This window comes from Centroberyx gerrardi, chromosome 4 (genome assembly GCF_048128805.1).
Source record: "Centroberyx gerrardi isolate f3 chromosome 4, fCenGer3.hap1.cur.20231027, whole genome shotgun sequence".
In the NCBI taxonomy this organism is placed as follows: Eukaryota; Metazoa; Chordata; class Actinopteri; order Beryciformes; family Berycidae; genus Centroberyx; species Centroberyx gerrardi.
This window is the reverse complement of record NC_136000.1, coordinates 7301127-7589484: the sequence shown is the minus strand read 5'-3', so window position 1 is coordinate 7589484 and position 288358 is coordinate 7301127. Positions and strand designations below refer to the sequence as shown.

General features: G+C 41.3%; 5 protein-coding genes across 9 annotated transcripts; 3 read left to right on the top strand and 2 right to left on the bottom strand.

Annotated features, from left to right (window-relative positions):
• The first annotated feature begins 95446 nt into the window (after nucleotides 1-95446).
• Nucleotides 95447-98626, top strand: plex9.2 (PML-like exon 9.2). Its single transcript, XM_071922328.2, has 2 exons — nucleotides 95447-95519; nucleotides 97941-98626. The coding sequence occupies exons 1-2, from the start codon at nucleotides 95447-95449 to the stop codon at nucleotides 98624-98626; spliced, it is 759 nt and encodes a 252-aa protein (XP_071778429.2).
• Nucleotides 98627-102287: 3661 nt separating this feature from the next.
• Nucleotides 102288-114003, bottom strand: mpi (mannose phosphate isomerase). The gene is made up of 8 exons (XM_071922327.2): nucleotides 113979-114003; nucleotides 113354-113481; nucleotides 110366-110566; nucleotides 109511-109652; nucleotides 107316-107495; nucleotides 106268-106441; nucleotides 104893-105101; nucleotides 102288-103019 (listed from the first exon to the last, which is right to left on the bottom strand). The coding sequence occupies exons 1-8, from the start codon at nucleotides 113992-113994 to the stop codon at nucleotides 102801-102803; spliced, it is 1269 nt and encodes a 422-aa protein (XP_071778428.1). The 5' UTR covers nucleotides 113995-114003; the 3' UTR covers nucleotides 102288-102800.
• A 946-nt stretch (nucleotides 114004-114949) lies between these two features.
• Nucleotides 114950-132687, top strand: scamp2 (secretory carrier membrane protein 2). The gene is made up of 9 exons (XM_071922295.2): nucleotides 114950-115090; nucleotides 121273-121350; nucleotides 122075-122161; nucleotides 123829-123940; nucleotides 125490-125618; nucleotides 126727-126886; nucleotides 127638-127739; nucleotides 131163-131280; nucleotides 132252-132687. Exons 1-9 carry the CDS (start codon nucleotides 115034-115036, stop codon nucleotides 132399-132401), a joined length of 993 nt encoding a protein of 330 aa, XP_071778396.1. The 5' UTR covers nucleotides 114950-115033; the 3' UTR covers nucleotides 132402-132687.
• A 10780-nt stretch (nucleotides 132688-143467) lies between these two features.
• LOC139929456 (uncharacterized) lies at nucleotides 143468-211611 on the top strand. The gene is made up of 9 exons (XM_078283038.1): nucleotides 143468-143537; nucleotides 150888-150989; nucleotides 195395-195477; nucleotides 195910-196047; nucleotides 197333-199393; nucleotides 199541-203852; nucleotides 208155-209651; nucleotides 209888-210120; nucleotides 211456-211611. Exons 1-9 carry the CDS (start codon nucleotides 143468-143470, stop codon nucleotides 211609-211611), a joined length of 8652 nt encoding a protein of 2883 aa, XP_078139164.1.
• Nucleotides 211612-227479: 15868 nt separating this feature from the next.
• Nucleotides 227480-286929, bottom strand: ppip5k1b (diphosphoinositol pentakisphosphate kinase 1b). 5 transcript variants are annotated; one of them, XM_078282835.1, is made up of 29 exons: nucleotides 286827-286929; nucleotides 276939-277572; nucleotides 273599-273794; nucleotides 271692-271782; nucleotides 271477-271562; nucleotides 270441-270595; nucleotides 270037-270138; nucleotides 269679-269840; nucleotides 267899-268020; nucleotides 266251-266352; nucleotides 265671-265757; nucleotides 264787-264862; nucleotides 263958-264067; nucleotides 261035-261120; nucleotides 260439-260564; nucleotides 256997-257118; nucleotides 255704-255886; nucleotides 254847-254988; nucleotides 253476-253699; nucleotides 251294-251421; nucleotides 251054-251168; nucleotides 250065-250172; nucleotides 249744-249860; nucleotides 248238-248378; nucleotides 247432-247558; nucleotides 244125-244274; nucleotides 233363-233500; nucleotides 232506-232619; nucleotides 227480-229160 (listed from the first exon to the last, which is right to left on the bottom strand). In XM_078282835.1, exons 2-29 carry the CDS (start codon nucleotides 277125-277127, stop codon nucleotides 229069-229071), a joined length of 3591 nt encoding a protein of 1196 aa, XP_078138961.1. In that variant the 5' UTR covers nucleotides 277128-277572; nucleotides 286827-286929; the 3' UTR covers nucleotides 227480-229068. The 5 variants fall into 5 exon arrangements, with proteins under 5 accessions (XP_078138961.1, XP_078138962.1, XP_078138963.1 ...); XM_078282836.1 differs by having other exon boundaries at nucleotides 244134-244274; XM_078282837.1 differs by having other exon boundaries at nucleotides 247450-247558.
• Between the last annotated feature and the right edge of the window lie 1429 nt (nucleotides 286930-288358).

The following is a 288358-nucleotide window of genomic DNA, read 5'->3' as shown; positions in this document are numbered from 1 at the left end:
GCAGAATAATACAAACAGTTACTATGCCTGAGATTTAGATGGAGTTGTATCGGGTTTAGATGTACTTTGTCAAACTTAGATGGCGCTCGTCTGCAATGGAGGGCAGTCCCTTCGGTGTGCTGCAACCGGACTGAAAGGAACCAGTTTCAGGTAAAAACAAAAGCATTTTTAATAAACTGTACAGCGATTCTGATAAATCTGATTCATATTTGGATCTTCCAGCTATCTGCCACAAGCATCACAGCCTTATCTTGATAATGTGGTATGATTCTTTTTGGAAAAAAAAGTTGTTGTTATTGTTGATTTAACCGGATGGCAGATGGCTACTGCTCTGTCATATTGTCTAAGGTTAGCGGTTACCTTTAACTAGTACAGATTATTCCTGGCTAAATTAGTAAAGTAAGCAACTATAGAATGATCGTCAGTAATTTCCCTATATAATTAAGCAATATCACATGAGGGAGTGCTGTTGTACTGTATATCAGCACGGCTGTGATTCGGTCGTAGGCACGAGGCTGCAGGCCGAGTGCCAAAGATAAATACTTTCGAGTTGAATACTTTTCAATATATTAAATATAATATATTTATCAAGCCTCTTAGAATAGGAGTAGGCTAATCAGGGATCATGACCAGGTCCCCCTGTGACAGCTGCCCTGATACCGATTTCCCCAGTCAGCCTGTCTCTGTTTGACACTGGTGAAAATAAAATGACAACGTGATTATGTAGGCATCTACATATATAGCAATCATTAATCAGAAACTTGCTGGGTGAGACTCTCTTAACAACAGTGTTAGGTAGTGAGCTAGCTAGATAACTAGCGGGCTAGCTAGCAGACAGCTACCCTCATAGTCACAGATGTATGAAGAAGCATACAGCTTAAACCCTTTATCCAGTTTTGGAGTCTTGGAGGTCAAACTGCATATACGATGTACATTGGAAATGCTCATCTCTGGCAGCTCCCGAAGACGCCGTGAATAAAACAACGCCATATCCACATGTAGCTGCTACAACAACAAGCTTTCGGTAACACTGAACCGGAAACTAGTAAATCTGTTTTAACAGAATGCGGAAGTAAGTTGGGCATAACGCCTATTGATTCACCACTCCAAACCTTACGACTCCATCTGCTTTCATTAAATTTAAGTAGTGCATTATCATCCAGAGTGGACAATTATAATAACATCAAAATGTACTTTTATTCCCAAATTATGAACCCAGCTTACATTTTATGAGCACCTCAGGAACATCCAGGCTCTTTTTGACTTCTCCAATGATGCCGTAACTGCCACATTGTGTGGGGATCTGAAGCTGAAAAGGACATTGGCATGGAAATAAATTATCTGGGGATGCCCCTCATGTACAATAAAAATGTACAAGAACCAGCTTCTTGACTTCCTGTAATATTTCATACCTCTCGGATGGATTAAAACGCCTTTGATTTTCCTCTGAATTATGGAGGCGCCTCACCATGTCCTGTAACATTCAACATATGATTAAATTATAAAATCATAAGTCATAGCTATTCTATACACTGTTGTATAAAAACAAATTTACACTTGAGGCCATGTGGTCAGTGGTCAAATCATAGCCATGAGGTTACAATAGCAGTCTCTACCTTCTCAATTCAATTCAATAAGCTTTATTGGCATGACAGTTGTGTAACAATATTGCCAAAGCAAATGTGCACTGATAGTGCTCATCCATAAAAATGAAAGAAAGGTAAAACATACATTTGTCTCACAAAACAGACATTACACAAATCCATCATGTTAGGCTTGACCCGATTAGCGGCTGGATTCACAGCAAAAGAGGCGGTGATACGGTGCAACCAAAGGTGTTTATTCACCCACAAAAATGACATGACAAGACAAAACAAAGCTAGTTTGCAAAAAGGAGAGCATGGCTGTGAGCAGCTCTCCAGGGTCCTACCAATAACAGAGTCAGATGAACACTGGCAGCCTTTTATACCCTGCTTCAGGTAATCAACCTGGATGCTACCAACTATAGGGGTCACTTGAACAATAGCATTCAACAATACAATATACTGCCCCCTTTAACCTACCATTCTACATATCTATCAGATACATACAGTTAAATAGATGTTGCTCTCAAACAATAAATACTGCAACATATAAACAATATACATTTGAGTTCAAACACCCACACACAACACCCCCTCTGCTATCCCATCACATGGTCCCTCCCGGAACTATATATAGGTGCTCGGACACCCCGGGGAACTCTTTTGCCCGAACACCCTGGAACACAGACAAGACAGCACAGGTAAGTGATTGCATGAACCAACAATTAAAACCCTTACATTGCACCACTGTAGTATTACACTTAGAAATATATATTGCACTTAAGGTATTGCACTTAGAAATATTGCACTTGCCCATACCAAATCATGACATTCAACCAACAATGAAAACCCATTTCATGTCAGGTTAAGTACTGAACATTTGTTTGTTTCCTTCAGGTGGAGCTTCAATCCTTGCCCATGCTGAGTAACTGCTCCAGCAGGACAAGATAAAATACCTCACACAAACAAACTTAAAATGTTTAGTAAAATATATATTCAATAAAATACTTTAAATCATGACTCTGTTTGCAATTATTAATGCTGTGCAAATATTACTGTGCAAACTATGCTGTGCAAACCATTTAATAAATCAAGTGTACAATACAAATGTGCAAATAGTGCAAAGGATTAGTAACGAAGTGTGCCTTCGTTACACATCATAACATGAAATAACAGATGAACAACAATAGAAGTACTGTATATGGACAGTCTTAAGAGAACTGTCTGTCTGTATATCTGTCTGTCTGTCTGAACATCAGTAGAACTATATGGACAGGGTCTTCAGAGGACAGTCAGCTGCTGTCCCTCAGGCTGTGGCAACTCAACACATATTTTGCTGCTGTTTTTGCAGTCTTTCCATCACCTAGAACTAATTGTAACTGACGATTTTCAGGTAGTTGATCAAATTCAGAAACAGCATTTTTAAATAGGTCAAAATATGTCCTCCTTATATCTTCATATTTTGTACAGTGAAGAAGAAAGTGCAGCTCTGTCTCGACCTCACCTGTCCTGCAGTGACCACAGAGTCTTTCTTCTTTTGGGAGCCAGGTTTTCTTGTGCCTTCCCCTCTCTACAGCCAGACTGTGGTCACTGAATCTGTACCTGGTCAGGATCTGTCTCTGCTTTTTATCTCTGACAGTCAAGAGATATTCCTCCAATTCATATTCACTTTTTAGGGTCCGATAACATTCTAATTTACTTTGAGTTTTAGTTTCAGTGTCCCAATGTTTCAAATAATTGTTCTTGCAATCTTTGATTATTTGATAGACTTTTATGTTTTTAAGAGCAGTGCTGGTCTGAGGACAGTTTGTGTTGGTATTTGTTAGTGTGTTAGTCTCAGTACCAGCTGACTTAGAGGACTCTTTTCAGGGTTCAGTTCTTGGGTTTTGAGAGTTTTGAAATGAAGTGACTCTCCGGGACTTGATTTTAAATGCATCCAGAATTTTAGGGATCTTTTTTGGACGTGAATTATGAGTGGGTATCTGCCTAATTCTGCCCTACATGCATTAGTTGGTGTTTTCCTTTGAATTTTCAGGATTAATCGACAGAATTCAGCATGTAAGGTTTCAGTCGGATGCTTGTCCCATCTAGTGTAGCTATGGTGACTGAGTGGACCCCATACCTCACTTCCATACAGCGCAATGGGCTGAATTACACTATCAAAAATTTTACACCAAATTGGAATTGATATATCATTATTGTAAAATTTCTTATGTATTGCATATAGAGCTCTGCGAGTTTTGTCCTTTAATGCATTCACTGCCATGTTGAAATTACCCGATGCAGTAATGATTAGACCGAGGTAAGTATACTGCATGGTGTGCTCTAACGCGGTGCTGCCTAGACTGAACTGGTATCTGTGTTCCTGACATCTGGGCTTCTTTTGAAAAACCATGATGTTGGTCTTTTTCAGGTTTACTGCCAGGGCCCAGGTCTGGCAGTAGTTCTCCAGCAGGTCCAGGTGCTGCTGTAGGCCCTGTGCAGTGGGTGACAGCAGCACCAGGTCGTCTGCATAGAGCAGGAATTTGATTTCCTTATCTTGTAGACTGAGTCCGGGAGCTACAGATTGTTCCAACTGCACCGCTAATTCATTAATATAAATGTTAAATAATGTTGGACTCATGCCGCAACCCTGCCGAACTCCTCTTCTTTGGGTGAAGAACTCTGTACGTTTTTCGCCAATTTTTATCGCGCATTTGTTTTTCGAATACATTGATTTTATTACATCATATACTTTACCCCCTACAGCACTTTGTAAAAGTTTGTAATATAATCCCTCATGCCAAATAGAATCAAATGCTTTTTTGAAGTCAATAAAGCATGCAAAATTTTTTCCATTTTTGGTTTGGTTTACATGTGTATTGATTAGGGTGTGCAGGGTGTAAATATGGTCCGTAGTACGGTGATTTGGGAGAATCCAATTGGACCTTTGCTCAGGACATTGTGTTCGTTAAGGAAGGTTAGGATTCGATTGTTTAAAATGCTACTAAATAACTTCCCCAGATTACTGCTCACACAAATGCCTCTGAAATTATTAGGATCCAATTTGTCACCACTCTTGTATATCGGGGTAATAAACCCTTGGCTCCAGATGTCAGGAAAACAGCCAGAATTCAGGACAAGGTTGAATAATTTGAGCACTGCTCTCTGCAGCTCAGGTGTGCTGTTTTTAAGCATTTCACTTCTGATGCTGTCAGGACCACAAGCCTTTTTGGATTTCTGAGTTTTTAGTTTTTCAGCCAATTCCTCTTGAGTAATAGGGAAATCAAGTGGATTTTGGTTGTCTTTAATAGTGCATTCTAGTAATTGTAGTTTTTGTTTGATCAGATTATAATTAGAATTTAGTTCCCTGGGTAGGATTTCACTGTAAAGGTTTTCAAAATGCTTTTTCCAGATTTCACCATTTTGAATAGGTAGGTCTTGTGGTTTTGTTTTGTTCAAGTTATTCCACATTTTCCAGAACTGATTCTGTTTAATTGAGCCTTCAATTTTTTGAAGGGTTTCATTGGTATGGTTTCGTTTTTTCTTCAGCAGAGTGTCTTTATATTTTTTTAGAATTATACAGTAATCTTTTCTGAAGTTTAAGTTCTCTGGCTGGCGATGTTTTAGGTTGGACATTTTGCGTAGTTCTTTTCTTATTGATTTACATTCATCGTCAAACCATTTTTCAGTTTTCGTATGTTTCTTTCGCTTTTTGTTACTTTGTAACAGGTCAGCCATAATTGCTGCCGTTTCAAAAATATTGCTAATTTCTTTGACAACCAGATTGACTCCAGATGGATTGTTTTCATAAGGTTTGTCAGTAAAGTTAATCATTTTGTTTGTTAGCTGTTCTGATTTTAGGGCATTTATAAACTCTTTTGGACTTTCTGTATTCCATCTGTATGTTTTAGGGAGTTTGTACAACTTACAGGGTTCTTTTCTGTGTTGCCTAATAGTTTTTATATAGGTATTAATTTGATTGTGGTCTGAAAGAGGAGTTTGTCTCCTGACAGTGAATGCATTGAAAGAGGTGGGGTCCATGTCAGTAATTGCATAGTCAACTACACTAGCTCCAAGTGCTGAACAACATGTAAATCTCCCTAAAGAATCCCCTCTGATCCGACCATTAAGCATGTACAGACCTAAGGCTCGACAAAGGTGCACTAGCTCTTTACCACTCTTATTGACAGTGTTATCCAGACTGTTTCTCTTTGGGAGAGTTGGTGTAAGGTATAGGGAGTTTTGACCAAACACATGATTATTGCCTTGTGAATCAATTTGGTCAGATTCAGATCCAGTTCGAGCATTGAAATCACCACATAGCAGCACATTTCCCTGGGCCTGGAAATGGCTTATTTGTGAGTGGAAGTCATTAATGTATTCCTCTTCATAGTAAGGAGATTCTACTGGAGGGATATATACTGCACAGAGGTAAATGTCATTTTCTGTTATGCCAATTTTTTTGTTTAGTTTTAGCCAGCAGTGTGATTTGCCTATATTAATTATAGAAATGTGGTCGGCAAGATCCTCTCTATACCACACCAAAATTCCTCCGGAGTCTCGACCACGATGGGTTGTGCTTAGTTTTTGTGAGGGTACAATGATTTCATAGAAGCCTGAGGGACAGGATGTAGGTGTGTCTTTGCGGCACCAAGTCTCCGTTAGGATAATGATGTCAGCATTGTGAATGCTCCTGAGAAATTCAGGGTTTGTGCTTTTCAGGCCAAAGGCTGAAGAGTTCAGACCCTGGATATTCCAACAACTCAAACAGAATGAACGCATTTAGAATCATTAAAATGGATATCCTTAATGGAACAGACTAAAAGAAAAGATCATTTGACATTAATTAATTTATATAGTAATATATCTATATTGGTTATTTATTCTTATTAGTAGTAGGTTTATTGTTATTATTAGATCCTTGTATCAATTCAAATAATTCTATAAGTTTAACATCAGAGACTATAATGTGGTAAAGTAACTTGACTTGTTTTTTTGTTTTTTTTGGTCTCTTATCGGCCCAACAGTAGCCTGGTGCACAGCGTGTGCAGCATCTCTTTTATTTCCCCTAGTTCACTGGATGCTGGGGGGCCGGGTGTGGGTGTGGCAGTAGAAGCGGGTCGGGCCACAGCTGCAGCGTAGCTCTCAGGCTTTTGTTGTGTGGGGCGTTTTGTGACTGGAGGTTTACCTTGCCTATGATTTGGTGCTGGGAAGTGTGAAGCTGTGTTTGGACGGGGAGTTGCAGGTAGATGAGTAGTAGGTGGGATTGCAGGTAAGAATGGGGGGGCGCGGCGGCACGGAAATGAAGGGGCCTCGGCATCGTCGTTGGGTCTTCCAGGTGGGAAAGGGGTGTACCTGGGGGTGTATGGGTGTGGCGGGCGGTGATTTCCTGCAGATGGTAGGTAGCTGGGTGTGTAGGGGTTGCGGCCCAGGGCAGCATCTTTAAGGGTCTTCGCAAGAGTCCGCACACCCATATCATGCAGGTGGATTCCATCATACATGTCATGCAGGCTGATCCCAGGATGATGTGCAAGGTGTACATTAGGTAAGGAAGCACATCCTCGGCGGATATCACTATTAATCCCATTGATGACGTGGAGGAATGTCGTGCCGCGGCAAGAGTGTGGAAATCACAATACGAGAGTCGGGGAACTCCTTGTTGGCCTTCTCAGCCACTTTCCGCACAGCCTCAGCAGTGCCGCTGTGAAGGGAGTGGATGTCATTGGTGCCGGTGTGGACGATGATGCACTGTGGATTTCCCAGGATTTCCTTCCTCAGGAGCTGCTGTGCGTGGCCGGTTGTACTGCAGCGCTTTGCTGTTACCAGATGTCCAGGGAAGAGCTTCTGGGGATCGAGGAATCTGCGGTTGGAGTCCATCAGGAGGGCCACATGTAGAGTCTGCTCAGCTGGTCTGCTTGGAGGGGGCTGTGTCTCAGGGACTGTGTGTGTGTCAGTGGGGGTCTTAGTTGGCTGACCTGAACAGTGAGAAAGGCTATGTGTGGGTGTGTTTGTAGTACCTGTCTGTGCATCAGTGGGTGTTTGGCTATATGTGTCTGTATCAGGGTGTGTGTGATTGTTAGTGTGTTTGTCTGTGTGGTTGGAGGTCCTGGCGATGTGGAGCTGTTCTCTCAGGTGCTGCAGTTCACTGGTGAGGGATTTTTCTCTTCTTTCAGCATCTTTGTTCATCTGAAACATCTGTGTATGCAGGTTCTTATTTTCCTCCTGCACCGCTCTCAGAGACTCTCTGAGCTCAGCTACGGTGGTCTGACACTCCGTCTTCAGCTGCTGGACCTCCTCTCTGAGCTGCTGGATGGGGCTGCTGGTGCTGGAGTCTGAGAGCCTGGCCTGGCTGAGCTCTTTAAAGACGAGATGAAATGAAAAATGCCTTTTTAACCCTTTTAGATCACATCCCCGGTCATACTGTGCACCTATTTAACAATATATGCCAAAAAAAATACCAAAAATCAATTTCATTGTATTCTTATATCAAAATTCAATCATGTTTTCTTCCTGTAAAACAAAATATGCCGTGTGCTTACGTAAGCATGCCTGTAACTAATTTCAACCAATAATATCATGACATCCACCCATCAATCAATCTTCAACTTTTAGCGCACAGAGCTAAGAGGCTAAGATTCATTAGTTAGCTAGCTAGCAACAGCACGGTACTTCGGTGTGTCTTCGGGTGTTATGACACACCCACTTTTCAACGTTCAAATCAAATTCCTCCCAACGTTATGTCCCGCCTGTCTTTCCTGTTTCACTCGGAAATACGTCACGATACGGAAGTTAGATACTCTCGAAATGCCGTTTCATCTCGACTTTAAACTCTGCCAGGTCCATCTCCAGCAGGGCCAGGCTCTCTCTCAGCTGTCTGTCACCGGCGGAAGGAGGGGGGGAGAGGGCCGCTGTCTCGGGGCTGTCCTCCTCAGAGTCTGAACAGGCTACAGGGGCACAGTCCGTCTCTTTCTCTACTTGTGCTTTGAGCGAGGGAAAAGTCTGTTCAAAAGATTTCAGGCTAGTCTCATTGCCCTGCAGCAGCACAGTTCCTCTGGTGTAATAGGTGACAGTTAACAGTGGGTTGTCTGTATCGAGGGCCTCGTCATTGCAGATTGTGATTCTTACGATGCCTTCTTTAATTGTGAATTTGTATTGGTTACAGATAGCAGATTTCCATGTAGAAATCTGTGCAGTGTGGAAGATCAAATTGTTTTTTATCTTCTTATTGTTGAGATAGATGAAGTCGGCAAAGAGTATATCAGGGTTGTCTTTTAGAAGTTTCTCCTTGTACTTCTTCTTGGCATGTGCACTCTTGCACTCTCTGGGAAACTTCACCTCTCTGCTCTGTGCAGGCATGGTTTCCATAGCAACCAGAATGTAACAATTTTTAACTGTCCTGTGCAGAGGCAGCGTGACTGTCAGCTAGCTTTAGCTTTAGCTTGGCTCAAAATAGCTGATTTCTGAGATTTTCAAAAAATATTTTGTTTTCTTCAAAGCCTACCTCTTTTGTAGGGTTCTTTAAAGATGCAGTTATTGTAGTTTTCTTGTCAATATTGCTCACTTTAGTCGAAATGAGTCCAGGTTTGCTAAGTTAGCTCTTCTTGGTTAGCTTTTGTAGTAGTCCAGTTTGGTATGGTAGTCTTCAACTTTGTTTTTCTTGTTTTCTTTAACACTCTTGAGTTAACTTTTTGAAGAAAAACAAAAAATAGTCTCTTAAGTTTTTAAAAGTCACTGTGTTTTGATTATTTAATAGTCTGTCCCACTTTGGAATCCAAAAATTTTCGTTTTTTCAGGAGCGTGTTAAGAGTGTCTGTCTCTGTCTCTCTCTCTAACGGCCCACGGTCAAATCACTATAATATGGCCAAATCATATTCCATAAACGCCGTCCGTGTTTTACAATTGTTAGTGTCACGTTTTACATACCAGAGTAGCTGTAGATGGCCGATGCAAAACATACCTTAGCTTTCCCTTTTTAAATAAGCTTTATCTGTTTAAATAATGCCATCAGAAACGGTTGCGGCTCGCCAGAGCAAACAGCTTCCTGCAAGCCAAACAGCACACAAGTTGTATAACGTTAGCGGAAAACTGTACGCTGAACTCCATTGAAACGGCTTGCTTTGTCGTTGTTAATAGTAGAAACAAATACATGGCCAATTCACAACTCGACCCGAAAGATTTGAAGAAAAGAACATATTCTATCAACTAATTAATTAATCTGCTTTAGTTGCTTATAAACAGATTGATATTACCGATAAATTGACAGATTTAAATTTGGCGCGTTAATTTACAACAGCATATCACGCCGCTATCAATGCATTATTACACATAAAAAGCTCCCTGGTCGACTTAAATCATTTAAACAAATCATTAAATCATTAAAAGAATATATATGGACAAGCAAGTTGGGGTTTAGTTCTTTATAAGCTTGACTGGCGCTACCGTTAAGCTAGCCTTTTAGTGGTAGGAGTTTGGCTAGCGCACCCAGCAACTAAATTAACGGATTTTTAAACAAATAAAGCTGATAAGGTAGCTGTACAAACAAGGTAACCTTGGCCTACTGACTTACCGGTGACTTGCCGCAACTTTCGGTGATCGATCGGGCAGCTTCAGTGGCCTTCTCGGATGTTCTGCCCCGTGCTGCCTCCCCAGCAGGTGCTCCCTTCAAAACAGTCCCACCGTCTGCGTTGCACTGCTTATCAGAATGGCGATGACGCGGTAAAAAGGCCAATAAATCGACATTTTCAGTGGTTGCTTTTTCTGTGTTCTAATAATTTTCTTCATCCAAAGATGAAGTATCGCGTTTTCAGGCTACATTAGTTATTAGATTTGCTGTGGATGCAGACTTCAGCTGTGATCTGATGGTCTGTTGGCGTCTGGACTCACAGCTATCTAGCTAGCTTACAGTCCTGAAGAACAGTCATATTAACACGATAGTTGGTAACCAACCAACATCTGTTACTGCCCCCTAATCAAAGCAGTCTAGAATCTGGCCAGCTCCCTGGTGCTGAAAGGGCTCACAGCGCTGTATGTGGACTTGTAGCGCAGCGGCTACTCCTCAGTACCAAACATAAGGATCTGATATTATTCGCAAACACTACATTAATATTCATTACTATTCAGATGACACCCAGTTGTATATGCCTATCAGCCCAGATAACACTGCCAATCTCTTAAACTTAGAGGCAAGTTTAGCTGAGGTTAAAACCTGGATGTCAGAGAACTTTTTGCAGGAAAAACCAAACTGTAACTTGTTGGACCAGCTTAACATAAGCATGAGTTTCAAAACCTCACAGTAAACCTTGATGGCTGTACTATATCGTAAAGTGAAACAGTAAAAAATCTGGGTGTAATTTTTGACTCCTCCTTCTCTTTTGAATCTCACATTAAGGCCATTGCTAAGTCAGCATTTTTTCATCTCCGAAACATCACCAAAATCTGACCAATTCTATCACTGGGGGAACTCGGTAACTTTAATTCACGCATTTGGCTTCATCATCAAGGCTTGATTATTGCAATTCTGTCTTCTCTGGCCTCCCAATTTCATCTCTTGAACCACTCCAATTGGTCCAAAATGCTGCAGCCAGAATTTTAACCGGAACTAAGAAATACAAGCAAATAGTAAACATGTTGTCCCCCACCAGTGATGTAGTTCCACCCTTGGGTCAGTCAGTGATTTCTGAGTGTACTTGAAATATGAGTGAAATTGTATAAGCATTTTGGTATGGGACAATGAAAGGACAGATTGACCATATATTTCTGTTGCCTACTCTCCTCAGAATTAGGCTTACAAGTTATATCTTGAAATGTAGTAACTGTAATTGTCCTGTTTTTACTCAATACAGTACAAAATATAAGAACTGCAATACGCAATAAATACAATCCATACATTACACAATGTACACTACAATACAATTTATAATACAATATACAATATAACATACAACACCAGGAGCGTGAGTGTTATGAATAATATAAATGCTAAATGATAAGTGATATATGGTATTGCACAGTAGGTAAGTGGTAATATGATATAAGTAGTCAACACTGACGGCACAGTGGTAGTGCAGTGATGAGTGCAATAACAGTCCAACAGTCCAACAACTGTACAATAACTACAGTGTCTTGTGGTTAGAGGTTTGCCCAAAAATTCTCCATTGACTCTCACTTCAACACATCAACCCAGTCTGATGTCTCCAAGTGTGTAGTGTGTGTAGACTATTATGTTACCTATGATTACTTTAACTGTATTGCTTTACCACTGAGTCCCCATTCATTGTCAATGCTGCCCCCTAGCGGCACAAAGTCAACGTTACAGTGTGACTAACTAACGAACGAACGAACGAACGAACGGACGGACGGAGACCGATCCATAGTCCCCCCTTTGGTGGGGGACAATGATCACATCACCCCCATATTGATCAGCCTACGTTGGCTCCCAGTACAGGCAGGAGCAGACTTAAGATCCTTCTCCTAACTTATAAAGCATGTAACGGTCTGGCACCATCCTACCTCTCAGAACTCGTTACAGCTTATACTCCACCTCGCCTCCTACGATCACAACATGCTGGCTATCTCTCAACCCCCGAGGGTGAATAAAAACTCAGTTGCAGAGCAGAGATTTCTCTTTTCGCGCCCCTTACCCGTGGAATGCTCTCCCCACCCCAATTAGAGAGGCAAGCTCCATTTCTGTTTTTAAAGCAAAAGTTAAAACATACTTATTCTCTAAATTCTATGGTGTAACCTAAATAGTCTAGCTGGTCCAATATCCAATATATCATGTAACATTCTTCTTCCTTATGTACCGTTTTATTTCTTTTGTATCGTTTCATCCTTGTTTTATACTATCTTATGTGACATTATATCATATTCTATGCGATATGAGCTGTTTTTACTGTTCTTTCTAAATTTCTTTTTCTCCCCTTGTTTTATACTATCTGTTATAATATTATATCATATTATTTGTGATATGAGCTATATGTTTTACTGTTCTTTTAAATTTAGCTTTTGTAAAGTGTGTTGGGACTTTGTGATAATGCACTTTAAATAAATTGAACTTGAACTCAAATTAAATAAGATACTGTACCACTGTAGTAACCCTACCACCCTGTGTGTATAAAAAGGAAAATAACTCTTCATCCATGTATAAAATAGCATGATTCTATAACATTCAAAATGTACAATTTACACATTCACGAAAACCCTGTATTCACTGGGATGCAGTGGAGTGCAGGATGAGACTTGGTATTATTACTTGTATTATTAATATCAAAAAGTGTTATTGCAAGTTTAGCCATTGTGAAATAAGTATCGCTTTATACTAGCCTATCTTTAGCCTTAAAGATGACCAGACAGTCAAATGGCCAATTCAAATTATTCCTTTATTTATTAATCATTTAAAGGCCAATTGCACACAGACAGATGTCTCAGTCTTTTCTTTTTAACCTGTAGAACTCTAAACGTCCAACTGAGAACAGCAGCCGCTGGTGTGCCTTCCTAGGTGAGGAAAAATCACTAGGTTTAGTCTTCTCCATGTCGTCCTCCATGTCGTCCTCCATGTCCTGTGGTTTGGTGCAGCAGGAGAAGCAACGCCTTATGGCTTTCAGCGCTCGGCTGCAGAAACCTCTTATTCCCTTCTTCTTCTTCTTCTTCTTGTTCAGTGGTTCCTCTTCGCTCCCTGATGAATAGATAGAGACAGATCAGTATTTTATCATCCATACATTTATCTAATTATCTATGGCTGTTGTCACGAGAAAACCCTACAACTCTAATTTTGGGTATTTTCATGTTTCAACTTCAACTGAAGGGTAACATGGTCCTCTATGGATTGAGAAAATTCTACAACCCTTGGGCTTTTGAAACCCTTTCAACCCTCATTGGATAACCTTTAAAATGCAGAATGTTTTTCTTTGTACCTGAAAAGTTCACATTTTGGAGGTACAAGGTTTTCACGCGACAGCAACACTAAGAGTCCATTCACAGTATGATGTCATTCACACTGTTGTCACTTTAAAATGCTTCATTACAACACAAGTTAATATGAATATTAATTAGCGCATCTGTAATACTTACAGTTATCACAGCCAACACTTATCCCGCTCATCCCGATCCGTCCGCTTCCTGTTGAGCTTGGTCTGTTGGCTGTCTGGAGGTTGATGGCTCTCAGCACATATTTAATCAGTCTGCTGCGGAACTTTGGCACCTTCTCCTGCGTGAGGTTCTTCATCTTGTCCACGGGGTATTTTTGAAGCAGCGACACCCGGACATACCGCAGCAGACTGATGATATCGTTCTCTTCCAAGCATGCATTGACTTGGCTCCAGTTTGTGGTGGTGTTTACCCACTGTACATTAGACAGTCTCTTGGTGACGTCATCCACCATTTTGTCTACATCCAGGATGGTATCTGAACAGGGCAAGTGTAACAGCAGCCTGTAAAAGATCTCCCAAAACGTGTCCTCATGAATTGTCACCGGCCTTCCCCGAAAGGTGGAGGACTCAGGCGACAAAGCCGACAATGTCTCTGCTCTTCTGGAGTCGGAGACAGATGAAGAGGAAGAGGAGTCCACAGAGGAAGCTGGGAAGTCAGCCAGGAGCCTCTCCACCTCCATGGACACGGCAGCCCTGATGGCAGAGGTGATCTCTTTCTTGCCATGGGGCAGGTTAACCCTGAGTTCCTTGTACACTGAGCTGAGGATCCGCCTCTTGGTGGTCTCAGTGAAGAACACACGGAGCTCCCTTGTGCGGTCCACGGCTGCTTCTATGTCGGACTCTCCAGAGACATCTTCCATTACGCACACCGACACTATTGCAGCATCGGTGAGACACAACGGCTCCCACGAGCTGCCGTTCTCAGGCATGCCCAACTCCGTTTCGATGTCCTTGAATAACTCCATGACGAGGTCCGTCACCACATTATAGATGCAGCTCGGGTTGGACATCTCCTTCATTGACTCGCTTGCCTCAAATTCAGCATCATTCATCTCTGCCTTGTTACTCAGAAATAGACTAGTACTGTCACTCAGAGATGAACAAGATGATGCGTGATTTGAGGTGCTGTCAGCAAAATCATCCCCTTCAAGATCAGGAGGGGAGGCAAAGAAAATGACATCATTGCCAGGGCTTCCTGATTCAGGGTATGCGGATTCCACGGCAATGCAGCGTGGCTGCCGATTGGACGGCGAGGAGGTGGATGGGGCAAAATCATCCCCCTCAAGATCAGGAGGGGAGGCAAAGAAAATGACATCATTGCCAGGGCTTCCTGATTCAGGGTATGCGGTTTCCACGGCAATGCAGCGTGGCTGCCGATTGGACGGCGAGGAGGTGGATGGGGCAAAATCATCCCCCTCAAGATCAGGAGGGGAGGCAAAGAAAATTTCATCATTGCCAGGGCTTCCTGATTCAGGGTATGCAGATTCCACGACAATGCAGCGTGGCTGCCGATTGGACGGCGAGGAGGTGGATGGGGCAGCGTTGATGTCTTTCTGCTGCTGGTCCTGGATCATGGAAACAGGAAAGATGCAAAGAAGACAGGAGAGGTTAATTGGAGTATTGCCAATAGCTAGGTTACTCTGCATGTAAATGTCACTGACTATGTTTGAAATACTCTGGTTAGGGTCTTATTCAGGTTAAGCTGTTTACATGAATCTTTGATACTCTGTGACTGGGTATCCCTGCTGTCATAAATATACCAATTAACAGAATATTACTGTCTACCTGGGGAGCCCCATCCACAGTTAAATCTAAAGTCTTCCAGCAAAAAAAAAGGATGAAAAGGTGTGGTGCTAGTTACCAAGTCCCTGTTTGACTGAGGTTACTTCTTATATAGGAGCAAGAATTGATGACTAGTAACTCTAGTGACTGGTAAAAACCAGATTAGCTACTAGTACTGCAGGGAATGAAAGCGGGAAAGGGAGGGACACATGTACACACACAAGCACGCACAGACAAAAACGCACAAGTGCACACACACATAGACCACTGCTTTTTTGCACTGAAAATGTGCATAATCTATCTAAAAAAACATAAAAAACAAAATTATCTATCTCCCCCTATTATCACAGATACAAAGCGACATTTTAACATGGAAGATCCTCACAATTTTTTTTAGGCAGAACATAGTTGAAATGAATATCCTATTCAGACCTATTTATTTAAAGAGCAGGAGGTTTGGGATTGCCAAATATTACTTTATTACTGGGCAACCCAGCCAAGAGCAATGGACAATGGTTGGTACAATCTCAGAATGCTTGGGTAAAAATGGAAAAGTCAAGAGGTGACCCCACACCAATTAAATCATATTCTCTATTTTGGAGTTTAAAAAGTATTACAAAAAATCCTATTATTCTTAACTCCCTGGAAATATGGGAAGTATCACATCAATTTGTGAAAGGGGCTTCCCCACTATCACCTTTTGCTTCTATTTGGAGGTACACGTCTTTGCCCAAAGGTATTATAGAAGTCCAATACATTTTTAATAAAGGTCTGTTACTTTCATTTAATAAATTGCAGACAAAGTATAATATCCCTTACTATGATTCCACTTACAAGTAAGGCATTTGATCCAAACTAAGCAACACAGTTTTGATGAACTCAAGCCCTCTGTAATTAATCTGATACCAAGAAACACTCTGGGATACAGCTTACTCTTTCTGTTCTAATTTGAGACATAAAACACTACAATTTAAACTTTTACACAGAGTTTAGGCTACTTTACACCAGCAAGACTACACAAAATGCACCCAAAGATGTCTTATGTTGGAGATGCAAGAAACAAAAGGCTTTATTTTACATAATGCTCTGGCCTTGTTCAGAACTAAAACAATGTTGGGACTCTACTAATTAACAGTAGGCTGCTAAACTTTACTGACTGCTGTTGACTGCTCATTTATCTACAGATCCATGTGGACTTTGTGCTTTTCCTTAGCAAAAATCAATAATATATATATACTGTACATATACTGTACCTAATGTAGGCCTAGTTCATGAAAAGTAATAGAAAAACGGACGAAATAGGCTACTCACCACCTCCGCTGGCTCCTCCAGCGCAATCATAAACAATTGCTGAATAGTAGACTCCTGTGTCTCTGGCTCCTTATGGTCACTCGTCTTGTCTTCTTGATATCCAAAGTAACATAGAGCCATTCCCGTCAGTGCTGGCCGTTAAATAGCCTACACACAACGGCACGTCATATTGAGCCCATTATGGTGTCAGAGCGCTTTGAAGACCACTGACTGGGAGACGCGGCCCAGTCAGGCAGCGCAGTTTCACAGTAAAAATAGCATTTTATCTTATAGCTCTTCTACGGAGCCCCTCTGGTGACATCTCATGTTAATAAAATAATGCGTGGCCACGACTTAGTAACGCGTGGGATCCTAATGCGTGGCCACGACTTAGTAATGCGTGGGAACGAGATAATTATGTTTGGTACTGAGGGTTTTTCTGGCACATGATGATGCTTGTTGTTTATGTCCAAACCAGGTTAAACGGGTGTGCATGCAATAAACATGGACATAAACACCAATCAGCATAACTGTACGAGAGGCTATATGAAATATGAGATGAGGGTGTGCGTAAAAGCGCATTCCAGGAATTCCATGCACTAAATTCACGCTGATTGAACAATCCTGCCATATTTATGAAATAGCTTATAGTTCGTTACTATTAATCATTTAATTGGAGTTCTTTTTGCCGGTTTGCTATACACTGGACGAAAAGTTACGTTTCCGTCCTGTACATCTCTGTACACGCGTATGGAAACGCACTGTATCCGGACATGTCTGGCGACGTGCCAGGAGATATTCGGGCCGCCACACGTCCGTAATACCCCGAGAACGCACAACTTTTGTGTACCGCAGATTTCTGTCACTGTACACGCCTCGTTAAATGTCAGCGCACTCCCGTATACTGTCGCAAATGACCAGATATCACTGTACACTCACCGGGAATCTCCGTGCACCTGCACACATGGTCCAAACACGTCCGGAAAAGGCCGATTATCTCCGCCCACATCAATGTATATTTGCCAGAAAAGTCCGTGGAACACAGGGCTTTCCTATGCCCCCCTCCCGTCCTCTCTTTTAATTATTGATTAATTATTAATTATTTTAAATACCCTTTACATGTTTTTAGCTAACAAGATACAACACTGGATAAATTCAAACAAGAAGATGTAAACATTAGATGATACAGATGGGGTTCCCATTTATTTGGGATTATTTGATAACCCCTGTCCTAAAAGCACACAAGAACCATGGTATACTTGGAAATACAGCTGTCCCTTTCTCAGAAATCTTGAAAACTATTTGGTTTTGAATATGCTACAACAGGAATTCACAATCAGCTGTTGAAAAGTACATTTAAAAGCAGTGAAATTATTCAATTTAATAATTGTACACAATCTTTTAATTATGTCCGTTTATTATAATTTCAGTGAATTTACATTCATTCCTTAATGCTTCAACAAAGTCAATGGCTTTTAAAATAAATGATTAGCTAGTCTACTACTTTGTGCCATTTTATAGACAACTGTTATTATCAATCCCTACTAAAAAACAAAAGGATCAACAGTAAAGAACATTATAGTATTTGTATAACTTCAAGTATTTATCATCTGAAGCCATCTACGCATTGCAGGAGAGCTGGTGGTATGGAAGGAAGGCATGGGTGTAATAGGACAAAAATAATGTCTAGGGCTGACTCTAGTTGTGTGAGTTGCCATGGTCACTCTCAAGGCAGAGCTGCAACTTCTGACAGTGCTGAGAGGTCCACGCCTCTAAACGTCGGTCTCCTCACTCGCCATGTCTTCCTTCCAGCTCCATCATGATCATCGTCCTCATCACTCATCAGGTCCTGGGTTACGCCTTCCCACAATTCTTTCTCCTCCTCCCTAAAGACAGCAGCCCAGGCCTCCAGGAGCTACAGAGACATAAAATTAAAAATGACAAAATGTTGAAAATAATTGCAGAAACTAGGCTTGGGTTATCTTTATAAGGTGTAAACCCTGTATTTTAATTGTAATTTTCAGTAATACAGTCAGAAATAGCCTCATAATTTTGCAACTCTTGATATTTGTAAACTACCGCTGCTGTCTTGACGAGATAGTGCAGGTCTTACACCACTAGAGGTCAGTCAAGTGTGGCATAGTACCAGCTAATGATCAATGAAAAGTATTTGATAACATTTTGGATTATGAGCCAGCCAATAAAGCTGTGTGTGCTGTTTTCCTACATTAGGTTTCAGGTGACGAGTGTAACCTGTAATTTAGCGTGCAGGCATATATTTAACCATTTGTAGCATCAAATCTTGCAGAATAATACAAACAGTTACTATGCCTGAGATTTAGATGGAGTTGTATCGGGTTTAGATGTACTTTGTCAAACTTAGATGGCGCTCGTCTGCAATGGAGGGCAGTCCCTTCGGTGTGCTGCAACCGGACTGAAAGGAACCAGTTTCAGGTAAAAACAAAAGCATTTTTAATAAACTGTACAGCGATTCTGATAAATCTGATTCATATTTGGATCTTCCAGCTATCTGCCACAAGCATCACAGCCTTATCTTGATAATGTGGTATGATTCTTTTTGGAAAAAAAAGTTGTTGTTATTGTTGATTTAACCGGATGGCAGATGGCTACTGCTCTGTCATATTGTCTAAGGTTAGCGGTTACCTTTAACTAGTACAGATTATTCCTGGCTAAATTAGTAAAGTAAGCAACTATAGAATGATCGTCAGTAATTTCCCTATATAATTAAGCAATATCACATGAGGGAGTGCTGTTGTACTGTATATCAGCACGGCTGTGATTCGGTCGTAGGCACGAGGCTGCAGGCCGAGTGCCAAAGATAAATACTTTCGAGTTGAATACTTTTCAATATATTAAATATAATATATTTATCAAGCCTCTTAGAATAGGAGTAGGCTAATCAGGGATCATGACCAGGTCCCCCTGTGACAGCTGCCCTGATACCGATTTCCCCAGTCAGCCTGTCTCTGTTTGACACTGGTGAAAATAAAATGACAACGTGATTATGTAGGCATCTACATATATAGCAATCATTAATCAGAAACTTGCTGGGTGAGACTCTCTTAACAACAGTGTTAGGTAGTGAGCTAGCTAGATAACTAGCGGGCTAGCTAGCAGACAGCTACCCTCATAGTCACAGATGTATGAAGAAGCATACAGCTTAAACCCTTTATCCAGTTTTGGAGTCTTGGAGGTCAAACTGCATATACGATGTACATTGGAAATGCTCATCTCTGGCAGCTCCCGAAGACGCCGTGAATAAAACAACGCCATATCCACATGTAGCTGCTACAACAACAAGCTTTCAGTAACACTGAACCGGAAACTAGTAAATCTGTTTTAACAGAATGCGGAAGTAAGTTGGGCATAACGCCTATTGATTCACCACTCCAAACCTTACGACTCCATCTGCTTTCATTAAATTTAAGTAGTGCATTATCATCCAGAGTGGACAATTATAATAACATCAAAATGTACTTTTATTCCCAAATTATGAACCCAGCTTACATTTTATGAGCACCTCAGGAACATCCAGGCTCTTTTTGACTTCTCCAATGATGCCGTAACTGCCACATTGTGTGGGGATCTGAAGCTGAAAAGGACATTGGCATGGAAATAAATTATCTGGGGATGCCCCTCATGTACAATAAAAATGTACAAGAACCAGCTTCTTGACTTCCTGTAATATTTCATACCTCTCGGATGGATTAAAACGCCTTTGATTTTCCTCTGAATTATGGAGGCGCCTCACCATGTCCTGTAACATTCAACATATGATTAAATTATAAAATCATAAGTCATAGCTATTCTATACACTGTTGTATAAAAACAAATTTACACTTGAGGCCATGTGGTCAGTGGTCAAATCATAGCCATGAGGTTACAATAGCAGTCTCTACCTTCTCAATTCAATTCAATAAGCTTTATTGGCATGACAGTTGTGTAACAATATTGCCAAAGCAAATGTGCACTGATAGTGCTCATCCATAAAAATGAAAGAAAGGTAAAACATACATTTGTCTCACAAAACAGACATTACACAAATCCATCATGTTAGGCTTGACCCGATTAGCGGCTGGATTCACAGCAAAAGAGGCGGTGATACGGTGCAACCAAAGGTGTTTATTCACCCACAAAAATGACATGACAAGACAAAACAAAGCTAGTTTGCAAAAAGGAGAGCATGGCTGTGAGCAGCTCTCCAGGGTCCTACCAATAACAGAGTCAGATGAACACTGGCAGCCTTTTATACCCTGCTTCAGGTAATCAACCTGGATGCTACCAACTATAGGGGTCACTTGAACAATAGCATTCAACAATACAATATACTGCCCCCTTTAACCTACCATTCTACATATCTATCAGATACATACAGTTAAATAGATGTTGCTCTCAAACAATAAATACTGCAACATATAAACAATATACATTTGAGTTCAAACACCCACACACAACACCCCCTCTGCTATCCCATCACATGGTCCCTCCCGGAACTATATATAGGTGCTCGGACACCCCGGGGAACTCTTTTGCCCGAACACCCTGGAACACAGACAAGACAGCACAGGTAAGTGATTGCATGAACCAACAATTAAAACCCTTACATTGCACCACTGTAGTATTACACTTAGAAATATATATTGCACTTAAGGTATTGCACTTAGAAATATTGCACTTGCCCATACCAAATCATGACATTCAACCAACAATGAAAACCCATTTCATGTCAAGTACTGAACATTTGTTTGTTTCCTTCAGGTGGAGCTTCAGTCCTTGCCCATGCTGAGTAACTGCTCCAGCAGGACAAGATAAAATACCTCACACAAACAAACTTAAAATGTTTAGTAAAATATATATTCAATAAAATACTTTAAATCATGACTCGGTTTGCAATTATTAATGCTGTGCAAATATTACTGTGCAAACTATGCTGTGCAAACCATTTAATAAATCAAGTGTACAGTACAAATGTGCAAATAGTGCAAAGGATTAGTAACGAAGTGTGCCTTTGTTACACATCATAACATGAAATAACAGATGAACAACAATAGAAGTACTGTATATGGACAGTCTTAAGAGAACTGTCTGTCTGTATATCCGTCTGTCTGTCTGTCTGAACATCAGTAGAACTATATGGACAGGGTCTTCAGAGGACAGTCAGCTGCTGTCCCTCAGGCTGTGGCAACTCAACACATATTTTGCTGCTGTTTTTGCAGTCTTTCCATCACCTAGAACTAATTGTAACTGATGATTTTCAGGTAGTTGATCAAATTCAGAAACAGCATTTTTAAATGGGTCAAAATATGTCCTCCTTATATCTTCATATTTTGTACAGTGAAGAAGAAAGTGCAGCTCGGTCTCAACCTCACCTGTCCTGCAGTGACCACAGAGTCTTTCTTCTTTTGGGAGCCAGGTTTTCTTGTGCCTTCCCCTCTCTACAGCCAGACTGTGGTCACTGAATCTGTACCTGGTCAGGATCTGTCTCTGCTTTTTATCTCTGACAGTCAAGAGATATTCCTCCAATTCACTTTTTAGGGTCCGATAACATTCTAATTTACTTTGAGTTTTAGTTTCAGTGTCCCAATGTTTCAAATAATTGTTCTTGCAGTCTTTGATTATTTGATAGACTTTTATGTTTTTAAGAGCAGTGCTGGTCTGAGGACAGTTTTTGTTGGTATTTGTTAGTGTGTTAGTTAGTCTCAGTACCAGCTGACTTAGAGGACTCTTTTCAGGGTTCAGTTCTTGGGTTTTGAGAGTTTTGAAATGAAGTGACTCTTTGGGACTTGATTTTAAATGCATCCAGAATTTTAGGGATCTTTTTTGGACGTGAATTATGAGTGGGTATCTGCCTAATTCTGCCCTACATGCATTAGTTGGTGTTTTCCTTTGAATTTTCAGGATTAATCGACAGAATTCAGCATGTAAGGTTTCAGTCGGATGCTTGTCCCATCTAGTGTAGCTATGGTGACTGAGTGGACCCCATACCTCACTTCCATACAGCGCAATGGGCTGAATTACACTATCAAAAATTTTACACCAAATTGGAATTGATATATCATTATTGTAAAATTTCTTATGTATTGCATATAGAGCTCTGCGAGTTTTGTCCTTTAATGCATTCACTGCCATGTTGAAATTACCCGATGCAGTAATGATTAGACCGAGGTAAGTATACTGCATGGTGTGCTCTAAGGCGGTGCTGCCTAGACTGAACTGGTATCTGTGTTCCTGACATCTGGGCTTCTTTTGAAAGACCATGATGTTGGTCTTTTTCAGGTTTACTGCCAGGGCCCAGGTCTGGCAGTAGTTCTCCAGCAGGTCCAGGTGCTGCTGTAGGCCCTGTGCAGTGGGTGACAGCAGCACCAGGTCGTCTGCATAGAGCAGGAATTTGATTTCCTTATCTTGTAGACTGAGTCCGGGAGCTACAGATTGTTCCAACTGCACCGCTAATTCATTAATATAAATGTTAAATAATGTTGGACTCATGCCGCAACCCTGCCGAACTCCTCTTCTTTGGGTGAAGAACTCTGTACGTTTTTCGCCAATTTTTATCGCGCATTTGTTTTTCGAATACATTGATTTTATTACATCATATACTTTACCCCCTACAGCACTTTGTAAAAGTTTGTAATATAATCCCTCATGCCAAATAGAATCAAATGCTTTTTTGAAGTCAATAAAGCATGCAAAATTTTTTCCATTTTTGGTTTGGTTTACATGTGTATTGATTAGGGTGTGCAGGGTGTAAATATGGTCCGTAGTACGGTGATTTGGGAGAAATCCAATTGGACCTTTGCTCAGGACATTGTGTTCGTTAAGGAAGGTTAGGATTCGATTGTTTAAAATGCTACTAAATAACTTCCCCAGATTACTGCTCACACAAATGCCTCTGAAATTATTAGGATCCAATTTGTCACCACTCTTGTATATCGGGGTAATAAACCCTTGGCTCCAGATGTCAGGAAAACAGCCAGAATTCAGGACAAGGTTGAATAATTTGAGCACTGCTCTCTGCAGCTCAGGTGTGCTGTTTTTAAGCATTTCACTTCTGATGCTGTCAGGACCACAAGCCTTTTTGGATTTCTGAGTTTTTAGTTTTTCAGCCAATTCCTCTTGAGTAATAGGGAAATCAAGTGGATTTTGGTTGTCTTTAATAGTGCATTCTAGTAATTGTAGTTTTTGTTTGATCAGATTATAATTAGAATATAGTTCCCTGGGTAGGATTTCACTGTAAAGGTTTTCAAAATGCTTTTTCCAGATTTCACCATTTTGAATAGGTAGGTCTTGTGGTTTTGTTTTGTTCAAGTTATTCCACATTTTCCAGAACTGATTCTGTTTAATTGAGCCTTCAATTTTTTGAAGGGTTTCATTGGTATGGTTTCGTTTTTTCTTCAGCAGAGTGTCTTTATATTTTTTTAGAATTATACAGTAATCTTTTCTGAAGTTTAAGTTCTCTGGCTGGCGATGTTTTAGGCTGGACATTTTGCGTAGTTCTTTTCTTATTGATTTACATTCATCGTCAAACCATTTTTCAGTTTTCGTATGTTTCTTTCGCTTTTTGTTACTTTGTAACAGGTCAGCCATAATTGCTGCCGTTTCAAAAATATTGCTAATTTCTTTGACAACCAGATTGACTCCAGATGGATTGTTTTCATAAGGTTTGTCAGTAAAGTTAATAATTTTGTTTGTTAGCTGTTCTGATTTTAGGGCATTTATAAACTCTTTTGGACTTTCTGTATTCCATCTGTATGTTTTAGGGAGTTTGTACAACTTACAGGGTTCTTTTCTGTGTTGCCTAATAGTTTTTATATAGGTATTAATTTGATTGTGGTCTGAAAGAGGAGTTTGTCTCCTGACAGTGAATGCATTGAAAGAGGTGGGATCCATGTCAGTAATTGCATAGTCAACTACACTAGCTCCAAGTGCTGAACAACATGTAAATCTCCCTAAAGAATCCCCTCTGATCCGACCATTAAGCATGTACAGACCTAAGGCTCGACAAAGGTGCACTAGCTCTTTACCACTCTTATTGACAGTGTTATCCAGACTGTTTCTCTTTGGGAGAGTTGGTGTAAGGTATAGGGAGTTTTGACCAAACACATGATTATTGCCTTGTGAATCAATTTGGTCAGATTCAGATCCAGTTCGACCATTGAAATCACCACATAGCAGCACATTTCCCTGGGCCTGGAAATGGCTTATTTGTGAGTGGAAGTCATTAATGTATTCCTCTTCATAGTAAGGAGATTCTACTGGAGGGATATATACTGCACAGAGGTAAATGTCATTTTCTGTTATGCCAATTTTTTTGTTTAGTTTTAGCCAGCAGTGTGATTTGCCTATATTAATTATAGAAATGTGGTCGGCAAGATCCTCTCTATACCACACCAAAATTCCTCCGGAGTCTCGACCACGATGGGTTGTGCTTAGTTTTTGTGAGGGTACAATGATTTCATAGAAGCCTGAGGGACAGGATGTAGGTGTGTCTTTGCGGCACCAAGTCTCCGTTAGGATAATGATGTCAGCATTGTGAATGCTCCTGAGAAATTCAGGGTTTGTGCTTTTCAGGCCAAAGGCTGAAGAGTTCAGACCCTGGATATTCCAACAACTCAAACAGAATGAACGCATTTAGAATCATTAAAATGGATATCCTTAATGGAACAGACTAAAAGAAAAGATCATTTGACATTAATTAATTTATATAGTAATATATCTATATTGGTTATTTATTCTTATTAGTAGTAGGTTTATTGTTATTATTAGATCCTTGTATCAATTCAAATAATTCTATAAGTTTAACATCAGAGACTATAATGTGGTAAAGTAACTTGACTTGTTTTTTTGTTTTTTTTGGTCTCTTATCGGCCCAACAGTAGCCTGGTGCACAGCGTGTGCAGCATCTCTTTTATTTCCCCTAGTTCACTGGATGCTGGGGGGCCGGGTGTGGGTGTGGCAGTAGAAGTGGGTCGGGCCACAGCTGCAGCGTAGCTCTCAGGCTTTTGTTGTGTGGGGCGTTTTGTGACTGGAGGTTTACCTTGCCTATGATTTGGTGCTGGGAAGTGTGAAGCTGTGTTTGGACGGGGAGTTGCAGGTAGATGAGTAGTAGGTGGGATTGCAGGTAAGAATGGGGGGGCGCGGCGGCACGGAAATGAAGGGGCTTCGGCATCGTCGTTGGGTCTTCCAGGTGGGAAAGGGGTGTACCTGGGGGTGTATGGGTGTGGCGGGCGGTGATTTCCTGCAGATGGTAGGTAGCTGGGTGTGTAGGGGTTGCGGCCCAGGGCAGCATCTTTAAGGGTCTTCGCAAGAGTCCGCACACCCATATCATGCAGGTGGATTCCATCATACATGTCATGCAGGCTGATCCCAGGATGATGTGCAAGGTGTACATTAGGTAAGGAAGCACATCCTCGGCGGATATCACTATTAATCCCATTGATGACGTGGAGGAATGTCGTGCCGCGGCAAGAGTGTGGAAATCACAATACGAGAGTCGGGGAACTCCTTGTTGGCCTTCTCAGCCACTTTCCGCACAGCCTCAGCAGTGCCGCTGTGAAGGGAGTGGATGTCATTGGTGCCGGTGTGGACGATGATGCACTGTGGATTTCCCAGGATTTCCTTCCTCAGGAGCTGCTGTGCGTGGCCGGTTGTACTGCAGCGCTTTGCTGTTACCAGATGTCCAGGGAAGAGCTTCTGGGGATCGAGGAATCTGCGGTTGGAGTCCATCAGGAGGGCCACATGTAGAGTCTGCTCAGCTGGTCTGCTTGGAGGGGGCTGTGTCTCAGGGACTGTGTGTGTGTCAGTGGGGGTCTTAGTTGGCTGACCTGAACAGTGAGAAAGGCTATGTGTGGGTGTGTTTGTAGTACCTGTCTGTGCATCAGTGGGTGTTTGGCTATATGTGTCTGTATCAGGGTGTGTGTGATTGTTAGTGTGTTTGTCTGTGTGGTTGGAGGTCCTGGCGATGTGGAGCTGTTCTCTCAGGTGCTGCAGTTCACTGGTGAGGGATTTTTCTCTTCTTTCAGCATCTTTGTTCATCTGAAACATCTGTGTATGCAGGTTCTTATTTTCCTCCTGCACCGCTCTCAGAGACTCTCTGAGCTCAGCTACGGTGGTCTGACACTCCGTCTTCAGCTGCTGGACCTCCTCTCTGAGCTGCTGGATGGGGCTGCTGGTGCTGGAGTCTGAGAGCCTGGCCTGGCTGAGCTCTTTAAAGACGAGATGAAATGAAAAATGCCTTTTTAACCCTTTTAGATCACATCCCCGGTCATACTGTGCACCTATTTAACAATATATGCCAAAAAAAATACCAAAAATCAATTTCATTGTATTCTTATATCAAAATTCAATCATGTTTTCTTCCTGTAAAACAAAATATGCCGTGTGCTTACGTAAGCATGCCTGTAACTAATTTCAACCAATAATATCATGACATCCACCCATCAATCAATCTTCAACTTTTAGCGCACAGAGCTAAGAGGCTAAGATTCATTAGTTAGCTAGCTAGCAACAGCACGGTACTTCGGTGTGTCTTCGGGTGTTATGACACACCCACTTTTCAACGTTCAAATCAAATTCCTCCCAACGTTATGTCCCGCCTGTCTTTCCTGTTTCACTCGGAAATACGTCACGATACGGAAGTTAGATACTCTCGAAATGCCGTTTCATCTCGACTTTAAACTCTGCCAGGTCCATCTCCAGCAGGGCCAGGCTCTCTCTCAGCTGTCTGTCACCGGCGGAAGGAGGGGGGGAGAGGGCCGCTGTCTCGGGGCTGTCCTCCTCAGAGTCTGAACAGGCTACAGGGGCACAGTCCGTCTCTTTCTCTACTTGTGCTTTGAGCGAGGGAAAAGTCTGTTCAAAAGATTTCAGGCTAGTCTCATTGCCCTGCAGCAGCACAGTTCCTCTGGTGTAATAGGTGACAGTTAACAGTGGGTTGTCTGTATCGAGGGCCTCGTCATTGCAGATTGTGATTCTTACGATGCCTTCTTTAATTGTGAATTTGTATTGGTTACAGATAGCAGATTTCCATGTAGAAATCTGTGCAGTGTGGAAGATCAAATTGTTTTTTATCTTCTTATTGTTGAGATAGATGAAGTCGGCAAAGAGTATATCAGGGTTGTCTTTTAGAAGTTTCTCCTTGTACTTCTTCTTGGCATGTGCACTCTTGCACTCTCTGGGAAACTTCACCTCTCTGCTCTGTGCAGGCATGGTTTCCATAGCAACCAGAATGTAACAATTTTTAACTGTCCTGTGCAGAGGCAGCGTGACTGTCAGCTAGCTTTAGCTTTAGCTTGGCTCAAAATAGCTGATTTCTGAGATTTTCAAAAAATATTTTGTTTTCTTCAAAGCCTACCTCTTTTGTAGGGTTCTTTAAAGATGCAGTTATTGTAGTTTTCTTGTCAATATTGCTCACTTTAGTCGAAATGAGTCCAGGTTTGCTAAGTTAGCTCTTCTTGGTTAGCTTTTGTAGTAGTCCAGTTTGGTATGGTAGTCTTCAACTTTGTTTTTCTTGTTTTCTTTAACACTCTTGAGTTAACTTTTTGAAGAAAAACAAAAAATAGTCTCTTAAGTTTTTAAAAGTCACTGTGTTTTGATTATTTAATAGTCTGTCCCACTTTGGAATCCAAAAATTTTCGTTTTTTCAGGAGCGTGTTAAGAGTGTCTGTCTCTGTCTCTCTCTCTAACGGCCCACGGTCAAATCACTATAATATGGCCAAATCATATTCCATAAACGCCGTCCGTGTTTTACAATTGTTAGTGTCACGTTTTACATACCAGAGTAGCTGTAGATGGCCGATGCAAAACATACCTTAGCTTTCCCTTTTTAAATAAGCTTTATCTGTTTAAATAACGCCATCAGAAACGGTTGCGGCTCGCCAGAGCAAACAGCTTCCTGCAAGCTAAATAGCACACAAGTTGTATAACGTTAGCGGAAAACTGTACGCTGAACTCCATTGAAACGGCTTGCTTTGTCGTTGTTAATAGTAGAAACAAATACATGGCCAATTCACAACTCGACCCGAAAGATTTGAAGAAAAGAACATATTCTATCAACTAATTAATTAATCTGCTTTAGTTGCTTATAAACAGATTGATATTACCGATAAATTGACAGATTTAAATTTGGCGCGTTAATTTACAACAGCATATCACGCCGCTATCAATGCATTATTACACATAAAAAGCTCCCTGGTCGACTTAAATCATTTAAACAAATCATTAAATCATTAAAAGAATATATATGGACAAGCAAGTTGGGGTTTAGTTCTTTATAAGCTTGACTGGCGCTACCGTTAAGCTAGCCTTTTAGTGGTAGGAGTTTGGCTAGCGCACCCAGCAACTAAATTAACGGATTTTTAAACAAATAAAGCTGATAAGGTAGCTGTACAAACAAGGTAACCTTGGCCTACTGACTTACCGGTGACTTGCCGCAACTTTCGGTGATCGATCGGGCAGCTTCAGTGGCCTTCTCGGATGTTCTGCCCCGTGCTGCCTCCCCAGCAGGTGCTCCCTTCAAAACAGTCCCACCGTCTGCGTTGCACTGCTTATCAGAATGGCGATGACGCGGTAAAAAGGCCAATAAATCGACATTTTCAGTGGTTGCTTTTTCTGTGTTCTAATAATTTTCTTCATCCAAAGATGAAGTATGGCGTTTTCAGGCTACATTAGTTATTAGATTTGCTGTGGATGCAGACTTCAGCTGTGATCTGATGGTCTGTTGGCGTCTGGACTCACAGCTATCTAGCTAGCTTACAGTCCTGAAGAACAGTCATATTAACACGATAGTTGGTAACCAACCAACATCTGTTACTGCCCCCTAATCAAAGCAGTCTAGAATCTGGCCAGCTCCCTGGTGCTGAAAGGGCTCACAGCGCTGTATGTGGACTTGTAGCGCAGCGGCTACTCCTCAGTACCAAACATAAGGATCTGATATTATTCGCAAACACTACATTAATATTCACTGCTATTCAGATGACACCCAGTTGTATATGCCTATCAGCCCAGATAACACTGCCAACCTCTTAAATTTAGAGGCAAGTTTAGCTGAGGTTAAAACCTGGATGTCAGAGAACTTTTTGCAGGAAAAACCAAACTGTAACTTGTTGGACCAGCTTAACATAAGCGTTTTGAAGAGTTTCAAAACCTCACAGTAAACCTTGATGGCTGTACTATATCGTAAAGTGAAACAGTAAAAAATCTGGGTGTAATTTTTGACTCCTCCTTCTCTTTTGAATCTCACATTAAGGCCATTGCTAAGTCAGCATTTTTTCATCTCCGAAACATCACCAAAATCTGACCAATTCTATCACTGGGGGAACTCGGTAACTTTAATTCACGCATTTGGCTTCATCATCAAGGCTTGATTATTGCAATTCTGTCTTCTCTGGCCTCCCAATTTCAGCTCTTGAACCACTCCAATTGGTCCAAAATGCTGCAGCCAGAATTTTAACCGGAACTAAGAAATACAAGCAAATAGTAAACATGTTGTCCCCCACCAGTGATGTAGTTCCACCCTTGGGTCAGTCAGTGATTGCTGAGTGTACTTGAAATATGAGTGAAATTGTATAAGCATTTTGGTATGGGACAATGAAAGGACAGATTGACCATATATTTCTGTTGCCTACTCTCCTCAGAATTAGGCTTACAAGTTATATCTTGAAATGTAGTAACTGTAATTGTCCTGTTTTTACTCAATACAGTACAAAATATAAGAACTGCAATACGCAATAAATACAATCCGTACATTACACAATGTACACTACAATACAATTTATAATACAATATACAATATAACATACAACACCAGGAGCGTGAGTGTTATGAATAATATAAATGCTAAATGATAAGTGATATATGGTATTGCACAGTAGGTAAGTGGTAATATGATATAAGTAGTCAACACTGACGGCACAGTGGTAGTGCAGTGATGAGTGCAATAACAGTACAACAGTCCAACAACTGTACAATAACTACAGTGTCTTGTGGTTAGAGGTTTGCCCAAAAATTCTCCATTGACTCTCACTTCAACACATCAACCCAGTCTGATGTCTCCAAGTGTGTAGTGTGTGTAGACTATTATGTTACCTATGATTACTTTAACTGTATTGCTTTACCACTGAGTCCCCATTCATTGTCAATGCCGCCCCCTAGCGGCACAAAGTCAACGTTACAGTGTGACTAACTAACGAACGAACGAACGGACGGACGGAGACCGATCCATAGTCCCCCCTTTGGTGGGGGACAATGATCACATCACCCCCATATTGATCAGCCTACGTTGGCTCCCAGTACAGGCAGGAGCAGACTTAAGATCCTTCTCCTAACTTATAAAGCATGTAACGGTCTGGCACCATCCTACCTCTCAGAACTCGTTACAGCTTATACTCCACCTCGCCTCCTACGATCACAACATGCTGGCTATCTCTCAACCCCCAAGGGTGAATAAAAACTCAGCTGCAGAGCAGAGATTTCTCTTTTCGCGCCCCTTACCCGTGGAATGCTCTCCCCACCCCAATTAGAGAGGCAAGCTCCATTTCTGTTTTTAAAGCAAAAGTTAAAACATACTTATTCTCTAAATTCTATGGTGTAACCTAAATAGTCTAGCTGGTCCAATATCCAATATATCATGTAACATTCTTCTTCCTTATGTACCGTTTTATTTCTTTTGTATCGTTTCATCCTTGTTTTATACTATCTTATGTGACATTATATCATATTCTATGCGATATGAGCTGTTTTTACTGTTCTTTCTAAATTTCTTTTTCTCCCCTTGTTTTATACTATCTGTTATAATATTATATCATATTATTTGTGATATGAGCTATATGTTTTACTGTTCTTTTAAATTTAGCTTTTGTAAAGTGTGTTGGGACTTTGTGATAATGCACTTTAAATAAATTGAAATTGATAATGTACCACTGTAGTAACCCTACCACCCTGTGTGTATAAAAGGAAAATAACTGTTCATCCATGTATAAAATAGCATGATTCTATAACATTAAAAATGTACAATTTACACATTCACGAAAACCCTGTATTCACTGGGATGCAGTGGAGTGCAGGATGAGACTTGGTATTATTACTTGTATTATTAATATCAAAAAGTGTTATTGCAAGTTTAGCCATTGTGAAATAAGTATCACTTTATACTAGCCTATCTTTAGCCTTAAAGATGACCAGACAGTCAAATGGCCAATTCAAATTATTCCTTTATTTATTAATCATTTAAAGGCCAATTGCACACAGACAGATGTCTCAGTCTTTTCTTTTTAACCTGTAGAACTCTAAACGTCCAACTGAGAACAGCAGCCGCTGGTGTGCCTTCCTAGGTGAGGAAAAATCACTAGGTTTAGTCTTCTCCATGTCATCCTCCATGTCGTCTTCCATGTCCTGTGGTTTGGTGCAGCAGGAGAAGCAACGCCTTATGGCTTTCAGCGCTCGGCTGCAGAAACCTCTTATTCCCTTCTTCTTCTTCTTCTTCTTCTTGTTCAGTGGTTCCTCTTCGCTCCCTGATGAATAGATAGAGACAGATCAGTATTTTATCATCCATACATTTATCTAATTATCTATGGCTGTTGTCACGAGAAAACCCTACAACTCTAATTTTGGGTATTTTCATGTTTCAACTTCAACTGAAGGGTAACATGGTCCTCTATGGATTGAGAAAATTCTACAACCCTTGGGGTTTTGAAACCCTTTCAACCCTCATTGGATAACCTTTAAAATGCAGAATGTTTTTCTTTGTACCTGAAAAGTTCACATTTTGGAGGTACAAGGTTTTCACGCGACAGCAACACTAAGAGTCCATTCACAGTATGATGTCATTCACACTGTTGTCACTTTAAAGTGCTTCATTACAACACAAGTTAATATGAATATTAATTAGCGCATCTGCAATACTTACAGTTATCACAGCCAACACTTATCCCGCTCATCCCGATCCGTCCGCTTCCTGTTGAGCTTGGTCTGTTGGCTGTCTGGAGGTTGATGGCTCTCAGCACATATTTAATCAGTCTGCTGCGGAACTTTGGCACCTTCTCCTGCGTGAGGTTCTTCATCTTGTCCACGGGGTATTTTTGAAGCAGCGACACCCGGACATACCGCAGCAGACTGATGATATCGTTCTCTTCCAAGCATGCATTGACTTGGCTCCAGTTTGTGGTGGTGGTTACCCACTGTACATTAGACAGTCTCTTGGTGACGTCATCCACCATTTTGTCTACATCCAGGATGGTATCTGAACAGGGCAAGTGTAACAGCAGCCTGTAAAAGATCTCCCAAAACGTGTCCTCATGAATTGTCACCGGCCTTCCCCGAAAGGTGGAGGACTCAGGCGACAAAGCCGACAATGTCTCTGCTCTTCTGGAGTCGGAGACAGATGAAGAGGAAGAGGAGTCCACAGAGGAAGCTGGAAAGTCAGCCAGGAGCCTCTCCACCTCCATGGACACGGCAGCCCTGATGGCAGAGGTGATCTCTTTCTTGCCATGGGGCAGGTTAACCCTGAGTTCCTTGTACACTGAGCTGAGGATCCGCCTCTTGGTGGTCTCAGTGAAGAACACACGGAGCTCCCTTGTGCGGTCCACGGCTGCTTCTATGTCGGACTCTCCAGAGACATCTTCCATTACGCACACCGACACTATTGCAGCATCGGTGAGACACAACGGCTCCCACGAGCTGCCGTTCTCAGGCATGCCCAACTCCGTTTCGATGTCCTTGAATAACTCCATGACGAGGTCCGTCACCACATTATAGATGCAGCTCGGGTTGGACATCTCCTTCATTGACTCGCTTGCCTCAAATTCAGCATCATTCATCTCTGCCTTGTTACTCAGAAATAGACTAGTACTGTCACTCAGAGATGAACAAGATGATGCGTGATTTGAGGTGCTGTCAGCAAAATCATCCCCTTCAAGATCAGGAGGGGAGGCAAAGAAAATGACATCATTGCCAGGGCTTCCTGATTCAGGGTATGCGGATTCCACGGCAATGCAGCGTGGCTGCCGATTGGACGGCGAGGAGGTGGATGGGGCAAAATCATCCCCCTCAAGATCAGGAGGGGAGGCAAAGAAAATGACATCATTGCCAGGGCTTCCTGATTCAGGGTATGCAGATTCCACGACAATGCAGCGTGGCTGCCGATTGGACGGCGAGGAGGTGGATGGGGCAGCGTTGATGTCTTTCTGCTGCTGGTCCTGGATCATGGAAACAGGAAAGATGCAAAGAAGACAGGAGAGGTTAATTGGAGTATTGCCAATAGCTAGGTTACTCTGCATGTAAATGTCACTGACTATGTTTGAAATACTCTGGTTAGGGTCTTATTCAGGTTAAGCTGTTTACATGAACCTTTGATACTCTGTGACTGGGTATCCCTGCTGTCATAAATATACCAATTAACAGAATATTACTGTCTACCTGGGGAGCCCCACCCACAGTTAAATCTAAAGTCTGCCAGCAAAAAAAAAGGATGAAAAGGTGTGGTGCTAGTTACCAAGTCCCTGTTTGACTGAGGTTACTTCTTATATAGGAGCAAGAATTGATGACTAGTAACTCTAGTGACTGGTAAAAACCAGATTAGCTACTAGAACTGCAGGGAATGAAAACGGGAAAGGGAGGGACACATGTACACACACAAGCACGCACAGACAAAAACGCACAAGTGCACACACACATAGACCACTGCTTTTTTGCACTGAAAATGTGCATAATCTATCTAAAAAAACATAAAAAATAAAATTATCTATCTCCCCCTATTATCACAGATACAAAGCGACATTTTAACATGGAAGATCCTCCCAATTTTTTTTAGGCAGAATATAGTTGAAATGAATATCCTATTCAGACCTATTTATTTAAAGAGCAGGAGGTTTGGGATTGCCAAATATTACTTTATTACTGGGCAACCCAGCCAAGAGCAATGGACAATGGTTGGTACAATCTCAGAATGCTTGGGTAAAAATGGAAAAGTCAACAGGTGACCCCACACCAATTAAATCATATTCTCTATTTTGGAGTTTAAAAATTATTACAAACAATCCTATTATTCTTAACTCCCGGGAAATATGGGAAGTATCACACCAATTTGTGAAAGGGGCTTCCCCACTATCACCTTTTGCTCCTATTTGGAGGTACACGTCTTTGCCCAATAAAGGTTTTAATAAAGGTCTGTTACTTTCATTTAATAAATTGCAGACAAAGTATAATATCCCTTGCTATGATTCCACTTACAAGTAAGGCATTTGATCCAAACTAAGCAACAGGGTTTTGATGAACTCAAGCCCTCTGTAATTAATCTGATACCAAGAAACACTCTGGGATACAGCTTACTCTTTCTGTTCTAATTTGAGACATAAAACACTACAATTTAAACTTTTACACAGAGTTTAGGCTACTTTACACCAGCAAGACTACACAAAATGCACCCAAAGATGTCTTATGTTGGAGATGCAAGAAACAAAAGGCTTTATTTTACATAATGCTCTGGCCTTGTTCAGAACTAAAACAATGTTGGGACTCTACTAATTAACAGTAGGCTGCTAAACTTTACTGACTGCTGTTGACTGCTCATTTATCTACAGATCCATGTGGACCTTGTGCTTTTCCTTAGCAAAAATCAATAATATATATATACTGTACATATACTGTACCTAATGTAGGCCTAGTTCATGAAAAGTAATAGAAAAACGGACGAAATAGGCTACTCACCACCTCCGCTGGCTCCTCCAGCGCAATCATAGACAATTGCTGAATAGTAGACTCTTGTGTCTCTGGCTCCTTATGGTCACTCGTCTTGTCTTCTTGATATCCAAAGTAACATAGAGCCATTCCCGTCAGTGCTGGCCGTTAAATAGCCTACACACAACGGCACGTCATATTGAGCCCATTATGGTGTCAGAGCGCTTTGAAGACCACTGACTGGGAGACGCGGCCCAGTCAGGCAGCGCAGTTTCACAGTAAAAATAGCATTTTATCTTATAGCTCTTCTACGGAGCCCCTCTGGTGACATCTCATGTTAATAAAATAATGCGTGGCCACGACTTAGTAGCGCGTGGGATCCTAATGCGTGGCCACGACTTAGTAATGCGTGGGAACGAGATAATTATGTTTGGTACTGAGGGTTTTTCTGGCACATGATGATGCTTGTTGTTTATGTCCAAACCAGGTTAAACGGGTGTGCATGCAATAAACATGGACATAAACACCAATCAGCATAACTGTAGGAGAGGCTATATGAAATATGAGATGAGGGTGTGCGTAAAAGCGCATTCCAGGAATTCCATGCACTAAATTCACGCTGATTGAACAATCCTGCCATGTTTATGAAATACCTTATAGTTCCTTACTTCCTGTTAATCATTTAATTGCAGTTCTTTTTGCCGGTTTGCTATACACTGGACGAAAAGTTACGTTTCCGTCCTGTACATCTCTGTACACGCGTATGGAAACGCACTGTATCCGGACATGTCTGGCGACGTGCCAGGAGATATTCGGGCCGCCACACGTCTGTAATACCCCGAGAACGAACAACTTTTGTGTACCGCAGATTTCTGTCACTGTACACGCCTCGTTAAATGTCAGCGCACTCCCGTATACTGTCACAAATGACCAGATATCACTGTACACTCACCGGGAATCTCCGTGCACCTGCACACATGGTCCAAACACGTCCGGAAAAGGCCGATTATCTCCGCCCACATCAATGTATATTTGCCAGAAAAGTCCGTGGAACACAGGGCTTTCCTATGCCCCCCTCCCCTCCCTCTCTTTTAATTATTGATTAATTATTAATTATTTTAAATACCTTTTACATGTTTTTAGCTAACAAGATACAACACTGGATAAATTCAAACAAGAAGATGTAAACATTAGATGATACAGATGGGGTTCCCATTTATTTGGGATTATTTGATAACCCCTGTCCTAAAAGCACACAAGAACCATGGTATACTTGGAAATACAGCTGTCCCTTTCTCAGAAATCTTGAAAACTATTTGGTTTTGAATATGCTACAACAGGAATTCACAATCAGCTGTTGAAAAGTACATTTAAAAGCAGTGAAATTATTCAATTTAATAATTGTACACAATCTTTTAATTATGTCCGTTTATTATAATTTCAGTGAATTTACATTCATTCCTTAATGCTTCAACAAAGTCAATGGCTTTTAAAATAAATGATTAGCTAGTCTACTACTTTGTGCCATTTTATAGACAACTGTTATTATCAATCCCTACTAAAAAACAAAAGGATCAACAGTTAAGAACATTATAGTATTTGTATAACTTCAAGTATTTATCATCTGAAGCCATCTACGCCTTGCAGGAGAGCTGGTGGTATGGAAGGAAGGCATGGGTGTAATAGGACAAAAATAATGTCTAGGGCTGACTCTAGTTGTGTGAGTTGCCATGGTCACTCTCAAGGCAGAGCTGCAACTTCTGACAGTGCTGAGAGGTCCACGCCTCTAAACGTCGGTCTCCTCACTCGCCATGTCTTCCTTCCAGCTCCATCATGATCATCGTCCTCATCACTCATCAGGTCCTGGGTTACGCCTTCCCACAATTCTTTCTCCTCCTCCCTAAAGACAGCAGCCCAGGCCTCCAGGAGCTACGGAGACATAAAATTAAAAATGACAAAATGTTGAAAATAATTGCAGAAACTAGGCTTGGGTTATCTTTATAAGGTGTAAACCCTGTATTTTAATTGTAATTTTCAGTAATACAGTCAGAAATAGCCTCGTAATTTTGCAACTCTTGATATTGGTAAACTACCGCTGCTGTCTTGACGAGATAGTGCAGGTCTTACACCACTAGAGGTCAGTCAAGTGTGGCATAGTACCAGCTAATGATCAATGAAAAATATTTGATAACATTTTGGATTATGAGCCAGCCAATAAAGCTGTGTGTGCTGTTTTCCTACATTAGGTTTCAGGTGACGAGTGTAACCTGTAATTTAGCGTGCAGGCATATATTTAACCATTTGTAGCTTCAAATCTTGCAGAATAATACAAACAGTTACTATGCCTGAGATTTAGATGGAGTTGTATCGGGTTTAGATGTACTTTGTCAAACTTAGATGGCGCTCGTCTGCAATGGAGGGCAGTCCCTTCGGTGTGCTGCAACCGGACTGAAAGGAACCAGTTTCAGGTAAAAACAAAAGCATTTTTAATAAACTGTACAGCGATTCTGATAAATCTGATTCATATTTGGATCTTCCAGCTATCTGCCACAAGCATCACAGCCTTATCTTGATAATGTGGTATGATTCTTTTTGGAAAAAAAAGTTGTTGTTATTGTTGATTTAACCGGATGGCAGATGGCTACTGCTCTGTCATATTGTCTAAGGTTAGCGGTTACCTTTAACTAGTACAGATTATTCCTGGCTAAATTAGTAAAGTAAGCAACTATAGAATGATCGTCAGTAATTTCCCTATATAATTAAGCAATATCACATGAGGGAGTGCTGTTGTACTGTATATCAGCACGGCTGTGATTCGGCCGAAGATAAATACTTTTGAGTTGAATACTTTTCAATATATTAAATATAATATATTTATCAAGCCTCTTAGAATAGGAGTAGGCTAATCAGGGATCATGACCAGGTCCCCCTGTGACAGCTGCCCTGATACCGATTTCCCCAGTCAGCCTGTCTCTGTTTGACACTGGTGAAAATAAAATGACAACGTGATTATGTAGGCATCTACATATATAGCAATCATTAATCAGAAACTTGCTGGGTGAGACTCTCTTAACAACAGTGTTAGGTAGTGAGCTAGCTAGATAACTAGCGGGCTAGCTAGCAGACAGCTACCCTCATAGTCACAGATGTATGAAGAAGCATACAGCTTAAACCCTTTATCCAGTTTTGGAGTCTTGGAGGTCAAACTGCATATATGATGTACATTGGAAATGCTCATCTCTGGCAGCTCCTGAAGACGCCGTGAATAAAACAACGCCATATCCACATGTAGCTGCTACAACAACAAGCTTTCAGTAACACTGAACCGGAAACTAGTAAATCTGTTTTAACAGAATGCGGAAGTAAGTTGGGCATAACGCCTATTGATTCACCACTCCAAACCTTACGACTCCATCTGCTTTCATTAAATTTAAGCAGTGCATTATCATCCAGAGTGGACAATTATAATAACATCAAAATATACTTTTATTCCCAAATTATGAACCCAGCTTACATTTTATGAGCACCTCAGGAACATCCAGGCTCTTTTTGACTTCTCCAATGATGCCGTAACTGCCACATTGTGTGGGGATCTGAAGCTGAAAAGGACATTGGCATGGAAATAAATTATCTGGGGATGCCCCTCATGTACAATAAAAATGTACAAGAACCAGCTTCTTGACTTCCTATAATATTTCATACCTCTCGGATGGATTAAAACGCCTTTGATTTTCCTCTGAATTATGGAGGCGCCTCACCATGTCTTGTAACATTCAAGATATGATTAAATTATAAAATCATAATTCATAGCTATTCTATACACTGTTGTATAATTTTTTTTTACACTTGAGGCCATGTGGTCAGTGGTCAAAGCATAGCCATGAGGTTACAATAGCAGTCTCTACCTTCTCTCTCTCTCTCTCTCTCTAACGGCCCACGGTCAAATCACTATAATATGGCCAAATCATATTCCATAAACGCCGTCCGTGTTTTACAATTGTTATTGTCACGTTTTACATACCAGAGTAGCTGTAGATGGCCGATGCAAAACATACCTTAGCTTTCCCTTTTTAAATAAGCTTTATCTGTTTAAATAATGCCATCAGAAACGGTTGCGGCTCGCCAGAGCAAACAGCTTCCTGCAAGCCAAACAGCACACAAGTTGTATAACGTTAGCGGAAAACTGTACGCTGAACTCCATTGAAACGGCTTGCTTTGTCGTTGTTAATAGTAGAAACAAATGCATGGCCAATTCACAACTCGACCCGAAAGATTTGAAGAAAAGAACATATTCTATCAACTAATTAATTAATCTGCTTTAGTTGCTTGTAAACAGATTGATATTACCGATAAATTGACAGATTTAAATTTGGCGCGTTAATTTACAACAGCATATCACGCCGCTATCAATGCATGTTAATGATGATGCAGGTCTTTGATAACCGTGAAAAGGTAACGACACATTATTTACACCGTATACATTTCACATTCAGAATACAGAAAAAGCAGCCACAGAAAATCTCGATGTTGTACCGCACATTGTGGGCGTGGCCTGTTTGAAACGTCACGGGGCCTGTTTCAAACACATTTTTGGGGGGCTTTGCCGTGGATCATCGGCTACATTCCATTCCAAATCCCGTCAATCTGCTGTACAAAGTGTGTGGACACTTCTGGTTCCTGAAATTCCCAGGTATCTAAACTGAGAGCTGGGGCACGGGAGTAAACTGACCTGGAAATGTCCGTATACCCACTGTTGAAAGTCTTCCATGTCTGTGATCACCCCTGTTGAGCTCTGGGAGGAGCAACAAGCACACACCTGCTGTCTGAGGTCATCCAGACACAGGTGTGCTCAATCTGCCTTTGAGCCTGAGCTCTCTGATAACTAGGAGGAGAAACCATTGTTCGGTTTGCTCTACCACCAACCAGACTGGCCTTCCCTTTGTGCTCGCTAAGTGCGTCTAAAGTGAGTGATATATGAAGTTGAATGCTTAATCTTTAGCTTATTGGGTTATTATTTCATTTCTTATCAGTTTGATTATATAATGTGTTGTATATTTCAATTTATGGCTAATTCCAGTGTTCAGCTGATGTATTGTTTGTGTATGTTTGGAAATCAGTCTAATTCCATTCACTGCCAACTGAGACTTTGAGTTTAATTATGTATTTGTGTTAAGTTGAGAAAATACGAAACTGTTTCTAAATGCCATATGGATTTCTCTGTTTATGTGCTCTATACAGAACCCACCACTTAATGACTTTAAAGGGAATGACCAAGCCACAATAAATCTCCTTTTTGTGGAATCTGCCGTCTCCTCTCCCTAATTCCAGTGCCTCATATCGAACACTGAATGTTCCTAGGCTCCAGCCCTCTCCAATTAGGTCACACCTAAAACACCCACAATGGAATAATCGGAAGTATCTGGGACCTGAAATCCCTGGGTATCTTTAGTAGACGGGCGTGTGCTGGGATATGCAGCTGTTGACACGCTGAAGTAGAATATTTCCGTTTACTTCCGTAAATTAGAAATTTCACGGCAATATACAGAATGTGATTTTTCCCAGAAATGTGTATTTCTACTCAAGCGCTTTGGGCGATGTGCCTGTAATATTTAATATAATAAAGTAATGATTACGCCTCCGTTTCCCCTGTATACAGTATATTGTGTTTTAGAAATAAATACACAGACACTGATTTGGTTGTGTTGTTTTTATTCCAAAGATGAAGTATGGCGTTTTCAGGCTACATTAGTTATTAGATTTGCTGTGGATGCAGACTTCAGCTGTGATCTGATGGTCTGTTGGCGTCTGGACTCACAGCTATAGTCCAGACAATAGCTGTGAGTGATTTAATCTCTCCATGGTCACCTTCTGAAAAACGGTGTCTTTTCTATATTTCTTTTGTTTCAATTATGAATATCCATCATGGACTGATGAGCAGCCAATGCACCAATTGGCTGAATTACCATAAAAGAATCGCTTGATCTGTGTGGGTGGGTTTAAAATTAAAGAAATTATGTATTAGTTACAATGGCTTTAGATAAAAACAAACAGTGCACATTATAGCGTACAGTCCTAAAGAACAGTCATATTAACACGATAGTTGGTAACCAACCAACATCTGTTACTGCCCCCTAATCAAAGCAGTCTAGAATCTGGCCAGCTCCCTGGTGCTGAAAGGGCTCACAGCGCTGTATGTGGACTTGTAGCGCAGCGGCTACTCCTCAGTACCAAACATAAGGATCTCGTTCCCACGCGTTACTAAGTCGTGTCCACGCATTAGCTCGGCCTTTGACCCAGTGGACCACATAATTCTGTTAGATCGCTTAAAAAATATTTTGGCATAAGGGTCAGCTCTCTCGTGGTTTCGCTCTTATATCTGACAGAACTCACTTTGTGGTTTTCGGTAATACAACTTCTGATCATTCCAGTCTTAAATATGGTATACCTTAAGGATCCGTTCTTGGGCCTTTATTATTTGTTTATACGTGCTCCCACTGGGTGATATTATTCACAAACACTACATTAATATTCATTACTATTCAGATGACACCCAGTTGTATATGCCTATCAGCCCAGATAACACTGCCAATCTCTTAAACTTAGAGGCAAGTTTAGCTGAGGTTAAAACCTGGATGCCAGAGAACTTTTTGCAGGAAAAACCAAACTGTAACTTGTTGGACCAGCTTAACATAAGCATGAGTTTCAAAACCTCACAGTAAACCTTGATGGCTGTACTATATCGCAAAGTGAAACAGTAAAAAATCTGGGTGTAATTTTTGACTCCTCCTTCTCTTTTGAATCTCACATTAAGGCCATTGCTAAGTCAGCATTTTTTCATCTCTGAAACATCACCAAAATCTGACCAATTCTATCACTGGAGGACTCGGTAACTTTAATTCACGCATTTGGCTTCATCATCAAGGCTTGATTATTGCAATTCTGTCTTCTCTGGCCTCCCAATTTCAGCTCTTGAACCACTCCAATTGGTCCAAAATGCTGCAGCCAGAATTTTAACCGGAACTAAGAAATACAAGCAAATAGTAAACATGTTGTCCCCCACCAGTGATGTAGTTCCACCCTTGGGTCAGTCAGTGATTGCTGAGTGTACTTGAAATATGAGTGAAATTGTATAAGCATTTTGGTATGGGACAATGAAAGGACAGATTGACCAGAGCCTGTATTGCTTTACCACTGAGTCCCCATTCATTGTCAATGCCGCCCCCTAGCGGCACAAAGTCAACGTTACAGTGTGACTAACTAACGAACGAACGAACGGACGGAGACCGATCCATAGTCCCCCCTTTGGTGGGGGACAATGATCACATCACCCCCATATTGATCAGCCTACGTTGGCTCCCAGTACAGGCAGGAGCAGACTTAAGATCCTTCTCCTAACTTATAAAGCATGTAACGGTCTGGCACCATCCTACCTCTCAGAACTCGTTACAGCTTATACTCCACCTCGCCTCCTACGATCACAACATGCTGGCTATCTCTCAACCCCCGAGGGTGAATAAAAACTCAGCTGCAGAGCAGAGATTTCTCTTTTCGCGCCCCTTACCTGTGGAATGCTCTCCCCACCCCAATTAGAGAGGCAAGCTCCATTTCTGTTTTTAAAGCAAAAGTTAAAACATACTTATTCTCTAAATTCTATGGTGTAACCTAAATAGTCTAGCTGGTCCAATATCCAATATATCATGTAACATTCTTCTTCCTTATGTACCGTTTTATTTCTTTTGTATCGTTTCATCCTTGTTTTATACTATCTTATGTGACATTATATCATATTCTATGCGATATGAGCTGTTTTTACTGTTCTTTCTAAATTTCTTTTTCTCCCCTTGTTTTATACTATCTGTTATAATATTATATCATATTATTTGTGATATGAGCTATATGTTTTACTGTTCTTTTAAATTTAGCTTTTGTAAAGTGTGTTGGGACTTTGTGATAATGCACTTTAAATAAATTGAACTTGAACTCAAATTAAATAAGATACTGTACCACTGTAGTAACCCTACCACCCTGTGTGTATAAAAAGGAAAATAACTCTTCATCCATGTATAAAATAGCATGATTCTATAACATTAAAAATGTACAATTTACACATTCACGAAAACCCTGTATTCACTGGGATGCAGTGGAGTGCAGGATGAGACTTGGTATTATTACTTGTATTATTAATATCAAAAAGTGTTATTGCAAGTTTAGCCATTGTGAAATAAGTATCGCTTTATACTAGCCTATCTTTAGCCTTAAAGATGACCAGACAGTCAAATGGCCAATTCAAATTATTCCTTTATTTATTAATCAATTAAAGGCCAATTGCACACAGACAGATGTCTCAGTCTTTTCTTTTTAACCTGTAGAACTCTAAACGTCCAACTGAGAACAGCAGCCGCTGGTGTGCCTTCCTAGGTGAGGAAAAATCACTAGGTTTAGTCTTCTCCATGTCATCCTCCATGTCGTCCTCCATGTCCTGTGGTTTGGTGCAGCAGGAGAAGCAACGCCTTATGGCTTTCAGCGCTCGGCTGCAGAAACCTCTTATTCCCTTCTTCTTCTTCTTCTTGTTCAGTGGTTCCTCTTCGCTCCCTGATGAATAGATAGAGACAGATCAGTATTTTATCATCCATACATTTATCTAATTATCTATGGCTGTTGTCACGAGAAAACCCTACAACTCTAATTTTGGGTATTTTCATGTTTCAACTTCAACTGAAGGGTAACATGGTCCTCTATGGATTGAGAAAATTCTACAACCCTTGGGCTTTTGAAACCCTTTCAACCCTCATTGGATAACCTTTAAAATGCAGAATATTTTTCTTTGTACCTGAAAAGTTCACATTTTGGAGGTACAAGGTTTTCACGCGACAGCAACACTAAGAGTCCATTCACAGTATGATGTCATTCACACTGCTGTCACTTTAAAATGCTTCATTACAACACAAGTTAATATGAATATTAATTAGCGCATCTGTAATACTTACAGTTATCACAGCCAACACTTATCCCGCTCATCCCGATCCGTCCGCTTCCTGTTGAGCTTGGTCTGTTGGCTGTCTGGAGGTTGATGGCTCTCAGCACATATTTAATCAGTCTGCTGCGGAACTTTGGCACCTTCTCCTGCGTGAGGTTCTTCATCTTGTCCACGGGGTATTTTTGAAGCAGCGACACCCGGACATACCGCAGCAGACTGATGATATCGTTCTCTTCCAAGCATGCATTGACTTGGCTCCAGTTTGTGGTGGTGTTTACCCACTGTACATTAGACAGTCTCTTGGTGACGTCATCCACCATTTTGTCTACATCCAGGATGGTATCTGAACAGGGCAAGTGTAACAGCAGCCTGTAAAAGATCTCCCAAAACGTGTCCTCATGAATTGTCACCGGCCTTCCCCGAAAGGTGGAGGACTCAGGCGACAAAGCCGACAATGTCTCTGCTCTTCTGGAGTCGGAGACAGATGAAGAGGAAGAGGAGTCCACAGAGGAAGCTGGAAAGTCAGCCAGGAGCCTCTCCACCTCCATGGACACGGCAGCCCTGATGGCAGAGGTGATCTCTTTCTTGCCATGGGGCAGGTTAACCCTGAGTTCCTTGTACACTGAGCTGAGGATCCGCCTCTTGGTGGTCTCAGTGAAGAACACACGGAGCTCCCTTGTGCGGTCCACGGCTGCTTCTATGTCGGACTCTCCAGAGACATCTTCCATTACGCACACCGACACTATTGCAGCATCGGTGAGACACAACGGCTCCCACGAGCTGCCGTTCTCAGGCATGCCCAACTCCGTTTCGATGTCCTTGAATAACTCCATGACGAGGTCTGTCACCACATTATAGATGCAGCTCGGGTTGGACATCTCCTTCATTGACTCGCTTGCCTCAAATTCAGCATCATTCATCTCTGCCTTGTTACTCAGAAATAGACTAGTACTGTCACTCAGAGATGAACAAGATGATGCGTGATTTGAGGTGCTGTCAGCAAAATCATCCCCTTCAAGATCAGGAGGGGAGGCAAAGAAAATGACATCATTGCCAGGGCTTCCTGATTCAGGGTATGCGGATTCCACGGCAATGCAGCGTGGCTGCCGATTGGACGGCGAGGAGGTGGATGGGGCAAAATCATCCCCCTCAAGATCAGGAGGGGAGGCAAAGAAAATGACATCATTGCCAGGGCTTCCTGATTCAGGGTATGCGGTTTCCACGGCAATGCAGCGTGGCTGCCGATTGGACGGCGAGGAGGTGGATGGGGCAAAATCATCCCCCTCAAGATCAGGAGGGGAGGCAAAGAAAATGACATCATTGCCAGGGCTTCCTGATTCAGGGTATGCGGATTCCACGACAATGCAGCGTGGCTGCCGATTGGACGGCGAGGAGGTGGATGGGGCAGCGTTGATGTCTTTCTGCTGCTGGTCCTGGATCATGGAAACAGGAAAGATGCAAAGAAGACAGGAGAGGTTAATTGGAGTATTGCCAATAGCTAGGTTACTCTGCATGTAAATGTCACTGACTATGTTTGAAATACTCTGGTTAGGGTCTTATTCAGGTTAAGCTGTTTACATGAACCTTTGATACTCTGTGACTGGGTATCCCTGCTGTCATAAATATACCAATTAACAGAATATTACTGTCTACCTGGGGAGCCCCATCCACAGTTAAATCTAAAGTCTTCCAGCAAAAAAAAAGGATGAAAAGGTGTGGTGCTAGTTACCAAGTCCCTGTTTGACTGAGGTTACTTCTTATATAGGAGCAAGAATTGATGACTAGTAACTCTAGTGACTGGTAAAAACCAGATTAGCTACTAGAACTGCAGGGAATGAAAGTGGGAAAGGGAGGGACACATGTACACACACAAGCACGCACAGACAAACACACAAGCGCACACACACATAGACCACTGCTTTTTTGCACTGAAAATGTACATAATCTATCTAAAAAAACATAAAAAACAAAATTATCTATCTCCCCCTATTATCACAGATACAAAGCGACATTTTAACATGGAAGATCCTCCCAATTTTTTTTAGGCAGAATATAGTTGAAATGAATATCCTATTCAGACCTATTTATTTAAAAAGCAGGAGGTTTGGGATTGCCAAATATTACTTTATTACTGGGCAACCCAGCCAAGAGCAATGGACAATGGTTGGTACAATCTCAGAATGCTTGGGTAAAAATGGAAAAGTCAACAGGTGACCCCACACCAATTAAATCATATTCTCTATTTTGGAGTTTAAAAATTATTACAAACAATCCTATTATTCTTAACTCCCTGGAAATATGGGAAGTATCACACCAATTTGTGAAAGGGGCTTCCCCACTATCACCTTTTGCTCCTATTTGGAGGTACACGTCTTTGCCCAATAAAGGTTTTAATAAAGGTCTGTTACTTTCATTTAATAAATTGCAGACAAAGTATAATATCCCTGACTATGATTCCACTTACAAGTAAGGCATTTGATCCAAACTAAGCAACACGGTTTTGATGAACTCAAGCCCTCTGTAATTAATCTGATACCAAGAAACACTCTGGGATACAGCTTACTCTTTCTGTTCTAATTTGAGACATAAAACACTACAATTTAAACTTTTACACAGAGTTTAGGCTACTTTACACCAGCAAGACTACACAAAATGCACCCAAAGATGTCTTATGTTGGAGATGCAAGAAACAAAAGGCTTTATTTTACATAATGCTCTGGCCTTGTTCAGAACTAAAACAATGTTGGGACTCAGTACTAATTAACAGTAGGCTGCTAAACTTTACTGACTGCTGTTGACTGCTTATTTATCTACAGATCCATGTGGACCTTGTGCTTTTCCTTAGCAAAAATCAATAATATATATATACTGTACATATACTGTACCTAATGTAGGCCTAGTTAATGAAAAGTAATAGCAAAACGGACGAAATAGGCTACTCACCACCTCCGCTGGCTCCTCCAGCGCAATCATAGACAATTGCTGAATAGTAGACTCCTGTGTCTCTGGCTCCTTATGGTCACTCGTCTTGTCTTCTTGATATCCAAAGTAACATAGAGCCATTCCCGTCAGTGCTGGCCGTTAAATAGCCTACACACAGCGGCACGTCATATTGAGCCCATTATGGTGTCAGAGCGCTTTGAAGACCACTGACTGGGAGACGCGGCCCAGTCAGGCAGCGCAGTTTCACAGTAAAAATAGCATTTTATCTTATAGCTCTTCTACGGAGCCCCTCTGGTGACATCTCATGTTAATAAAATAATGCGTGGCCACGACTTAGTAACGCGTGGGATCCTAATGCGTGGCCACGACTTAGTAATGCGTGGGAACGAGATAATTATGTTTGGTACTGAGGGTTTTTCTGGCACATGATGATGCTTGTTTTTTATGTCCAAACCAGGTTAAACGGGTGTGCATGCAATAAACATGGACATAAACACCAATCAGCATAACTGTACGAGAGGCTATATGAAATATGAGATGAGGGTGTGCGTAAAAGCGCATTCCAGGAATTCCATGCACTAAATTCACGCTGATTGAACAATCCTGCCATATTTATGAAATACCTTATAGTTCGTTACTATTAATCATTTAATTGGAGTTCTTTTTGCCGGTTTGCTATACACTGGACGAAAAGTTACGTTTCCGTCCTGTACATCGCTGTACACGCGTATGGAAACGCACTGTATCCGGACATGTCTGGCGACGTGCCAGGAGATATTCGGGCCGCCACACGTCTGTAATACCCCGAGAACGCACAACTTTTGTGTACCGCAGATTTCTGTCACTGTACACGCCTCGTTAAATGTCAGCGCACTCCCGTATACTGTCGCAAATGACCAGATATCACTGTACACTCACCGGGAATCTCCGTGCACCTGCACACATGGTCCAAACACGTCCAGAAAAGGCCGATTATCTCCGCCCACATCAATGTATATTTGCCAGAAAAGTCCGTGGAACACAGGGCTTTCCTATGCCCCCCTCCCCTCCCTCTCTTTTAATTATTGATTAATTATTAATTATTTTAAATACCTTTTACATGTTTTTAGCTAACAAGATACAACACTGGATAAATTCAAACAAGAAGATGTAAACATTAGATGATACAGATGGGGTTCCCATTTATTTGGGATTATTTGATAACCCCTGTCCTAAAAGCACACAAGAACCATGGTATACTTGGAAATACAGCTGTCCCTTTCTCAGAAATCTTGAAAACTATTTGGTTTTGAATATGCTACAACAGGAATTCACAATCAGCTGTTGAAAAGTACATTTAAAAGCAGTGAAATTATTCAATTTAATAATTGTACACAATCTTTTAATTATGTCCGTTTATTATAATTTCAGTGAATTTACATCCATTCCTTAATGCTTCAACAAAGTCAATGGCTTTTAAAATAAATGATTAGCTAGTCTACTACTTTGTGCCATTTTATAGACAACTGTTATTACCAATCCCTACTAAAAAACAAAAGGATCAACAGTAAAGAACATTATAGTATTTGTATAACTTCAAGTATTTATCATCTGAAGCCATCTACGCCTTGCAGGAGAGCTGGTGGTATGGAAGGAAGGCATGGGTGTAATAGGACAAAAATAATGTCTAGGACTGACTCTAGTTGTGTGAGTTGCCATGGTCACTCTCAAGGCAGAGCTGCAACTTCTGACAGTGCTGAGAGCTCCGCGCCTCTAAACGTTGGTCTCCTCACTCGCCATGTCTTCCTTCCAGCTCCATCATGATCATCGTCCTCATCACTCATCAGGTCCTGGGTTACGCCTTCCCACAATTCTTTCTCCTCCTCCCTAAAGACAGCAGCCCAGGCCTCCAGGAGCTACGGAGACATAAAATTAAAAATGACAAAATGTTGAAAATAATTGCATAAACTAGGCTTGGGTTATCTTTATAAGGTGTAAACCCTGTATTTTAATTGTAATTTTCAGTAATACAGTCAGAAATAGCCTCATAATTTTGCAACTCTTGATATTGGTAAACTACCGCTGCTGTCTTGACGAGATAGTGCAGGTCTTACACCACTAGAGGTCAGTCAAGTGTGGCATAGTACCAGCTAATGATCAATGAAAAATATTTGATAACATTTTGGATTATGAGCCAGCCAATAAAGCTGTGTGTGCTGTTTTCCTACATTAGGTTTCAGGTGACGAGTGTAACCTGTAATTTAGCGTGCAGGCATATATTTAACCATTTGTAGCATCAAATCTTGCAGAATAATACAAACAGTTACTATGCCTGAGATTTAGATGGAGTTGTATCGGGTTTAGATGTACTTTGTCAAACTTAGATGGCGCTCGTCTGCAATGGAGGGCAGTCCCTTCGGTGTGCTGCAACCGGACTGAAAGGAACCAGTTTCAGGTAAAAACAAAAGCATTTTTAATAAACTGTACAGCGATTCTGATAAATCTGATTCATATTTGGATCTTCCAGCTATCTGCCACAAGCATCACAGCCTTATCTTGATAATGTGGTATGATTCTTTTTGGAAAAAAAAGTTGTTGTTATTGTTGATTTAACCGGATGGCAGATGGCTACTGCTCTGTCATATTGTCTAAGGTTAGCGGTTACCTTTAACTAGTACAGATTATTCCTGGCTAAATTAGTAAAGTAAGCAACTATAGAATGATCGTCAGTAATTTCCCTATATAATTAAGCAATATCACATGAGGGAGTGCTGTTGTACTGTATATCAGCACGGCTGTGATTCGGTCGTAGGCACGAGGCTGCAGGCCGAGTGCCAAAGATAAATACTTTCGAGTTGAATACTTTTCAATATATTAAATATAATATATTTATCAAGCCTCTTAGAATAGGAGTAGGCTAATCAGGGATCATGACCAGGTCCCCCTGTGACAGCTGCCCTGATACCGATTTCCCCAGTCAGCCTGTCTCTGTTTGACACTGGTGAAAATAAAATGACAACGTGATTATGTAGGCATCTACATATAGAGCAATCATTAATCAGAAACTTGCTGGGTGAGACTCTCTTAACAACAGTGTTAGGTAGTGAGCTAGCTAGATAACTAGCGGGCTAGCTAGCAGACAGCTACCCTCATAGTCACAGATGTATGAAGAAGCATACAGCTTAAACCCTTTATCCAGTTTTGGAGTCTTGGAGGTCAAACTGCATATATGATGTACATCGGAAATGCTCATCTCTGGCAGCTCCTGAAGACGCCGTGAATAAAACAACGCCATATCCACATGTAGCTGCTACAACAAGCTTTCGGTAACACTGAACCGGAAACTAGTAAATCTGTTTTAACAGAATGCGGAAGTAAGTTGGGCATAACGCCTATTGATTCACCACTCCAAACCTTACAACTCCATCTGCTTTCATTAAATTTAAGCAGTGCATTATCATCCAGAGTGGACAATTATAATAACATCAAAATGTACTTTTATTCCCAAATTATGAACCCAGCTTACATTTTATGAGCACCTCAGGAACATCCAGGCTCTTTTTGACTTCTCCAATGATGCCGTAACTGCCACATTGTGTGGGGATCTGAAGCTGAAAAGGACATTGGCATGGAAATAAATTATCTGGGGATGCCCCTCATGTACAATAAAAATGTACAAGAACCAGCTTCTTGACTTCCTGTAATATTTCATACCTCTCGGATGGATTAAAACGCCTTTGATTTTCCTCTGAATTATGGAGGCGCCTCACCATGTCCTGTAACATTCAACATATGATTAAATTATAAAATCATAATTCATAGCTATTCTATACACTGTTGTATAAAAACAAATTTACATTTGAGGCCATGTGGTCAGTGGTCAAATCATAGCCATGAGGTTACAATAGCAGTCTCTACCTTCTCAATTCAATTCAATTCAATAAGCTTTATTGGCATGACAGTTGTGTAACAATATTGCCAAAGCAAATGTGCACTGATAGTGCTCATCCATAAAAATGAAAGAAAGGTAAAACATATATTTGTCTCACAAAACAGACATTACACAAATCCATCATAACATGAAATAACAGATGAACAACAATAGAAGTACTGTATATGGACAGAGTCTTAAGAGAACTGTCTGTCCGTATATCCGTCTGTCTGTCTGTCTATCCGTCTGTCTGTCTGTCTGAACATCAGTAGAACTATATGGACAGGGTCTTCAGAGGACAGTCAGCTGCTGTCCCTCAGGCTGTGGCAACTCAACACATATTTTGCTGCTGTTTTTGCAGTCTTTCCATCACCTAGAACTAATTGTAACTGATGATTTTCAGGTAGTTGATCAAATTCAGAAACAGCATTTTTAAATAGGTCAAAATATGTCCTCCTTATATCTTCATATTTTGTACAGTGAAGAAGAAAGTGCAGCTCTGTCTCAACCTCACCTGTCCTGCAGTGACCACAGAGTCTTTCTTCTTTTGGGAGCCAGGTTTTCTTGTGCCTTCCCCTCTCTACAGCCAGACTGTGGTCACTGAATCTGTACCTGGTCAGGATCTGTCTCTGCTTTTTATCTCTGACAGTCAAGAGATATTCCTCCAATTCACTTTTTAGGGTCCGATAACATTCTAATTTACTTTGAGTTTTAGTTTCAGTGTCCCAATGTTTCAAATAATTGTTCTTGCAGTCTTTGATTATTTGATAGACTTTTATGTTTTTAAGAGCAGTGCTGGTCTGAGGACAGTTTTTGTTGGTATTTGTTAGTGTGTTAGTTAGTCTCAGTACCAGCTGACTTAGAGGACTCTTTTCAGGGTTCAGTTCTTGGGTTTTGAGAGTTTTGAAATGAAGTGACTCTTTGGGACTTGATTTTAAATGCATCCAGAATTTTAGGGATCTTTTTTGGACGTGAATTATGAGTGGGTATCTGCCTAATTCTGCCCTACATGCATTAGTTGGTGTTTTCCTTTGAATTTTCAGGATTAATCGACAGAATTCAGCATGTAAGGTTTCAGTCGGATGCTTGTCCCATCTAGTGTAGCTGTGGTGACTGAGTGGACCCCATACCTCACTTCCATACAGCGCAATGGGCTGAATTACACTATCAAAAATTTTACACCAAATTGGAATTGATATATCATTATTGTAAAATTTCTTATGTATTGCATATAGAGCTCTGCGAGCTTTGTCCTTTAATGCATTCACTGCCATGTTGAAATTACCCGATGCAGTAATGATTAGACCGAGGTAAGTATACTGCATGGTGTGCTCTAAGGCGGTGCTGCCTAGACTGAACTGGTATCTGTGTTCCTGACATCTGGGCTTCTTTTGAAAGACCATGATGTTGGTCTTTTTCAGGTTTACTGCCAGGGCCCAGGTCTGGCAGTAGTTCTCCAGCAGGTCCAGGTGCTGCTGTAGGCCCTGTGCAGTGGGTGACAGCAGCACCAGGTCGTCTGCATAGAGCAGGAATTTGATTTCCTTATCTTGTAGACTGAGTCCGGGAGCTACAGATTGTTCCAACTGCACCGCTAATTCATTAATATAAATGTTAAATAATGTTGGACTCATGCCGCAACCCTGCCGAACTCCTCTTCTTTGGGTGAAGAACTCTGTACGTTTTTCGCCAATTTTTATCGCGCATTTGTTTTTCGAATACATTGATTTTATTACATCATATACTTTACCCCCTACAGCACTTTGTAAAAGTTTGTAATATAATCCCTCATGCCAAATAGAATCAAATGCTTTTTTGAAGTCAATAAAGCATGCAAAATTTTTTCCATTTTTGGTTTGGTTTACATGTGTATTGATTAGGGTGTGCAGGGTGTAAATATGGTCCGTAGTACGGTGATTTGGGAGAAATCCAATTGGACCTTTGCTCAGGACATTGTGTTCGTTAAGGAAGGTTAGGATTCGATTGTTTAAAATGCTACTAAATAACTTCCCCAGATTACTGCTCACACAAATGCCTCTGAAATTATTAGGATCCAATTTGTCACCACTCTTGTATATCGGGGTAATAAACCCTTGGCTCCAGATGTCAGGAAAACAGCCAGAATTCAGGACAAGGTTGAATAATTTGAGCACTGCTCTCTGCAGCTCAGGTGTGCTGTTTTTAAGCATTTCACTTCTGATGCTGTCAGGACCACAAGCCTTTTTGGATTTCTGAGTTTTTAGTTTTTCAGCCAATTCCTCTTGAGTAATAGGGAAATCAAGTGGATTTTGGTTGTCTTTAATAGTGCATTCTAGTAATTGTAGTTTTTGTTTGATCAGATTATAATTAGAATTTAGTTCCCTGGGTAGGATTTCACTGTAAAGGTTTTCAAAATGCTTTTTCCAGATTTCACCATTTTGAATAGGTAGGTCTTGTGGTTTTGTTTTGTTCAAGTTATTCCACATTTTCCAGAACTGATTCTGTTTAATTGAGTCTTCAATTTTTTGAAGGGTTTCATTGGTATGGTTTCGTTTTTTCTTCAGCAGAGTGTCTTTATATTTTTTTAGAATTATACAGTAATCTTTTCTGAAGTTTAAGTTCTCTGGCTGGCGATGTTTTAGGCTGGACATTTTGCGTAGTTCTTTTCTTATTGATTTACATTCATCGTCAAACCATTTTTCAGTTTTCGTATGTTTCTTTCGCTTTTTGTTACTTTGTAACAGGTCAGCCATAATTGCTGCCGTTTCAAAAATATTGCTAATTTCTTTGACAACCAGATTGACTCCAGATGGATTGTTTTCATAAGGTTTGTCAGTAAAGTTAATAATTTTGTTTGTTAGCTGTTCTGATTTTAGGGCATTTATAAACTCTTTTGGACTTTCTGTATTCCATCTGTATGTTTTAGGGAGTTTGTACAACTTACAGGGTTCTTTTCTGTGTTGCCTAATAGTTTTTATATAGGTATTAATTTGATTGTGGTCTGAAAGAGGAGTTTGTCTCCTGACAGTGAATGCATTGAAAGAGGTGGGATCCATGTCAGTAATTGCATAGTCAACTACACTAGCTCCAAGTGCTGAACAACATGTAAATCTCCCTAAAGAATCCCCTCTGATCCGACCATTAAGCATGTACAGACCTAAGGCTCGACAAAGGTGCACTAGCTCTTTACCACTCTTATTGACAGTGTTATCCAGACTGTTTCTCTTTGGGAGAGTTGGTGTAAGGTATAGGGAGTCTGTCACGCTGTCTCGGGCTGTCCTCCTCAGAGTCTGAACAGGCTACAGGGGCACAGTCCCTCTCTTTCTCTACTTGTGCTTTGAGTGAGGGAAAAATCTGTTCAAAAGATTTCAGGCTAGTCTCATTGCCCTGCAGCAGCACAGTTCCTCTGGTGTAATAGGTGACAGTTAATAGTGGGTTGTCTGTATCGAGGGCCTCGTCATTGCAGATTGGGATTCTTACGATGCCTTCTTTAACTGTGAATTTGTATTGGTTACAGATAGCGGATTTCCATGTAGAAATCTGTGCAGTGTGGAAGATCAAATTGTTTTTTATCTTCTTATTGTTGAGATAGATGAAGTCGGCAAAGAGTATATCAGGGTTGTCTTTTAGAAGTTTCTCCTTGTACTTCTTCTTGGCATGTGCACTCTTGCACTCTCTGGGAAACTTCACCTCTCTGCTCTGTGCAGGCATGGTTTCCATAGCAACCAGAATGTAACAAATTTTAACTGTCCTGTGCAGAGGCAGCGTGACTGTCAGCTAGCTTTAGCTTTAGCTTGGCTCAAAATAGCTGATTTCTGAGAGATTTTCAAAAAATATTTTGTTTTCTTCAAAGCCTACCTCTTTTGTAGGGTTCTTTAAAGATGCAGTTATTGTAGTTTTCTTGTCAATATTGCTCACTTTAGTCGAAATGAGTCCAGGTTTGCTAAGTTAGCTCTTCTTGGTTAGCTTTTGTAGTAGTCCAGTTTGGTATGGTAATCTTCAACTTTGTTTTTCTTGTTTTCTTTAACACTCTTGAGTTAACTTTTTGAAGAAAAACAAAAAATAGTCTCTTAAGTTTTTAAAAGTCACTGTGTTTTGATTATTTAATAGTCTGTCCCACTTTGGAATCCAAAAATTTTAGTTTTTTCAGGAGCGTGTTAAGAGTGTCTGTCTCTGTCTCTCTCTCTCTCTCTAACGGCCCACGGTCAAATCACTATATTATGGCCAAATCATATTCCATAAACGCCGTCCGTGTTTTACAATTGTTAGTGTCACGTTTTACATACCAGAGTAGCTGTAGATGGCCGATGCAAAACATACCTTAGCTTTCCCTTTTTAAATAAGCTTTATCTGTTTAAATAATGCCATCAGAAACGGTTGCGGCTCGCCAGAGCAAACAGCTTCCTGCAAGCCAAACAGCACACAAGTTGTATAACGTTAGCGGAAAACTGTACGCTGAACTCCATTGAAACGGCTTGCTTTGTCGTTGTTAATAGTAGAAACAAATACATGGCCAATTCACAACTCGACCCGAAAGATTTGAAGAAAAGAACATATTCTATCAACTAATTAATTAATCTGCTTTAGTTGCTTATAAACAGATTGATATTACCGATAAATTGACAGATTTAAATTTGGCGCGTTAATTTACAACAGCATATCACGCCGCTATCAATGCATTATTACACATGAAAAGCTCCCTGGTCGACTTAAATCATTTAAACAAATCATTAAATCATTAAAAGAATATATATGGACAAGCAAGTTGGGGTTTAGTTCTTTATAAGCTTGACTGGCGCTACCGTTAAGCTAGCCTTTTAGTGGTAGGAGTTTGGCTAGCGCACCCAGCAACTAAATTAACGGATTTTTAAACGAATAAAGCTGATAAGGTAGCTGTACAAACAAGGTAACCTTGGCCTACTGACTTACCGGTGACTTGCCGCAACTTTCGGTGATCGATCGGGCAGCTTCAGTGGCCTTCTCGGATGTTCTGCCCTGTTCTGCCTCCCCAGCAGGTGCTCCCTTCAAAACAGTCCCACCGTCTGCGTTGCACTGCTTATCAGAATGGCGATGACGCGGTAAAAAGGCCAATAAATCGACATTTTCAGTGGTTGCTTTTTCTGTGTTCTAATAATTTTCTTCATCCAAAGATGAAGTATGGCGTTTTCAGGCTACATTAGTTATTAGATTTGCTGTGGATGCAGACTTCAGCTGTGATCTGATGGTCTGTTGGCGTCTGGACTCACAGCTATCTAGCTAGCTTACAGTCCTGAAGAACAGTCATATTAACACGATAGTTGGTAACCAACCAACATCTGTTACTGCCCCCTAATCAAAGCAGTCTAGAATCTGGCCAGCTCCCTGGTGCTGAAAGGGCTCACAGCGCTGTATGCAGACTTGTAGCGCAGCGGCTACTCCTCAGTACCAAACATAAGGATCTGATATTATTCGCAAACACTACATTAATATTCACTGCTATTCAGATGACACCCAGTTGTATATGCCTATCAGCCCAGATAACACTGCCAATCTCTTAAACTTAGAGGCAAGTTTAGCTGAGGTTAAAACCTGGATGCCAGAGAACTTTTTGCAGGAAAAACCAAACTGTAACTTGTTGGACCAGCTTAACATAAGCATGAGTTTCAAAACCTCACAGTAAACCTTGATGGCTGTACTATATCGTAAAGTGAAACAGTAAAAAATCTGGGTGTAATTTTTGACTCCTCCTTCTCTTTTGAATCTCACATTAAGGCCATTGCTAAGTCAGCATTTTTTCATCTCCGAAACATCACCAAAATCTGACCAATTCTATCACTGGGGGAACTCGGTAACTTTAATTCACGCATTTGGCTTCATCATCAAGGCTTGATTATTGCAATTCTGTCTTCTCTGGCCTCCCAATTTCAGCTCTTGAACCACTCCGATTGGTCCAAAATGCTGCAGCCAGAATTTTAACCGGAACTAAGAAATACAAGCAAATAGTAAACATGTTGTCCCCCACCAGTGATGTAGTTCCACCCTTGGGTCAGTCAGTGATTGCTGAGTGTACTTGAAATATGAGTGAAATTGTATAAGCATTTTGGTATGGGACAATGAAAGGACAGATTGACCATATATTTCTGTTGCCTACTCTCCTCAGAATTAGGCTTACAAGTTATATCTTGAAATGTAGTAACTGTAATTGTCCTGTTTTTACTCAATACAGTACAAAATATAAGAACTACAATACGCAATAAATACAATCCGTACATTACACAATGTACACTACAATACAATTTATAATACAATATACAATATAACATACAACACCAGGAGCGTGAGTGTTATGAATAATATAAATGCTAAATGATAAGTGATATATGGTATTGCACAGTAGGTAAGTGGTAATATGATATAAGTAGTCAACACTGACGGCACAGTGGTAGTGCAGTGATGAGTGCAATAACAGTCCAACAGTCCAACAACTGTACAATAACTACAGTGTCTTGTGGTTAGAGGTTTGCCCAAAAATTCTCCATTGACTCTCACTTCAACACATCAACCCAGTCTGATGTCTCCAAGTGTGTAGTGTGTGTAGACTATTATGTTACCTATGATTACTTTAACTGTATTGCTTTACCACTGAGTCCCCATTCATTGTCAATGCTGCCCCCTAGCGGCACAAAGTCAACGTTACAGTGTGACTAACTAACGAACGAACGGACGGACGAACGGACGGACGGACGGTGACCGATCCATAGTCCCCCCTTTGGTGGGGGACAATGATCACATCACCCCCATATTGATCAGCCTACGTTGGCTCCCAGTACAGGCAGGAGCAGACTTAAGATCCTTCTCCTAACTTATAAAGCATGTAACGGTCTGGCACCATCCTACCTCTCAGAACTCGTTACAGCTTATACTCCACCTCGCCTCCTACGATCACAACATGCTGGCTATCTCTCAACCCCCGAGGGTGAATAAAAACTCAGTTGCAGAGCAGAGATTTCTCTTTTCGCGCCCCTTACCCGTGGAATGCTCTCCCCACCCCAATTAGAGAGGCAAGCTCCATTTCTGTTTTTAAAGCAAAAGTTAAAACATACTTATTCTCTAAATTCTATGGTGTAACCTAAATAGTCTAGCTGGTCCAATATCCAATATATCATGTAACATTCTTCTTCCTTATGTACCGTTTTATTTCTTTTGTATCGTTTCATCCTTGTTTTATACTATCTTATGTGACATTATATCATATTCTATGCGATATGAGCTGTTTTTACTGTTCTTTCTAAATTTCTTTTTCTCCCCTTGTTTTATACTATCTGTTATAATATTATATCATATTATTTGTGATATGAGCTATATGTTTTACTGTTCTTTTAAATTTAGCTTTTGTAAAGTGTGTTGGGACTTTGTGATAATGCACTTTAAATAAATTGAACTTGAACTCAAATTAAATAAGATACTGTACCACTGTAGTAACCCTACCACCCTGTGTGTATAAAAAGGAAAATAACTCTTCATCCATGTATAAAATAGCATGATTCTATAACATTAAAAATGTACAATTTACACATTCACGAAAACCCTGTATTCACTGGGATGCAGTGGAGTGCAGGATGAGACTTGGTATTATTACTTGTATTATTAATATCAAAAAGTGTTATTGCAAGTTTAGCCATTGTGAAATAAGTATCGCTTTATACTAGCCTATCTTTAGCCTTAAAGATGACCAGACAGTCAAATGGCCAATTCAAATTATTCCTTTATTTATTAATGATTTAAAGGCCAATTGCACACAGACAGATGTCTCAGTCTTTTCTTTTTAACCTGTAGAACTCTAAACGTCCAACTGAGAACAGCAGCCGCTGGTGTGCCTTCCTAGGTGAGGAAAAATCACTAGGTTTAGTCTTCTCCATGTCGTCCTCCATGTCGTCCTCCATGTCCTGTGGTTTGGTGCAGCAGGAGAAGCAACGCCTTATGGCTTTCAGCGCTCGGCTGCAGAAACCTCTTATTCCCTTCTTCTTCTTCTTCTTCTTGTTCAGTGGTTCCTCTTCGCTCCCTGATGAATAGATAGAGACAGATCAGTATTTTATCATCCATACATTTATCTAATTATCTATGGCTGTTGTCACGAGAAAACCCTACAACTCTAATTTTGGGTATTTTCATGTTTCAACTTCAACTGAAGGGTAACATGGTCCTCTATGGATTGAGAAAATTCTACAACCCTTGGGCTTTTGAAACCCTTTCAACCCTCATTGGATAACCTTTAAAATGCAGAATATTTTTCTTTGTACCTGAAAAGTTCACATTTTGGAGGTACAAGGTTTTCACGCGACAGCAACACTAAGAGTCCATTCACAGTATGATGTCATTCACACTGCTGTCACTTTAAAATGCTTCATTACAACACAAGTTAATATGAATATTAATTAGCGCATCTGTAATACTTACAGTTATCACAGCCAACACTTATCCCGCTCATCCCGATCCGTCCGCTTCCTGTTGAGCTTGGTCTGTTGGCTGTCTGGAGGTTGATGGCTCTCAGCACATATTTAATCAGTCTGCTGCGGAACTTTGGCACCTTCTCCTGCGTGAGGTTCTTCATCTTGTCCACGGGGTATTTTTGAAGCAGCGACACCCGGACATACCGCAGCAGACTGATGATATCGTTCTCTTCCAAGCATGCATTGACTTGGCTCCAGTTTGTGGTGGTGTTTACCCACTGTACATTAGACAGTCTCTTGGTGACGTCATCCACCATTTTGTCTACATCCAGGATGGTATCTGAACAGGGCAAGTGTAACAGCAGCCTGTAAAAGATCTCCCAAAACGTGTCCTCATGAATTGTCACCGGCCTTCCCCGAAAGGTAGAGGACTCAGGCGACAAAGCCGACAATGTCTCTGCTCTTCTGGAGTCGGAGACAGATGAAGAGGAAGAGGAGTCCACAGAGGAAGCTGGAAAGTCAGCCAGGAGCCTCTCCACCTCCATGGACACGGCAGCCCTGATGGCAGAGGTGATCTCTTTCTTGCCATGGGGCAGGTTAACCCTGAGTTCCTTGTACACTGAGCTGAGGATCCGCCTCTTGGTGGTCTCAGTGAAGAACACACGGAGCTCCCTTGTGCGGTCCACGGCTGCTTCTATGTCGGACTCTCCAGAGACATCTTCCATTACGCACACCGACACTATTGCAGCATCGGTGAGACACAACGGCTCCCACGAGCTGCCGTTCTCAGGCATGCCCAACTCCGTTTCGATGTCCTTGAATAACTCCATGACGAGGTCCGTCACCACATTATAGATGCAGCTCGGGTTGGACATCTCCTTCATTGACTCGCTTGCCTCAAATTCAGCATCATTCATCTCTGCCTTGTTACTCAGAAATAGACTAGTACTGTCACTCAGAGATGAACAAGATGATGCGTGATTTGAGGTGCTGTCAGCAAAATCATCCCCTTCAAGATCAGGAGGGGAGGCAAAGAAAATGACATCATTGCCAGGGCTTCCTGATTCAGGGTATGCGGATTCCACGGCAATGCAGCGTGGCTGCCGATTGGACGGCGAGGAGGTGGATGGGGCAAAATCATCCCCCTCAAGATCAGGAGGGGAGGCAAAGAAAATGACATCATTGCCAGGGCTTCCTGATTCAGGGTATGCGGTTTCCACGGCAATGCAGCGTGGCTGCCGATTGGACGGCGAGGAGGTGGATGGGGCAAAATCATCCCCCTCAAGATCAGGAGGGGAGGCAAAGAAAATGACATCATTGCCAGGGCTTCCTGATTCAGGGTATGCGGATTCCACGACAATGCAGCGTGGCTGCCGATTGGACGGCGAGGAGGTGGATGGGGCAGCGTTGATGTCTTTCTGCTGCTGGTCCTGGATCATGGAAACAGGAAAGATGCAAAGAAGAAAGGAGAGGTTAATTGGAGTATTGCCAATAGCTAGGTTACTCTGCATGTAAATGTCACTGACTATGTTTGAAATACTCTGGTTAGGGTCTTATTCAGGTTAAGCTGTTTACATGAACCTTTGATACTCTGTGACTGGGTATCCCTGCTGTCATAAATATACCAATTAACAGAATATTACTGTCTACCTGGGGAGCCCCATCCACAGTTAAATCTAAAGTCTTCCAGCAAAAAAAAAGGATGAAAAGGTGTGGTGCTAGTTACCAAGTCCCTGTTTGACTGAGGTTACTTCTTATATAGGAGCAAGAATTGATGACTAGTAACTCTAGTGACTGGTAAAAACCAGATTAGCTACTAGAACTGCAGGGAATGAAAACGGGAAAGGGAGGGACACATGTACACACACAAGCACGCACAGACAAAAACGCACAAGTGCACACACACATAGACCACTGCTTTTTTGCACTGAAAATGTGCATAATCTATCTAAAAAAACATAAAAAATAAAATTATCTATCTCCCCCTATTATCACAGATACAAAGCGACATTTTAACATGGAAGATCCTCCCAATTTTTTTTAGGCAGAATATAGTTGAAATGAATATCCTATTCAGACCTATTTATTTAAAAAGCAGGTTTGGGATTGCCAAATATTACTTTATTACTGGGCAACCCAGCCAAGAGCAATGGACAATGGTTGGTACAATCTCAGAATGCTTGGGTAAAAATGGAAAGTCAACAGGTGACCCCACACCAATTAAATCATATTCTCTATTTTGGAGTTTAAAAATTATTACAAACAATCCTATTATTCTTAACTCCCTGGAAATATGGGAAGTATCACACCAATTTGTGAAAGGGGCTTCCCCACTATCACCTTTTGCTCCTATTTGGAGGTACACGTCTTTGCCCAATAAAGGTTTTAATAAAGGTCTGTTACTTTCATTTAATAAATTGCAGACAAAGTATAATACCCCTTACTATGATTCCACTTACAAGTAAGGCATTTGATCCAAACTAAGCAACAGGGTTTTGATGAACTCAAGCCCTCTGTAATTAATCTGATACCAAGAAACACTCTGGGATACAGCTTACTCTTTCTGTTCTAATTTGAGACATAAAACACTACAATTTAAACTTTTACACAGAGTTTAGGCTACTTTACACCAGCAAGACTACACAAAATGCACCCAAAGATGTCTTATGTTGGAGATGCAAGAAACAAAAGGCTTTATTTTACATAATGCTCTGGCCTTGTTCAGAACTAAAACAATGTTGGGACTCAGTACTAATTAACAGTAGGCTGCTAAACTTTACTGACTGCTGTTGACTGCTCATTTATCTACAGATCCATGTGGACCTTGTGCTTTTCCTTAGCAAAAATCAATAATATATATATACTGTACATATACTGTACCTAATGTAGGCCTAGTTCATGAAAAGTAATAGAAAAACGGACGAAATAGGCTACTCACCACCTCCGCTGGCTCCTCCAGCGCAATCATAAACAATTGCTGAATAGTAGACTCCTGTGTCACTGGCTCCTTATGGTCACTCGTCTTGTCTTCTTGATATCCAAAGTAACATAGAGCCATTCCCGTCAGTGCTGGCCGTTAAATAGCCTACACACAACGGCACGTCATATTGAGCCCATTATGGTGTCAGAGCGCTTTGAAGACCACTGACTGGGAGACGCGGCCCAGTCAGGCAGCGCAGTTTCACAGTAAAAATAGCATTTTATCTTATAGCTCTTCTACGGAGCCCCTCTGGTGACATCTCATGTTAATAAAATAATGCGTGGCCACGACTTAGTAACGCGTGGGATCCTAATGCGTGGCCACGACTTAGTAATGCGTGGGAACGAGATAATTATGTTTGGTACTGAGGGTTTTTCTGGCACATGATGCTTGTTTTTTATGTCCAAACCAGGTTAAACGGGTGTGCATGCAATAAACATGGACATAAACACCAATCAGCATAACTGTAGGAGAGGCTATATGAAATATGAGATGAGGGTGTGCGTAAAAGCGCATTCCAGGAATTCCATGCACTAAATTCACGCTGATTGAACAATCCTGCCATATTTATGAAATACCTTATAGTTCGTTACTATTAATCATTTAATTGGAGTTCTTTTTGCCGGTTTGCTATACACTGGACGAAAAGTTACGTTTCCGTCCTGTACATCTCTGTACATGCGTATGGAAACGCACTGTATCCGGACATGTCTGGCGACGTGCCAGGAGATATTCGGGCCGCCACACGTCCGTAATACCCCGAGAACGCACAACTTTTGTGTACCGCAGATTTCTGTCACTGTACACGCCTCGTTAAATGTCAGCGCACTCCCGTATACTGTCGCAAATGACCAGATATCACTGTACACTCACCGGGAATCTCCGTGCACCTGCACACATGGTCCAAACACGTCCGGAAAAGGCCGATTATCTCCGCCCACATCAATGTATATTTGCCAGAAAAGTCCGTGGAACACAGGGCTTTCCTATGCCCCCCTCCCCTCCTCTCTTTTAATTATTGATTAATTATTAATTATTTTAAATACCTTTTACATGTTTTTAGCTAACAAGATACAACACTGGATAAATTCAAACAAGAAGATGTAAACATTGGATGATACAGATGGGGTTCCCATTTATTTGGGATTATTTGATAACCCCTGTCCTAAAAGCACACAAGAACCATGGTATACTTGGAAATACAGCTGTCCCTTTTTCAGAAATCTTGAAAACTATTTGGTTTTGAATATGCTACAACAGGAATTCACAATCAGCTGTTGAAAAGTACATTTAAAAGCAGTGAAATTATTCAATTTAATAATTGTACACAATCTTTTAATTATGTCCGTTTATTATAATTTCAGTGAATTTACATCCATTCCTTAATGCTTCAACAAAGTCAATGGCTTTTAAAATAAATGATTAGCTAGTCTACTACTTTGTGCCATTTTATAGACAACTGTTATTACCAATCCCTACTAAAAAACAAAAGGATCAACAGTAAAGAACATTATAGTATTTGTATAACTTCAAGTATTTATCATCTGAAGCCATCTACGCCTTGCAGGAGAGCTGGTGGTATGGAAGGAAGGCATGGGTGTAATAGGACAAAAATAATGTCTAGGGCTGACTCTAGTTGTGTGAGTTGCCATGGTCACTCTCAAGGCAGAGCTGCAACTTCTGACAGTGCTGAGAGCTCCGCGCCTCTAAACGTTGGTCTCCTCACTCGCCATGTCTTCCTTCCAGCTCCATCATGATCATCGTCCTCATCACTCATCAGGTCCTGGGTTACGCCTTCCCACAATTCTTTCTCCTCCTCCCTAAAGACAGCAGCCCAGGCCTCCAGGAGCTACAGAGACATAAAATTAAAAATGACAAAATGTTGAAAATAATTGCAGAAACTAGGCTTGGGTTATCTTTATAAGGTGTAAACCCTGTATTTTAATTGTAATTTTCAGTAATACAGTCAGAAATAGCCTCATAATTTTGCAACTCTTGATATTGGTAAACTACCGCTGCTGTCTTGACGAGATAGTGCAGGTCTTACACCACTAGAGGTCAGTCAAGTGTGGCATAGTACCAGCTAATGATCAATGAAAAATATTTGATAACATTTTGGATTATGAGCCAGCTAATAAAGCTGTGTGTGCTGTTTTCCTACATTAGGTTTCAGGTGACGAGTGTAACCTGTAATTTAGCGTGCAGGCATATATTTAACCATTTGTAGCTTCAAATCTTGCAGAATAATACAAACAGTTACTATGCCTGAGATTTAGATGGAGTTGTATCGGGTTTAGATGTACTTTGTCAAACTTAGATGGCGCTCGTCTGCAATGGAGGGCAGTCCCTTCGGTGTGCTGCAACTGGACTGAAAGGAACCAGTTTCAGGTAAAAACAAAAGCATTTTTAATAAACTGTACAGCGATTCTGATAAATCTGATTCATATTTGGATCTTCCAGCTATCTGCCACAAGCATCACAGCCTTATCTTGATAATGTGGTATGATTCTTTTTGGAAAAAAAAGTTGTTGTTATTGTTGATTTAACCGGATGGCAGATGGCTACTGCTCTGTCATATTGTCTAAGGTTAGCGGTTACCTTTAACTAGTACAGATTATTCCTGGCTAAATTAGTAAAGTAAGCAACTATAGAATGATCGTCAGTAATTTCCCTATATAATTAAGCAATATCACATGAGGGAGTGCTGTTGTACTGTATATCAGCACGGCTGTGATTCGGCCGAAGATAAATACTTTTGAGTTGAATACTTTTCAATATATTAAATATAATATATTTATCAAGCCTCTTAGAATAGGAGTAGGCTAATCAGGGATCATGACCAGGTCCCCCTGTGACAGCTGCCCTGATACCGATTTCCCCAGTCAGCCTGTCTCTGTTTGACACTGGTGAAAATAAAATGACAACGTGATTATGTAGGCATCTACATATAGAGCAATCATTAATCAGAAACTTGCTGGGTGAGACTCTCTTAACAACAGTGTTAGGTAGTGAGCTAGCTAGATAACTAGCGGGCTAGCTAGCAGACAGCTACCCTCATAGTCACAGATGTATGAAGAAGCATACAGCTTAAACCCTTTATCCAGTTTTGGAGTCTTGGAGGTCAAATTGCATATATGATGTACATCGGAAATGCTCATCTCTGGCAGCTCCCGAAGACGCCGTGAATAAAACAACGCCATATCCACATGTAGCTGCTACAACAACAAGCTTTCAGTAACACTGAACCGGAAACTAGTAAATCTGTTTTAACAGAATGCGGAAGTAAGTTGGGCATAACGCCTATTGATTCACCACTCCAAACCTTACAACTCCATCTGCTTTCATTAAATTTAAGCAGTGCATTATCATCCAGAGTGGACAATTATAATAACATCAAAATATACTTTTATTCCCAAATTATGAACCCAGCTTACATTTTATGAGCACCTCAGGAACATCCAGGCTCTTTTTGACTTCTCCAATGATGCCGTAACTGCCACATTGTGTGGGGATCTGAAGCTGAAAAGGACATTGGCATGGAAATAAATTATCTGGGGATGCCCCTCATGTACAATAAAAATGTACAAGAACCAGCTTCTTGACTTCCTATAATATTTCATACCTCTCGGATGGATTAAAACGCCTTTGATTTTCCTCTGAATTATGGAGGCGCCTCACCATGTCTTGTAACATTCAAGATATGATTAAATTATAAAATCATAATTCATAGCTATTCTATACACTGTTGTATAATTTTTTTTTACACTTGAGGCCATGTGGTCAGTGGTCAAAGCATAGCCATGAGGTTACAATAGCAGTCTCTACCTTCTCTCTCTCTCTCTCTCTCTAACGGCCCACGGTCAAATCACTATAATATGGCCAAATCATATTCCATAAACGCCGTCCGTGTTTTACAATTGTTATTGTCACGTTTTACATACCAGAGTAGCTGTAGATGGCCGATGCAAAACATACCTTAGCTTTCCCTTTTTAAATAAGCTTTATCTGTTTAAATAATGCCATCAGAAACGGTTGCGGCTCGCCAGAGCAAACAGCTTCCTGCAAGCCAAACAGCACACAAGTTGTATAACGTTAGCGGAAAACTGTACGCTGAACTCCATTGAAACGGCTTGCTTTGTCGTTGTTAATAGTAGAAACAAATGCATGGCCAATTCACAACTCGACCCGAAAGATTTGAAGAAAAGAACATATTCTATCAACTAATTAATTAATCTGCTTTAGTTGCTTGTAAACAGATTGATATTACCGATAAATTGACAGATTTAAATTTGGCGCGTTAATTTACAACAGCATATCACGCCGCTATCAATGCATGTTAATGATGATGCAGGTCTTTGATAACCGTGAAAAGGTAACGACACATTATTTACACCGTATACATTTCACATTCAGAATACAGAAAAAGCAGCCACAGAAAATCTCGATGTTGTACCGCACATTGTGGGCGTGGCCTGTTTGAAACGTCACGGGGCCTGTTTCAAACACATTTTTGGGGGGCTTTGCCGTGGATCATCGGCTACATTCCATTCCAAATCCCGTCAATCTGCTGTACAAAGTGTGTGGACACTTCTGGTTCCTGAAATTCCCAGGTATCTAAACTGAGAGCTGGGGCACGGGAGTAAACTGACCTGGAAATGTCCGTATACCCACTGTTGAAAGTCTTCCATGTCTGTGATCACCCCTGTTGAGCTCTGGGAGGAGCAACAAGCACACACCTGCTGTCTGAGGTCATCCAGACACAGGTGTGCTCAATCTGCCTTTGAGCCTGAGCTCTCTGATAACTAGGAGGAGAAACCATTGTTCGGTTTGCTCTACCACCAACCAGACTGGCCTTCCCTTTGTGCTCGCTAAGTGCGTCTAAAGTGAGTGATATATGAAGTTGAAAGCTTAATCTTTAGCTTATTGGGTTATTATTTCATTTCTTATCAGTTTGATTATATAATGTGTTGTATATTTCAATTTATGGCTAATTCCAGTGTTCAGCTGATGTATTGTTTGTGTATGTTTGGAAATCAGTCTAATTCCATTCACTGCCAACTGAGACTTTGAGTTTAATTATGTATTTGTGTTAAGTTGAGAAAATACGAAACTGTTTCTAAATGCCATATGGATTTCTCTGTTTATGTGCTCTATACAGAACCCACCACTTAATGACTTTAAAGGGAATGACCAAGCCACAATAAATCTCCTTTTTGTGGAATCTGCCGTCTCCTCTCCCTAATTCCAGTGCCTCATATCGAACACTGAATGTTCCTAGGCTCCAGCCCTCTCCAATTAGGTCACACCTAAAACACCCACAATGGAATAATCGGAAGTATCTGGGACCTGAAATCCCTGGGTATCTTTAGTAGACGGGCGTGTGCTGGGATATGCAGCTGTTGACACGCTGAAGTAGAATATTTCCGTTTACTTCCGTAAATTAGAAATTTCACGGCAATATACAGAATGTGATTTTTCCCAGAAATGTGTATTTCTACTCAAGCGCTTTGGGCGATGTGCCTGTAATATTTAATATAATGAAGTAATGATTACGCCTCCGTTTCCCCTGTATACAGTATATTGTGTTTTAGAAATAAATACACAGACACTGATTTGGTTGTGTTGTTTTTATTCCAAAGATGAAGTATGGCGTTTTCAGGCTACATTAGTTATTAGATTTGCTGTGGATGCAGACTTCAGCTGTGATCTGATGGTCTGTTGGCGTCTGGACTCACAGCTATCTAGCTAGCTTACAGTCCTGAAGAACAGTCATATTAACACGATAGTTGGTAACCAACCAACATCTGTTACTGCCCCCTAATCAAAGCAGTCTAGAATCTGGCCAGCTCCCTGGTGCTAAAAGGGCTCACAGCGCTGTATGTGGACTTGTAGCGCAGCGGCTACTCCTCAGTACCAAACATAAGGATCTCGTTCCCACGCGTTACTAAGTCGTGTCCACGCATTAGCTCGGCCTTTGACCCAGTGGACCACATAATTCTGTTAGATCGCTTAAAAAATATTTTGGCATAAGGGTCAGCTCTCTCGTGGTTTCGCTCTTATATCTGACAGAACTCACTTTGTGGTTTTCGGTAATACAACTTCTGATCATTCCAGTCTTAAATATGGTATACCTTAAGGATCCGTTCTTGGGCCTTTATTATTTTGTTTATACATGCTCCCACTGGGTGATATTATTCACAAACACTACATTAATATTCATTACTATTCAGATGACACCCAGTTGTATATGCCTATCAGCCCAGATAACACTGCCAATCTCTTAAACTTAGAGGCAAGTTTAGCTGAGGTTAAAACCTGGATGCCAGAGAACTTTTTGCAGGAAAAACCAAACTGTAACTTGTTGGACCAGCTTAACATAAGCATGAGTTTCAAAACCTCACAGTAAACCTTGATGGCTGTACTATATCGCAAAGTGAAACAGTAAAAAATCTGGGTGTAATTTTTGACTCCTCCCTCTCTTTTGAATCTCACATTAAGGCCATTGCTAAGTCAGCATTTTTTCATCTCTGAAACATCACCACAATCTGACCAATTCTATCACTGGAGGACTCGGTAACTTTAATTCACGCATTTGGCTTCATCATCGAGGCTTGATTATTGCAATTCTCTCTTCTCTGGCCTCCCAATTTCAGCTCTTGAACCACTCCAATTGGTCCAAAATGCTGCAGCCAGAATTTTAACCGGAACTAAGAAATACAAGCAAATAGTAAACATGTTGTCCCCCACCAGTGATGTAGTTCCACCCTTGGGTCAGTCAGTGATTGCTGAGTGTACTTGAAATATGAGTGAAATTGTATAAGCATTTTGGTATGGGACAATGAAAGGACAGATTGACCATATATTTCTGTTGCCTACTCTCCTCAGAATTAGGCTTACAAGTTATATCTTGAAATGTAGTAACTGTAATTGTCCTGTTTTTACTCAATACAGTACAAAATATAAGAACTGCAATACGCAATAAATACAATCCATACATTACACAATGTACACTACAATACAATTTATAATACAATATACAATATAACATACAACACCAGGAGCGTGAGTGTTATGAATAATATAAATGCTAAATGATAAGTGATATATGGTATTGCACAGTAGGTAAGTGGTAATATGATATAAGTAGTCAACACTGACGGCACAGTGGTAGTGCAGTGATGAGTGCAATAACAGTCCAACAGTCCAACAACTGTACAATAACTACAGTGTCTTGTGGTTAGAGGTTTGCCCAAAAATTCTCCATTGACTCTCACTTCAACACATCAACCCAGTCTGATGTCTCCAAGTGTGTAGTGTGTGTAGACTATTATGTTACCTATGATTACTTTAACTGTATTGCTTTACCACTGAGTCCCCATTCATTGTCAATGCTGCCCCCTAGCGGCACAAAGTCAACGTTACAGTGTGACTAACTAACGAACGAACGAACGAACGAACGAACGGACGGACGGACGGTGACCGATCCATAGTCCCCCCTTTGGTGGGGGACAATGATCACATCACCCCCATATTGATCAGCCTACGTTGGCTCCCAGTACAGGCAGGAGCAGACTTAATATCCTTCTCCTAACTTATAAAGCATGTAACGGTCTGGCACCATCCTACCTCTCAGAACTCGTTACAGCTTATACTCCACCGCGCCTCCTACGATCACAACATGCTGGCTATCTCTCAACCCCCGAGGGTGAATAAAAACTCAGCTGCAGAGCAGAGATTTCTCTTTTCGCGCCCCTTACCCGTGGAATGCTCTCCCCACCCCAATTAGAGAGGCAAGCTCCATTTCTGTTTTTAAAGCAAAAGTTAAAACATACTTATTCTCTAAATTCTATGGTGTAACCTAAATAGTCTAGCTGGTCCAATATCCAATATATCATGTAACATTCTTCTTCCTTATGTACCGTTTTATTTCTTTTGTATCGTTTCATCCTTGTTTTATACTATCTTATGTGACATTATATCATATTCTATGCGATATGAGCTGTTTTTACTGTTCTTTCTAAATTTCTTTTTCTCCCCTTGTTTTATACTATCTGTTATAATATTATATCATATTATTTGTGATATGAGCTATATGTTTTACTGTTCTTTTAAATTTAGCTTTTGTAAAGTGTGTTGGGACTTTGTGATAATGCACTTTAAATAAATTGAACTTGAACTCAAATTAAATAAGATACTGTACCACTGTAGTAACCCTACCACCCTGTGTGTATAAAAGGAAAATACCTCTTCATCCATGTATAAAATAGCATGATTCTATAACATTAAAAATGTACAATTTACACATTCACAAAAACCCTGTATTCACTGGGATGCAGTGGAGTGCAGGATGAGACTTGGTATTATTACTTGTATTATTAATATCAAAAAGTGTTTTTGCAAGTTTAGCCATTGTGAAATAAGTATCGCTTTATACTAGCCTATCTTTAGCCTTAAAGATGACCAGACAGTCAAATGGCCAATTCAAATTATTCCTTTATTTATTAATGATTTAAAGGCCAATTGCACACAGACAGATGTCTCAGTCTTTTCTTTTTAACCTGTAGAACTCTAAACGTCCAACTGAGAACAGCAGCCGCTGGTGTGCCTTCCTAGGTGAGGAAAAATCACTAGGTTTAGTCTTCTCCATGTCGTCCTCCATGTCGTCTTCCATGTCCTGTGGTTTGGTGCAGCAGGAGAAGCAACGCCTTATGGCTTTCAGCGCTCGGCTGCAGAAACCTCTTATTCCCTTCTTCTTCTTCTTCTTCTTGTTCAGTGGTTCCTCTTCGCTCCCTGATGAATAGATAGAGACAGATCAGTATTTTATCATCCATACATTTATCTAATTATCTATGGCTGTTGTCACGAGAAAACCCTACAACTCTAATTTTGGGTATTTTCATGTTTCAACTTCAACTGAAGGGTAACATGGTCCTCTATGGATTGAGAAAATTCTACAACCCTTGGGCTTTTGAAACCCTTTCAACCCTCATTGGATAACCTTTAAAATGCAGAATGTTTTTCTTTGTACCTGAAAAGTTCACATTTTGGAGGTACAAGGTTTTCACGCGACAGCAACACTAAGAGTCCATTCACAGTATGATGTCATTCACACTGTTGTCACTTTAAAATGCTTCATTACAACACAAGTTAATATGAATATTAATTAGCGCATCTGTAATACTTACAGTTATCACAGCCAACACTTATCCCGCTCATCCCGATCCGACCGCTTCCTGTTGAGCTTGGTCTGTTGGCTGTCTGGAGGTTGATGGCTCTCAGCACATATTTAATCAGTCTGCTGCGGAACTTTGGCACCTTCTCCTGCGTGAGGTTCTTCATCTTGTCCACGGGGTATTTTTGAAGCAGCGACACCCGGACATACCGCAGCAGACTGATGATATCGTTCTCTTCCAAGCATGCATTGACTTGGCTCCAGTTTGTGGTGGTGGTTACCCACTGTACATTAGACAGTCTCTTGGTGACGTCATCCACCATTTTGTCTACATCCAGGATGGTATCTGAACAGGGCAAGTGTAACAGCAGCCTGTAAAAGATCTCCCAAAACGTGTCCTCATGAATTGTCACCGGCCTTCCCCGAAAGGTGGAGGACTCAGGCGACAAAGCCGACAATGTCTCTGCTCTTCTGGAGTCGGAGACAGATGAAGAGGAGTCCACAGAGGAAGCTGGAAAGTCAGCCAGGAGCCTCTCCACCTCCATGGACACGGCAGCCCTGATGGCAGAGGTGATCTCTTTCTTGCCATGGGGCAGGTTAACCCTGAGTTCCTTGTACACTGAGCTGAGGATCCGCCTCTTGGTGGTCTCAGTGAAGAACACACGGAGCTCCCTTGTGCGGTCCACGGCTGCTTCTATGTCGGACTCTCCAGAGACATCTTCCATTACGCACACCGACACTATTGCAGCATCGGTGAGACACAACGGCTCCCACGAGCTGCCGTTCTCAGGCATGCCCAACTCCGTTTCGATGTCCTTGAATAACTCCATGACGAGGTCCGTCACCACATTATAGATGCAGCTCGGGTTGGACATCTCCTTCATTGACTCGCTTGCCTCAAATTCAGCATCATTCATCTCTGCCTTGTTACTCAGAAATAGACTAGTACTGTCACTCAGAGATGAACAAGATGATGCGTGATTTGAGGTGCTGTCAGCAAAATCATCCCCTTCAAGATCAGGAGGGGAGGCAAAGAAAATGACATCATTGCCAGGGCTTCCTGATTCAGGGTATGCGGATTCCACGGCAATGCAGCGTGGCTGCCGATTGGACGGCGAGGAGGTGGATGGGGCAAAATCATCCCCCTCAAGATCAGGAGGGGAGGCAAAGAAAATGACATCATTGCCAGGGCTTCCTGATTCAGGGTATGCGGTTTCCACGGCAATGCAGCGTGGCTGCCGATTGGACGGCGAGGAGGTGGATGGGGCAAAATCATCCCCCTCAAGATCAGGAGGGGAGGCAAAGAAAATTTCATCATTGCCAGGGCTTCCTGATTCAGGGTATGCAGATTCCACGACAATGCAGCGTGGCTGCCGATTGGACGGCGAGGAGGTGGATGGGGCAGCGTTGATGTCTTTCTGCTGCTGGTCCTGGATCATGGAAACAGGAAAGATGCAAAGAAGAAAGGAGAGGTTAATTGGAGTATTGCCAATAGCTAGGTTACTCTGCATGTAAATGTCACTGACTATGTTTGAAATACTCTGGTTAGGGTCTTATTCAGGTTAAGCTGTTTACATGAACCTTTGATACTCTGTGACTGGGTATCCCTGCTGTCATAAATATACCAATTAACAGAATATTACTGTCTACCTGGGGAGCCCCATCCACAGTTAAATCTAAAGTCTTCCAGCAAAAAAAAAGGATGAAAAGGTGTGGTGCTAGTTACCAAGTCCCTGTTTGACTGAGGTTACTTCTTATATAGGAGCAAGAATTGATGACTAGTAACTCTAGTGACTGGTAAAAACCAGATTAGCTACTAGAACTGCAGGGAATGAAAGTGGGAAAGGGAGGGACACATGTACACACACAAGCACGCACAGACAAAAACGCACAAGTGCACACACACATAGACCACTGCTTTTTTGCACTGAAAATGTGCATAATCTATCTAAAAAAACATAAAAAATAAAATTATCTATCTCCCCCTATTATCACAGATACAAAGCGACATTTTAACATGGAAGATCCTCCCAATTTTTTTTAGGCAGAATATAGTTGAAATGAATATCCTATTCAGACCTATTTATTTAAAAAGCAGGTTTGGGATTGCCAAATATTACTTTATTACTGGGCAACCCAGCCAAGAGCAATGGACAATGGTTGGTACAATCTCAGAATGCTTGGGTAAAAATGGAAAAGTCAACAGGTGACCCCACACCAATTAAATCATATTCTCTATTTTGGAGTTTAAAAATTATTACAAACAATCCTATTATTCTTAACTCCCGGGAAATATGGGAAGTATCACACCAATTTGTGAAAGGGGCTTCCCCACTATCACCTTTTGCTCCTATTTGGAGGTACACGTCTTTGCCCAAAGGTATTATAGAAGTCCAATACATTTTTAATAAAGGTCTGTTACTTTCATTTAATAAATTGCAGACAAAGTATAATATCCCTTACTATGATTCCACTTACAAGTAAGGCATTTGATCCAAACTAAGCAATAAGGTTTTGATGAACTCAAGCCCTCTGTAATTAATCTGATACCAAGAAACACTCTGGGATACAGCTTACTCTTTCTGTTCTAATTTGAGACATAAAACACTACAATTTAAAAATGTACACAGAGTTTAGGCTACTTTACACCAGCAAGACTACACAAAATGCACCCAAAGATGTCTCATGTCGGAGATGCAAGAAACAAAAGGCTTTATTTTACATAATGCTCTGGCCTTGTTCAGAACTAAAACAATGTTGGGACTCAGTACTAATTAACAGTAGGCTGCTAAACTTTACTGACTGCTGTTGACTGCTTATTTATCTACAGATCCATGTGGACCTTGTGCTTTTCCTTAGCAAAAATCAATAATATATATATACTGTACATATACTGTACCTAATGTAGGCCTAGTTCATGAAAAGTAATAGAAAAACGGACGAAATAGGCTACTCACCACCTCCGCTGGCTCCTCCAGCGCAATCATAGACAATTGCTGAATAGTAGACTCCTGTGTCACTGGCTCCTTATGGTCACTCGTCTTGTCTTCTTGATATCCAAAGTAACATAGAGCCATTCCCGTCAGTGCTGGCCGTTAAATAGCCTACACACAACGGCACGTCATATTGAGCCCATTATGGTGTCAGAGCGCTTTGAAGACCACTGACTGGGAGACGCGGCCCAGTCAGGCAGCGCAGTTTCACAGTAAAAATAGCATTTTATCTTATAGCTCTTCTACGGAGCCCCTCTGGTGACATCTCATGTTAATAAAATAATGCGTGGCCACGACTTAGTAGCGCGTGGGATCCTAATGCGTGGCCACGACTTAGTAATGCGTGGGAATGAGATAATTATGTTTGGTACTGAGGGTTTTTCTGGCACATGATGATGCTTGTTTTTTATGTCCAAACCAGGTTAACCGGGTGTGCATGCAATAAACATGGACATAAACACCAATCAGCATAACTGTACGAGAGGCTATATGAAATATGAGATGAGGGTGTGCGTAAAAGCGCATTCCAGGAATTCCATGCACTAAATTCACGCTGATTGAACAATCCTGCCATGTTTATGAAATACCTTATAGTTCGTTACTGTTAATCATTTAATTGGAGTTCTTTTTGCCGGTTTGCTATACACTGGACGAAAAGTTACGTTTCCGTCCTGTACATCTCTGTACACGCGTATGGAAACGCACTGTATCCGGACATGTCTGGCGACGTGCCAGGAGATATTCGGGCCGCCACACGTCTGTAATACCCCGAGAACGAACAACTTTTGTGTACCGCAGATTTCTGTCACTGTACACGCCTCGTTAAATGTCAGCGCACTCCCGTATACTGTCACAAATGACCAGATATCACTGTACACTCACCGGGAATCTCCGTGCACCTGCACACATGGTCCAAACACGTCCGGAAAAGGCCGATTATCTCCGCCCACATCAATGTATATTTGCCAGAAAAGTCCGTGGAACACAGGGCTTTCCTATGCCCCCCTCCCCTCCTCTCTTTTAATTATTGATTAATTATTAATTATTTTAAATACCTTTTACATGTTTTTAGCTAACAAGATACAACACTGGATAAATTCAAACAAGAAGATGTAAACAAACAACAGATGATACAGATGGGGTTCCCATTTATTTGGGATTATTTGATAACCCCTGTCCTAAAAGCACACAAGAACCATGGTATACTTGGAAATACAGCTGTCCCTTTCTCAGAAATCTTGAAAACTGACTATTTGGTTTTGAATATGCTACAACAGGAATTCAAAATCAGCTGTTGAAAAGTACATTCAAAAGCAGTGAAATTATTCAATTTAATAATTGTACACAATCTTTTAATTGTGTCCGTTTATTATAATTTCAGTGAATTTACATTCATTCCTTAATGCTTCAACAAAGTCAATGGCTTTTAAAATAAATGATTAGCTAGTCTACTACTTTGTGCCATTTTATAGACAACTGTTATTACCAATCCCTACTAAAAAACAAAAGGATCAACAGTAAAGAACATTATAGTATTTGTATAACTTAAAGTATTTATCATCTGAAGCCATCTACGCCTTGCAGGAGAGCTGGTGGTATGGAAGGAAGGCATGGGTGTAATAGGACAAAAATAATGTCTAGGGCTGACTCTAGTTGTGTGAGTTGCCATGGTCACTCTCAAGGCAGAGCTGCAACTTCTGACAGTGCTGAGAGCTCCGCGCCTCTAAACGTTGGTCTCCTCACTCGCCATGTCTTCCTTCCAGCTCCATCATGATCATCGTCCTCATCACTCATCAGGTCCTGGGTTACGCCTTCCCACAATTCTTTCTCCTCCTCCCTAAAGACAGCAGCCCAGGCCTCCAGGAGCTACGGAGACATAAAATTAAAAATGACAAAATGTTGAAAATAATTGCAGAAACTAGGCTTGGGTTATCTTTATAAGGTGTAAACCCTGTATTTTAATTGTAATTTTCAGTAATACAGTCAGAAATAGCCTCATAATTTTGCAACTCTTGATATTGGTAAACTACTGCTGCTGTCTTGACGAGATAGTGCAGGTCTTACACCACTAGAGGTCAGTCAAGTGTGGCATAGTACCAGCTAATGATCAATGAAAAATATTTGATAACATTTTGGATTATGAGCCAGCCAATAAAGCTGTGTGTGCTGTTTTCCTACATTAGGTTTCAGGTGACGAGTGTAACCTGTAATTTAGCGTGCAGGCATATATTTAACCATTTGTAGCATCAAATCTTGCAGAATAATACAAACAGTTACTATGCCTGAGATTTAGATGGAGTTGTATCGGGTTTAGATGTACTTTGTCAAACTTAGATGGCGCTCGTCTGCAATGGAGGGCAGTCCCTTCGGTGTGCTGCAACCGGACTGAAAGGAACCAGTTTCAGGTAAAAACAAAAGCATTTTTAATAAACTGTACAGCGATTCTGATAAATCTGATTCATATTTGGATCTTCCAGCTATCTGCCACAAGCATCACAGCCTTATCTTGATAATGTGGTATGATTCTTTTTGGAAAAAAAAGTTGTTGTTATTGTTGATTTAACCGGATGGCAGATGGCTACTGCTCTGTCATATTGTCTAAGGTTAGCGGTTACCTTTAACTAGTACAGATTATTCCTGGCTAAATTAGTAAAGTAAGCAACTATAGAATGATCGTCAGTAATTTCCCTATATAATTAAGCAATATCACATGAGGGAGTGCTGTTGTACTGTATATCAGCACGGCTGTGATTCGGTCGTAGGCACGAGGCTGCAGGCCGAGTGCCGAAGATAAATACTTTCGAGTTGAATACTTTTCAATATATTAAATATAATATATTTATCAAGCCTCTTAGAATAGGAGTAGGTTAATCAGGGATCATGACCAGGTCCCCCTGTGACAGCTGCCCTGATACCGATTTCCCCAGTCAGCCTGTCTCTGTTTGACACTGGTGAAAATAAAATGACAACGTGATTATGTAGGCATCTACATATATAGCAATCATTAATCAGAAACTTGCTGGGTGAGACTCTCTTAACAACAGTGTTAGGTAGTGAGCTAGCTAGATAACTAGCGGGCTAGCTAGCAGACAGCTACCCTCATAGTCACAGATGTATGAAGAAGCATACAGCTTAAACCCTTTATCCAGTTTTGGAGTCTTGGAGGTCAAACTGCATATACGATGTACATTGGAAATGCTCATCTCTGGCAGCTCCCGAAGACGCCGTGAATAAAACAACGCCATATCCACATGTAGCTGCTACAACAACAAGCTTTCAGTAACACTGAACCGGAAACTAGTAAATCTGTTTTAACAGAATGCGGAAGTTGGGCATAACGCCTATTGATTCACCACTCCAAACCTTACAACTCCATCTGCTTTCATTAAATTTAAGCAGTGCATTATCATCCAGAGTGGACAATTATAATAACATCAAAATGTACTTTTATTCCCAAATTATGAACCCAGCTTACATTTTATGAGCACCTCAGGAACATCCAGGCTCTTTTTGACTTCTCCAATGATGCCGTAACTGCCACATTGTGTGGGGATCTGAAGCTGAAAAGGACATTGGCATGGAAATAAATTATCTGGGGATGCCCCTCATGTACAATAAAAATGTACAAGAACCAGCTTCTTGACTTCCTGTAATATTTCATACCTCTCGGATGGATTAAAACGCCTTTGATTTTCCTCTGAATTATGGAGGCGCCTCACCATGTCCTGTAACATTCAACATATGATTAAATTATAAAATCATAAGTCATAGCTATTCTATACACTGTTGTATAAAAACAAATTTACACTTGAGGCCATGTGGTCAGTGGTCAAATCATAGCCATGAGGTTACAATAGCAGTCTCTACCTTCTCAATTCAATAAGCTTTATTGGCATGACAGTTGTGTAACAATATTGCCAAAGCAAATGTGCACTGATAGTGCTCATCCATAAAAATGAAAGAAAGGTAAAACATACATTTGTCTCACAAAACAGACATTACACAAATCCATCATGTTAGGCTTGACCCGATTAGCGGCTGGATTCACAGCAAAAGAGGCGGTGATACGGTGCAACCAAAGGTGTTTATTCACCCACAAAAATGACATGACAAGACAAAACAAAGCTAGTTTGCAAAAAGGAGAGCATGGCTGTGAGCAGCTCTCCAGGGTCCTACCAATAACAGAGTCAGATGAACACTGGCAGCCTTTTATACCCTGCTTCAGGTAATCAACCTGGATGCTACCAACTATAGGGGTCACTTGAACAATAGCATTCAACAATACAATATACTGCCCCCTTTAACCTACCATTCTACATATCTATCAGATACATACAGTTAAATAGATGTTGCTCTCAAACAATAAATACTGCAACATATAAACAATATACATTTGAGTTCAAACACCCACACACAACACCCCCTCTGCTATCCCATCACATGGTCCCTCCCGGAACTATATATAGGTGCTCGGACACCCCGGGGAACTCTTTTGCCCGAACACCCTGGAACACAGACAAGACAGCACAGGTAAGTGATTGCATGAACCAACAATTAAAACCCTTACATTGCACCACTGTAGTATTACACTTAGAAATATATATTGCACTTAAGGTATTGCACTTAGAAATATTGCACTTGCCCATACCAAATCATGACATTCAACCAACAATGAAAACCCATTTCATGTCAGGTTAAGTACTGAACATTTATTTGTTTCCTTCAGGTGGAGCTTCAGTCCTTGCCCATGCTGAGTAACTGCTCCAGCAGGACAAGATAAAATACCTCACACAAACAAACTTAAAATGTTTAGTAAAATATATATTCAATAAAATACTTTAAATCATGACTCGGTTTGCAATTATTAATGCTGTGCAAATACTACTGTGCAAACTATGCTGTGCAAACCATTTAATAAATCAAGTGTACAGTACAAATGTGCAAATAGTGCAAAGGATTAGTAACGAAGTGTGCCTTCGTTACACATCATAACATGAAATAACAGATGAACAACAATAGAAGTACTGTATATGGACAGTCTTAAGAGAACTGTCTGTCTGTATATCCGTCTGTCTGTCTGTCTGAACATCAGTAGAACTATATGGACAGGGTCTTCAGAGGACAGTCAGCTGCTGTCCCTCAGGCTGTGGCAACTCAACACATATTTTGCTGCTGTTTTTGCAGTCTTTCCATCACCTAGAACTAATTGTAACTGATGATTTTCAGGTAGTTGATCAAATTCAGAAACAGCATTTTTAAATAGGTCAAAATATGTCCTCCTTATATCTTCATATTTTGTACAGTGAAGAAGAAAGTGCAGCTCTGTCTCAACCTCACCTGTCCTGCAGTGACCACAGAGTCTTTCTTCTTTTGGGAGCCAGGTTTTCTTGTGCCTTCCCCTCTCTACAGCCAGACTGTGGTCACTGAGTCTGTACCTGGTCAGGATCTGTCTCTGCTTTTTATCTCTGACAGTCAAGAGATATTCCTCCAATTCACTTTTTAGGGTCCGATAACATTCTAATTTACTTTGAGTTTTAGTTTCAGTGTCCCAATGTTTCAAATAATTGTTCTTGCAGTCTTTGATTATTTGATAGACTTTTATGTTTTTAAGAGCAGTGCTGGTCTGAGGACAGTTTGTGTTGGTATTTGTTAGTGTGTTAGTTAGTCTCAGTACCAGCTGACTTAGAGGACTCTTTTCAGGGTTCAGTTCTTGGGTTTTGAGAGTTTTGAAATGAAGTGACTCTTTGGGACTTGATTTTAAATGCATCCAGAATTTTAGGGATCTTTTTTGGACGTGAATTATGAGTGGGTATCTGCCTAATTCTGCCCTACATGCATTAGTTGGTGTTTTCCTTTGAATTTTCAGGATTAATCGACAGAATTCAGCATGTAAGGTTTCAGTCGGATGCTTGTCCCATCTAGTGTAGCTGTGGTGACTGAGTGGACCCCATACCTCACTTCCATACAGCGCAATGGGCTGAATTACACTATCAAAAATTTTACACCAAATTGGAATTGATATATCATTATTGTAAAATTTCTTATGTATTGCATATAGAGCTCTGCGAGTTTTGTCCTTTAATGCATTCACTGCCATGTTGAAATTACCCGATGCAGTAATGATTAGACCGAGGTAAGTATACTGCATGGTGTGCTCTAAGGCGGTGCTGCCTAGACTGAACTGGTATCTGTGTTCCTGACATCTGGGCTTCTTTTGAAAGACCATGATGTTGGTCTTTTTCAGGTTTACTGCCAGGGCCCAGGTCTGGCAGTAGTTCTCCAGCAGGTCCAGGTGCTGCTGTAGGCCCTGTGCAGTGGGTGACAGCAGCACCAGGTCGTCTGCATAGAGCAGGAATTTGATTTCCTTATCTTGTAGACTGAGTCCGGGAGCTACAGATTGTTCCAACTGCACCGCTAATTCATTAATATAAATGTTAAATAATGTTGGACTCATGCCGCAACCCTGCCGAACTCCTCTTCTTTGGGTGAAGAACTCTGTACGTTTTTCGCCAATTTTTATCGCGCATTTGTTTTTCGAATACATTGATTTTATTACATCATATACTTTACCCCCTACAGCACTTTGTAAAAGTTTGTAATATAATCCCTCATGCCAAATAGAATCAAATGCTTTTTTGAAGTCAATAAAGCATGCAAAATTTTTTCCATTTTTGGTTTGGTTTACATGTGTATTGATTAGGGTGTGCAGGGTGTAAATATGGTCCGTAGTACGGTGATTTGGGAGAAATCCAATTGGACCTTTGCTCAGGACATTGTGTTCGTTAAGGAAGGTTAGGATTCGATTGTTTAAAATGCTACTAAATAACTTCCCCAGATTACTGCTCACACAAATGCCTCTGAAATTATTAGGATCCAATTTGTCACCACTCTTGTATATCGGGGTAATAAACCCTTGGCTCCAGATGTCAGGAAAACAGCCAGAATTCAGGACAAGGTTGAATAATTTGAGCACTGCTCTCTGCAGCTCAGGTGTGCTGTTTTTAAGCATTTCACTTCTGATGCTGTCAGGACCACAAGCCTTTTTGGATTTCTGAGTTTTTAGTTTTTCAGCCAATTCCTCTTGAGTAATAGGGAAATCAAGTGGATTTTGGTTGTCTTTAATAGTGCATTCTAGTAATTGTAGTTTTTGTTTGATCAGATTATAATTAGAATTTAGTTCCCTGGGTAGGATTTCACTGTAAAGGTTTTCAAAATGCTTTTTCCAGATTTCACCATTTTGAATAGGTAGGTCTTGTGGTTTTGTTTTGTTCAAGTTATTCCACATTTTCCAGAACTGATTCTGTTTAATTGAGCCTTCAATTTTTTGAAGGGTTTCATTGGTATGGTTTTGTTTTTTCTTCAGCAGAGTGTCTTTATATTTTTTTAGAATTATACAGTAATCTTTTCTGAAGTTTAAGTTCTCTGGCTGGCGATGTTTTAGGCTGGACATTTTGCGTAGTTCTTTTCTTATTGATTTACATTCATCGTCAAACCATTTTTCAGTTTTCGTATGTTTCTTTCGCTTTTTGTTACTTTGTAACAGGTCAGCCATAATTGCTGCCGTTTCAAAAATATTGCTAATTTCTTTGACAACCAGATTGACTCCAGATGGATTGTTTTCATAAGGTTTGTCAGTAAAGTTAATAATTTTGTTTGTTAGCTGTTCTGATTTTAGGGCATTTATAAACTCTTTTGGACTTTCTGTATTCCATCTGTATGTTTTAGGGAGTTTGTACAACTTACAGGGTTCTTTTCTGTGTTGCCTAATAGTTTTTATATAGGTATTAATTTGATTGTGGTCTGAAAGAGGAGTTTGTCTCCTGACAGTGAATGCATTGAAAGAGGTGGGATCCATGTCAGTAATTGCATAGTCAACTACACTAGCTCCAAGTGCTGAACAACATGTAAATCTCCCTAAAGAATCCCCTCTGATCCGACCATTAAGCATGTACAGACCTAAGGCTCGACAAAGGTGCACTAGCTATTTACCACTCTTATTGACAGTGTTATCCAGACTGTTTCTCTTTGGGAGAATTGGTGTAAGGTATAGGGAGTTTTGACCAAACACATGATTATTGCCTTGTGAATCAATTTGGTCAGATTCAGATCCAGTTCGACCATTGAAATCACCACATAGCAGCACATTTCCCTGGGCCTGGAAATGGCTTATTTGTGAGTGGAAGTCATTAATGTATTCCTCTTCATAGTAAGGAGATTCTACTGGAGGGATATATACTGCACAGAGGTAAATGTCATTTTCTGTTATGCCAATTTTTTTGTTTAGTTTTAGCCAGCAGTGTGATTTGCCTATATTAATTATAGAAATGTGGTCGGCAAGATCCTCTCTATACCACACCAAAATTCCTCCGGAGTCTCGACCACGATGGGTTGTGCTTAGTTTTTGTGAGGGTACAATGATTTCATAGAAGCCTGAGGGACAGGATGTAGGTGTGTCTTTGCGGCACCAAGTCTCCGTTAGGATAATGATGTCAGCATTGTGAATGCTCCTGAGAAATTCAGGGTTTGTGCTTTTCAGGCCAAAGGCTGAAGAGTTCAGACCCTGGATATTCCAACAACTCAAACAGAATGAACGCATTTAGAATCATTAAAATGGATATCCTTAATGGAACAGACTAAAAGAAAAGATAATTTGACATTAATTAATTTATATAGTAATATATCTATATTGGTTATTTATTCTTATTAGTAGTAGGTTTATTGTTATTATTAGATCCTTGTATCAATTCAAATAATTCTATAAGTTTAACATCAGAGACTATAATGTGGTAAAGTAACTTGACTTGTTTTTTTGTTTTTTTTGGTCTCTTATCGGCCCAACAGTAGCCTGGTGCACAGCGTGTGCAGCATCTCTTTTATTTCCCCTAGTTCACTGGATGCTGGGGGGCCGGGTGTGGGTGTGGCAGTAGAAGTGGGTCGGGCCACAGCTGCAGCGTAGCTCTCAGGCTTTTGTTGTGTGGGGCGTTTTGTGACTGGAGGTTTACCTTGCCTATGATTTGGTGCTGGGAAGTGTGAAGCTGTGTTTGGACGGGGAGTTGCAGGTAGATGAGTAGTAGGTGGGATTGCAGGTAAGAATGGGGGGGCGCGGCGGCACGGAAATGAAGGGGCCTCGGCATCGTCGTTGGGTCTTCCAGGTGGGAAAGGGGTGTACCTGGGGGTGTATGGGTGTGGCGGGCGGTGATTTCCTGCAGATGGTAGGTAGCTGGGTGTGTAGGGGTTGCGGCCCAGGGCAGCATCTTTAAGGGTCTTCGCAAGAGTCCGCACACCCATATCATGCAGGTGGATTCCATCATGCATGTCATGCAGGCTGATCCCAGGATGATGTGCAAGGTGTACATTAGGTAAGGAAGCACATCCTCGGCGGATATCACTATTAATCCCATTGATGACGTGGAGGAATGTCGTGCCGCGGCAAGAGTGTGGAAATCACAATACGAGAGTCGGGGAACTCCTTGTTGGCCTTCTCAGCCACTTTCCGCACAGCCTCAGCAGTGCCGCTGCGAAGGGAGTGGATGTCATTGGTGCCGGTGTGGACGATGATGCACTGTGGAGGGGGGGGGAGGGGGGGGGGGGGGGGCGCTGTCTCGGGCTGTCCTCCTCAGAGTCTGAACAGGCTACAGGGGCACAGTCCCTCTCTTTCTCTACTTGTGCTTTGAGCAAGGGAAAAATCTGTTCAAAAGATTTCAGGCTAGTCTCATTGCCCTGCAGCAGCACAGTTCCTCTGGTGTAATAGGTGACAGTTAACAGTGGGTTGTCTGTATCGAGGGCCTCGTCATTGCAGATTGTGATTCTTACGATGCCTTCTTTAATTGTGAATTTGTATTGGTTACAGATAGCAGATTTCCATGTAGAAATCTGTGCAGTGTGGAAGATCAAATTGTTTTTTATCTTCTTATTGTTGAGATAGATGAAGTCGGCAAAGAGTATATCAGGGTTGTCTTTTAGAAGTTTCTCCTTGTACTTCTTCTTGGCATGTGCACTCTTGCACTCTCTGGGAAACTTCACCTCTCTGCTCTGTGCAGGCATGGTTTCCATAGCAACCAGAATGTAACAATTTTTAACTGTCCTGTGCAGAGGCAGCGTGACTGTCAGCTAGCTTTAGCTTTAGCTTGGCTCAAAATAGCTGATTTCTGAGAGATTTTCAAAAAATATTTTGTTTTCTTCAAAGCCTACCTCTTTTGTAGGGTTCTTTAAAGATGCAGTTATTGTAGTTTTCTTGTCAATATTGCTCACTTTAGTCGAAATGAGTCCAGGTTTGCTAAGTTAGCTCTTCTTGGTTAGCTTTTGTAGTAGTCCAGTTTGGTATGGTAGTCTTCAACTTTGTTTTTCTTGTTTTCTTTAACACTCTTGAGTTAACTTTTTGAAGAAAAACAAAAAATAGTCTCTTAAGTTTTTAAAAGTCACTGTGTTTTGATTATTTAATAGTCTGGCCCACTTTGGAATCCAAAAATTTTAGTTTTTTCAGGAGCGTGTTAAGAGTGTCTGTCTCTGTCTCTCTCTCTAACGGCCCACGGTCAAATCACTATAATATGGCCAAATCATATTCCATAAACGCCGTCCGTGTTTTACAATTGTTAGTGTCACGTTTTACATACCAGAGTAGCTGTAGATGGCCGATGCAAAACATACCTTAGCTTTCCCTTTTTAAATAAGTTTTATCTGTTTAAATAATGCCATCAGAAACGGTTGCGGCTCGCCAGAGCAAACAGCTTCCTGCAAGCCAAACAGCACACAAGTTGTATAACGTTAGCGGAAAACTGTACGCTGAACTCCATTGAAACGGCTTCCTTTGTCGTTGTTAATAGTAGAAACAAATGCATGGCCAATTCACAACTCGACCCAAAAGATTTGTAGAAAAGCACATATTCTATCAACTAATTAATTAATCTGCTTTAGTTGCTTATAAACAGATTGATATTACCGATAAATTGACAGATTTAAATTTGGCGCGTTAATTTACAACAGCATATCACGCCGCTATCAATGCATGTTAATGATGATGCAGTTCTTTGATAACCGTGAAAAGGTAACGACACATTATTTACACCGTATACATTTCACATTCAGAATACAGAAAAAGCAGCCACAGAAAATGTCGATGTTGTACCGCACGTTGTGGGCGTGGCCTGTTTGAAACGTCACGGGGCCTGTTTCAAACACATTTTTGGGGGGCTTTGCCGTGGATCATCGGCTACATTCCATTCCAAATCCCGTCAATATGCTGTACAAAGTGTGTGGACACTTCTGGTTCCTGAAATTCCCAGGTATCTAAACTGAGAGCTGGGGCACGGGAGTAAACTGACCTGGAAATGTCCGTATACCCACAATGGAATAATCGGAAGTATCTGGGACCTGAAATCCCTGGGTATCTTAAGTAGACGGGCGTGTGCTGGGATATGCAGCTGTTGACACGCTGAAGTAGGCTAGAATATTTCCGTTTACTTCCGTAAATTAGAAATTTCACGGCAATATACAGAATGTGATTTTTCCCAGAAATGTGTATTTCTACTCAAGCGCTTTGGGCGATGTGCCTGTAATATTTAATATAATAAAGTAATGATTACGCCTCCGTTTCCCCTGTATACAGTATATTGTGTTTTAGAAATAAATACACAGACACTGATTTGGTTGTGTTGTTTTTATTCCAAAGATGAAGTATGGCGTTTTCAGGCTACATTAGTTATTAGATTTGCTGTGGATGCAGACTTCAGCTGTGATCTGATGGTCTGTTGGCGTCTGGACTCACAGCTATAGTCCAGACAATAGCTGTGAGTGATTTCATCTCTCCATGGTCACCTTCTGAAAAACGGTGTCTTTTCTATATGTCTTTTGTTTCAATTATGAATATCCATCATGGACTGATGAGCAGCCAATGCACCAATTGGCTGAATTACCATAAAAGAATCTCTTGATCTGTGTGGGTGGGTTTAAAATTAAAGAAATTATGTATTAATTACAATGGCTTTAGATAAAAACAAACAGTGCACATTATAGCTTACAGTCCTGAAGAACAGTCATATTAACACGATAGTTGGTGACCAACCAACATCTGTTACTGCCCCCTAATCAAAGCAGTCTAGAATCTGGCCAGCTCCCTGGTGCTGAAAGGGCTCACAGCGCTGTATGCAGACTTGTAGCGCAGCGGCTACTCCTCAGTACCAAACATAAGGATCTCGTTCCCACGCGTTACTAAGTCGTGTCCACGCATTAGCTCGGCCTTTGACCCAGTGGACCACATAATTCTGTTAGATCGCTTAAAAAATATTTTGGCATAAGGGTCAGCTCTCTCGTGGTTTCGCTCTTATATCTGACAGAACTCACTTTGTGGTTTTCGGTAATACAACTTCTGATCATTCCAGTCTTAAATATGGTATACCTTAAGGATCCGTTCTTGGGCCTTTATTATTTTGTTTATACATGCTCCCACTGGGTGATATTATTCGCAAACACTACATTAATATTCATTACTATTCAGATGACACCCAGTTGTATATGCCTATCAGCCCAGATAACACTGCCAATCTCTTAGTTTAGCTGAGGTTAAAACCTGGATGTCAGAGAACGTTTTGCAGGAAAAACCAAACTGTAACTTGTTGGACCAGCTTAACATAAGCATGAGTTTCAAAACCTCACAGTAAACCTTGATGGCTGTACTATATCGCAAAGTGAAACAGTAAAAAATCTGGGTGTAATTTTTGACTCCTCCTTCTCTTTTGAATCTCACATTAAGGCCATTGCTAAATCAGCATTTTTTCATCTCCGAAACATCACCAAAATCTGACCAATTCTATCACTGGGGGACTCAGTAACTTTAATTCACGCATTTGGCTTCATCATCAAGGCTTGATTATTGCAATTCTCTCTTCTCCGGCCTCCCAATTTCAGCTCTTGAACTACTCCGATTGGTGCAAAATGCTGCAGCCAGAATTTTAACCGGAACTAAGAAATACAAGCAAATAGTAAACATGTTGTCCCCCACCAGTGATGTAGTTCCACCCTTGGGTCAGTCAGTGATTGCTGAGTGTACTTGAAATATGAGTGAAATTGTATAAGCATTTTCGTATGGGACAATGAAAGGACAGATTGACCATATATTTCTGTTGCCTACTCTCCTCAGAATTAGGCTTACAAGTTATATCTTGAAATGTAGTAACTGTAATTGTCCTGTTTTTACTCAATACAGTACAAAATATAAGAACTGCAATACGCAATAAATACAATCCGTACATTACACAATGTACACTACAATACAATTTATAATACAATATACAATATAACATACAACACCAGGAGCGTGAGTGTTATGAATAATATAAATGCTAAATGATAAGTGATATATGGTATTGCACAGTAGGTAAGTGGTAATATGATATAAGTAGTCAACACTGACGGCACAGTGGTAGTGCAGTGATGAGTGCAATAACAGTACAACAGTCCAACAACTGTACAATAACTACAGTGTCTTGTGGTTAGAGGTTTGCCCAAAAATTCTCCATTGACTCTCACTTCAACACATCAACCCAGTCTGATGTCTCCAAGTGTGTAGTGTGTGTAGACTATTATGTTACCTATGATTACTTTAACTGTATTGCTTTACCACTGAGTCCCCATTCATTGTCAATGCCGCCCCCTAGCGGCACAAAGTCAACGTTACAGTGTGACTAACTAACGAACGAACGAACGAACGAACGGACGGACGGAGACCGATCCATAGTCCCCCCTTTGGTGGGGGACAATGATCACATCACCCCCATATTGATCAGCCTACGTTGGCTCCCAGTACAGGCAGGAGCAGACTTAAGATCCTTCTCCTAACTTATAAAGCATGTAACGGTCTGGCACCATCCTACCTCTCAGAACTCGTTACAGCTTATACTCCACCTCGCCTCCTACGATCACAACATGCTGGCTATCTCTCAACCCCCGAGGGTGAATAAAAACTCAGCTGCAGAGCAGAGATTTCTCTTTTCGCGCCCCTTACCTGTGGAATGCTCTCCGCACCCCAATTAGAGAGGCAAGCTCCATTTCTGTTTTTAAAGCAAAAGTTAAAACATACTTATTCTCTAAATTCTATGGTGTAACCTAAATAGTCTAGCTGGTCCAATATCCAATATATCATGTAACATTCTTCTTCCTTATGTCCCGTTTTATTTCTTTTGTATCGTTTCATCCTTGTTTTATACTATCTTATGTGACATTATATCATATTCTATGCGATATGAGCTGTTTTTACTGTTCTTTCTAAATTTCTTTTTCTCCCCTTGTTTTATACTATCTGTTATAATATTATATCATATTATTTGTGATATGAGCTATATGTTTTACTGTTCTTTTAAATTTAGCTTTTGTAAAGTGTGTTGGGACTTTGTGATAATGCACTTTAAATAAATTGAACTTGAACTCAAATTAAATAAGATACTGTACCACTGTAGTAACCCTACCACCCTGTGTGTATAAAAAGGAAAATAACTGTTCATCCATGTATAAAATAGCATGATTCTATAACATTAAAAATGTACAATTTACACATTCACGAAAACCCTGTATTCACTGGGATGCAGTGGAGTGCAGGATGAGACTTGGTATTATTACTTGTATTATTAATATCAAAAAGTGTTATTGCAAGTTTAGCCATTGTGAAATAAGTATCACTTTATACTAGCCTATCTTTAGCCTTAAAGATGACCAGACAGTCAAATGGCCAATTCAAATTATTCCTTTATTTATTAATCAATTAAAGGCCAATTGCACACAGACAGATGTCTCAGTCTTTTCTTTTTAACCTGTAGAACTCTAAACGTCCAACTGAGAACAGCAGCCGCTGGTGTGCCTTCCTAGGTGAGGAAAAATCACTAGGTTTAGTCTTCTCCATGTCGTCCTCCATGTCGTCCTCCATGTCGTCCTCCATGTCCTGTGGTTTGGTGCAGCAGGAGAAGCAACGCCTTATGGCTTTCAGCGCTCGGCTGCAGAAACCTCTTATTCCCTTCTTCTTCTTCTTCTTCTTGTTCAGTGGTTCCTCTTCGCTCCCTGATGAATAGATAGAGACAGATCAGTATTTTATCATCCATACATTTATCTAATTATCTATGGCTGTTGTCACGAGAAAACCCTACAACTCTAATTTTGGGTATTTTCATGTTTCAACTTCAGCTGAAGGGTAACATGGTCCTCTATGGATTGAGAAAATTCTACAACCCTTGGGCTTTTGAAACCCTTTCAACCCTCATTGGATAACCTTTAAAATGCAGAATGTTTTTCTTTGTACCTGAAAAGTTCACATTTTGGAGGTACAAGGTTTTCACGCGACAGCAACACTAAGAGTCCATTCACAGTATGATGTCATTCACACTGTTGTCACTTTAAAATGCTTCATTACAACACAAGTTAATATGAATATTAATTAGCGCATCTGTAATACTTACAGTTATCACAGCCAACACTTATCCCGCTCATCCCGATCCGTCCGCTTCCTGTTGAGCTTGGTCTGTTGGCTGTCTGGAGGTTGATGGCTCTCAGCACATATTTAATCAGTCTGCTGCGGAACTTTGGCACCTTCTCCTGCGTGAGGTTCTTCATCTTGTCCACGGGGTATTTTTGAAGCAGCGACACCCGGACATACCGCAGCAGACTGATGATATCGTTCTCTTCCAAGCATGCATTGACTTGGCTCCAGTTTGTGGTGGTGGTTACCCACTGTACATTAGACAGTCTCTTGGTGACGTCATCCACCATTTTGTCTACATCCAGGATGGTATCTGAACAGGGCAAGTGTAACAGCAGCCTGTAAAAGATCTCCCAAAACGTGTCCTCATGAATTGTCACCGGCCTTCCCCGAAAGGTGGAGGACTCAGGCGACAAAGCCGACAATGTCTCTGCTCTTCTGGAGTCGGAGACAGATGAAGAGGAAGAGGAGTCCACAGAGGAAGCTGGAAAGTCAGCCAGGAGCCTCTCCACCTCCATGGACACGGCAGCCCTGATGGCAGAGGTGATCTCTTTCTTGCCATGGGGCAGGTTAACCCTGAGTTCCTTGTACACTGAGCTGAGGATCCGCCTCTTGGTGGTCTCAGTGAAGAACACACGGAGCTCCCTTGTGCGGTCCACGGCTGCTTCTATGTCGGACTCTCCAGAGACATCTTCCATTACGCACACCGACACTATTGCAGCATCGGTGAGACACAACGGCTCCCACGAGCTGCCGTTCTCAGGCATGCCCAACTCCGTTTCGATGTCCCTGAATAACTCCATGACGAGGTCCGTCACCACATTATAGATGCAGCTCGGGTTGGACATCTCCTTCATTGACTCGCTTGCCTCAAATTCAGCATCATTCATCTCTGCCTTGTTACTCAGAAATAGACTAGTACTGTCACTCAGAGATGAACAAGATGATGCGTGATTTGAGGTGCTGTCAGCAAAATCATCCCCTTCAAGATCAGGAGGGGAGGCAAAGAAAATGACATCATTGCCAGGGCTTCCTGATTCAGGGTATGCGGATTCCACGGCAATGCAGCGTGGCTGCCGATTGGATGGCGAGGAGGTGGATGGGGCAAAATCATCCCCTTCAAGATCAGGAGGGGAGGCAAAGAAAATGACATCATTGCCAGGGCTTCCTGATTCAGGGTATGTGGTTTCCACGGCAATGCAGCGTGGCTGCCGATTGGACGGCGAGGAGGTGGATGGGGCAAAATCATCCCCCTCAAGATCAGGAGGGGAGGCAAAGAAAATGACATCATTGCCAGGGCTTCCTGATTCAGGGTATGCGGATTCCACGACAATGCAGCGTGGCTGCCGATTGGACGGCGAGGAGGTGGATGGGGCAGCGTTGATGTCTTTCTGCTGCTGGTCCTGGATCATGGAAACAGGAAAGATGCAAAGAAGAAAGGAGAGGTTAATTGGAGTATTGCCAATAGCTAGGTTACTCTGCATGTAAATGTCACTGACTATGTTTGAAATACTCTGGTTAGGGTCTTATTCAGGTTAAGCTGTTTACATGAACCTTTGATACTCTGTGACTGGGTATCCCTGCTGTCATAAATATACCAATTAACAGAATATTACTGTCTACCTGGGGAGCCCCATCCACAGTTAAATCTAAAGTCTTCCAGCAAAAAAAAAGGATGAAAAGGTGTGGTGCTAGTTACCAAGTCCCTGTTTGACTGAGGTTACTTCTTATATAGGAGCAAGAATTGATGACTAGTAACTCTAGTTATTGGTAAAAACCAGATTAGCTACTAGTACTGCAGGGAATGAAAGCGGGAAAGGGAGGGACACATGTACACACACAAGCACGCACAGACAAAAATGCACACATAGACCATTGCTTTTTTGCACTGAAAATGTGCATAATCTATCTAAAAAAACATAAAAAATAAAATGATCTATCTCCCCTTATTATCACAGATACAAAGCGACATTTTAACATGGAAGATCCTCCCAATTTTTTTTTGGCAGAACATAGTTGAAATGAATATCCTATTCAGACCTATTTATTTAAAGAGCAGGAGGTTTGGGATTGCCAAATATTACTATATTACTGGGCAACCCAGCCAAGAGCAATGGACAATGGTTGGTACAATCTCAGAATGCTTGGGTAAAAATGGAAAAGTCAAGAGGTGACCCCACACCAATTAAATCATATTCTCTATTTTGGAGTTTAAAAATTATTACAAAAAATCCTATTATTCTTAACTCCCTGGAAATATGGGAAGTATCACACCAATTTGTGAAAGGGGCTTCCCCACTATCACCTTTTGCTTCTATTTGGAGGTACACGTCTTTGCCCAAAGGTATTATAGAAGTCCAATACATTTTTAATAAAGGTCTGTTACTTTCATTTAATAAATTGCAGACAAAGTATAATATCCCTTACTATGATTCCACTTACAAGTAAGGCATTTGATCCAAACTAAGCAACACGGTTTTGATGAACTCAAGCCCTCTGTAATTAATCTGATACCAAGAAACACTCTGGGATACAGCTTACTCTTTCTGTTCTAATTTGAGACATAAAACACTACAATTTAAAATTTTACACAGAGTTTAGGCTACTTTACACCAGCAAGACTACACAAAATGCACCCAAAGATGTCTTATGTCGGAGATGCAAGAAACAAAAGGCTTTATTTTACATAATGCTCTGGCCTTGTTCAGAACTAAAACAATGTTGGGACTCAGTACTAATTAACAGTAGGCTGCTAAACTTTACTGACTGCTGTTGACTGCTTATTTATCTACAGATCCATGTGGACCTTGTGCTTTTCCTTTGCAAAAATCAATAATATATATATACTGTACATATACTGTACCTAATGTAGGCCTAGTTCATGAAAAGTAATAGAAAAACGGACGAAATAGGCTACTCACCACCTCCGCTGGCTCCTCCAGCGCAATCATAGACAATTGCTGAATAGTAGACTCTTGTGTCTCTGGCTCCTTATGGTCACTCGTCTTGTCTTCTTGATATCCAAAGTAACATAGAGCCATTCCCGTCAGTGCTGGCCGTTAAATAGCCTACACACAACGGCACGTCATATTGAGCCCATTATGGTGTCAGAGCGCTTTGAAGACCACTGACTGGGAGACGCGGCCCAGTCAGGCAGCGCAGTTTCACAGTAAAAATAGCATTTTATCTTATAGCTCTTCTACGGAGCCCCTCTGGTGACATCTCATGTTAATAAAATAATGCGTGGCCACGACTTAGTAACGCGTGGGAACGAGATAATTATGTTTGGTACTGAGGGTTTTTCTGGCACATGATGATGCTTGTTGTCAGTGTTGTGCAAGTTCACACTTCACAAGAGCTAGCTCAAAGTTCAGTTCACACAGATTAAAATGAACTAACGTTAGTTCACGTTTATAGTTCACAATTTTGATTTTTTAACAAAGTTCACAGTCCCAAAAAATTAATTTCTTCCGTTTTTTTTTAAATGAGCTGCTCCAAGCTATTCTTTTTCAGTAGAACCTCCTCCTACCCATCCATCCCCAGCCCCCAACCACTGCCACTGCCCACTTCCCAAACTAAATGAATTACTGTATACTACTATAGAATCACAGACAGAGATTACTTTTAAAAGCCAAGAAAAACCAATGTGAGTATATGTTTTACCACTTACCGGCGGGCACAATTTGCATAAAAATGTGACATTTTTTCCGTTGAAATCTGTACTGATTTGTTCATAAAACTCCTTCAAATATTCATATGAACTGGCTTCAGCAGTACCAGTAGCTGCGTCTGAATTGCCAGTTGCACTAGCCATGTCGGGTGCCGTAAAGCACAGTGCGTCGTTAACTCTCGCGGGAGTTAACGACGCTCACGTTCACGTTCATTAGTTGCAAACGGGTACGTTCAGTTCACCGTTCACCAAAAACATGAGCACGTTCAATGAACGCGCTCTTTTAGCGCGTTCATGCACAGCACTGCTTGTTGTTTATGTCCAAACCGGGTGTGCATGCAATAAACATGGACATAAACACCAATCAGCATAACTGTACGAGAGGCTATATGAAATATGAGATGAGGGTGTGCGTAAAAGCGCATTCCAGGAATTCCATGCACTAAATTCACGCTGATTGAACAATCCTGCCATGTTTATGAAATACCTTATAGTTCGTTACTGTTAATCATTTAATTGCAGTTATTTTTGCCGGTTTGCTACTCAAGCGCTTTGGGTGATGTGCCTGTAATATTTAATATAATGAAGTAATGATTACGCCTCCGTTTCCCCTGTATACAGTATATTGTGTTTTAGAAATAAATACACAGACACTGATTTGGTTGTGTTGTTTTTATTCCAAAGATGAAGTATGGCGTTTTCAGGCTACATTAGTTATTAGATTTGCTGTGGACGCAGACTTCAGCTGTGATCTGATCTGTTGGCGTCAGGACTCAAAGCTATAGTCCAGACAATAGCTGTGAGTGATCTCATCTCTCCATGGTCACCTTCTGAAAAACTTTTCTTTCTGTCTTTTCTATATGCCTTTTGTTTCAATTATGAATATCCATCATGGACTGATGAGCAGCCAATGCACCAATTGGCTGAATTACCATAAAAGAATCGTCCAAAACACAGATGCTATCAAACGGAGAACTGGATGATGAAGTGATGTACAACAATTTGCTATGCATGACATTGACATTTTTGCCTCAGCTGATGTAGTCGAGAGTAAATCCCCATTTAAAGACAACTTTGAACAAATAAGGGCAAAAGTCAATTGACTGCCATGATTTTTCTTAAACAGCTTGGGTCTAAATGTTACAGGTCTGCAGGAGTGTTTTGGCATATATATAACTTGTGTAGTTACAATGAAAGGTGACCTGTGTAGTGTTTCATATGTGTAGCCTATATATAGTACAAAAATGCCAAAGCTCTGTTTAAATGTAGAGGGGAACTTTCAACTAAATGATTACAACAATTCATATCATGGAAAAACATTGTAGGCTACAGATTGTATAGTAGCATTTTGTTGCTTAATTATAATTTTTTTGTGCAAAAATAATTTTATTTTAGTCAAAATTTGAGTGTTGTGGATTGGTAGAAATTGCGCTTTTATTCTGAAAAAATCGGACCGGACGTCTTATTTTTATATCTTCTGGCGCGGAACACAGGCGGCTGGAGGAACACAGGCGGAAAACAGACTCGTTTATCGGCTCTATGTGGCGTTACATTATATAGGCATTGCCCTTTAATATCATCGGCAGGACAGAAATTATACGAACTGCCAGCGACTCGGCCAGACAGTTTAGTTCACTCTAACAAAACCCAGTAGAAACAGGTTTTTAGTCCTGATCCTGGGCGTGATGCAAACAGCGTCCGGAGTTGCAAACCCTCACCAGTCGTTGGTTTTCTTTGACTTGGAGACAACTGGACTCGGTAAGATAATTTGTCCCATGCTATAACAGGATGTATGACACATCAAGCCATGTAGTAATGTTGCAAGAGTGCTACTGTCTCGTGGTACTTTGTCCCATTGTAATGCCGCGGAAACAATTGCAGGCCATAGCTACTGCAGGAATGCACATCGTCATATAATGCTGAACGCATACATGTACATAGATAGATAGATTGATTGATATAATTTTATTTATGTGTCACTCCTCAACGTACAGGTCAAACAGAGCAACAAACACAGTACCCCAATAAAAAAGGAGGTTGAGGACCACTCATTTAGAGTTATGAGACACAGGCTAAAAATAATACACATAAAAAAATACTAGAATATATACGTGTATATATATATATATATACATATGTATATACATACACACAAATATACACATACATAAGTACATACATTCGTACAGATACATTGATACACATATACATACATACACACACACACGAAAAATAAAGGTCATATTACACACACACAAACACAAAGAAGAGGGGTCATATTATAAAACAATCTTAGTATTGCATTATAAAATGTAGACACTCATGAATGAACGTCTTCTGTTAAGGATGAGGTGGCAAGCTTTGGCACATTCGTATGTAGAGTGATCTATACAGGGGCGTAGCTAGGAATTATTGACAGGAGTGTGCATAGGAGGAGACTCCGGGCCCCCCTTCACTTTCCTCTCATCCCCACACCAACTTTATTCCATGTATGACAAGCATCTGTCTACCCATCCACAACTCAAACACACCTCCGCACATTCATTTACTGATCAATCATCAAACACACCCGTAATTGAGATTTGGAGTTTTGGGCGCTACCTTGATAGTGCTAACCGGCTATATGTGACACTGTACAGTATGTTCACCCTGTTCAGAATTTGTCTAGGGTAGGACAATTTAGTTTTACTCTGCACAGAAAAAAACCTATAGCCAAATGTTACTCCTGCTTGTTCCAGTTTGTCCCAGATAATGGTACGTTCATTTATTTTTGTTCTGCATTTGATGCTTGACGTAGAAAATATGAGTTCTTGTTATCCCTGTGCTATGTGCACCATCATGAGAGTTGTGTATGTTCCTGCACCAGCGTCCCCATGACAAATCCCTGTACATTAAAGCAGTGGTTCCCAAACTGCGATCATGGAGCCCCCCATGGGTTTCTTGAGAGGGTACCGGGGGAACCCCAGCAAAATAAGGGTTAGTTCAATTTCACCGTTACTTCATTCACTAGGAGTTGGCACGATAAGAGAATGTGTAAGAATGGATATTCTGATCAGAGGTTTCGCTTTCCCCACTTAAGAGTAGAGACAGATAGCAAAATACTACTCAGATGGGTTTCCTGGGACAAAACGCTCTATCAAATGGGGTCTGTGGTCCGTACCATACCAGCCTGGGAATCCTTGACATGAAACGGTTTGGAAATGCCTGCCTTAAAGTGAATAAGATCATTAGTCTGGAGTGGTTGTGGATGGAAGCCAGAATGGGAGGAAGGAATGGAAAGGCGTAATGAGTCCTCTGGTGGTAAATGGGATCTCTGTTAAAACACAAAAGACATCAGGGACAGGATGGAGTGGATTGCTAGTTGGTATCGGCAGATACTTAGTTGAGAACAATAGATAATATATTAAATGTACTTATCCACTGACCAGACACTAATGCTCTTATATTGATCTTTAAACATAATGGATTGGATCCATATCTGGATTACCAAACCAACAGAGGACCTGAAGCCCCGGACAACTAAGTGCCCTGAAAGCTCTCGGCTCGTGTGTAGATACATTTGTATCTAGTTCAAGTTTTCACTCTCAGCCAGAGTTACATACTATCTTGGATATCTTAAGTAGTTGTACACAGAGCAATTTTAGTGTTGTCAATTTAAAAGGGGTGACCGCTGGCTGTGTGTGGGATAATCCAATTATTGGCCAATATTTAAAGTTTAGCACAGAAAAAGCAGTATGGGTGCATCACTAAATTTAATGATGCGAGTCCCACTAAATGAATCATTGCTGTCATTTTGTTAACATTTGAAGAGTTTACTTCCAAAATCTGACTTCCACCATTTGAAAAAAGTGACATCCACTATTAAATATTATTGATGGCACACACAATAAAAAAAAAAGTCAGGTAATTTTTGAAGGTAAATACATTTCCATTTGGCTACTATATCGCCAATTTATATAGGCTTAGGCTACCACAATAGTGATTCAACCTCTAGCCAGTTCATGAAAGCTTTTACATACATTACATTTACTGCTCTAAACACCTGGTGTCTGGTAGGTCTTTCCCGGGAAGTGAGTTTTTACGTTTCCGTTGGCAAAATGACAGACATGTTTACACACGGTACGCTCTATATTTAAGAGATTCTGAATGATGATCTTTTCACTTGTGTCGTCCCATTAGGTCAGACTTGTGAGATCGTCCAGCTGGCTGCGGTGAGCGGAGGCCACTCGCTCAACCTGTACACCGTCCCTCGGTGCAGAATGCAGCATGGAGCAGCCAAGGTGACCGGCTTCAGGGTCCGCAGACAGAGACTGTACCTGCATCGCCGGCTCGTCCTCACCAACTCCCTCCGAGAGGTCCTGGTGTCCTTCATAGCCTTCCTCCACATGCTGGGACGCCCCCTCCTCGTCGGCCACAACATCCGCCGCTTCGACTGTCCGCTCTTGGCTCGAGCGCTCGACGAACTGGACCTCAGAGCCGAGTTTCAGGCGTCGGTCTCGGGCTGCTTAGACACTCTGCCGCTATCCCGCGAGATGCTGAAGGACCACGGCCTGCAGAGTTTCCGACAGGAGAACCTGGTCAGGGAGGTTTTGGGTCTGACCTACAAGGCCCACGATGCTTTGGAGGACGTGCGAGCATTGCAGACGCTCTATACTGTGCTTCAGCCCGCCTCAGAGCAGATCTGTAGGCATAGCTTCACTCTGGACACCATGGAAAACAAGCCGGTCATGAAGTCCGCGGCTGCCAAAGCTACGGCGGCCTGTAAGCTGCCAGGACAGCGGCCGCTGTGGGAGCACTTCAGACAGGCAGTGAGGGTCACAGAAAGCTCTGGAGAGGAGCGTGCCGCAGAACTTGATGCCAGATGAAACACTGTTGCCAATATTTAGTGTCATTAAAGGTGTACATGTAACATTTTGCATTTTACATTGTGAGCCACCGCTTTGGATTTTCTAAAAATCTGCTGGAATGAGGAACGGCACAAACAGATTACTTCACGGCACAAAAGAGGAAGAGGGCTGTTGTTTTTCCAGCACAAAAGGAGCTAAAGCTTTCAGAGATTCTGGCAATGGATGTTGGTAGAATGGGGGAAACACACTTCCAACATGTTTATCCTCAGTAAAGTTTCTTCAGTAAAGTGAAACAGAGAACATGGAGTGTTACAACAGCAGCCTGAGGAAGTTGTTGCAAGGGGAGGGAGGGTTACAAACAACGCATGCACATCTGGGAGTAGCCCATCACTACTACAGTCTTGTACTTAAGGTCACTGAGCAGTTGCAATGTAGCAGTTAGGTTAAGTTTCATTACTTTGCTCATGGGCACTTCAGTGGTAGTCATTAAGGGAGCGGAAAGGGCCTTTAGTTCACTTATGCTACCTAGATTTACCTAGATTTTCTAAGCCAATCTGGAGATTCATATCTGTAAGCTTTGGTCACACCCTTACATTGATTTCAGAAGCTTACAGAAGAAGCGTAATATGGATTCTGAAATCAATAGAAGAATGCATAATTCCCTCAATTATTTTACAATGGTGATTAGATTGAAGACCGTCCCTAAGGATCTGTTGGTGCTGAGGTTTCATATCTTTAATCCTCTCAGTATGTGTGTGCAGGAATCTTCTTGGCTCTTTCTGATTGGCAGATGGTTGTTAAAAAGCACACGCCATTTGCTGCCTTTTCACCATTTATTTAAATAGCAGTGTTTTTCACCAAAATGGTTCTTTGTCACAAAAAGCCTAGATGAAATGCCTTTTTTTTGGCGTAATAAATGTTGAAAAGACAGTTATTAGTGGGCGAGTTTTAACAATTTTCTGGTGCTCCACTCTCGACCCAGCAGCTAGCCTGGATGTGCAGACACATCTCTGTCTCACCACTCAGGGCTTTGAAGTTGTGTGGCAACTGTAGAAATGTTATATACAATTTTATACTGAATTCACCTCATCTTTTGACAAGCTCAACATGTGACAAGAGTTTTAAATAAATCTGCTAATAAATTTATTGTATTTCTACTGTGTGTCTTTGGCTGCTTGTATCGGAAGTTTTATCCAATGAAGGCTAATGACACAGAACAAAATAAAGAGTGCAGGCAGTATAGTAACAGAACAGGGCTTTATTAAATCAGTTTGACATACAGATGCTCTCTGCAGATCCATGCTACAGCATCATATTCAAAAATGCTAATCCATGCCCTCGTTGCAGACTAATATTCCAGGAAACGTTCTCACGACAGTTTAAGTAAAACCAGTGAGGTAAAACCGTTGCAGCCTTCAGATTTGTGTGCATTTGAAACACACAAATTAACAGACAAAAGTATTTCAAACTCTGAAAATAAAAATATCAACAACACTTTAGTGCAAACAGTCCCTCTGGAGGAAAAGGGACCTCTTTAAACTACTAAAGTGACTTAAAACGAGATCAGTAACGTGTTAAATGAAATGGTTAAATGAAGAGTTTCATTTCAAAATGAGATACCATTTGAAATGACGACCTCTACAAAATGACATCACAAAATTAAAAAAAAGTATGACTTTTTAAAGGAAACTGGAGGCTCTATATTTTAGAGATAATGAAGGAAAAACTTAAGCTACAGATTAATAATGAACTTCAAATCCTTCTATCTGTAAAGTTTCTCCCATTGTTCAACTTTTTAGCAACAACATTTAGTGCATCAAAATTAGGGACAAGGTTAGAGATTCAAGCTAAATCACCAACACCAGAAAACTCCACAACAACCTGCTCTTATGGTTATGTAGCAGGCACAGCTTGTACCAAGGTTGGGTCATTCATCAGTCATTCATCCAGTTCAAAATGTAAAGTGAAACAGTTATTCATTGGTCGGTTGACAGATTGATAGCGCATTCATTTTCAAATATTTGATTCAAGATAAGCTATATAAACCATTTTAGGAAAAAAAATGGAGAAAATCCACTTCCTGAATTGAATGAGTTCAGATCGACCCTGGTATGTACTGTCATTTTACACAGTAGTTTGCACCATACTGAAATAATCTAGTAACAATATTGTACGAACATCTTGTAACCAAATGTAATAATTACTTGGTCAAAGTGGTCACCATAGGTTTAGCATTTTGTGAAGGCAAACCACTCACCACATGATATCACTGAGAATTAGCGATATAAAACGCTATAATACAATGCTATTTCTGGGATAATTTATTTTATACAGAGCATTTAATGTCAAGTGTTGATGGTCAATAGCCTGCAAACAACATAACATACAAAGGCTGAAACATTTGGCTGCAAATACTCAGAAATACAGGAATAACTGTGTATGATTTGTTCCTACAACACTGTAAAACCCTAAACTGAATGCAGCATTTTGTTGTACACTGTACAACACCTGTGTGTGTGTGTGTGTGTGTGTATTGAACTATATGAGTATGCGACAAGCAGCAGTAGTGCATTTTCAATCTTAACGAACAGGTAGTTTCAGTCCAGCAGTCAGACTGGTCAATATGCATTCCAATTGATAATTCCTATAGAGCGTGACTAGCCAGCCGAGCTTCACGGGACGGAGCTAGTTAGCGATCCTTCTTGCTTGCTCCTATTTATTTTTTTTCAATCCTTAATGTATGTCCACTACTTTGAGGAGAAGCTTCCAGACCGTACACATGCATTGGTAACCGTTGTATAAAAGCAATAATACCCTGGAGGGTAGACTTTATTGTGATTGGTACTCTGTTTGTGGCTCATTATCACAGTCAAGAAGGCCCTTTCTGGTATTACTGCTATAACTCAAACATGCACAGGCATCTCAGTATTACACCATATATTCTCAACCGCTAATATACAAATAAAGTAAATGATTCAACAGGTGGTTCCACCAGTGATCCTGGAGGAAGACAACTACTGGCTCATCGGGGAAAAGTAATAGACATGCTCAGTCCTCAACAGCAGTAGGTGTTATGGCCGAAATACATGGGACACGGACGCGACGCGTCACGTAGGCGGGGCGGAGCGGGGTTTTTTACCTGCTACACAGACTCCGTCTTTGTAGCGTGTGGTTGCGTGCCAGCAGTGGTTTTCTGAGGAGATATCAAGTTGAGTTTTGCCAAGTGATAATGCAGTTGGTTATGCAGGGTTTGGAAGTGTAGGCTATATTAACTGGTACTGAATTAATTAACTAGATCGTTTTAACTACAGGATCATGGATACACATTGATTTGATTGATTTATTTTAATGTGCAATGTAAAAGCACCCACAAGGTTGCTCTGCTGCGTCACATTGCCTCTGGTACAATGAGGTATTTATTTTAATCATTTTTAAACAGATTGTACTCGTTTTTTACACAGTTCTATGGAGTTTTTACCTGTTTGAGGGCCGCATAGCCGCGCGTAGAGGGGAAAAAATAGACCAGACGCGCAAAACTAGAGATGAGCCGCGCGGGTGTGCGCGGCTTCCGTGGTCCGTGTAGCAGCTTCAGTTGATTATACTGGACGCGCTCTGCTGCGGGCATTCTGCGGCAGACGTGTCGCGCCGCGTCCGTGTCCCATGTATTTCGGCCGTTAGATGTACAGCGCAGTGAGTTGCGGTGTACTGCACCAGTGTAAACACATACCCCCCCTCCCCCCTCCCCACTTCTGCTTCATTACTGTTAAAAAAATAGCTTAAATATAGATTGTGTGTGTTTGTGTGAGTGTGTGTTACCTTCATCGTAGACTGGAAAAGAAGAATGTGGAGGTATAAGTTGCACCTACACCACTACGGGTTAAAAACAGGGTTAAAACCAATTACAAATCCAGCTGCAGTCCGCTGCGACTGGCATGGAGGGGTGGCACAGCGGTCCATAGGGTGGGGTGGGTTGAATAGGCGGGGCAGCGGGCACAGACGGGCGTTCGCATGCTGTGTCTGAAAGCTCCTTTTGCATACTACCTACTAAAAAGTGCACAGCAATCAGCCTCAACCCATAATGCAGCGTACACCTCATTCATTCAAGCCGGTGTACTCAACAAAAAAAAAAAAAAACCCTCTTTAATTATAGGTAGAGTAGCATGAGCTTTCACACACAGCCACACACTCACAACTACAGCAGGCAGCAGGCTCGAAACATGGTCATTCCCGACTGGGAGGTGATGTGCAGGGAGACGCTCTCGTTGGCCGAGACGAAGAGGACGGTGCCCCGCCTCAGGGTGATGTCGGAGAGGGCGGCGGCTGAGGTCGCCGCGGCGTCGCCTTCGATGACCAGGAGGATGCCGGCACAGTCGACCGGAGCCACGGTGTACTGCTTGACCGAGGGCGGCACCTGGGATGGAGGCAGGAGAGACAAGAAGGTGAGAGTTTATTCGAGTTTATTCATGCAACTTTTGGGGCATTAGGAATAAATAAATAGGATATATTATATCTGTCTGTCTGTGAATCTGTGTACATGCTTAAATTCCCTGATTCAAACTGGCTTTTCAATGATGTTCTCTCCTCTAACCTTAATGTCGTTTCATGAGCTCAAATCTCAGAACTTGGTGGTGCTGGTATTTCCCTTATTTTGTTTAAAGTCGAGATGAAACGGCATTTCGAGAGTATCTAACTTCCGTATCGTGACGTATTTCCGAGTGAAACAGGAAAGACAGGCGGGACATAACGTTGGGAGGAATTTGATTTGAACGTTGAAAAGTGGGCGTGTCATAACACCCGAAGACACACCGAAGTACCGTGCTGTTGCTAGCTAGCTAACTAATGAATCTTAGCTCTGTGCGCTAAAAGTTGAAGATTGATTGATGGGTGGATGTCATGATATTATTGGTTGAAATTAGTTACGGGCATGCTTACGTAAGCACACAGCATATTTTGTTTTACAGGAAGAAAACATGATTGAATTTTGATATAAGAATACAAAGAAATTGATTTTTTGTATTTTTTTTGGCATATATTGTTAAATAAGTGCACAGTATGACCGGGGATGTGATCTAAAAGGGTTAAAAAGGCATTTTTCATTTCATCTCGACTTTAAGACTTGAAAGTGTAGCCGGACGCTGTGATATATTTATCATTCTGTAATAGTAAATGTTTATTTCCGAGTCAGAATAAGAATGAGATCCACTTTCTTTTCCAAGTACAGATGCAGAGGAATTTGTCTTGTCACACTTGGTACAGAGACTTTATATTTTAAACTGTGAATTATTTTGTATCTCAGTCACGATTGTGCAGCTGTACTTTCACACAACAAACTTTAAACAGGCACATCATTAATTCAAGTGTACAGTTTTCCCTATCCTTTCTCAGATCCTTTTGTTCATACCTCCAGACATTTCCTAAATGTAAATTGATCAAATTAATAAATGAAGGGTTTCATTACAAAACACTATGATGGTCATTGCCAGAGGTGGGATGTAACAAAGTAAAAATACTTCATTACTGTACTTAAGTAAGATTTTCAAGTATTTGTACTTTACTCAAGTTTTTCTTTCACTGAAGACTTTTTACTTTTACTCACTACATTTCAAAAGAAAAATCTGTACTTTCTACTCACTACATTTTCAAAACAGACTCGTTACTCTCGGGAAATAATCAACTGATTTTCTAAAAAAAAAATATTTTCAGCATCAGACATCTTCCATCCCGGAAGCAGCTGATCAAGAGCCAAATGTGATTGGCTGCTTGTTTAGCAAAGCGACACCAAAAATTAGGGAAAGGGACAGAGAGGCTCTTTCTCATCTGGGATTCAGAGGAACGCTCAACAGAAAACCAGTTTAGAACATTAGAAATGACCTTTTTAGAGAACGACTTTTACTTTTATACTTAAAGTAAATTTAAGTCCACGTACTTTTATACTTTGACTTGAGTAAAGGATTTGAAATGGTACTTCAACTTCTACCAGAGTATATTTTTAAAAGAGTATTTGCACTTTTACTTGAGTAGGGAATTTGTGTACTTCTACCACCTCTGGTCATTGCTACATATATAAAAAAAACACCGACTCTAATTATCTAATCTAAACTGTTACTATTTTGTAAGCAACAGTGTTCAGGTTACTAATAACTTCAACAATAATCCAAAGTCAGTTTTATACTTTTATACCAGCAATCATTTTGTAGTGGTAGATGTCACGTTTTTCTTTTTTTGGAATGACACTCGTAAAGTGTCAAACTGCTGCTGTCACTGAGTGAGCTGAGGTTTATTACCTGTATCCTCATGACAGTGAAGTCTGGCACGGGGGGGTCGTACAGGGACACGCAGGGGTCAGAGGCGTCCTGGACGGACGGGAAGATCTTGGAGCCGGCGGGGGCGGGGCTGTAGCTCAGCATCTCACACAGCGTGTTCACATCGATGTACTTGGGTGTCAGGCCGGCCCTCACCGTGTTGTCCGAGCACGCCATGCACTCGATACAGTCTAGGTGGATGAGAGATGGATGGATGGAGAGGGAAAAGGAGAGAAGTGGTCAACTCTCATTATTATCTCTTTGAAGGAAAAATCCACCCTCAGATGCTCAATGTGATGTTCAGTGAATTCCAGTAGTTATTTTTGATGTACCCACTTTCCCTCAAGCTGCCTCATCTACTTCTACTTCAGTTAGTGATTTCCTACATTTCCCAGAATGCCTTTTGACAACCTCCAGAGAAGGCTGAGAGAGCAAAACACAACATGTTTAGTTTTCGATGGATTTCTCCCTGTATGATTGTTGAACGTCTCTTGGTGCAAAATGGCGGCTCTAGAAAGAAGCCCTCGCTCTTTGATTCTGAGGGACTGACACCAAAATCTGACGTTTACCGTTGTTGTACCGCTGTTTTAGATCGCTGTAGACATTTCTGCTATCCAACTCCATTGTAGCTGAAAATCGCACTTCACATTGTCTATGTTTGGCCAGTTATCCACAGGAATAAGAAAAATACACCACCAAACAAAATGCAAAGGATGCAAGGCACATCACCAATAGGGTGGATTAGACATTAGGAAGGCTGAAAGGAAGAAAGGGCAGAGGATAAACACAAGAGAAGGTTCTGGCAGGACAGCTGCAGTGCAGCAACACTAAACTCCCTAAACTCCCATCTCTACATAGCAGCCAGAACACAATTGAAGAAATGTGCTCTCAAATGAAATAACTGCTATTTGAAAAATGTGACATCTTCTATGATATAACACTGGCATGAAAGTAAAACATCATGTAACATCACTGATGTTATTACTCATCTCAGCATGTTTGCTTACAAAACAGAAGCTAAGCTGATTTTTTAAAAATATCTAGCCATGACTAATGAATCTCATAAAACAGTTTGTTTTTCCAAAAGAGAAAAGAATTCAACTCAAAACAAAAAAATTTCCTTTTCTGCTTGGCTCTTATTTCTTTACCTACCACTACTCTATCATACACTGGACTATTTGTCACATCTCACTGTGTGGGCGCTGTGGCTCTGACCCTTGGACTACTGGCTACTGGTTGTTTGTAATGTTGACAGTCTAGGAATTTAAGCTTATTCTACTATTGTAGTCATTGTAAGTCACTCTGGATAAGAGCGTCAGCTAAATCTCAGCAGTGTAAACGCAAAGCGCCCGCTGACCTCCACAGAGGTAGGCGTGGGGCTCGCTGGCTCCCAGGAACATGGCCTGGCCGGGCTCCAGGACCATGTGGTTGAGGAAGTAGATGGAGAAGCAGCCGATGTCGCCGGGGTACTGGGAGTGGAGGCGGAGCAACAGGTCGCCGTTGCTGCTCGACGTGTCCTTCCCTGCCGCGGCTGCATGGGAGATAAACATCCACAGATCACAAGTGAATATGTCGGTACAGCAGGTTCAAAACAGAGTTCATTTTAAAAACGCTACAAATGTCAACTTGAATAGAGAGTGCCACCACAAGATGGCTGCCCTGTGCTTTTATGATAGTCTTTTAATCTAATGAATATCATGTTTTGATGAGGATGTTTATTTTGTTGGTTTTACTGTCTTTTTAATGTTACAGCACAGTAATTCAGTGTTTCAACTGACAGCTGTCTTGTAAATCTGTGATGATGCTGACTAAACTACTACTACTACTTTTGGAAAAAATCCTTATGTGGGGTTCATCATTCAATATTTCTAAAATATGGAGTCCCCAGTGTAAAAGATTTTTCATTTTGTCAACCAAGGACTTAAGTTAGTTACTATGCTTCAAAAATGCTATGATATGCTCAGTTTCTAAGAAAACACACTAGATTAGACACTAGATCCTTGACTATGTCAACATAAAAGGTTATTGCCACACAAGCAATCTATTTATGGTTGAACGTCAATATGTGATATGTGATCAAATTCCAAATTCCTTATTAGAAATTCTCAAAAGATTCAACATCTGTGCTGTTCAGTGGAGCAATGAAATAAAGATAAAGATGTTGTGGTTTCAAATCCAGTTTCTGACCAATCTGCATGTCAGTCTCTTCTAATCCCCTTCTCCCCTACCAGCTAGAACCTTAACTACTTTCTCTGGGTAAGGAAAGTGTGGTAGAGGTACATATGGATGGGATGTCTTCTTTAGATGTGAAGTAATCTTGGCATTGGCATTTTGGCATTTTCACTGGGTGCTTCCCCTGTACTCTCCTACTGTGTAAGAGCCTAGGAGTTCCCCGGCCTCCTCACCCTCTTCGGTGACTCTCTTCACCAGCATGTTGAGTTGGTCTACGAACACCTTCTTCTCACAGTTCATCATCCTGGTGAAGCACTTCTTCAGCGCCTGGCTCGTACGGACCGCATCTCCCACGCTGCACCGCAGCTCCTCCGCCGCCTCGTTCCCCACCAGAGCACGGAACTCTGGGACAGCTGAGAGAGACACACACACACACACACACACACACACACATACACACACACAATACGTAATGAATTGCTCCTTTGCGTAACTGTGCATTCATGTGCTATCGGATATATCGGAAAAACTAATTTCACATGAACTCCCTTCAAAGTCGGATAATTAAGTCGGAAACTTTGCTACCCGAGTTTCCGAGGTGTGATGCAATGGTGACCTTTAACCTCCTCAACAAGGCAAAAAAATAAAGGTTTGTGAGCCAACAGTAAGAAAACACATATCCATGCACCTTTATTGCAAGTTTGAAGTTAGCCAGACTAACCTAACATTTGTCTGAATGAAGTTTGTCTAATTAGCTTGTTTAGCTGCAGGACATCTGTGATTACTGTTTGTCTTCCAGATTTGATTTTCAAACAAAACAGCACATGAATGCAACGCTGTTTAGCAGCCGACTTGGAAGTCCCGGATGTCGGGCCTTCCCACCAGCACATGAACGCACCATAACTTTTAGCATTCAAAACACTTTACCTCATCAAACATAGCATATACATTTAAAGGGTTTGATTCAAAGCACAATGTGTCCATCTTGGAAAATCCATCTTACTGCCTGATGTTCACTGTTCAACATTTCAAAAATTATATATATCATTTAGGGCTGAAACGATTCCTCGAGAAACTCGAGTAACTCGATTACTAAAAATCATCGATGCAAATTCTTTGCATCGAAGCTTCGTTTAATCCATATAACTATATACACACTCAGTGTTTCGCACGGATGATTATTACTGTTGCACAACGCGCTGGAGAAAGAGAGAGAAAATAGCGAGGGGCGAAGAGAAGAGACAGGCCAGAGAAAACGACAGAAAGTGTCCAAAGTTTCGGATCCAGTGTTGCCAACTTGGCGACTTTGTCGCTAGACTTAGCGACTTTTCAGACCCCCCTGGCGACTTTATTTCTCAAAAGCGACTAGCGACAAATCTGCCGACTTTTTCTGACCATGGGAAGCAATGTTAATGTGTTGAATCCCAAAGCATTTGGCAATAAATTGGTTCGGCTGATGCCGGTTTTCTCTACTTGCTTGTCTAATCCAGAGAGGTCTGACGGTCACAGCGCTTCCCACACAGCGTAGCTCCTTCCCTCCGCTGAGAGCAGGGACTGTAGGATAGGGTCCACTTGTAATTGCTACCGGCGTACGCCCAAACTGGCCCGGGTGGGCGGAGTCAGCACTTAATATTAAAACGGGATGAGATGAAGGCTAGTAAAGAATGCACGTTAATTATGGCTATATGTAATGGCTAGTTAAGAACGTAAATCAATATGGTGGCTAGTTATGATGTCCCTAAGTTAGCTAAATTTTGCTCAAGAAAATAACCACAGAAAATAAAATGCTGCAGTCAATTTGTGAAAGCCTGAGCTTCATTCATGTTATTATTATGATAGTCACACACATACATACACACACACACACACACACACACACACACACACACACACACACCCACACACACACACACCTACTCCCCTCACAGTGATGCATAAAATACCCCAGAAAGCAAAATATCAGGTGGTGTAAGTAGCAATTGGAGCCTAAAATGCACCAATCCAATACAGCAGGTATATTCAGTTTAGTTTGATTGCAGTGAGTAGGGTCAGCAGGTGTAGGGCAACCCTTCACCATAGTAAATAAATGTACATTAGCCAGTCTTATGAACTTGTATGATATTTAGGCCTAGTAATACATATCAATAATAATTATTATTTCACCTCGTTTTCAGTAAATCACAGTGTCGTATGGACAGCTTCGTACGGACAGCTTTTCTCTTTTGTATATTTACTATTGCTCTTTAATAAAGCAAAAGTATTTCTTATCCGATTACTCGATTAATCGATGGAATAATCGGTAGAATACTCGATTACTAAAATAATCGATAGCTGCAGCCCTAATATCATTACACATCATTACATACATTTAAATCACTGCCCGACAACCCAAAACCATCTAATGACCCAGTGGGATTACGGGACTCACATTTAAGGAATCCCAGGATCTCCTCCACCGGCCTGAAGCCACACAGGCCCTGGAAGCGGGTGAGAGCGATGGCCATCTCCGGCTTGTGGTTGTTGTCGGGGTAATGCTCCGGAAACTGAGCGTGGAGACGAGCAGCCAACTCCTGACCGCACCACAGTGATGGAAGAGGAAGAGGGTTACTAAGGAGGGCAGGCAGAGAGCATGTAGCGCTGCTGCTCTGACCAAATTCTGTTCAATTCATACACAAACCTAATGCTAAAACTACCCATAACCAAGTGTACTGTATACTTTGGAATACAGTAGGTTAAACATACCAACATACTATATGGTAATCCTAAAACAATTGATACTGAATTCATCATTTCAAACCATATGGATTGGAGTGAAGTATATCACAATATATACTCTGGAATAAAACACAATTTCTTAATAATGAATTTGAAATCAGATTGACTGATGTATTCTACAGGAACATATATAGTTGTTTCCCAACCTGACAGCTCATGGTAAATTTAAAAATGTAATAGGTAATAATCAAATTCTCTATGGGAAAAATGAATGGGAAATTTACTTTTGGAGCCCGATGTTTCAGCTCTATTTATCATGAATCAAATTGCACAGCATTATGGGTAGTTTTTGCTCTACACCTTTCTGATTTCTACTTTAACCGGCATCTACTTCAACTTGGAAAACAGTATAACATGCTGGCATTTTCAGTATACCCATGTTGCAGAAAACAATTGCCTACTAAACAATTTCCTAATTCAGAATGCTGAGTCAACTTACTGATCAGCAGGTACTATGCAGAATTTGAACACTGCGTGTGTGTGTGTGTGTGTGTGTGTGTGTACTCACCCTGTTGGGGTGGGCCTGTATGGACAGCGCCGTGTTGACGGACAGCACCTTGAACAGGAAGGGCAGCTGACCCTGGAAGGTGTCTTTGACCTTGGAGCCCAGGCAGCCGGGGAAGTGGGCGATCCACTGGCCCAGGGTGGTCTGGGCGATCCTGTTGTCTTTGATCTGGGCGTCGCCTTTAGGGTGGGCACCCATCCACAGCTGGCAGAGAGAGAGCAGAGATGACTTCAGCATGACTTTCAGGTGGAGGAATTACTTCCATTCATCCATCATCCATTTTTATATCACTCCTCCTGGTCATGGTAGGGTTGGGTTCTGTCTCCACATCCCAGTGTGCATGCAATATTTGTGGCACGGTCCTGTTGACTAAAGGGTGAGGGCGCACAAGTATGATGAATAAGCACTTATTAACACAGCATTGCATAAAAGTTAACAAGTGCCATGTTTTGGAGATTTTCTGTCCTTTTTTCCCCAACAAAGTATGCAAAAAGGTTCGATAAGGAATTGGAAAGGATTCAGATTCGATAAGCAGATTCGATGCTGGATTCAAATCTGATAAAAAGCTTTCGAACCCCAAACATAGGTCACAGTGGGTGGAGGCGGGAGTGGCCTAAAGGTTATAGAAGTGGGCTTGTGACTGGAAAGTTGCTGCATCTAATTCCCGCTCTCACTGGGAAAATGTGAGTGGGAAAAGTGAATGAGTAACGCTCTCCTTCGCCTTCCTCAATGAGTATCAGTGAGCTGCGAGAGAGCAAGGCACCTAAATCCCACCTGCTCCAATGGACTGTATGAATGTGTGTGAATGTATGTAACTGTATACAGAGTGTGAAGCAGGACGGCGCCAAAAAAGCAAAAGTACAACTATTCCCTGAGTAAATAAAACTTAAAAAGGTTGTGGAGGTAGCAGGAGGAGTCCCAGTCCCAGGGAAACGCTGATGAAGGCTTTAGTGATGAAACACGTTTGTTTCTTTGTCTGCTGCTGTGCGTTATAATAAACATTTGTAATTCATTTGATAGTGCGGCCTCCTTTTTTGAATCTGTATGCACAAGAGTCTGCACCCTGAAGGCATCAAGAAGAGTTTGGAGTTGAGCGAGCAATTCCTTTATTCTTTATTCTGTGCAGTCCCAGTTGTTCCCAGGCCTCTGAGAGAGGCCAAGCATCCCACATTTACATTTACAGCATTTATCTAACACTCTTATCCAATGTGATTTATACTCAGAGAGAAGGGAGAAACCCGACCTTCTCACTCAGTGTAAATCAATCTGGGTAAGAGGTAATGCCTTCAATGTAAATGTAGGATACTGTCTCTCAAGGACACTTCACACACACACACATTGGCTGCTGCAGGGCTCAAACCTGTGACCTTTAGGGTACGGGACAGTCTCTCTAACCGGTGTACTGTGTTGGTCACCCAGGTACTATTCCAATAACAGACAGACTCATATTTTCACTGATTTTTTTTATAATGAAACTGATTACATGTGCACTTTCCATCCTGTTCCACTGTAATTTCACACTGCTGTTTTTGAACTGTATATGCCTGCAGTAAATCCTGTCATTCATGTTGTATAATGACTTTGCTGTTTAGATGAGGACTTCCAGTATAATAAGCAGGTTTCAACCTCAGGTTTCAATTACACTCGCACATACCGACCTTTTTGAACTTTTTATAACTAATTTTATGTCAATTTCTCATTATATGAAAATAGATTGAATCTAGAGACTAAATAAAACAGGATAGGATCACAGCTGATTAATCCCACCTAACATTTCTGGTAATAAAAATTAAACTGATAAGAATTTAAAATGACTGGACCACATCGGTTATCAAAAAGGAAGAGAGGGTCTGACTGATCGTCATATTTCCATTCACTCACATGACAATCTTTCTCAGTTAGCCGAACATTTGACAGACAGACTTGCTCACCATTATGTCACATTATAGCCTCAAGCATCCGTACCACCTTCTGTATATAGGCGTGAAAGCAAATATGACTAACCATAGCATGTGACTTTAATGTGACTTTACTGTGAAAATGTCACCAGTGCCACAAACTGATCTAACGACCTTCATGACAAACCCTCCAGAGCCACTGTAGCTAAATAAAGAAGGACTTATGACAGGCATGGAGGGACAGAGGCTGTCTGCCAACATCCTGAGGACAGACACTGCGTGTCAACCTTTGAAAATCATACTGGATTTCAGGTGATATCTCAGACACCGCTAGGCGGATTTTGAGGAGACTTAGAGGGATGATGCATCTTTGTACTGTGTTCCAGTGCCCAAAAAATGACTAATTGGCTTAATGAGGATGCTATAATTAAAGGCCCATAATTAAGTGTCAAGATTTTAAATTCAAGCGTGTTATATCAGACACACTGGTACCATTTTGATGAAACTTTGAGGGACAATGCATCTTCGCACTGTGTTCCACTGTTTAAAAAATGACATTGTAGCAGTATAATTATTGGTCAAAGTTTTTAAACTCAATTTTTAAACTCAAACATGATATCTCAGACACCAATGGTGCAATTTTGAAGAAATTTGGAGGGATGACTGATTTTGGCACTGTGCTTTTCCATTTTAAAACATTACACTCATAACTGAAGGTTAAAATGTCAAACTTTGAAAGGCCGTAATATAACTGCTAATCCACTGGTCCAATTTTGAGAAAATATGAGGGGGATGATGCATCTTTTTACTGATTGGTCCAAGCGGTGTCTGCATCATTCATGGAAGACATGTTTCACTTGTTTGATATTACAATGAAGTAATCCGATTACAACCTGGAATTTATAGTCAAAAACACTTTTTAAAACCTTTTATTTATTCAGGAAAGATTTGCTGAGAGAGTACAACCACAGTCTCCCAGCAGCTCCACTGGAGCAACTGGGGTTTAAGTGCCTTGCTCCAGAGCCAGTCCAGTGATTTGAACCAGCAACCCTCCAGTCACAGTCCCTCTCCTCAGTACTGACAGCTGTCTTACCTCTGCATAGGGTTTGCCATCCTCTATGACAGCCAGCGGGTCTCCACCAACCACCAGTCTGGCCACCTCGCTGTCCAGCCCCACCTTCCCCCAGGCGTAGTTCTGCACGGCACAGGTCAGCGGAAACACTGAGGACGGAAAACAAAACGCTAAAAGTTGAATTTGATGATTTTTACAAACCAAAAGAAGTGAATATACAATACTGCATCGCGCGGCCTCCTCCAATCTCTACACACTGTCATAAAAACAACGCACTTTTGCGACGATCCCTAACGTTACTCCCCCGGCCAGCTGACTCTGCGACGTTCATTGAAAGCAAAACATCAGCGACTGAGCCTGTTCGGTTTGAATCAAACCGACAGGCTTCATATATACACATAATTACTTTACATTTACACGCGGCGATGACCATTACATGTCATTTCAAAGAGTATAAGCCTGCCGCTCCCTCGTGAAACAAACAATCGTCAGCTCTAATGATGTAGATGCTCGCTGATAACGAGCCATTCGGTCTCATAAATCGATCCGGTATCATGTTAATAAACTGTTACTGGACTGATAGGTTTTGAAACGTATCCGCAGAATGAATGATTTGAAACGGGATGAAGGAGAGAATCTCACTCACCTCTTACTTCCTCCATGGCTGCGACGTCGGCTGTCAGAGCACCGATGACGTCACGACACGAGAACTATTGAACTAGTAAATCCTAAAAAATAACTTGAATCAAATATCACAGCAAAACCATAAGAATCGCACTACATGTAAGAAATATATATATATATATATATATATATATAGGCTATGTAAAAAAAATATATACCATAAAGTACGAGGTTACTATAAACTCAGACACTATTCATATCATTTCATATCATATCATATCATATCATATCATATCGTCGCTCCCACGGGAATAGGCTACGAAATTATTCCGCTTTTTAATCGATCGTGTAAAAATCAATGGAAAGATGGAAACAATAGAGATAAATTGAGGAGTTTCATTCCAAAATGATATCCACCATTTGAAAAATGATCACAGAATGATTCCCAGCATGAGAGTAAAAGATTATTATTAAAGCTATGAGTCATTTTTAGATCTTTTCTCACATAATGACAGTGTTATTGAGGGTATAATCATCTGTGTTTTTGGAAGTATTGACTGATGAATTTCACGTGGGAACATATTTTAGGAGATAGATATATTGCGTTTTGGGGTGAGAACTCATTATGTAACAGATAGTTCTGGTAGTAACCGATAAACACACACCTGTAACCGAATGACTGTTTTAATATGAATGGAAAATCGCCACACACTAGTACTTATGTGTCACTTAGCAACCAGGCTATATTACTTGGCGGAAGACTATCATTCATTATTTTAATATATTGATTATTAGTTGTGATTTATTGAACGTTTACGTTCTTTAAAAGCTTTTTACAGGAGCATTTTACACAAGCAATAAGCATTCAATTTGTAATATTCGCACAAATCCACAGGTGGCGCGCTTTACTTAGTGAATCATTTCAAAGTGTCAAGTGACGTAGACATCATTGTCGAAGTGCGCCTGCGCTGTAAACTTTATTCGAGGAAGTGGATAGGAGAGGCAACTGAAGCGACTGAGAAGTGTATTGTTTATTCCCCGTTTAGAGAAGACAGAACAGCCTACAACGGTTTCAAAATGTCGGGATTTGATAACAACCCCTTCGCAGATCCAGCCAGCGACAACCCTTTCCATGTAAGTGTGTCTTTTTGACTTCCTTCACAACAGTAGCCTAGTTGGGTAACTTTCAGTGAAGCCGTTGCTGACTTATCATTCGCTGAAAGGTAGCTAGCACGCCAGGAAACTTGTTGGGTGGATGTCGGGGAGGGCTCTTCTTCTGCTGTCTTGGTGGCCATTTGGTAAACGTGGCATGATTGACGGACTTTCAGCCAATCGGCGTGCTTTGTTGGTAAACGAGGGCGGGGTTATCAAGCTAGCTCAGTTGCAGGAAGTTAAAATGTTGCCAACTAGGAATCTGTGTCAAACCCTTTTCGGCCACATTAAAACAATTTATTTTTCTTTGTAAAGGAATCCAAATCACTATGTGGACTCCTAACACTTTGGACATAGTTTGATATGACCTTAGCCTACTTGACTATAAGTTATCATAGCCACAGGTACTGCCATTTTTCAGCTACCTCCATTGCTGCTGCTGGTTTGCTCTTCATGAAGACCATATCTAACCCTCAGGATGCAGCCTGGTAGTCTGTTCGCTCTATAATAAGCTGTGTAATTTCATTATCTACGTGCCTGATTATTTCTTGAACCTAGAGACATGCCTTTCCAGTAAATACAGACTCCCTGTGTACTAACCAGCCAGCCAGTATTGAAAAGTCCAGAAGCAGGCCACCTGACACATGTTGCCGCTTTACTGTTAAGTGTCTGATCTAAAGCTACAAGTGTTTCTGTATACGCATGGAAATACCATCATACCTTAGTGATGTACAAGTGGTTTCACTGATATTTTTGAGCCTGATTGAAGTTAAATGTGTCAGCTCTTGGCTCTCTCTTGTGGTATGGGTGAAGTCAAAGAAAACCACATGTGATATTGACGAAAGATAAGACTCTGTACTTCCAAAATGTAGTACCCTTTTCTGTTTTGAAATGCGTTCTCAAAAAGGACGTATCCTGGTCCTCACATCCGTTTTTCTACTTTGAGACATCACACATACAATGTTACAATGTTACTTTTATTGTTTATTTTAAAGTCACACAGTTATGTTTTATCCCAAACTAGACACACAGACATGTTGAAAACGGATACATAATTTTTAGGAGTGTAAGACCAAACTCTTCAGATTCTCTCCATTGAACAAAACCACATCTGCTAACCCCATCCACTAGGCTCAGGCTGCATTATGTCCTGTTACATAACATAACCATACATTAAAGCCAAGCTCTCCTTCACACAGAAAACCATCCACCATTTCTTCTTTTACCTCACGTGAGCAAAGCCCTTACTTTTTAGATTTCTTTGTAACATCAAACTTAGAGGAAATGTCTGTCTCTTGTTCGGTGCTTGAGGAATGATCAACAAAAGTAGCGGTCTACAGGCCACAACATGGGTTTTTAAACAAAATAGAACTATCTCCTTTTTTAGTAGTCCTTTTTAGTCTCTCTGTGTGGTTAAATATTTTCATGTTCCCACTTCCCAGGCATGATTTTAGCATCCCAAGGCTCCAGTAGTCTCCCTTTTCCTGAAGTAAACACAATGGGAAAATTGTTCTTAAACTATGTAAAAGTATAAAAATTTGATGCCAGGCATGACTGAGTTGTGTATATAAAAATTCCTTGAACACTGGTGTTTTTTTAATCTTGTTTCATTCTCTTATATACAACTCAGACATGGCTAAACCTTGATTTTTAAACTTTTATATATCAGAAGTATAACTTTCTTGTTTTGACTTTTTTTTTTTCTCCCTAACCCATGAACCCCTGTGGAGTTTGGTTGAAGTCCTGCCACGCTCCATGTGCATTTTTTCTCAAGGATGTGACTCCTTGTCTGTTCCTTATTGCTGTAATGCCACAAGCTAGCTGACTGCAGTAGCTGTGAGTCAGTGTGTTTTTTATCAGTCATTTATGATTTATTAGATAGGATGTAGTGGAGAGTCCAACTCCAACTCCATTTAACCATTTAAAAACGGTTCCTTTGATTGGAGCATTAAGTTTTGATCACAAGGACCTTCATCAGACATGTGGGAGGGGGGTGACATTTAGTATAGGTTGTGAACTGGATTTTAACCCACAGACCACAACAAAGCAAGTTCATGGTACGCGATTTAGCCTGCTGAGCATTTATAACACACAGGTTACAGTGCCTTTCAAGGCCGTACAAGATAAGGATTAATCTAGGTTACAGCACTGCATTAGGTCCGTAAACCATAAAAATCCCTGTTTATCTGCAACACACCTGTTGTCGGGAACATATTGAAATCAGGATTGCTTTATTTGTCAAGTACAATAAATGCACAGGAATTTGTCTTGGCAGCATTGGTGCAGAGACATATTGACAGCTTGCATGGTATCACAGAACATGCTACACTGACATTCATGGTTCAAGGACAACCAGACCTCACATACAGTACAAAACACATGGTAGGAAATTATTCGTATCATTTTACATATCAGCATTCAGCATCTGCAGCAAGTTATGACTGTAAAAATGATTCTTTTGTCATTTTAGTGCCCGTTTTATAATGTTGCCATTTTCTCAGTGGTGCAGCAACATACTGTATTATATCAGGTGCACAATGGCCCTGACGTCACTCACTGGAGAACACTGTTTGTCTGCTGGGTGTGGAAGTGGCTGAATAAATAGCTTCCCAGCAGCTGGAATATGGCGTCCGGACTGCAGTGCAGGTCACTTCACTGCATGCCACGGCTCTGTGGTGACATTTATACAAAGGAACAAATGTGTTGCTAAAAAATTTCAAGAAATTCAGGAGGATAATATCTAAAAAATAATTGTAAATATTGAATACTGTAAATACTATCCTGACTCTGAAGTTGCACATGTGCCGCCTTTTTTCCCAATTACCTACAGGTAGCATGAATGTATTTTCAGGAGCATGTACTTCTGAAATTGTAGCACTGTAGAACTGTGGTAAGCGAGGTGAAGAGTGGCTTAAGTCCATTTATTAGCAATATCCAACTGCAGTTATGAAATAGGTGCACCACCCACACCTAGACAATTAATGATTGTCACAGCAAGTCCTGTTTCCTGGTACAATTTACTGTCTGGGGCGGTACATCAAGCTATGCTGATCCTGAGTCTGATTTTCCACTCAGGTTATAATTACTAGGTAATAATAATAATATATATATCACTAGAAGTGATCCTAGGTCAGTGCAGGAAGCCTGACTAATATAGGCCCTTACCATCAGTATGGAGAGTAGACAGTGTGATTAACACGCTGTGTGTCTCCACACTCCCTCTGTGTTGATATCTTGCCTTGGCTTGTCTCGGCCCTGTCCTTATTTCAGAGAGGCTTGTTGTCGTTTTGCTTGTTGTTATGAATAGACGTATTCTTCATCCATTGCTGTCTATGCTGCTGTGTCATCAAAAGATACAAGCAGCGCTTCGGTTGCAATTCAGCAGAATATTTTGTTTCCGCTTTCACTATGCGGCGTAAACACATTTTGCATTTTAGGCTAATTTGAATATCTCCATAGTTGGTGACGATCTACAAAGCCTTCCTTCTAAAAAGAGATATCTGCCATTTAAAACCTGCTCTAGCAAGATGATTGCTGTCAGAAGGCACTATTGAATGTTATGGAAGGTATTGTCTATCTCACGACTGTCCTTACAAAACTGTAACTTTTTAGAGGATGTGAATGTGATCCATTGTATTTTTGAGCTACTGAGCAGTGAACCTCTGTTTTTGTTTCTCCTGAAGTGAAACTCTTCATAGTCGTCTCTTTCCTGCTGGGAATGCTTACAGGTGTGTCGAGAGCTGATGAGTAATAGGCGGCGAGGTCACATTTTAAGTCACATGAAGAGGTTAAGAGTGAGTGACGTATTGTGCTATCATGTGACGTTCTCTCCTTTTCTCATGCCTCGTCACCTTTAAAGGAGAAATCGATGCAGATACTGGACGGTCAGCCTTTTGTAAGCATGACTCATAGGCTATAAGGTGACTTGTGTTTCAGTTGTGACAACATTGCTATTTTTCTATTTCTGTGGTATCAAGGCGGGCTCTATCAAGCAGAGTCAAGTCTCTCAACTCCTAAGATTCCCTTTGCTGCCCTCCCATTGGAAACAACAGAGTAGATGCAATGATACTATATGGAAACTGTAGTGTAATGCTGTCTTATAAAACTTTAAATATTTACTTCTTAAACCTAGCTTTGAAAAAAATACTCAGATGTAGATATGTAAAATAATTAGGCCTATATTTTCCCACTGGTCATGACATTTCTGGAATATCATGAAATGTTTATTTGTATTCCAGACAGGGAAAGTCAGGGAATTTTTATAAATTGTCTGTGAAAGTCGGGGAATTTTACAAATGAGTCACTTTACAGGAATAGACCAAAATGTATTTTATAACTTGTTTCACACAATCATTGCATTATATGATGGTTTTCACACTATTTACCTCTGTAGAACTTTTTTGAGCTGAAAAACAGCATTAACAGGCCAAGAAGGAATCACAGTTTTAACTCATGGAAGCGGCGCTGACATAGTTATGGAAAGTCATGGAAAAATTTTACATCGGGCCGTGTTTTTAGTTCATACTCTCACTTGTCAGACTCGGCATGTGGGCAGACGGTGGCTTCTCTTATCATTCACAGTTAGGCTAATTGTCTTGATTCTATCCCAGGAAAAGGCCCGTTCGTAGGATTTCCCAGAACAATCCAGACCTTTCCTTTGTCTTCACACATTGAATGAGTCAAAGCACTAGAGTCAATTAATATTTGCCAATACTCTTTCCCTAAGTCCTTAACTCCTGTTAAGAAGTGAGTTCTTCTCAGGTAATGATTCATCATGACCTTCTTGGAGGTTATTGCAACAACGTCTGGAAGTTATTGTACTTTACACCGAGACTCGGCCAAAGCACAAAGCACAAATTTCTGAGTCTGGCCTGTTGTTTTTAAGACTACCTTTTTTATACACAGTGTTTCAGCTCAGGAAATGAAAGTTCTCAAGGGACAGTTCTGCCCTTCAAAGGTAAACAGCAGAAATATAACTTTGTGTCTTTCAAAGTTTAGATTTCATTTTAACAAAAAACAGACCCATAGGTGCTACTAAACAATATCCACTTCTGTACCACGAATACTTTTGTCAGAACAGGAAATAATGAAGATGAAGATAATGAAGTAATTTTTCTCAGTTTCACTCTGTCTTAGGTCTTATGTAGATACTCTCCTTTAGCTTTGTAGCTTTGTAAGGCAGAGTTGTCTTCTGCTTCTTGAAATATTACAAATAAATTGTTAGTAATATTGGAAAATGTAGAATGCCCTTCGATGGTGTGGTGTAGAAGTTTGGACCCCTGATTTCTTGGACCACTAGAACCTCTCGCTAGCCTTGGACCAAATCTCCTCCTCAGGCCGAGTGGTCAGAGAGACCGTCCTGTAACTGGAAGGTCAAGGTTCAATCCCCGGTGACCCCAAGAGTCTTCGGACAAAACGTTTTGGTTCTGGCCAAGTGGCAAGAGACATTTCCAACCACAAAAGACATGCTCCAATATTGAACAATGACTACGTTTACATGGACAGCAATAATCCGATATTAACTTGATTAAGGCAATAGTCTGAATAATAAATTGCCATGTCAACAGCGTTTTCTGATTACCTCAACTCGAATAAGGTCACAGTTGGAGTAAGCATAATCGCATTAAGACGTGGAGTATTCCAATTTTAGTCGCATTATTGAAGCCCATTTTAGACATGTACATATAAGCCTACACCTTAATCGAACTATGACTATCTGAGTATTCGCAGCTTGCTTTTTGCAACACAAGCGGCAATCCAACTGCTTGATGACGCATGCTCTACTTCCCAGCGGTTGCAAACCTGTTTACAAAGGAAAGAGATGACTGACACAAGAAAAAACAAGTCCGGAGGCTGAAACTGTCACCAAGCTCAGGAATCTATTTGAAAGTCTAATTGGACATTCAGTAGAGGCTTAAACTGTCCGTGTGCTCCAGTGACTTCTCCTTTGTCCTATTAATCAGACTTTGCTCCATAGCATGTAAACAGGAATATTGTCTTATTTAGAATGAGGCCGGTAGTCAGATTATTGTTGTCCATGTAAAGGTAATCAGTGAAATAGACTTGAAATGTCATTGTTGAAACAAAGTTGGAGCCTGTCTATATACAGATAAGATGGCTGTGTGATGATTTACTGAGTGATGTTTTGTTTTGTTGTGTTCCAGGACTCTTCTGTCATACAGGTGACCAACTCTAACATAGAGCCGGTCGAACAGTTCAACCCCTTCCCTGCCCATCCCACGGTAAGACAGCTGGAATCTGTTGATCTGTTTTGTTGTTTTATTGTTTTTTTAATACTTTGTAGGACTGCTTTGAAAGGTGCGATGTGAAGATTCCTCTTCTCCTTCTTCTTCTTGGTCTTGGTCTTCTTGGTTTTGGTTTTCTCCCTCTTGACCCTCTGCGCCTTCTTCTCCTTCTCCTTCTCCTCATCCTCTTCCTCCTCCTCCTTCTTCTTCTTCTTCTTGTTTGTCTTGGTCTTGATCCCATTTTCCTCCTCCTTCCTCTCCTCCTTCATCTTATTCTTCTATACCTTCTTTTTCTTCTTCTCCCCCTGTTCCTTCCTCCTTCCTTCCTTCTTCCTCTTGTTCTTGTTTGTCTTGGTCTGCTTCTTCCCCTCCTCGCCTTTCATCTTCTTCTCCCCTGTTCTTGGTCTTGATCCCATTCTCCTCCTCCTTCCTCTCCTTCTCTTATTCTCTTATCTATCTGTCTTATTCTTGTAAGCCTTTTCTTGCCTTGGTCTTTTTCCCCTCCTCCTCTTTCCTCTTCTTCCCCCTCTTCTTGTTTCCTTGGTCTTCTCCTCATCCTCCTTTCTCTTTTTCTTGTGTGTCTTGGTTTTCTTGGTCTGTCTTCCTCCTCCTCTTCTTGTTTTCTTGGTGTCCTCCTCCTCCTCTTCCTCCTCCTCTTCCTCCTGCTCTTCCTCCTCTCCTCACCTTTATGATCACTATTTTATGTTGTATTATTTTTCAGGACAGCCTAGCTGCTCACACCACCCCAGCCTCCACCACTCCCTACCAGCCTGCGGTGTTACAGCCGTCTACAGAGCCCAGTCCAAAGGTGAGTGATGCCAGCCTGCTGGATCCTCTCTCTGTGCCAGCCTGTAACTTATCTGCTGTGGGGGAAAGTAACTAGTTACAACAACTCAAGTTACCATGTTTAAGTAGATTGAGTGACAGTAGTACTTTCACTTTTAATTACGTAATTTTTACTTTTAACTAGATATCTATTTACTCCCACTTCCACCTGAGATAGAAAAAAATGCTCTTAATAGCCCTTTTTCACAAACATGACTGATGTTCTTCCACAGGGTTTAGATCGGTTCTCACCATTGCCAGCAATGTTAAAAAGCCAACTTTCTGTTGCCTCTGACTCTGTCTGTGATCACTTATTCTGTGTTTCAACATAGAAGGCCTATATAACATAATACAGGTGTTGTCACTGCTGCTATAATAAAGTGATTTGATGGAGGGTCACAAAATACTAACTGGCTAACAAAGGCTAATGGTAATTTCTGTGCTATTTGCATTTTGTGACCCTTGATCAAATCACTTTTTTATAGTGTTGCAGTCATCTGACAACAGAAACAGAAAGATATGTCAATGACAACACCTGTATTGTGCTATATTGAAACACAAAATCAGTGATCACAGACAGAAAGTTCGCTTTTTAACATTGCTGGCAATGGTGAGAACCGATCTATTCCCTATGGACGAACGTCAACCATTCTGGTGAGAAAGGTCTATGGGGGTGCTATAGTTGGAGGTCAAAATGTTTAACTTAAATGTTACCCGATCCAATTTTGACTAAACTTGAAGGGATGATGTATCTTGTTTCTGATTGGCCCAATGGGTGCCTGCATCATTCGTGGGGGATGACATGTTTACTTGTTTTTTTTAGACATAAGAGTAGTGAATAAAATGAGATCTGACGTATACAGGAAGTCTGGATTTCACCTCCGGTACCAGAAACTAGAGCTTTAAAAAAGTGCACCCATCCCCAAACCTGATAATGATCTATCATATTATTTGCACAGAGTCAAGTGATTTCAAGTTTAAAAAATAATTTATTGCATTGTTTACTTATTTCAAACCCCTGGATGTAATGTCGATAATGATCAGCAGCGCTATATAAACAGGGCGTGGCTGTAGAGCGAGCCATCCGCTCTGCCTCGCTGTAGTCTCTTCTCAGATAGCGAGGGGTTAAATGTGTTACTTGAGGATGCTAGGTGGCTACGCAAGCAACGTCTTCTCAGTTTACACAATATTATAATGAGTCTCCTCGGTCCACTGGTAATCTCATAAATATTCATGAATGGCCCACAGTTTAACCATGTGCTCCGTTTTTCAAGTCTGACAGCAAATCAAAACGTGAAGATCATAAATATATATTTTTGGTCTTTCATATCATGGACTTTGAAACATGCAGATATGCATTTTTGAACACGCTCAGAATGGCTGTTGACTCCTCTACATGTAGCCTCTCACATAATTCCCAGTCATAGTGATTGGTGGATATTGATCATATATGTCAGCTGATTTGTATACTTATCATACATCTTTCGCTGTCTCCTTGCACTGAATGTCAGGTCCTGTTATCCCTGTGCCATGTGTCAGTACTGTGAAAGTCTGACAGTTGTCTATCTCTCTGCACCAATTTCACCAAGAGAAATTCCTGTACGTTCTTTACGCTCGGTGAATAAAGTGTCTGTGCCTCTCCCTGTTCAGGCGACAGCAGCCGCAGCCCAGGCCAACCTGCTGAAGCAGCAGGAGGAGCTGGAGAGGAAAGCTGCTGAGCTGGAGCGCAGAGAGCAGGAGCTGCAGAGCAGAGGCCCTGGAGGTCTGTCGAAACACTCCCTTCTTTACAATGACTGATCTGTGCTGCTGCTGGCTTGCATTTGTCTACAGTATTTGTTGTTGTGTCAATGTGACAGAACCTCCTCTCCTCTCCTTTCCTCTCCTCTCCTCTCCTCTCCTCTCCTCTAGTATGATGGATTCCAGCATTCACAGAATCCAAAATAGCTGCTGTAGTATCAGTAGCAGCACAACTTACTGAGACAGAAAGACAGGAATATGAGAGTATGAGAGAGTCACTATGTGGAAATATTACAGCCTATATACAGACTGTGCCAAAAAAGTGCTTGTGTTCATGTTAACCGGTCTACAGGGAGCCATATACTGTATACCAAGCAAGCATTTTATAGACAGCGACATGCAGGAGGTGGCCAAGTTCAACATCAATCCAAATGTGCACAAGATTTTCACAATATAATATTATGGCACAGTAAAAATTTATATTAAAACACCATTGGAAACTTTTTTGAACCGATATCAGCAAGAAACCTCAACTTTTATTTTGCTGCTGTATTTATGCGGGTTTTCAGCATTGGTGCAGCCCGTGTCAGCGTCTGTTCAACACCAAAATGTTTGCTGGGTATGTACAGTACTGTGAAGACATGAAGACATGTGTTGGAAAAACTATTACACCTCCATTTACACAACATGGACAAAAGTATGCAGACACGATGCATACTTTTCTTGGCCATGTCCCTCTTGAAAAAGAGGTTCTTAATCTCAATGAGGGTATCCTGGATAAATAAAGGTTAAATTAAATAAATAAACATTTGGAGGATGGAGGAACCATATGTAGAGAAAACCTGACAATATGCGAGGCACATGTGAAAATTGAAAGCTCTCATAATCAGAACATATTATATTAGGAAGACACATGCACTGTGCAAGCAATGCTGTATAGGTAGTACATTATAGTCAGTATATACAGTACTTGACCTCCTTAAATATATCTCTTACACAAGATAGCTTATCTAAAATTGGCTACAGTTGAGTTTGCGCTGTTTTGAAGCAAACGGTATTTAACCTACAGCATGGAAAATCTACCATACATGTCTGGCTGAAAGCCTTATTTTTATGTTGCGTAGTATATATTTCATGATTTGTAGCAGTGGTTCCCTCTCAAAAGCACAGTCTGTAGACTAAATTGCTTCTAACATCTCTCAGGAAAAAGGACACACTATATATTTCTCTATGTTCCCCTCAATGTAATATTTCTGAATGGTAATGTGTGAGAAATCAGGTCAGTTATTATGAAGCCTGCCAGAATAGGAGTGCTGTATCAAATCCCAGACACTTAATGAATGCAGTTTTGATCCCCTCTTGAGAAATTGTTCAAAGACAAGATAAAGTTAAGATAGCTGATAACTTCAGTAACATTCAGTCAGTGTTCAAGCAGAGTTTTCCTTGGATATCCACCATATTTTGCCATTTGCCATTTTGCCGAATTGTTGTCGCTTTTCTCAAGTGGTGGATATCTCGTTTTGGAAATGAGCTCTTCGTCCCTAACGGGGTCGCTGTTGTCTCTGTTTCGACAGGCAAAGAGAACAACTGGCCTCCACTTCCCAAGGCCTTCCCCATCAAACCATGTTTCTACCAGGACTTCTCTGAGGAAATCCCCCTGGAGTACCAGAGGGTCTGCAAGATGATGTACTATCTCTGGATGTGTAAGTGCACTAAGATTATCACTACCTGTGGATTTATAGGCACTAGCTTTGGCTGTGTATGTGTAAGTAAGTACATTTAGATGGTGTTCTGCCTGTGGATGTTTAAGTACAGATGTTGGATGTGAATGTATGTGCCAGAGCTGAATACCGTTACTAGTTTGAAACTACTACTACTTTGAAAACACATTTCTTTATGCAGTAGGCATTTTTCTCTAACATTTGTACATACTGTTTTCACTTTTCTAGATAGAATCAGAACATGCTCATTTGACTTCCTGAAAAAATGGCCACGATGTAGAAAATCTGAGATCTCATTATCAGAGTACAACATTTTCAACCTTTTTGATGTCTTCTGATGCTCTGATATACCAAAACTTGGTTTAGTGCTGACAGATATTGTTCATTAACCAGTCCTGTTGTGCATGTGGGTGTTTGTGAGCATATTTGAATTTGTACTGATGTCATGGTGCATACTGCTGCTAAAGGGAAACTTGCCACCTTGTGGCGGCCTAAAGACACTGCAGGCAGAACATACTCTTGCCGGCTAATGATGGTTTCTTTGAATAGTGTCTGATGTTAGGTGCAGTGTTTTGGTGGCAGTGAGTGTATTGTATTATGTTGAGGTGGATGTAACCTTTAACAGCCTTGTTGCCTTTTACTGAGATTTATTTTTGTATTACACCACTTACTTTGTTTATCAGAAAACTTGTTTTTGTTTTTGGCTTTCTAAAGTCAGCTCTTCCATTTCTAACAGGAGATGATGGTTTTCCTGTTTTTTCCTGCTTTTTGTGATCCTCATAACCTCCCTGTAATACACACTGTGATCCATAATCGCTCTTTTATTAAATGTTACCATGTTTTTTTTTTCTTTAGACAATCTAGTATTACTTAACTTCTTATTCCTTGTCTTAAGCTCTTGGGAACAATAATTAGAAAAGTGCTAGTCATGTATTTTTAGTAGTAGCAGTAGTATTAGTGGTGGTAGTAGTCTCTCCAGTCAACTATGTGGCACTTTTGTGTGTGCTACATAAATGAAGATGATGATTATTGGTAGTGTTATTATCAGTATTGGTATGACTGACTCCTGGGTCTTCCTCTGCGTCTCCAGTCCACTGTGTGACGCTGTTCCTCAACCTGCTGGCCTGCCTGGCTTACTTCACCACTAATGCTGCCTACGGCGTGGACTTCGGCCTCTCCATCCTCTGGCTCATCCTCTTCGCTCCCTGCTCCTTCCTCTGCTGGTACCGGCCCGTCTACAAGGCCTTCAAGTGAGTCTCTCCTTGTAAATCTGTAACCGTCCACTGTCCCTGTTAAATAAACGAATAAATGGCCTTGCCTGATTCTCTGAGAGGAAGCCAAAGCTGCTCCACTGAAACAGATACCCGGATGATCTTTCAAGAAACTTGGATGCCTGTTTATTTGTACAACTGCCATGTTTTTTCACATCTCATATCTCATTAACACTTTAGAGGTTATTTCAGGATATTTTTTTGTGTTCCTTGGCTTATCCCTACTTCTTAAAATACCATAGTAAGCCAAAGAAAATATACCTTACAAAAAAAATTGGATGTTATTCAAGTGTTGCTGCTATGCATTCTGCTACTAGAGACAGTTTATATCCTCCTGTAGATGTATAATGTTCATTTTCTTTTATAGTATCAGATACTTAAGTCCAGCAGTGCTATTAATTTTTATTGAGATATATAGACAGAGCTATTGATATGTTCAATGGACACTTTTGGCTAGACTGACTTTTTATTTGAAGAGTTTGATTTCAAAATAAGATGCCCACCATTTTAAAAATGTGACACATTCTTTTGAAATGATTGCTGCCATGAAATAAAAACTCACTTTTGGTTATTGTTGAAGCTAACTAAACCCTTTAGATGATATTATCTGTTGTGTTTTTAATACACAAACTTCATCTGTTGTGTTTTTAATACACAAACAAACACATGCAAAACATATGTAGCATTTTTGAGCGAAACCCCTCACTTGTTCATTGTTTTCCCCTTTTAGGACCGACAGCTCCTTCAGTTTCTTCTTCTTCTTCTTTGTGTTTTTCTGCCAAGTGGTCATCTTCATCATTCAGGCTGTAGGCATCCCCAAGTGGGGGAACAGGTGGGTCACACTCTGTCTATATATAACCTGTGATAATTTGAAATGTGTTTTAGAAGAAAAGGGAGAAAAGCGTGGTGAGACCAAACGATGCCCAGGACAGAGTTTATTCACAGTGGCTGCTCAGAAAGGGAGATAAATTACTGTAAATTCCTCAATCCAGTTCTCTCAGCAGCATAATACAACTGAAACACACGGTACAGGTGCTGCTGTTTGAACCATATCCGTCCCCCTGCCCCGTTTCAGAGCCTTTGTACTAGACAACCCGCCTTCCAAATGAAACGGGTCTATCAGGTCAGAAGTCTGTAATGAGACTCAAAAACAAGGTGCGTGGAAAACAGCTCTTGTTTGGGTAGGGCATTCTACAATGTAGTCATTATACCGCCAAAGTGGCACACTGTTTTTCTGAGAAATGGTGTGTGTGTGTGTGTGTGTGTGTGTGTGTGTGTGTTCAAAGCATTTGTGTATGCATAATGAAAGTGGAAGTGTCACTTTATGAATTGTGAGCCACAGAAACAGTTGGAGATGAGTTTTATTAACTGTTCTGTAACTGTCAGAGTTGCAAAGTGTGGTTACTCCTCCATTTACGTCACATCGTTTGTACAGTTACCTTGGCCTTTGTGGTGAGTAGGGAGTCTGTGCTTCAGCAGTCGGACCTGGGTTTAATACCCGGCGACAGCAAGCATCCACCCTGCTGAAGTGTCCTTGAGCAAGAGACACTGAATCCCCACCAGCTCCAGGGTCGCTGTTGTGTAGCTGACCCTGACCTCTGACCTCCCAGCATCAGTAGATTATCACTTTTCCACACAAGCCAGGAAATGTGGCATGTGGGATTTTTAACATTTGGATGGTTAGAAAAAAACGAATGTGCCACATGTCTCCAGTGATGAGGGACGTCTCCAAAATGTGTTCAGTCATATACATTTTCATCACGTATACACACAAGCATGGCATGATCCTTTAGCTGAGGCAGCACAGATGAAAATGGAGATTTTGGCTGGATTTCGCCTCTATAACTGCGGTAGTTTAATAAAATATATACAAAACAGAAGCCAACTAGGCCTATAAATAGTTAATTTATATGTTTTTATACCTGCTGTGTCAAGTGCACCAACTACAAAATTAGTTAAAAAAAAAAAAAATACTTTAATGGCCATTTTCTCAAAATTACATATTCCCTGTATGCAAAACACTTAACTTGGTTGATTTGGCCACCAAATGTGACATGCTGGTCATTTACATCAGCTTTTTTTGGCTCTTTTGTCATTTCTATTTTCCGGGGTATGTTACATGGAAAAACTTCAACAAAATATGAAATTTTCGCCATATATAGTATCACCCTACATAGTATTTGGAAAGAATTCGTAAAAAATGTTCTTTACAAATCCCTCTGTAAATAAACTATTTAGTTCATTATTTACAAAGACAAGTTTGTAAAAAACATTTCCTTTTTGGCAAATTTATGCATTTTCTATGAAATATTAGCCAATTTGAATCTGTTAATAATATCCTAATACAAATAGTTGATAATGTGTTTGTATTTGTGTCTGTGTTCAACATACTAAATGTCTTCCTGATAGGATCTTCAGTATCTGCAGTCTGTTAGCTGCTGTCTTGTCTTCTTCATTTTCTGCCTCCTGCATCTCTTCTGGCAGAGACTTTCCATCCTTCAGCCTCTAGCCTGCTGCCTCTCTGTCTGCCCACTGTAAGTTTCTGCTGCTGACTGTCTGCTCTCTTCTGCCTGTGCTAACTCTGGCTTTTCTGCCCGCATAAACTTGTATGTTTTTTTTAAATAAATAGTAGTAAAGTACTTTCCAAAACAGATGTGCTTTACAGACAATAACACAGAAATAAATAGAAGCCAAATCTAGACTTCTGTCAGTTCAGAAGTTAGATTTAAAACCAAGCCTTTGCCTCGGGCTGCCAGACTGTGGACCGACCTGCTGGAGGAGTTCGGCTTTTAATTCACTTATTAAAACTCACTTGTATAGACTTGATTTTATGGAATGATCCTTTTATTAATCCTCCTTAACCTCTATTTTTATGTTTTGCTTGAGTGTTTCTTGCTCACATTGGCTTTACCTTTTCCTGTTGTTTTACATTTGTTTTGGTTTTTATTTACTCCTCAGTAAAGTGCTTTTTAAATGTTTGGAAAATCTTTAATGATAAAGATATGAATATATATATATATGTGTAAATGATAAATGGTTTAAAATGGTTTAAAACCAGCATACAGAAGAGTAAATAAGAAATATGAGGAAGCAAATTATATAAAAGGCAGCCTGTAGAAATGTATTTTAAGAAGAGATTTAAAATTTTGAGGTTGATAAAAAAATTTTTTTTAACATACTTGTTATTACTTTGCCAGCCTAAACTCCGTAGGGCCTGCCAAGCCTCGGGGCTCAGACAGTAAGAGCCAGTATGCAGGACTTCATGTGTCAAAATAAAATCAAATAAATAATTAGTGAGTTTAAATAAAGCTCCACTCATTATTCTTATAATGTCATAGAATGATTTTTTGATTACATTTAATTTAATATTTATTTCATAATAACCGGTTCATTTCATAATGATACTTGTCCAAGTGGCTTATCTGTTTAATAATAACACTTTTCATTTCATCATGACACTTTTCATAATAATGAAACAGACACAGTCGGGGACCTTCAGTGTTTTCGGTACTTTGCTGTTGGTGTTAAATTAGTGAGACAGTGGCTCTTCCTTTTGTTGATAAGATCGAACTCACAAAGCAGCATAACGTCAACAACATCTCCAAAAAAAAAAAAAAGGTACTTCTGGGGAAATTCCACACACACTTCTCAAAACGGTGTTACAGTGTGTTTCAGAGCATTGTATCCATATTGTAATGGTACCAAGATTTTGCTGTACTTGTGTATAGTATGGCACTTGAAATGAGTTGTTGGTAAAGATTCGTCTGAAAAATCGTCATTGACTCTTGTTTTCTCAATGTGAAAAAAAAAAAATGTGTGTATTACACTAAAGCCTTCAGCTTCAGTTATATCAGCTATATGTTTCCTTATGAAGGATAAAATAACGTCCCACTTCTTTCACCTATCTAATCAAATCATATATTATTTCCCCAAACATATCAAATACATTCATTAAGCACTTTTTACTAATTAAGTCTGCCACAAAGTGCTTTACAAGGCAAGAAAGGATACAAAAGAATTGAAAAAATAAATAACAAATCACAATTTCATGACAGACAGTCCTCATTCTGCCACTTCAGTCCTGTTTTTGAATTTACCTCATCAGCTTTTCTTGCTGCTTGTTAAACACAGTCTTCTTCTCTCGAGCTAAATGTAAACTGTCTCTTGACTGGGCCACATTATGCCATGGAAGATGACTTTCAGTTTTACTCAAATTGCTCTCTGATCACCTTTAACTCACTTTCCTTGACCCCAGCGGCTGGATCGCCTCGTTCACCGTCATCAGCACAAACAAGGCGGTGGGAGCCATCATGCTGGTGGTGGCCTGCTTCTTCACCATCTGCGCTGTGCTGTCCGTCATCCTGCTCAAGATGGTGAGGCCTTTTTAAAATTGAATTACCTTTTAATGTGGTAAATGTTACTTTGTGCTGCGTAAAGCAACCGTGAACTGTTTTTATATTGGACTAATCTGTGTTTTTAATCTCAACAGAGTATGAATTTTGTTGTTGGTATTAACATGTAGGACCTGTGGCCTTAAAATTACAATACTTCCTAGTATTTAAAATCCTAGGAGGGAAAGTCATCATTTCGTCCTCTGGTTTTTGCATTCAAAGCTCTGAGAAAGGCTTGACTTCATAAATTCACATTAGAGTACATTGAATTAAATATTCATTCAATTTCCATGTTGATCTTCCTTTATTAATTGTAATTACTTGTGGGTTGCTTAAGACTAAATGTAGTTTTAGATTGTACTTTTATTGTGTTATTTTGCTGTTTTGGTGTAGAAGCGTATCTGTTAAGCTGTTCTGGTTAAGTTCATGTAGTTAAAGGGGCATTGAGTAATTTCTGACTTTTATCAGACTCTGTCGGCGACCAAGGAATGGCAAAAACATCGCCAGGTCTCTGGCACAGCTCACAGTAGCCTGTAATTGACAAAAATAATAAATTCACATTTTCACAATAGAACGAGTAAGCTAGCCAGTTAGAGCAGAAATCCAAAATGAATGTTTAGTGAAGAGGTGAGGGGCAGGATTGTTCCAAAAGAGTCCCGGCCAGAAAGTCATTTTTGAAAGCCGGAAATCTCAGTACCTGGCCAAGAAATAGCCATTGATATTGATCAACAACACTACCAAACCCCCGCAGAAAAATAATAATAATTTTGTGCATTTGGGACAGTAAACGGTCATAATTAATGCACCTTTAATTGTTCATGGGAAATTATTTTGTATTTGTCAGTGGGAAAATAAACGAGGACTCCTTTGAGACATGCTTTTGTGATGAAGGCCTACAGTATGTGAATGAATTTGACTTGGCAGCCATGTGCTCACGGTGTCTTCCTCCTCAGGTCCACAGCCAGTACCGCCGGACCGGGGCCAGCTTCCAGAAGGCCCAGCAGGAGTTCTCCCAGGGCGTCCTGACCAATAAAACCTTCCAGACGGCCGCCAGCTCAGCAGCCACCTCCGCCGCCCAGGGAGCCTTCCAGGGGAACAACTAAAGCTAGACTGGGCTGAGCTGAACTCGGGTTAGCTGGGCAAGGCTAGGCTAGATCAAGGTCTATAGATTATCAGGTCTAGATCCCAAACTTAACTTAAGTTTCCTCGCTGAATCAATGAGGAAGTTTCAGTTTATTGAGATCCCCGTTGGCTGTTCTTCTTGGATGTTATTGTGACTCTGGGTCCGGTAACTGGTGCCACAACTCTTGCGTTTTGGATCTAGTGGCACTTCTGCACTTCTGTAATTGTCATTGACCTGACCTTGTAATGTGTAGACCTTGAGCTAGCCCCCCCCCCCCTCCCCACTTCCACTCCCACCATCAATGCAGATGCAGTTCCCCATGTTAACTTTGCTTTTCACATTCAGAATATCTCCCGCAGAGCAAAGGTGACCCAGTTAAAAAAGGGCAGTGGAGGGCAAAGTCCCCCATCAGGTGCATTGTGGGGTGGAACGCATGAATGAAGTTGACTGATTGCTATTTCAGTGTGTCCTGGCTTTGTGTATTTCGTGTGCACTTTTTGGCAATGCTCTTCAGTATAATGTGTGTTTGTGCACTTTCTCCAAGGCTCTTGTGTGTGTGTGTCTGTGTGTGTGTGTGTGTGTGTGTGCTGACATGGTCGTGTGTGTGTAGTATGCATGTGTTTTCCTCACCAATGGTGGATCCTGATTCTGTAATATAAACAAGATGAAGTGTTTCTGTTCGTCAATGATCGCCTTCTTTCCTGTTTTGTATAGCTTTTGTCTTTGTCGTTGAACCCTTTCCTTTTGTCTTCCTTTTAATTTCAATGTACAGAGGAAGAAGAACAAGTAATTCCACGAACAGGATGTATAGTAGCTGAATGGAGGGTGTCGTGTATGAAGTTAATCGTAGTCTGCGTCTAGCCTGACAGGTTTGGTTATTATTTTTACTGTAATTATCCATTTACTGGGTCGTATAGCTTATTCACAAAGGAAAAAGAACACATCGAAGTGCTCAGATTTACAGAATTTCACAAGGTTAGACAGTTCCCATCGCTTTCAGACTGAGGTACTGTGTTTTCATGTTTTTAAAAGTGTGCCTTTAACTCCTGCCCGGAACCAACATTTTGAGAGAAAAGTGTTGTGCCAGAAGATTTGGTGGAAATATTGTAAAGCCAATCTGCTCCCTCCATACTTTGTCTTTTACTCAACCAACACGAACAGCGGCCTTTAAAATATAGTGATCCAATATTAGTCGGTATTCAATTGATGGTTTCTATGTAAAGATGTTTGCAGAGAAAATCCAAAAGTTATGCTTCATCCAGATTCATGCTTGGAAACGGTTATGTCACAACTGCATTTAAATTAGAAATACAGATTGATAGAATATGGATTTGGCTTCACTTCAGACCACTTTTTTATTACTAAAGCATCAAAACCGATGGATTTTTAATCAGCAGTAAATGAAGTATGGCCGACCAAATCTTTGAACAGTGCCTTGCTAACGAGTTGTTTCTCCTGTTCACTACCATTGTCACTGGTTCCTAAGGTAACCAGCGCAATACTGACTGGGAAAAGTGAAACATATCACAAGTCTAATGAAATATATGAATTATACAGCTGCAATTTAAACAGTTTGCTTTGATGGGCTGAGATAATACAATCCAAAGCCTATTCTGTCGATTTACCACTAACAGTAGATGTGTTAGGAGTGTTTATTTTTCACGACGTATATTTTTTATTTTTCAGTGCGGCAGGGCATTCAGACAGTGTCAGACATTTGGAAAAAGTAGAAATTGTCTCAGAATCGACGCAGCTCTAGTAGAGATTGACGGTTGAGAATATGACGGGCGAACTGGGACCTAAATCCCAAATTTCCCAGTTGTATATTTGATGTTGAATTTCTGCTAGAGCAGTGGGAATTTGATTTGACACTCCTTTCTTTAAACAGAACCGTTCTCTCAGCATCAGCAGTATGCAGCTAAGGTATTGAACTGATCTGCAGGTTCAGTTTTCATCGTAGATTGTTTTAGTTTGTAATCATTGTAATCATCATCATTTCAATTCTGGACAGTCTTTCCTCTACCTTAAAGATTACCATCAAGCTCTAAATTATTTGTGGATTGATGTATATTTTCTATGTGATTTCTTATATCGGAAGACATACAGATGTTTATGTGATGTGTTGTTTTAAAACATTGGTTCGGATGTAACAGATAGTAGCAGTCCTAAAGAGTAAAGTAAGTGCAAATTCGGAGATAAAGAATGATGTCGTAGCAACAGATAACGGTTTAATGTAATGTTCAATCATATTTGCTTTATTATTTTTTACAAGATTTGTGTTAATTCACACATCTTTGTACGCATTGTATTGGGAGAACAGAATTCAGTGCCTTTTGTATTTCAATATTGAATATAGCATCTAATAAAAAATGCTTTGCTTTCATTGAAAACTGAAATTCTCACCTTCTTACTTCTTACTTTTTACTTTAAAGATCATCAGAAGATTTTAGATGCCAAAAGTACAGATGGGTTGGAGGAAAGGTGCCTATGTGTAGACAGCATTATCATAATAAAAAAAAAGGTTTTATGTTTTATGTTATGTACCTTTGAGGAGGGAACTTTCTCTCACTTTAAACGATAATACTACAGATTGATGTGTCATTCTGATCCCTCGTGTGCCATATTTTTCCATTGGTGACATATTTGGTTGCGGTTTTGTTCTGATTCACCACTAGTGAATCAGTCTTCTAGTAAATTAAAAATATCAACCTGTTAAAAACCTGCAGGAGTCACCAAAATGTGATAAAAATGGCAAACTGGCAAACTAACCAATAGAGTCCCTTTTATTCTAAAAGATTACTCCATTGTGCCTTCATTTACCGTCTGTAGTAGATGTAATGGATTTTTTTCATGTACATGTCAAAATGTCCTAATATTTGTTGATCTCTGACCCACTGAGCACCAAACGTCATTTCAAAGTTGCATCTATACTTTAGCTCTCATATAGCCCAGGATCAAGTTTTAGACTATGCAGTAAATACATTATTACATATTTAAACAATGCATGAATAGCTGTAAATATCAAAAATACGCACCAGACAAGTACAAGATAACGCTTTATTTTTGTCATATACCCCAGAAGACGTGATATAAGATGTATGAGTCTACTTTCATTTTTAAACTATGTAGTCTGTAACCTTTTACACGTATTTTAAACGGCTAATCAACGTAAAATTTCTGTGGGGAAGTATGCACTCATGGGCTGCCCCACATCTTCAAAATGTGGTGTAGGTGGATGTTGCTATCTGTGTGTGTGTGTGTGTGTGTGTGTGTGTGTGTGTGTGTGTGCATTGGGGTGGGGTAATATTATGCTTGAAAATAAATCTTATTTTCAGAAGTCAGTGAACATTCATTCATTCAGGGGTTTCTTGACTTGATGCCAATTTTGAAAAAAGCATTGATGGGGAGAGACATAAAGCTCCACCCCTGAACTACCAGACTTGTACAGGAAATACAGAGAATAAAGTCTTTTTTTCACTCTTCATCGGCCGACACCAAACGTCTCCTGCCTGCTCTCTGAAATTCCAGACTAAACCCATAACTTAAAAGAAGAACCTGACTATTACGGAGTTTAATTGTTTTGTAGGGGCTGTGATTCAAAGTGAGAGCAAACTTCAGCAAACTTTCCGGAGGAGGTACTGTAGGTTGACAGAGTGAGAAAATGGCTTCCCGGTCATCTCTCCCCGACGAGGATCTCTCCTGTCCCGTTTGCTGTGAAATCTTCAAGGATCCTGTCCTGCAAGTATACCAGAGAGGGACAGCAGGCAAGGAACGTCCGGTTCACAGGAGAAGACGTTCAAAGAGCGGGCCGCCTCTTGACCTGGCTCTGAGGAACCTTCGCGAGACCTTCATGCCGGAGAAAGTCCGGAGTGCTTCAGTGGGGTCCGAGGTCATCTGCGGTCTGCGATGGTGAGAAACTCAAGCTCTTCTGCCTGGATGATCAACAGCCAGTGTGTGCGGTGTGTCAAACCTCCAAAAGACATAAAACCCATGAGCGTAGCCCCATCGGTGAAGCTGCCCAGGATCACAAGCAGCAACTTCAGAAAGCACTGGAACCCATCAGGGAGAAACTGAAGGTCTTTCTTAAAGTCAAGGAAAACTGTGATCAAACGGAAAAAACGCATTAATATCCAGGCGCGGGACACGGAGAGGAAGATTGAGGCAGAATTTAAAAAGCTCCACCAGTTTCTACAAGACGAAAAAGGAGGCCAGAATCACTGCACTGAGGGAGGAAGGGGGGGGAAGAAGAGTTGCGAGATGAAGGAAAAGATTGATGAACTGAGCAGAGAGATATCAACACTCTCAGACACAATCGAAGCGATAGAGAAGGAGCTGAGAGCGGAGGAAATCTCATTCCTGATGAACTACAAGGCCACAGTGGAGAGGGCCCAGCTCACTCTGCCAGATCAACTCTAGAGAGACTAGACTTCAACTCGGAGACACACAGCCGGGACGTCCAGGCTGGAGACAATTTCATTTTGCGGACTCGGCAAGCCTGTCCAGAGAAAGGGAGACGTACAGGGTGGAGACTGGTTGATGTGCTGAATACAGCGCTTGCATCGCCACCAGAACCAGCCACCCGTCTCTCCGTGAGAGGGAAACCGCCAAGAGGATCAGAGTGCAGCCGGACTTGGACAGAGGAGAGCTATCGTTCTCTAACAGTGACGGAAACGAACCCCTAGACTACACACCTTCAGACACAAGTTCACTGAGAAACCATTTCTTGTTTTCAGCAGTCGCCTCCATCCTGTAGAAGCTGAAAAACTGAAAGGTACAAAGGTAGAATTTACCATCACTTTAGGGAAATTGTGTTTGTCAAGTGAAGTAAAAACAGGATATAGCTACACATCTTTATCTAATACAACAATAAAGCAATAAAAATAAAATAAAAGCACGCAAACACACACCAAGGCTTGCTGTAATTAAAATTGCTGTTGTGATGTGAAAACCTTGTAACTCCAGTTTTGATGAGTTTTTAATGTTCTAGCTACAACTGCAGGATTACATGCTCCTCTATGGGTAGAGACATTTCTACGACCCCTTGGGCTTATGAAACCTTTTCAAAACCAATTGGATAAAAAATGGCCTTCAAGATAAAATTGAGATTTTGAAGCAACAGGTTTTCACCCGACAGCAGCAATTGAAATCATTGTGCAAATCACAAAGTCCTACGACCTTATTATAAGTTTGTACAGGTGCAGCTTAGGAGTAGTGGAAGTACACAAATTCTTACTTACAGGTTAACAGGTCAAAAGGTAGGCCTAGTTAATTATTAAATTATTATTATTAATTATTATTATTAATTAATTATTAAACTACATGGTGAAAAAAATGCCTTTGTGTTCGATTACCCTCCGTCTCATACTGTCTTTTGAGGTTTTTCCACATTCAGCACATTAATACACACTCACTAATATACTGTAACCCTTGCTTTGAAACTATATATCCTCACTGGCTCTTTTGCTGTAAATGCTTTGTGTCTAATGATTTTGTGTAATGACATTATTATGCCGGAGTCCTGTGTACCGGTTTGGGGTGGAGATGGAGGAGGCAGCTCCGCCTCAGTATTGGGAGGGAGGTGGAGAATTGTCCCCTCTGAATGATTTCTTAAAAATTGCTGATTTAAATGAACAAATGTGTACATTTGCTGTTTGGTAGAAAATAAATCATGCTTCCATTCTTAAAAACTATAGAAGAGAGAACCTCAGTTGTAATTATTGCTACTAATACCAGTTGAATGTGACTGTATAGCCTGAGCAAAGGCACTGACTATTAGATACTCTTACAGTAATTGCTGGTGACTTGCCAGAATAATGAAATAAAAGATAGAAATAAAATGAAACATGCGTCTCACACTGGTCAATAGTTCACCTGAAAATGCCCTTTTCTTGTCTCGAAAAGCTGCCACCATCTTTTTCCCTTTCACCTGTCTTTTAGCAGTGTGTTTGGAGGAAGAGGTGATGACAACTGAGTCAAAGAGGTGAGGACAACAGATGAGAAAAAAGATGATTTGGGTTCACACTTTTCAGTCAACCTCCTCCGGTCTATTTTAAGAAGGAGATAGGGGACAGGAGACAAGCTAAAGAGGACAGGCAGACTTTTGTGACCAATCTGCTTGTCCTCCACCTTGAGCCTGACCCAGACGCTGCAGGTCTGTGGGGAATCTGCATTGAAACCCAAACTGCTGCTTCAACCATCTGTCTGTCTGTCTGTCACTTAGTCTGTCTGTCTGTCTGTCTGTCTGTCTGTCTGTCTGTCTGTCTGTCTGTCTGTCTCCAGGCTCTGCCTGTCTGTCTGTCTGTCTGTCACTCTGTCTGTCTGGAGCTCAGAATAGCCCAGCCTGTTCCCGTCAACCGCATCAACAACTGGGCCAGACAGCACAGTTACCTGAGCACACACACACACACACACACACACACACACACACCCACATGCACAAACAAACTTTCTATGGTCTTCTCTGTACCATTCTGTCATTGACTTCCCCCCTTATTAACCATATTAACAAACCAAAAACAGGGAGACAGCTGGACAGTCAATGAGAGATGCCCCTGTGCACTTTTCATTTTAAACAGGTACTTGAGTTAATGAATGAAAACAGTTTTTGAATTATATTTGCCAACCAATGAGCCTTTCAATTTTGTCTTTAAGTTCTTATGCATTTTATTCATGAATAATACATGAACATGAACATGAGTAAAAGCATAACATACAAACTGTCTTTTGCACTTTTTCATCTAGTTCACTCGTGTCTTTTTGGACCAACAACGTGCAACGTTATTTGTCCAATAGATTGCAAGAGAGAGGTCTATTTTAAGTCTCCAAATCTGGATTCTGTAATCTTGATCATGCGGTATCTGGATCAGAATGATCCCATCTGGTAATTTTTGTTTTTAAAACTGACCTCAAAATCTGTAAAATGAATTTGATCACTGGATTGCAAAAAAAAAGGGGATAAGAAAATCTGTACAGGGCTGTGGAAGCAATGTCTATTTTAAAAAGTAATTTAATCTTAATTTAATCAATCCCCTCAATCTTAAAATCATATTTTACTTAAAGACAGAAAAATCTAAATGTTGAGTATTAGTGAAAGTACAGACTTTAGCGTGGTTTTACTCTAAATATCTACTCAAATACAGTAACTACAGTAATTCTAACTCCCTCTCCAACTCTGGACTTTAGACTAGGATTATAAATGTGCTTTTTCTGTTTTCTTCTCCTTTACCAAAAGGGATTTTAAAGAACTGACAGAGCAGACAGCCCAGAAAACAAAACTGGCAAGTTTGACATGCTGGGTCTAAACCATAACATCCTTAAATAGGGTACATCTGTGGTCCTCAACGTCGGGTCCGGGGACCACCAGGGGTCCTTGAGAGAGTTCCAGGGGGTCTCCAGCAAACTGGTGAATTGTTAAACTTCACCTTTATTTCATTTACAAGACGTTAACACAATTAGAGAATGTAGAAGAATGACTATCATAGTTTCACTGTTATCTCTCTATACAATACAGATAGTCATGGAATTCTGGACAAAATCAAATCTAACAATAAAAATATTCTCAGATTTGTTCTCAAAATCTTATCAAATGGGGGTCTGTGGCCCAAATGTGTACTAAGTTAGGGGTCCTTGATATGAAAAAGGTTGAGTCACTGGCATACATTATACAAAGTCTGGGTGAGCTGGAAGTCACCAGTAGTGCCACTAGAGGGAAGCATGGCTGTAGTGTAAATGCACTGTGGAGCGAAGTGCTGACTCACTGTACTCTGCTGAAACAGAGACCTGCAGCACAAACCTCCTGCTGTATGTTCACACTGCTAGACTATCACACACAATTTTCACCTCTGTATTATTCTTTCTCTCTTTGTCTGTCTCTGCCTATCTCTCTCTCTTTCACCCACACACACACACACACTGACTGCTACAGTAACCATGCCAAAAATGCTCTAGTCATATACTACTTATACATACTACAATAGGTTTGTCAATATACTGAAACATTTAGCTTTTGCCTGCTTATCATCGCTAATGGCTCATTTAAGATAAGATGAAACTGAAATGACCCCAGCAAAGTAACAGGATACAGAAAAGAAAAAAAAAATATATATATATATATATATTTATGAGTCTAAGGCCGATTCCATTAATGTAAAGCTACATCTCTACCATCTCTCTCGATGTTAGCTTTGATTAAACATGACTGGGATAGGTCTATACAGCTATCTCCAGGCCTGCCATATGTGAGATCAGTGCTAAGTGAAAGGACGGTTCATCAGAAGTGGGTCCTGGACTTCCTTATTATCCCCTCAGTGTGGTGCTGACAGTTTATGCTGAGACGCCCTCTGTTACACTCTGAAATGTGCCAAGCTCAAGGTTAACCAGGAGAAAAGCTGAATTAGGAGCATTTCTCAGAGAAGAAAGAGGCTATTTTAAGGCTGGTCTGCACACTGTCTCTCTCTCTGTCTGTCTCTCTGTGTGTGTGTGTGTGTGTGTGTGTGTGTGTGTGTGTGTGTGTGTGTCTTCATGCGTGTGTGTGCATACACTCAAAAAATTTCAGCTCTGCAGAAATTGCCCTTTAATTTTCTACAGATTATTTTAATAAGTCCTCCACATTCATTGCACAAGATTGACTGGGTTCATACGTCAACTGAATCCTAAATGGAGAATGAGCTGGAGCGGCGCTGCGAAGCGAGCCTGCTTGAATTTTAGAGTAATCCTGAATGTTCAGAGTTTTTCTTATAAATCCTGCCACACTATTTTAAACTGGGGAGGTTTTTTTCAATCGTTTTTTAATATCAGTCTGTTTGACAATGTCACAGGTTATTATGTTCTAGCTGGCAGTAAGATTAAGGTTTCCAACATCTTTGAGTATCCAAAAAGTAACACTGACACATTACAATCCTGGGGCTTCTTCTTGTTTTTGTTTTTTTGTTTTGTTTTTTTAAAGGAAATGTAATATAGCCAAAATGTATTATGCTATAATAGGCTAGAACAATATTTATAACATAAGTCAGAGCCTGATAGCATTTGGTAGCTGGCCACTGCCAACCAGCCTGAGAACTTCAGCAACACAGCAGTCAATGTTTTGTAATTGAACTACAATGTGTTGTAACTGTATGTGCTGTAATGCTCCATATGCATGCTATACATGTACTGTATACCATACACACGTAGCTACATACATACATGTACATGTACAGTATGCTATATAATCTCAAAATATGGCTTAGGTGGATGTGTGTGTGTGTGTGTGTGTATGTGTGCCCTTGCATTAGGGTGGGGGCTTATCGTGCTTGAAAATCTCCCATATTTTCATAAATCAGCAGTAGTTGTTAATGTTTATCTTGCCCAAGCTGAAAAAAAAAATCTATATGCACTACAGTTAAACTTTGAGATAAACCCCATTATGTAGTGTATGGACAGATGTGGAGATAATTTATGTTGACTTAAAAATCTCCTTTGTTGAAATTTCTACCACCAATAGATATTATCAAAGTGTCAGTAAAACTGCAGGAGCTTCACATAACCCAAGTTCAATATTTTCAGGATCTGAGAAAGTCCTAAACCAATCATATATGAGATATCGCCTCGCTGCACAGGGCTCCAGACCAATTAAATAGAGAAAAAAATGTACATTTCTGACAGCCTGATACATATTTAGCAATTACTTCACTCCAGGTAATGCAGCTTCCATCCCATACCCTTTAGGAACCGTTTTATTTGGCCCACTATATGCCAAATAAAACTGATTTCTTCATTATTTCGTTGTGTTCCTTCATGATGAGAAGATAACTTTCCAGCATTTTCAGATATTCTCCATTGATACAGGCTACAGTCAGAGGGACAGCTGCTCTCTATCAGTTTGTAGCTAGGTGAAAGATTATGTCAAATGTCAATTAATTTGCTAAACTAATTGTAAAAAATAAGCCGTTGTTTACTAAATAACTTGGTAATGGAAGTGAACTTATCAAATAATATAAATCAATAGATTTTACCTTCTGACAGGGATGAGTGATAGTCTGAATACAGGCCTCTCCACCTCTGTTCATGCTGAGGGAGCTGACTGGGAAACCTGTCACTCATCTTTTATCTGACCAATAGAAGAGCAGCGGACCCACACCACTCCAAAGCCCCGCCCCTAAACACAAACTCAAAACCCAGAAAAAGACTAAATTGAAATGAAATTGTCTACTAGCCGAACACTTCCACAAGCAAATCACCATGAAACCAAACAGCTTAGTTTTATCACTGACAAGTCCTTAATTTCTCAATTTCTCCAAACATTAATTATCCATTAAAAATAACATATCTTTAAAAAAGTAAGAGTTACTATCATGAGGTTTTAATGGATTTATTCATGGGTTGATTCATGGAGACACTAGTAATTAAGGGATTTTATATGCCTGTTATGCATGGTTTACAGGGCTATTAATAAGTTATTAATGAAAAGTTCCTGCCTCCCTGAATACTTAATTATATTACAAAGTAAGCAGTCAAAACTTAAGGGGGTGTTTAAGGGGGTTTTGATGGGGTCTCCTCCATTAATAACTCCCTAAATTAATTTTAGGGGGATTTTGCATGAATTTAGAGGTGAATTCATGTAAATTAATGTGAATAGAAGGTTATTTTAGTGGTTCGTAGTGAATGTGAAATGGAAAAAGCCTATAATGGTTACAACCACAGGCGACATGAACAGGGACCTAATGAAAATCCTACAGTTTTCATCAATTAGGCTTTTATTATGAAAGCTCTAGCCGGAAGTGTTTTTTTTTTAAAAGCTGGCTGGCTTGACACCGGTGGTCCCGCACACCCCCCTCCATCCCCCCTCGTGCCTTCCCCTCGCGCACACCGGTAGTTGTCATGGCGATGAGATCAGCCCCGGCGTCGGCTCGAGGGGTTGTTGCCATGGAGATTCCGGCCCGAGGTGCGCTCGCGGTGGTGGAGGAGGACGAGGGGCTTAGCGCGCCGCTGCCGGGGTCCGAGGAGAGACTTCAGCACCGCGGAGGGAGACGGCGGCGCGGGGTGCCGTTCAACCGGGGCGGCTACTACATGCTGATAGTGATCGGGGAGATCGGCACGGAGCACCAGCTCAACACCGCCAGAGATCACATAGAGCGGGGTGAGTGACGCGCGAGCTGCCGGTCTCACTTCTCATACTAATCTGCTTTTATCTAGCTTCTCCAGATGTGATTTCACTGTGCGTAGTTGGACGAGAAAGTATTGGAAAAGGGTCAATTATTGTTTTTTTCAAGGAGAGAAATATTTTGGCGCATTGGACGGATAGCATCCATAGGTAGAATCAGCTGCAGCATTGCACCATGGGACACCACGCAGTTGCTTTTACTTACAGTATGACTGTTACTTACAGTATGACTGGAATACAAGTTATACCCTACTTTCCTTCTAGCCTGCAGGATAAGGTGTCTGTATTATACTGGCCATTCTAAATCTGCAGGTGTGTGTGTGTGTGTGTGTGTGTTTACCCTTGCATGCATGTTTCCCTGCTTGTCTGTATGGGCGTATACTTGGATGGGGTTGCATGCACCCAAACAAACAAACAAACAAACAAAATCTGCAGGTGTGTGTTTATGTTAGTGTGTACGTGTGTGTGTGTGTGTGTGTGTGTGTGTGTGTGTGTGTGTGTGTGTGTGTGGGTGCGTGTGTGTGTGTGTGTGTGTGTGTTTTTTTTTTTACACTTGTATGTTTCCATGTGTGTATATGTGTGTATATGGGTATATACTTGGATGGGGTTGCATGTACCCCCAAAACAAACAAACAAACAAACAAAATTTGCAGGCTGTCCTCAGTAATGAGAAGACAACTTCATGGACTTTTTAAAGAAAAAGCGTAGCTGTGTGCTTTGTAGCTGTGTGTCACATTTTTCTCTATTATCCTTATTCACTTTTCTCTATTATTCATCTGAATAACACGATGTTGTTGGCATTAGACGCTCGCTCCTCCTCCTGCAGTGGCGTCTGCCAGTGAGGCTGCTGAACTTTTGGAACGAAAACAAGATTGTTGATGAGTTGCACACAAGTTGACACATGTGAAAGATGTTGCTTTATAATGTGGATTCAGGAGGTTTGCTGGTCAGCATATTCTGCTGCGCCGGCTCGGCTGTAAGCTGTACTCGGCCCGCATGATCAATCACTCTATTAGATGCCAGGCTAGTAGCGCCATGGCAACCCTCTGCCGTCCCCGCTGACCTCCCTGTACCACGGCTCTGCTGCTCTGCTGCTCTGTGGCGCACTCAGTATCACTCTTGACTCATTATACCATCGATTCTCTCACCCAGGTTGGTGTTAGTGTGACTCACAGCGAATTACCTGCCATCGACTCTACGTTACACGTCAGCCGGTGGATCCTTCGTCGGCCGAAAGCATTACAATAAAAAATCTGCCTCATTGGGACGAGATTTGAAACCGACGTCGCTGCCACATCACCCTCAGTGGGGATGAAACGCTTGAGTCTGTTTAGGGCTGGGCGATAATTTAATATTATCGTTTATCGTCTTTCAGTGGCATGTCTATGTCTGTTGTGTGTTTTTGGAGCTGACCCCAGATCCCCAGCGGAGCTTAGCCTTCCTGAGAAACAGGAGGGTGCAGACACACCCTCCTACAGTAAAAAGCCCCCCCACCATCAACAACTAGGGATGGGGCGATATGTCAAAATTCAACATATCGCAATACAATAAAATCACAGTGCGTATCGTGGGACACAAAAATGAATCATGATATTAGCTATATTGTATTCTGCTGTAGTAGGCTAATCACGAACGAGACGGTTTGCCCATCACAATTTCTCAAGCTCTCCATCCAAATTATATTATTTGCACTTTGTAATGACATTTTGAAATTGCTATTTACATTCTAGCAAGCCAATGCCACTGCTAGAAAGATTTGTGGCTCAGAAATGAACAGAATTCTGCACAGTCATACTTGTCATTGAACTTTTATTTATTACATCATATCGTGGTTTTATAAAATCGTGAACCCCATATCGCATATCGAATCATATCGTGAGATAAGCATATCGTCTCATCCCTATTAACAACAGGGTTTAGTTAATATGATTTAAGACAAAGTGAGATGCCCACTAATTTGACAAGCAAGCTCAATCCGTAGCTTATTGGCAGTTAAGATATAGTTGTAGCCACGTTGCATGACTATTTGGACAGATTGGCATCCAGATAAAATGGCTACTACAGCAATGGTACAGTAGCTATAAGATTTCTTTGTTGTCATGGATATTGGCAGACGTTGGATAGAATTAAATGCCAATTCAGTGAGATGTGACAGATGACAATGCAATCTAACTAAAACTGCCCTGTTCAGATTAAATGTGTCAAACTGCTATATTTGAGAGACAGTTGCTGTTATAAACACTTTCTAAGATCCTATAGTTTCTGCTTTATTGTTGGTTCATATACAGTGAACAGCAGGAAAGATGGAGGGGGCCTACACTGCCAGGTTTTGGGTTTGATTCCCATTGGAGTCACCCATGATCCAAACAGCACAGTAAGGCACTTTGGGTAACATCACTCACCAATGGCATATGTTGTGACATGCAGCAAAGCTGAAGAGACGAATTTGAAGCTATAATGCAGCGAGTGTGTATCTTAAGCTGCGTTTCCATGGGGTGCAGCTACCAGCACTTAGGTTTTTGCTGATGTATTTGGCCTTCAGCACACAAGGGCTCTGCATCTAGTGCCTCCACTCAATGGCACCATGAGTCTGTACATTGTTCCACTCTGGCCTCAGGAGCTTTGTCCAGGTCCAGGACTTTTGCCATGCATTTCCATCTTGTTTTACTAACTTGATTAATCGATTAATCGATTAGTTGTCAACTATTAAATTAATCGCCAACTATTTTGATAATCGATTAATCGGTTTGAGTACTTTTTTAAGAAAAATAAGTCAAAATTCTCTGATTCCAGCTTCTTAAATGTGAATATTTTCTGGTTTCTTTACTCCTCTATGACAGTAAACTGAATATCTTTGGGTTGTGGACAAAACAAGACATTTGAGGACGTCATCTTGGGCTTTGGGAAACACTGATCGACATTTTTCACCATTTTCTGACATTTTATAGACCAAACAACTAATCGATTAATCGAGAAAATAATCAACAGATTAATCGACAATGAAAATAATCATTAGTTGCAGCCCTAAACTTATAATATGTTGTTCTATTGCACTGCTGGACTCTCACCTATGGCTGCGACCTATATTCATGCCACACTGCATGAATGCACATGGGGATAGAATGCTTTTTTGTGTACATGTAGAGTGATGTGTATACACTACCAGTCAAAAGTATGGACACACCACATTTGTCTTTATTTTTGCTATTTCCCACATTTTAGAATAATAGTAAAGACATCAAAACTATGAAATAACACAATTGGAGTCATGCAGTGACCAAAAAAGTGTTAAACAAATCAAAACTATCGGTAACACTTTAGATTAGGGAACACATATTAACTATTAGTAAATTGCTCATTAACATGCATATTAGTACTAGTAGTGTTTTGGTTCATTATTAGTACCTTATTCTTCTATTGTATTCTACAAGTATGCCCCATAAACTATGGGTTTTCCCTCAATAGCCTCCTAATTAGTGCTTATAGCAGTCAGCAAAGAAGTTATTGCACATGAATTGGGCTTTTAGTATGCTTTGCTCAGTATGGGGCTTATAAGGTGCTAATATCACATATTACTGAGAGAAATTATTACACTATTGAGGGAAAACCCATAGTTAATAGTTAATATGTGTAATCTAAAGTGTTACCAAACTATCTTATATTTTAGATTCACCCTTTGCCTTGATGGAAAGGCAAAGGCTTTGGAGAGAAATTCATACGTAGGCAAAACTTCACTATTTATATTTGTCTAAGAAGCCCATTTCAAGCATTTAAGCATAAATGTCTTTAGATCAAAATGGCTTTAAGATAATGAAAAACATAGTACATTCAGTCAGGTGTGTCCAAACTTTTGACTGGTAGTGTCTATTGCATGCCCTGCACTCCCCTCGCACTGAACTGGAGGTCCTGCTCTTCCTGCACCCTGTGTGTCTCTGTGTGCTCATACCACCGTCTGACTTGTCAATATGTTCCTGCACCAAAATCCACAAGACAAATTCCAGCGCATTCATTGTACTTGGAGAGGAAAGTGATTCTGTTTCCGATGAAAGCAGCTAATCAAACATTGCAAGCACGTCCCGAGTTAGAGATGCAACATTGTTCCCCCAAAGGAAGACACCCTGTCCCAACACCTTCAGGCTGACGTTATCTGATCCGCAGGCTGGAGGCAGCGGCGTAGAAAATTCCCCCCCGACAGCGTCTCTCTTCCTCTCTCAACTGTGACAGTGTGAAGACACATCGTCCCAACTTCATACCCGCAACCTCAAACTTCTGAATCTGAATTGGATATAACTTGGGAACAGGTTCCATCATAACACTCTTCCCTCCTCCCGCCACACGCTGCCATGGGTGTTCTGCAGCATTAAGCAGTCATAATCTTTTGTTGCTTTTCCAAGTGGGAAGCGATGGACCCTTTACCCATAATGTATTAAATGACTGATTGAGTAACTGATGGGCTAGTGAATTATATGTATTAATAGCATTTTCTGGCTCTCCTGTTAGGTGTTGTTTTTGGTGCTGGTGCACTAAGGGATTTAATCAGGATGTGCAGGGATTTGAACAAGGTGTTGCTAGATTGACTATGTTTACATGCACAGAGGAACCCAGCTATACTGGCCATACTGTGGTTCAGGTCTTATACAGGTTAAGCTGTTTATATGAATCTTTGATATCCTGCAATTGAGTCTCTGTGTTTCCATGAATAAACCAAATAACAGAATATTCCTGTCCACCTGAGGTGTCCCGTCCACAGACAGGAAGGTCCACAAGTAAAAGGGCTGAAAAAGATGCAGCCGTCAGCTGCTCTCTTTGACTGAGCAGTAGGTTATGATCCCAATAGTAATAGTAAGAATAAGTACTATTCATGCCATGAATGGCGTTTTTGTTGAAATTAAAATGTACCCATAATTCTGTGTGAGTCTGGGCAGACGGTGAAAACCAAAAGTGAGGGGAGTAAGATGTTTCCCTGCCACAGTAACCTGTTTCATTGTGACTCATTGTCACAATATGAGTAAGCCAGGCATCTGGCTTACTCACATTCAGACATTTTGAGAGCGTTGTGTGTCCTTAATGTGATGTATTTCCTGTTGAAACAGGATGTTGGGGCGGGACATAACGCAGGGAGGGATCATTCAAGAGTGGAAACCAATGGGAGATCAGTTAGGGAGAGAAAGACAGTTTTATTTGATGGGTGAGATTGTTCAAAAATCTGTGATGGTTTTATTGGATCGAATTTTTATGTTGCCTACTGGTAGACGATAAGATAACCATTTAAGATACACTGTTTTACAACTTGCCAAACAAGGTGAAAAGGTCATTTTTCATTTTGTTGTGACTTTAACCAGGTTTCTGATAATAGGAGTATGAGCTTAACTGGCTATTTCTAACTGAGTTATGATGTTTACATGCATCGACCCAAAACTGTGTTATTTGAACAACCAGGTTAAGAACAAAATTCTCTGTGCATGTAAACAAAGCCCGTGATGCTCTCTTGTTTAAAAATAGCCCATTCTGTCTGAGCCTAGTTTTTCAAACATTGACACTTTTGTCTCGTTGATGGATGTCATCGTTAGAGAAGAGTGGATCAGCTGCACAAAGATGGCGGCCTCCTGCTATGAGTTCATCCGGTCCTCCAGGAAAATACAGCCTCCACACCCACAGTTTGCCCTGTTTCTCTGTCTGAACTGTCAAAAGTAGATGTTGACGTCCGGATGTTTTACAGGGAGGATCGGGATGAAAAGAGCAGTGACATCAAACCAGGAGGTTGTGATTTTTATGCATCTGGTAGCGCAACAAAAGACATTTGCCACTGACTGCTAACAAAAAGTTAATAACAGTGACACAGCATTTCTGGGGAAAGACTGCAGTCTGCAGTGAGGGAACATTTTCTCCTCAGCTAAGGGTGAAACAAGGTCTTCAAAGCCTTTTTTGTGGAAGGGGAGATTTAAGCACAGGGATACAGATTTAAAAAATTTAGAATAATCTAATTTCTTGTTCTCGGTTAGAAAATCCACAAGTGGATAGGATGAGAGAGGAGTCTGCGCTGCTTTCTATCCTGGTGGATGAGATCTGACACAGGTTCCCTCTGAAGTTCGAAACTGCGGCTCAGTAGGATCTGATAAAGTGTGTGTGTGTGCATGTGTGTGTGTGTGTGTGTGTCTGTCAAGGACTTTCCCTGGTGTGAGTGTGTGGGCGTGTGTGAGATGCTGATCAGTATGTTATTTCTACTGATCCAGTGAACTCTTAATTAATATTTTAGTGTTTATGTTTATGCGGGGGTTATTACATTACCTGGTGATTATTACCTCACAAGGGGTGTAACATTTTTAACTGATGGTGTAATAATAATACTTAATTAATAATTCAATAACTAAGAATCAGAATAATAACTCATGCTATTACATTATACCTCAATATTACTATTACTACATCATCAATTAAAAACATGTCACAACCCTAATAAAGTTGATGTAATAATGTGATATTACATGAGGCAGCAATTTATTACATTTTGAATAAATTTCGAGGTACATTTTTATTACATCATCAGTTGCTACAAAGCCCATCCAGTTATCCATCTGTAAACAAAAGCACATAAAGCACAGAAACCAATATCCAAACACATATTGGAGACATTTTTATCAGACTTTCTGATAAAAAAAAATAGAATTTGAATCAATAGAATTTGAGTCAGTCGGAAGAGAAAATTACAAAACATAATTATGCCATCAAAAGTCCCGTTGTCATGGCATAAGGATTTAAAAGTAGTATACTATGAGAAAATATACATAATCAATATTCTCACAATAACATGATATATATATATATATAAAGCTGGGCCTTTGAGCAAGTTTTGGAGGTCTAGAAGAAATGCTATCTGTTATAATATAGGCTATGTATAATATCTGATACAATATGATATCAGTATTGGTTGAGGTTAGCAGTACTGATGTGAAAAAAGGGCATTGCAATATCAGTTTTAGGACATTTTGGACATTTTGAAAGCATGACCCTGGAAAGCTTTCTGCTCAGCGACCTTGCCTGCAGCCCAAACAGACACAGTTGAGAAGTGGAGGTGGGAGGAAGATACTAGACTAGATACTGCAGCAGCATCATGAAAGAATACTTATCTCAAGTGGGCAAAAAGAGCCAGGAGGATTGGAGTAAAGCGGAGTAAAGCAGAATTACTAACTTACACCCAAAATCCATATTTGTGCTCCAGGTTTGTTTGAAAAACTACTCCAGGACATTTTGCCAAATTTCACTGATGTCTGTCCTTCGCTGATGATGTCGTTGTGCTCATGCCATCTGTCTTGTCCTTCCTGGCAGGGATTCGATCCTGGGACGTGGACCTGAAGTCCTGCGACCTCGATCAGCAGCTGCAGCTGTTTATAACCCGCCACTCCGCCCACTTCTCCACCGAGGTCAGAGGTCAGTCCAGTGTGCCGCTCTGTGAACCAGTGAACCAGCTGTGGCCGAGGCCGGTTACAGTCACTTCACCTGAATAAACCTTCAATATTCTGTAGTTTTACAGAACAGAGGCTGTTGGACAAAGCAACCGCTAACTATGCTAGTATTGAGATCTTATAATTCTCAAGGCTTTTAAAGCTGCACTAGGCAAGATTTGTATGTAAAATACAGCTGTTTTATCAGCCTGAGTCTCTGCAACAGAGAAGAGCGACCAATCCCCTTAATTGAGATGCAATAGATTCACTGTATTTACCCAAATTAAATGCTGGTGTCAGGTATGTACACTTCTCCACTCACAGGCAGTGACGAATCAAAACAGTCTCCTGGACAGCAGTGAGCAGCGCTCTGTCCAGAGAAAGCTGAACAAACATTAGACCTTTTTCCTCTCTTGTCCGTTTGGTATTGTTTGGTATAAAGCATCACAGACTGGCCGGCTTGGTAAACATGAGCGAGCTGTGTGCAGTTTACTGACGTCACGTCACATGATTTCTGGGTATTGATGTTCACGTTTTTCAAAGATTTACCTCTTGCTTCCATTTGGAGCCACCAACATGCCAAGGCCAAGTTGCCTAGTGCCTAGTGTTTTAAGTTAGCTTTATTACAGTTGTTTTGATTTATTTGTGCAGCCAAGAAGAGATATGGCCCTGAAAACATAGTATAGCACTGTCAAACTGAAGTCAACCTTGAGATTGTCAAATGTATTTACGAAGCATTAATAACATCAGCATTAAGGGTTTTAAAGAGCAACAAAGGACACAAATCTAGATGAGAAAACAAAAGAGAACAAGCACATTTACCGTCAATAGACTCGTCATGACAATCAATTTCCTGTCTTCGGATGATTGACAGCGGTGAGTCGAATTTGGTTGAAATTTGATCCATCTGCATTGCATCAAGGCTGTACAGTGTGTATAATCACCATGGTGACTATCAGGGAGCTGTGGACCTGCAACGTCAGGCCCTGTCTGAGTGTGTGTGTGTGTGTGTGTGTGTGCACGCGCCTGTGTCTATGTGATGTGATGTGATTTAGGGCTCAGAGCCCAGGTTGAAAGTACAATAGGTGCTGAATAGGGAATTATTTCAATCATCTGCCAGGTAAGGGCTTGATGGGATCAAATGCACACACACACACACACACACACACACACACACACAAGGAAACAGACAGCCGTAGGACAGATTATCACTGCACTGACAGCAAGTGCTAAGCAGCAGCAGTCAGCAGAAAATGACACAGCATTTTTCAACACAATTGTAAAACAAAGTCTATACGTTCAGATGGAACAGAGGGATTCCTGTGAAACAATAAACCTCATTAGTTTCCTTCATCTGTCTGTCATCCAGTCTGTCTTCCTCAGCTGCTTTCAGGAGCCAAAAGCAAGTGTTTTTTTTAGAGAAACACTCAGAGAAAATCCTGCCTCCACTCCTGTGTACCTGTATAAGTGACCTTCACTCAAGCTTACAACTACATTGATGTAAAAACCAATAAAACATATGGATATTTTAGTGTCGAATTCCCACAGGGCCACTCTGTCTGTAATAAATGGAGACATTAACATTTGAACTTTGAACAAAGGAAGTAAGTATTATACAAATCTTTTTTTTTTTACAATTATTTTTTAACCTCAGGGGACACTAAAATATTTTGATGGCTCAATATTCATTTCAGGAAAGGGAGGCACTCATCTTGACAGGATAATGATAATGTTAATGGACTTTGGTTGACTGTATTTGTATTGCTTTGAGACAAGCAAATTTTATTGATTTCTAAGGATGCTATATTAGATTTCTAAGGGCATTTTCTTGTTATGGAAGATAGCAAGGTGGCGTAGTGGTTAGACGGGACGTCCTGTAAGCCGGGGTGCCCGGGAAAAAAATAGTTTTTCCCTTGGAGATCAACAATATATCCCAAAAAACTAACATGTATGCAGTCTTCCCCTTGCAAAAAAGCTATCATACCACATCATATCACATCTTTCGTGCTCAGCCTCATTGCGGTGGTGTTTCTGCACTGCACTTCCCAGAGATCACCTGTCAATCAAACAGTGTGGGCGGAGCTTGGATTTTCTGTTGATGCAGTTTGAGTTTCTGTAGGTGGCGCTCTTTTCTTTGTCTGTTCAGCCATGGTGGCTATCGCTGCTCATGCTAACTACCCTCTTCTTCTTCTATTTATTAAAAAACAAAAACAAACAGGAACACAAAACGCATCACTTCCTGTGGGGTATAGGATTTTTCCCTGTAAAGACTTACCAAACATCGAGTGTTTAGAACAACAAATGTAAAAGCTTTCATGAACTGGGAAACACTGTAGGTTGAGTTACTATGTTGTTTTGTTAATAGGTGACAGAGTGGAAAAACATTACATTTATTTATATGGAAATGTCAAATGAACTTATTGTAGTGATTTTTTTTTCTCCCTAAAACGGATCCATAGCATTTTAGAAAGGAACTTCATGTGTCATTTTCATCACAGCATCACAACAACAACATCTACTGGGACACCATATGATTTTATTTAACACCTGTAACACAAATATGTGCTGTCCCAACCTAGACACACAGACTGTTGAAGATGCCCCGTCCCTATTTAGGAGTGTGAGGTAGCTGAGGCTGGAGGATCCAAGGATGGAGGCTGGGAGTATTGATTACACTCCTCTCTCTTCAGTACAGCACACAAGGCAGATCAATAGCACTTCAATGGAGAGCAATCCAATGGCTGCAGTGCAGAAATAGATAAGGGGATCACATTGCTTTGGGTCTGTGGAAAAAATTCCATTGTGGGAAAAGGGCAACACTCACCTGCTTGCTCAGTTCCTCTCCGCTCGGCTGCTTTTGGAAATTAAGTAATGTGTGTGTGTGTGTGTGTGTGTATGATACGCTGAGGCCTTGTTTTTTGGGGATGGCAGTAGCCTAAAGAGAGGTGCTTGTGACCGGTGGTTGCTGGTTCAAATCCCCAGACTGGCTGGGAATATCTGGGTGAGGAAAGTATATGAGTTATGCTTTCTCTCTCCGTTTGGCAACAAATTTAACATTCGAAGCAGAAAACTGTAGAAAACTGTGATTGTATTGGGCCGCTATCAGGTTTAAAGGTTTAAAGATTCCCTCAGTACTGTGGTAATTAGGCAAAGTGAAGTTAGATAAATAGGGTTTGACTCACGGACCAATCACTCAATTCAACCTTTAAAGACTATTGATGAAGAATATTTCCGACATATTTTCATTTTTGAGGGAAAAATCATAATCCCAACCTGAAGTTTACCATTCAATATCTCAGTAATAGGATCTGTTTTGTTAGTGGTTATTTTTCATTTTGTCAACCAAGGGCAGTTCAGTTACTACCATTTAAAAAGTGACATAATTACTTTCAGTTTTGTGCTGTCAATCCTTTTGAGAGATTCAGTGTCAGGGTTTTTTTTTCCCTTCTCATTTTGCAGCAAAGCTCTTCAACTTAATGAAGGTGGTGAACCGGTACGAAGTGACATCTATTTTATTTCTCTCTTTCATCGAGTGTCCTCCATGTCTCCTAACACACGGAACCAGAATCCGCTCATAATTGTGTTGTTTCCTCCGTTGTCAGTTCATTGAAGGGGGTTACAGTTTATGGATGTGTTTTGGGACTTATGTTTTTTAAATTTGTAATTTCAGCCCAGGGCTATCTCCCATCCAAAACAGTCTTTGGCAGCATCGTGATCAAAGTGATTAACACCGATACGATCCCTCAGCTGACTGAGGAACAGTGTTTGTTTTAGTGTTCAATTTAAACTGTGCAGCATCATCATAATGTCGCCACCTAACAAGGCCAGCTGACCGCGACAAAGCTTGGTTTATCTATTGCTATCTCCATAAACTAACAAGAACTAACTCCTCGTCTCACAACGTAATTAAAGGGTTAGAATACAACATTTCTAAGCATCCTTATTATTCTAAATTACACAACGAGCTGTTCAAACGTAAATAGAATAATTAAATTACATCTCCAAATTTCACACTACACTGGCTGTCATAAATCCAAGGCGCTCTGTACTTGTGCAGAATGTGAATTACGATTTCTTTTCATGTTGGGTCAGGCAAGCACTAGGTCAAATTAAAACAACACTGATTCAGTGTAAGCCCACGGCTATACCCGGGGAGTTTCTACCAAAGATAAGATTACTATTGGATCCATCATATTACTGTAGTTTTTGCCTTGTTGTTGTTTCAGCTCTGTGTTTTTTCTCTGTCCGTGCAGTTTTAAGCCTTCGGAAGAATCTTATGCCAAATAAATAAGTGTTTTTATCATTCTGATGGACTGCTGTGATTCCTCAGGGTCTTCAGCATCTTAACCTTTGCTGCTTTAAATTGTGTTTAATGTCAGTTGTGGCCCAGAGAGAAATACTGGGTTATTGCAGCTCAGCTGAAATAGAGATATAGCCAGGGAAACATATTCATAGACTGTGTCTATTGATCTCAAATCTACTATTCTCCCCCAAAGTTTCCATGGTGATCATTTTACATTTAATGGGACACTCAGCAGGAGACTAAATGACTCAAGGTAAGAAACACAATTCAACATTCAACAAACATCTTTTTTTTCTTTGTCACATGCCTCTTTAAAAGGCCGATCATGCTAGCTAATATTATACAGCTCTCAATAACCAAAAAATTATGGTATCAGAGATTAAACATTAGAAATTGGATGATATAAGCGTTGAGTTTCATGCTTTTAGAATACAATTATTCAGGGATTAACTTTCAATTTTAAAATGTTCGTATACAGGATATATACAGTATATTTACATTTTGCTCAATAGAGGTTCATTTCAGTTTTAGATCAACATTCCTCCATAAACCCCTCAGAATAAATTGCTCAGTGTCCCCTAGTGTTGGAACTGTGTAATGCAGTGATGACTTTCCTCTTTTTCCTTTTTTTCTGCTGAGTGCAGAGGGATTTCAGGGCTCCATCTATCTATCTATCTATCTATCTATCTATCTATCTATCTATCTATTAACTTTTCTCCTCTTGGGCACAATTCTGTGGAGTAAAGTGACTTACACACATGCAAGTACACACACACACACGCACACACACACACACACACACGCACACACGCTGCTGCTGACAGATCTAACAGCACTTTGACTCTAATAAAGTGCCTTATTCCCTTCTGTGGAGCTAAACAGCCAACCTCCATACAAATACACACACACACATACACACACACACACACACACACACACACAGGCTGCCTACACTAATACCCAGGCGAGGACCGGGTGTGATAGGCCATGGATTAGTGTCAGCGATTTACTCTGATTAACCCTCCCACACTGAACTCACAGAGGTGTGTGTGTGTGTGTGTGTGTGTGTGATGGTTTGTTTGTGGGCTCCTATTTGTTTGCTAATGTGTGTGTGCGTCCCTACTTGACTGAAAATGTTTGTGTGTGTGTATGTGGAGTTTTTCTGTGTGCACACTGGTGCTTGTGTATTGAGTGCTGACTCAACAGTATCAAAGCTCTTACTAGGTTTCCTTATGTCAGATATGGCTCCAGTTCATTGAAAATCCTGTCTCCACTGCTGTATTTTTTTTTTTGCACCAGGGGTTCCTGAATGTTTTTTATGCCAGGAACCCCGAGATAGATCTGATTTATTCCACAGGCCTCTATTTGATAGAAGCCAGGGAAACCCATCTGACAGGATTTTTGTAGTTTGTATAAACTGTAGGTGGGGAGATGACAGAGTGAAACCTCTGATCAACAGTCATTCTTATTCATTCTGTGCCAGTGTTAACATGTAGTAAATGAAAGGTGCTACGCGTAGCATTTTAAATCATTACCACATTAATTTTCAGACTTTAGTATAATTACGGGAAACAAAAAGGACCATTGTGAGAAGATTGGCAGCCTCTACCTGCCTCTACTCTGCATTTTGCATTGTGAGCTACAGGGTCGGGTTTGGAGGGAAATCTGCTGGATTGCTTTGTGGCACAAAACAGGAAGAGGGCGCTGTTCTTCCAGAGCAAACGGAGCTATATCTTTCAGTTTCTGGCAATGGCAGATGATGGAAGGAGTGAAAGGCCGATGGAAATATCACTTCCAACATGTCTATCCTCTTCAGTAAAGCAAAAGAGACAAAAAAAAACGAAGAAACACACTCAGCGGGACGGCAGGGAGAGAGAAGGCGGCCGAGTGGCAACATCCTCTTTGCGACAGGAAGCAACAGGGTTTATGTGAAATGTGTTAATTTTCAGAAACACTAGTGCTAACAATACCACTGGTGTGAGATGGAGGCTAGCAGGATATCACAATTAATTTTGCGATGATATACTGATGTTTAAAATGCTACATGTAAAACCTTGAAAGTGAAGTTAAACTATTCCTCATTTAGCTCGGGACCCCCTGCAGCCCCCTCCATGTCTAATCTAGTGGTCCCTGGACCCCAGTTTGGGAACCAGTGCTCTACATACAGTAGTACCTCCGGCCAGCCAGTGCAGGTATTTCTCAGAGAGGTTTATTGAATACATTCAACAAAAGCCCCGAGAATGCTAATTGGGGCTATAGCAGCAATAGGTTATGGGAAACGGGCTTTAATCTCCCAAAGGTCCAAAGATACTTTGAAGTAAGATGTGAAGAAAACAGTTATCTCTCTCTCTCTCTCTCTCTCTCTCTCTCTCTCTCTAGTAAAGAGAGATGTGGGTGGAGAGAAAAGGAAAAATAAAAGAATCAGTGGGAATAAATTTGATGTAATCGTTACATGCGTGTCCACCCTCCTACACACACACACACACACACACACACACACACACACACACACACACCGTACAGGTTGATCTCAGTAAGATGGCTTAAGTCAGCCAGGAGATCATGAAAGACTGTAAACATCCAATCCCTAATAAGAAGCTTCCAGAGTGATCTGCAGCGCGGACGCTTTGATACCATGTGATGTGCTTTAATACTGCTGCCCATTCATCAAGGCAGTCATATCGCTTAGATTAGATTGACTGATGAACACAGACAGTCTTCAGAAACTGATGCTGTATCAATTTGGGAAACAATTTCAGACTTCTTGAAACCTCACAGTTTCACCAAGGTGCTTGAATTGTGTAGTGAACTGAACAAAGACGGAAACTGAACAATAAGTCGCCTACAAGACACAGACACAATTAATGAATAAATAAAGGGGAATTCAGGTTACAACTCTACTTCAATTAATTTAAAATCCTTCTTAAAATGGACAGACTTGTTTATGCAAGTGTCCCCACATTCCACAACAACAACAACAAAAACATAATACATTAATTAATATACCAGCAAATGACTATTTTCACAGTATTAGAAAGGCTAATTCCATATTGTGTCTAGAATAATCAACTTCCCCCTGTTTGGCTGTGTGTTAAGCCTTTATAAGAATTATAATACACACACACACACACACACACACACACACACACACACAAGGCAGTGTTATCTCCCTGACACTGGGTGACGTGAGTGTGGTGGAGGTGAGAGGTGGCCCGGGGGCGGCGGGGAGACATTATGGATGCATGGTCGATCATGCAGCCAATTTGCTGCGCTGCCTCGGCGCTATGCCTCTTCACGGCTGTTGCCGTAGCGACCCCACCGACACTTGGACGACCCCCGGAGGTGTCAGAGATGAAAGGTTAAAGCAGTATTTCACTTAGTTTTAACATGGGGGGTTATTTGGCACTTGACCGCCATGAAAACCAGAATATAAACTACTCACCGAGATGGGATGCAGCTGGGATGAGTTCTGTGAGACTTGTTTGTTTACATAGGAAGAGAACGTTGTGGGTGATGGGAGACTGTAAACAGCACAGGGGATGAATGTTGGCTCACCTGAAATATAAAAATTAAACCCTGGCTTCATCAGCTATATTGATTTCATGACATTTTTTTTTTTTTTAATTTATGAATCTACAGGTCATATGATAAAAACCACACAAAACAACAACTTTTTATTACTAAAAGGTCTGCTAGTCGCCTACTATCACTCAACATAGCTTATGCTAAAGTGTTAGCATGGAGCACCAGAGTGAATGATCTACGAGGGACATGTGGATGATTTTGGTGTCCATGAATTCAGGGTTAGGGTTAAGATCACCAACGGGCCAATTCCCCAAAAACTTTGCATATTCTCTTAAAGGATACGGCTGGTGTTTTTAAATACATTTCTTATCGTCAACAAATCCTATGAAAATAACAAAATCAACAATGTGTTTCCTCTACTCCCACTTACTTACTTTCCGACTTCCCACGTTCCCTTTTAAGCCTTCAAACCAGAAGTCATTGGCTCCAACTGTAAGCTAAAAACCTTGAAATACAGCTCACAAAGACATAGTTTCAATTTTTAAAAATCGCTAACTGTTACCACGAAAAGTCAGACTGTTGTAGTTATTACCAAATCAAATTCAAATGGGAACAAATTCTTCATTACGCCGGGGACTATTTTCGGTGCTACGGAACTACTTTCCTGAGATCGCAAAGTGTTTACAGCCGGCTTATTAAGTTGTTTGAGGAAAAAGTCGGCCGGCCCGGTGCAGCGTGATGATGAAATATGTTGCCCAGAGCAACGGCAATGGCTCTTTGGCGTGTTTTTAATCGTTTTTTTAATACAATGGAGTTCTATGGCTGCTGGGACATGAGGCTTCATTGAGCATCGGCTGCATGGACGAGACTTGTTAGCAAAACAAATTCATTGCTGATTTTGTTATTTTCATAGGATTTGTTGACGGTAAGAAATGCATTAAAAAACACCGGCCTTATCCTTTAAGATCAGAGAGTTTAATAAATAGGAAAATTAAATTGGTGGGTGTGAATGTGTGCGCACATGCATGGGCTTGTGTGTATTTGAGGAAGTAATACCTTGTGGCATCCTCTTCCTCCTGCATCACACCCCCTCACCCCTATCTTCCTCCTCTGCTCTCCTCTAATATGTGCTTATCTTGGAGTAAAAAAACAAAAAAATCCCTTCCACCTCTCCTCTAAGCTCTCCTTTCTGTTATTTCTTTTTCCTGCCACTTCTCTCTTACTTGATCATTCTAGGCTTAAAGGAATATTTTTACATCTAATATCTGGGCACTATGGCTCTAATTGCTCTCCGAAAAATCCCGTCTATCTCTCCGCTCGGCTCTTATCTTTGTTTCTTCTCTCTTACATGATCATTCCAGTAACATCATTTCGGTCACAGTAATAATGTCAGGGCACTTTGGCTCTGAACTTCGCAATCCTAACTATTGATCGCTTGTAATGTTGGGGACCTAGGAGTTGAAGCTTACTCTACTTTTCTACTCACTGTATCTCCTTGTGGATTAGCCTAAAATGTGATATGCAATGTGGGAAACAAGTGTGTGTGTGTGTGTGTGTGTGCACCGAGTTCATTCATGCTGAAAGGTATTTAGCAGATCTGAATGTGGAGGTGAGAGGGGAAGCCTCATATGACGGCAGTAACGAGGAATTAGCCAGATAGATTAAGCAGCTCTAATCACGCTAAACATTCACTTAGCTCAGTGGCTGTATCCCACCCACATGCTGTCATCACCACCAGTACAGAGATTGTTGGCGTCTCCTGGAGGCTCGCTAGGCTGAGGTTTGGGTCCAGCTCATGACCTTAGAGCGGGTGCACGGTTGATGGACGTTCCTGCCACCTGGTATCGAGAACCGGTTCCACTTTAGTCCCAGTTCCAAATTGCCTAATTCACCGGAATCGATACGCACTAATGATTCCTGTTATCAGTCATTAAGCACGCTGAACAGCTGGATGCTTCTGGAGTAACATCGCAACAACCTTTTGCGGTATTCACATCATTATCTCCTAGATTTTTGCACTTGTTCTGCACCGCGTCAACCGTCACAACAGTAGCAAATGCTGTCAGAAATACTGTAATTATGGGTAGAGCGTGCTTGAACGACCCAATAAAGTGGTAAATACAGTGGTAAATATTCGGTTTTTGTTCAGTGATGTTGACCTCCAATTACATGAAATTTTTTGCACTTGTTCTTTGGCTTTATGCCAAATGTGCCTTAGCTGTTTTCTGAGACAAAAGTAAAAAAAAAAATGTCTTTCTTCAGTAATAAAACAAATGAACTCTACTCTAGCTGTATGTACTCTTTTACCCCTGACAATTTATACAGCAGGAATCGACAAGGGAATTGATAAAGAATCAGATCGATCAGAAGAATCAAAAATGGCACCGGCATTGGTAAGCCTAACGATACCAAGCCCTAGACCTGGTCCTGGAGCCGTCACAGACATCCCGCCAAAACACGTTTGATTTTATCGGCACAACATCTGCACCGGTCTTGCAGTGTGAGAACCGGGTGGAAGAGGTGGGAACTATAAACACAATCAGAACAGACATAATGCTCGCGTCTCCCCGGCCATTCTCTCCTCTGAATTTGGCATCAGGCCCTCTGCTTCTTTTCTGCACAAATGAGTGCAGAGGCAACAAAAACCAGCAAGCTGCTGTTCCATGTCAAGCTCCATTTGGCACAGTCAAGGCACATGAAAACCCGTCACTTGTTGCGTTTGTTTTCGCGAGACAGCGGAGTATCGAGATCCCTCACAACCAAAATCCAAGTGAAGAATCTTGTAGTGTGACCCTTGAAACTAATGAAAAGTACGTAGTTTAATTTGATAGTTGTGTAGTCTGCTCCAGTCATTAGTTGTATGTCATCCTCTCTCTCTCTATCTTTCCTTTCCCTCTCCCCTGTGGACTAATAAAGCAGAAATGCTGTTGAAGAAATATGTTTTTTAAGCTTTATTTACCCAGGGAAGGTTTTGCTGACCATGCATGCTCTTTCTCAGCACCACCCTGCTACACACTCATATAATTTTTCTTTTTTTTTTTTTTCTTTTTTTTTAAAGGAGAATGGGCAGGCCACTCACCCCTTTGTATTTCTTTGTTCAGACTGTAGAAAAGTAGAGAGGGAAATAGAAAAGGGGCAGGCACAGGAGAAAAAGATCAGGTGCGATTTCACCTTAGTGGGACCCAAATGTGGTTAAGTAGTGGTAAATAGAAAAAAATGCTATCCGCACACTTCTGTCAGAGTACTATATGTCAAGTACTATTTATTTAGCTAAGCTTTCGGTCAATATATGTGTGGATGGCATTTCTCTTTCCAGTATTATGCCTCAACTTCCAGCACCTTCATTTTTAGGTGTGTGGTTGATTCATTGTATCACTGTTCTGTCAGTAGTGGTAAATAAAAAAGTTGGATAAACTATGACCTCCAGTCGGTGATCATCATAAGACAAACAACCGCAAATATAAACAGCAATTAATTATATTTTCAGAAAAGTATCAATTTATGCTTCGTTTCCTTAAAAGAACCTATCCTCAAATAGCTTACATCAGTTTGATACAGTTTACTTGAAAAAGAGATTCTTCTGATATTAAAGATAGAAGGGTTGGGTGCTCTCTGGAAAAAAAAGGGGTTTTCTACTCATGAGGAAAAAGAGATCCAAGACAAAATAGGTCCAAAAAGCCTTTATTGAATTTGTATATTCATTATGGAAAGCTTAAAAACTGCCCAACGTGTTTCGGCCTCATGAACTTCATCGGGGTAACGAAGCGGAAAGAGAAGAAAGGATCTCGATGAAAGGTAAACAGGTGGAGGCGATTATAAATCATCATCTCAGAGTGTCACGGTCCATAAGTATGACTCAGCAGGCAATAAAAGAACACAAAAATCTCTGTTCCTGCAATCTATAAATGAATCAGGAACCATAAATTATTCCTTCTTGTATTTCCCTTTAGTCCTTGTACATTGTTCTTTTGCATGTTTGCTTGTCCTTATTTTGTCACGGTGTCCTTTTTGTTTTTGTTTTTGTTGATTCATCTTCTGTTGCTGTTGTTGTATCTGCTGAGTCATGCTCACGGACCATGACATGGCACTCTGAGATGATGATTTGTAATCACTTCTTCCACCTGTTTACCTTTCATCAAGAGCATATAATAGTTTTTAAACCTTTTATAATGAATAACAAGATAGAGTAAAGTCTTTTTAACCTATTTTGGAGTGCTTTGGATCTGTTTTTCCTCATTATTTTGATATATACTATGAAGTTATATCACAAAGATTCATGTCAGGCTAAAAAGTAAAAGGTGGGTAAACTGAGGTTAGGTGGGTTTACCCTCCATCCCTCCATCCCTGGTTCCACCCGACTATTTTTAGACTTTCACGTCCTTTCAGTTACACACATTAACACCTAAGATCTGCCCGGGTTGATCTGTTTATAAAGAAACTGTCTTATAACTGAAAGCATTTATTTGAACACCTATTTGTGTCATTTGGAGAAAAAAAACACTGAGCGTAATGTGATTATGTGAAATACTCTAAAGAATTCCTAAAAGTTAATTAGTATTCACACTGATGTTGAGAAATTGTGTCAACATTGAGAGGCATAATTTAAAATTCATAGATTGGAAGATTTCTGGCAAGAATGTAGTACAATAAATGTTTGCTTTCTCACTGTCTCTTTTTTTCTCGTGTCTCCAATAAATTAAAATGTGGATGACAAGAAAAATATAAAAAAATGAAAGAATCAGTGGGAATTAAATTAGATGCAGTCGTTACACATGGATCCTCCATCCTACATGCACACACACACACACACACACACACACCTGAACATCTCATTGACTAATGTTAGACGTTTCAGACTGAAGCCACAGTGAAAGAGCAACAACCACCTGCAGAAGTAGAAGAAACAACAGCACACCTCGTCTAATAACATTAACGTTTTCCAGGTTTATGGCTCTATTGTTCATATCCCCCTCAATCACCATCTCCCTCTCAAATATCTCTTCCTGTGTCAATCTCTATTTCTGTCTTCTATATTGGATGGTGAGAAGGAGACATTTTCATTACTGTTAAGCTCTGCTAGATTGCCTGGGAGGAATCGATTGAGCGCAGCGGCAGTAGAAGTTATGGTCGGGGAGCTAGGAGCCTTCTCCCTGGTGCCGAGACACCGTGTCGGCTCTTCATTTCCGCTCCTTTCTGCCCGACGTTTCCGAGCTCCTGAAGTGTCTTCTCTCATCCCCCTCGGTGTTTTCCCCCTCGTGTAGCGCCGCACAATTAATCGCATAAAAATCGAAATTGCACTTTTGACTACTGCAATTTCTAGATCGCAAGACGCTGCTGTTTTATTTAGTCCCAGGTGGCCCTCTGAACAAAGTGCTCTGGTGCTGTGCAGAATCCCAAAGAAATTCTCATTATTCAAACTCACAATCAATATTCAGCTCACAAATGCTAAGCATCACTGCCACCTCCCATTTTTTGACCTTTCTGAAGAATAAATTGTAGAGAAACATTGTGCACATGTAGGCAATTCATCATTATTTCAGTATTCAGCTAAAAAACATGTACATTTTTGTTTGTCAGTATCATGCAGCCTCGGTCTCAAGGTACTGGCCTGAACGTACAGTAGGCCTGCTGCCTGACATGGGGACATACAGCACTGCTTGGGGCAGAAGCAATGCAGAACTGCAAAGTCTTTGTGCAATTAAACTGAAGGAACAGGCTGGATGTAGACAAAAAAAAAGTTCAAAAAATGTCAAATGTCAATGTGTCAAATCAGTGGGTTTTTTCTTAGTTTTCTGAGGGACCAAGTGCCTCCCCAGCTGCCTCCTAACCAGACTGTGACTCTTTGACCCAAAGAGTCTGGGGACTTTCTTTGGTGTTCTGTGGTCTGTAGTCACAGCGTCACTGTTGAGGTGAGTGTTGTTGTGATTAGAGTATTATCTTTCGTATTCATCTTGTAACTGTTATGTCAGCAGTTGTGAACATTACAGCTGATTCATTTTGTAAAAGTTTATATGGACTGTGTGGGCAGAACTTGAAAATAAGTGGCACTTTACAACATGTAAAAAAATATTTTTTAAAGTAACAGACGACCTGCTCGGCTTTCAAAACAAGGCCAACGATGGGTATCGATAATTTCAATCGCCATGTTGTTGTACGTCAGGTGAACTCCGGGTGCTTAGTAACTTAATGATGCGATCTAACCTCGTTTGAGTGACATATCTGACAACCAATAAAACGTAACACTCAGCGGTTGAGTGCATTCTGATTGGAGCACATCGATCAGCTCCGTCTCAGGTTTCTAGACCGTCACCTTCCAGTTACAGCTGGATGGGAGCTGCACCCCTCTACCCCCCATCTCTCTGGTTCTCTACCTCAGTGATTCTCAACCTTTTTCATATCAAGGACCCTTAATTTAGTCCACATTAGGGCCACGGACCCCCATTTGATGAGATTTTGTCTCTCGGACCCAAATCTGAGAATATTTTTATTGTTAGATATGATTTTGTCTAGAATTCCATGAGTATCTGTATTGTAGGAAGAGAGAAAACACTGAAATATGATCAAAATAGTCATTTTTCTTCATTCTCTAACTTCTTGCAAATGAAATAATCGTGAAGTTTAACACCTCATTAATTTGCTGGGGACCCCCTGGAACCCCCTCAAGGACCCCTGGTGGTCCCCCGACCCCACGTTGAGAACCACTGCTCTATCTGACAGTGGCATATGTCAAAGTTTTAGCCTTTTTAGCCCGATGTGAAATTGGTTTTGCAGCAATTATTGATAGCAACAGGCAAGTAACAAGACAAATCATCATCTCCATCACTTCAAATTCAAATTCAAATTCAAATTCAATTCAAAACAACTTTATTAATCCCACTAGGGGTAATTAGTTACGAGCAGCTTGTTGTACACAGAAAAACACAGTAACATCCAACAACATACAAACAAACAGTACACCAAGGAGCTAAAATGTGGAATAAAATCTACAAATAATGTTGATAAATAAACTTGGTAAACACAATAAAAAAAAACAAAAAAAAAAACAACCTACGGAGCATTTAAAAGTCGGATTGCAGAGGGGATAAACGATTTTGAATGGCGGTTAGTTTTACAAGCAGGTAAAACATAACGACGCCCTGATGGCAACAGAGAAAATTCACTTGCAAGAAAATGTCCAGAAGAAGCCAGACTACTTGCTACTTTCCGGAGGATTTGTTGGTTGCAGAAAGAATTCAGGTCTCTTTGTTTCACTCCGATGATCTCAGAACAGATTTTAACAAAGCTGTTCAGACTATCATCACCACCACCACCACCACCATGTATCACTCGCTGTTCCAAACACTAAACACCTTTTAGATTGTGGTTAGGTGACCAAGACATTTGATTTTGCTTTGTCACAGTGTCCTGACCACAGAGTGACGCTGCACTTCTGTTCTCTGACCTTGTTGGAGCGGGTGAGGTGGGGTGTCCCTCGTATCGCTCTCATTACCCCCTGCTGGCCCCTGCCGTGCTGCTGGGAGGTGTGTGTGTGTGTGTGTGTGTGTGTGTGTGTGTGTGTGTGTGTGTGTGTGTGTGTGTGTGGTGGAGGGGTCACCGCTCTCCCCGGGAATCAGCGATGCGTTCATTCATCTCCCTGAATGGAAACCAAGGTCACAGAGACTCACTTCTGGGACACTTTAACCTTTCCTGAACACACCCGCTGTGTTTTGAACACACACAGACAGGCACGTGTACACACACACACACACACACACAGTCACATCACAGTCACATCACAATCTGCTCTGCAAACACATGCGGCGTCAGCTATCGTTTTAATGGCGACTGAGGAGTTGTCAGTTTCAATTTCACTGCCCCAGAGCTGAACCAGAGTGGAAAGACCGTTTGCACTTAGTCAACTCTCTTCTTTCCGCCTCCCTGCTCATCGTCTTGTCTTGTGCTTTCTAGTAAAACACTCCCCCACTCCCCAGCGCCTGGAGGGAGCATGAGTAGGGTGAAATCATGTTCAAATCCCCATGAGTTCGCAGCTGCCGGTGGCTTCGCAGAACTTGGAAATCTCCACAGAATTTCTGCTCTGAACTGCTACCAGTGTCTTCAATGGACCTCGGTTCATTCACAGTCACTGCCACACTAGGGGCGCTAATGCTGAAGCTAAATGCTAACTGTGACCCCCTTAATGAGTTCTGAACAACTCATGCAGGTCTTTGATTATTTCAACAGGCTGTTAACATTACCAGACAAGAACCCACACACCGCTGCGTGCGAACGTTTACTGACTGCTAATAAAGTGCTAATGCAAGATCTTCAAAATAATTGCGTCCGTTACAGTTAATGGACACATTAAAATCCTCATAAACATGCCATGCAAGCACATGTTTGGTTTGCAAGGCACAAGTAGGAGTAGCATCTGATTCCTGCCAATTCAAACAGACACGGCTATACATCCTCTACCTGTGGCCCCTGAACCTCTTTGCCTGGGATTATGAGCGGAGATGATCATATTTCACTTTTTGAATATTTCACATTTCAATGTTTGGTGCTGAGGTCTCTGGAGAAGGGCTTTAAACTGCTCCATCAATGTCCTGAATGGGCCTCAGCGAATCTACAGCTGACTGGCTGCAGTGTGCATGCTAATGCTAATCTGACAGCGCTCAACATGCAGCGTCATCATCATCATGGAGTGCTCTCCTTTAATCTCTCTCAGGCTCACCGGCCCCATTAGCTCAGGCTAACCCGAGCCACGTGGGCAAAAGCTAGCATTTCTTCTGTGTATTTCTTTTTATGGTGTTATATTTCACCCCGTGTTGCTGAGTTATCTTAAAATTTCATTTCCCTCCTAGAGGAAAATACCCAAGAAGTAGCGATAAATGGATATACTTTTCTTGCCAGAGTTCATTTTTCACGACTGAGCCTGGACGGCTAATCTGAGACAGCAAACTGGGATGTGAGAGCCAGCCTCCTCTAAAAGACTTTTGTCAGGTAGGCTGCAACATTTCTTTTATTTGCCCTATTTTAAAATGGAGAACTTTATGAACTAGTTTATCTGTGAATAAGGACTTGCGACTGTGGCGTGAGGTGACGGTGAAGGTGTTTATCCCTGTGATGTGCTGCAGCATCCCAGCTGCAGCAGATACAGGGAATATTCCTCAGTACATTTGAATGAACCCATCAAACCCTTCTAAATAATTCTCTTTGCAGCAGTGCTAATCAGCAGTGTGAGTCCTGAGTGTATCGTCTTGTTGAATCATCCTGGTCTTTGTAGCTCTCTGTTGCCATTTTGTCCAGCGGTTATCTTATCCCGGTAGTAGGAGGAATAAACTTCAAGAGAGTTTAACTTTTAAGAGCTGAACTGCCTCCCTCATATGTGGCTGAGGCTGGACACGTGCAGGAGACAGATTGGAGCGCGCCCTACATTCATAAGGTCATTTCACTCTATTATTTGAAAGGTGCACATTTGTCATCAATGCAAATAGAGGTACGAGCTTACTTCACCTGATTGAGAAAGACAAGGAGAGACAGAGAGAGAGAGGGAGAGAGAGAGGGAGGCGGAGAGAGAGAAGGGGGAGGCATTCTTCCAAAGTGGCTCATTGCGTCATACATTATTGAAGCAGCTGTTGAATTATGCAAAGCTTTGATATTGATCCCAGGGCTTGCCATCACTGCAGTCTGAGAGATAGAGAGAGAGAGAGGAGGAGAGAGACGAGGAGGAGGAGGAGAGTGAAGAAGAGAGGGAATTAGGGAGGAAAGAGAGAAAGCAAAAGAGAGAGAGAGCGAGACCAACAAAGGGGAGTGGAGAGTAAGAGATAGGGTGGAGAGATGGGAAGAAAGAAAGAAAAAGAGAGAATAACAGAAAGAAAATAAAGTGAGAAGAAGAGGAGTAAACACACGTGGCGTGTGACAGTAGGAATGCATCCTGCATTCATGAGTTAATTTCCCACCTTTGGAAGAAACACATTTCTCGTGAATACAAATAACATATATGAGAGGCAAGAAGTTACTTCAGAAGTAAAAAGAAGACGTAAGAAGTGACTTCAGAGGGAACTGAGAGGGAGAGGAAGAGAGAGAGAAGGTTAGGAAGGATTATATCAGCCCTCTGGGACCGATGCTTTCGCGCTCCACGCATCGATGGACGGCATCCCTGGAGGGCCAAACAGAGTCTAGTCCCGGTTTTGCAGGGGCGACGCATCAGACCTCGACAGATAACGCCACTCATCTAGAATCCATTGAAGACATTGCTGATCCCTCGCTCTTTGTATCACCAAGGCCGATTTTACACACAGGAACATCTGTCATCTGAAAAATGTGATTTTCCATTTCCAAGTGGCCCAGATGGAATGTTTTTAACCTTATTTACGATGCAATTAAAATGTCAGTTGTGGGTCGGATGAGGTTAAAACTCAGACTCTTCTGTGCCTGTGTGTGTGTGTGTGACTGCAACCAGTGTGAAGCAATGCTAACCCTGCTGCTCATTCAGAAGCGAAAACTGATGCAGTGTTGCACACCATCTGTCCCTAAATCCTTTCCTCTGCATAGTGATTGATCAAACGAACACATCCAGGTTGAGTGGCAGTGAAAGAACCGCCTCAGACTGAAAGGGAATTTGAGTTAGACTGCATCAGAACTTCTTCTGTCTCCTTTCAAATCACTTCAACCAGACCTATTATTGTATTAAGGGCAGGAAGCTATGCATTTAGTCTTCTCTGCAACCTCAGCTGTGCATTGATAAACGTTTGAATGACTCATGGTTTGTATAAGTAGTAGATCTGTGGCGCATACACCGCTTTAGCCATCTCGAGTTATGACAATGATGTTTTGTTGCCATGACAGAGTAAAATTTGTTCCCTAGGCTGAAACTGCAGCCTTGTGTAACCGTGGACCTGGCAACCCCTTTCTCAGCTCCTCTGATTGGCAGGGAGGCCAGGAGGCGTGGCAAAAAAGTAGAGGGGCGTGGTCTCATCAGCTACTGTTGAATGGGCTATGGTGATCGGAGCAGCTGATGCCTTTTCTTCCAATGACAATGAAGAGATAGAGAGAGACAGACAGACAGACAGATGAAGTGTGTGTGTGTGTGTGTGTGTGTGTGTGTGTTGGAGAAACGGGGTGTTAAACAGTTGGTTGAAACAGAATGGCAATTGGTGCAGTGTTCACTTTGCACCAGATAGTTGTCTGATATTGAGTGTTGCCGTCTTAAATCCATTCAAACACACACAACGACACACACATGCATGAGGATACATACTGTTGGCCTATAGGACAGGCATGCACACACACAAACATAGACATTCATAATAAGCACACACACACACACACACACACACACACACACACACACACACAGAACACAGCACCCCCTTTACTGGAGCAGCAACACTGTCATCCTTTTCTTTTTTGGTTGATTTGAAGTTATTTTTTTATTAGACAGAAGAGAGGTTGGAAAGACGAGAGAGAGAGAGAGAGAGAGAGAGAGAGAGAGAGAGAGAGAGAGAGAGAGAGAGAGAGAGAGAGAGAGAGAGAGTTGTCATGCAACATAAGACTAAGTCAAGAGCTGGATTCAAACTTATTAGTGTCTACCCAGTATGCATCCTATTGGTCCACTGCTCCACAGAGCAGCCCAGCATTAGGATTAGGCCTATTTGGGTCGGACTAATACACTAATACACTATTGTTCATTCACTGTGTTTCCATCTACAGCTGGGATGATTCTGTATGCTACTCTGCTTGAACACACACAGCTATAAAATATTGAATGCATATATGTAGAGCAATATGAATACTACACATCATATGCCTTGCACTGCTCCTTTTCACTGTATATGAGGCCCTTGTGCCATATTAGTGCCAATGCTGTAAGATGTCAATACATTTCTGCATTAATGTCACTTCTATTGTACTTGGTGACTGAAGTGAATGTGATTCTGATGAGCATCAGGTCTATTTATGCTGCATTATATTGCAGACTGCATAGTAGGCCCATTACATGCTGTTATCCATCATTATCATGGCCCAAACATGAATATTAACGCACCCTCTTAACTCTTTACAACTCCCTTTGGCCTGCGGTTACATAAATAACATATGGGCCCGCCTCTTCCCTAATGAAAAACGACTTTAGTATTAATATAATATTCCTATAGGGACTTCTAATGTGTCTGTGATTACTCAATAGTGAGTTCATAGTGATCTTATCATACTTCATGGTATTTTTATCTCCTAATGCATCACTAGAATGTTTCTATAATATTCCTATAGGAACTGACAGTGTGTCTCTTGTACTCAATAGTGAATTTATCATACTTTATATGCAGTGCTATCGTATTTTTTCTGTCTCCTATGGAATTATAGGATTTCTGTGGAATCGCATTTGGCCTCTAGAAGCTGCATGGCATGTTAAAGTTTTGCTGTGATATTTCTCCAGAATCTTCCAGAAATTCACAATAGAGTGACTCCAGCTCTTTCTCGTAAGATCTGTGATGAGCTGTGGTGCATAACGCCACACACCCATTTGGGTCTGTTGTTCTCGATCCGCTTACAAAAGCAGTCCACCCACACTCTCAGAGCGCCTCGGCAGCGAATGAGTTACTACTGGTGCAGTGTGTGAGCCTCTTGCGCCCCTCCCTGGTCAGACCGCACGCCGCTGACGGCTGGCTGCAGACGGATGTTGCCGCATCCCGGTGCGCTGCGCTCCGCCACCAGGCTGCGTCCCGTCCCTCTCCAAAAGGTGCCAAATCCCCTCCTCTATCCTCCTCTCTCCGCCTGACGCACACACACACGCACCGCCGACGCTCCTCTCCGGTTTCTAGACACACAACTCTCCGGCAAAGTGGCTCATCACCCACAACGGTACGTAAACTGTTTATGAAATACCCTACTTGATGTGTGACATATGTTTTCCTCTCTCTTATGCGCGGAGTTGATGGCGACGGTAGGTTTCAGGAGTGGGATGCTGTGGAAGGACTGCTGCGCATTTTCGTCTGTTTCCATCCTGTTTTTATACCGAGCTCTGATTTTCTGTTCCCTTCTTCAGCTTCTTCACACAGACGTGACGTTTATCCTAAAACGACTGCATGCCAATCGGTTTTTTAAATCATAGTCTATTAGCCTGTTTTTCGTGCGTGTGTTGCGTAATAGCGTCCAACATCCACAAACAAAACATTTACTTTATGCGCAGTGTTTTTTTTTTTAATAGGGCGTTATGGGAGAAGTGTCTGGGGGAAATTAGGGCATGAGACAGCATAAACTCGTTAAACAATCAGTCCTGTTAAATCTACCTTGACATAAGAGGAGGCACGGCAGGTTCAGGGGATTTCAGCTTCAGTCTTTTCTTTATCCAAAGTAACAGGATTAATGCAGGTGATAGAACATTAGATCCTTATTGAACCTGTTTTCTCGGTGAAACGCTGTGTAACAGATCAATAACCGATGTGGAGACTTGACAGAAATGAATGCAGCCTTTTGTCGGGGATGTGATCAATGCAGTGTATTAAAAGGGGAAATAATCAATAGAAAACTTGCACAAAAAGAAATTGTGGCAGGGAGGATTAGTGGTTAGAGAGACTGTCCCGCGCCTGGAAGGTCACAGGTTCGATCCCCAACAACAGCTGGTATGTGGCAGGACACTGAATCCCTGTACCTGCCCAGTCATTGTGAGTCACTCTGGGTAAGGACGTCAGCTAAATGCTTTAAATGGAGGACAAGCAGATGAAAACGCAATCCGATATTGTGTTAGCTGTGTCATTCCTCTGGTTTGCAGTTGGCATGCAGGTAACGTAATGAGGCGACCTTGTTCTCTCGGCTGTGATTTTGGCTCAGAGGAGGACAAAAGACCATGTAGGCTCCGACTGGAGTGCGCAAAGAGAGGATGGAGGCGGTGGGAGTGTGTGTGTGTGTGTGTGTGTGTGTGTGTGTGTGTGTGTGTGTGGAGGAGGTGGTGGCAGGGTGTCTGGGGATGAGGAAACAGCCAGCCGTCATTTGTACACAAAAAGTAGATTACTGTGATTATGATGATTCATTTGTGCCGAAGATGTTGCCGATGTACCAGTGCAGTTGTACCAGCCTTGTCTCTGTGTGTGTGTGTGTGTGTGTGTGTGTGTGTGTGCGTGTGTGTGTGTGTGTGTGTTGTGTGCATGACGATTGATGCCAAGAAGAGCTGTTGTTTTTCTGTATTAGTCAGTATTCATCCTGTGTTATTGGTTTATAATCAAGTAATATGCCTGTTCTAGTTTCCTGTACGGTCTGTTGGGACTCCAGTGACTCAGCGAAAGGTGGTTTGACCCAGGCATAGTGTGTGTGTGTGTGTGTGTGTGTGTGTGACTGAATAACTGATCTAATTGAGTGCGTGTCTGTGTGTGGGATTATTTTTCTCTCTGTGATATAAACCGTGATTGCCTGCATGCATGGCTGTGTCTACATAATTACTTTGCAGCATTCTAATCCCAACTTTAATTTTGGGGTAAAAATGAGCCATCAACTCCTATAATCAATGTGTCATGAAAGATTTGCTCTGATCGGCAACTTGATTGGGATGCTGCCCAGCACCAGAATACTTTGTTTATGAGACAGCCAGTGATATCTTTCCTTCTGAGGAAAAAGAAATTGCAGACTGCTGCAGAATGGAAAAAGCACTAGTCAATATTTTTTTATTTCCAGTTAATTATGCAGTCCTACTGATCATTTAGACTCTCAGATGAATTGAAGGATGTTTTCGAAGCCAAAGTACTTTACTATTCTGCTTGTGTTTAAATCGACTACTAACTTAACCTAGTTGAAAGGGCTCTTCGTCTGATAAACTGTGTGTGTGTGTGTGTGTGTGTGTGTGTGTGTGTGTTGTGTTTGCTGTGGATTTAGTGCGAGCATGTTTTTGTCTGCCCGTCTTTCTGTTTGTATCAAAATAGTACGCGTTCGTGTTTATTTGAATTTGTGCCAAGACTAATGCCTCTTATCTTCACACAGACGTCTTGGTGCTTCCTAGACCAGAATCTGGGCCCCGCGGTATGATGGGAATCTTTTGCCTTGTCATTATCCTTGCCAGGCGACTCAGGACTAACACATGTTTAGCATAGCTGCCTGGCCTGCCAGTGAATCAACATTTAGTAGCAGGACTGAGAGTGCTGAGTCACTTTTTGACATTTGCTACCCACGATTCAGTCCACACATCCCACACCGGCTCTAGAGAAATACGGTTTCTACACAGACTTTAGGTAGAGGCTATAGCAATTGATGTAGACTATAAGAAATATACTGCTTTTTATCAAGTTTTAGGAAGGTGAAATTTCTTTAGGAATCTACCTGTAGTTGGAATCAGTCTTATTTTTAGGGGTTTAGAAGCCAGTTAGAAGTCCAGCAGTATTACTAGTCTCTTAGTCTATAACAGAGAGTCCAGACAGAATTAGAAATCCTCCTGGGTCTTTTTGATTGTATAAAAATTTAATGGATTTTGAGACCAGAGTAGCTTTTGATAATCCCGGAGGGATTGTGAACGCTGGTATTGGTTTAGACTTATTCTTAAGGCTTTAGGCTTTCTCTTTGTCTGAGACATTGTCTAGTTTTTCAGTTAATCTAACAGCCGGAGCGTAAAGGTTAGGGAAGCGGACTTCAAACTGCAAGGTTCAAATGGCTGGGTGCAGAAAGTGAATGGATGACACTCTGTGCTTCATCAGCAGCTACTTCTGAAGTGCCATTGAGCAAGGCAGCAACCCCCAACTGCTCCAGTAGAGCTGCTCAGACGCCAGTTATTAGTTATTGATTCCACTCTTATAGTGGAAGACTATTATTACTGTATGAATGTGAAGGAGGATGTTGCTGTAAAAGAGCTTGCATATCTGAAAACCCTTGTTGGATAAAAAAGGTAAAAAAACAAACAAACATGCTAATACCAATCGTATTAGATACTGTTGTCTCAAGCAGTTCTTAAAGAGCTGCATGCCATCTATCAAGTCCCATGTTTCCTCTGTTTCCATAGTGAGGCACCACAGCAAGAAAATGACCACTGCTGGAGAAAATGTGAAATTAAACGAAACACTATAACTTCAGACAAATGTCCCTCTAAACCACAAAGATTCGTAGTGAACGAATGTTTTCACTATGATAAAGTATCCTAAACAACACTTCAACCTGCACCTCCAGAACCAATAAGGTGAGGTTCAATAAGGTGATGATAATGTGACACTTTATTGATCCCTGAGGGGAAATTGTCTTTTGTCTTGCTCCCTCCCTCCACAGGGAGGTCAGAGGTCAGGGTCAGATACAGAACAGTGACCCTGAAGCTGGTGGGGTTTCAGTGTTTTGCTCTTCAGCAGGCTGGTGCTTGCTGACATGGAGGCTTGAATTCAAACCAAGCAAAACAGGGATGGATGCGAAACCAAAACTGAATTTACAGCATTTTCTTTTAGCAATATTCCACTTAGTTTTAACTTGGGGGTTATTCGGCACTTGACCACCATGAAAACCAGAATATAAACTAATCACCAAGATTTTTTACTTCCCATTGATTTGAATGAGGCTACGAAAATAGCCTGAAAACTAACATATTCAACAAGATATCCCACTTTTAAGATGAAAAAGCAGCTCTGGGTCCGTCGTCATTTTGCATTTATATTCTTGGTTTAGCGTAAAATTAGTATTTAAAAATAAAAGTAGATCCGGTCTCCCAAACAGGAAGTATCTCTCCTAAGTGGTATTCCTCCACTGGCAGGAAGAAAACTAGTTCGTCTATCAATAAAAATGCTATTTGGCAAAATTATGTTCTAAAACGTTGGACCAACAGTCAACTGAAAATCACAGCAGCAGGATCTGTTGTTGAATCTGTTCACCAACATGTTAACTGTAAGTTTTTAAGTAAAAATCCGGACACTACAAATTCGAGCCAGCTGCATCCGATCTTGGTGAGTAGTTTATATTCTGGCTTTCATTGCCGAACGACCCCCATGTTAAAACTAAGTGGAATATTGCTCCTCCGACATGAAACCACAGAGGAAACATTGCAGGTCTTCGGAGTCAGACTGGCAGGCCGGCAGGTCAGGTGGTCCGAGTTCATTCTGTGACAATCCCACCCCTAATTCAAGGACATCGGCGATTACCGCAGTTGTTATACATGTATAATTTGCCACCAACTCTCAACTGCGTGTTTTCAAATCGCTCACTCTTAGCTACTTGAGAAGGTGCTTATTTGTTAAGCTGCGAGGATTTGGGATTGTGTTGGAGACAATGAACCACTCTCACTCACAGATTAGCCTCCGGCCAGCTTAACGCACCAGAGGGGGGGCGAGCGTCCGGGGAAATGGATCAAATGATAGGGCAGAAACCTCATTTAGATTACGCTGATTGATTAAGCCGTACACAAACACACACTTACATCCGAGAGCAGGCGATCGCATAAACACACGAACTACACACATATATTATACAGACACCTCCAATCCAATTCAGTGTCCCTAAATGGCTTAACCACTGACCATTACACACCACCCTGAAGCCCCCGTGACTGTCCCAAGACGACCTGGCAGAACCTGAGATGCAGACCGCTGTGATCATTGACATACTTCATTAGGCCGTCTTATTAAAGAATTAGCCCTCTGTTATGTCACTGGGTAAATGCTCGAATGGAGGAATTAGATCGCTTTCCAATTAGTGACCGACTTCATTATGTAAATGCAGTCGGAGAGCAGCGATGGAATCGGCTTGAACCGGTTTCTCTAGCGTACCGGCTGGACTTTGAGCTGTCCTCTTGGGTCAGTGAGGAGTCTGAAGGACCTGTTGTTACTTGGATAATAATATAGTCACTTATTTTAACATGCAACAAAGTTCCCCTACCCAGCTAATCTGGCTTCAGACAGTTTTACTAGTACAACTGCTATCTCCACTAGAGCTGAACAATTAATTGAAAAAAAAAACATGAAAATCGCAATATGAACTTCTGCAATTTCCAAATCACAGAGGCTGCAATTAATTTCTTAAGACAGAGAGGCGTCCAAAATGGATTTCTGAACCATCTGTTTTAGTGCTGCGGGTAATCTTTGGTTCATGAATCAAGTACAATATTGGTGAAAATCTTTCATCAGACTCAAACTCAATAAATCCTGCACAATGACATTTTTTTGTTAACAAAATTACTTTTCTTTAACCAATTTTAAAGTTCTAAAAAATGCATCACAAGAAAAATCACAATTGCAATATTCTGTCCAATAATCGCAATTAGATTTTTTGTCAATATCTTCCTGCCCTAATCTCCACTACATCGACGACATTTCTCGGACCAGTGGACCTAGTAGTGCGATTACTGACCTGTGATATGATGGACCAGGCATCTTGGTCTGACGTTGTTTGCCTCCAAATGCCAATACCTGCTCTCCACAGGCCCAGCAGGGAAGCCGAGCGGTTATCTTGTAACTGGAAGGTCAGCGGCTTTGATCCCAGCATCCATCAACAACCATGTTTCCTTGTGCAAGACACCGAACCCCTACCTGCTCACTCCGGATCAGAGCGCCAGCTAAATGCCTAAATGTAGTTCAGAAACACTGGGAGCGTGTTGCAGTGTGGGATGGACCGGGAGAACCTAATGATGCCAATCCCAGACACTGCTGTCATTATGCTGCTGGCTCATTATCTCGAAACACCCGTCTGCAAATGGCTTTGCGGTCAATGTCTGAAATTAACTTTTTGGCTCACGGGCCAAAGGCTGGTAAGCTAAAAACATTTACCAGCCAGAATAATTTTTATCAGCCAAAATAATTAATGTACACAGAAATATGTCATTCTACCAATTTCAATGCTCTGTGTGAAACATTTAATAAAGAGACAAGAGCAGATTAAGAGTTTTAATTTAAAACTAGCTTACTCACTTATGCAACGGATCCATCCAGACAGCGGAGAAACAGAAGTTTAGCGTAACAGGCAGCCAATCAGGAGCCTGTTTGATACAGAGCCCTTCTGTTGCTTTGATTTGATTGGCTGACAGTCAGAGAGAGTGTACAGTCAGCAGGAACAAAGTTTTTGAAAACAGGCAAAGACTAAAGACTGTATATAACCGAGGCTTTGAAATGGTATCGTCTCAAAAAGTTGCCGACCCGTGTGTTTTATGGCTCTTATTGATTTATCCTCGAAAGACAAAGTTTACTGGCATTTGGCTCTTTGGCGATTGGTAATTTCAGATCCTGGTTGTGGTGTATTTGCATTTACATAAAATTTTTTGGCATTTGTCTGGTACTCTCATCTGCAGTGTCATCTGCAACATCAACATCCCACAACAGTAAGGAGTAAGGTTAGATCAATATGTTGGTATGTTTGGTCTGATAATGACCTTTTATTAAATATCGGAGATCGATCAATCAGTGTTGTCCAGAACCAATGGAGGAGGTCGCTCCCTGACCACAGCTACATAAAAACAGTCTGTAAAACCTGCAATCAAATTTTATTTTCTTTGCACATCTTTTATTCATTTGATTGTTAAATTATGTTTTTTTTTTTAAATTAGTTCTTCATTTAAAGACCTAATGTATCCCAGAGTTTCCCCCTCCATTGGGCCACCTTGGCTTAAGAAGCTGCTAACATAACTAAAACAGTTTTTTAGTGTCCTATGGCCTAACTGCTGTTTCAGAGGCTTTTCCACCCTGATAAGACTGAAATTCTTTAGGAAACACTGAATCCAAAAGGTCAAATTTAAAGATATTGGACATTGGCACAAGAAATCGCTTATTAACAATTTCTAAAAATATTGGGATCGGTATCGGCCTTCAAAAACCCATATCGGTCAAACTCTAGTAAGATTTACAAGGGTCCAAGTCACCCTGACAACTGGTGCATCATTTGTCACAACATAGTTATTCCTGTGTCTCGGGAATATTTATGCACAATAAAGAAGAGCTATAGGCACATAATTAATCCCCGGTTAGAAATCACTATTACCACTGCGTAAAAGGTAAAAAGAAAAGGTCTGTGTATTATCCCTGTCTCTTAAAACCGTGGACGGACTTAACGAGACACAGCGGCAGCAGCGTAGAAAGAGAATCGGTACTGAGCCGAGAGTCTCGGGACTCGTCGACAACAATGGAGAGAAAAGGAGGGGAGGTTCTGGCTCGGAGAATGCAGCAGTGAGCAGTCTTTGCAGTGTTTCGCACCTCCCTGTTTGCTGTGCTGCTGTAGCCAGCTCTCCCTGCTGCTGGAGTGTGTGTGTGCATGTGTGTGTGTGTGTGTGTGTGTGTGTGTGAGAGAGAGAGACACAGAGAAAGAGAGAGAAAGCGAAAGTGTACAGACAGACAAAGAACAGACAGAGACTGAGCGTGTTTGTGTACATGAACGCAAACGTGTGTGAATTTGTGCATGAACCTGTTTGTATTATGTTTATGCAAAAAAGCCAGACTGTTTCAAAACTGTTCACCCACCCCCACCCCTCCCTTAAACACCCCATGCTGAGATTAGAAACCCTGTTTTTTCTGAGAGAAAATACAGTCGCAAGGTGTGGAGGCTGTTCAGCTCTGGTCTCTCCTCAGTATCTCTCTCTGCTCCATTCTGTTGATGAGCTCTCGGTCTTTCTCTGCAGGAGCTCTTCCCTCTGTCGCCGGTTTCAGACAGCAACGGAAAAATATGATTTATTCTTTTTTAACCAATGCGACCCAGATCCCACAGTCCTCCCACATTCAGCCAGGAAACAGAGGATCAGACTCAGTGATACGCAGGGTTAAAAAACCAAATGTTTTCATTCCGGTGTAAATCTAGCCTTAGGTGTCATACTGTTAAATCTCTCTTTCTCTTTCTTTCTATGCCCTGGGGGTTATAGAGCCGAAATAGCGAGGGATAGAGATATCAACTGAAAGAGAGCGAGGAGCATCAGTATGCAGCCTTTTTGAGAATGAGAGAGAGAGAGAGAGAAGAGAGAGTGAGAGCTACAAAGAGACAGAGTCAGAATGACAAAGCAAGAAAGAGATCTGACACAGAGTGAGAGGCAGAGATTGAGAGAGAGACAGGGACGGAATAAGAGAGCGAATAAGAGCGAGACGGAGAGAGAGACAGACAAGCCTGACAAACATATTGAACAAAGGCAGAGCGACAGAATGAGAAAGAGAGAGAGAGAGAGAGAGAGAGAGAGAGAGAGAGAGAGAGAGACAATCAGGGCCGGAGACAGCAGTCGCAGCGCAGACAGGCAATTCGTGCTGATGGCAGCCATATTGGGCCGGAGCGAGGAGGTGAAGCCTCAGTGTCTACCACCGTTCCCCTCTGATGGTGCAGAGCAGCAGTAAACATTGATCCCTCCATCAGGGGCTGTTCCCAGAGGCACCCACCCGCCCTATCCTCTCCACCTCCATCCCGCCATCCCTCCCTCCCTCCCTCCCTCTGTCCTCTTTGATCTGCTGACAGGGACGCCACCATGCATCCATTTACCTGACACACCCAGACTCCGAGGGGCTTGGACTTCAGCAAGCCAAGCAGGACTGAGATACTTACAGGAAGAGTGAATGTGGACGTGAATGAACCTGTGATGTTCGGTTTTACCTTCAGATTTGACACAGCCTAAAGGAGAAGTTAACCCCAAAGACTTCAACACTTAAAAGACACATAAAAAAAACAGTTTAGTTAGGAGGAATGTGAATGTGAATGGATTGTGAACCTGTGATGTTTGGTTTTACCTTCAGATTTGACACAGCCTAAAGGAGAAGTTAACCCCAAAGTCTTCAACACTTAAAAGACACATAAAAAAAACAGTTTAGTTAGGAGGAATGTGAATGGATTGTGAACCTGTGATGTTTGGTTTTACTTTCCGACTTGATGCAGCCTAAAGGAGAAATTCACCCCAAAATCAGATGTTCCTTACATTTCTGGGTCCATTTTGTTGTTTGGTAGAGGATTTTTCTCATTCCTGTGGATAACTGGTTCAATGTAGACAAAGTGATGTCATGTTGAGATATTTGCAGCGCAGCTACAATGGACTTAAACGTTTAAATGTTTGGTGTCAGGCCCTCAGAATCAAAGAGCGAGGGCTTCTTTATGGACTCACCGTTTTGCACCGACATTCATCAATCATACAGGGAGAAATCCATCGTAGAAGAGGAAGAGAGACCAATTTCTGCACTGACAGTGGCAGAAAATAGACCAGAATGTACAGTATAACCCACAGCTGAATGCAACAAGTTCAGGCCTGTTCTCAGGGGGTTGCCAAGGCATTCTGGGAAATGTAGGAAATCACTAACTGAAGTAGAAGTAGATACGTTTAAAAGCTTGGGGGGAAAGTGGATACACCAAAAAGTAAATTACAACACTTTATCACAAAAAAACTCCCGGAATGTATTGAACGTCACAGACTGATGATATCTAACAGTGTAAGAGGATCTGAGGAGGGATTTATCCTGTAAGGTTGAGTCTGTGTGCCTCAGATCTGGACTGCAGTCCTTGTGAACATCAACCAATAGTTAAAATTGATCCGGGGAGTCACAGAAGGATGTTTCACTGGTTCCTGTGCACTTTGTTGAGTAGTGGGGCTTGAAGTGAACACAGGCAGTGAGCAGTCATTAGACAAAACATGGACAAGAAACACTGTCCGCAAGGATAAATTATGTAGCTTAACCCAAAGACCCGTATCTTGCTGAACATAGCAGGTTTGAGTGCAGTCAGCAACCAGGAAATGCAAATTGGGAGTGATACAGTAACTAATGAGGAGCGGGTGTCCATGGTAACCTGTCCTTCACTTGACCCTGTTGTAATATGAAATAACCGATGACTGACTCCTCTGCATCAGCATCAATATACTTCAAGTCAAAATGAGGACTTTGATTCCGCTGTAAATGCTAAAAATAAATTCTAAAATTTGTTGCCCAACAATGAAAAAATACAACTTATTAGAGTCTAAAATTCAAGTATTTTGTTCTCAGTGGTCTTAGAATAGCCTAAACCTTTAGTAGTCTTCATTAGTGGGTTTTGTCAGAATCGGGGTTACATTTTGCTGACATCTCATTTTGCAACGCAACTCTTCAAAATCCTCATGTAGACTTTTAAACCTCCGAGCAGAACAGCGGGTTCAAAAACATCCAGCGTGCCAAGTCAGGAAACCTATAAGCCTCTGTGTATGTTTTAGACTGTGGATCGGCGTCCAAGTCGTCGTCGATATCCAAAGCGGTTCGTGTATGGGTCTGTTGTTTCCGGTAAGCTGTTATTACCGAGCAACCAGCCGGTAACCCCAACCTGCACGCTGGCAATTATCAAATCCACCTTAAGCTGAGAGTAAATCCTCGAGGTCCAGCCCCTCTCACCCGGGAGCCGCTGCAGAAAAAGCTCCAAACAAACGGCAGTCGACTCCGCAGCCAATTTAACACCCAATGACTTCTGAATGGCGTTTTTTCCCCCCACTTCCCACTCCCATTTTCTCTCTCTCTCTCTCTCTCTCTCTCTCTCTCTGTCTCGGTTGTGATATCTCCCGAATTTGCTGAAACAAGAGTGAGAAAGCTTCTTTTTTCTGCCTCGGCCTCTTGCGGTGCGCTGGGTTTTCCCACCTTGAGGGGTCGGGTCTCTTGTCATTGTGCGCGGGAAGGTCACGGCGGCAGTTATTTTTCATAACTGTCGTCCCGCTCGCCTGTATGTGTTTGACCCAGAGACCCTGTCTGGTGTCCATCACCGTGATGAATGAGACGTCCCCGCTCATCGACGGATTGCTGACAGCTAGTTTATAATCATTATACCTCACTGCTGACACCTCAAGACCCGAGCAATGAAGATGAGAGATGTCCTCCTTAAAATAGTGTGTGTGTGTGTGGCTGTTGTAACGCGTGTGGGTGGGTGTTTCTGCATATATGTAACCTATGTCAGCATCTTTCATAATGGTGAACAAGCTGCTGAGAAAATCTCCGGTATGTTTAAAACTGTCCAACACGCTCGGCTTAATTGTGCTTTTAGATCCGCAAAAATTATGGGTGCAATTTGAATCCATTAACTTTGCTCAACCTCCTGCAGCCTCATTTGGGAGAAATAACGCAGAGATGTGTGAATGTGATTTTTCTACTGGGATACTTTTTTGTCTCCGGTCTTATTTTGTCTTATATAATGGTCTGGGCCTGCTAACGACATCTTGTGCTAGATAGAGAAGTATGAAAGCTGGAGGCCCGTTACTGTGGGTATTTATACTGTAAGACAGCGTGGGGAGATGTTTGTGGTGGCCTGAAAAAGATGCTCTGACACATTTCAGTGTGATGTTTTGGCAGCGTGTAGTGTGTGTGTGTGTGTGTGTGTGGGTGTGTGTGTGTGTGTGTGCTATTTGAACTTAGACTGCTTTCAGTGCCTCTAGGCCTTGGGAGGGTGGGAGGATAGCGGGGGGGCGCCAGCGGTGATATCATAGTTGGCACACGGTGTGGGCCGGACTCTAAGAGACGATGACACTTTGCCAATATCCTACTGTTGCCCTTTTCTGGCGGTAGCTCAAACTGCATTGTCATGCCTCTCCTTACTCTCTTTCAGGTCTGTCTGTCTGTCTGTCTCTCTGCCTGTCTGTCTGTCTCTCTGCCTGTCTGTCTGTCTGTCTGTCTGTCTGTCTGTATGTCTGTCTCTCTCTCTCTCTCTCTCTCTCTCTCTCTGTCTGTCTGTCTGTCTGTCTGTATGTCCGTCTCTCTCTCTCTCTCTCTCTCTCTCTCTCTCTCTCTGTCTGTCTGTCTGTCTGTCTGTCTGTCTGTATGTCCGTCTCTCTCTCTCTCTCTCTCTCTCTCTCTCTCTCTCTCTCTCTCTTCTCAGTCTGCCTGTCTGTCTGTCTGTCTGTCTGTCTGTCTGTCTGTATGTCCGTCTCTCTCTCTCTCTCTCTCTCTCTCTCTCTCTCTCTCTCTGTCTGTCTGTCTGTCTGTATGTCCGTCTCTCTCTCTCTCTCTCTCTCTCTCTCTCTCTCTCTCTCTGTCTGTCTGTCTGTCCGTCTGTCTCTCTCTCTCTCTCTCTCTCTCTCTCTCTCTCTCTCTGTCTGTCTGTTTCTCTCACTGTCGCCCATGCTTTTATCCTCTTGGTTTCTTATCTCTTCTTTCATGTCAGATTTATTTGTAAAGGTCTTTCAACAAAACGGGTTTGTTAGAGTGCTTTAGATAAACGGCACAAATGAATGCAATTTGAAAGCAAGCTTCACAATTTTACGATATGAGTGCAAAGCCGGTTTTTGTGTAAGTATGTGTGTGTGCACTAAGGCCGATATTGCCTTTTATTAAATATCAGATATCGGTCATTCGGTGTTGTCCACCTCTGATATGATGGAGGTTCCTAGCTGACCACAACTACATAAAAACAAAAAAAACTTTTTGTTCATTTAATTGCCCAATTATGTTTTTGTAAATTAATTAATAATTTAAAGGCCTAATGTATCCCAGAGTTTCCCCTATGATTCAATAGGTGGAGTGGCTCACCGTGTCTTAAAGAGCTGCCAACCCACCTATTTGATTAATCTGAGAATTTTAGTGTCCCATGGACTAAATAAATTTGTTTCAGAGGCTTTTTGGCCCCCAACAAAACTGGTGGAAACACTGACTATTTGCATTTTTTTGGCATGACAATGATCACATTTGAAGATATTGAATATCGGCACAAAATATTGGCCATAGGTATTTTCAATCCAAAGGTATCTATCGGTACTGGTCTTCAAAAGCCCACATCGATCGAACTTTAGTGTGCACAGGCATGCATATGTGTGCAGGCACAAGTGTGTGTGTGTGTGTGTGTGTGTGTGTGTGTGTGTGTGTGTGTGTGAGCTCTCCACGCGTCACCATGGCAGTCTGCAGCAACAAAGACTGAATGATGGACTTGCAAAAGGAGCTGGGAGGCCCTTCGAGGAGGGGAAGGAAGGGAGGAGACTGGGACGGCTGGTGCGGCGGCAGCTCAGATAGATTGTAGGCTGCAGTGAATAAAAAGGTCTTGAGTCTGTCCTTAAATACTGAGATACTTACATACTGAAATACCAAGAGATCCGATTCTTTCATCATCAGCGCCTTGCCCTCTCCCCTCTCGTCTTCTTCCCATTGATTTCTCCCCTTTTAATGTGTCAAGCATGGTGATGGCAGAGCTAATACTTGAGTGCTGCGTTGAACCGGGCAAAAAGGTTCCTCCTCGCAGTTCTGAGAAGACTAGAGAAGTTAGTAAAGCACTTTCATATCAGTTTGGCAAATATTCTTTTCTCTCATCTCCTTATTCATATGGTAATGCCTGATAATGCCTCATGTGCTGATAATGAGTTGGAGCTATTTTAGAACTCATTTGAAGTAGCAAGAACAAAGTTTCGAACTAATCGTTTTTTGTTTTATTGCAAATTAAAATTATATTTCATCGTAATAATAAGATTTCATCATATGGCCTTTCATATAGAGAAAGAAGAATCGAACTTTGGGGACGATTTGCTGGGAAAGTAAGTGAACCCCTTGGCTCAGGTGAAGACTTGAACCAGTGACTTAAATAAGAAGCTTCTTTTAAGGGTGGATCAGTCTCATGCATTGTCTTGAAATAATCCTATACAATGCAATTAATTCAACACAAATTTAAACTTAAGTTCCAATTCGTTTAGAGCTCACATCAGGCGGATGGGTTTTCAGCTGTGGTCTGATTCTGCTTGGCTCAGTGTTTAGACTCAAGGCCGTACGCAAGCACAGGAAACCACAGTTATCACCCTGCACAGCGTGCATCATGATAATGGATTGAATTTATTTATAATTGAATTTATCAGCAACAATTTGCCATGGTAAGACTGACATAGGAATTCAGTAGGAAGATTAGCTTAGAGTAAACTGCAGCCCACTGCTGATGTTGCTGTGTACAAACTGAGGCTGAGTGGCCAGAGGGACGGATTTTTTTAAAGATAAGATTAACTTTATTTGAGGGGAAATTTGAGGGGATTTCTTAGCAAGGACTTGGACATCCAGTCACTCATTAAGACAACAATATACTCCAGACTACTACAAGAGTACCGAAGCAGAATCAAACTATATCCAAATGGCTATTTAGATGTGCTGTAAATAACTTATACTGTATGTGTTGTACATCAAAGTTAAGTGGAACCAGTTGTGGTCCAGTATCTCCCAACACCAAACAGAATGTGAACTCAGATTAGAGATTATTTATGTGTATACAGTGCATGCTGTTTGCTTTTATCAATATAATTACACCAGTTTAAAGTAATTTTCCCCATAATATGCTCATTTACTTTTAGACAACACAAGCTCCCATTGTAGTAATCCAACATGTTCCATACAATACCTTTCAATTCCCTCTGATAAATTCAAATATATGTAGATATGAAAAGTTATACGGATGGATGTGTTTTTTCTTCTCTTAAGTCTGAGACTGTCGCCTAGCTGTTAGAGGCTTTAACTGGCTTAGCAGCCCAATCACTCGGCGCTGCCAAATCACAGGACTAGGATTAGCATCAGGAACTAAGACATGGGCTTCCCGTAGCTGCTGTGACCCGGGGAGGTCACTGAGGGTCAAGAGGCAAGTTTGAGACCTGGTTCGAATCCCTAGACTTTCTAGGAAAATTGGGATAAGGAAGTGAATGAAACAATTAGTTGATTAATTGACAGAAAATTTATGGATTATAATTTTGATCATTGATTCATTATTTTAGTCTTTTATCAAGTAAAAATACCAAACATTTGCTGGTTACAGTTTCACAAATGCAAAGACTTGCTGCTTTTCTTCGTTTCATATCATCATAAAATCATCGTTTTGGGTTTTTTTTGGCTGCTGGTCAGACTAAATCAATCACTTTGGACTCTGGTAACTTCTAATGGGCATTTGTCATTATTTTTGACATTTTATAGACTAGATGATTAGTCGATTAATAGAAAAAATTATTGATATATATGTTGATATATTGATATATTAATCAATACTGAAAATAATCATTAGTTGCAGCCCTAAATGGAACACAAGAAGTTATATAAGAGTATTTGCTCAGTCAGCAGGCCTAGTTAAATAAGATTGGCTTACGTAATAAGAGTTGAACAAAGGAATAGTGGGTGTGGCATAACACGGCAAAAAGGAAAAAACATGGTATGCATTTGAGTTTAAGGTCGATATCTCCGGTTTAGTGAAGACAAACAGTGAAATATGTCTTTCCAGTAACTGTAGTATAACTCCATATCATAATTGATAACAGTAGAAATGTAGGAATAATTCAGCATATGTTTAGCTGCAGGACCTGTGGAGGAGTTTTAGGTCTGTGCTGCAGACTGCAACAGTGACTCAGCAACCATTTGATGCTCTTAGCCGTAAATAAATGGTTGGGCTTGTAGTTTTGATGCATGACTTTAGTGATGGGTGAAGATGCGGTGCTGAAATTGGCATGGAGGCTGTTGCCTGGTCCCCGCTCGCTCCTTTAATTTTCCAGCCCACTTCACACCACTTTATCAGTAAGCTTAGACAATAGAAGTCAGTCCTAGGATGGGAATGAGCTCACATTAGGCAAATGAGATTAGGAACGGGATAACAATTTTTTGATGTCTGCTTCATTCAACCTTTGTTACTCTGACGTGTTTGAGAAGATGAAGCCTGCGGCGTCAGTTCAAGTTCGTTAACTTGCTCATTACTTAACTTCATCTCATTTGGTTTTGAACTTTTAGCCGAAAACAACACTAGAGGTACATCAACAGGCGATGTAGCTGTTTCGCAGTTGTTTGTAATGATATAGACTAAATATTTGCACCATAGCAACCTTGAAGGCTTTGCCCTTGTATTTATGAATGTGCTTTTGGTGGGTGTCATTACGGCTGACTATCGTCTACCGCAGAGCTTGTCTGTTTTATATTTAGAACAGGATGTCAGCTATTCCCTGTCTCTCTGGCACTGGATTTATGACTTGTATATTTGAGAGAGGAGCTGTCCATGGTACTAAAATCACTTTCAGCTCTGTGTCGCACTGTATGATACACTGGCAACTCACTCATCCTGAGCTCCAAAACACTCATCACATCATCATCATACAGCGCCTTCATTCCTAGTTATTTCTTCTATACATAGAATATAACATTTTATGGGAACAGATTTCCAGACTTTGAATTTTGACGAAAATCAACTTCCTGAACTGATTGAATGAAAGTGAATTGACCCCAACCCCAAAGTTTGATTCAATGCGATTATTGTATACGCTAGACTGCATTTGAGTCTGTCTCCAAAGTCCCAGCTATTACTTGAAATTTTGTACCTGTTGTCTTTAAATTCCTTGAACCCTCCTCTCGCTCCCCCGCGCTGCTGTAAATGTGGAACATGCTATCTGGAGCAGTGCAGTGGCTGGGCCTCGGTCGATCAGTGCTCCGTTTTAGTCGCCTTTTAACAGAGCGTTCTCGTTTTGGGAGTTCAGACACGGATATTTATATCAAGCAGGTCAGCTGAGGAAGAGCTGGGATGAGGAGCAACACTGAGTTCTGTCTGAAAAATGACCTTCCTTCCTCTAGTTATGAACAGAGTCGGGCGAGGATTGAGAGGGAGTGAAGAGTTCATCTCCCGAGATTCTTAAGTCAACCGACAGAAGCAGGGCAGAAGTAATCCAGCGTCTGCGTTGCCGCTAAAGTTATTTCTGTCAAGAAAATGGATCGTTCAAGATGTGTGCTCATGGTTTGCCCCGGTGCCCTTTCTGAATTATGCATTATTGAACGTGTCTTTGGATTGTTTGTCGTTTTGTAAAGAATCGTGTGTGGGTTTATACCAAATGCAGACATCAGGCCTCATGCCAGGAAAAAGACAAAAGTTTAAGCTCAAGTTCAAGTTGAACTGCCACGATACAGCTAGAGGTATGGTTAGTTTTAGGGTTCTAGGGCACAAAACGGCTGTTCAGACCTCAAAAAATAACCTATATTTGAAGAAGGGACTAAAGGAGACAGTTCAAAACAGTTGTGGCACATTTCTGAGCCTTATTGTGTGTTTTCTGTGTTGGAAATCTTCTTCTTTGTGTTACTTTTGTGTGTTTTTTTGATAAAAAATACTACATTTATTACCTTATTTTTTATATTTAGTACAGCTTATTGGGTGAGTAGAAGTTAAGACTTCTACTGTCCTTAATAGGAAAATCGGCTTGTACCATGGCATGCAATACAATTCATAAACACAATAAATAAAGAGATAAAACAGATAAATAATGACACATTAAATGAATCAATGGAAAGTCTAGTAGATTGAATGACTGGGAGAGTCTGTTTACTCTCCTTACAGATAGTGTCAGTATTAGAATCAAAATTGACTTCACACTTAGTGATTGCTGCCAAATACTTTTTAAGTCTCCACATATTCAGCATCTAGTTGCAGATGGAGGTAGGCGTATTTTTCCTAAAATCAGTCACCATGTCTTTTGTTTTGGACACAATGAGGTGCAGAAATGGATCACCGCACCACGAGCGCACACACAATGATACGCTAATAACAGCATGCACCGCTTTGATCTCCAGCATCGCCGGCACATTACCGAGCTAGAGAGGCAACCGATACGATGAGATGCTACTTAAGATTTATTTAGCTGACACAGAAAGCAGCAGAGAGAAATAAACCCTTCGCAGAAACGGGAGCCATATACTCTCGGGTTGCGTAAGCAGGAATTCAGCCTCTGCGAACATTTTTCTCGAGTCTCGTTAGGTTCTTTATGAGCGGCGCATTCGCCAAACGCCTTTGGTCGGATGTCACTCCTGATGATGGGATGATGCTCTCTCTCCCTCTGTGTGGCGTGCCAGTGGAGGAGAGCCAGAGGGATGAATAGATGAGGGCAACTTGGCTGAACATTCGCGCTCTTCAAAAGGACTATTTAAACAAACACGTTTAAGCTGAGGAACAGACGCTGGCCCGCCCGAGGAGGCCTTCGCTTCGCACCGCTTGTATCTCGGTGGATGCTGCAGACCCCGAAGGCTGACTCACATCACTGGGTTGTAATTTTCAGTAACAGCCTCTTTATTTATCACATTGTACGCAGCACCGGGTTATAAGAGCGTTTGTTACAGTCAGTAATGCGTCGTCCTCCTGTGGGACGATGATGGATGTTTGTAATGAACACCACACTGTTTTCTTAGCTGTGGTGTAACTTCTGCACACTCACTGTGTGTTATTTACACTACAAAAAATCTCCATCTCAACAAGTCATTTAGTCTATTATTGAGTCCTAAAAATTTTAATTTTCTTAAAACAAGTTAAAAAAATCTGCCAATGGGGTTGAGATAATTTAACTTGTTTCCAATACAAATCAACTTGTTTCAAGAATTTTCAAGTCGTGTCATTTTCTTGATAGTAGTGCAGCCTTATTCTGACTTGTTTCAAGATACTGACACTAATTTCTAGAAAATTCCTGAAACAAATTAAGCTGCATTTCTCGTTTTAAGAAAAATAAGATTTGAAGGCTGAATATGAGACTAAGATGGAGGGGTTTTTTTATTTTATTTTTTTTACAGTGTAACAGGATAACCTGTACACTGTTCTGCTGCAGTCAACTTGTTAAATGCTTAAAAATAAGAAAAAAAAATTGCCTGAAACTTCTGTTATTGTTACCACCACCTTCCTGTGTGTGTGGATTAGACATGAAAGTAATACTGGATGAGCTTTGAAGGCTTCTTCTGTTGATGTCTTTTATAAAGCTCGATTCAGACCTTTCTTTTGAGCGCCGTGTAGTGGAATTAGAAAAGTATAGTGATGCTTAATTTATTTTTTTCATGCATACACACATTCCAACCTTGAAGATACAAATGGTAATAAGCAGACTCCAGCAAAAGGCCGGGGTGTGGACTCCTCGGAGGTGGAGATCTGTGTAACGAAGGTGTGTCTGTCTAACACTGCAGATAAGTCGACTCCAACCTTGACTTAAGTCATTGAAAAATCCATCAGTCTTGCACATTTGAAACCCTCCTTTAAGTTCAGCATTTATTGAATGAAAGGAAAATATTTCTGTGATTATTCATAACGTGGAATTAGCTTGCCTACACATTAATTTGACATTTTGTCAGTGCCCCAAATAGATATTAAAATTCTTTGAAGAGCGGTGATGTTGGCTTGTTGAATGAAGCAGTTATGCAAAGCACATTAGAGCTCCAGTTTAGAGAGAATTTTCTTTAGAGATTTTTTTTTTACAGAGAATTATCCTGCTACCTTGAAGGATAATCAAATGTGCAACCTATTATACTGATAAACAGAATATGAAAAGCAGGCTACAGTTAATATAAATGAACTAAACAAAAGAAACTTGTGTGTTGATTTCCAGCTGCATCTGTCTTCAAATGTCTTTTTTGGATGTACTTAAATATTATTACATGTTTATGAATACATATCATAAATAAGAGAGCAAATGACAAGCGAATTGATTGGTTTGCACTGCAGCCAAATATTGAGGCCTGAGGTGCATTTGGGTTGAGGACATGATTTTTATGAATAATGACACCAGTACACTGCTCAACAGTATGTGTAACTACGTAAATTAATAGCAGCACATATTGAGACAGCATATGTTAAGATGTGTTATTGTGAAAAGTAACACAAATGTGGGCTGTCCCAAACTAGACACCCACCTCTGCTGACGGTGACACATCTTTTTTTTTTAACGGAGTATAGCACCATCATCCTTGCCCAAAGTCCCAGTGAAAAGCAAACATGGTAAAGGATAAAATAAGACTCAATGGCACGAAAGGAAAAATGTAAACAATCCATGACTGATCTTTCCATCACCTCAGTGGGAGGGATGACTAAACGCAGCAGCCTAACCTTAACTTGCCTACAACTATTGTACATAAATCCTCCTTGCACCTGCTTGTGCACTGGTTGAACTGAAATGTGTGTAGCTCAGTCGGTTGTGGAGGCGGTTCGCTTAATTGCCATCTGAATCATGCAGATAGTGTTCATCTCTGAGTTTACCTGCCCTATCCTCTGCCAGTATGGACTGGTACCTCTTCTGATATTCTCAGCAGAACTGTATCAGGCCTTTACCGTAAACTCATGTCGGGGCAGAAGAGGATTACAGAATTACAGAAAGTTATATCACAGTATGGATTATCTGGCAATTCTCTGTCCAATTGACTCAGCAGTGTGACGACTGGATTGTTCCTTTCAGCTGATTATCTGGAGGTGGCTCTTCAATCTATTACATGCAAAACCACATACAACACCTATTATTATTTCAAAATGCTAAGTGGAAATAGACAAAACCAAAATATTGGTTTTATCGTTGCAGCATCAGTGCATATAGCTTCAAAGATGTGAAAAGTAATTGTAAAATGTAGGAATACTGATTTAAAATCACTCGTCAGATTATACGAGCAAATAAAAAAACAAAAACAAAAAATCCCAAAGCACAACTTTTTTCAACTCCTAAATCTGAAAATATTATACATACAAGACCCGATGTTTGAAATCCAAGACAGATAATATTGCACAAAAATGTTGAATTTATATACAGTATGTAACATAATATATAAAGTACCTTGATGCATCAGTGCATCAGTATATGCTATATAACACTTTAAAGGGGCCCTGTAATAGGAATTTTCCTCTATACATATATGATTAAAGATGTTTAATCAAAACATTGTTAAAATTTGATTTTGCTTGAGTGGTTTAAGTTATAGCGCTTTCAAGAATCCATATTTTTTTACAGACAGTTTCAGACTAACTCCAGTCAACCCATCACAACTGGTCTTGATTAAATAATTGCACAACCAATTAGGCAAGTTCTTAACATTTGAACTGACACCCCCCCCCCACACACTGACCTCATTTGAATTAGAGGAGAGTTGCCAATCAGGGTCCAGTATTGTGACTTTTCCACCTGTGAGGACTTACTCTCCCCTTTGTAACGTGATGTTTATTTGCAAAACATCACGGAAAACATAATTCTTACCCTGAGCCATAGCACATTTGAAAACAAATGTACTATGACAGGACCTTTAACTCGTCTCTGCACCGGCGTCACCTTCACAGATTCCTGCACACGAGCTGTATTTGTGGATTAAAGTGAACCTGATCTCAGAGAACTCCAGTCCGCTCAGACGCTCGGCAGCGTCGTCGCTCTCTGACCCCCGGCGGGAGCAACTGACTTGACAGACTGACTTAGAGTCTTTGTTGTTGTAGTATCACATTGTACCAGTCTGCAGTGTCAGCGAGCCGTCACCCTGCAGGCAGCGAGGAACAGCAGCTAATGCAGTCTCTCTTGTCCTCTCTTTCACCTGAGAAAGCACATCGGCGGGGCAAAGGGACACGCTGTCCCTCTGGGCCTCGCTCCTTCCTCGCTCTTATCCCTGATGGTGAATTTACAAATTCATACCGTAGTTAAATGACGCCGCGGTTTGTGTATTCCCCGGTGTTTCTATCGATGATGTTGCCCCAGTGTTGTGATGTGAGTGAGCGTCTCTTCCTGGCGCCGGAAATATCAAAGCGAACTTGCAAATCATCCCTCACCCTCACCGCTTAGTCATGGCGCTGTGAAACCGGACGAGTCTGTGGGCAGATCTGCTGAGGTGTTTGAACTCTTCCCAGCTGCTGTCCCAGCATGCTCTTGTGAACGGCGCTGTCTTGTCTTTCAATCACTGCACCTCACTCGCTCCACGCAGCGGTCAGTCGACTCAGTTTCCCCTTTTTTGTTTTTTATTTGACAGTAGCGACGGTAAGGCTGCAATGCGTCTGCCAGAAAAAACACAACACAGGGCAGGTCAGTGTAATATGAATGTCAGTCCGTTGCCATGGCAACCTCAATTGAGAGAGCCACATCCTCCGGCCTGCGTCAGTGATGTTCTCTGAATGTTTAAAGTGTTTGATACAGTCAGTTTATATACTGTAACCTGGATCTACATTCACATTAATGGCTGTGTTTCTTATAAGCATTGCTTGAATTCTTTCTGCCATTTTCATCTTATTTCTCCTTTTGTTGTACTTTTTGTCATTAGTTCTTTAAAGTGGTAATCTGCAAGATCCTTGTTTTTTTGGGTTTTTTTTTTGGTCATTGCTGTGGTGTTTCTGCACTGCACTTCCCAGAGATCACCTGTCAATCAAACAGTGTGGGCGGGACTGTGACGTGTTTTTCCTTGGATTTTCTGTTGATGCAGTTTGAGTTTCTGTAGGTGGCGCTCTTTTCTTTGTCTGTTCAGCCATGGTGGCTATCACTGCTCATGCTAACTACCCAGTTCTTCTTCTGTTTATTTCAAACAAACTGTTGCTGCTGCCGGAATCGTAAACCACGTCACTTTCTGTGTAGCAGAGGATTTTTCCTAGGAAAGAGCAGCAAATGTAAATCGTTCATGAACTGGGTTTAGGTTGAATCAAGATTATGTTATACAGTATCAATCGGCGATAGAAAGTAGCAAAACAGGCATTTATTTATTTGAAAATGTCACAGATTATCACTTGTGGTTATCATGCTGAACAAGAGGAAACTCGCTGTAGAATATATAAGGATTCAATTCAGCTCCTGCTTTGTTGTCAGCGTTGAAAACATACAGTATCATTTTTTTAAGATAAAAGCAAGACTTATCACCATGATCATCTGTCTGTAATATAACTGTTCTGCAATACAACAACTAATTATTCAAAGCTCGTTCCTCTGAGTCAAATGACAGACTGCAGCCACACAAAGATGATCTGGGCTCACAAGTGCTGCACTGATCACCTTATTTGCATAAAGGCTGAATCATTCCGGCAACAGCTCTTCTCTTTTTTTTTTTTTTTTGCTTTAATGTATCAAATGAAATAACATCACTTTCAGTATGGATTTTATTTCAACCGCTCATGTGTATCTGTTGATATCCTGGCTGAGAGTCATTTACTTTACAGAGGTCTTTCATAGAAAACAGATGTTGACAGCGCAGATCCTAAAAAAATGTCACAGCACCGCAAACTCAGGGGAAGCATTCAAGATCCCAGTGGATGGTGGAGTCACTGAGATCGCCGTATTATTAGACCTCTCTATTATTAGATGCTGCATTCGTGCTGAAACTGGAATTAAAAGCTTACCGTCACCTCTAAATGGATCAAACTGCTGATGCATAATTCTGTTGAATATGCATAAGGATATATGGCATTATGTTGACCTGGTAATCTGGTGCATTTTGTTATATTTCTCTTGTTTCTGTCTTTAGTTGTGCATAGAATTGTTCTGCAATGTGAAAATCAAAAAATCTGATTGTAACTTGGGTTGTAAATAGCATATTTCTCTGGTCATACGCTGTTTTGAGGTCAAATAATGGAAAGCTATTACATCAGGCTCTCACATTGCCTAATTTCCAATACTTTGTCTGTTCTAAGAAGCCTTATTCCAAGCTCATAGCTTTAATTTCAAACTGCAGCCAACAGACATCAGTGACCTATTTCCTATTCCAACTTTTGTTCTTGCGTTGATGCACAAGTGGGTTGCCTGTCTCTATATAGTGATTGCCCCACATACGACGCAGAATGCAGTATAGTAAATCTCCCTGACTCAAAGAGGTTTTCCAGATCAACCCTGGACGCTGTCCAGCAGAATGTCTTCGAGTCAGACCGCTGAGCGTCTGGCAACAGTCTTGGTCGCTCCTCAACTTGCTGACCTGGGCCAACCTTTGTGTCTAGATGGATTTGGATCTCACGCTTCAAAGCAAAATGTTTACATAATATGCTCATGCTGTTCTTTGAATCTTCTGCTGCAGGACAAAGGACTCTCCACCACAGAAGTGATGTCCTAGAGACTGTGGTCCTTGTCAATCCCTCAGAGGATACAGTTGGATCAGAGGTAAGGTTGAAAAAACAGATATTGTGAAGTAGCATGCTGGTTGCGTATATGCTTACTGACGGTGATGTACGGTAGTGGTAAATATAAAGATGGGGTTTAGGTGGGGTTACCCTCCGCTACATCCCTGCCGACTGACACTGACCCGCCAATTCCCTATCAGACTTGATCACCGATTCTCCTCCTTCCCGTTTGGCGAGAGTATTTTAGAAAGACTGGTGGAATTTTATCTGTTTTCAATTTGAATTTCCCATATTCTTTTAATGAAATCAATAAATCTTGACAATCTTGACGCAGCTGAAGTGCCTCTTTCTTTATCATTGATGTCACTGTTGTCTCTCCTTTAACTCCCCTCTATTTCTCTCTCCCTCTCTCTCTCTCTCACTTTCTCTCTCTCACTCTCTCTCTCTCTCTCTTTCTCTCTCTCTGTCCCAGATCCAGTCTCTAGTCACAGACTCAGCAGGAAACAAGCTTCTGGTCTTGAGTGGCCAGAGCTCAGATCACGGTGACCTTCTTCTTCAAACTGGGGTTTTCACTTACCAGACTTTTTCACGTATCTTTGCTGATCCTGGGGTAAGTCAAATCTACTCTCTTCTTATATTCCGCAATATTTTGTTAATTTTTTTTTCATATTTTATGAAAGTTATAAATGCATAGATTACATGTATGTGAATGGTTTGATGTTGATTATAAAAGGGGAGGTGCACACTTTGATACATTTTAGGATCTCATTTAATGGTGCTGTAGATAAAAAGAGCCCAATTTGGCTAGAAATACATAAAAGACTCAAAATGTGTGACATATTGTTACTGGCATGCACAAAAGGGAATTGCCCTGCTCAAAAGTAGACAAATGAGGAGAGCGTTCAGGCCCAACCTCCTCCCTTTACAATTGAACTTGATCATTAATTTCTGTGAATATATTGCACAGTTTGAGTGTTTTATATACTTGTAGTCCAACTAGGCACCTATTTTCTGCAGTGTTGTTAATCAAACAACAAATAAACGTTAACATAATAAACATACAGTACTATGCAAAAGTCTTAGGCATATGTCAAAGATATCCATAAAGCGAAGATGGTTTCAAAACTAATGAAATGAAAAGTTTCTGAATATCAAAAATTTACAATAAACAGCAGTCTACTGGTAGCCTGGTAAGACCATCCTGATCACGTGACCTCACATTCTGTTTCGCTCCACGGATCAGTCTGGACTTCTAGCCGCCCACATCGATTTCCTGAAATTACAATGTAACCGGGCCAATCAGGGACTGCGTCGTAGTTGATGACGTGAAATACAGGCCGCCGCTGGCAAAACAGTAATGTCGTCTCCCGAAGCAACGAGTGGTAACGTTAACGTTAGTAGAGTAAACACAGCCATAAGTGCAGTTATTGCAGAAATAGACTCAATAACATTACTCAACGCCATTACTGTTTTGCCAGCGGCGGCCTGTATTTCACGTCATCAACTACGACACAGTCCCTGATTGGCCCGGTTACATTGTAATTTCAGGAAATCGATGTGGGCGGCTAGAAGTCCAGACTGATCCGTGGAGCGAAACAGAATGTGAGGTCACGTGATCAGGATGGTTTTACCAGTCTAGTCTACTGGCACACTAATGCAGAAAACAAATAAACATCTAAGACTTCTAAGAAATTTATATAAAAAATCTAGGGTGCCTAAGACTTTTGCACAGTACTGTATCCCTATACATTCCCTTTATATCAAGATTTTCCTGTTCCTGTTTCCTTTTTTATTCCATTATTTTGTAAGCCTTGACAACAGACATTGGGTTAGTTACACCACATCTATACATCATCACTGACCATGATGTGTCTGGGTGTGTTCCCCCCCTGCAGGTCAGTGAATTACTGGGCACAGCAGCCCCCAAGCAGCAGGCAACACTTACTGTGTCCTGCCGCGGGGAGGTGGGCTGGAGCTCCCTGGGACAGCAGCAGCACCTACGGGAGTTCCTGGAATACAAACTAAACCCTGAGCCTGTGCTCTCTAAGATGGAGGGCGTCACCGAGTTCACGGAGTACATCTCCGAGACGGTTGACGTCCCTTCACCGTTCGACCTCCTGGAGCCACCCACGTCCGGAGGCTTCCTGAAACTGTCCAAGCCATGTTGCTATATCTTTCCCGGTGGGAGGGGAGACTCCGCTCTCTTTGCTGTGAATGGCTTCAACATCTTGGTGGATGGAGGCTCAGAACGCAGATCCTGCTTCTGGAAGCTGGTCCGTCACTTGGACCGCATTGACTCGATTCTACTCACACACATCGGCGCTGACAATCTACCAGGCATCAATGGGCTTCTTCAGAGGAAGATAGCAGAACAGGAGGAGGAGCAGTCCCAAGGCTCCACCAACTATAGCGACTGGATGAAGAACCTGATATCTCCAGAGCTGGGTGTGGTGTTCTTCAATGTACCGGAGAAGCTCCGTATGCCAGAATCAAATCTCAAAGTCAAACGCAGCATTGAAGAGGCCTCACTCACATTGCAGTACCTTAACAAACTGGGAATCAAGCCGGAGCCTCTCTTTCGAGTGGTCAGCAACACCATTGAGCCCATCACCCTGTTCCACAAGATGGGAGTGGGCAGACTAGACATGTATGTTCTGAACCCTGTAAAAGACAGTAAAGAGATGCAGTTTTTAATGCAAAAGTGGGCCGGCAACAGCAAGGCCAAAACTGGTATTGTGCTCCCTAATGGGAAAGAAGGAGAAATATCTGTGCCCTACCTGACATCAGTTACAGCCTTAGTTGTTTGGCTCCCCGCCAACCCTGCAGAAAAGATCGTCAGGGTGCTGTTCCCTGGGAATGCACCACAAAACAAGATCCTAGAGGGGCTAGAAAAATTAAAGCACCTTGACTTCTTGCGCTATCCTGTAGCCACACAAAAGGACATTGCTTCAGGAGCTCCTCCCTCCGTCATAAAACAGACAAAGTTAAAACAAAGAACAGATAGCAAAGAAAGCCTCAAATCCTCCCCCAAGACTACTGCAAAGGCCTCAAAGAAAGAAATCGATGGACAAGATGATGTGTCAGCTGCCACAGAGGCAAAGAGTGACTCTGTAAAGGAAAATAAGTTAGAGAAAAAGGAGGAGAAAAAGACTACCAAGACTCTAAAATCCAAGACTGATGTGCCAGAAAAGAAAAAACTCCTGAAAGAAAAATCCTTAAAAAAGCACTCCAAGGAAAGGGCGTCAAAAATGGATGAGAAAAAAGACAAGGAAAAGAAAGAGATCAAGAAAGTAAAGAAAGATGACTCAGCTAAAAAAGATGAGAAGAAAGATGGCAAGTCCAAGGAGGACAAGAAGAAGGACGCATCCAAACCTGAGCTAAGAAAGATTACAAAGCCTGACCTTAAACCCCTGACACCAGAGGTCAGAAAGACGCTACATAAAGCTAAAGTGTCAAGTAAAGCCAAGACTGGCAAAGTCAAAGCAGCCAAGGCAGAGCCTGCTGAACCCAAACCAGAGGAACCAACACCCAAAACTACTCAGCCTGAACCAGTAGAGAATGGAGCTGTTGAGGGCATGTCTGCTCCCTCCACACCAGAAGACCTCACCAAGGAGTTTGAGGAATTGAATCAAGCTGAAGTTGTAGCTGTATCCTCAGAGCTACCTGACAGTACTGAGGTTGCATCAGAGCCAACAGCACAAATCCTAACTCAAGAGGAGGAGAAAGCACAAGAAACAATATCAGAAATTCCACCTGGCACAAAGTCTCCTGAAAAGGAGGTATCAGAAGTGAAAGCTGAAGCTGAGGCTGAATATGAAGAGAAGGAGTCAACACAAGAGAAGGAGGAGGAATTAGAGGTAGAAGAGGCTGAAAAGTTTGAGGATGAGGGAGCAGCCATTGAGGATGAAGAGGAGGAAGAGGAGGAGGAAGAGGCACAAACTGCTGAAAGGAAAACAGTAGAGGAAGAGGAGGATATGGGGATAGGAGAAGAGGAAGATGAACCAAAATGGAGGGAGGCAAAAGACAATGGGCTTGACAGGAAACACGAGGTGGAAGAAATGGAGAAAACGGAAAATCTCTCAGCTATGGTTGAGACAAAAGAGGAGTTAAAAATGACTCCATCCAAGGAGGAGGAGGAAGAAGAGGAAGAGGAGGCTGTGGAAAAAGCTGAACTGGAGGAGGTAGAAGATTTAGATGTAATAGCAGATGAAGAGATCAAAGTCAAACCTGAAGATGCTGCAGAAGAACAAATGGCCCAGGTCATGGAAAGCAAAGCCGCTGAACTTGTGACTACAGCCAAAGACGAGGAAGATGAGGAAGGATACCTGTCACATGTGGGAGGGGCCACAGCTCCCATAACCTCAGTAGCTCAAGGAGCCGCTGCAGCAGAACCCATCTCCTACATCCAAGACGAGACCATTCCTGGCTACTCCGAGACAGAACAGACCATCTCTGATGAGGAGATTCACGAGGAGGCAGAGGACAGGATACCACACCTCCAGTATGATGTTGGTGCCTATGATATCTCCGTTCCAGATCAGACAGGCTCGTTTGTAAACATCCACGGCATGAGGGAGATGCAAGCTGCAGCTATGTCAGATAAAGGTTTTATACCAGGTGTACAGGAGCAAGTATCTGTGTTCACCAACATCATTGCTGCACCTTTGGCAGAAGAAGAGCACGTGTCCTCTGCTACATCTATCACAGAGTATGACAAATTGTCCTCCTTCCCCACCTCTATTGCTGAAGATCAGTCTGTGGCATCTGTCACAGCACCTCAGACTGAAGAAACAGGCAAAAGCTCTTTGGGTATGGATACTGTAAACAGTGTTCCCCTGTCAACCCCAACTGAGGCCACCCACGGCAAAGAGTACCCACACTCTGCGGGGACCATCTCACCATCTTCCTCTTTAGAGGATGACAAGTGCTTCAAGTCTCCATCTGATGACTTGCAGCTTGCTGTCGCTGAAGTGAAGACAGGGGCTAAGGTTCCTGATGCTCGTGATGAAGAGGAGGAGGAAGAAGAAGAGGAAGATGAAGACCAAACTCCTAATGTTGACATTTCACTTGAAAAACTCCAAGAGGGCTATACTTCACCCCAAATACTTCAGGATAAAGAGAAAGATATTGAAAAGCTCGCTGGCTCAGTGTCTCCAGTTTCAACGTCTATCCAGGATACCAAACCACTCCACCCACCTGTTGAAGAGGAGCATATAGATACAGTTGCACCAAAAGATATCTCATCTGTTGTGCCCACCAAACCTTTTGGATCAGACTCAATAACTTCAGAGAGTGAAGAGCGTTGCTTCAGTCCGGATGATAGCACTGTGAAAATGGCCTCCCCTACACAGTCTGGACCTCCTAGTGCAGCCCATTCTCCACTTCGTCAGTCACCAGTTGAAGAGAAGATGAAGGGCTTCCCTGAATTGGAGCCACAAAAACAAGAGGAGGTCCCTGATGTCGTCACCAAAGCTGAAGACAAAGATAAAAAGAAAGATGAAGCAGAAATAGAGAGTAAGACACAAAAAGATGTTGACGAACAGAAAGATCAGCTTGAGGTAGAAGCTTCAACATCATTGGATAAACAATTTGAGAAGGACATAAAAGAGGTTCCACTGATGAAAGAGCCAGAAAAAGACACTTCACCTGTGCCAAAAGATGAAGATGAACAAAAAGAGACAATGCCTCTTGCTGCTGCACCTGTAACGGTTGAAACACCCATGTTAGGGAAGGATTCTCTCACCGAGGACATTTCTAGTGAGAAAGTATTATCTGGACACAGTGATGAAGAAGTTGATGATGGCCGTCAAGAGAAAGAGCCCAAAGTGCCTGAGAGGGAGAGTCGTTTCCTGGATGACGATGATGACAAGGGAGATGATGATGACGATCATGATGATAAATCTGTAGTTAAAGCCATCAAGGAGGAAGAGGAAAAAGAGGCAGCAAAGGATGGCACTTCCGATGTCAAACAAATCAAGGATGAGCAGAAAGATACCACACAGGATGATGCTTCTGGTGTAAAACCCATCAAGGATGAGAAGACTGAGAAAGAGGCAGAAAAGGATGGAACCTCTGATATTAAGCCCATCAAAGAAGAGCAAAAGGAAAAAGAGACAGAAAAGGATGATACTTCTGATATTAGACTCACTAAAGACGAGCAGAAAGAGATTGAAAAAGACCATACCCCTGATATCCAGCTTATCAAAGGAGAAGAGATGGAAAAGGATACTTCTGATGTCAAACAAATCAAGGATGAGAAGAAGCAGGAAGATACCACACAAGATGATGGTTTTGATATCAAACCCAAAGATGACACGGAGGAGAAAGAGATGAAAAAGGATGACGTGTCTGATATTAAAGAGGAAGAGAAGAAGAAAGAGACAGAAAAGGATGATACTTTTGATATTAGAGGTATCAAGGATGAGGAGAAGGAGATTGAAAAGGACCATACTACTGATATCAAACCCATTAAAGATGAAGTGGAGAAAGAGGCAAAGAAGGATGATCTGCCCATTATTAAGCCCATTAAAGAGGAGGAGAAGAAAAAGGAGACAGAAAAGGATGAAACCTCTGATATCAAACTCATGAAAGATCAGGAGGAGGAAAAGGAGATAGAAAAGGATGATACTTCTGGTACCAAGCCCATCAAGGATGAGCAGGAGAAGGAGAAAGAGATGGATGATACCTCTATTGCTAAACCCACCAAAGAAAAACCCACCATGGAAGAAGAAAAGGAGCAAGAGACGAGTAAAGATGCTATCTCTACTATCACACTTACCGAGGTGGAGGAAAAGGATATAATGATGAGTAAAGATGAGATTTCCACTGTCAAACCAACCATGGAAGAAGAAAAGGAGGAAAAGACAAGTAAAGATGATACTTCTGGTACCAAGGTAGAGGAGGATATAACGACAAGTAAGGAAGACACTTCTGCTGTCAAACCAACCATAGGAGACGAGAAGGAGCAAGAGGCAAGTAAAGATGATACTTCTGCTATCAAACTTACATGCAAGGAAGATACTTCTTCTGTCACACCAACCAAGGTAGAGGCAAAAGAGACATTTAAGGATGATACTTCTGCCGTGAAACCAGTAATGGACGTAGAAAAGGAGCAAGATGTCAGTTCTGCTGTCAAACTTACCAGTGAAGACGAAATTAGCACTAAGGATGATACTTTTGCTGCTAAACCCACCATGCAAGAAGAAAGTAAAGATTATATTTGTGTTGTCAAATCAACAATAGAAGAGGGAAAGGAGAAAGCAGGGAGTGAGGAGGATACTTTCACTGTCAAACCATCCAAGGAAGAGGAAGTGACAGTTCAGGATCATAGTGCTGCTATCAAACCCACCAAGGAGGAAAAAGATACAATAATAACAAGCAAGGATGATAGCACAAGCAAGGATGATATTTCTGATGTCAAACCCATCGAGGAGGAGAGCAAAGCCATTTCTGGTCTAAAACTCATCACAGACGAAGAGAAGAAGGTAGAGTTGGATGAAGTTACAACATCTGATGTAAAACCCCTCAAGGAGGAGAAAGAGGAGGAGAAAGAGACAGCAAAAGATGATACTAGTGTTATTAAACACGTTAAGGATGAAGAAGAGGAAATGCAAAAAGAGATAGAAAAGAGTGATATTTCCACCAAGGAGCAAAAGGAAAAAGAGACAGTAAAAGATAGCACTTCTCCTATCAAAGCTATGGAGGATGAAGAGAAAGAGGACAAAGAGGTGCAAAGAAGTGATATTTCTGATATTAAACAGATAGAGGTGCAGGAAGCTAAAGAGTTGGAAAAGGGTGACACCACTGACTATACATTAAGCACAGATGAAAAGAAAGATAAAGAGATTGAAATGATTGAAATGGATGTCAAGAAAAAAGAGAAAGAAACAGATGATGATTCTGTCCATGTTGAGCATACCAAGGAGGCGAAAGAGCATAAAGTCGAAACTATCAAGGATGAGATGGAAGATAAAGTCAAACAGAACAGTTACGAACCTGAATCAATCAAAGAGGTGGAGAAGGGAGAGCCTAAAGATGGTGTATGTGGTGCAGAGTCTGTTTTAAGAGAGGAGACGGAGAAGGAGGTGTGCGCTCCAACATATAGCACCAAAGAAGAGGAAAAAGGGACAGAAGATTATCCTTTTGAGCCTGAAACCAAGACGGATGATAAAAAAGAAGTAGCTCTTCCTGTGGCTGAGCCCTTGAAAGAGAAGACTGAAAAGGATCATATTTGTGAGACCAGTGCTGCTAAGGATATAGATGAAGACACTTCTGATGGTAAGCTTATGGAAGTACAGAAAGTGCAGCAAAGCCTTGAAGATATTTCTGCAACTGTATCAAGTGAAGACAAGAAAAAACTGGAAGAGGACATTAGTGTGGCTCTCCACCACGCCGAGGAGGAGAAGAAAGAACAAGGTAAGGATAAAGAGGCAAAGGTTATCACTAGTCAAGAAGAGAAGATGGAGAAAGAAAAAGATGACACCCATGTTGCTGAATTGACTAAAGAACAGAAGATGGAGAAAGAACAAGAAAAAGAATACACTTATGAGACTGAAGATATCAAAGATGAAAAGATAAAGAAAGAGGAGGATGAAATGTATGAAGGTGAAACTGCTAAAGAAAAAATGCTTAAAGAAAAGGATATTGTTGATATAAAGACAGATGAGACGACTGAGAAAGAAAAGTATGACGATGTAGACCACACCAAAGAGGAGAAATGGGAGAGAGAGGAATTACAAGAGAAAGACCTGGACAAAGCCATCAAACAAACTGCACAAACAGTATTAGGAGAACCAGTGATGGCATCTAAGTCAGATTACAAGCCCGCATTTCTGGTTCAGTCCTCTGATGAAGACAGGGAAGAAGAAGAGGAGGAGGACATTTGTATGGGAGGAGCAGGCTCCAGACCTTTGTCAGTGGAGCCTAGAAAATCAGAACATGACATCACCTCTGCAGGCCTTCTCTCATCTCAAACTTCACAGAAGGTGCCTAGTGATCAAACTAAAGAGCTTACAACTGAAAAGACCACAGTGACCATACCTACGCTTACAATGCAGGAGCCCTCTCTTGATGAAGATATCAGAGAGTTGGGAAAAGAAGAATACAGACTTTTACCTGAAGCAGACAAGACTGTTACGACAACTGAAACCACGTCTGCACCGCTTGCCATGCCAGAGCCGTCCTTTACTATTGCTACATCAAAGGAGGAGCCAACCTCTAGTGGAATTATTTCTAAAGAAGAACCAGCTCCTGATATCCCTATCTCTAAAGAGGAACCAATGTCAGACTCTGTTGAGAAAGGGCATACGTTACCAACATTATCAAGCACTGACAGTCAACCCAGGAGTTGCATGCTTTCAAGCACTGAGAGCCGATCCAGTGTGGAGGAAACGCCCCAACTAGAGAAACAGATACCAGCTCAGACAAGCTCAGCACTTACTCCTGAAGAAAAGACGAAGCAGGATGAGAAACTAGGCAAGGAAGCAGAGAGGGAGATGGAAGGAGAACGAGAGGTGGCTTCTCCAGGATTATCACAACATTGTTCATATTTTACGTTGGATAAAGATTCTGAGAACATTTCTGGCCATGCTGATGCTGTAAAATCAGACAGTGCCACTGCAAAAGTGGAGGGTGTTGACAAAATGACCTCAGAGAAAGAGATGGCCAGTGGAAGCCAACAAGAGGAAAAGCAAAGCTTTGGCGCATCCAAGTATGATCCATATGAAAAGCCTATCCCAAAAGATCATGATTCAGACTCCAGAGAAGAAAGTGAGGTTTCCCTAGGTTTTGATCATGCCTCTGACATTGGCATTGATGATAACAGGAGAGCTAGCCAGACAGAGTCTGGTGGAGCCATGTTCCTCCTGGATGATCAATACAAAGAAGAGCCACTGTCCTTCAGTAGAGTTGACTACAGCCCAGTGTCTCTTACAGAGAGTGAAAGAAGCAGCCATCACAGTCAAAGTGCCTCCCCTAAATTTGAAGACAGAGAGAAAGGCCAAGAGGAAGAGAGTGAGAGAGAAGAAAGACCGGATACACCTTATGTTGAAAAGAGCTTTACATCCATAGATGTGCAAGACAACAAAATGGCCCAAGCTGCTGAGTCCTGTTCTTATGCCTTCAGTCTCAAAGAGGACAAACCTGAAAAATCAGAGAAAGAGAAAGAGGATATGAAGGGGAGCACTTCATCAGCCCCTCAAACAGGGGCTGCAGGAGAGGATGTTACAGATAAGGTTTCTACCAGTATAGATATCCATGCATCAGACATATCATTAAGACAGGAAACACCCTCTCCTTCATGGAGCCAATCAGACCTTGGCACCCAAGCCTCAACTACTTCCATGCCTTTTGGAGAATTCACAGAGAAGAAAACCACAGAGAAAGAGAAGGACAAATCGTCTGCTGAGTCATTGAAAGACAAGATGGAAACCTCTGATACCGAAAGAGAGGGATCTCCCTCTGGTCGGTACTCACCAGCGGAGAAAGACATTTTACCACAGCATGCTTCACCTTGTGAGAAAGAGGAAACGGCCAGTGATTCAGCGGCTGCCCCTGCTGCCACACTTTCAGGACATCAAATAGATGACAATGTCCTCGCATCTGACAATAGTCAAATTAGCAGCTCTGTCACTTGTAAATCTATGCTAGACTTTCCAGAAAGAAAAGATAGCATGGTAGATAAAAGGTTACTTGTTGAGGGGGAAGATTTTAATGATGATGAGGATGAAGATGAAGATGAGGATGAGGAAGAGGAGGAAGAAGAAGAGGAGGTCAGTGATGTGGATATGGAGAAAGGTGCTAGAGAGCAATCCGAAAAAGAAATGTGCAGACGTAGCTCTGATGATACTGCCACCGCTAGGTTAGCAGAGACAGAGGACTCAAATAAAAAATCTCAGTCGCCTGAATCAAGCCCTCTTAAAGAAGAAAAAATCTCTAGACCTACAGCTGATGATGCATCCACTTCCAAAGTCATTGAGACAGATAAGCAGGGCTTGGATGAAAAATCTCCATCTCCTGAAACAAGGCCTCTCAAAAAGGAAGATACCTATGAAGCTACAGCTGATGAGAGAACCACATCCAAACTTCCTGAGACAAAGAGTGAAGATGTCGACAAAAAGACTCCATCACCAGAACCAAGTCCTCTAAAAATGGATGAAATCTGTATATCTACATCGGCCGATGCCACCACTTCTAAACTTTCTGAAACAAAAAAAGGGGATATAGACAAAATGGCTCTGTCACCTGAACCAAGTCCTCTCAAAATGGATGAAATCTGTTTAACTACATCTGATGGTACCACTTCCCCAAAGCTTCCTGAAACAAAGAAAGTGGAAGACACAGACATTAAGCATTTGTCACCTGAACCAACTGAATCCACCCCTCTGAAAAAGTTGTCATCTGCTGAGGATGCCGCCTCCTCTGAAGTGCTTAAGTCGAAAGAAGATGAAGACAAAGTGTCTCTATCACCAGAACCAAGCGTTTTGACAAAAGAAGAACCAATGGCCACAAGCAGCTTGACAAGCAGCCCACCAGACCATGCAGAGTCTTTGTCCAAGCCTACAGCTAGTGCCTCCCTGCTGCTAACAGGCAGCTATGCCGATATCGGACAGAGCGGATCTGGAGAATATCCCTCAGAGTCATCTGAACATTCTTACAGTGAGGACAGTCTAGTAGAGAAGAAAGAAGAAACCCTGGTGCTCTCAGACATCTCCCAACTATCCAAGTTAAGTGACGATAAATGTTACAGACAAGGAGACACTGAAGTAGAAAGGCCGACGCTAAGTCCGGATGAGAGGCAAACCCCAGATATCACTACAAAACGTGAGGAACCTGCCTCATCACCTTGCACATACACCACCATGACATACTCTTCCTTGACATACTCCTCTGTATCACACAGTTACTCTTCATCAGCCTCAGCTCCTATCCCAGCTCCTGTCCCTTCTAGCCAACAGTTTGGAGAGGAAGTAGAAACTTTCATGTCAAGCTCTAGTCTTAGGCGGGACTCTGAGGTACCTTTGGTCAAAGACGAGCCACCTTCTGTCATAGAGTCTACCAGCTCAAGCTCTGGAGGGCTTCAGACAGATGAGTACATGGAAGTGACTACGAAACCTGCAACAACTGCTTCAACTGCTTCTGTGTCTTTGCCTAGTCAGTTTGAGACCAAACTACCATCTCCAGTCTTGTCTGCCACTGCCAAAGAGGTTGTGGAACATGATGATTCTACAATCCCTGAAATGGACAAGAAGCAGAGCTCTGATAGTTTTTATGCACTAGAAACTACGCTTACGACTTCAGTTGCAGCACCATTTCTACAAAGTACCCAACCAGTAAAGCCAACAGAGATTTTATCCACATCAGGGGCTCTCTTTGACGTCTCTCCCCTGCAAAGGGCTGACTCCTCTGACAGAGGGTCCCAAGGGTCAGCACAAAACAAGGAGGATACATGTGAAATGGAGGACAGTACCCTACCATGTCGTATTGAATGTCAAAACACCACAGTGGCTGAGCGAAAAGAGACAGTTTCAGAGTCATATGTAGTAGAAAGCACCATACACGCTACAGAGACAAAGACAGTTACTATAACCTCTACTACTATGGTATCTCAGCCTGAAGTGGTGACAAAAACAACACAGCAGACAGCCTCTGCTACCCCATTGTGTGTTAGCCCTAAAGACGCTCTCAGTGGAGCTACCAAAACCTCATGTGCCATAACAGACCTGTCCAAAACAGAGGAGGAAAAAGAGACAAAGGAGGAAAGGCTAGAGTTTAAGGAGGAAAAGAAAGATGGGGAGATTAAACCCCTGAAAGAGGACACCAAGGTGTCAGAACCTAAGGAAAAAGAACCAAGGGAAAGAGATGAAAAGACAGAGGTTGTTAAAGAAGACATTGAAGTCAAGGGGAAAATAGAGGAAAAGAAATTGGAGGAAGAGACATGTAAAGACAGCAAAGGAGAGGAGAAGAAAGCTACAGCTGATCCAAAGACGAGTGAAAGAGTAGAAACTGGGAAGGAGGGAGAGGCAGAAAGAGTAGAGGGGAAAATGTTGGAGAAGCCACCAGACAGAATGGAGGTAAGGAGAAAGAGTAGCATATCCGATTGGGAACTCCTACAGAGGCCTGAAGGCTGCCCAAGTGCCCCTCCTCCAGGTTATGGTGATGATGATGATGATGATGATGATGAGGAAGCAATGGAAGCAATGGAATGGATGACCACTGTCCATGGTACCTCTCTATCCTCCACAAAAGATACCTACCAAACAGATGCATCTAGCAAAGCAGATGGACAGTCTGAACGCCCCTCTGACTTGTACACAGGAGCCACCTCCTCCTCTTTCTCCCCTCCAGGATACTCCTCTTGTGAATATAAACATCGCAAAGGAGAACTTTCTCCATCCTTCATCAACCCCAGCCCCCATCAGCTCTCCAGTGATGAGGGTGAGGAGGACGGACGTAGTGACCACTCCCGGGAAGGGGATGAGGACGATCGTGAGCAACACTCTGTGAAAAGGAGGTCACACAAGCAGAGGCGTCACCATACTCAGAGTCAACCTGGAGATGCTGGACAGGGGCCACAGCAGTTGCCTGGTGCCATGTCATCTGGGCTGGCTGTGACATTAGCTGGAGAAGAGACACCACCAACATCAGCAAGCGAATCATTGCCTTCGCAGTCAGATTCTGACGTCCCTCCAGAAACTGAGGAGTGCCCATCCATAACAGCCGAAGGAAATTTGGACTCAGATGAAGATGCTGAACATCTGCCGGTGGACAAACTATCTGCTTCTGGAGCTGGTGGGGGCCACCATCCCTCATCACCTCGGTCAACCCAGAAGACTCACGACCCTCTTCCCACCCCAATGAAGGACCCTCTTCCCCACCCTCCCCACCCGGACGTGTGCATGGTAGACCCAGAGGCTCTTCTCAATGACCATAGCAGCACAGAGAAACCTCTCAAGAAGGAGCACAAGACCACCAAGGTCCTCAGAAAGGGCAAACCCAAATCAGCTTCCCCTGCTCGGAAGGGGGAAGTCAGGAAGAGATCCTCCACTCCAGTGAAGCAGACCTCTAAGGACTCTGCCTCACCCCGTTCAGCCTCTCTGAAGAGGAAGGACACGGAGAGAAGCTCCAGGCTGATCAAGATGTCTGAGACCCAAGGATCTAGGAGTGAGATCCACAACCCTGGGAAAGGCTTGGTCAATGGTATCAAAAGCAGTTCAGGTGCGTTAATATCTTGAGACTTTTCTATGTCCTACAGAAAGATATTGTGATACTATATTTATATATTTCCTACATATGACAATAACATATTTTTAAATACTATGGGCTTCTTTAAACTGTCCTTACAACAGATTAAATCAAATCTATAAGTATAATTTGCTCATTGGAAAAGATATTATCCAATTAAGTCACTTTCTTAGACACTAACACTGGTTTATATCCTGGTTCTGTTCCAGGTAACAACTCTCAGAAAACTAGTTCAGCCGTCCCCCCTGGGCCACCCATCTATGTGGACCTGGCCTATGTGCCCAACCACTGCAGTGCCAAGAACGTGGACCAGGAGTTCTTCAAGAGAGTGCGGGCTTCTTACTACGTGGTGAGCGGGAACGACCCGGGCAGTGGAGAGCCCAGCCGTGGAGTCTTGGATGCCCTGTTGGAGGGCAAGGCTCAATGGGGCTCCAATTTACAGGTAGTTCCTTAGCTCTCCACCTGTCTGTCTTTGCCAACATTTCTCATATTTTCTGCATGCAAATGTGTTCAGTTGTCATGCTCTCCACGTTTGTGTCGTCAGTATACATATACAGAGAAGAAGAATAACTAGAAAATGTCATGTGTGGGGTACACACTCATATACTCAGTTTATTAGGTACACATCTCTGTTAATGCAAGCAGTTCGCTCCTTCAGGCAGTGAGTGTAAATGGAGCATATAAAGAGTGGGTTTATAGGTTAAGTTGTTGTTTCACTAAATGTTATAATGGGCAAGATGCGTGAATTAAATGACTTTGACCTCCTGAGATTTTCGTGCACTACAATGTCTAGAGTTTACCGAGAATGGTGTGATAAACAAAACATCCAGTCAGCTGCAGGCGAAAATGTCTCGTTGTTGAGAGAGGTCAGAGGAGAATGGCAACAAGTAAAAGCTTACAGGCGAGCCACAAATATACAGATACCAGCTCAGTACAAAAGGGCATCTCAGAACACATCTGATTTAACCTTGAAGTGGATCATGGGCTACAGCAGCAGAAAACCATGCCGCCTTCCACTCCTGTCAGCGAAGACCATGCTAAAGCACATCATTACCAAAACTGAATGACTGAAATGCGGAAATACTTTGCCTGGTCCAATGAATCCTGGTTACTTGTTGCTGGTTACTTGCTGCCACCCTGCCAACGTGCTGATGGCAGGGTGAGAATTTGTCCAGGTACATCCCTTCATAGCCACAGTATAAACTTTGTCAAACGGATACTTCCAGCAGGCTAATGCACCATGTCAGAAAGCATGCATCATCTCAAGATGGTTTCAGGAAGTATAGAACAATAATAGAACACCTTTGGGATGAGGTGGAACTGGATGGTCCGCCAAAAAATCTGCAGGAGCTATTGGTAGTGATTTATCTGTGCCCCAAAAGTACCCAGATGGGCCTTATGTATCTGTAATTTACTTGTTGTGTCAGTTACAAACTCTCTGCTCATTTGTTATTCACCTTATTCACTCATCCAAAACCTTTGTAAATTCAAACCAGTTGTCATTGACAGCTGTTTGACAAGGAGTTTTACAACATATGCCAATGTTTCCTACAAGGGACATTGTGATCAATTTTTTTATGACTCAACCAGCTGTGGCATTTACCGTTCCATAATGGTGACTTTATGCACACTGATTTCCATGTCTGCCACTTGAAACTTGGGCAAGGCTTGGTTACCTTAAAATTTCTGTAAATCTTTCTGTCTCCACCCATTCCCTTTTCTATTTCACTCCTTACCTAACCTTCTCCCCTCCCATTTCTTTCTCTGCTCGTTTCAGGTGACTCTGATCCCCACCCACGACACGGAGGTGACCAGGGACTGGTATCAGCAGACCCACGAGAAGCAGCAAGATCTCAACATCATGGTGCTGGCCTCCAGCAGCACCGTAGTCATGCAGGACGAGTCCTTCCCTGCCTGCAAGATCGAGTTCTGAGCTTCATAAGCCCTGCTGTGCTTTCTCCCTCCCATCCTCCCCCTCCCTGTCATCTGTTCACACTGGAGGTACAGCGAGGGCGTGCGGTACTCTCGGCTGCTTCAAAGCTTCTCGCTCTCTCATGATACCGGTCTCCATTGCATTCGCTGCAGTCCTCAATATACTAGATTCTGTTAGCTGAAATCAAAGTCAAAACATGAGGTTCGTGTTTGTGTGACAGTGGGGTTGTCATGAAAATAAGACCATAATTTTGTGTTTGCCTTCTGAACTCAGTTGTACAAGCCATATTATGGCTTGGACGCAGTCAGAGAAATCAGTTTTTTCCCAAATGTCTGCCCTAACACATTTCTTATACTGACACTAATAATTGTGGCAAAAATTGGATGAGTGTGTGTCATGTAGAGACAACACTTTCTCTTTGATAATAGACATTTTCAACAATGATATAATCACACTTAACAGCATACTTTGCCTCACATCTAACAGAGAAATGGACATAATTTCCCCAAAACTGCATTAAATGCATAATGGCACAATTTGTCTTCAGCATTAGTGGGGGTACTTCTCACACCATTGGCTCAAGGGTTGCATTCAAATTACAATTTGGAAAAAAACTCAGAAATGAAATACTCCTTCAAAGCAAAGTGGCAAATTTCTAATCCAAAGGGCCAAAACAAGTGCCAAAACACTTTCAACATAAACCCTTGTTAGTTAACTCTCTCCAAAATATCTCCTGAATTAATCAATGATGAACTGCTTGTTGATCTTTAGATTGTATGCACAGTGTTTTAAGATGGGTAGTATTTTTTCTCTGTTTCTTAATTTGGCGGCTTTCTTTCCCATGAGCTGTAACTCACTGCACACAAAGAGACAGGATCTCATTGTGTGCTGTTCTGCCAGTGCTCACGCTACAGTAGTGTCTGGATTAACTCAATAATGACATAAATTGATGTTACGTAGAAAAGGATCATTCCTCGTCATTTGTTGTGAAGTTTTAGGAGGTGCCCGAAGTTGCCACTCTTCAAGAACTAGCATCTCTGAAATCTTTCTTCTTGGCTTTCACAGCTTAGCTGGTGCATGATGCTTGCATTTTAGCTCGGACTCTTTCCTCCAACAGTTAGAGAATTGCATAGGGTTAATCATTTGTTTAGCCAGCCTCCAAGTGGGGAATGCAGTGTAGTGTAGATAGGTTACCACACCGTTTGGCTGTGTCTATGCTCAAGTGATCGTTAATTCAGTAGGCGCCAGGCAAAGGGATGATGTTTCTACACTAACCATAACTCTGCTGGATGTAATGGTTCTTTGGATATCTTAAGTCATTGTCATGGTCTTTGTTGGTTGTATGTACTCAAGTATACATATAGGGTAAACATTTCTATATCAATATAGAGGTTATGTTAAATAAATGATATATTTTGTGATGACGCAGCAAATTATGATACTGAGGCGAATGCTGTTTGTTTGGTCTTGCATTTGAGAGGAATGTTTAAAGGATGAATTACATTTTTACCATTTCCTCCTGTTCAATTACATTACACTGTCTCCATCAATATCACTAAGCGATGGAAACGGCAGTGACCTTTTGACAAATGTAGCAATGGAAGGTTCTCCGCCCCTTGTGACTGAATGTTATGCCAATGGGAATTGCAATATACATATTTATTATTGGGGTTATTTTTCAGAAAACGAAAATCTACATGAGGTGTGTTAGGGAGAAGGCCGCTTTCATGTGCCTTTTAGGTTGTGGTACTGGGCCAGAGAGAGGGATATTTTAAGGACATGTCAGCCATTTTGAAGAAACAGAAACCAGGGTAAATCAAAGAAACTGAATATACCACTTTGAAACAGAGGACCAACCAGTTCATACAGCACACACAAGTCGCTTGTGTCGCTTGTCTCATATTGTGCCCATACCCAATGTACTCACAAAATGGTTCACGCAGAGCTATTATTTACATTTTGAAAATATTGTTATCATCCGGTTAAGCGTTCATCCCATGTTCTGAAATGTCACCGAGAAAAAGTATCAAACCAATATGAATGTCTAAGAGCAAGGTATTGCACCAAATAGGAATGCACTTTTCAGAGGCGAGGGAGGAGAGTTTAGGAGTCGGATCTCTGTTTGTAGTCAGAGAAGCACAGAGAGCTAGTGTTACCATTCAAATATACGGCCATGCTACGAAGCTGGGTAGCGCAAAAGCACTGTACATGTAAAATAATGTACAAGGTGTTCCTTGCTATTAGAGAGGGACAGCAACAACTGCAGGAATTTATCTAATTGTAATACAACTTAATCCCGGAATAATGTTTATTGAATGAGCATGAATGTGATAATGAACATGATTGTACTGGACGCAGTTATGGAATGTCTTAGAAGTAGTTTTGTGTGTTTGAGTATATGATACACACTGAAGAGCTGTTTTTGTAACGCAGCGTAGTTCGTTTCCTATCGTTGTGCAGCGAGGAGTTTTCTGGGGGTTCGGTATGAGAGGTTTTTCTGCTTTGTCACATGAAGTAGTGGTGAGGCTCAGTCATGTCGTTCACAGCCAGACTCAGAGTAGCTTATGTGTTCATGTTAAACTTACAGTAGGACAACATGGTAAACTAAAGTGACATGTTTTATTTTCTTCATTTATATCTGAATTATAGGAATACGGATTTACATTTGCAGTTCATGCTGATGTATACAATATCTATACCATTTTTAAAAATTGATTTCATTTTTACTTTGTCTAAATTTGCGCTGCAGAGCTAACACGATTCTGATTGCTTTTCTGTTTACATTTTTCTCTCAGCAATTGTTCTATGCATTTCTGCTGTGACAGCTCATCTCATGTTGGCTGGGCGTTTGATTTCGGCAGGCTGAGTTGAGGCTAGGGATGGGCCAGGCTGGGCGGGCGGGGCAGGCTTGGATTTCCGGAAAGGACCGTGTTTGAGTCGTAGCTTGGTGACACCTCCCCGACCCACGAGGATGGATTGATAGAAAGTTCTTGCCAACCAAGTGCGGGGAGGATGCCCTGCTTGCACAGTATATCTTCAATCAATTCTTTACCTCAATCTGATTCAAAATATGGAAATGAGGAAGGCTGCAGAAGGCTCGAGTCCATCGTCGCCTTGTGCCAGCCTGGGACCAGTGCCATTTTCTTTCCCTGTAGAACTTACTCACAATGCTCCAGTACTTTATACCTCATCATTAAAGCCTCGCTGCGATTTACTCTGCCTGGCCCACCTTACCTTCAAATCACTGATAGATGATTCACAAGATTGCCGCTGAATGTTATGCTTGTCCATTATCCATGTCTGCAGTGTTATGCACTGTGTAAGCCTTGATATGCATCTCATGCTTATGATGTTTCAGAGGCAGACATAGCTTTTTTTTTTCCCATTGCGGGAGAATGTTTGAGTTTCCAGATGCAGGTTGTATATTAAACAGCTGGGTACGCACAAGTACACACACAAATCCTAGTTTGGAGGGACTTGATGTCCAAAGGCACACTCTGGAGTGCACACGTCCTGCGAGGGCGCTGAGAGGACAATGAAGGTTCAAAATGACTCCCGTGGAAATAACACTAGTTCATACTTTAGTGTTTGTGAATTTATAAGCAAAAAGTCCTTTCAACCCCTTTTTCAGTGCTGTTGGGATGTGTATTGCACAGTGTTCAAAAAGCCAGGAAGAAGCTTTTTAATGTATGAACTAGGTTTTTGTGGACGGTGTGATATGTTGTATTGTCTTTGAGTAATGTTATAAGTTGGCGGATTCCAAATACCTGGCCTTGGAAACCAAGGAGCTGAACGCTGTGAAACACTCAATACTAAACTGTATGACTATACAGAAGCTGAATGCACTAAACTGGAGATCTATTTTTCTGAATGTAGAGTTGGTACTACCTGAATGCTGCTGGATCAAAACAATAGACAAAAATACATTCACACACCAACAGAGCCAGAAATATATTTGAGGAAGCGCAGAAGGAGGGCAGATGCGATGCGTTCTGATTCGACAGACTGTACGTAGGTGCAGTGTCTGTCGTTTTATTTAGGCTTCTGTCCCAAGGAGGAGAAAAGTTTGACTTTTGACATGGCAGAAAGCAAGTCAGATTCCACAACAAACATAATAACAGTAACACAGAAAAAGTACTAACTGCAGCTGCAACTTTTTCCTTTTCCTGAATATGACTTGAAACACATGCAGACTCAAAAACCTTCGATAAAATAATCAAACAAATGCTACATGTACATTTATGTACTGTACACAAATTTGTATATATATCTCTCGAAAGAATAAATCTGAAAGATGTAATCCTTCTTGTGATACGTTTTCATTTTAGCTGATTTTATCGACAGTATGATCAAAACTGCTACGCCTTGAACCAAGAAAACTACACAAAATGCTGACAAGATACAGAATGACAAAGTGCATCTTTCAGTTCAGTTCCATCGCCATACTTGCATTAAAAAGAAGAAATCATTTGACCACAATACAGTGTCATCTGTCCATCTAATCTTTCTGCATGTGATTTATTTAGTTATAATCCTGAATGTAATCGTTTAACATGGAAATAATAATAAAAAACAAGCTATTTTAAAGAGGTATATTTGAAAAAAGCTAATTGTCTTAACTGGTACTGAAATGACCTAATATAATACTGGGCTGTGCTTTTATTGTTTGCCCTATTAACATGTTGTTAAGAAGACGCTGTACTACTTGTAGTTCTGTTTGATTCTTATTTTGGCATTGTATTAATCTTAGTTATGTTTTTCTTCTTCAGCGCAATATTCGGTATCTCTCTCTGTCTCTCTCTTTAAATCTAACTTGTAAAACTAGAACTACTGCAGATTCATTGTAAAAGGGATACAGCCTGGTGATCATCAATTAAAGTACATTGAAATCTAAATGTGTCTCCTGGGTGTTGTTTGTGCCTCCCTCCCTTCTCAGGTTATTTTATATATCAACAGTGTCAGAGAGTAACTGATTACATCCAACAGGATTACAGTAATATGATGACATGAAATTGTAACTGTAGTCTGTAATCTTCTACACATACTGAGAAAAGACAGTAATCAGATTATATGATTTTGAAAGGTTGAAATGTTGACATGTATGAAAGACATTTTCTTTGTGAGCTGATAGACAAAACATTTTACACATTTTACATTTTTTAGATTATGTACTATTCAAAATGGAATAAATTGTCTACTTAACTGGTAACACTTTACAATAAGGGTCACTAAGTTAAGGGTTAGTTCATGCTTAATAAGCATGAACTAACCCTTAATTAACAGTTAACTAATGTGTCTGGTAATCATTTACTAATGGTGTTCATGTTAACTAAACTATACATTATTTAATAGTCATCTTTATAAACTAAATAATGTATAAATTAATACCTTAGTTAACATGAACACCATTAGTAAATTACACATTAGTTAACTGTTAATTAAGCATTATTGTTATTAAGCATTAACTAACCCTTAACTTAGTGACCCTTATTGTAAAGTGTTACCACTTAAGTAACTGAAACTATTCAGGATATGTCACAGTTGGCATAATTCACTGGATTATGTTGCTGTGTGTTGTTTTAAGCAGATAATCTCTAACAGATACAGTTTGTACATTTTGAAAGTAATCTTCCTAAGGCTGTACATCAGGCTGGTTTCAAGGTAAATTGCTGGAAATCATATGCAAACCTGTGTGTCCTGTTTCCTTAAGGCACCCCACCAAAATGTGAATAGTAACAATTATTGAGTCTGCACAAAAAGCACTTACAGCAATGGGTTGAGTTGGCTGGATAGTCAGTGGTGATGTCTGTGACACCAAAAACAGCCTGTCAGGCCTTTTATTCAGAGGTATATGTTGTAATAGAGTAACTATGAGCAACATTGTTTTCTATCAACGAAACGTCTAACCTAAATGAATAAAGACGAGGATGGTTCTGGGTAGGGTTTCACTGATTTGGGTTTATGAGAGCCAATATTTCTATATTAATACTGATATTTTTCCTAATTCCTACTCCTAACTCCATGAATGGGAGGAGTTTCACCATGGAGCCTACGCCAAAGTTTCCAACACGTTTCACTTTGAATAAAGTTTTCATCTGAGCATTCAACCTAGTCTCTCCTGATTGAACTGATATTTTTGGATTGAAGGTGCTGATGATAGCTGATATTTTGTGTCGACATTCGTTATCTCAAAAATTGACCATTGAAATTTTCGTGCTAAAATGGTAATAATTCAGTGTTTTCCCCAGAATGTTATTCTTGGCAGGGTGGAAAAGCCTCTGAAACAACATTTACCTAACATTACCTAACATTTGCCTTCAAGACCCAAAAGTCTGCAGGTTTTCATTCCATATCAGCTGCTGTGGTGTTTGGTTGGAATTAAAACCTGCAGACTCTTTGGGTCTTGAAGGCACAGGACTGAAACCCACTGATTTAGACCAACATGTGACGCTACAGCTCTCCACTGACACCCATACAAATGAAATGAGTTGGGGTCGTTTGGCTCCCACGTTAAACTGAAATGATTTCTCTGGTCAGACATGATTGGCTGATATTTCGGTCTAACCCTAGTTCTGGGACGCCATTAGTTACTGTTGAGCCTTTTGGACGTGTTGTGAGTCTAATTCAACAAAACGTCAGTGATGGGTAGAGCCGTCTTGATATTCCCAATGATATACAACCTCCTTTCCTCCTTCGTCTCTAAACAGGCTGTCACCCTAAAGGACTCAGACTTTAACCAAAATAATCCTTTGCCCAATCCAAAGCAGAGTTTTAGTTCTGGTCTAATCCTAACCATATTAGGAAAAAGAGAAGCTATCAGGATCAAAGTGAAAAAGCCATAGAGAAGAACAACATGAGTGCTGCTGAGGGGTTTCTTATGATCTACTAACTCTACTAAATCATGTGTATAGCTTTTCACAAACATCATTCTACTAACTCAAGTCATTTTAGAGATAATTTCGACAACTTCTCCATTCACAGTGCATTGCAGGCTTATTTCGCAGCACCCAGCATGATAAGACGGAGATATGGATACATTTTCTTGTTGAGTATTGTTATCGCTGCCTTGAAATGAAAACCCATCTGGGTGTAAAAGATTAAGCATTCAGTGAATCCACAAAGTCAGCCTCTTATTCATTGTCAGTGGAGCAGCTCCAGGCGTTGTGTATTGAAGATACCAGGCTTGGCTTTCTGAATACAGCTTTTTTATAACGTCTTCAACTCGTCATTTTAAGTCCAGAGGGTTTTGCCTCTATTTTTTTGGGACGTCTTACTACCTGGATGACTGAAACTGAACTGGTTTAACATATGTGAATTCTACTTTAGAGTGAGTTTTGTGTATAATGGACAAATTGAGGGAGGTTCAGGCAGATCAGGGGTCAGATTGACAGCTTCTCTGTCGGTAGCAACCCAGGTCAGAACTGGGAGTACAGCCCCATCTTTGGTATTAATCATGGCAAACTGTTTTAGCAGAGTAAAGTCATTAAAGGAATAGTTCACCAAAAAATGAAAATTCGATTTACTGCAATTGTTTGGAAGAAAGCGTCTGTGGCAGTGAGCCTGGCGAACTCCTGGTAAGTTTTATGAAGAAAAAACACTCATCTGATTTTTTTGATTATGGCCGAATTTAAATTTTTGGGTGAACTATTCCTTTAAATCACTTCCAAACTGATCAGCTGAGCCTTGGATGTAAAGATTGTCAGTGTGTGACCCCTACATGTATTTTGAAACTGTAAAGATTTGTATGGTCATATATTAGAGCTAAATACACTAAATAAATAAATTATTTTCCATCAAGAAGAAGCTTTAAATGTGTATATAACATCTACCTTACTGTATGTGTAGCTATACACATAAATAAAACACTAAAAATAATATTTAATCAGGGCAGTAGGATTAGGAAAAGTGGACTTGAATTAACAAAAACAATTTTAACCATTTTTTTTTAATCCTAGGAGGGTTTGCTGAGCATGCATGGTCTTTTTCAGCAACGTCCTGCTTTACATTCATACAGTTCCATACAATCAGACCTGAGAGGTTCCTTCAGCTACAGAATTGTTGTTCTCTCATGTTTTTCTAGCCAGTCTGGGGATTTAAACCTGTGACACTCCTGTTACAAGCCTGCTTCTCTCTACACTAAAATGTCTGACGGGGTAAACAACATGTGTGTGGAAGCTGTTCTGACAGTGATTCGTTTCTAAAGGTGACATTTTCCGTAGTCATTTGCTCCAAATGTTAGCAGTTCATCTAAAACCAATTATTTTCCATCATTTAAAGCTGCTGCTACATCCACAAGGTCTTAATTGAGTCTCCAGGAGGATGATAAAGAGAGATCACGCCCTTCATTAGCATATTGCCTTATTTGGGCATTCTCATTAGCTGTGATTAGTTCCAGCTGGTGGACAAACAGCTACTTGCTTATGTTAAAGTAGTGACAGTAATCGAACAGTAATTCAACTTCGGCTGTGTAATTTGGGGCAGAAAATCTGGTTTTAACCCTCGGTGGCCCAGATCTGACATCACCAGACCTGCTGGGTCACACATTAGCCCCAAATAAATTTTAGCACTGGATCGACTGATTTATTGATTTTACTTAAGTTTAATGCACTTTGGTGTCCAGTCCACATGGGCTTAAAAACATGTTCTTACATCATGTTGCAATTTGTGTATAACAAACATATTCCTACACACACTCAGATGTCTCACATATAAAATACAATGCCATTTTCTCCCAGGCTTTACAGGTCAAGCGTGCCACAACAGGCTGAAATAGATCTCAAATCTTCAGAAAGAAGGAAAGAAAGAGAGGAGAGAGAGCGAGAAGCCATTTAGCTATACAGCACACTAGACAATAGAACATAAAAATCATTTTCAGTATTTCCCAAATCACATAGCAGACAAATTCTGCTGTCAGATTGTAACAGGTAAGTTGTCAAACACAGCAGAGTAGTGTATACCAAACTGACTTTGTTAACTTTTTCTGGCACGGATGGTATGGTCCTATGTGATAAACCCCATCACCTAATTAAAATAACACAAACAGTGAAAATTTGAGCCACAGAGTTAAAAAACATATCTTTATGTTGTGTGAATCCAAGCCTAGTTTTCCTGTACAAACTGGTGTTTCCAGTAAAGCTGCAGATTGCAGAAGAGGTAAGGAAAGAGGTAGCGGTCTGTGAGGCTCGGCCAGCAGCTGAGCAGCTTTGATTAATCAGGTGGAAAGATGAAAGAGAGCTTCTGCCTGAGCTGCGCTGCTCCGCTCTCACTCTCCACTTGTCAAAATAACTTTGCCATTTTCCCTTTGATATTTACAGAATCTGACTAAGCAGCGAGGGAAAGAGAACCACTCAATAATTTTTAATAAACAACGTCATACTCTGCAGGGGGGGAAAGAGAAAATACAAATCAATTTGGGCTCCGCTCCAAAATCAACCTTGACGGATCCACGCCTACAACAGAAGCTGCAGTACTACTCCGTGGCGTTCATTTCACCCGATGATGAATGGCCTCTAATTTGTCTTTGTCCCTCAGTTCGTTGCTACTCTGCAGCAAGTGCATCAGCCTTACCTCGAACCTCTCTCTGTTTCTGTCTGCACTCACAGAGAGAGAGAGAGAGAGAAGGAGAGAGAGAAAAGAGAGAAAGAGCAGATCTGGCCCGGCTCCACTCCGCTTGGCAGACCTTCTAACCTTGCATGCTACACTATTATATGCCGTTTCTCTCTCTCTTTTCTCTCTCCAGTGGGGTGACCATGCCCACACATTGCTGCTCTGCCACATTGCCAAGCAAAACAGCTCCCCGCCCCCCCACCCCTCGGTTGCCATGACAACGTGTTTTGACTTGGGAAAAGGAGTGTTTCGGGGGGGTGGGGGGTGGGGTAGAGGGCGGGGTGTGGGTGCGGAGGTGGCACTGAAAGTCTAACTGGACGCCATCCTGGCTTCCTGCCCGCGCATGCCGAGGGAGGACGAGTCGATGAGGGTAATTCTCCCATCAGCCCTGCTAATAGTCACCCTCCTCGCTCGTCGTCCCCCTCCCCTCTCACTTTGCATTTACATTTATATTTTAGGCGAGCAGCTGACGCCCTTCTCCACAGCGACAGCGATTAGAATAAGCTCAATACAAGCTACCAGCAGTAAGAAGGTCGGGATCAGGGGCCAGGCCATGGTGACTTGGCAATCTTCCTGTGATTGAGAAGGGCCATGCACTGCAAAAAAAACCTTTATCTTGACAAACCATTTAGTCTCACATTCAGCCTTCAAGTCTTATTTTTCTTAAACCAAGAGAAAAATTTTGCAGTTTCACTTGTTTCAAGAATTTTTCGAGAAATGAGTGTCAGTATCTTGAAACAGCTGCACTACTATCAACAAAATGACACTTGACTCTACAAAAATCTTGAAACAAGTTGATTTGCATTGGAAACAAGTGAAATTATCGAACGCCATTGGCAGATGTGTTCACTTATTTTAAGAAAATTACGATTTTAGGACTCAATAATACACTAAATGACTTGTTGAGATGGAGATTTTTATTTTTTTTGCAGTGCGTAACACAGAAGCGATAAAAGAAATAAAATAAGAGCCGAGGGAGAGTAGAGCAGACTGGATAAGATTTGTAATTCTCTTTCCCTGCTTCTTCCCCTCTTTTCTATTTTATTCTTTATCCATCTTTATCTCTGCGAAGTGAGCATAACACAAGAGTTGTCACCGAAAGGCAGTTGAATAGTTCGGTCACCGGGAATGTACGAGACATGAGCAGAATATGGGGTGGGGGCTTTCAGCGCTGCACAAAAGGCTTAAAAAAAAAAGAAAAGAAAAAGTCGACACATGAGTCATCCATTTTACAGGCTACTTCTCTACACAGTTCATCAAGCGCCAAGAGTCTGGAGAAAAGAGATAGTCGATACAGTCGCTGCCTTTTATTTGGCAGAGCTGGAGGTGAAGATTTTACCAGACCTGTGTGTTGGAAACGAGCATTAAAGGAAAAATCTGAAACTCTTACTCTGTTATAAATCATCAATCTGAGACTTTCAATGCATCCCAGGAGCTGTTTTTTGTACCTACTTTAAACCTGAACCTTTCTCTTCCACTTCTACTTCAGTTAGTGATTTCCTACGTTTCCCAGAATGCCTCTCAACAACTCCCAGAGTGTGCCTGAACTTGTTGCATTCAGTACATGAGCAAGAGAGCGAGAGATTTTCCAGTCAAGGAAAAGTGAGGCATTGTGCCTCTTTCTAAAAACTCAACATGTCTTGTAGCTGCATTGCATTCTGGTCCATTGAGGTTACTGTCAGTGTCTAGCTGTTTTTGTAGTAGTGTTAAAATGTTTGAGAGTAGATTTTCCCTTTATTTTTTCCCCTTTGTGGCATAAATTAAGATTTTCCTCAAATTGTGGGACTGGGAATAGAGAAAACGTAGAATGCCAAAATAGGCAAATAGAATATAATCTAATCTGTGCCTATGCCGACTATCATACGTAAACCCAGTATTTTTACCAATTTTAACTATTTTAACCCAATTTCCCCTCGGGGATCAATAAAGTATTGCTGATTCTGATTCTGATTCTGATTTTACATAGTTTTGCATCCAATGGTATGAGACATGTCTTGGTATTTTTCCATTTTATAGTTGAAAACAAATCTACTTAAAGTCACAATGAAAGCATCTTGCTTCCTTCATGTGATGCATTTCCTGTTGAAACAGAATATTAGGGCGGGACATAATGCAGGGAGGGATCATTCAAAAGTGTAAACCAATGGGCTATCAGTTAAGCACATGAAGTCAGTTTTATTTGATGATAAAGGCGGGATTGTTCAAAAATCTGTAATGGTTCTATTGGTTGGAATTTTTATGTCGCCTCCTGGTCCATGATGAGGTCACCATGAAAGATACACTGTTAAAGCATATTTTAGCATTTATTGTTAAATATGTGCATATTTTCATTTCATTGTGACTTTAAAAACTCACTATTTTTCACTTCTTCGAGACGGAGCTGTATCATTCTCCTTGCAGACAGCAATAATAAAAGCTTTTTTCTTTTTTATTCTACTAGTAGAGTGTGCTATTTGTTAAAGTTAAAGGTCTCACAAGTCTCTGGATCCTAACAGTGGTCCTCTTGTGAATAAGTGAAACTACTGTGTGTGTGTGTGTGTGTGTGTGTGTGTGTGTGAAAGTGAGAGGAGGGTGGGTGTTTGTGGTTGAGTGTGTGTGTGTACAAGAGCTGTTAGTGATAGAATGAATGGCCATTTGTGTGTATAAGTGTGTATGAATGTGTGTGTGTGTGTGTGTGTGTGTGTGTGTGTGAACATGGGAAATAAAAGAGAGAGACAGACTTGTCATGCAGCAGGGATGAATGACATCAGCTTTTGGCTTCCTGTGAGTCGGCAGTCTCTCTCTCTCTCCCTCTCTCTCTCCATTCACCCACTGTCGCTCAGGAGGAGTCAATTACATCTGGGGGCGTCGCCATGGCAACGCATGGGAGCAATAGGAGAGGAGGCATGAGTCATCACTATTGTACAGCCGTTTTTGAGGAGAGGAGTGGAGGAAGAGAGAGGAGAGGATAGAAGAGGAGAGGAGGAAAGAGGAGAGAGGACAGGAGGGAGGCGAGAGAAGGAGAAGTGAGGCTGGGAGGAGTGGAAGGGAGGAGAGGAATGGAGAAGAGAGGCGAGGATAAAAGAGGAGAGGAAGAAAGAGAAGAGGAGAGGCAAAGAGAGGGAGGAAAGATCAGAGGAGAAGAGAGGAGGGAGGAGACAAGGGAAGAAGTGAGGTTGGAAGGACAGGAAGAGAAGAGAGGAAAAGGAGAAGAGAGGCGAGGATAAAAAGGAGAGGAGCAAAAAGGAGAAGAAAGGAGGGGAGGAGACAGGTTAAAGACAGAGGAAGACAGAGCAAGATTGATAGACAGAGAGAGAAAGGAGACAGGGAGGAAAGAGAGAGGTGAGAGATGGAGGAGGAAGAGGAGGGTGACGAATGAGAGAAAAGGGAGAAAGAGGAGAGAAGACAAGGGAGAAAGGGAGGAGAGAAGAGAGGGAGAGAATTTGAGAGAAATGAGACAGAGAGAGAGAGAGAGAGAGGGATGTGTGTTGGCAGAGCGACGACGGGGCTTTGTTTATAGAGCAATAACAGGCTTATGTGTCTGGACCATGGGTCATTAACAAGACAGACACACACACACACACACACACACATGTATTACTATACTTGTGAGGACCTCCATTGACTACATTCATTTCCCAACCCCTAACCTAAACCTAATCCTAAACCAGATCCTTAAAGAAGTGAGGACAAAGAAAATGTTCTGACTTTGGAGGATTTTCTTCATCTTTCTATCCTTGGTCCTCATAAGTATAGAACACACACACACACACACACACACACACACACACGTCTTAAGACCCATTCAGCTTCACTGTCTTGAGGCAGGGAGGTGTGTGTGCATGTGTTTTGTTGTGCTTGATAACACACTGAACAATGTTTTCACTGGTTTAAATGATGGATTTCTTTTATTCCCCCCCCGCCCAGTATTGTCCAAGCTCGACCTCAAGAGATCAAGCACGATGAGTTTTAACAAAACCGCCTTGTTGCCGATGTCCAGCAGCTGATCACCAAACCGGTGGGAGACCAACTCTTCACGGCGACACACCTCTGTGGCTGGCATTAAATAGCACATTAAATAAAGACATAAATACAGAACTAAAATTACCTACATCAACCCATCTTAAGATATTAAATTAACAAGTTCTCTACGAATCTAAAACTGTTTCCATGAAGACTGAAAACAAATAAGTTTGTTCTACAGCAGGTGAAATATCAACAACAACAACAACAACAAAAAAGACACTTAGGTTTTCTTCTTCAGGGAGTTTTAACCAGGTTTGGGGCTCAGTTCAGTTTCAATTCAATCAGTTTGAAATGGAAAAAGTTTTCATTTCTTTGGAGTTCATAAAATTCACCTCCTGAACCAAATTAATTGAAAGTGAATCGACCCACAATGCAGCCACATTTTGAAAAAAAAAAAAGAAGCTATAAATCAGCCATAAATCCATGATATGTATACCCAAATATCAGTCATTATCACTGGAAACAGTCATTTGAATTAATTGCACAGTAAAAATACATCAGTACTTTGGTGTGACAGCAGATTGCAGACACTAACAGTTTGAGAACTCGGCATCAACCGAGAAAACTCAAAATATGCAGTCTTCGGGTATTCAACATATTTATGTATAATTACATTTATACTATTTACTAGATCAAGTGGTTTTCCCTTTGAACTTGAAACAAATCTATACCACAGATTTTCTTGACATCAGGTACATAATTCTGATTTGGTAACCCAAAAGAAGAAGATGAAAACAGGAACCACACAGCAGCTAGAAGGTCCTGGGTGAAGTTCCTTGCTGGTACGCAGAGTAGAGGATTGATCAAGCTGGCCCAAGGGTTTTGCCTATAAATCCCTGTATTCTGAAAACAATTCAAAATGGAGTCTCATTATATTCAGTGGGGGCCTCATTTATAAAAAGATGTAATCACCCACGTTGATTTTAGAAGTGTGCGTAGGTAGAAATCCACAATTAACATGGCAGCCACAGTACTTACAGTCTGCACTGAAGATGGTCGAAACACTGGCTGGGCTTTGGATCTATAAAATGGACCCATATCTTGCATGAGAAAACTAATCTTATTTTGACAGTGTGCAGCTTTCTTACCACTTACTTCACCATGAGAATTGACACAAAAAGGTTTCCAGCTGTGTTCTGGCTCCTGGCCTCTTTGCACCTTTCTAGGTGGCGGAGTGAACATATTTACAGACTGGAAAGGTGATCTGATGTAGGGATGCACCGATCCGATACTGATATCGGATATCGGTCCGATACTGACTCAAATAGCTGGATCGGGTATCGGTGACAATGGGGCCGATCTATTCAATTCAATTCTATGTTTATGTCTACGTGCGCATACTACGTCATGCGTCAGCAACGCGCCGGTAGACCCGGCCAGAGCCATATAGAGAGAAAACCATCTCTCTATATGGCTCTGGACCCGGCCATTTGCCTTCGGTCCGTCCGGTGGCTCCTCCGGTCCAGCAGCTCCGGAGGATCCCGCCTGCCGTGCGCAGCATCTCGCGCACTGAATTCTCGCTCGTGGGGCGCGAGCCTCCCGCAGCTAGCATCCAGGCTAACAAGCTAACCTGGCGCCCAACCCTCATAACAGAGCCGGGGTCGGGGTGAGGTGACCGGGGGTCGGGGTGAGCTGACCGGGTGTCGGTGCTGATGCTCGGTAGTTAAAAACACACCTGCATGAATACTCTGTCTCTGTTATATGTTTAAACTCTCCCGGGTCACCGCGCGGCCGAGCAGGCTGCCATTTAACCTGCGAGGTAAAGTAGTTTTCCACCAATTATACAATCGGCGCGTCCAGCCAGTAGGTCAACGTTGTTTCCTGCCACAACATGATTTAAAGTGTTTTCCGTGTTCGTCAGGTACTGCTGCTCCATTCGGCCGACACATAGTCAGACTAACATACCTTGATTTTTTTTCTGAGGGCTGTTTCATAAAGCAAGATTACCAGTTAAGCCAGAGTTATTTCAGTAATTTAGGTTTATTCTGCATATTTTGAATGTTTTGTTTTTACCAAGTTACTTGTTTATACTACTTGTGTGAATTGTGATTTAATTTATCAAGTTTGTTTGCACTAGTTTGTGACTTAATTGTGACTTAATTGTGATTTAATGTTTACATTTTGTTCTCATTTGATGCAGTTGTATTGTTTTATACTGGAATTTTAATTCCTGACCAATTTGTTGCTGCATTTAAAAGGTTTACACTTGAATTGTAATTCCTGTTAATTTTGAAGATGTTTTACCAAGTTGCTGGAGCACGATTATTTATTATTTTAATAATAAATAACAATTGAGTACATTTATATCTATGTATTTATTTGTTACATTTTGTTTTACAAAGTTAGGAAAGCAATGTTAAAGTCAAGCCTGATGTTGCTTTACACATAAAAGAATGATCCCAGTCTCTTCCACACAGTGAGGCATAGCCTACAGTTTATTAATTAAACACTGGTATCGGATCGGTACTCGGTATCGGCCGATACCCAAAGCCCAGTTATCGGTATCGGTATCTGGACTGAAAAAGTCGGATCGGTGCATCCCTAATCTGATGGTTTACAGTTAGCATGTTGGAGGCTCCAAATGGCAGCGAGATGTAATGGTTTTAAAAATGTGAACGAGCTCTTGTTTACCAACCCGGCCGGTCTGAGATCCAGCATACCAAGGGGCGAGAGAAGCAAAAGATCTAACGTTGATGAGGCCCACTTTCTCTGGACTCTGGCTGCTCACTGTTGTTTAAGAGACAGGTTGTATTTCACACCTAAGATTTTGATGAATAGGTTGAATCTATGTTGTTTCTATGGACCTCATTCCCACAGCGGCCATTTTTAACTTGCGTCACACTCAGGGTGAGAAACTCTACCCAGAAGAGCAAGTTCAGCCAAGCAAAGTCCTTCTGTTGTAGTATGAAAATAAACTAGAAATCTTGTTAACAACTACAACAACTGCTTGAATTTAGCAGGGAGGTTAGCTAGCTTACTAGCTAGTTAGCTACTAGGCTAGCTAGGATTCTGGTAGCTAGCTAAAGTGGACCAAACACGCGTTGGCTTAAAATGTGAACCTATATCCCTCTGGATTCTTGCAATTAATTTTTGGGAGGTCCATTCTTTTGGTTCTTTTTCTGCAACTTATTCAAGCATAATCATTTACCTAAACCAGGCTTGTGCGCAAAATTGTCTTATCATGATCGTAATCCATCATCTCAATGATCTCAAGTTTAATGAACATTTTTATAAATGAGGCCACTGGTGTGTGTGTGTGTGATTCCATAAAACAGCATTCAGGCTGGGCTATGAAAAGCAACAGGCACTTGTTTTCTTTTCTTCTCCTCAGCTGAACAGCCACAGTAGAAAACAGGAAGAGTTTAGGACTACAGCTGCATCCAAAACTCCATCAGAGGCACAAGTGGTGTGAAGAGTGGCTCCATGCGCTGTCACTCAAAAGGAGCTGGTTTCTGATTTGGCACAGAAATCGAAAAGGGAGGGATTAGAGGCGACTGGTTTTGAACTGTCCAGTTGAGCGGCCTCAAGGTCCCGTGTGTGATCACTGTCAGGAGTGGGGAAGGTAGGGTGATGTGTAGAGCTGTGGATGGGGCACAGCAGAGGAGTGAATGTACATTTTGAGTGTTTATGTGCACAGTCTAGGTATATGTAATATCCGAGGCAGGGTGGCCGCCTCCTCCAATTCCTTGTGAATGTGGGCGGACGGCCAGAGGGAAGGATAGATGGATGAATGAATGAAGAGATGGATGAACGGAGGTCTCAGTGTCTCCTGGTGCAGATGTTGTCCTTGGTTTCCCAGAAGTCCTTGGGTTTTTTTTCCAGATGCTGTACGAAGAGACGGAGGGTCTACTCACTGAAGCTGAAGTGCAGGCCGGGGCTCTCTGCGATGGGGGAGGAGGGTCCCGCACTGGATACAGCGCTGGAGGGGACGCTGCCGTCTTCACACACACACACACACACAAACAAAATATTCTATTAATTGTCCTTTAACCTCAGAAACACACACATCTTAATGCAAATACACATGGATTGTACATACACCCCTAACTTTCATGTTATTATTATTCTTTGAAACTCTATTGATCCTTGATGGAGAAATTAATCTTATCACCTGGCTGGTAGTCTGAGTATTAAATGAATCCATGTAAACTGGATTATTAGAGAAACAGTGTTACTTCGAACCATGTAAACGTTTTAGTCGAAAAAAGTCAGACACTCTTTTTTTATGTATTGGCAGAATCTGCTTTGTCAAAGTCCTGTCTCCCACCTTTTTTCATTTATTTACGATTATTGATAAACATATTATTTTCTTCCTTCCATCGGCATAAGTTTCCTTTGGCCGGATTTTGGTGTTAAACTTGTTCAAACTGAAAGGTTTAATTAATATAAAGAATGCGATTCACTTAAAAACAATTCAGCAGCATGACTAGTTTTTTTTATACATTGTCAGAATCTGCTTTGTTCGCGTTCGTTAGTGAGCTAGAAGTGTGATTTGACCTGTTTTTCCATACAATGTGAATGGAGAGAAACAAAAATGTAATTCTCCAATCGTCTCAATCGCAACAGATAACAGAAGTTCAACATCACTTTAAACTGATTACTCCCAGTAATCAGAGTATTGGTGAGCATGTAAACATACTCAATGCGTGTTTGTGCTCTATCTGATTTGCATAGCGCTGCACTTGAAAACAGCTGCCCTACAACTGAGCCTGGTACACTGAATCTAACTGGAGCCTATAGGAGAACAAACAGAGTCACGCCACCAGCAGAACAAGTGTCCTATTCATCTGCTTCTAACCTCCAGCATCCCTCCCTGTACAGAGTGTGATAAACTAGGCTAAATGGTGACAGCAACCTAGATTTGGAGCAGGTACAGCGACAAAGAGAAAGAGAGAGAGAGACAGAGACCAAGAGAGAGAGAGAGAGAGACATCCAGAGTGAGCACAATGTAAATGTTAAAAAACCAAAGAAGGGGATGAAAAAGTGAAATAAGAGACAAGACAAGTAAGATCTGAGAGCAGCTGCTCCATCAATCAGCAACACCGATGAGAAGCCAAATTAAACCGGCTCACCACCCAGGAGGCAAACAAGCAAAAAAAAACAAAAAAAACAGATTGAAGAAATTAGGTAGGGAGGGAAAGAAGGGGAGGCTGACAACATTGAAAGGGGGGGGCCAGGGCCTAAAAGGGGGCCAGGTTGTTCTCCCCGAGTCCTATTTTACTGGAGTCTTAACTGATAGAGATTCCTCAGGGTGCGCTGCCTACAAGACATTTACATTCTGCTGTTATTTAACTCGTCTGACAGTTTCGGGGCTGGGAAGAGGCGGGGGGATTTTTATATTTGTCTACTAACGCTCACACTGTAAGAATGCAGGCTGTTGATATAAAGCTGTAACTTGCTGTGTGTTAACTGACATTTTAGGTGTTTAGATGATGCTCTTACACAGAGCAGCTTACAGTAGCTGCGGTTACATGAGACATATTTTTTTCCATTCTGAATGAAATCATTCTGATTGAAGATTCCCCCCGCAAGTGTTTACATGAACGCTAAATAAAAGGATCACATAACGTGTGTGTTTACATGCTCCACAGTATGTAATCAGAATACAAGTTCCTGACATGCGCAAAATAGCAGCACATGGGCTTACGTTTTTAAAAGATGGACCCGCGTTGGGCACCTGGCACCGTTACTGCTTTACTGCTGTTCTTTCTGATGAAGCAACAGTTTTATCAGAACAAACGACTGCAACAGTTATTAACCGGGAGGAGACGAGCGCGGAATGAGCACCACAGCTGCCACTTATCAAAATGTTTCTAACAAAAAATAAAAAAGTGTCTGGGGCTGTGTTCGGAATGGGATTCTACCATCCTCAACATACTACACGTGCCACAGAGTTACATGTTGCATGTAGTGTGTATAATATGAGGAGTGTTCCGTTCCGAACGCGACCCAGTTTTGTTTTGCACCCGCAATGATTCAAATTTTCTTCTTAAGTCAAATGGGCGAGCGTGTGCAGAAAGAGTAGAGATATTCCAACCAAAGAAAGTGATCAGAATGAGCGTTTACATAATGAAATTTTATCCATCGAACGGATTATAAAAGGATTATACTGCCCCTCTCAAACGGAATGAAATTTAATTTGGAACGGGCCAGTTTATTCTGATTGAGGTGTTCACATGAGGCGTTTTTATTCTGATTGGGCTACTATTCTGATTACTAGTGGAGTAAAAGACTCCATGTAAATGCAGCTACTGAGTGAGCAGGTTGGGGTTCAGCGTCTTGCTCAAGGACACGTGGCTGCTGACGTACCCCTACTTGCTGATGTGGGGATTGAACCTGCGGCCTTTCGGTTACGGTACAGCGTCTCTAACCTCTAGGTCACCCCTAGATAGATGAATGCCTGTTAAGTCACATCTGCCTCTATCAACATGAAGGTCGTGCAGAACGTGGGTGGTGGTGGATTAGGGCGCTTTTTATATTAACCTTTATCCAGGAAAAGGTTTTGCTGAGCATGCATGCTCTTTTCCAGCATCGCCCTGCTTCACATTCACGCAGTTACTCATATTGAGACATGGGAGCTGCACAGTGAAAACACAGTCTACTGCTGTTCTGTACTTTTCTACTGAGGATTAAATGCCTTGTTCAGGTCAAGGGTCTGAAATGAACACTAGGTAGGGTGACATATTTGAATGAAAAATGTATATGAATTACTTTGGCCTGTTAAAACTATTCTTGGCAGGTGACTTTTTTTTTTTTTCACCAGCCCTTGGCCTTAAAAAGTTAATTTTGGATTCAGAACCAGTGATTTTCCAGTCAAAAAAAGCCTGTTTCTTTAACCTTTAAGCTATTGTTGTACTGTAGAGGTCAGAGGTCAAGTGTTTATACTCATTACTCATACTATATCATTCAGACTTCACAAGGTTTGATATATACTATTCCACACATTTAGTTAGTCCCCAAAATCTACCCAGCCTGCCAATTGGTCAAATAATTTCTATACAAAAAGCATATGAAAAAAAAAATCCAAAAAAAATCCACAAATACAAAAAAAACTAAGTTGTGCAAGTCTACAGACAGAACAAATTAGATTTTAACACTAACTTAAACACTAATTAACTTACTTCCTTTGAAATGACAGTAAACTGAATACCCAACAAAGGTATTCCTAGTTTAATCTCGGAAACCCAGGAACCAAAGTCACTCTTTTCACAAGCAGATATCTATCAAAAGAGACAGATAGGATTGTGTACTGCAGAACGCTGTATAAGCATGAACACACTCACGCCACAGAGGTCGGCTTGGAGGGCGAAGAGACGTCTCCGATCCGGAGGAGGACAGCGGCTGCTGCGGGCTGTAGAGAGACGACTGGCTCTGGGAGTCAAACAGGGCCGAGAGCGCTGGAGGGAGCCGAGCGAAACACACGATGCACATTAACTTGTTTATTTACCAAATGTCATGAACCCAAGCTCATTTCACTCTACAGGAGATCTTTCTTATTTTACATCTGAAAAACTTTGATCAAGATGCACTTTTTTGATTCAATAATACAAATAATTTATTGACTCGTATAATATAATGGACCATTCTAAAGGTCTGAATGCAAAGATCAATAATTTGTGAAAAATCCACAATCCTTCCACAATGTAGTTTTTCCATGTAGGATCACCTACTGTAAAAGCTACAGTTACCACAACATTGAAAGGATACATTGACATTTTGACCCTTTAATTAATTTTATTCACCAGATACTTATCTTTCTATGGCGGATGGGATCTACATTTGAAGAGTAAAATGAGTAAAAGACGACAAAAAAAACCCAACAACAACAAAAAAAACAAATCACAGCTACTCTTACAAAATGGCTGCCGGTATGAAAGTAAAGCACATTATGAGTTACTGTCACCTTGAGACTATTTTGCTTACAAAATAGTTCTGTTTTTGAGGATCAGTTTTTGAAATACTGACTGATTTCAGGCACCAAAATGTTTCCAAAATGGATTTCTTTTTGCACAAATAAAATGTAGTTATACTTATATTTCACATAAGATAGTGTGCAGGTTTCCTACTTCGCCTCTATCAATGGAGACCCACACAACTAATAAGGACTGGTGAGTTTCCATTCTTCTCCATCCATGCCTACCTTTCATGGTCTTGGCGTGGGCCTCGCTGCTGCTCTCACACACCGTGTTGAGGAACTCATCCACCTGCTTGAGTGACAGCAGGTTGTGCAGCGTCTCCAGTGGATAGATAGAGGGCACCATGGAGCAGCCTTCAAAGCCTGCAGCACAGACAGGGGAGACACAAACGGAGCCGGTCGCACCACCCCTCCATCAGAGCCGGGCGGAGGAGGGGTGACGCCACCGCTCCCTGTGCATGGAGGCTGTTCTCCAGGCGGCCGCCCGTTCTCTCAATACTGGCAGGGCAGGAAACTAACTGTTGTCTACGCTGGACAGTAGTAGAGTAGATCCCAAAATTCACCAGCCATTTTCACCATTATACCAACCAAACACATTTTTAGGGTAGAATAAACATTCTTATTCTGTTCTATGATTGATTGTTGATCAGTTAGATCTAGTTAGTTTCATTCTCTGTAAAGTCCTTTGAGACATGCTTGTGATAAAGGGCTGTACAAATAAACAAATTGAACTTGAACTTGAGTAAGACCTCCAAATTATGGTTGGTTACTCTCCAAAGTGGCTGGTACAGGAGACAAACTTACCAGCCACAGCCAAAATGTATCAGCATTATGGCTGGCGATTGGCTGGTGTTAATTTCCCACCCTGATGTGGTGTTGCCTGTCTAGCAGAGCAGAACAGTGCTGACCATAATGGAAAAATGTCACATATAAGAGGGTTCGGATCAATTCACTCGAAATTCAGCCACATGAAAATATTCACTAACTGACTGAGTATTTATTAACATCAGCATGTTGGCAGCTTTAACCAGGGTCAATGTTGCATTCATGAGCACATCGCATGTACCTTTGAAGTTTTGAAGTCAAGACACCTGACCTGCATTCATGTGCATTTCCGTCACAACTAAAAACACCACCCTCCCTCTCCTCCTCCCCTCCAGTTTTAAGTAAGCAGCAGTAAGTACTTGGTGGGAAAGTCGGATATCCAATAATCCCGATAGCACATGAATGCAAAACAAGCCCCTGTAACAACAAGGATCTGTCCTGCTGGAGAGTCGTTGAGCAAGAAAATGACTTGTAGCTGAACTTGACCTCTGACCTCCCTAGGCAGGGGGACAAAAGAAAAGAAAACAGCAAAAAGTTTTCCTGAATTGACTGAACTGACAGTGAATTGATCCCAACCCTGGTATATAAAAAAGGTACATTTAACATTAAAGCTGTGTTGTAGTGCGGGTATCATACAGAGTGCTATACTAGGATCATACTAAATTGAATCTGAATCATTCTTATGAATATGTAAACAGTTTTGTGTCTGTTAGTATAAACATTTCTCTCGCCTTTGGAATAAAATGCTTATTTAATGTCAATAAAGGTACTGGTGGTTTCACGTATGCAGATTCTACATGGATATATATATTCATTCATTCATGGAGATATTCATTTCATAAAATGCCATAAAATAGTACGTGTGCTGAAAAATTTAAATACAGTTGTGCCATGGCAGGCTGACTTTCACACACAAACTTCAATCCAGTGGCATTCAGTGCAGCGCAACAAAGAACACCGTGATGAAGCGATACCATGACAAAAAGGAATGGATGGAGGGTGAAGCAGCGCTTCCAGTCCATCCATCTCCCCAGAGAGCATGCCGGTCAGCCTTGCATTTCTCTGTGACTAATGTACTATGACTACAGATTTTTCCAAGGCGACTCCCTGAAACAGCTTGTCTGATTCGTAACGACACAAGCAGAACGAACTGCAGTCTGCGCTTAATGGACAGGAACCATTCGAGGCCTTGGGGGGGCAAGATATCAATTTCCCTGTTAATAATTTTTACATCTACCTTTTGGTGGGATTAATCAATGTTAATGCAGTTTCTCGCAGGATCATTCATGTAAAGTGTTGACGCAACACAAAACCCATTAAGGAAGTCAAAGGAAATTGTAAATTTAGAGCCTTAAAGGAAAAATCCACCCTTGGATTCTCTTACAATGTTAGATATCCTCAGTTTGTGATCTTCAGTACATTCCAGGAGTTGTTTTGATTTTGATGTACCCACTTTCCCTCAACCTGCCTTGTTTACTTTCAGTTAGTGATTTCCTACATTTCCCAAAATGCCTTTGGACAACCCCAAGAGAACAGGCGTGAACTTGTTGCTTTCAAACAAAGGTGGGTGTATGGGCATATGAATATGGCTAGCTAACCTACTAGCTAACCTACTACATGTCAATGATCACGGCCGCGCCTCTTACTCAAAACTCATCATGTCTTGTGGCTGCATTGCATTCTGGTCTATTGAGGCTACTGTTGGTGGAGAAATTGGTCTCTCTGTCTTTTCTATGATGGATTTCTCCCTGTATGATTGTTGAACTTTGGTGCAAAATGGTGAATCTAGAAAGAAGCCCCTAATCTTTAATCTGAAGGACTGACACCAAAACTTGATGTTTACTGTTGATTTTTTAGATCGCTGAAACATTTTCTGTTATCAAACTCCATTGTAGCTCTGCTGGAAATATCTAAAAGTGACGTCAAATCGTCTACGTTTGTCCCATTATCCGGGGCAATAAGAAAAGTACATCACCAAACAACAAAATCGGCTCAAAAATGCAAGATACATCACCAATACCAGTTTTAAACAAGGTTGAAGTGTTTTAGGGTGGATTTTTCCTATAATAGTGAAGCCCTGCCCTTACTTTATGTTGACTGTGAATGTAGAACATTTGGCCAATGCAGCTTTATCAATCAGACAAAGCTAAGATCAATGTTCAACATGAGAAGGTCTCCTTATCAAGGCTTCTGTTCACAGTAGGAATGAATATTAAAAAGCTGTGATGTCTGGGCGGCTCAGCAGGCTAAGATGCAACCCACGTATCCACAGTGTCAAAAGTTTGATTCTGGCTCCTGACCTTTTCTACACTGCATCTGCCCTCTGTCCCAACTTCCCTGTCTGTCCTTACTTTCTAATAAAGCAGAAGTAGCTTAAAAATAACCTAAAAAAAAAAAAAAAAAAGTGCTATAAGATGGCTTTTATTGTCTTTCCCTCCTCCCTCTCTTTGCTGCAGCCCTTCCTCTCCATATGGATATCAAATTCAGCTCACACACCAGATGCAGCAGATGAGCAGAAAACACTGATGCTACACTGCACCATTCATTCAACCGTTTACCTACACAGGCATTCGCAAAGGATGGAGGACAGGAAAGGGATGACAGAAACATTCGGAGGAGCAAAGGAATAAAATAAAACAAAATGAAAAGAAACTGCGACCTTGCCTAGCTTCAAGTAACATATCATACATGTCAAAGGAATTGTACTTTGCCAAAATCCCAGTCTACTGTAGCAAGTGAGAACCAAGCATGTCTCAAAACATCTGCAGGTGATTACAGGCCGTCTTCTCTGCTGACTGCAAAGAATAATTGTGTAGCTGCGTTAAGGTGACACAGCGCGCCAAGATGTGCTCCAGAAACTCTCTACAAAATCAGCAGTTTACGAACAGGCCACCGCTTAATTAGCCAATTAAAATGAGGGATGAGACGATGACCCAGATCTTTCATCAGACACTCAAATATCTGCCATCTGGCCAGGATACCAGAAACATCTTTTGCGAGCGCTGAGGGAGACGCAACGGTACCCAGTCATGACCTCCCACAGCGCACCAGCCAAATCAGTCCCATCAACTCCTCCTTTCTTAGACCAACTCTTTTCTACAGACAGAGCTGGATAAAGCCGCGTGCTTAAGACCTCATTAATGAACACTGTTTTCTTTTCTGTGTGGTAACCGCTACTAGAGGAGGGAACATGCACACGGTGCAGTCCAGGCAAGCTTAAAACTCTTCCACAGAAGACTTTGTTTCTGTGGGCATCGAGTGTTATCCACCCAGCATGCATGTAGAGCAAGTAGTCTTCCTTGTGCAGTAGATCTCACAAAATATGGTATGATTACCAATCAAAAGGCAACAGTTCAATCAATGGCAAGAAAAAAGAAAACCTTGCCTTAATATTGCCTTTTCTTTTTCCAAAAAGGACTTTGTTTAGTGAATCTTGTGCATGGAAAGACTGGGTACAAAATTGAGAGAGGACATCTGTGGCAGCTATGACTGAAGTATGCAGAGGAAGATGAACATTTTCTATTTTGAGTAGCAAGTGGTGCATACTCTGGCAGGCATGCAAAAAGACATAAACAAAAAAAAAGGAAGACGTTTAAGGATGGACATGAAATGAAATGGAGCAATGAGGATAAATCGAAACACCCAAGCGGGGCGGCAGACAAGTGACTGACAGAGAGAGAAAGAGAGAGAGAGAGAGAGAGAGAGAGAGAGAGAGAGAGAGAGAGAGAGAGAGAGAGAGAGAGAGAGAGAGAGAGAGAGAGAGAGGACGAATGCACAGGAGGAAAAACTGAGAAAGGACAAAATAACAGGCCAGGGTGAAAAAAACAAAACAAAACAAAACAAAAGGGAAGCAATGAACACTATGCAAAGCTCAGACTGCATTGGCAGCATCCCACTTGCCCCAGCACTGCATGAATGGGGCTAGGAGGAGGAGGAGGAAGCAATAGGAAGTGCGTGGGCTCTACAGGGGCTGACCGTGGACGGACTCAGGGGGCTCCTGGCCGGACACCAGCCAGGTCTCGAGGAGGCGAAGGTGGTAGGGGCAGCGGAGCAGGTGGTGGGCCATGGCCCCGTCCACAGCCAGAGGGGGAAACCCCGGCAGGGCCGGCTCAGCGGACAGCCCCCCCAGCAGCCGGGCTACATGGTGTTGTTCCTCTAGGGGCTCTGAGGGACAAGAGGCAGAGCAAGGAGAGAGGAGAAGAGAGCACAGTGGAGCAGGAGGAGGACAGGAGCAGTGACAGCGGCTGTGCCAGACATGATGGGCACAGAGCTAAAGGAGCAGTGGGTCAGTGGATTGTGTTTGCAAAGTGGCTTGTCTAGATAAAGAAATAAATCAGAAAAAAACATGGTCAGTAGTAGTACAGAAGTAGAGAAAAGGGAAAATATACTGCATTCTCAGTCTTCGTAAGAGTTTACTTGGCTGTTTGGCCATTCATTTGACTTTAATTTGACTTTTTGACTGTAGAAGACAAACTGACTCTAGGCAGAAGACTATGCTGCAACCACACACAAAAAGTTAGCTGATACAACCCTACATTCTCCATTTCAAAGCCAACAAAGTTCAAACAACTAACCTGAGGTCAAATAACGACAGAAGTAATCCACGTCAAAGTCAATAATCCATATTACCACAGATAAAAGGGAATCAGTCAAGACACCAAAGAGACACAGAGCTACTTCAGATGACATGGGAAACACTACAGTCTTCAAGTCATCAATAGCACTATTCAAGCACATATGACTTCACCAGCGGCTGACATCTAAGGGTTAAGCCTTATTGGAAGATGGTATTTGGACAACCGAGATAAGAAAGACAGCAGGTGCCAGAGGGTGAAATGGTTACACAGCGGCGAAGAAAAACAGCTAAAATTTGGTTTATTTTCAATCAAAAAAGTAGCAGTTTGACCATCCAGTGGCATCCTATACTATAGCTAACAGCATACGAGTCAATCAATTTCAAATCCTAATCAATCCAAAATGTAAAGTGAAACTAGTCACTGGTTAATAGAGCATCCATTCTCAAATATTTCAGGTTTACTGTAAATAAGTAGAATTTTCATTAAAGGCAGACTCGAGTGAATTGACCCCAAACCCGGTGGATCAATTATGATTTAACTAAACCAAAGTACTATTTATTCAACAATCAACTAAATCCATGGAGATGAACAGGCACCGCACTCTCTCCATTAAAAGTTGTATTTGTGGCATCAAAACATCACATTCCAAACACGATGACCTTCATCGGCACAAAGAAATGTCCTTTATGAAGAGAGTGCAAGAGTGAGTGCTTCTCCTTGGCTTTTATTCCCCTTGAAGGTAGAACACAAGCCTGATTCGTCTTCCTTCAATATTCAACTAACCAAGAAATAATCACGGCTGCATGGCTCCGGCTGAAACGCTAGATAAAAGCAATTTTTGACTCAATGCCAAAGTTATGAGCGAGCAAAGCAGACCCTAATGATTGCTCTATTGCCACTATGCTTCATAATGGAAAATTCATTAGTGCTAATCGGCTAATTTTCTCAGTGAACCCAATGGATTCACTCATGACCTGGCAAGCAAGTCAATCGAATCAAAATGGATAAAAAACAGCATTTTACATTTTTCTTTCTTGCCATTGTGTGAATTGGCTGTACAAAAGTCAACAAGATGTTTGAGTGGAGGTTCTACTAATTAAGAAATAATAAATCGATTTTGTGAAAAATTTGTGACCAGATTGATTTGTGACTCAATCTTAAAAAATACAACCAAATAATGTTCTCAAAAATGTTTCTAATCAACAAATACCTGAGACAGCTAAATACTTAAATATTCAACAGTGAGTTTTACTTTCACAGCCATAATTATCTCATAGAGTAGGTGTCACTGTTTCAAAATGGTGGACATCTCATTTTGGATTTAAACTTCTCGGTAACACTTTATTTGGATTGTCCAATGTTGATACTCATTGAATATCTATAGACTACTCACACAATGATGAGTGTCAGTTGAAACTCAGTAGACTTTTTAGTGACACATGACTTGATAGGAAGTTGAGTATCAACACTGGACTATGCAAATGATTTGTGATCAACTCTTCTTATGTCAAGAAGGCAACTTTTCAGTTTTGTATGGAATGCATCTTCATGTCCTATTTTTAATAATTCTACCACAGACAAAAAGAGACAAACAGGGTATCTGCAGGTTTCAGAAAGCCAAATTTAACAATTCAAATGGAATTTGAATTTAAGACCAATTTAATTCAATTGGGTTTAGTAAAGCAGAAACGATGAAAAAAACAAACATGTTTTGTATATTATATTACCCTTGCTCTGTATTAATCTAAGAATGGACATTGCAGGGTGAAACAATAACACCTTTAAAAACTGTATTCAACACATATTTTTAAGGCCTTAAATTTAGATTATTTTAAGATTTTTTTTCAGATCAGATATTTTAATGAGATACCCTGTCAAAGAACCGAGTCCAACAACATATGAACTCCACACACACACACACACACATATACACACACACACACACACACACACACAGGCTACTCCAGTCATCACTGTGGTTCCCACTGTGGTCGTTTATCCACATCTCTGTCAACATTATATCAGATCTCTGAATCGCACCGACTCTGCTCGTCAGTCTGGACCTACAGGTCAGATGATCCTGCTGTTTGGACGACACGCAACGCTCCTGCTCAAAGTTCAATTTCAGTCTGCCTGAGTGAGTGCCAGCGTTCAGCAGACTGCCTCCACACGCTGGGCTGTTCCAGAGCTATTGATCTAAAGCGGAGAGTCATATCCAAATATTAAAATCGTGAAAGGACTTGTGCTCCACCGTGTGCCGTGCAATAGCTCTCAATCTGCCCCTTCCGTTTTCTTGTCTCAGCTTATAAGAGCCAGTGGGATTGTCATCAGTGAACTCATCCATGCATGACTGGCCCTTTCCACTTGGTTGTACAAAACTGCCTGAAACATATTTCAAGAAAGTAATGAGGGAATTCTCATACCGCAACTTTCACATAGTAAGACTAAAAAATCTTTTCAGAAAACGAGAACTAGGGAGAGATACTAATTTAGTTCCCAACAGCTGCAGTTTGCAAAAGAAATTGAGCTACTGTAGTACTCATCAGCAACAGATACAGACAGTAGAGCAGATACTCAGATATATAACAGAATATAATAAAATATAATGGAGTTTTCTCTTTCATAATACCCTGGTGTCGATGAACTCCTTCACTGAACTTCATTTATCAGAACAGACTCAGCCAGGTTAGGTACAAAATGAAACCAATAGCTTCAATGAAATAGTTATGAATATGACACGGCATATTTTTAAGCGATTAGAGATTTTGGTTAAGAATAAAATGAAGGTATTTTCAGTTACCTCAGAAATAACACATAGTTGATTGTGAAATGGTACTAATTTTAAAAAAAATTAATAAAATTGCAACCAACTAAATTTCTGTGGTCCAAACTAAGAAATTAATGAAAAAATAAAATAAAATAAAATAGCAAAGCTAACTAAATTTCTGTGGTCCAATCTAAGAAATGAATGGAAGAATAAATAAAATAGCACCTTTAACTAAATTTCTGTGGTCCAATCTAAGAAATGAATGGAAGAATAAATAAAATAGCACATTTAACAAAATTTCTGTGGTCCAAACTAAGAAATGAATGGAACAGATGGGGTGAAAGGAATGGGTTGGATTGCCACAAAGTGCAAGTGAGGACATGTGATATGTTATGTGCACAGACATCCACACGTGGAAATATATCAAAGGAAGGAGATATATTCCACATACAAACATCCGTCCTGTGGAGAGACAGCAGGATCAGAGAGACATATTAACAGGTGCAGGCAGAGCAGATGGTGTTAGAGGTGAGGGCCGAAACCAACACAAGGTACAAAACACCAAGGGTGTGTGGTGAAACAGAAACTCGGGAGAAAAATCGAGATCGTGGAGACGTTTTAATTTTAATTACGCAGCCAACGTCAAACCCCAAAAATAGAAAACACAGGAAATGTTTTCCCCCAAAAAGGTCATGCAAGATAACAGGGAAACTGGAGGAGTGTCGAGATATAAACTTGAAAAAAAAGAGGCAGACATACCATTAGTCGGATGCCTGGCAAACGACACAGAAAATCTCTTTACTGCCGGCATAGAGAACAGCTCTGAGGAGATAAGAAAGGTAACTGGTATTACTGGGACTGCAGGCTCCTGGTACCTGTGTCTGCCTGTTTGGAGTTAGTATGTGTGTGTGTGTGTGTGTGTGTGTGTGTGTGTATGTATGTGTGCGTTTACATGTGTGCATATGAAAGAGGGAGGGAAAGGGAGACAGACAGAGAGAAAGAGAGACAGACAGAGAGAGTTGGCCCGTCGATTCATCAATGTCCGTTTGTTTGTTTGTCTGCCAACCAAGATGCGTGAAAATGAGGGTATCTCTGAATAAACAGAGCGGAGACAGACCATCTGAGAATGTGAATGGGAGAAGGCTGTGGAGTGGATGGAGTGGATGGAGTAAATGATGGATGTTTGGGCTGAATGGTGGGCATGCAGAGGAGCGATATTGGGCTTTAATCTAGTGGGCATTTCAGGGTGACAGGAGACAATCTGTGAATCCAACCTCTCTTTCTTTCTTTCCTCGGAGTGCTATTGACTTTCTCTTTAACTTTAACAAATGCCCTCGCTCCGAAGAAGGCAGGCAATCACAGGTGGATGGGGGGACTGTAGGACCAATCGGAAAATGTAAATGCAACTGATCACACTGTGGACAAAGACAAGGAAATCATAAGATGCTGTAAAGAACATCAAGATCTTTCACTCAACCACGACACTGCGGTTCTGTCTGCTGTTTTAGCTCAGTGTGTAAACCAGCAGAGGACTTCCTTCCAGAACGATTCCAAAAACGTATGCTGCCCCGTCTCTCCCCCTTTAAATAAACAGCGTTGACGTCAGTCCAAACCCACACCTGTCTCCCAGAGAGCAGGACATAACATGATGTAACGGCTGTGAGGAAGGAAAGCATCCGTTTCCTGCTACTAGTGTCCAGCCTTGCAGCCAGAGTGACACCCGGTGGCCAAACTGAGCAGCTCAGCTTATTTCACACCCGCAGTGAGAAAAAATAAATAAATAAATGGGAAAAAAAACAAAAAAAACGGCTGCAGTTTTGCCAATGTGCAGACACAGTGTGTGCTTCCATATAATCTGCTGGTAAAATTAGCTGTCGGTCTGCTGAGGTGATCCAACTTTAAGAGGTGTCAACTTCGGCTGATATTACCAAGCAGGCTTCTGTAACTGAACATCCATAACCGTGTGAATAACACCCTACCGGATGTTTGGGATCATAAAATCCCTATAGGGACCCCTGGTGGCTGTGAAAATAGCCTGCTATACTCACCGTTTAACAAAGCGAGACCGAGGGAAAAGGGTGGGGAGGGAGTGTGCGACTGGGGATTATTAAAAGGTGGATTATTGGGTCTTGAAAACATATCTGTTCCAAATAACAAGCTGAGTTTCTCCATGTAAGGATTAATTTGTGATTAATGAAAAAGCCAGACCTCTGGCGTCCAGACACAAAATCTATTTTACTGTGGATTATGAAATTAAGTTGCCTAAGAGGTGACCTAATTACTGCACAACAACATGCTCAAAAAGAGAACATTTCAACACATTAAGAACCCATGCAGGCGGTGGTGTGATCAATGAGCGGTCATGCTGATCTGGAAGAGCATTGATCACCGATAGCCGCGGTCTTTCACACAGTCCGCTACAAGCTTGCATGCTCAGCATATACTGCACAGCCAATCATTCTGCTGTCGGCGCCATCATTATGCACACTGCATGGTAAATCACTCAAGAAATGTGATGCAACGGTTTGAAACTGCTGATTTGCTTGTGTTTTTGGAAAGGGGGCTACAGAGGGAAAGGCTCTGCCATTAGCCAAATGAAACCGTGACAATACTGGATGTCCCATAAATAAAAGTTTCTGAAGCTCATAGAGGGATAGTAGGAGGAAACAGAAGTCATTTTAAACCCCAAGTCTACCCAGAGAAGAGCTGTGAGTCCTTCTCAGTGCCTGGCAGGAAAAAAAAAAAAAGAGGAAAGGACAGATGGAAAGACCCGCCTTGTGGAAGAGGACAGATAGCTGTGAGAAGCAGGGCAACGTACCGAACATACCGATCTGGCACGGCAGACTGCCGGGGGACAGGGGCGGTTTGCGGTGGTGGAGGTGTTGCGTACGGACGTAGTCCCGCAGGTTGGGGGCGCTAGAGGACACCCCGAGGACCGAGGCACTGAAGAGGCCAGAGCAGAGGGAGCCTGTGTGAGGAGGAGCCGCGGGGTGGAATGGGATGGGGGGGATGGGGGGGAGGGGCGAGATGGAGGGATGGATGGAGTGGGAGGGGAGGAGTGGAGGTGTGAAGGGCGGGTATTAGTTTTTAGTACACACCATGCCGTTATTTTTAATAATAGACTGTTGCTATGGGGAGATTCTGGCATGTGTGTGTGTGTACATCTGAAAGAATGTATTGAAATGTGAAAACACATATTTGGATGATTTTCATGATTTTTATGATTTACATGATCCTTTACAGGTTGAGAAAATTCTGCAACCCCTTGTGTTGATGAAACCCTTTCAAAAATGATTGGATTAACTGAAAAATGCATGGCCCACCATGCATTTTTCAGTTAACCTGAATCTGAAAACAAGGTGCTTCGTAGCTCCTGAAAAGCTGATATACGAGATATATACAAGGTCTTCCGACAGCGAGGGCATCTGTAGGGTCCATGTGTGTAGATGTGGGTGCATGCAATATGTACTGTATGTATGCATATATGTAAACAAGGGTGCCCAAGTGTGTGCACAATTGCATAAAGGATGTGTGGAAGGCAAGAGGCACACTGACCAAGTCCGACATGTGATTGTTTCAGACTTCTGCTAGGCATTAAAAAGCAATTAAAGTTATTTTACTGACATTGTTATTTTTGTGGCAATTTGTTACATTTGCATTGCTTTTCTTCCTGAGAATGGCCGCAGGTCTCCGCTCCTCTAAAAAAGTTGTGGTGTTACATGTAAGTGTGCGCACCATTCCTTTGTTCTATATACAGTATCGTATGCAGCGTACGAACAGAGGTCAACCCTGTCCCTCTTGTTTGTGACCATCGAAGAGTTGGTGATGAGGGAGGTGGTGGTGGTGGGGGGGGGGGGGGGGGATCACTCTCTGAGCTCTTGAGAAAGTCTTCACACTTACTATACATAATCAACTGCTATGCCCCACTCAAAGGATGCCGGGGGCTTAAAATGGAGAAGCTTTGATGTCATGTGAACTTTCAGACTTGTGATATTCAAGTACTGAGTGACAGTAGCACTATACTCAACCTGAATTGTGCTGCTAAATCATTGATATTCAAGTAGTATAATCTCTTATTCTAGGAGTGCACTGTGTATGTAAGAGTAGCAAATTAAGATATTTTTCCCCCCATTTAATGCTACTGCACAGAGGATAGACACTGTACAGAGCAAATAACACTTAAAATATTTAAGGTTGGAGTTGGAGATTTCTGGAGTGATTACCAAGCTACGAGTAGTGAAGCAGTTCATTGCAGCCAAGCGCTGAACTTGGGTTTCAAACACCCGGACAAGCGCAGGTGACAAAAATTCCATTCCATTCCAGTCCTATTGTCACATTCATGGTTTTATGGTTTTCTCCACTCCACGCTCGTCTCAATTTAGCTGAGGGCTTTTCATGCCTGTGTGAGTATCAACAGTATCACCATGTTAGCAGGTTGTTTGGGGTTAGAAGCCCTTGGGAACTGTACACACAGAAAAAGGAGGGTCCTTCAAGGGTTCTTTGGTTAAAGCAGTTGTTCCCTATGTAACTCTAATTATTCAAAAAACCACTCTAATTTGTAAAAAAAAAAAAAGAAAAAAAAAAAAAATTCAGCCTAAAGAACCCTGAGTGGTTCTTAAAAAGTCCTTTAGTACTACTAATTTGGAACATTTTATGCATTTTAAAATATTCTTTACTGTACCATAGCGGATCTATGCAGAACCATTTGAGCATGCTGCTATAGAACCTTTCTAAAATTGTTCTGTCTAGTACCAAAAGGGTTTTGCTATAGGACAAGCCTAAAGAACCATTTTCTGGTACTTTATAGCACCCGTTTTTTTTCAGTGTATGGTGATCATTTCATCTTGTGAGAGGTTCTAGCTTGTTTTTACAGATAGATGTGAATGGAACCAGACAGGGATAACTGCCCAGTTAGAACCCTATAGGTAGAAATTGATGAATGTATATATTTAAATATGTAGATGGTGATGAATACTTGTTTATTTATGGATCAATGTACATATACGATTATATAATTCAGTATATAAATAGTAAATAAATAAATTATATAAGACCCCTTCTAAAATTAGATTCTCTGCATTTTAAAAACAGCTGCTCTTAAAAATGATTGCTGGGTTAAAAGTTAAACTCACTATTGAATAATATTGTTATTAAAGTTATAGGCCATCTTGAGACCTTCCATTTTAGGGGATTTAATCACCTATATTTTAATTCCACAATGCATATACAGTATTGCTTTTTGGAATGGCACCCTTTATATATTTATCAAACCCGTCTGGCACTGGGAGCTTGGGTAACACTATTTTTCAAAGTCTGCTATTATAATAATATTTAATTTTTATATATACATTTTTTATATAAATTTAATAGCAGAATGTCAAATGCCTATAAACTAAGACTAATGATATTTTTGTGCTTCAAACACCTAAATGGCATATGTATAGATCCAATTTGATCCCCAGAAGTTAGTTCCCTGTCCTGTGGAGATCTTGGAAATAAGGGACAGAAACAACTCTGTTACATGTGTTGTCACCTTATCACCTAGCGGTGATATCTGTACGGCTCTGAGCGGTACGTGACATCGGAGATCCTGAACACAACTCTCTCCGCTGACCTCTTCCCTACATAGTTTGGGCCTCGGCCCATTTGGCTGCTGCTGTGCTGTCATGGAAGCTATGCAACCATCAGAGAGAGAGAGAGGGGGGGGGGGGGGGGGGGGGGATGGAAAGAGAGAGGGAGGGAGAGAGGGGGGTTAGGGCAAGAGAGAGGGAGGGAGAATGAGGGAGAAACAGAGAGAGAGAGAGCGAGAGGGGGAGAGAGGGAGAGAGAGCGAGAGACACAGAGGGAGGGAGAGAGAGGGGTTAGGGCAAGAGAGAGGGAGGGATAATGAGGGAGAAACAGAGAGAGAGAGAGAGAGAAACAGAGAGAGAGAGAGAGAGAGAAAGAGAGGGGGACATGAGGGAGTGGGAGAAGTCACAGCTGGGGCTTGAGAGAGGTGGAAGTTCAATGATGAAAGATGGAGATAAATGTGCGGTGATGGCAGTGTGTCTGTGGTTGGCATAAATTCTCTCTCTCTGTCTGTCTCACACACACACACACACATACACACAAACATACATACACACCAGGAAGGAGGTGCCCACCTAGGCCACTGGCCGGTTTGACCTCAGGAGACTGGCGCGAACACGAGGGGAAGAGTCGGTAGGACGTGGAGCCTTTGGAGGACTGGGTGGGAGAGGTCTCAGAGAGGACCTGAGTGGGGCCATGGAGACCAGGGGTTAAGGCTGAGACAGCTGCCCCAGTAAATCACCACAAGCTACGCTGGACACCTGTGGTCTCCCATTCACTTAAACAAAACAGTAAGGCTTGGATGTAAAAGAAAAGAGAACAAAGCAAAGAGCACAACCAGAGACTAGGAAGTGAAATACTGCTGTTATGGATAAAGCTTGTTATTTCAGCTGCACTAGGCAAGATTTTTATGTAAAAATACATCTGTCTTATCAGACTAAATCACACAGTGGGGCTGCAATAGAGAAGAGCGTCCCATCCTCATGAACTGAGACACAGTAGATTTGCCCAAACTAAATTTTGCTGTTGGGTATGGTCAATTGTGAGAAATCTTGAAACAAATCAAAACAAGAAGAAGGAATTTAGTTTACTGATGTTACATTACATGACTTCTGGGTATTAAAGTCCTCAAAATGTGAACAGTTACTTCTTGTTGCCATGTGGGGTCGCCAATTTGCAATATTGCCTAGTGCAGCTTTAATTTTGGTGTATTCATGTTGGAGATGTGGTCCTTTATAGGTAGAGCTGTAGGTAAGTTTCACAACCCATCTGCAGCCAATCATATACTAACATTATTATATGTTCTGCCTATTGCTGCTACACTATTGGTGTTAAAGCTAGTAGTCCCGGCCTGGTACTGTACCTCCATGGAGCCCGTCTTGCGGTTGCGGATCATGGGGGATCTCCTCTGGATGCTGATTGGCTCAGAGAGAGGAAGTGCCTGGTCAGGCTGGTCCTGGGACAGGTCCTCCAGACTGCCCTGATTGGGCTGCTTGTCTTGGTTCTGATTGGTCGGAGAACACAAGAAGGAAATGAATGACAGCTGTGGAGACTCTGCCTCAGATATACAGTCAGATCCACACAAATCTGCACTTGAACTGATAATATATTAAACATAACCAGTTATGATAATGAGGGCAGTTAATGCATTAATTAGCAAATATTTCTGTCAACATATTTGCCTTCACAAAACACATGGGTGGCATTAATATGAACTCCGTCTTTTAAAGCATTAAAGTCGAGATGAAACGGCATTTCGAGAGTATCTAACTTCCGTATCGTGACGTATTTCCGAGTGAAACAGGAAAGACAGGCGGGACATAACGTTGGGAGGGATTTGATTTGAACGTTGAAAAGTGGGTGTGTCATAACACCCGAAGACACACCGAAGTACCATGCTGTTGCTAGCTAGCTAACTAATGAATCTTAGCCTCTTAGCTCTGTGCGCTAAAAGTTGAAGATTGATTGATGGGTGGATGTCATGATATTATTGGTTGAAATTAGTTACGGGCATGCTTACGTAAGCACACGGCATATTTTGTTTTACAGGAAGAAAACATGATTGAATTTTGATATAAGAATACAATGAAATTGATTTTTGGTATTTTTTTTGGCATATATTGTTAAATAGGTGCACATTATGACCGGGGATGTGATCTAAAAGGGTTAAAAAGGCATTTTTCATTTCATCTCGTCTTTAAGGCTTTACAGTAGTTTGAAGAAAATCAGTTTAACCTCATTACTATGCAAATGTATGCAGCAAGGTGCTACAAAAGCTAATCAGGTCACCTATTCCTGTGGTGTCAGTGTGAAGTTTCTATCACGAATTGTTCTTGAGTTATTCTGATCACAAGAACACACACACACACACACACACACACACACACACACACACACACACACACACACACACACACACACACACACACACACACACACACACACACACACACAGGCAGACGCCACCATGAAGACATAATGTCCCGCATACCAAGTACCATGGTGACGGGTCATAAAAATCTATCACAGTAAGTATCCACATTAGAAGTGCATGATGTTGAAAAAGAACAATATTGTAACTGCAATTAATAGCGCCAACTGCATGTGGACTAGTTCTTCTGCGTGATTTTCTTTTCAGCACTCGTCAAAAATGTCAGCAGATGTTGAATAAAATTCTGTTGAGATTCTAATGTTAAAGATTTGCTCAGTTTGAATATAATGAAGGACTTTTCTCTTGATTTGTAGACAAAAGAATGTGCACAGCTTCAGAATGCCAAAAAATTGCAACCCTAAAAAATGTATGCAACTCTAAAAAATGCAGATACAGGCTCACAAACACTCCCGCAAACACACACACACACACACACACCTCAGAGGATGCTGGGCGGAAGCCGAAGCCGAGAGGTACGTTCTCCTCGTCCTCGCATCCTTTGACTCCTGGACTGAAGTGGAGCTCCACATGGAAACGCTCCTCTGAGGAGGGGTCCTGCTCAACACACACACACACACACACACACAAATATAAGAGACAGCAGGCATAAAGGAACCTATAAATAAAACCGCAGCAGTAAGAATGTGAGAATGTGAGTAGGCGACTGACAGGAATAGAAAAGAGGGTACAGAACAAATAAATTCTTCATTCAGTTTGCTTCGTTCTACTGTACAGTGAGGCTTTATTCAACAGGCAGACCTTATTGTTGTCTTCATACAGCATGATGACTATCTGGGTCATGTAGTTGAGTTCAGTCACAGCACTGAGGTAGTCCATCGCCTGCTTCCACTGCTGGTCCTTCTCCTCCTGTTACACACACACACACACACACACATGAACGCATACACAAACATGGACATACACACATGCATGCACAAACATCATTTATAAACACACACATCAAATAAAACAAATAATAATAAATTTCATAATAAGCAAAGACACAAAGTAAAGGAATCAACATGACAACACCAAAAAGCGCAAGGCAAACATCAATTTTACATTCTCTTCCCTTGTCAAGCCAGACGTTAAGCCTGTATTTAAAAAACACTGAGGCAATATTGCCCATAAGCTTTTATAATTATGTACATGAGGTATTGTGTATCACTGTTTGTGAAATGTTGTGTATGACTCTATACGACCAAACAGGAAAATTGCCTTTGTTGGCAACAACAAGCAAAAACAATCACAGAAATGTTACTTTTGGACAAACTGAATGATATAAATCATTCAAGTCCTGACTAAATCACTTTGGTCATTCAGTGATACCAAACCAAAACCAAATAGGAAGCAGACACCTTTTAATTTAAATTTAAATTAAATTGTGGAGGACATTCCTGAGTGACTTTGGCTACACATTACTTCTAAATCTTCCTATCTCTAAACGTACATCCAGTAGATCTCTGCTGAATGGATTAGCCACACCTACCAAGCTTTCTTCAACTCCCAAAAAAAGTGTTTCCATTCTAACTGAAAACACATTTTACATTTTAGAAATTTAGCTGCTGCTCTCTTCAATTAGTGCAACAGTAGAAAGCTTCCACTCCTAGATCACCCACATTACAAGCAACCGATAATGAGAAATAACAGTTCCTATTCTAGCAAATCATCAATAGCAGACCCAGAGGGAAAGTACATCATCACCCATGGAAAACAAAATAAGCAAAGACATTAAAACCGTGACGTACATCCAGCAGTCCTCCGTAGCGGAAGATGCTGAGCAGGGAGTGAACATGGCTCTCGCTGGTGAAGTAGAGGCGCGTCCGGACGTGGCGCCCGGGAGACATCACCCCCCGGGAATACCTGGACACCAGAGGACAGGAAATGACACCCAACACGGCACCAGGGACTTGTATAACCACACACAAACACATTCTGTATATATACATGTACATGTGTGTGTGTTCAGCTGTGTTTTGTGGCCTCACAGCGGGTGCAGCTTGTTAACCGCCTCGTCCTCATGGGTCCTCTGCAGGTCCAGCTGGATCTTCTTCATCAGAGGAACGCAGTATGCCTGGGCGATGTCCAGTTTCTCTGCTTTGCTGATGCCATACTCCTGCATGACGTGGAGGAGCAAACAGCCGTTTTAACGCAGGGTGACTACAGGTTTCATTCATTTATTCACTCATTTTCTTTAACCGCTTACTCCTCTTCCGGGTCACGGGGGGCTGGAGCCTATCCCAGCATACTTTGGGCAGAAGGCGGGGACAGGTCTGATCCAAACAGACAGACAAGAGCTACATTCACATTTATACCTATGGATAATTTAGAGTCTCCAATCCACCTGACGTGCATGTTCTCACGGACTGTGGGAGGAAACAGGAGCGCCCATGGGAAACACAGGGAGAACTCCACATATCGGGAATCAAACCAGAGCCCTTCTTGCTGTGAGGTGACAGTGCTAACCACTGAGCCACCGTGCCAGACTTTTTAAGACCTTCTTAATGCCAGTTCAGGTAAAATTCAAGACCAATTTCACCCCCAAAATTTGCCTGAAGAGTATTATGCATCGGTGTAACAAAGGAGATTTCTCACAAGAAAAGTAGTGCAGAGAAAACGTTTTTTTAAGACTTCTGAAACCGCATTCAAGACTCATAAGCAACATATAACTGTATTTAAGACCTTTTAAGGCCTTGCATAATGCAATTTAAAACATATAACAACAACCTTTAAAATGACCTGCGAACACTCTGTAACATCAACAGGTAATCCCTAATATCCTGAGTGCTTTCTTTTAAACCTACCTAACTGGGCTCCTCCTAATTTCCCCATGGGGATCATTAAAGTTCCATATTATCTTATCAACACGCTGCGTTTTCACTCTCGTGCTTTCTGTGAAGTGAAAGCAAAACCTGACTTTAGCCCAGAGTTATAGCTAGCCCTACTCTAGAGAAGGGTGAATCCCAACTTAACAACAGATTTATAAATTAAAAGCCTTGCAGAGGTTTATACACACTAGACACCTTGTAGAGGACAGCAGCACCAACTATAACAGATGATAATTCAATAAAATTGTCATCTGCCAGCCTCAGCCAACCAGGAAGGTGTTGAAGTCTGGTCACACTGCACTGTATTTATGTAACGCTCTGGATTACTGGGAAATGCCCTGATCTTATACTCCGCTCTGGATGACTCTGCCCTGCTTGCACAACCTGATCCGAGTGTTTGCACATGACTTGCACATATTTCTAGACACATTTCTGCTCATACGATACTACCATCTGTAAATCTGATGAACTAACTAGCTAATGATGTGCATATCGGTTGCACTGGACTGTAAATTTACAAATCTGTAAACTGCAAACATCTGTCAATAGTCAACATGGTGAGAATTCTTTCTATAAAATAGGATGTCTGCATTTGTAAGATGAAGACTTTATCTTTAAGCTTAAATAGGTTTTCTTCAATGTATTTTTCTCTCTCCCGTTCTTTGCTGTTGCAATGGCTCAATTTCCCCTCAAAGACCAGTAATGTTCATCTTAGCATATATTCAGGGCTCCCATGGTGGCCTTGATGTAAAATTTCATGACTTTTCCATAATTAAAGTTAAAAAGTTAATGAATATTTGTGAATGTTGTTTTTACAACTCAGAAAAGTTGCTTATATTGTTTTATTATTTTTCCCTATTCTTATTGTTTCTGCTGTTTTTACGGCCTACTTTATATTCTATTTGCTAATATGCCATTTTCCTTTTCACTGCTGAACGGTTTTACCTTTTCTGCTGCAACGACCTCATTTCACCACAGGGATCAATAAAGTTTCATCTCATCTTAAAGCAGTAAACAGTCTGGTTTCCAAACCACCATATAATGCAATAAATGTGTGAAATGAGTTGTAAAATGCATTCTGGTATATTTTTCTAACATGATCCATTTGTAAAATTCCCTGATAATTCCTTACTTCCCCAGGTAATTTATCAAATTCCCTGACTTTCCCTGTCTGGGATAGACCTCTTAAAATTCCATGATATTTCCAAAACTTTTGTGACCAGTAGGAACCCTGTACATTAAAAAGTATAGTGTCATATAACTACAGTATATCAGACAGGGCACAGGACACCCTGAAGTAAATGGGCTATAACTCTACATGACAGCAGTGTTCTCCTTTAACCTGCGGTATGATGATGTCGGCCAAGGCGCGGGACAGTCTGAACAGCTCCAGCGTGTCCTCCAGGCCCAGCGAGGCGTTGTGCTGCGTGTCGTATTTCACACAGTCGTAGATGTCGGGGATCTTGCTGATGTCGTAGCGGCCGTTCTTCATGCGGAAGTCTCTCTCCAGCTTGGACCAGCGCTGCAGCATCAGCTCCAGGGTCTCACTGTGGTAAAGCTGCAGGTCTGGGAGAAAGAGGGGTGACTGACTGTGATGATCTTTAAAAGTAGGATTGGTTAAATGCCTAAATAGTCTGAATGTTAGAAAGGCAGCAGGACTTTTGACTGGAAGGTTTAGCATCTGCAGACCAACAGGGGAAAAAAAATCAAGGTGGGGAAAGTGAATCAGCAATTCTCTCCCTTACCTTAATAACTACTGTCGAGATAACACTTAACCCCCCACTGCTCCAGTGCAGCTGCCCAGTGGCAAGCAATAAATTACTGGCTATACTGGACAGTTCTCAGGTGGGAATGTGTGTAATGGTATAAATATGAAGCAGGATAAATAAAGCTGAAATACTCAAAAATTCACACAGACAAACAACATGTAGAATATCTTTGTTCGCCATCATGAGACTTTTAAACCCATGTGAATCCACAAAATAAAACGTTTCAGGTCATCCCAAGAGTTTATGTAATGCAATATACGTCCTTCAGATAAAGATACAAGAACTAACCATACTGTATCTCTCCAGCTTTAGCTTGGACAGCAGGTGGAGCTAATGTAGATACACATGGAAAGGCAGGGCTAAGTGGGAAAACCATGCTGTTATGATGCTAGCCATGATGACTTTTATATATTTGGCAGCCTCTGCTGTCAACAGACTGTAAAATGTGAAGAAGTGATAACTTTATAACATAAGAGGGAACACAGATAACACTGCTAACAGTGCGAAAATAACAGGCTCCAATAATTAAGAGTAAGTCAAAACACATGTTTTCAAAAAGTGTATGAAACAGAATCCAAGTCTAAACCCACTTGAAGGGAAGACGAAAAGGTCATGGAGTTAACTAAAAATATATTTTCATCCACAACTAGAAGACAAACAATACATTAAAAAAAAAAATCAGTCAAAAACTTGGACTGAAATATGTGGACTTTAACAGAATTAAAATAGGTTATTTTCCCCAATGGTGGCAGAAAATATATTTAACTTATCAGTTCACTACATGGAAATATTTTAATCTTTTCTGCATCTGTCTGACACCTGCAGCTAAACCCAGTATCTAGGCTTAACAGAGGACAAACTTTTTTTATTATTTGTCCTCCAAATGCAGTTGAATATTTCAATCTTTTCTGCACTTGAGCCCATATACTGTAGGTTCAGAATACCTGCAGACTTGGGGTCCTCCAGTCTCTTGCGGATCTGCGAGGTGAGGCTCTGGATGAGGGCGTACACCTGGTCACAGGTCTTGACTGGGTTCTCTATGAGCTTCATGGAGTTGACCAGCGACGGGCTTCCTGTCGGGGCCAACTGGGAACCAATGGAGGAAACAGATAACATTATACTACAAGAAACGTAGTCACTAAGCGGTTAGATAGCTTTATACTGACAATACATGCATGGGCTTTTTTTATCCAGAGCGACTTCAATGAAACAGAATAAGCATCCATTCTTAGATTGTCGATGTTACAAGTTACTAATAGTATGAAGTCGGAGACATAGTGCTTTCTTTGATGACAGATTTCACAAAATATTCCTGAGACCCTAGAATGATCATGTAAGAGAGACGGTAGGAAAGGAAAGGAGAAATTAGAGAAAGGAAATGAGGAATAAGAGCTAAGGAGAGAGAGATAGTAGGAATTTGTTTATTTTACAGTATGCATGTAATAGTTTACTGTCTCTTGTGTGTCTTCCACTGTCCCTTTGCACTACATGTGAGGTCCTGCTGTATCTCTTAAGTGCCACCAATAAAGTTTTGCATAAGCTATATCCTGAGAGCAGCAAATTACAATGAGAAGTAGACTTGCATAACCATATATTCACCGTTCCTTGGATTAGTTGAAAGATGTGAGGTATGCAGACTTGTCAAAAAAAACAAAACGATAGCATGTCAAACTGTTTGAATTGAACTTGTGGAGCCTTATCAGAATGTCGCAAGCGAGCATGACGTGGCACCAGGTATCTTATCACATGCAGAGATTTTGCACTTTTCTTTTCAGGGTTTCACGTTTGAAGCACAGCCTACCTTCTGATAGTCCTCCTGTGTAAACTCCTGGTTCTTCTGCATGATTTCATGTAGCCTGGCCTTGACCTTCTGCTGGCAGTCAGTCAGAGAGTCGCTGTCGCTGTCCAGCAGTCCGTTCATGTTGGCACTCTTCACCATCTGGACCAGGATAGGAGTCAGCTCCCCTTCCAGAGCCAGCAGACCCTACACAGAAACCACAGAACCTGAATTAAAGTCATGGAGTGGCATTTCCATCCAATTCATCAGCTGTGAGAGAAATGCATGCAGGGTAAATTGGATGTAATCTGTACAAGTTACATTCAAACTGAATCAGGGTTGTCGCTCATTTTCCATTTCAAAATTCCATACTTTTTCAACACCTTACTTTCTTAACTGATCTACAGCTTCATAAAATGTGAAGTCCTTGGTGTATCTGGACAGAAAAACCTTTGTTTTACAGACTGCCCAAATTCAAAACTTTTTAACCCCTGGAAATTAATTTCCCATACTTTTAAGTTGCTGCTTAGGGGCCCTTAGGGTGAAATAGATTGGCATTTTGCGTGACTTGTTACATGACTTGTTTTCAAGAGGCACAATGCTGCAAAATACAAGATATCTTCAGAGATTTAAACAATTGCAATTGTATACATACAAACACACACCCTACATATACACAAACATTCTAGCATGCAAACTCATGTATGCAAAACAACAGACCGATGGGGGCCGCCTAAAGCACCCAATGGCTTAGGCAATGACATTTACTGTACATTAGGACTTTGTCTGCATTAAACACTCTGCAATCATCCATATGTATACCACTTAAAGACCACATGACCATTTCTAACGTCTATGACCTTATTCCCACTCTACCCAAAAGAGCAAGTACAGTGTAGATATGTCGTACTGTTGTTTACCAAGATGCACAGATCATAGAAATGTCGAGAATCAGAAAAACATTCATATCATTTGACAGTTTCCCCACCGAAAAATATTAGAAACGAATGGATCTCAAGAATCCAGAGGGATATGGGTTCAGATTTTAAGGATTTATATTTGGCCCAGTAGGCTAGCTACCAAAATCTAGCCTAGATAGCTGGCTAGTAGCTGGTAAGCTAGCTAACTACCCTGCTAAATTCAAGCAGTCTTTGTAGTTGTTGTTACAAAGATTGCTAGCTAATTTGATAACTGTTAGGTCTATCTGAAGTCCTCACTTATGTGTTGAAGTAACGCTAGTTTTATGCCAATCTTCCAGGTAGGGTTTCCCACCCCAGGCTTTCAAAATGGCTGCCGTGGGAAATGGGACACAGTTACCTTGGCAAAAGCAGCAGCTGTCATCTGGACCCTGCCTTCGTCGGAGGCGTAGATCTTGAGGTCGTGGCGGTAGGTGCTGTGGAGGCGCAGCAGGCCGCAGCCAGGAAACCCAGCATAGTCACCTGGAAGATTTTACACACAGTGGAACAACATAATTAACTATAATGGTTGTACCAATAAGATGTAATCATTTTTTCATGGGGGAAAACGGCCGAGTCAGGGAGGACATTGAAAGAAAAGAGGAAAAAATAAAACAGGGTGTTGATTGTACCCAAAAGCACCAAGGATTGCCATTAAAAATTGTCACAGACGATACACTCCAGCACCTGGGCTGGCGCAACATCACTTTCAGTTCAAATGTGTTTTCTTCATAATGGAACTGTGGTTGTTTTAAGATTTTAAATGGCTCGTTTCACTTGACTCAATAGAGTAGTTTAGGCTATAAACACAATGAATTGAAAGTGAGGCAATAGATGTTATTGAGTAAACCAGACAGCTCCCCTGAAAATGAGATCAGGTACTTCAGATCACCTACCTGGAGAGAGAAAATGAAACGTCTATTAATGTGCTAAATACAAACGAATGTACTTGTGGTTTGTAGTATGTGGATGCATAGTCAAGTCAAGTCGAGTCAAGTCAAGTCAGGTTTATTTATCACGAAACCATATCTCGAAGGACTTTACAAAAACAAGCCTAGCCAGATCAAATCACACTTTCGCTTCATGCATTTCTCTGTAGTGTAAAGCCAGATAGCCTGATGTTGTACCACGACTATATCAGGTTATCATGTCTTGCTTGACAGAGAAAGAGAAGGGGCTGGGCTCACCTCCCTTTCCCAGTCAAAGATTTAATCCTGGCTAAACTAGACTGGTTTTCAGCAAACAAACAACATCGCAAGAACCCATGGAAAAATGGTAGCAAGATTAGTGTGAGATGATCCGCATTAGCTCAGCAGCTCCAAAATTGCAGTCACTTTAGCTGCTGGGGTATGTATGAGCAGGTGAGCATACAACTTTTGCAGCGGTGGATCACCTCTGGAAAAACATCGACGACGACACAAACAATCCACAGCAACCTTGATGCAGAGCAGACAGGACGAGTCGCCGGATTAAATTAAATGAAATCAAAATGAGATGAGAAAAGAAATCAGAGTACGTTAGTGAATGGAATGACAAACGCGGTAAATGAGGCAGAAAGTGATGTAGTAATGGAAGAGCAGCGAGATCCAGGAAACCCTTCTCTTACCACAGTCAATAGGGGACTCGCAGCCAAGGGACCGGCGGTTACCGGCTAGTAGTTTACAGAGCAACAACAGGTAAGAAGAGAAGAGCAGAGTTAATAGACACAACTTGTGCTAGAGAAAGAGGTAGTCTGTAACAAAACAATGGCTGAGATGAGAAAATAGCCTTCTTTTCATAACAAAAAAGAAGCAAGAGGGGATAGACTACATCCAACTAGTGCATCCACGTTCAGTTATGCTTCAGTTTCAGGTTGCTGGGCATGGTGTGGGAGCTGTATTGCATGCACTAAGAAGGATAAAGCATTACGTAGGAAACATAGGACATACAGGTATTGCTAAGTTGAAAGAAAGCTCTGCAAGGTGGCCAAGTGGTGAGTCAGACCTTCCTGAAACCAAAGCGTCACAGGTTCGAGGCCTGTAACAGTCAGGTGTGTCCATCAACAGTTATGTATCCTGCCAAACACAGAACCCCTGCTACTTACCCACTGTGTTTCTCTCTGGATAAGAGGGTCAAGCTTAAAGGTGATACATGCAGTCTTTTTAAAAATCAATATATCATTGTCCAATCAATTGTGATACCTTGGTATAATTACCGTAAACAAATGGGACCATGGTCGAGACGATTCTCACGTCAGAGGTATTGTTAGTGTTGGTGTTTCTCAGAATTAAGTTCTTTGCTTTGCGGATGTCGCTACTTGTTCCCCCCCCACACTCCGGGTGTGTTTGTTTTCTCTTTTGCTTTATTGAGGAGGATAAACAAGTTGAAAGTGATTTTTCTACTGCTCTTGTACTCGTTCCACCACCTGCCATATTTAGAAACTGAAAGCTTTTAGCTCTGTTAGCACTGGAAGAACAGCAGATTTTTCCACGAAATCCGACCCAGTGGCACACAATGTAAAATGCAGTGTAGAGGCTGGTAGAGGCTGCCAATCATCTCAATAGTCTCATTTGTTTACGGTTATTATACCCATGTCTCCAAGTTGATGCTGTAATGATTTATTGATGTTAAAATGCATAGCACCTTTAATGACTGCAGAATATAATATTCTGACCACTGGCTCAATTCAAGCCAGATCTGACTTTAATATGCATGTTTGCTCCATCCATAAAGACGATAACAGCTTGGTAAGGGATCATTAGACATTATCACTGAGTTGGATTGACAGCAGCTGATTCTCTAAAGCATCACGTCCATGAAAGTAATAATGAATGGTACAAAAACAGATGGTGGCTGCAGAGAGCTTGAAAACATGGCTTGTCAAAACAAACCCCCCCTCCCCTCCTCCTCTCTCTCTGGCACGCTGTATGTAAGTATGTAAAGTACACAGTGCCAACATTTGACTGTGTGGTTGAGCTTTCAGTGAATGAAGTGAAGGGCTGGAAATATCATCGGCAAAAAAAGAGGTGTGTGTGGGAGGAGAGAATGGGCTGTGAGGGTTTTTGTTTTCCTTCAGAAAGGAAACCGCTATTCATAATGTTTGTGTGTGTAGGCGTGTATGTGTGTGTTTTCTTATGAATATGTCTGTGAAAATGTACGTGTGTGTGCATGTGTGTGTGCATCCTTGCAAATTCCTGGAATATCGTGGAGTTTGAGAGGTGTATAGGAAACGTCTTTCCTAAAAACAAAACTTTTTTCACAAATATATGATGGTTTACCGAACACAAGTAAGAAATCATTTATTTGTGGATGGAGAGACATTTGTGTTTGTTTTTTGCATTCAGCAATCTTAATATTGTGGATTGTAGTATTTATTTAACTTTTTCCATTTATATTTCTAGTCATTTTATTACATATGTTTGTGATTATTGACACAGAAATCCCTCCATAGTATTCCATAGTATAAGTCAGGGATTTCAATCAGTTCTCAGGGAATATCAGGGAATTTTACATATGGGTTAGCTTACAGTGAAATACCAGAATGTATTTTACAGCTTTTTTCACACATTTATTGCACTAGATGGTGGTTTTCAGCCCAACTGTAGTATAAACTGTAGACTTTTCACTCCTTTAGAACTTTTCTGAGGCAAAAAAACAACATTAACAAACCAGGAAGGATGTAAATGTTTAGATCATGGAAGCACTCCGACTTAGTTATGGAAAAGTCATGGAATTTTACATCAGGGCCACAGTGGAAACCCTGATATGTACATGTCTTTGCCATTGTGTGTGTGTGTGTGTGTGTGTGTGTCTCAGGCGAGTACCTTGACCTCCGGGGTACATGCAGCGGAAGGCCCTGCCCAGCTCCTCTGCCTGGACCCGGCCTGCCGGCGTCAGCTCCCCCCCCCACTTCAGCACCAGCAGCAGAGACGGACCCTCCTTCTGGGAGTCTGGAGCAAGAGTTGGGAAAGTTACCTTCAAAATGTATTCACTTTACGTTACCGTATTTGCATCAGTAATCAGTGAAAAAAGTGTCATTTTTGGTATATTTTCATATCGCAATTATACATTTTCATTTTGTTTTTTCTTTGTCTCTGTATCCTGCACATTCTTCACATCTCTTTACAGTTTGACTACCAATGTGTAAACTTATGTTCTATAATATAAAACTAATATATATAATAATGTAACTTAAAATCTATCATATTGCTTACAATTATAATGCCCTTTTCCCTTCAAACATGCATTTCAAAACAAGTTGCAACAAGTGATCACCTTTTTTGCAGTAAATACAACTGATTACAGTTACCATATATTTGTAATCAGATTACTGTAATCTGTCTTCCCAAGCCCTACACATGCCACACACACACACACACACACACACACACTTCATATCCTCTACACTGTGTATTTGTACCTTCCTCTTCACTGGAGGCTTTGGGTTGGCCATTGGGCAGGTAGGTCAGCTGGACTTTCCTGTTGATACCTGAGAAATGACCGTACCTGGTGGGAGTGGAGACGCACACACACACACACACACACACACACAAGAAACAGACATACACAGGCACAAACACACACAGACACACACACAAACAGAATCAGGGCATTTATCCCCTCTTCATTAGCTTTGCTTCAATATTAAACAACACATTTCACAAAAAACACATTAGACAGGACATCGAATCTGACTTCCATTCCATATTCATTCCAACAAAAACCTAAAAGCAGAATGGAACAAGGCAACAACTTTTTCAAATCCGACGCACTAATCATACACACTCAAGAGACTCAGGTTGCACACAACTAAATAGAGGAGACAGTATTAGCAGGTGGTTTGATGATAATTCAGTCACTCAGTCAGTGCTTTGCAGCTATGCTACATATAGGTAGCTACGATGGTTCTCCAAGTATGTTTTCAGCGTGTTTGTGTGTGTGTGTGTGTGTGTGTGTGTGTGTGTGTGTGTGTGTGTGTGTGTGTGCGCGAGCCAATACTCCATGTGCTAGACTTTACTTTGGCTCATGACAGGCTTTTGGCTGCATTCAGAGTAGTGAAGGGTGAAAGTCAATACAAATGCTAACCCTCCTGCTTAAGGTCATTCTCACACACACAGACACAGACACACACACACACACTAAGAGCCTCCAGTTGCCCAGTGTGCTGTGCTATAGTAAGAATTTAGCACATCCCACAGGCTAATGGCCACATAGTGTTCTGTAATGGGACAGGCAGCTGATCGGACGCCTCAAACAGCCACATGATGATGGACCCCGCGTCGAGATAAATAGCTCTGACTGGCAGCCAATCTGTGGTATTGTCTCTGACCCTAGCTGCCCTCTGTTGATGCCCGTGCCTTGCTTAAAAAAACCCCCATCAAACAACACTTGGGCCGAATAATTCTTGGTTTTTGTTTTCATTGATTTGGAGTGTCAGATGGGCGGGGTTTACTGGGTCAGGACAGCTCAGATAGTGTCTCAGAAGTGGTTTCCTGTGATTATCTTAAAGCGGTAATCTGCAAAATCCTCATTTGTTTGATTTTGTCTCCATCTTTGGTGCTAAGTGCTCATTGCTGTAGTGTTTCTGCAATGCACTTCCCAGAGATCATCTGTCAATCAAACAGTGTGGAAGGAGCTTGGATTTTCTGTTGATGAAGTTTGAGTTTGTCTTTTCTCTGTCTGTTCCGCCATGGTGGCTATCGCTGCTCATGCTAACTACCCAGTTCTTCTTCTGTTTATTCCAAAGAAATCACTGTTGCTGCTGCTGGAAATGTAAAACGCATCACTTCCTGCACGCCAGTGGGTTTTTCCCAGGAAAGAGCTACCAGACACCAGGTGTTTAGACCAGCAAATGTAAAAGCTTTCATCCACTTGGTATAGGTTGAATCACTATTGTGTTACATCAATTCATTTATATGAAAATGTCGCGGAGTACTACTTAAATTTTCTTATACTTGTATTGTAAACCCCACCCATCTGGCACCTCAACAACCATAAAACAAACCTGAAAAAGTATTTGCAAACACTATTTGAGCCAGCTCTCCACACAAAAAAGATGCTACACCATCTCCGAAATATGGAACAGTATTATTTCAGTGACAAATGCATTTGAGCTTTAAGCAATGATCTAGTTTGGACAACAGAGTCAATCCCTAGCTTTCATCATAACCTGAAAACACGTCTCTTCAAGAAATACTTCTCCCTCTCTCCATCCTTGCACTGAAATTGCCCCATTCTTGATTTACTTTCTGTCTTTTATTTCTTTAAATACAACTTCTCTATCATACCTAATCATTTTAGAGCACAGGAATCTTTTTTTTTTATATATCTACTGCTGTTTTGAACCTTGCATTCCCTTACTTTTGGTTGCTTGCAATTTTGATCATCTAGGAATTTAAGCTTATTCTATTGTTGCACTCATTCCAAGTCCCTTTGGATAAGAGCAGCAGCTAAATGCCTGAAATGTAAGTGTAAATGTAGGCAAGGAGAAGGAGGATTGAAGGTGTTTCTATCAAGGGAAAGTCAGTGAGAAAGGAGGACAGAGATTTAGTGTGAAATGTGGTCAGGATGACATGCAGACAAAGTAACACGGCACACACTGCTACACACACTTAGACACATACTGTAAGCATTGGAGCCGTCTGACTCTGTGTATGTGACCGGTGTTAATGGCTAAAAATGAATGGATGTTAATGGTAATGATAAACTCAGTGTACAAAACATTAGCAATACCTTCCAAATATTGACTTGTATCCCCATTTTGCATAACCCATGTTTGAATCATCTTCTTAACCTGTCTTCACCCCTTCAGCTACTTTTCCCCTTCATGTTTAATTAAAAATCGAATTAAAAACCACAACTTTCACCTAGATTCACCTGGTTGATCTATTTAACAGACAGAGCAGGTGTTCCTAATATTTTGTACACACAGTCTAGGTAGAGTAAGAGAAAAGGAGGGGGATAAAACCTCATCCTTTAAAGTGAGAAGGGAGAGGAGGGTGCGTACTGAGTATCATTCAAGCTGGATTCCCTTTTGGAGAGAAAGAAGGGGGAGTTGGGTGGGAGAAAAAGAGGGGGGAAGAAAAGATAAAGAAAAAGAGTTAGAGACACGGAAGGGAGGGAGTGCTTCCAAGGTAAACATGTGTCTGTGAGTATGAGAAAGATGATGGATCCTTTGTAGAGTGTTGAAAGATGAAGCTAGTTTTGCATCGCAGAGGAGAGTGGATGACTACTGACGATGGATGATGGCACAGAACGATGACATGATGGCGATGATTGATGGTGCGTGCGTGTGTGTGTAGTGTGTGTGTGTGTGGTGTGTCCGTGTTTGAGATCTCACTCACATCTCCAGGACAGTCTTGAGTTGCTCCAGTTTAGATTTCTTCTCTTCGATCTCACAGTCGGTGTGCTGGCCCAGTTCAACCAGCAGTAGACGGGCAATATCCAGCACTTCCTGGGAACATGCAGTGGAAGTTAATCTGCCTCAGCATTATTGTGATTTAACTGAGGTTCATGTTATTATCCATACTAAACACTGGATACTATGCGAGTTTCCTATACTGACTGGATACTATGTGAGACACTAGACCGATTCCCATTGGAAAAGACAGTGAGAAAGATGTTTTTGTTTTTCTTTTGAAAGAGTAACAGTGTTTTCAGTGTGTCTGCATTTAGACAACAACGTATAAATATTAAGATAGCGACGCAATGATGTTTTGCTGTTCAAAATACTTGCACATGCATCCAGTCTGAAATTGTTCATTTTTCTCAACAGGAATGAGTCATAATCCACCAGGTAATGAACTAAAAGATTGTGTATAAGAGGCAATGAAAAGGGAAAACACATGGGGGGGGGAGAGGAGAAGTGTGAGAAAGAAATAAGTAAAACTTTATTTGTATAGCACCTTTCAAGACGAGTGTCACAAAGTGCTTCACAAGTTAAAAACAACTAACAAGTAAAGACACAGACAGCGAAAATACAAGAAACACACAGAAGTGCGTCACAAGTTAAAACATAAAAAGATACAGCGACAATACAAGCAACAACACACATTAGTAAAGGCCTGTCTGTATAAATCTGCCTTGAGACGCCGCTTAAATCTCTCCACAGTATTGGCAGATCTAATGTCAATGGAACAAGAGAGATTGAAATCAAGTAAAGTCTTCACTGACCTGTAGCTGTTTTGGCTTCTTCAGCTTTAGTTTCCCTGACTTGTAGCCTCCGTACTTCTCAAACAGCTCAAAGAATCTGGGAATGACAGACAGAGAGTCAGTTAGCTAACAGCAGGGTTGAGGAACACAGTTTGACTGGGTACGGCAAATATTTTTAACATCAAACACATTTTCTGATGTGCTGAATTATCTCTAAAAACAACAGGGTAAGGGGAACTATGGATTTTTTTACTCCATTAAATTTGGAGATGGTGTCAAGATGAGAAGAAGGCAGAGGCAGAAATACAATGTATAAGTGTACAAAATATCATGAACACCTGGCCTTTTCATGAAATAGACTGACCAGGTGAAAACTCAGATTTCAAATCCACTTGAATCATCAATGGGAGATGTGGATGGGGAGGAGACTAGGAGAGGTTGAATAAGTGTTTTTTTTAAGGAAAACTGAGATACTAGCTCTAAGACTGAAAACCTCCAGTGAGAAAAAAGTAAACTCTTGAGCTGTAAACACAATGTCCAAGTAAGGAGGAAAGAAAGTAAAATTAGAACCAATGCGTTTTGACCACAAGATCTTCATCAGGGCAAGACATGGATTATGCAATTAATTCTTAGCAAGGTAGTTGTTACGTTTTGCACACTTCAGTGTTTATTCGAATATGACCTCAGATATCTTAAATTGTTGAGATCAACGTGATTCTTTCTAGCTGATATTTACATAGCCTCAAAACAGGGCTTATCACTCGTAAGATAAGGTAAATCAAACACCCTCATGTTTATCTTTTACATCATACCAAAAAGTATTTCATAACAACAATTTCAATACTTGAACGCTGTGCTACTCAAGGGCAGGAGAGACATTTTAATGCCCGAACCATGAGACTTACAGAGGGTGTCGGACCTCCATTTTCATCTTTTGCTTTGGTGTGCGATCTCCATGTCGGATGATGGCAATGACACAGCGCAGCTCCATCCTGGAGGAGGGGAGAGGGGGATGAGGTGAGAGAAAAATACACCAACTCAGTTACCTCACATCACTCATCACCCAACCTCAGCTAACCTTCACGCAGCCTCAAACATCTCTCATCACCCCTCAACGAGAGCGTCACTGAACACCGCCTCGGGCGGCTGAGATTTCACAGTTCACGAAGATCGAGTCTCTCAGCGCTTGAGAAGGTGAAAGGATCTTGTTCAGAGATCCTGAGTCAGCACTGTTAATGTGTGAAGTTTTTTTTTTCAAACCATTATTTACCTCCTGAAGATTTGCTGAGCATGTACGCTCTCTATATACAGGCCAAGGTTCCTACATTCACTTGGAAATCAAATGCAAGCACTTTTCAATGACTTTGAAGGTCTTGTTTGGTGAAATTCAAGGACTCAAAAATGGTACGTTTTGACATTAGTCAAAATTAGACATCACAGAGACTTCATTTTTTCCCAGCTGATATGTGGCGTCTCAGTACATACATGGTTCCTGAGGTTGTTGGGACGATGGGTATGTCTTCAGCCTCCATGGGGATGGACCAGGGGATGTGGAACTGGGGAGCAAGCTCCCTCATCACCATGTTCCTGGAAGGTGGAGAAAAACAACAACAAACTCAACATTAACTTTATTTGTATAGCACTTTTCAACATAGAGTTACCAAATCTTTTCAGAGAAGAGAAGAACTAAATACAAGGCCAAAGTAAATATTGTTGTCGCCCACAAATGATGCAGGAACCCCTTGGGCTAACCAGTAACAAAAGGCATCATCCTACCAAGTTCCATCAAAATCAGATCGTTGGTGTAGCAGTTACGGCCTTTCAAAGTTGGAAATTTTGACCTTTAAATTATAGCATCCCGGCTCTATCAGGCTAATCAGTATAATATTTTAAATGCCAGAGCGAAGTGCCAAAATGCATCATCGCTCCAAGTGTAATCAAAAACAGACCAGTGATGTCTGAGATAACACATTTGAGTTAAAGATTTGAGCCTTTAATTACTGAATCCCCATTGGGCCAATCAGTGTAATCAGTGGTTTTAAATACTGGAACACAGTGCAAAGATGCATCATCCATCCATGTTTTGTCAAAATCAAACCAGTGGTGTCTGAGATGTTAACTGAGGTATCACGTCAGAATTAAAATCCAAAATCCAAATTTCCCATAAACCTTCCTGTTGCAAAGAGGATGCTGCTCCCTCCTGTGCATTAGGTTTCTCTTTCATATAAACAAGAGGTCAGTAGAGGCTGGAAAACTTCTCATTTGTTTATGATAATTATATTAAAATTAATGTGGCAATGATTTACTGATGTTAAAATGCTACAGGTAGCACCTTTAAGTATTGTTATTATTTGTATGGCAAGATGTTACTGTGCATGGTTAGGTTATATCTTTATACACTATGCCACTTGAGCATCGCCACTTGAGGAATTATGTCCATGCCACTGTCCATTTCTACAGGGAAGCCACATCTCAGTTTCCTTCCACTTTCTATCTGTAAAATTTATGAGACTTTAGCCGTAAAGATTGAGTTACTCTGTCTGGAAGGAGAGGTGATAAATCAGGAGCTAATTGAGATGTAAAGCTGACAACTGTATCCTCTGAGCTGTCCAGTGCTGCAATGAATAAATTACAACTTGACTACTTCAAGACGATCTCAACTTCCAAACCACAGCAGAAAAAGACCAGGAAAGCCAGAGACTGCAGTTATTACAGACAACAAAAAAATAACAGGTTCTTTATCACAATAAGCAAATTCTGCTCTCCTCTCTTGTCCAATAGGAAAGCCTTTAAATCAGTGTAATATATGAACATGTTTATCTCAGCTGTGGTCTGATATTTCAATATAATTCTGTTTAACTTATCAGAATATGACATTACTGTTAACTAAATGAGGGTTTTGGTTTGGCAAGCTTCTGGTGTTCATTATTTTGATAATTTGCTATTGCATCTAACTAGTTGATTTTTAACTGTTTTGGCTGTTTGTATGCTTGTGGTCTCAAGCAAAATTTCCAATATGTTTGTAATTATGTAATGCAATTAATTATATTCTAATATTCTATTCGATGTAATCTATTGCATACAGTAGGAAAGTAGTTATTAGTCGGTCAGTCAGTGTTTAAATGACACCTACCCCAGGACTTTGGCACAGTCGTCGTAGTACTTCATGGAGTTTTTGACAAAGCTGAAGCCGTTGACGTCGCAGACGAAGGAGTGGCCGTTGGCTCTGAGCAGGTCGAACCCACACACTGTTTGCTAGAATGAGACATGGAACTGGGTTACAGTGATTTTAGAGATGCTAAGAGGCGTTGTTAGTCATGATGCAAAGCAGAGATCACTGTAAATCATGGCCTCGAGTGGCTTCTAGCTTTTATAAAACAGCAGTAACACACCAACATGCTTAAACTGTCTCTGTGATGTAGATAGCTGTGTGAAACCGATTAAAATCACACACTGAAGAAGGCTTTGGCCGAAACATTTGTGTATTTATTCCCCTGGCGGTGCCTAAACTCATTAAAGAGCACAAGAAGACATCTTTGCATGGGCATTGTTTTGAGCGTGGGTCCCTCTTTTTTTTTACCTTTTTGTGATAAAAAAAAAAAAAAAAAGAAAACAAAATGTTCAAGAAATCCTCTATTTCTTTATCAGTAAAAATTAAATGTTATTTTTCTGCTGAACATTATACAGTAGGTCTTGAACAGAACAGGTCTTGAAAAAGGGTTGCTAAGCGACACATAAGTAGCGTAACAAGTAGTGATTTCAAATGTTAGCACATTAATATTTATATTAATCATTATACAGTCACAGGTGTGTGTTCATCTGGTAATTCACAGACAGCTCTGAACACGACTCTATCAACTCAACTATCTGTTTTATAATCATCATTTGCCATCTGGGCCCCTAAACTTTGGAACAACCTGCCTGTGGGAATATAATACAAAAACTCTGTAATCTTTTAAGACACTAATGAAAATTCATTTATGAACTTATAAATTAACAGATTGTTGTGCTCATTATGCTGTAGCAGTCTTGTTAATTTGTTTGTTGGGAGTCCAGTGTGGTTTCTGAATTTCGCTGAGTCGACCAAAACGAGCTGTGGGTGTTAATGGTGTCAGCAACACAAATCCTCCATCCTCCCTAACAGTTGAATGTTTGCCGATTACAGCACTTTGTAACATTGGTAAGAACAGTGTGATACAAATAGTAGTAGTAGTAGTAGTATTAATAAACACAAAATACCTCTGGCAGCTCCCATTCACCTACTACTTTTGTATGAGGAAAAGGTTTGTTTACTTTGCAATGCAGACAAAAAGAGCATCAAAGGTTTGATCCACATTTGGAGTTCAGTCAGTGGCTTTGTTTACATTCAAGACTTTTTTTTCCCACTCTACAACTGGTTTAGTGAGCTAATAATACAACTTCTGACTGCATGTAACAGTTAAGCATGAGTTGAAGCTGTAAATACTATTTGTTTGTTTATATTGTTTGTAAACATATGAGGAGATGAGCATGTATTTTGATTTACAGTGAGATCTTTTGTCAGGACGCACAGTGTGAATGTGTTTGGTGCCGATATGCCTCTGCACCAATATAATCAACACAAATTCCTGTAAATCTGTAGAATTTACAATAACACTGACACAAATGAAAACAAATTATAGGACTTTTTTAAAGCATAGGCGATAACTTAGGTGATGATACAAAATGATAACACATTTACAAACTGGATCCTCAACATTTTAAAGAGATTGAATGATAAACTTGAGGTATGTGCTTTTGGAAATGCGTTATTAACTCTTTATTTACAGTGAGATCTATCACATTTAGAGTGATGTCCAATAGTGTCCAATAGTGGATGTGATCATAGAAGGGTTTTCTGATTGGCTTGAACTAAAGATTGAACCAAAGATTACCTTGAAGGCCAGGCAGACCTTGCGGGCCACCAGTTTCTCCATGGCAGTGAGCATGACGGGGTAGCGGATCTCCTTCCCCTCGCTGTCCCTCTCCACCTTCCCGTCCAGCGCTGGAGACTTCCGGGCCTCGGCGTGGGCGTAGTCTGGACCCACCGTGTAAACCTGGGGTCACCAGAACCGCCAACACACACATACAGAGACAGGCAGAAGACACACACACACACACAAATGTCTCAGAACAGATGATGGTGATTTGTGAATTTGGGGGACTGGAGAACTGCATGATTCATCAGCATGGGCCACTGGTGCCAAAATGTATTCAAGGTATACACTTCTACCAATTGAACATCCACGGTACCTTGACATCGGTACCGTCTGTGGGCATGAACTCCTCATAGATGTAGGATCCAGTCTTACGTACGCTGCTTTCTGGGGAGTACACACTGCTGCGACTCCCTATCTACAGCAAGGAGACAGAGAAACAGGAAGAAAGAGAATTCAAAGGCACTTGCAACCAAACCTTACATTACCTTATCACCCAATCCTGTAGCCCTGGATGGGGTTTCCTACATAGTATTTTGTGTCACCGATGTGCCTCTGACTATAGGCTATCTTTACAAAAAGGTCACAGGCTCAGTCCCTGCAGCAGCCATGTGTCCTGTCACTCTGAACCCTTACTTTCTCCCTCATTGGAATTTGCTCTGGATCTAAGCCTCAGCCAAAATGTTGCCCCCCCCCAGAGTTTTGTTTTAGGAAACTTACCTTTCTGAAGAGCCTCTGGCTGCCGCCTCCAGCTGAGGTGGGGTAGTAGATGTAGACGTTGTGGTCCTCTGCACACACGGGTTTCTCCACAAAGGGTTTGGGGAACACCTCTCCGTTCACCTCCACATGGTCCTCCCCCTCCACCAGGTTACACTCTGCAGCGGCACAACGACTTTGGTTTTCATTTTGTTGGGGAATTAGAAAATCTTTCAAAACAGACATTAAACCAAAAAAGTCAATTACTTATTTCCACTGAGAGGTTTGGTCTTAAAAGCAACACATTTATTAATGAAAGGGGCAATGGAAAAATAAGTTTGTATTTTGTATGAATGAATGAATCTGAGGATTTGGGCCACTGACCTACTGGTCACTAGCCTTCTCTAACTTTTATGCTGCATTCACACTATGGCCTAAAATAAGCCAAGCCAGTTGGCATCGTGGGATGTTGGCAAATTGCCATTCGATATGCACTGATGTGATAAAAAACGGTCCATTAAATAGCATTGTGTGACTTATCATATTTACTTTGATTTTGCATACATTATTAAATATGATTTTTTTCTCTCTCAGACTCCAAAATGGACAGAAGAATCTCTCCTGTTTATTCACAATTTTATCTGCATAGAAGAGGAGACGAGAAGAGCAGGTGGACAAACATACAGGGCTACATCCGTTTGGTTTTTCCATTTGACTTTTCAACATTTGCTTTGTTTTCCCCCGCCACAGCAGAGCAAAGTTGGGAAAGTTAGACTTCTGTTGCCAAGCTTTATCTGCAGGCGGTAGGTGGCAGTTTCCGGCAGTGCTGGCAGAGTCTCGTATTGAAAACAATGAACATCCGGTTTGCCAGTTTACCACATACTGCCACAGTGTGAATGCAGCATTAGATTATCGCTGCCCTGCATGGTCCCATAAGCCGTACACCCAACATCTAATACATTATCCATAGAAATTAAGTCTTTATTCAAGTTTATTTACATAAGGCAGTGGGGTTCATGCATCCAACTCTTTCAACAAAAAATGAAGAATCCGTCCTGACCTTCAGGATTGTCAGGGTCCCGGTTCAACACGCCGTAACGAGGTAGGTCAATACCCTCTTCCTGTAGGATGCGGTACACTTCCCTCCTGGCAGGAAATCAGACACCCGTTCAGATAACCTCCAAGACAGAGACTGAGACGGTGTATGTGTGTATGTTAATGTGCGTGGTTGTGATGTGTCGGTGTGTGTGAGTGTGTTAACTGCTCATACTGTACCTGTCCTGTATGAAATACTGCATGTTGAGGTCATTGATGAGCAGTGGGTTTCTCAGCTTGGCGTACTCCACAGCTTTGTCCAGAGGGAAACCTGACAAGTATCACATGAAGGTAATGAGCACGTATATTCATCAGACCAGGGTCAAACAACATTTACAAATAACTAAGTAATAATGTGCAACATTTTCATATAAATGTCAGTTTTAGTACTCTCTATCACCGCTTTTACATTTGTACTTCTACTGACTCAGGTAGTCTTTAGGAAAAGTCCTATACAAATACAGTTATTATTAGTAGTATAATTAGTGGTATTAGCAGTATTAGTAGTGGCATTGTCACATGTGTTTTTCATGCAGGAAAGGATTATAGCATTATGGCAGAAAGCCACACTGCTTATCCAGGTAATTCAAAAGCAGACTCCTGCATTAGTTTAAGTATAGTATGTCTATCAAAAGGCTTTATCAATAAATAAATAGACATGTACAGCACTATGGTAGGGAATTATTCAGTTTCCCACTTGCTAATCATAGTCTGGACCAGTATATTCCCATGGTCTGAGCGACACACCAAACTTCCCATTCCATTAAAAATAGAATGAAAAACAGTCCCATGTGACAAACTGTGACTCAAATACACAAATAGACAAATCACTCAGAGCGAGAGGGAAGAATTATATATGTGTGTGTGTGGGCCACAGTATCGTATATACTGTTGCGTTTAGTGTAAGTTAAAAAACTAAAACGTAAATGCCCATGCAGCACCATGTGTGGACAGCACTGCATAATTTGAGAGAGAAGGCTTGTATATTGTGAGGTGTGTTGAGTTTATTGATCTAATTCTGCCCTTGAAAAACCACACATGGTTAGCTGAGGAATTAAATTAATAACAAGCCTTAGACCGATTTCCATACTCCCACATTCACCGAGCCATTTCCACTGACAGGCGCCGGTCGCTGCCAGACAGCCTGGTGTGGCTGATGTGAGCCTGGCAACTCATCAAGAGAATGTAGAGCGGGTCCCTATCCCATCATGCAACAGTACATGAGAAGCCAGTCTGTGCTGTGACATAAGGAAGTAGTGTTCCCTAAAAACCAATAACCATCTCTGCCCTCCTCAGTGGCTGCGTTTACATGCACAGAGAATTACATTGTTAACCCAGTAACTCAAGTAACCTGGTTTTGTGCAGACACATGTAAACGTCATAACTGTTAGAATAACCCAGGAAAGGGGCGTCCTGGTGGTTCAGAGGTCTAAGGCACAGTGCAATGTGGCCACAACGTTCTGGGTTCGAGTCCGGCCTAGGATCTTTGTCGCATGTCGTCCTGTCTCTCTCTCCCCAATCCTTTCTGTCTCTCTTCACTATTAAACTATCTAATAAAAGGCAAAAATGCCAAAAAATAATCTAAAAAAAACCCCAAAACAATAACCCAGGTTAGCTTGTACTCAGATTATGAGAAAACCAGGTTAAGATGCCTGCCTTAGTCCGATATTAAACAACCAAACTCTGCACAAACTCAGACTCGCACAGCATTATGGGCACTTTTTCATGTCAACAAAAAACCATAGCAACGAGCAGTACTTACTATTACCATTGGGGTCATCATTTCTTTCCCCTGTAATAGAAGTAACCTAATATTGCTAAGTTGACGAGGGGAGAGATAGCTGGGGTGTGCAACTTTTCATACTTTTTTGCCAGTGGATCGTTCTATCTTTGGTCAGGAATATTCTGTTAGTTGCTCAGTCACAGGCTATCAAAGGTTCATGTAAACAACTTAACCCAGAAAAGATCTTTGATATCCCGTGAAGGATCGCCAGTAGTTGGGTTACTCCGTGCATGTAGACGTAGCCAGTGAAGCAACAAAACCCACTGTGCCACAGGATGCATTTAACCATGTAGACTGATTTTACCTTTGGAGTGGAAGGAGATGAGGCAGTCGCAGAGAGGCCAGTTCTCCACAGGCGCTTCCAGGATCACCTCCTCGGGGAAGATGACCACGTCGATGTAGTCAAACTTACACAGGCGCTCCAGAATCTGGGTCATGGGCTTGGATTTGGACTTCTTCATCATGGAGCAGATCCCGACTACGATCTGCCGCTCTGACGGCTGGGGGGTGGGGGGTGGGGGAGTGGAGAGGGTAAAAAAAACAAAAAAAAAACAATGTGTAAGTGAGATGACAGTGTACAGGGTGAGACGACATGAAGAGAGGCTGACAGCAGGCTGGCCCTGTGCTTAATAACTTCCCATTAGCATAATAAACCATTAAGGCAATCAGCTAATTTGCAGCTAATAGCGTCATAATCCTGTTGACATAATAGCTTTCCAATTAATGTAACAAAATTTACCTACCATTAATTTAAGAACTTTTTTTCCCTTGTTAACGTAGTAATTATTACATAAATGGGTTTTATTACATTAACAAGAAGGGTGAAATTATTTAAATATAATTAATTTACAATGATCAATAAGAACCATAAAAAAACTTTCTGCTTATTGTAATAAAACCCAACAATGTAATAATTATTACGTTAACAGATGAAAAAAACATTACTTTATGGGTAGGTAATTTTATCACAATTATATTATCAAAAAATATATTATCACATAATATAATAATGGGAAATGCATTACGTTAACAGGATTATTACACTATTAACTGCACAGTTATTGCATAAATGGGTTCTTACGTTAATGGGAAGTTCCTACTTAAGCAGATGTACCATGTTGTAGCCATGTGTCCTTTTTACTAATTTTAAGTCAATCTGGATAACAGCATCAGCTAAATAACAAAATGTAAATGTAAAAAATAACAAAGAGAGATACAGAGATAAAGAAAGACAGGAAGTGAGAGCGAGCAAGCGAGCGCCTCCGTTCAGGGAAGATAATCTTTGGTAGCATAAAGTCTTTTTATAGTAGCACTACCACACATGACAGACCAGAAGCCTCACAGTTGTTTATCTATTGCATTGTTCTCACGCCAGCCTCTGTAAATCCCCGTCTTCATCTCTTTTTCCACTCTCCCCAACTCCAAATACAACTTTCCTCTTCTGAGTGTTTCCAGTCCCATTCATTTTCTAATGACCTAAAATGACCAACAGTCTGTCTTCCATGTTTCAAAACTAAATCTGTTTTGAATCTGTGTGAATGTTTAATTCACAGTAACACTGTACACAGGCTCTGGTTCATAAGTGTGTCTGGTTTATAACACATTCATAATATCTGAACCAGAGCTTCATCGCAGCTACATGGCACATTCATAAATAAAGATCTAATCCCTATGCCAAAGTAGACTTCAACACAACAAGTAGGCCTAACACTTGTGCTGAAATATTTGTGAATACAAGCCAATGCTGATATTAAGCTGGTGAAGAAATTTAGACAAATATTAACTGATAATATCAGTGTCGTGATCAGGGCAGGAAACATTTTTTTTCATCAGCCAGCCACACTGGTTAATGAATTCCAGAATTCACCAGCTACTTTTACTATTTTAGCAGATTTTAGCTATTTTAGGATAGACCTCTCAACGTCTGGTTACTTGCCAATATGGCTGGTAAAACAGACAAACTTCCAAGCTACAAAATTTACCAATATTTGGCTGGTGGCAATTTCCCACCAAGCTCCTGACATTAGTCCCTTGTGCATAAAGATGCTGCCTCCTGACCTGCAATCATACAACTAATCAAAACCACAACTACTTTGCGAGTTAGTCAGACCCACAACTCTAATAACAACAACAACCCCTAATATATTTGTCAGGGTGACCTAAGTAGTTAGCGAGTTCATCCTTCCACCAGATCGCCTGTCAGCAATGAACCGCCCTGCTGAAGTGTCCTTGAGCAAAACACTGAATCCCTACCAGCTGCAGGGGGCGCTGTTCTGTAGGGGGGCGAGTGAAGAGAGAACTGCAATATGCAATGAACAGTGGAAGGGAATATACCATTTTGTAAGGCATTCCACAGCAAAAAAAAGATATAAAAATGAATTATGTGAGTGTAATTTGCATTAGGAAATGCAGTCCAAAAAGCAGTCAAATATTTGTACATCAACTGCCGAGCCTTTGGGAGACGAGCAATGATGTCAAAGCACGAAACCACCATCTTTTAACACCTGAATCAATAAGACTCCACCTCTTTATACACCTGCATACTAAGAAATGTTGTATTCCACCTCTTGATACACCTGGATTAGGGCTGGGCGATTAATCGAATTTTATTTTCGATTACGATTTTGGCTTCCCACGATTATGAAAACAAGAAAATCGAGATAAAACGATTTTTGTGCCTCATTCCGTTTAGCAATGTTGCTCTCGTTTTGTCTTGTGTTGTAAATCCAGCGCACCCCTTTCCTCCGCAACGGTGCGCTCCGCTCCGCCCCTCCTCCAAAGTCCAAACATGCTGTGGTATAGTTTCAGCTGGAGTCGGTAACAGAGAGCCGGCCGGCGCGTTTCTCCGTTTATTTTTAAACCTTCCTTGGTAGAAGATGACAGAAAGAGAGCCGTTGGTCGACAGGAAAGGTAAAAAAAAAAAAATCATTGGTGTGGAAACACTGTACAGACCCACGGTGCGTGTTCAATTGCACTGAAGCACTGCGACATGGTTAAATTACCAAATTCCACTAACGTTACTTAAATACCACGAGGTAACGTTAAAGTCACCTACCGTTTAAGTCTGTATGGCAGCGAAGACAAGTTACTGTCTACAAATCCCCATTACTGACTGTGGTATGTTAAGTTTCACTTTTGTTTTCACACCGCGAGACCCCAAATTACAGACGTGATGTGATGCGACATCAGTCAGTCAGGTGCCTCTGTTACCTGACTAAGTGACTGACTGAAAGAATATAGAGATATAGTTTACCAATATGTTGAATATTTTGCAGTAGGTTGTGACAGTGCACTACAACATAGTCGGTGTTATTTATTTTTTATATATTATTTATTTTAGTTATTTATTTATCTCATTTTTTTTACTTTTATTTATTTGCATTTATTTCTTTGTTTTTCAGTTCAATTATATTTAAAGTTCAAAGAAATCCAATGGGTTTTTTTTAAAAGTTCAATAAATGCATGATGTTCCCAAAGTCAATGAGTAATCGTGTTAAATAATCGTGATCTCAATATCAATCAAAATAATCGTGATTATGATTTTTGCCATAATCGTGCAGCCCTAACCTGGATACTAGTAAATGTTTCACTGCAACTTTTTATACACCTGAACCAATGGGCTACACGGTAGACACTCTACCTACCGACTCATCCTCGTCATCCTCCATTTCCCCTTCTCCTCGAAACACCTCGTTCTTCACGCCTGCCTCCATTCGGCCCGTGTGCTGCTCGTCATCTTCGCTGCCAACCACAAACAGAGGAGCGTCTCTGTGGCCCCGCCCCTGTCCTGCTCCTCCTCCTCCTCCTCCTCCTCCAGCGCACGCCTGGGACATCACAAAACCCTCTGTAACATGGCTGCTCCGAGTGGCTCCGCCCAGCAGGGGTCGTGTGAGATGAGAGGGAGACGGTGATAACGGCAGCTAAACAGGAAGAAACCCAGTCGACTGTGTGACACCGTGGCGGGATGACTGACACCTGAGAGCCTGGCGATACAGTGTGCGTCTGGCAGCGTTTCTGGGCTGGCTGATAACGGCTACACGTGGCTAAGCGTGTGGGCGTGTGTGTGCTGAGGTAGTAGACAGGTGAGGATGTCCTGAGAGGTAGAATAGGGAGTGTGTGTTGAGGTAGACGGTCAGGATCCTGGTAGGTGAGGCTTGGGTGAATCTCCCTGTCAGGAGAGAGGCGGTCTGGGTCTGGGAGCGAACATGGCCCGGGTCGAGCGAAGCTTCTCTTCAGAGGAAACCTCACGATCAATCTGTGCACACCATTATTCCTGCCCTAGGAGGGGAAAAAACACACAAAAGACAAATACTGTTACAATTAGGGCTGCAACTAACAATTATTTTCATTATTGATCAATCTATTGATTATGTTTTTGATTAATCAATTAATGATTTAGTCTGTAAAATGTCAAAAATAATGACAAATGCCCATCACAAGTTACAAGAGCCCAGAGTGATTCTTAAAACTGCTGACTTTGACCAGCAGCAAAAAAACAAAACAAAAAAAATAAAGTATTCATTTTATAATGATATGAAATATAGAAAAGCAGCAAATCATAGCTTTTGTGATGCTCTAACCAGCAAATATTTTGTATTTTTACTTGATAACTGACTAAAACAATTAATCAATTATCAAAATTATAATCTATCAATTTTCTGGCGATCGACTAAAAGATTCATCGACTAATCATTTCACCACAGGTTACAATTAAATTCCAATTGGTTGATCACAGCAACTGTGCCAATTAAGAATTGAATGGAGCACTACTATGATACTCACAAACGAGTAATACTTAACAACTTAAGCAACAGTTGCCAGTTGATAAATGCACTGCCGAATAGTACCAAGCATTTATAGCCAAGCCAACTTGAATCAACAAATCCAAGCCTGAATAACTGCATTACAGGTTGGTACGGTGTTGCCACATCTACCATTTGTGAAATAAACCTCAGGGTTGTAACACCAACGTCACAATATCAGATAAACTTTATTGATCCCCGAGGGGACACTAGGTCATTGCAGCAGTAAAGAAAAGATTCAAGATAAAAATACTAAAGATTAAAGGTAGGCTACGTCTTTATCATGCTATTGGCTGGAAAGAATTCTTGCTATGTTGACCACTGACAGATTTACAGATATTGTCAGTTTACACATTTACAAGTGTATAGTCCAGTGTAAGAGCATATATGCAGGGTGTGCAAATGTGTATCATTAGATATTTACATTATCAGATGTACAGAGCAAATGAGCATATTAGTCATTCACATTAACTGTTTTAAAGATGTAAGTATCAGATGTTCAGAAATGTGTCAAAATATGGGTTAACATCCAAAGCATGAACACACACATCCAAACACCCTCCCCATTTCCTACTAGAGCTGAACAATTAATCGGGAAAAAAAAACGAAATTGCAATATGAACTTCTGCAATTTCCAAATCGCAGAGGCTGCAATTAGGCCTAATTGCTTAAGAGAGAGAGGCGTCCAAACTGGATTTCTAAATAAGGTGTTTAAGAGCTGCGGGTAATCTTTGGTCCATGAATCAAGTACAATATTGGTGAAAACCTTTCATCATACTCAAATTCAGTAAATCCTGCACACTGACCAATTTTATATTAGCAAAATCACTTCTCTTTCAACAATTTAAAGTTCTAAAAAAATTTGATGACAAGAAAAAAGTGATGATATGAATTGCAGTTTAAATCGCAATTGCAATATCCTGTCAAATAATCGCAATTAGATTTTTTGTCAGTATCTTTCAGCCCTAATTCCTACTTGCCCATTTTTTGGAAGGGTGGAAAGGCCTTCAGATTTTATATCACGTGACAATAGACCTCAAATTCAACTGTGTTTAGCTGGGTGGCAGCTCCTCTAGCTGGGATGACCCACCCTGCCTGTTCAGTGGAAGGTGAAACACTGAGATGTTCAGTGCTTCACCTAACCAGTTCAGTGTTTAACCCTAACACACTCCCCCACCCACCCACCCACCCACACACACACACACACACACACACACACACCAAACCAAAGCCTTATCTAGGCAGGTGTCAGAGCGTCAGCCAGTAACGCCGTCTCCTCCATGTGAACCTGCCGCTGAGTCAGCACATCTCATCTGCTAAAGAGCCTGAGCTGCTGTTTGTGGTTGCCATGACTACAGGACCTGAAGAAGAGCCCGACTGTCGCTCTATTGTGTCCTGTATCTACATGGAGCTGGATCATATTACTCTGGTTTCCATGTTGCTGGCTATTGTGAGCCATTCACAAAACATCCTTGATGGAGGCCAATGTCTGGCTAAAATTACTAAAGCAAGTCATGTTTATCCTAACTACTAAATGCAGCTATGCATTATCCATAGTGCCGCTTAGCTGAGCATGTATGCTCTTTTTCAGCACCTGCTTCATATTCATACAGTTACATACATTCATACCATAACTGCCCAGTACAACCCAAGTCTTCAGCTGGTGGCTACTGGGAACTGTCAGTAGGACACACTGGATAATGTTGATATATTTTGGGGTTGTATGGTGTAAATTGTAATCTGTTTGTATTATATCAAATCATTGGAAGAACTTTCTATACCAGGAAGTGACGTCATTGATCATGGTTGATTGACTATTAATGGACACCTGTTTCTTCATGTACCAGATGCCTGATGAAGACTTGGAGTCGAAACCTTGTGCAACAGTTGAATAAATGTGGGAGCACTGGAAGCAGTGTGCGACGTTCTCCTTTTTTAATCCACACTGGGAACAACCCAGTACATCTGGTCTTTTACTGTTGGACACTGGGAACTGTCCAGTACAACCACAGTCTTCTACTATTGGCCACAATGAGCCACCCAGTACATCCAGTCTGCTACTGTTAGTCACTGAGCAGCTCAGCTGGAGCAGTTGGGAAGCATTACTCATTCACTTTCCCTGTTTCCCAGGTTTCCCCAGCCAGTCCAGGGATTCAAACCAACAGCCTCATGGTCACAGTCCCCATTCAACCTTTTAAGCAGCCTGACCCTGTGGAAAAAACCTTATTTTTTACAGTCTATGGAAAAAAACTCACTGATTGTGTGTTTGTTGGAATTTACTTCACAAGCCACTTCACAACATATTGATGCAACACAGATGCAACACAGAAGTTGCTTCTGCAATTGGTTTCCACTTCCCAGAATGTCTACAGAGAGGTTTGAGAAGTTGTTTGTTCTCACTGTTGTAACGACTCTGACATCAAGAGTGAGAGTTTTACTTTGCCCATCCTCTTAATGTGACTTCCCAGTAGCGGAGGCACTTTGTACATTGCTGCTATACTGAGTGTCCTGATTGAGATTTGTTGTTCAGTGAATTGTTTGAAAGAAATATTCCATAAAGGGTTCAAGTACACTTACAGTTCTACTTATTCTCCTAGTCAAGCCACATTTATTTAGAATGCACTTTTAACAGGTTCATCTCAAAGTGCTAGACAGAGAAAAAATCTCATGAATATAAATGAAACCAAGACACACTGAATAAACAAGGAAGAATAGGCATATCACATATTTGAAGCTGTGGAGCAAGAACCTGTTCATGCTTAGACACAAAGGATCAGAAAATAAATAACTGACTGCAGGAAAGGAAATGGTAAAGTGGGAGTTCAGATCATTTCTACAACTTCCACTACCAGTTTAGCATTTAAACTTAGTCTGTACTGCACATGCACATTAATTATGTTAAGACGTGGTCAAGAGTTTCTATATTTCAGCGTTATGAGTGGCCTCCATTCCTCAGGACTCATAAGCTTCTACTGTATTCATTATTTCTGTCGCGTGAGAAAAAGACTCAGAGGAGGATTTGGGAGAAGACAGATGCATCTAATCCCTAGATTTGTCTTGTGTTTATTAGTCGCTCAATTCCTTGGAAAGCAGAAGAACTTAGGATATGATTTAAAATAGGATATGACTAAACACTAGGCGGCAAAATCATAATACCCAGTGAGGCAATATCTGCAATACATGCTGATGCTGTGTAATCAGGAGCGATGTTTCCCTTAGCAAAAGTGAAGCCATTTGTTTAACTTTAAACAACAGCAAATTTGCCCCCAAACATTTGCAAGCCTTGTGCTTATGGTAACAATATAGTGGGTGTGTGCGGTAACTACCTGTCTTGTGAAGTCTGTGGGATATCTGATCTGATCCCACACAATAAAGAAACAAAAAGTAGTCTAGCTATGAGGTAATGCTTATGTCACTCCCTCTCGACTGAGCCAAAACCCAGCAGCGAGGGGCGTGAAATGTAGCCAAAGCAAAAGAAGAAACTTGCTACTGTAGTATGTCCACACACAGCTTAGGCAGTGCCAGAACTGGTTCCTGTGTGGCCTTTCCACCCCCACCCGCCTGCAAACAGCTGACTTCAGGGGAAAAAAGACTCCAGAAACAGATAGGCAGATCGTATCGCCTCTCACAGAGGGCCCACAGGCCAACGCTGCAGTCCACACAGGCTTTGAATGACTGTGGGACCAAATTTAAAATCACTTCCACTCTCACATACAGCGCAGATTCTTTCATATGCATTGTTAAAGCGGCGGTTAAACGTCCTGGCAGGAGAGCAGACGCATGCTTCCTGTGTACCGGAGCTCCTGCCAGGCCATATCTCAACCGAATCTCACGTGTGACCCAGCCTAACCTTGGCACCCAGAAATAGCCGTGTCCTCCTCTGCCGGGGGCGAGACGGGAATGGAGGGAGTCGCGAGGGGGGCGGAGCCTGGGCGGGGGTGAGAAGGTGTCGGGTACCCAAAGATAACTCATCACCGCTAACCTCCGAGGCGCTGACAGGCCACACTAAACAAAGAGGAAGCCCGCCTCGCTGGCCTGGGGGTCGGGGAACACTAACAGAGATAAACAAACTCGTAAATAAATAGCTATAACAACTGTGTGAAGAAGATAGTCTGTGCCGCCGCGCTCGAAGGAGCCGCTGAGGTTATTTGGCCTTAACTATGCCAAGGACGTAACCTTTACTGTGAAGTGCTGGCAAGATAAGCAACTTTAGTGGCTGCCTTTTCATCTTTCTTCTTAATAAGTGGGAAATGTTGCATGATGGGTAGAAGCACCGGCATGCAAACGCTTTACACGAGCGGTGCCATGGAGGGCCGGGAGTGTGCCGGTGTTCACTCCAACCAAAGACTGAACCAGAAGATTTCTTTCAAGCAGGGAGCAACTAATTAGTGAAATCACCTGGTGTTGTGATTGGTTGGAAGGAAAACCTGCTTTACACCAAAGTATGGAATCAGTTCTCTGTTGACTGACAAGGACTTCAGTTTTTTTCTTATCTAGTCATTAAAGGTGCAATAAGTAAGTGTTTTACTTCCCCATAGCACAAAATGACCACAATATATCTGCCGTGGTAGGTGATAGTGTTGTTGATCAATACCAACTCAATGATTAGGCTACTTTGCCAAGTGCTGGGATTTCTGGCTTTCAAAAACTCACTTTCCAGCCCATACTCTTTGTTTTGGAAAAAACTCCCCCACCCCCCTCATCCTCGCAACTGCTCAAAGATGGACGGTGCTAAGAGCAACTGGCGTTGCAACATATTTTGTTTTCTGGCCAGAACATCTAATGACAAAGCAGTGTTTTTTTGCATCGTGATTCATTACCCTCTTCACTAGAAGTTTCTGTTGGATCTCAGCTCTAATTAGCTGGCTTACTCGTACCCTATTTGTGAAAGTGTGAGTTTTATATGTCTGTCCATTACAGGCCGCCACAAGCTGTGCCAGAGACTTAGCGGTGTTGTTCCAATACCTCGGACGCCGATAGAGGTCGATGAAAGTATTAAACTTCAATGTCCCTTTAAATGAGGACAAAACAAGGGAGACAGAGAGAGGAATGGACCAAATACTGTCTCCTCTCCGTCTCCACTGCCATCATGTCGTCCCCTTCCTTCAATAAAACTCAAACCCTCCGTCACCCATGAATAAATCAGGAGGCTGATTAAAAACATCCCCAGCTGTCACCCTCGGGCCCTCGACCGTGGATGAGTCACCTCCGTCATCGTGGCGGGGCGGGAGATCAACAGCACAGCTCCTATAAAAGGCTTTTAACCTTTGAGACTGTCTGCTACAGGAAGCCTGCCTCTTGTTTATGACTGGGGAGGAGCGGGTCATTAGCTCCTATTCACTATCGCCGTTTCCCTGATAAGATGGCAAATGAAAGCCATCTTGCTGCGCCGTGCAAATGGCAAGATAGTTTGCCTGTCAATTTAGGCTGCGTAATTTGTGAATGGAATGAATTAGATGAGAAAAAAACAAAGAACGCGCCAATACGAGGTGTTTGAGATTGAGGCCTTTATTGTGAAAGGAATTTAAAATGGACAATAAAGGTCATTGATGTTGCTTGGCCCAGTATCATAATCAGAATAAAGATTACACAGGACAATTGAGCAGCTTGTTATCTGAGGAGTCTCAAAGGCTGAATCATTAACAAAACTGTTAATCATTATATTCAATAAACCTTACTGCTGAAGTAGACAAGAGGGGGGTGCTAACATCACCCCCGAAAATATCACCCCGCAACAGTGATGTAATCTGGATACAATTACCAGTGGAATAGCAGTTATTGCCGCCTCTACAAGGTTAGAAATTCATTACGCACTGAGCACCTCGGAAATCAAGTTTGTTTCTGAATCCAAACTGTTGCCATTATAGAGAACAGAGACTGTAATAGCTTTGCCAGTGTATATGCCATGTAAAATTGGCCCATATTTCTACCTCATCAACACAAGCATTTATCACTCTGGGAGGGGTTGTGGGATTACTTTAGGGTTGCAAGATGATTTATGGAATGTGAAAAAAAAAAAAATGTTTCTAAGCTTCTGATAAATGACTTTATTTGGGAAGTATTAAACTTTTAGGCTTAAGATAAAATGAAACTTTAATGATCCACGTGGGGGAAACTGGGTTGTTGCAGCAACAAATAGTAATAAGATACAGCAGGAAAAAAGAATATGAACAGGAAAATTTTAATATAAACTAGGATACAGCAAATGGGGGGACTGACAATTTCAGCACCAGAACATGTTAAGTGGAATTTATGAATGAGAAAGTTTGGATTAAAGTGTTATTAGGTTCTGTAAATTAACAGCAGTAGTAGGACTTAGTGAGGCAAAGAAAGAATGTGTGCAGAATATGTACAATATGAAAAAATTTAAAATAATGTAACAACGACAAGGATATGAAAATCTGAAGAAAGCAGGTAAATGAATTTACAGTAAATATAATGTGCAAAATGTGCATGTTCACATTAACAAGTCTACAGTCCATACATGTGTACAGAAAGTGTCCTGGTGTGTAGTAAAACTATGCACCTTGGCAATATATTCACTTTAAAGAGGCAGACCACACATGTATAGAATGTGCTGATTTGGATATGCACATTATCTAGATGTCTACTTATCAAAACTTAGAGTGGAGGTACCACATGTAAAGAAAAATGCCAATAATTAAAGTACTAATCTGTGACATTTCCATATAAATAGATTTCTATTTATCTCTTCTCTATTGACGATCGATGTTACACAATAGTGATTCAACCTATACCCAGTTCATGAAAGCTTTTCCATTTGCTGCTCTAAACAGCATCTGGTAGCTCTTTCCTGGGAAAAATCCTCCCTCGCACAGGAAGTGATGCGTTTTTACGTTTCCGATTTGTTTGGAATAAACAGAAGAAGAACTGGGTAGTTAGCATGAGCAGCGATAGCCACCATGGCTGAACAGACAAAGAAAAGAGCGCCACCTACAGAAACTCAAACTTCAGTGACAGAAAATCCAAGGAAAAAGACGTCACAGTCCTGCCCACAATGGTTGATTGACAGGTGATTTCTGGGAAGTGCAGTGCAGAAACACCACAGAAATGAGCGCTTAGCACCAAAGATGTCACCAAATAATAATAATAAAAAAAGAATCTTGCGGATTACCACTAAAATCAAATGAAATGAGTCTGAAAATGCATTTCACTTGAGACAATGGGTTGAAAGGGGTCGCAGGACAAAAAAGTTGAGGACCCCTGCTCTGAATGAATGCTGACTGAACATAATTGCATTTGACATGACCTATAATGTTGACACAGTTGGCTGAACCACCTGCAGCTTGTAACCAGGCAGCTATACCGCTCCGCCACAGTACAGAGGGGGTTCAGACACTTGATCTATCCACAGCCAGTTGTCTTCTATACCAGACACCAGACAGACAGCGTCGAGGCTTTGAGATGAGGACCAAGCAGTGGTCTTCTTTCAAATCACTTCTTTAAAATCTCCTTTATAAACTTGCTTTTATGCAATTATCTTTCATTAATCGTTTTTTTTTTACTTCCCTTTTATGTAACATGCCTCGCTTTCATACTTGCTACCTTGCTTTCACTGCTTTTCCTGTTGATTTTATCTTGGTATTTGTGACTCCTTTTACTCCTAAAGCAGTTAAGTAGGCCAACTGCTTTTTGAAAAGTTCTGCATAAAGAAAGATTATTGTTGCTGTTATTATCATTACTATTATTGTATTTTTCTGTTAAACCCAGGATAGCATGGCACACACACAACTGTTGTATGTTTTTGCGGCATGTTTTAATTTCTTTTAGTGGAGTCCTTGTTGCATTACAGTTTTTATTGTGTTTTCTATTGTCTTCTGCAAAGTACTACCCTTTGTATCTTGTGTCCCTGTTTCTCTTAAAATAATGATAATACATAATAATATTACTTTGTCTTTTTTTCTTCCCTTTCCCCCAAATCCCCATCAAGAGGCATCACTGTAAACAGGAATTTGTTCTTAAGTAACTCGCCTGTTTAAATAAAGGTTAGATAAAATGCACATTCTGACATTGCCTTACAAAAGGAAACTACACTGTCAAAACTCATAGCATGACTCCAACTGGGCATAAAAGTGAGTCACTGAAGGAGGAATCAACACACTTTTTCCAGCCTCAACAGATTCTCTCTCTCTCTCTTACTCACACACACACACACACACACACACACACACACACAGTCACGCTGACAAGGGTTTGCTGAGAGATGATCAGCACGCTTCATTCACTGCACAGGCAGCAAGAGGCCAAAATCAGCTATAATCCTCTTCACAATTGATAAACCGGGTTTCTGATGAGACATTTATTGCTCTCCTAGTGTTAATAAACTGCAGAAAGTCACATTATATCTCTATGGCGGTACTTACAGGTGTCCGGCAGCCTGCTAAGACTCAACATGAAGCACCAACTTGGCTCTGAAGCCACTATAAAACCCCATTCAATGAGCCAGTAAACCGCCGGAGAGGTTTAGTCATAAACTATAACCGGCACGCCCATGCGAGAAGAATAAAAACCAGACAACAAACAGTAAAACAAAACACAAATCAGTGCGTCGGCCTACTCACTGAAAGCACTCCTCCTCAGAGAGTATATAAGCTGTTAAAACGAGGTAAAAGCTAGCTTGTCCTCGGCTCAACTGAAGCAACAATACCCAACTTTTCTATCACAGCCTGCCCGCCGGGAAGAAAAGAGTTAAATTCAACGGCTTCTTACCGGTGAAAACTGGAAGTCAGTCAGCTGTCAGCTTCACCTCGTCACCTTGCCTGGCTGAAGGAAGCTGCCTCGGTTACTTTTTTGTCACACACACACACACACAGTTGTTGTACACGCTAAAGTTCACGTCGGCCAGTGTTGTTGATAAGCTGGCTTCCTTCCTTTTCTTCGCCCCCCCTTCGCAGAAAGTTTCAACTGTTAAAAAGCGCGTCGTTACCGCCATCTAGCGGCAGAAACGGCGCGTGGCAGCACTGCAGGCTTCTCTTGCAGGGGGGAAAGTGGGAGTGATATGGGTGTTAAATTATTATATTTTTGGTGACTTACAGTGAGTCAGCAGGTAGGGGTTTAGTGTCTTGCTTGGCTTGCATTTGATAGTTAATTTAAATTACTGTAGCATGTAATTATTTTTGGTATTTGATATGGATTTTAAATGGTCATAGAGTTTTGTCAACGTCTTGTAGTCTAAAACAAAAAATGTAGCCTAAATACGTTTCACTATTTCACTGAATTGTAATTGTAACTTTATTAAGTGTTGTTTGATTTCTTATTTTCCTCATAGCACTTTGTTTTGAAAACTACAATTGTCTAAAAACTACAGTTATTATTACAGTATTATTATTATTATTATTGTTAGTAGTAGTAGTAGTAGTAGTAGTAGTAGTAGTACTTATTAGTTATTATATTAAACATAGAAGATACCTCTGGCAGTTCCCATTCATAAAGTAGGTACTTTTGTTTGAGGAAAAGTTGTATTCACAATTCACTGTAGGAGTTCATTAGGGGTTCAGCCATTGTTATGATTATTGATTATGATTATGATTATTATTGCTTAAAGTCCCTTTGGGGATTAACCCTGTGACCTTTCAGTCTCTCTAACCACTATACGAAAGCAGTGTGTTTGTTTTGGCTTCACTTCCTTTTCAGTTGTCAGTTTAGAGAGTTCACTGAAACCAGAACTTTAACCAATAATTTATAAGTGAAATTAATAATGATTTTGATTATGTGTTATTTTCAGTTTTGGATCAACTAAATTGAATGCAAAGAGCCCATCACTGATAGGACATAGCCTAGGACATAGGCATTGTTTACACTGATAAAACAATGCCTATGTCCTAGGCTATACTGTGTGTGTGTGTGTGTGTGTGTGTGTGTGTGTGTGTGTGTGTGTGTGACAGAGAGAGAGAGAGAGAGAGAGAGAGAGAGAGAGAGAGAGAGAGGCCCCACCTGTCTGCCTAATAAAGGCTAAACAGATAGATAGATAGACAGACAGACAGACAGACAGACAGACAGACAGACAGACAGACAGACAGACAGACAGATAGATAGATAGACAGACAGACAGACAGACAGACAGACAGACAGACAGACAGATAGATAGATAGATAGATAGATAGATAGATAGATAGATAGATAGATAGATAGAACATAGACTTGTGTATGTGCCTGCCAGATGAAAAAAAGCAAGTTAAGTGTATTTAGTATTTTACTCCTAGTTCTCCAGCTGAGGGAGCCACAGTCTCTGATTGTGTGAA

Excerpts from the sequence above, each read along its gene's own strand:
- plex9.2 (XM_071922328.2), top strand. The coding sequence starts at position 95,447 with ATGCAAACAGCGTCCGGAGTTGCAAACCCTCACCAGTCGTTGGTTTTC. Across the intron at positions 95,520-97,940 it reads CTTGGAGACAACTGGACTCG|GTCAGACTTGTGAGATCGTC; the intron begins GTAAGATAATTT and ends TCGTCCCATTAG.
- mpi (XM_071922327.2), bottom strand. Across the intron at positions 107,496-109,510 it reads GATCCTGGGATTCCTTAAAT|CTGTCCCAGAGTTCCGTGCT; the intron begins GTGAGTCCCGTA and ends TGTCTCTCTCAG. Across the intron at positions 105,102-106,267 it reads CCACGCCTACCTCTGTGGAG|ACTGTATCGAGTGCATGGCG; the intron begins GTCAGCGGGCGC and ends TCATCCACCTAG.
- scamp2 (XM_071922295.2), top strand. The coding sequence starts at position 115,034 with ATGTCGGGATTTGATAACAACCCCTTCGCAGATCCAGCCAGCGACAAC. Across the intron at positions 122,162-123,828 it reads CTACAGAGCCCAGTCCAAAG|GCGACAGCAGCCGCAGCCCA; the intron begins GTGAGTGATGCC and ends CTCCCTGTTCAG. Across the intron at positions 123,941-125,489 it reads GCAGAGCAGAGGCCCTGGAG|GCAAAGAGAACAACTGGCCT; the intron begins GTCTGTCGAAAC and ends CTGTTTCGACAG.
- LOC139929456 (XM_078283038.1), top strand. The coding sequence starts at position 143,468 with ATGCTGATAGTGATCGGGGAGATCGGCACGGAGCACCAGCTCAACACC. Across the intron at positions 196,048-197,332 it reads GTATCTTTGCTGATCCTGGG|GTCAGTGAATTACTGGGCAC; the intron begins GTAAGTCAAATC and ends CCCCCCCTGCAG. Across the intron at positions 199,394-199,540 it reads AAACTGCTGAAAGGAAAACA|GAGTTAAAAATGACTCCATC; the intron begins GTAGAGGAAGAG and ends GAGACAAAAGAG.
- ppip5k1b (XM_078282835.1), bottom strand. The coding sequence starts at position 277,127 with ATGTCCCAGGCGTGCGCTGGAGGAGGAGGAGGAGGAGGAGGAGCAGGA. Across the intron at positions 253,700-254,846 it reads GGAGGACCCCAAGTCTGCAG|ACCTGCAGCTTTACCACAGT; the intron begins GTATTCTGAACC and ends TCTTTCTCCCAG. Across the intron at positions 233,501-244,124 it reads GTGCCAGATCGGTATGTTCG|GCTTTGAAGGCTGCTCCATG; the intron begins GTACGTTGCCCT and ends TCTGTGCTGCAG.